This window comes from Bombina bombina, chromosome 3, assembly GCF_027579735.1.
Source record: "Bombina bombina isolate aBomBom1 chromosome 3, aBomBom1.pri, whole genome shotgun sequence".
Classification (NCBI taxonomy): domain Eukaryota; kingdom Metazoa; phylum Chordata; class Amphibia; order Anura; family Bombinatoridae; genus Bombina; species Bombina bombina.
The window spans coordinates 91,558,420-91,765,919 of record NC_069501.1 but is presented as its reverse complement, the minus strand read 5'-3'; the positions used below and the strand labels follow the sequence as shown (position 1 = coordinate 91,765,919).

Genomic DNA, 207,500 nt, shown 5'->3' with positions numbered 1-207,500 from the left:
GAGAGGGCGGGAGAGAGGGGGGAGAGAGAGAGAGAGGGGGGAGAGAGAGAGAGGGGGGAGAGAGAGAACAAAAGAGAGGAGGGAGAGAGCGCAAAAGAGAGGGGGGAGAGCGCAAAAGAAAGGGGGGAGAGAGAGCGCAAAAGAGAGGGGGGAGAGAGCGCAAAAGAGAGGGGGGAGAGAAAGAGCGCAAAAGAGGGGGGAGAGAGAGAGAGCACAAAAGAGAGGGGGAGAGAGCACAAAAGAGAGGGGGAGAGAGAACTCAAAAGCGAGGGGGGAGAGAGAGAGCGAAAAAGAGAGGAGGAGAGAGAGAGCGCAAAAGAGAGAAGGAGAGAGCGCAAAAGAGAGGGGACGAGAGAGAGCGCAAAAGAGAGGGGGAGAGAGAGCGCAAAAGAGAGGGGGAGAGAGAGCGCAAAAGAGAGGGGGGAGAGAGAGCGCAAAAGAGAGGGGGAGAGCGCACAAAAGAGAGGGGGGAGAGAGAAAGAGCTCAAAAGAGAGGGGGAGAGAGCGCAAAAGAGAGGGGGGAGAGAGAGCGCAAAAGAGAGGGGGGAGAGCGCACAAAAGAGAGGGGGGAGAGAGAAAGAGCTCAAAAGAGAGGGGGAGAGAGCGCAAAAGAGAGGGGGAGAGAGAGCAAAAGAGAGGGGGAGGGAAAGAGCATAAGGGGTTTGACCACTGTACTGCAAAAAATAGCCCGTGTGAGGGGGGAGAGAGGGGGGGAGAGAGGGGGAGAGAGAGGGCGGGAGAGAGAGGGGGGAGAGAGAGAGATGGGGGGGGGAGAGAGAGAGGGGAGAGGGAGGGGGAGAGAGAGAACAAAAGAGAGGAGGGACAGAGCGCAAAAGAGAGGGGGGGAGAGCACAAAAGAAAGGGGGGAGAGATAGCGCAAAAGAGAGGGGGGAGAGAGAGCGCAAAAGAGAGGGGGGGAGAGAAAGTGCGCAAAAGAGGGGGGAGAGAGAGAGCACAAAAGAGAGGGGGAGAGAGCACAAAAGAGAGGGGGGAGAGAACTCAAAAGAGAGGGGGGAGAGAGAGAGCGCAAAAGAGAGGGGGAGAGAGAGAGCGCAAAAGAGAGAAGGAGAGAGCGCAAAAAGAGGGGAAGAGAGAGAGCGCAAAAGAGAGGGGGAGAGAGAGAGCACAAAAGAGAGGGGGGAGAGAGAGCGCAAAAGAGAGAGGGAGAGAGCGCAAAAGAGAGGGGGAAGGAGAGAGCGCAAGGGCTGGGCCCTGTGCTGATGCTGTCCCTGGGGGAGAGTGTAAATAACAGGTCAGATTTTTGGTAGTCGTATGGTTAACTATCTGTTGCTGTTTAGAAGCTGTAAGCAGGCTGCATCTCTGTTCTCCCTGTTCTCTGCGCTGAAGATAGAGTTGCTCTTTAGACACAGAAGGTTTCTAATCTACAACATTCCAGGACCGGTAATACAGTTGTTTTTTTGTCAGTGCACAAGTCATAGTGCTACAATGATCTGCTCACTGTTAAAACAAGTCTCAAGTTATTAGAGCTCTGTTTTTATAACATTACTAGACAGGATTGTCTGTATAAATAGAACTCTTCTATTAATAATGATGATTGGTATATTAACTTAATAAGTTAATATACCATCCATCATTATTAATAGAGATCTATTTATACAGACAATCCTGTCTAGTAATGTTATAAAAACAGAGCTCTTACTGCACTAACCATGTAACTGGGCATAATTTGTGTAAATTTTAGACATGTGCGCGGCGAAAAAATTAGTTTTGGTTCATTTCGGATCGATTCAGATGTTTTCAAATTTCGTTTTCGGATTTATTCGAATTCAGATACATTTGAATGCATTCGTTTCGGATTCGTTCAGATTATTTCGGATTCTAATAAATTTGGATGTATTCGGATGTATTCGGTTCGGATTCGATTCGTAAATTCAGAAGTTCGGTATGTGTTAGGTGGGATGTGCTGTGTATTAGACTATTATTATGTACTGTAATAGTAGGTGTAACCCATAGCAGAGTGATATAACCTAATATACAGTACAATAATAGTGTAATTGTGATTAGTCCATGGCCATCCGAATGTTACGAATAATTCCGAACTAATTCGGATTTATTCGTTAGATTCAGTGCTACGGTAAGTTGGAAATTCGAATCGATCCGAATCTCCGAACTTGACAAATTCGTGTGAATTTAAATTCGGAACAAAACAAAACGCACATGTCTAGTAAATTTTGTTTACCTGACTGACTTGGCAACTGAAATAAGATGCTAATGCCTATTCCTATGGAGCCTCAATACTTAATGTTTTTTTATGTCAGAGATTACAGGTATTTATTAAAATATATTTAGCCACAACTGCCACTTAAATGGTCATGAAACCCAATTTTTTTCTTTCATGATTCAGATAAAGAATACAATTTTAAACAACTTTCTAATTTACTTCTATCATCTCATTTGTTTCATTCTCTTGGAATAATTTGTTGAAGGAGCAGCAATGCACTAATGGTTTCTAACTGAACTCATGGGTGAGCCAATCACAATCAATATATATATATGCAGCCACCAATCAACAGCTAGAACCTAGGTTCTCTGCTGCTCATGAGCTTGCCTAGATGAATTTTTCAGGAAAGGATAACAAGAGAAGGAAGCAAATTAAATAATAGAAGAAAATTGGAAAGTTGTTTAAAATTATATTCTCTATCTGAATTATGAAAGAAGAATATTGGGTTTCATGCCCCTTTAAGTATTAACATGTAGTTGGTGTAAATGTATATATATATATATATATATATATATATATATATATATATATATATATATATATATATATATATATATATATTCTTTTTACTGATCTTAACTAATGGACACCTGTTAACCCCCTCATGAACAGTGTGATTTATGTAGAGTCATTTCCATAATACAGATGTCAATGTAAAGTTAAATATGTATGTATGATTTTTATGGTAAATGTTAGGTGTTATTTTCAGGAGGGGGTGTCAGTTCAGAACTGGGCATCGGGCACACCGTACCAGCTGGAAATTAGTACTTATCTGTTCAGGATATCCAGGAGAATAGATTTCAGACTACGCAGCTATGATTCCAAAAGCTATTCTTTTTATTGCAAGTTAAAAGGCACTTTTTATAGCCAAGAGTTACAGCATATAGTGTTAACAATTGACGTATTCATAATTACATCATCTTACATAGTATTTCTGCAAGAACAAAGAAACTCATTTAAAATATAATTGGAAGAAAAGGAGAGTTAGGGAGTCATTTCTAAAAAAATACCTAACTTCAGATAACAGTAACTCTGGGCCTCCATTCCCAGCACAAATCAAAGCCGTTTGACATCTTGTAGAGATAACAATGCATCCAAGCACATCGTCAGGGTCATTCTCAGGGCTATTCTAGCTATGCAAGTCTCCCTAACATCAGCATATTTCTCACTACATAATAAACCACTATAATAAAAGATTCATTAGACAAGATGGATGCCTAAGACAAAATGGTGGCGAAGAACAAGATGGCGCTAGTTATGCTAACAATTCCTAACATACCACCCTTTTATTCTAACAGAATAACATAAAAATAGACAGGCGCAGAAAATTAGTAAAGCCTTTAACAACAGTATAAGCTTAATACTACGGTAACAGGACTCTATGTGAGAATACTATAGAGCAAAATATTCACCTGTCGTGTTATAATTTTATAGGCTAATAGGGCACAATTTGTCAATGCAAATAGGTGCAGCCTCTCCAATACTTTCCGTCTATCCTCCAGCATCCCCAAAACTACTAGTCTATCTGCACAAAGACCCAACCAGCCCCCCATCTACCCCCAAACAATGCTGCATCTTTTATTTCTCCACCTGCATTGCTAGCACCCCCCCCCAATATGTCCAACAGTTCTTTCTCCACGGTAAAGCATGACATGGTAACAGCACAACTGTCTCTAGGTGGCCTCTGATCACTTTAAGAACAGTCTTTGTCCTCTTAGAGCGCTCCACCTTCCTCAAACACTTTGCTTTAATACAGTTCATTTGCAGTAGCGGTGCTTATCCAGTGTTCATCCGCAGGGAGATGCTGGAAATCTGATGGTTTGTTCATGGGGTAGACAAGGCAGCCAGTGGATCCCCATAGCAAGCAGACACTTGAGTCAGAAGGAGTCTACGAAGGAAACAGAAACAGCACAAGATGAGTACACACCCCAATACAATCACAATTATGTCCAAATAAAACTTCTTTCATCTTTTTTTGTAAGCATCACAATTCCTTTAGCTTAACTCATCCTATGTCTTTTAAAACCAAGAAAAAACATTGTTGATATATAATACAAACTAAATACATTGATACTTTACAGAGAATAATTCACAGCTTCTCTATACAATTTAAATGATACTTCATGAATACTAAGCAAGTGAAAACTGCTAGACTTCATCAAGAGGCTGCATGGCTATACTAAAACTTATGCTAAGGCCTGCCCTGTAGCAAAAATGAAAAGAAAAAAAACAGTCAATAAAAATATTGTCTCTCAAATGAATTTCTTTACACGGTTACTTGGAACTACTAAGAATAAAAGAACCTAGTGTTGCTTTATTCTGCACAGCTACTATCTATAATGTTTATAATTCTCCAACTATGATCCTAATAGTCAACAATCTCATCTGATATAAACACTACTAGTTTACTAATTATTTTATGCATCCTAAATTCTCTCACACTCCTGTGTGAGGAAAGAATACAATCATAACATTATTTAAAACTACAAAATCTCTTAATGGTAAACACATCTTTATGGTAAGATAAATCCTTTCTTTGACAAACATCTGAAATTACCAAATTCAAATTGCAGATACCTGACCAATTAATAAAAGGGAAAAATACATTTGCTTTCATAAACTATAATTATGCTACTCCCTAAATAAATATTTCTCTGTATAATTAATATAAACTTCTAGCTCAGACATGTCCTCATTATGTTCCATAGGGTGCAGGGTCTAAAATATTCTGATATATTGCAGCATTTTCTTTAAACTATAAAGGTGCAAACATATTTTTTTATACTCAGTGGGCCATTCAATAGGTTACAATACTGCAAGGTTTAGAGTGACGCTTATCTAAAGGGTTACTTTATTTAAGTACATAAACTACAATGTGCACTAATACCAATAAGGCATGCTTTTCGGTAGACAAAACTTTATGACTTCTTATAACTAATATGATCAACAGAAAATAACACCAATACAATAGCATACAAAATAAGAAATATAAGTACACAAGTTAAAACAATACTCCCCTAATTTAATTGGTTGACCCTGTAACAGCATAACAGGTCCTCAATATCAACCGGCAAGGCACAGTCCAGAGAAGGATAGTCTTTATGTTCTGACGACACACATCAGAGGAAACAGTCATGGATTACCCAGAGTTCAATTCTGGGGCTGGTACCAGCATGCAAAGCAAAGAATGGATCCAAAGATAGTTCAGCAACTTTTACTGCAGTATGGTGGTTAAAACAAGCTTGACAAAAGGTCTTTTATCTTCATTTTTTTTCTCTTTAAAAGGTTTACATGCATTCAATCTTCAATCTTTGGAAGAGTGCACTTATGGAATTTTATCTGTACAGATTTTACCTAAATATGGAAACTCAAAAATAATTCAGTTAGTGCCTTTACTCTCTGGATACAGCTGCATGATCTCATCCTGCAAATACAAATATTGTGTTAAGAACAAAATAGAAAAATAAAAACATTTTAGGTTCACTTTCTTACTTAAAATAATAATCACCTAACACAATATAACAATAAACTAAAAGACAAATCATGCACTCCAGTCATGCATGCAGAATACTATTCTCAATAGCAAGCCACATCAAATACACCGCACTATGCAATATGCCATTCAGACAGCACGCTTCCACACGCAGTCACAAAAGAGAAAAACATAACAATCTCTTAGAAAACATTTAAAACCATTTGTCCATTCCACAAAACAAAACATTAACTGCCGACACAAACTTTAAACAACCACAATTAACCTGAAATTCAACACCTATACTGACATTCCCAGAAACACAGCACTCGCAAAACACTACACATAATTAAAATCCTATAAGAACCATCAACACCCTGGTTCTGCAACTTCTACTATGCACAAGACTTTGATATCATACTAATGATGCAATCACTAGAGATGCTCAATAAACTCCAGTTGCATATTTACATATAAAATCCCGAACCATAAACATACAAAGGAACACACAAACACACCTAATTATCCTATTTTGGGAAAGATCAGATAACCATGGTACAGCCACCGTTCTATTTAGCTCCTGCCCGCATGCACCATGCAAATCCACTGTGAAATAAATCATGTGTGACACAAATAACTTGTGAAAAACTCTAGAATCCAGTCTATACTTTTACATAACCAAAATTTTAAAACCAACACAATTATTGGATCTAACTCTGCTTATAATTTGATATTCACCATTGTGCAGCTCTCTAGCCAAATATAACAATTGCATATAACACAAAAAATGAGCTTTCTACAAAAGAATCATAATAAAATTTCCCCTTTAAATTATTCCCCATGATCCATTGGCCTTACTTATAATAAAAATGTATACTGAGGTTCATTAAATAGCCTAAGCAAGCATAAGCAGCATAAAAACGCACTCACAGTGGGATGCAGGCTAGTTAAAGGGACATTTTACCCAAATTAAAAAATATCTTTAATTGAAACTGCTGACACAGTTAAATATACTAGTGTAAGGCTTACAGTAAACCTCATTGTCTTCTCTGTAAATATTTCCTTAAAATCTCAGATTTTATATCAGTTTGCCTGTATCCCTTTAAATATTTTCACTCCTCTGTTTGTCTTTTTCTTTTTCCGCTAGTCTCACAGATCGCAACACTAAGATTGTAGACAACTTATCAATTCAGTTTGCATTACAGAGAGAATTAAGTTACACTGCAAAAGAAATATCTGCTATCTAAACGGCAGATTTAAAAGAATAATACAAAGAAAGGTCTCAAAAAATATATTTTGCAAACTACTAATACAGAGTTATTGCTGCTCCTGAAATCCTTTCACATGAGTGAACTGGTCCTTTAAATAATAAAATGACAATTTTCTATTGCTCTGTCTACGCACTGAGCTCTGATTTTACAGACAAATATAAGATAAGGATTATCCGAAATTCAACCCATTGCAATTTACTTCATATATACACAAACTTGTAAATGCAACTTCCCCTACCTTTTAAACTATTCAGCTTGTATAACAAGCCATTGACAATACATTAATATCCAAACTATGCTGCAGTGGACTGTCCCTTTAAGGACTAACCATTTATCACGTAAATTACATATGAATACCCTAACCATAATTTAGGCTGCTTGTATGATTTACCACACAAATTCAACTTCTGTACTGTATCATGACCTGCATATTAATTTACTTGCAACAGAAACTGACCCAAATACTTTTAGGTAAATTTAATGATATACAGCCTATGACTATATTTTATCTTTTCCACTAACTCCGTGCACAGATCTTACAAATACAATGTTAATCTTTTTCATTTACCCGAACATGACCAAAGGTCCTCAATCATCCGCACATTCACAAATCCTTTAATTAGTTCCCTTGCAAAAAACATATATTTATATGCCGCAACAGGTGGACAGTTTTTATACTTGCATACAACAATTATCACTTAACCTAAAACTGCTTATTAATAACACACATACTTAAAACATGCTGTTGACTTTAAAATACATTTATAACAATAACATTACAAAATACCTCCGTACAACGTCTGATTTCCCAGCAAAGAAACAGAAAGAAATTTTTTTTTACAGCGATACACTCACACAAGCCCATCTCATCTCGCATACCAGAATTCTTCCTTCTCAGGAAAACATATATTTCATAACATACCAAAGACACATAAAAATACAATAAGATCAACTTTCCACCAAATTTAAAATGTATTTGAAAGTGTCCGAATGTGCAAAGAATGGCCATTTCCCCACAAATTGAGAAAACACATTTCAAAACAGGATAAAAACATCCTCCGTCCCTTTTTTGTTTATTTTGTTATTCTGTTGATCTAAGCAACTCTTTGACACATAATAACAGACACATTACACATGACACATCAACATATACAACATTTCCTTTTCATTACTGCAAACAAAGAGAGAGAAAGAGTTTTACAAACGGAGCTGCTGTAACAGTTTTTTTTTCTGTTCTCTGATCTGTGTGCGCTCGGTGGCCCCCCTTCTTAGCCCTCAGCATTCTTTAACACAGAGTTTTCTCTTTGAATCTACACAGCAGTGCTTACTGATAGTGTTTTTTTATGCTCCCCCTCCCTTTCTCGAGTGCATGTCTCTCTGCTTGAAATGTTTCTGTCTTTAACAGAAACTGTTAACCCTTTTGTAGACATTAGATATGTAATCTTCTCTGTGCATTATTATCTATAAGCAGACCCCATTTCCACAACACAATAATAGCAGCAATGATAAAATGCATAGCCACTTAATATTTTCTAAGCACAGCACAATTTTATAGCAATAAAAGCAAGCAAGCAAACAAATAGTATCTAATTTCCAGTGAACAAAAAATGGATATGGACAACTTCAACACAGGTGGGACTTAAACCCACTTATCACAATCTTGCGTGCTTACCAGACAGGACTACAATACCTGTCATAAACTAGCACAGGACTATTAACCTGTCTAGAGGGATTTATCACAAGTGCCGACAGGACTCAAACCTTTGCACAAACCCTGCTTCTTTCTTTACTGCAGGAATCCCTTTTAACCCTTTATCATATATTACCAACAGCTATTACAAAAAATAAAACCAACTAGATTTAGGTTCAGATTCACAGAGGGGAAGTAGAGTAAAAAAAACACTTACTCACCCTGTGTAAATCCCACAAGCTGACACCAGAAACTGTTAGGTGTTGTTTTCAGGTGGGGGGTGTCAGTTCAGAACTGGGCATCGGGCACACCATACCAGCTGGAAATTAGTACTTATCTGTTCAGGATATCCAGGAGAATAGATTTCAGACCATGCAGCTATGATTCCAAAAGCTATTCTGTTTATTGCAAATTGAAAGGCACTTTTTATAGCCATATAGTTACAGCATATAGTGTTAACAAGTGACATATTCATAATTACATCATCTTACATAGTATTTCTGCAAGAACAAAGAAACTCATTTAAAATATAATTGGAAGAAAAAGAGTGTTAGGGAGTCATTTCTACAGAAATACCTAACTTCAGATAACAGTAACTCTGGGCCTCCTAGCCCAGCACAAATCAAAGCCGTTTGACGTCTTGTAGGGATAACAATGCATCCAAGCACATCGTCAGGGTCATTCTCAGGGCTATTTTAGCTATACAAGTCTCCCTAACATCAGCATATTTCTCACTACATAATAAACCACTATAATAAAAGATTCATTAGACAAGATGGATGCCTAAGACAAAATGATGGTGAAGAACAAGATGGCGCTAGTTATGCTAACAATTCCTAACAGTAAATTTCCAGTAATTTTGGAGGGCTGAATATTTTATAAGCACTGCCCAGCAGACAATTTCTACCTATGTTTCACTTCTGCATGGTCACTAGCAAAATGTCTTGTCCCTGTATTTGGTATAAAATACCTAAATTCTAGACCTCCCTGTCAGACTAAATTAACATGTCACTGACTGAAAACCATGTGTAATATATCTTGTTAATATCTTTGTTAATGATTTTCTCATCCATGTGTGTGTATGTAGGTTTGTGCTTAAAGAGTCATTTTTCTTTCATGATTTAGGTATAACATACAATTTTAATCAACTTTCCAGTTTACTTCTATTATGAAATTTGCTTCATTCTCTTGTTATCATTTGTGGAAGGAGCATCAATGCACTACTGGTTTCTAACTGAACACATGGGTGTGCCATTGACAATCGGTATATATATGCAGCCACCAATCATCAGCTAGAACCTAGGTTCTTTGTTGTTCCTGAGCTTACCTAGATCAACCTTTCAGCAAAGGATAACAAGAGAAGGAAGCAAATTAAATAAAAGAAGTAAATTGGAAAGTTGTTTAAAATTGTATGCTCTGTCTAAATCACAAAAGTCTAATTATGTCTTTACTGTCTCTTTAAATGTGTACAATTGTGTGCATGTCCAGTAGCATGTGTTATAGTGTGTGTATGTGTTATATTGTGTGTATGTGTTATAGTGTGTGTGTGTGTGTGTGTTATAGTGTGTGTATGTGTTATAGTGTGTGCATGTGTTATAGTGTGTATGTGTGTTATAGTGTGTGTATGTGTTATAGTGTGTGTATGTGTTATATTGTGTGTATGTGTTATAGTGTGTGTGTGTGTGTGTTATAGTGTGTGTATGTGTTATACTGTGTGTATGTGTTATAGTGTGTGTGTGTGTTATAGTGTGTGTATGTGTTATAGTGTGTGTATGTGTTATACTGTGTGTATGTGTTATAGTGAGTGTGTGTGTGTGTGTGTGTTATAGTGTGTGTATGTGTTATAGTGTGTGTGTGTGTGTGTTATAGTGTGTGTGTGTTATAGTGTGTGTATGTGTTATAGTGTGTGTATGTGTTATACTGTGTGTATGTGTTATAGTGTGTGTGTGTGTTATAGTGTGTGTATGTGTTATACTGTGTGTATGTGTTATAGTGTGTGTATGTGTTATAGGGTGTGCATGTGTTATAGTGTGTGTATGTGTTATATTGTGTGTATGTGTTATACTGTGTGTATGTGTTATAGTGTGTGTATGTGTTATAGTGTGTGCATGTGTTATAGTGTGTGTATGTGTTATATTGTGTGTATGTGTTATACTGTGTGTATGTGTTATAGTGTGTGTATGTGTTATAGTGTGTGCATGTGTTATAGTGTGTGTATGTGTTATATTGTGTGTATGTGTTATAGTGTGTGTATGTGTTATAGTGTGTGTGTGTGTTATAGTGTGTGTATGTGTTATAGTGTGTGTATGTGTTATACTGTGTGTATGTGTTATAGTGTGTGTGTGTGTGTTATAGTGTGTGTGTGTGTGTGTGTTATAGTGTGTGTATGTGTTATAGTGTGTGTGTGAGTTATATTGTGTGTATGTGCTATAGTGTGTGTATGTGTTAGAGTGTGTGTGTGTGTTATAGTGTGTGTGTGTGTTATAGTGTGTGTATGTGTTATATTGTGTGTATGTGTTATAGTGTGTGTGTTATAGTGTGTGTATGTGTTATAGTGTGTGTATGTGTTATACTGTGTGTATGTGTTATAGTGTGTGTGTGTGTTATAGTGTGTGTATGTGTTATAGTGTGTGTGTTATATTGTGTGTATGTGTTATAGTGTGTGTATGTGTTAGAGTGTGTGTGTGTGTTATAGTGTGTGTGTGTTATAGTGTGTGTATAAGTACTTTTGAAGACATAAAAGGCTTCATGATACTGCTTGCTCATCACTGGTGTTAAACCTCATTGACTCTAGCTGCTTCTACATGGTGTGCAAGCAGAGGCCTAGATTTCTTTGTCATTGATTACTACTACCTAAAAGACCATAATTAAAGAAGTAAAGCTGCACTCTCCAGGTACAGAGGAAAGCAATACTGTATTAGCTTAGCTCCAAAGAGCCACACTTGAAAATGGGTATTATTATGGTGTTTGTACTTTTTATAAAAGGGCAGGTACCCAAAACATTGCTCTTTGAAACTAATAAATTATTGCCTTCTGCTAGATCTGGAGAGTTTTCTTCTTTAGGGCAAAAGAGCTGTTTTCTTTGGGGCATGCCCCGCAAAAGGCACTTTTAAGGGCTGGTAAGGTAAAAGAGCTGTAAACTTTTTATTTTAGATTAGGGTAGGGCATTTTTTTATTTTGGGGGGCTTTGTTATTTTTTTAGGGGGCTTAGAGTAGGTGTAATTAGTTTAAAATTCTTGTAATCTTTTTTTATTTTTTTTAATTTAGTGTTTGTTTTTTTTGTAATTTAGTGTTTTTGTTTTTTTTGTAATTTAGTTTAGTTGATTTAATTTAATTGTAGATAATTGTAGGTAATTGTAGGTAGTTTATTTAATTAATTTATTGATAGTGTAGTGTTAGGTTTAATTGTAACTTAGGTTAGGATTTATTTTACAGGTAATTTTGTAATTATTTTAACTAGGTAGCTATTAAATAGTTATTAACTATTTAATAGCTATTGTACCTAGTTAAAATAAATACAAAGATGCCTGTAAAATAAATATAAATCCTAAAATAGCTACAATGTAATTATTATTTATATTGTAGCTATATTAGGGTTTATTTTACCGGTTAGTATTTAGCTTTAAATAGGATTAATTTATTTAATAAGATTTATTTTATTTCGTTAGATTTAAATTATATTTAATTTAGGGGGGTGTTAGGGTTAGGGTTAGACTTAGCTTTAGGGGTTAATACATTTATTATAGTAGCGTGAGGTCCGGTCGGCAGATTAGGGGTTAATAAGTGTAGGAAGGTAGCGGCGACGTGGGGGGGGCAGATTAGGGGTTAATAAATATAATATAGGTGTCAGCGTTGTTAGGGGCAGCAGATTAGGGGTTAATAAGTGTAAGGTTAGGGGTGTTTAGACTCGGGGTTCATGTTAGGTTGTTAGGTGCAGACTTAGGAAGTGTTTCCCCATAGGAAACAATGGGGCTGCGTTAGGAGCTGAACGCTGCTTTTTTTGCAGGTGTTAGGTTTTTTTGTCGCTCAAACTGCCCCATTGTTTCCTATGGGGGAATCGTGCACGAGCACATTTTTGAAGCTGGCCGCGTCCGTAAGCAACGCTGGTATTGAGAGTTGCAGTGGCGGTAAATTATGCTCTACGCTCCCTTTTTGGAGCCTAACGCAGCCCTTCAGAGAACTCTCAATACCAGCATTATTTAAAAGGTGCGAGGGAAAAAAAACACGCGTAGCTAACGCACCCATTCTAACGCAAAACTCTAAATCTAGGTGATAGAAATTATAATTCTGTTGTTGGGCTCTAATATCTGAATTCACACTCTGAAGAGACGAGGTTAAAAGCACGTTACCTAACTGTTAAATTGTGTGAGCTTTTGGGGTTCCAAAACACCCCTTTATCCAGAGTTTTGGTGGTGACAGTGACTTGTGTTATAATGGGTTGGTGTGGACAGGATTTGACGGTTAATTTGATGTCCCTTTTAAGGTCCTTTGTGAGTTAAAGGTTAAGGGAACCAGAGCTGCGTGCTATTAACCCCTTTATGACATTGAAAGGCTTAATTCATCACACCGTCTGTTACATTGAAGTTAAGCAGTGTGTAGACAGGTATCAGGTAAGGGGGAGCCATAAGATGCAATATAAAACCAAGGAGGATAGGAGGGGGTAGGAGGCAAGGGGAGAGGAAGCAAAGCACTTCAATAGTGCTGCACAATTTGGAACATATTTAATTTATATACTGAAGTTTTGCTTATCAGCTTTATAACTTAAGACATCAGGCTGGCTCTTCATATGCTGGTACTGGAATTCAGAGAACATAAAAAAAAACAGATTTACTGGGCCATTTCTATTATCCTACTGCCAGCAATCAGCATTTAAATTCAAGCTTGTAATAACTGCAGCAGCTAAGATCAAAACGTATATTTACCTTGTAAAATGCCACCTACTTGTGAAATTGTCACAAAAAAATCCTCAACATATCTAAATATATTGTTCTCCATCCCAGCAGCCCTAAGACTGTAGTCAGCAGGTTAAGCATTTTGAGGTAATATCACTGTCTTATTATCGGCTGTTTAACAACTGTATAAACGAGTGTGCTTTGTGGTCCTGCTATACAAATGATGAAAGGGTAATAATTTAACCCTTGCTTGCTTATTTTTGGTACTTGCTGTAAAGATATTCTTCCTATGACAATTATGTGCTTGAGAGTAAGGAAGGTGATGAGGAGCTTGATGATTTAACCTGCATCAAATAACTAAGTTTAATCAATGTTGAACAACCTTAAAGGGACATAAAACAAGTTGGGATAGAGACAAAATATAATAATATGTACTTTAATTACTCTACCTGCAAATTTATACTGCAGTGCCTTGCCATTAAGATGCACAGATCTAAACCTGTTTTATGGCACTTTAAATCGACACTGTACTGTAAAATTGTTTGTCCATTAATTTTTTTTGGTGACTTGTTATACCAGCTGCAGAGTATAAATATATGATAAATTGCTTCCTTATGTTTTTTGTATATGAAATAGCTGGTTTTGTTCTTTGAAACCACAACCCATTAAAATGGCTTCAGCTTACAAGGATATCAGATCTCCTTATTTTATAATTTTCTGTACACACACACACATGCTTCTTTAAATCTCTTTCTGTATAGCAAAGCACAATACTTAGGGCCTGATATTCAAAACCTCGCAGCCCAGGGGCGCGATCCGATAAAGATCGTAGTTTACGGCACAAGCAAGGGAACCTCCGCCGCCCGTAGTTTCAACTCGCAACTCGAGCTATCTTATATACGGCGCTGTCAGAGGCTAAAGTGCCGTAAGTCTGACAAACCAGCGATGTCCAGAAATCTGCGTAAGCACAAATTTCTTGAGTCACCAGTGACTTACGGCACTTTAGAAACTGCCGGCGCCTTCAAAACCTGACTAAAGTTATTAAATCTCCCGTACTGTCTAACACGCCTCCCAAACATAGCCCGCCACGTCTAACCCTCTATCCACTACCCCCCCTCACTATCCTAACAATAAAAAATGTATTAACCCCTAAACCCCCGCTCCCGGACCCCGCCGCCACCTAATAAAGTTATAAACCCCTAAACCGCCGCTCCCGGACCCCGCCGCCAGCTATATTAAATCTATAACCCCCTAATGTGAGCCCCTACCCCGCCGACATCTACCTTACCTACCCCCTAATGTGAGCCCCTACCCCGCCGCCATCTACCTTACCTACCCCCTAAAGTGAGCCCCTTACACCGCCACCATCTACCTTACCTACCGCCTAAAGTGAGCCCCTACCCCGCCGCCATCTACCTTACCTACCCCCTAAAGTGAGCCCCTTACACCGCCGCCATCTACCTTACCTACCCCCTAAAGTGAGCCCCTTACACTGCCGCCATCTACCTTACCTACCCCATAAAGTGAGCCCCTTACACCGCCGCCATCTACCTTACCTATCCCCTAAAGTGAGCCCCTTACACCGCCGCCATCTATTTTAAAAATATTTACCCCTAATTTAATCCCCCTACACCGCCGCCAGCTATATTAACTATATTAACCCTAATTATATTAGGGTTAATATAGTTAATATAGTTATTATATTATATATATTAACTATATTAACCCTAATTATATTAGGGTTAATATCGTTATTATATTATATATATATTAAGTATAATAACTCTATCTAACTCTAACATCCCTAACTAAATTCTTATTAAAATAAATCTAATTAATATTAATATTATTAATTAAAATATTCCTATTTAAATCTAAATACTTACCTATAAAATAAACCCTAAGATAGCTACAATGTAATTAATAATTACATTGTAGCTATTTTAGGGTTTATATTTATTTTACAGGTAACTTGGTATTTATTTTAACTAGGTATAATAGCTATTAAATAGTTAATAACTATTTAATAGCTACCTAGTTAAAATAATTACCAATTTACCTGTAAAATAAATCCTAACCTAAGTTACAATTACACCTACACTATCAATAAATTAAATAAACTACAAATATCTAAACTAAAATACAATAAAATAAACTAAACTAAATTTAAAAAACAATACTAAATTACAAAAAATAAAAACAATATTAGACAAGATTTTTAAGCTAATTACACCTATTCTAAGCCCCCTAATAAAATAATACAGCACCCCAAAATAAAAAAAATTCCCTACCCTATTCTAAATTTAAAAAGTTCACAGCTATTTTACCTTACCAGCCCTTAAAAGGGCCTTTTGCGGGGCATGCCCCAAAGAAAACAGCTCTTTTGCCAGTAAAAAAACACAATACCACCCCCCAACATTACAACCCACCACCCACATGCCCCTATTCTAAACCCACCCAAACCCCTCTTAAAAAAACCTAACACTACCCCCCTGAAGATCTCCCTACCTTGTCTTCACCCAGCCGGGCAGAACTCTTCATCCGATCCGGGCGATGTCCAATCAAGCGGCAGAAAAGTCTTCTTCCATCCAGGAGATGTCTTCAATCAAGCGACAGTGAAGTCTTCTTCCATCCGGCGATGTCTTCAATCAAGCGGCAATGAAGTCTTCTTCCATCCGGCGATGTCTTCAAGCAAAGCGGCATCTTCAATCTTCTTTCTTCGCTCCTCCGCTGCGGAGCATCCATCCGGCACGAAGATCCCCCTACGCCAATTGCGTATCCTATCTTTTCAATGGGATCTTTCTAACGCCGGTATTTAGAGTCTTGGCTGAAGTGAGCTTTAGAACTCTAACGACAAAACTCCAGCCGCAGATAAAAACCAGGAGTTAAGAGCTTTTTGGGCTAACGCCGGTTCATAAAGCTGTTAACTACTGTGCTCTAAAGTACACTAACACCCATAAACTACCTATGTACCCCTAAACCGAGGCCCCCCCAATTCGCCGCCACTCGATTAATATTTTTTTAACCCCTAATCTGCCGAACCGCACACCGCCGCCACCTACGTTATACTTATGTACCCCTAATCTGCTGCCCCTAACACCGCCAACCCCTATATTATATTTATTAACCCCTAATCTGCCCCCCTCAACGTCGCCGACACCTACCTACACTTATTAACCCCTAATCTGCCGACCGGACCTTGCCGCTACTATAATAAAGTTATTAACCCCTAATCCGCCTCACTCCCGCCTCAATAACCCTATAATAAATAGTATTAACCCCTAATCTTTTCTCCCTAACCTCACCGACACCTAACTTCAAGTTTTAACCCCTAATCTGCCGACCGGACCTCATCGCTACTATAATAAATGTATTAACCCGTAAAGCTAAGTCTAAACCTAACACTAACACCCCCCTAAGTTAAATATAATTTAAATCTAACAAAATAAATTAACTCTTATTAAATAAATTATTCCTATTTAAAGCTAAATACTTACCTGTAAAATAAACCCTAATATAGCTACAATATAACGAATAATTATATTGTAGCTATTTTAGGATTAATATTTATTTTACAGGCAACTTTGTAATTATTTTAACCAGGTACAATAGCTATTAAATAGTTAATAACTATTTAATAGCTACCTAGTTAAAATAATTACAACATTACCTGGAAAATAAATCCTAACCTAAGTTACATTTAAACCCTACACTATCAATAAATTACCTAAATAAAATACCTACAATTATCTACAATTAAACCTAACACTACACTATCAATAAATTAATTAAATACAATACCTACAAATAAATACAATTAAATAAACTGACTAAAGTACAAAAAATAAAAAAGAACTAAGTTACAAAAAATAAAAAAATATTTACAAACATTAGAAAAATATTACAACAATTTTAAACTAATTACACCTACTCTAAGCCTTCTAATAAAATAACAAAGCCCCCCAAAATAAAAAAATGCCCTACCCTATTCTGAAATTAACATAGAAAAACTCTTTTACCTTACCAGCCCTTAAACGGCCCTTTGCGGGGCATGCCCCAAAGAATTCAGCTCTTTTGCCTGAAAAAAAAAAAACATACAATACCCCCCAACATTACAACCCACCACCCACATACCCCTAATCTAACCCAAACCCCCCTTAAATAAACCTAACACTAAGCCCCTGAAGATCTTGCTACCTTGTCTTCACCACACCTGGTCCCGATCGGTCCAGAAGAGCCTCCGAAATCTTCATCCAAGTCCAAGCGGGGGCTGAAGAGTGACGTCCATCCTCCGGCTGAAGTCTGGATCCAAGCGTCGGCTAAAGAATTCCATCTTCGGGCAGAAGTCTTCATCCTATCTGGGCAGAAGAGTTGATCCGGACCGGCAAACATCTTCATCCAAGCCGTATCTTCTATGTTCTTCCATCCGATGACGACCGGCTCCATCTTGAAGACCTCCGGCGCAGATCCATCCTCTTCTTGCGACGTCCTAAGTCCGAATGAAGGTTCCTTTAAATGACGTCATCCAAGATGGCGTCCCTCGAATTTCGATTGGCTGATAGGATTCTATCAGCCAATCGGAATTAAGGTAGGAAAATTCTGATTGGCTGATGGAATCAGCCAATCAGAATCAAGTTCAATCCGATTGGCTGATCCAATCAGCCAATCAGATTGAGCTCGCATTCTATTGGCTGTTCCGATCAGCCAATAGAATATGAGCTCAATCTGATTGGCTGATCCAATCAGCCAATCGGATTGAACTTGAATCTGATTGGCTGATTCCATCAGCCAATCAGAATTTTCCGACCTTAATTTCCGATTGGCTGATAGAATCCTATAAGCCAATCGGAATTCGAGGGACGCTATCTTGGATGACGTCCCTTAAAGGAACCTTCATTCGTCGTCTAGTCGTCGGAAGAAGAGGATGGATCCGCGCTGGACGTCTTGAAGATCAGCCGCTCGTCATCGGATGGAAGAACATAGAAGATGCCGCCTGGATGAAGATGTTTGCCAGTCCGGATGTCCTCTTCTGCCCGCTTGGATCAAGACTTCAGCCAGAGGATGGATGTCTTCAGCCCCCCGCTTGGGCTTGGATCAAGACATCGGAGCCTGGACCGATCGCTGATACCCGGTGTGGTGAAGATAAGGTAGGAAGATCTTCAGGGGCTTAGTGTTAGGTTTATTTAAGGGGGGTTTGGGTTAGATTAGGGGTATGTGGGTGGTGGGTTGTAATGTTGGGGGGGGGTATTGTATGTTTTTTTCCAGGCAAAAGAGCTGAATTCTTTGGGGCATGCCCCACAAATTGCCCTTTTAAGGGCTGTTAAGGTAAAAGAGCTTTTCTATTTTAATTTTAGAATAGGGTAGGGCATTTTTTTATTTTGGGGGGCTTTGTTATTTTATTAGGGGGCTTAGAGTAGGTGTAATTAGTTTAAAATTGTTGTAATATTTTTCTAATGTTTGTAAATATTTTTTTATTTTTTGTAACTTAGTTCTTTTTTATTTTTTGTACTTTAGTTAGTTTATTTAATTGTATTTATTTGTAGGTATTGTATTTAATTAATTTATTGATAGTGTAGTTTTAGGTTTAATTGTATTTAATTGTAGGTATTTTATTTAATTAATTTATTGATAGTGTAGTGTTAGGTTTAATTGTAACTTAGGTTAGGATTTATTTTACAGGTAATTTTTTTTAATTTAATAGCTATTGTACCTGGTTAAAATAAATACAAAGTTGCCTGTAAAATAAATATAAATCCTAAAATAGCTACAATATAATTATAATTTATATTGTAGCTATATTAGGATTTATTTTACAGGTAAGTATTTATCTTTAAATAGGAATAATTTATTTAATAAGAGTTAATTTATTTCGTTAGATTTAAATTATATTTAATTTAGGGGGGTGTTAGGGTTATGGTTAGACTTAGCTTTAGGGGTTAATACATTTATTAGAGTAGCGGCGAGGTCCGGTCGGCAGATTAGGGGTTAATAATTGAAGTTAGGTGTCGGCGATGTTAGGGAGGGCAGATTAGGGGTTAATACTATTTCTTATAGGGTTATTTAGGCGGGAGTGAGGCGGATTAGGGGTTAATAACTTTATTATAGTAGCGGTGAGGTCAGGTCGGCAGATTAGGGGTTAATAATTGTAGGTAGCTGGCGGCGACGTTGTGAGGGGCAGATTAAGGGTTAATAAATATAATATAGGGGTCGGCGGTGTTAGGGGCAGCAGATTAGGGGTACATAACTATAACGTAGGTTGCGGCGGTGTACGGAGCGGCAGATTAGGGGTTAAAAATAATATGCAGGGGTTAATAAGTGTAGACTCGGGGTACATGTTAGGGTGTTAGGTGCAGACTTAGGAAGTGTTTCCCCATAGGAAACAATGGGGCTGCGTTAGGAGCTGAACGCTGCTTTTTTGTAGGTGTTAGGTTTTTTTTCAGCTTATACTGTCCCATTGTTTCCTATGGGGGAATCATGCACAAGCACGTTTTTTAAGCTGGCCGCGTCCGTAAGCACCGCTGGTATTGAGAGTTGCAGTGGCGGTAAATTATGCTCTACGCTCCCTTTTTGGAGCCTAACGCACTGAAAACGCAGCCATTCTGTGAACTCTAAATACCAGCGGTATTTAAAAGGTGCGGCCAAAAAAAAGCACGCGTAGCTAACGCACCCCTTCTAACGCAAAACTCCAAATCTAGGCCCCTGGGTTTATTTTATAGGTAAGTATTTAGATTTAAATATGAATATTTTAATTAATAATATTAATATTAATTAGATTTATTTTAATAAGAATTTAGTTAGGGATGTTAGAGTTAGATAGGGTTATTATGCTTAATATATATATAATATAATAACGATATTAACTATATTAACCCTAATATAATTAGGGTTAATATAGTTAATATAGCTGCCGGCGGTGTAGGGGGACTAAATTAGGAGTTAATATTTTTAAAATAGATGGCGGCAGTGTAAGGGGCTCACTTTAGGGGGTAGGTAAGGTAGATGGCGGCGGGGTAGGGGCTCACTTAAGGGGGTAGGTAAGGTAGATGGCGGCGGTTTAAGGGGCTCACATTAGTATGTAATGTAGCTGCCGACGGTGTAGGGGGATCACATTAGGGGGTTATACTTTTAATGTAGGTGGCGGCGGGGTCCGTGTGCGGCGGTTTAGGGGTTAAATACTTTATTAGGGATTGCAGCGGGGGATCGCGGTTGACAGATAGATAGACACTGCGCATGCGTTAGGTGTTAGGTTTTATTTAGCAGGTAGTTTAGGAAGTTACGGGGCTCCAATAGACAGCGTTAGGCTTACTACGGCTGCATTTTGTGGTGAGGTGAAAATGGAGTAAGATTTCTCCATTTTCGCCATGTAAGTCCTTACGCTGTATATTGGATACCAAACTGCGCTGGTTTGGTATACCTTCCTATGGCCCAAAAAACTACGGGCGGAGGCAGAAATATACGAGCGTAACTTCTAGGTTACGCCGTATATGTGATACCAAACCAGCGCAAATTTTGGCGTCGCCGGCTTTTGCGGGGGCGACGCTGCATATCGGATTGGGCCCCAGGTGAGATGATCTAAGAAGTCTTGTAAATACGGCAAGGCAAACAATTTTAGAAACACAAATTTTATTTTGAGAAATGTTTATGTTGCTATGTAGTGTTCTTTATATGAAACAGAGACTCCTACATTGCAATACAAGTTCAATTTTTTTTTTTTGCGTGATTTATCTCCATACTAGAGAGTTTATGAACATCAGGCCCTTTTGAGAGAATAATTCAAAATTAACATTTTATTATTTCTCTCTCCTACCTCCTATACCTATAGCTTGCCAATGGTATGGGGTTAGTTGGAGACTGAATAGCCAGCTTATTAAGTTTGATTACATAACGGCTGCTAAGAAATATTGCTTAATATATTATATGATATGTGGAAAACTAATGAGTGGTCAGGTTGATGCTTTCTAATGATTAAGTAATGAACAGTATGAATCTGTGTTGATAAGCACTAGGGATACAGTCAGAAATCGTGCGACTGTGTTAAATTACAGCGGTACGCAGGAAGGAGGTCGCCTTTGAGCACATAGACTGATTGTGTGTGCTCCATATGATTACACCAGCATGCATGTTTATTCCTAAGTGCTGATAGAACCCCACAGTCTCTCATAGCTCACGCAGTCCTTTTTAACCTAGCAGCTGACTTCTAGACTATCATTTAAATAGTGGATGTGAAATACCCCCTATGACCTAGCAGTTACAGCTGTATTTTTAAATGTTTTGTGTATATTGCATATCTGTTAAATAAAGTCTTTCTTTTTAATCATAAAAAATTCTCTTCTACCTCCCATTACATTACAGTGTAATTTCTTCTGCTAGTTATGTTTGCACAGCTTTTCTACATCATCTAATTTGCTTCATTATCTTTCTATCCTTTGTTGAAGTAGCAGTAATACACTACTGGGAGTTAGCCAAAAGCCAATGACAAGAGGCATACACATGAAACCTCCATTCAGCAGCTTCTTAATCTACCTAAGTATACTTTTCAACAAAGGATACAAAGAGGACAAACACATTTGAAATAACAAATAAATTGGAAATTTTAAAATTGTATTTAAAATTGCATGCTCTGTCTGCATTACAAAAGAAAAAAAATCTGGGTTTCATGTCCCTTTAAGTAAAGAAACTTTCAGTGTAGTTAGGGATACCACAGACAAAATAATCAGCTATTTCAAATAATGATATAAAGGTAAAGGAGCTATTTGTGAACAATTTAATACATTTCAGCCGGTAAAATAGATCATTAGGAAGGGAACATATTAAATGGAACATTTTAGGGTACACTCAAGGACGGAACTACCGGTGGTGCAGCAGTCGCAATTGCGACCGGCCCCCAGGAGGTCTCCCCTTCCCCCCCTCCCCCCGTGCCCCCCATACCCCCCCCATCGCAGCCCCCCGTGGCCCCTACATCTGCCTGTGCGGCTGTGTGACTGTCTACTCCTACTACTGAGAGTTTGAAATCAGAGCGTTGCCGTGGGTTACAATGGCAACACTCTGACACATTATCTGCTTAGTGGGAAAGAAGGCTGTTCAAAGTTAAAGTACAGGAGGGAGACATGCAGAGCTCCAGTCTGCTGACCGCACCAGCTGCCAACAGCCCAACACCTTTTCAATGGCAAACAAAATGGTAAATGGGACCTCATACATGTTACAGGTAACACAAGTAATCTGGGGAAGGGGGGTATTATTTTAGAGGAGAGAAATATTAGAGGGCTGACATGGGGCCATGAGAACTAAACAGTTTATTCCACCAATATTCTTTTAATTAATCTGTAATGGAATTATAGCTAGAAGGGCACCACTGTATAAATACTGTTAATACTGACCAATGAAGAGCTGAGATTATTAAGCCACTGGACCGGTAAATATTGAATTTATACCCATTATAAGAAACTTGTCTTTGTAACGATCATCACCTAATTATTGATGTCAGTGCGCAAAATGCTTCTTTTTTTTCTTTCTACAGTTTTCACTCTTTATCAATGTTTTATTGACAGAATGTATTGTCATTACAGTGTTAATTTAATGGCTGGAAAAAGATGATTTGCATATAAGATGCAGAGTAATATCATAAATATATTTGGCACAGATCCATGGCATGTTAAAAGGGTGGTATGGTTATGTTCTATGGAATGACTGGAGCGAAAAGAATGGCTAGCTGGGGAGGGGGAAATATACAGAAAGAATAATTTTAAGGGTGTTCTAGAGTTAGGAAGGGACTATATAACAGTACAAAAGGAAATGTTTTACATGGCTTTTTTTTTGCTTATTGAATCTCCTAATTTAATGCAACAGCTGCAAAAATTTGATTTAAAGTCATCACAGAGAATTAACTATCGGCCAGATTACGAGTTTTGCGTTTGCTCATAACGCTGCTTTTTCACAACCGCTGCTATTACGAGTCTTGTAGGTATAGCTGTACTGCACACCTTTTTGGCCATAACGCAACGTAACTACTGCACATTTCAAAAAGTCCTTTTTCAATGGGACTTCCATAGCGCCGGTATTACGAGTTATGCCTGGGAGGCCAAAAAGTGAGCGGTACAGCCCATACCGACAAGATTCGTTCCGCCATCTAAAGTCAGTAGTTATGGGTTTTGCGCTTCAAAGCTGTAGCATAAAACTCATAACTAAAGTGTTACAAAGTACACTAAACACCCATAAACTACCTATTATCCCCTGAACCAAGGCCCTCCCGCATAGAAAACACTATAATAAAAATATTAACCCCTAATTTGCCGCTCCGGACATCGCCGGCACTATAATAAACATATTAACCCCTAAACCTAACCCTAACACCCCTAACTTAAATATAATTAAAATAAATGTAAATAAAACTTACTATCATTACCTAACTAATTCCTATTTAAAACTAAATACTTAAAATAAACCCTAAGCTAGCTAGCTAACTAATAGTTACATTGTAGCTATCTTAGGTTTTATTTTTATTTCACAGCTAAGTTTGTAATTATTTTATCTAGGTAGATTAGTTAGTAAATAGTTATTAACTATTTACTAACTACCTAGTTAAAATAAATACAAATTTACCTATAAAATAAAATCTAACCTGTTTTACACTAACACCTAACATTACACTAAAATTAAATAAATTACATTAATTAAATACAATTAACTAAATTACAAAAAAAAAAATAAACACTAAATTACAAAAAATTGGCTGATTGGAACAGCCAATAGAATGCGAGCTCAATCTTATTGGCTGATTGGATCAGCCAATAGGATTAAAGCTCAATCCTATTGGCTAATCGGTTCGATGAGGATTCCGCCCGCTTGGATGAGGATGGATGTCCGGTCTTCAAAAACTGTAAGTGGATCTTCGGGGGTTAGTGTTAGTTTTTTTTAAAGGTTTCTTGGGTGGGTTTTATTTTTAGCTTAAGGGTTTCGGCACAGAAAAATAGCTAAATGCCCTTTTAAGGGCAATGCCCATCCAAATGCCCCAAAGAGCTGATTTATTTGGGGCAATGCCCCGCAAAAGGCCATTTTAAGGGCTATTGGCAGTTTAGTTTAGGCTAGGGTTTTTGTTATTGGCTTTTTATTTTGATAGGGCTATTAGATTAGGTGTAATTAGTTTAAATATTTGATCATTTCTTTTTGATTTTGTGTAATTTAGTGTTTATTTTTTTGTAATTTAGTTAATTGTATTTAATTAATGTAATTTATTTAATTTTAATGTAATGTTAGGTGTCAGTGTGAGGCAGGTTAGGTTTTATTTTACAGGTAAATTTGTATTTATTTTAACTAGATAGTTAGTAAATAGTTAATAACTATTTACTAACTAGTCTACCTGGCTAAAATAAATACAAAGTACAGTTAAACACTACTCACTACTATTGGGTAAATTTACCATAATCAAATAAAGGATCATATTTATTTCTTAAATAGTTTCGACATCCATTTTTTTCCAAAAGAGAATATAAAATTAGGACTCATCAAAACATTAACATATATTGAGCCCACATATTATCACACATATTTACAGTAAGACACATTGGGAATAGCAACTTGTTTTGCGCCACCTACTACAACTAACTATAACTCTTTAAACTTTGGGATAAAGTTTACTTCAGGTGTGCTAGATTCCCCACCAGCTAGACAGTCTAAACCTACCAAACATAAAATAAATACAAACTTAGCTGTGAAATAAAAATAAAACCTAAAATAGCTAAAATGTAACTATTAGTTATATTGTAGCTAGCTTAGGATTTATTTTACAGGTAAGTATTTAGTTTTAAATAGGAATTATTTAGTTAATGATAGTAATTTTTATTTAGATTTATTTTAATTATATTAAAGTTAGGGGTGTTAGGGTTAGACTTAGGGTTAGGGTTATGGGTTAATAACTTTAGAATAGTGGCGGCGGTGACGTTGGGGTCGGCAGATTAGGGGTTAATAATATTTAACTAGTGTTTGTGATGCAGGAGCGCGGCGGTTTAGGGGTTAATATGTTTATTATAGTGGTGGCGATGTCCGGAACGGCAGATTAGGGGTTACTATGTTTATTTTAGGGTTTGTGATGCAGGAGGGCCTCGGTTTAGGGGTTAATAGGTAGTTTATGGGTGTTAGTGTACTTTGTAACACTTTAGTTATGAGTTTTATGCTACAGCTTTGAAGCGCAAAACCCATAACTACTGACTTTAGATGGCGGTGCGAATCTTGTCGGTATAGGCTGTACCGCTCACTTTTTGGCCTCCCATGCAAAACTCGTAATATCGGCGCTATGGAAGTCCCATTGAAAAATACTTTTTGAAAGGTGCGGTAGTTACGTTGCGTTACGGCCAAAAAAGTGTGCGGTACAGCTATACCTACAAGACTCGTAATAGCAGCGGTAGTGAAAAAGCAGCGTTATGAGCCATAACGCAAAACTCGTAATCTAGTTGTAAGATAGCTACAATGTAACTATTGGTTATATTGTAGCTAACTTTGGGTTTATTTTATAGGTACGTATTTAGCTTTAAATAGGAATTAGTTAGGTAATTATATTAAGTTTTATTTAGATTTATTTTAATTATATTAAAGTTAGGGTTAGACTTAGGGTTAGCTTTAGGGGTTAATATATTTATTTAGTGTTAGTGATGTGGGAGGCCAGAGGTTTAGGGGTTCATAACTTTAGTATAGTGGCGGCGACGACGTTGGGGTGGCAAATTAGTGGTTAATAAATTTATGTATGTGGCGGCGACATTGGGGGCGGCAGATTATGGGTTAATAAGTGTAATGTAGGTAGCAACGACATTGGGGGCAGCAGATTAGGGGTTAATAAGTGTAATGTAGGTAGCGGCGATGTCGGGCGGCAGATTAGGGTTTAATAAGTGTAATGTAGGTGCCGGCGATGTTGGGGACAGCAGATTAGGGGTGTTTAGATTCGGGGTTTATGTTAGGGTGTTAGGTGTAAACATAACTTTTCTTTCCCCATAGGAATCAATGGGGCTGCGTTACGGAGCTTTACACTCCTTTATTGCAGGTGTTAGGCATTTTTTTAGCCAGTTCTCCCCATTGATGTCTATGGGGAAATCGTGCACAAGCACGTAAAATCAGCTCAAAGCTGGGGTCTGAGCGTTTGCAGAGTATTCCATCTCTCTAAGCTACCATCTGTCTAAGTGACCATCTTTAAGTGACAAGGCTGAGAATTAGACAAGAATTGAACAAGATTTGAGGAAGATTTGAGGCAAGCTAAATATTTTCATTCAAAATTCTTTTGCACTTAACATTCTGCTATGCTTTCAGGATTGCTTTTCCTTTTAACAGTCTCATGTCTATTCCACAGGCATGCTCACATGCTCGTACCTTACCCTTCTCCACACGCAGTTTATATCGGCCCCTCTCTCCTTTCTTCTCCTTGCCTTAGCGAACATGAACTACTTTCTATTTTAAAATCTATATCAACAAACTGCACCACCTCCCAGAAATACCCCCACTGCTATAAATTTCATTCTCACCTACTCTTACTTTCCATCTTGATGCTATTAGCATCAGGCGACATCTCTCCAAATCCTGGGCGCACCCTCATTCCCACCATTACCCAATCACGCACTCCTTATAGAAACTTTAATAAAAGCAACACACATAACCTCATTTCCATCCAATGCATCCCACACACACACACTCCTTTCACCTGCGCACTATGGAACTCTCGCTCTGTCTGCAACAAACTTACAGCCATTCATGACCTGTTTATATCAAATGCTTTCACCCTTTTAGCAATTACAGAAACCTGGTAATCTCCTTCTGATACTGTTTCCATTGCTGCTCTCACACATGGTGGCCTTCACTTTAGCCATACCCCTAGGCCAGGTGAGAAACGTGGCGGCAGTGTTGGCATCTTGCTCTCCCCCTCCTGCACTTATCAATACCTACCTCTAATCCCATCGCTCTCCTTCTCCTCCTTTGAAGTCCACTGTATTCGCCTGTTCTCCCCTCTCTCCCTCAAAGTGGCAGTCATCTATCGCCCTCCTGGACCAACCTCCCAATTCTTTGACAACTTTGCCGCCTGGTTTCCTCACTTTCTCTATTCATATATACCAACCCTAATTCTTGGGGACTTCAACGTTCCCATTGACAACCCATCTGCCCCTGCTGCCTCTAAACTTCTTTCACTCACATCCTCCTTCGGTCTCTCACAATCCACCCTTGTTATCTCCCGACTTGACTACTCCAATTACCTACTCGCTGGCCTCTTCCTCTTTCCCGCCTCTCCCCCCTTCAATACATCCTAAATGCCTCGACCAGGCTGATCCACCTTTCCCGTCGATCTGTATCTGCTGCACCTCTCTGCGAGTCCCTTCATTGGCTCCCTATTCACAGCAGAATTAAATTCAAAATTCTCACCCTTATATACAAAGCTCTCACCAACGCCGCTCCCCTCTACCTATCCTCTCTAATACACAAGTATACTCAAGCCCGTCCACTAAGATCCAACAATTACCTGCTCCTTGCATCCGCAACTATCACCTCCTCTCATGCTAGACTGCAGGACTTCTGTCGTGCAGCACCTACCCTCTGGAACACTCTCCCTCGTGCTGTAAGGCTTTGCTCTAATCTGTCTTCCTTTAAATGTTCCCTGAAGACTTTTCTGTTCAGGGAAGCCTACCACCTAACTCAATCATAAATCAACTTCACTTACCTAACATTTCCCTCATCTAACTCTGTATTAACATCTTTCCAAATCTTTCAGTCCTCACCTTCTGTTTCTCAACCTCCTACCCTTCTAAATTGTAGGTTCCCACGGGAATAGGGCCCTCAATCCCTCCTGTATGTGTTTGTAAATTTTGTCCTGTCTCTTACAAGTCTTGTATTGTTTTATTTAAATGAATTGTATCCATGGACAGCGCTGCGTAATATGTTGGCGCTTCATAAATAAAGTATAATAATAATAATAATAATAATAATAATAATAATAATAAAACAGCGCTGGTATTTGTGTGCGGTATGGTGTTCAACGATATTGCACGTTAACGCAGGTTTTTGGAAAACCTGTAATAGCAGCACTATTAAAGGTGAGCAGTGGAAATAACTTTATTACCGAGCTGCTCATAACGCAAAACTCGTAATCTGGCCGTATGTGTGTTTTGTAAATATGAAAGTGACTGTAAACTCTTTCATGCAATAAGTACAATGTAGCCTGGGAATATACATTTTTAAAATCAATGATTTTTTTGTTTTTAGTAAGAAAAATGTCATTCTTAGAGGTTTATTAAAAAAAAAAAAAAAAAGTTTAATTAGTTTAAAGAACTGGTCTGTCAGTCAAGCGCTATGCTGATACTGTTATGGGATTCTGGCAAGTTTAGCGCCTTGTGTTCATGAAAATATGTGAGAAGAAAGGACAAACTTTATGTTCCAGCTAAACACTGTTTCACAGATGCAGTAAAAAAGCAAATAAAAAAACTGGGCTTCTGTTCTGTACATTACTCTTCTATTTGCCCTGGAATGGCTAAATGCATTTGATTCATGGTTGCATCTGGAGGGTAGACAAAAGCTGTAAAGCTAATGAATGTGCCAAAAACAATCACACAAATACAATAGTATTAAAAATGTGTGCTTGTATGAGTAAGTGCATGTGTACTTGTGTGAGTGCATGTGTACTTGTGTGAGTGCATGTTCTGTGCTTGTGTGACTGTGTGTGTACATAGGTGTGCATGTGTATGTGTCTGTGTGTATGCATGTGTGTGCTTGAGTGTGTGTATGTATGTATAAGTGTGTGTGCGCATGTCATGTGTGTATGTGCTTGTGTGTGTGCGTGTGTATGTATGTGTGTCTGTGGGTGCACGTGTGTGTATATGTATATGTTTGCTTCTGTGAGCGCATGTGTGTATGTATGTGTGTATGTCTCTTGGCTACACAACTAGGGCAGTTCCATTTTTTATTTATCATGGTGGACGGACTCTTGTGCTGTTTTCTAGTATGGCTATGACAATGGATTTGTTCTAAAGGTTTTAAAAAAAAAGAAAAATGAAAATATACATTAAATAAAAAAATAGAGAGAAAAATGTTCTGTTCTTTTTTTTTTAAAATAATTTAATATATATGTATTGCATGTTGGGGGGCCTTAATGGATTATAGCACCGGGGCCCTGAGGCTTCTAGTTACGCCTCTGGGTACACTGTCCATTTAAGTGTAGAGAAGATTGCGTGGCTACCTCAATCTCTTTCTTTAAGTAGACAAGTGCAAACAGCAAGTAATGATCAAATCATTTACAAGTGCATTAGTTGTTATTGGTTAGCACCTGGGAGTAATAAAAGAAAATAGTTGCTTTAGTCATTGCAAAATTCATCTCAGATATGAATGTACATTATCATACAGTGGTTTGTGTTTATTATGTTCCAGAAAAATATTTGGAATGATTGTAAATGTTTCCATAATTGTGATATGTACATGCACTCAGGCACCTCTAGGTGGTGTTGGTGAGTTACTTAAATTTTTTTGTTCTAGTTTTGTTCTAGTTTAAATAACAGATAACTTTTTTGTGTGTTATAAATAAAATAGCCCTGACAATGGATTGTTAGATGATCTTAAGCCTTTGGCATCTATTTATCAAAGCGTCAACTTACCTGCATTCGACGGCACCAATACGCTTGCCTAAGATCGCCTAACATCGCTGCCGCAGACCTGAATACGTTCTCCAAAATTATCAAAAAAGCTGTCAAAAAGCCGCGCACCAAGTACGGTGCGATGAGCAGCGGACTGTTAACTAACAGTCATCGATCTCGCTGCTCTTCGGCTTTTTTACAGGTTTCTTGGTACCCTGTCACTAAACACCCACACTATACTATACTGTCCACCTCCTAAACCGCTGCTCCCGGAGCCCACCGCAACTCTAATAAATGTATTAACCCCTAAACCGCCGCTCCCGGACCCGCCGCAACTAAATACAATTATTAACCCCTAAACCACCTCTCCCGGAGCCCAACGCCACCTACATTATACTTATTAACCCCTAATCCGCCGCCCCCTACACAGCTGCCAACTACATTATATTTATTAACCCCTAATCTGCCCCCTCTTACACCGCCGCCACCTACCTACAATTATTAACCCCTAATCTGCCGCCCCCTACCTACAATTATTAACCCCTAATCTGCCGCCCCCAACGTCGCCACCACTATATTAAACTTATTAACCACTAAACCTAAGTCTAACCCTACCCTAACACCCAATAACTTAAATATAATTTAAATAAATCTAAATAAATATTCCTATCTTAAATAAATTATTCCTATTTAAAACTAAATACTTACCTTTAAAATAAAACCTAGGATAGCTACAATATAACTAATAGTTACATTGTAGCTATCTTAGGGTTTATATTTATTTTACAGGCAAGTTTGTATTTATTTTAACTAGGTAAAATAGTTATTAAATAGTTATTAACTATTTAATAACTTCCTAGTTAAAATAAAGACAAATTTACCTGTAAAATAAAACCTAACCTAAGTTACATTTACACCTAACACGACACTAAAATAAATTAACTAAACTAAATACAATTAAATACAATTTATTACAATTAAAAAAAAATATCTAAAGTACAAAAAAAAAACAACACTTAATTACAGAAAACAATAAAATGATTACCAGATTTTTAAACTAATTACACCTAATCTAATCCCCCTATCAAAATAAAAAAGCCCCCCAAAATAACAAAAAGCCCTACCCTACACTAAATTACAAATAGCCCTTAAAAGGTCCTTTTGTGGGGCATTGCCCCATAGTAATCAGCTTTTTTACCTGTAAAAAAAATAAATTACAAACCCCCCCCAACATTAAAACCCACTACCCACACAACCAACCCTACTCTAAAACCCACCCAATCCCCCCTTTAAAAACCTAACACTAACCCCTTGAAGATCACCCTACCTTGAGAAGTCTTCACCCAACCGGGCCATAGTCCTCAACGAATACGGCAGAAGTGGCAGAATAGGATTGAACTTCAATAGGATTGAAGTTCGATCCTATTGGCTGATGCAATCAGCCAATAGGATTGAGCTTGCATTCTTTTGGCTGATTGGAACTGCCAATAGAATGCGAGCTCAATCCTATTGGCTTAGGATTTTTCCTACCTTAATTCTGATTGGCTGATAGAATTCTATCAGCCAATCGGAATTGAAGGGACGCCATCTTGGTTGATGTCACTTAAAGGAACCTTCATTCTTCGCCGTCGAACGAAGAGGATGCTCTGCGTTGGATGTGTTGAAGATGGACGGATGGATGAAGATAGAAGATGTCGCCTGGATGAAGACTTCTGCCCGTCTGGAGGACCACTTCTGCCCGTCTGGAGGACCACTTCTGCCGGATTCGTTGAGGACTTTGGCTCGTGTGGGTGAAGATTTCTCAAGGTAGGGTGATCTTCAAGGGGTTAGTGTTAGGTTTTTTTAAAGGGGGATTGGGTGGGTTTTAGAGTAGGGTTGGTTGTGTGGGTGGTGGGTTTTAATGTTGGGGGGGTTGTATTTCTTTTTTTACAGGTAAAAGAGCTGATTACTTTGGGGCAATGCCCCGCAAAAGACACTTTTAAGGGCTATTTGTAATTTTGTGTAGGGCTTTTTTATTTTGGGGGGCTTTTTATTTTGTTAGGGGGATTAGATTAGGTGTAATTAGTTTGAAAATCTGGTAATTATTTTATTATTTTCTGTAATTTAGTGTTTTTTTGTTTTTGTTCTTTAGATCATTTTTTTAATTGTATTTAGTTTAGTTAATGTATTTAATTATAGTGCAGTGTTAGGTGTAATTGTAACTTAGGTTTTATTTTACAGGTAAATTTGTCTTTATTTTAACTAGGAAGTTATTAAATAGTTAATAACTATTTAATAACTATTCTAACTAGTTAAAATAAATACAAAGTTGCCTGCAAAATAAATATAAACCCTAAGATAGCTACAATGTAACTATTAGTTATATTGTAGCTATCTTAGGTTTTATTTTACAGGTAAGTATTTAGTTTTAAATAGGAATAATTTAGTTAATGATAGTAATATTTATTTAGATTTATTTAAATTATATTTAAGTTAGGGGGTGTTAGGGTTAGACTTAGGTTTAGGGGTTAATAAATTTAATATAGTGGTGGTGACGTTGGGGGCGGCAGATTAGGGGTTAATAAATGTAGGTAGGTGGCAGCGGTTTAGGGGGTGGCAGATTAGGGGTTAATAAGTATAATGTAGGTGATGGTGGGCTCCGGGAGCGGCGGTTTAGGGGTTAATAAGTTTATTTAGTTGCGTCAGGGTCCGGGAGTGGAAGGATAGGGGTTAATAACTTTTATTTAGGTGGCGGCGGTGTAGGAACGGCAGATTAGGGGTTAATAAGTATAATGTAGGTGGCGGCGGTGTAGGGGATGGCAGATTAGGGGTGTTTAGACTCGGGGTACATGTTAGGGTGTTAGGTGTAAACATTCCCATAGGAATCAATGGGATATCAGGCAGCAGCGAACATAAGCTTTCGCTGCTTTCTGACTCCCATTGATTCCTATGGCATCTGCCACCTCCAGGGCGGCGAATTGAAAACCAGGTACGCTGGGCTGGAATAGTGGCGAGCATACCTGGTAGGTATTTGATAACTTCCAAAAGTAGTCAGATTGTGCCGAATTTGCGTTCGGAACATCTGTAATGACGTAAGCATCGATCTGTGTCGGACTGAGTCCGGCGGATCATATGTTACGTCATAAATTTCTACTTTTGCTGGTTTGTAGGGCTTGATAACTAAGGCGAATCAGGCTCGCCACAAATACGCTGCGGAATTCCAGCGTATTTGCGGTTGATGGCTTGATAAATAGATGCCTTTGTGTCTTACAAATTAAACTTTTCTGCAAGTCTGCTAAGTGCTAGATCATTCATCATTTATAATATATGTCATGCAAAGATACAAATGCGTACAGTTTTCTCCACTGTCACTCTTAAAAGCTTGAATAAAGCTTTGTTAGTTTCTTATTAGATCTCCTGATGAAAGAAATATCTGTGAATAAGAATGTTCTAATATGCCGGAATAATTCCAACTAAGCTAGTTCTCTGCACCCTTCACATATAGGGTTTCCACCTTTTGCCCAGAAGATTCCTGGACACTTTTTAAAGGAGGATGGAGAGGGTGTGTTTTGTGGTGTGCCTTAGGTGTGGCTTGGGGCGTGGCTTCTCACGGCCTCAAATTAAATATGAAATCAAATATATATATATATATATATATATGTGTTATATACCTATCTTATATACCTATATTATTATGTATATATATATATATATATATATATATATATATATATATATATGTGTGTGTGTGTTATATACCTATCTTATATACCTATATTATACATATATATATATATATGTGTGTGTGTACTGAGTACTCTGTCTCTCTTCCAGACTCCAGTCTCCACCCTGTGGTTTAGTAACCCTGGGCTAAGAGCTCCCTTGGCCAGCTAAGTTTTTTTTTAATGTGCACGCACTACTGCTGCTAGCTGCGCCAGGGGAGCTCTTAGCCCGGGGCATTTGAGGGTAGTTCCGGGACACGGGACACACAGTGTCAGATCGGGACTGTCCCGGTGATACCAGGGTGGGTGGCAATCCTATTCATATAACAGACATCAGTACCAGTGATATTTTTAATTATATATTTTTTTAAATGAATAGTCTTCTCTTTTGTATTGGTGCCTGGTGATATATCCATGTCCTCCTTTAAAATGACTTGAAATCGAAATTAAACTTTCATGATTCAGATATACCAATCACCTTTACAATTTACAATATACAGTTTACTATTTATATCTATTATCAAATGTTCTTGGTATCCATTGTTGAAAAGCATATCTTATATTATAGATCATCTTCTTTTTGCAGTTTAATTTGCCTTTAATCTATTATTTTCATATGAGAAGAATCTTGATTTTTGATGTCTATCCAATTTTATTTTATATCCTTCCTAAATTTGCTCAGTTTATTCTGGAGGGTTTTCAGTGCCTTTTTGGGTGGGGTTTGAATAGCTTAGTATGATTCTGTCTTAATATTTTTAAATAATAATATATATTTTTTATTTACGAGCAATTCATTTATTTTGTGATCACTCTCTTTCATTTGTAGGAACATGTACTTTGAAGACATATTAGTGCAATCTTTCTTGACATATTACATTTTTTCTTTATGGACGAGGTTATTATTTCCATATAATTTAAACCTTTCTCCTAACTCAAGCTTACTTCTCTTCTGCTTTGATTTCTCTTTAATTAGATGTTAAAAGATATCCCTTATGGCTGTAGTTTTACTCTTCCAACCAACCAACCTACCTACCAACCAACCAATCAACCTACCAACTGTCAACCAACCAATCAACCTACCTACCAACCAACCAATCAACCTACCAACCGTCAACCAACCAACCAACCTACCTACCAACCAACCAATCAACCTACCAACCGTCAACCAACCAACCTACCTACCAACCAACCAATCAACCTACCAACCGTCAACCAACCAACCAACCTACCAACCGTCAACCAACCAATCAACCTACATTAAATGAATATATTTTAAAACCACTTACGTATCTTCCCAGCTCTCCCTTGGTTCTGACTTTATTTTTTAATATTGATGCAATGGACTGTACAGCCACTCACGAGCCACACAGCCACTCACCCCCTGCCATTGAGAGAAAGCAGAGCAGGTTTGGGGCTTCTGATTCAGCAATAGATGCATGAAAGGGTTAAATGGAAATAACTCATAAGATCTTATGATTAACTAGCAATTAATACAATAATAATGTCCTAACCAATTAGACACCTATTTTAAATTAATATATATGGCAAAAATATAAATATAATTAAATCTAGATCTAGACCTAGCCAAATCAGTATTAGTGGACTAGTGGGATTTTACAGCCCTATGTATAAAGCAATTTGTTTAACCTAGGACTAAATTGTACAATATTTAATCATGTATCTTTGCTATTGTTTTTAAATATTTAATTTATTGGTTTAAATCCCATATTAATGAGCCCAACTGCCCTTATGTTTATGTTGCATTTTTAGGTACATAAAATCCAGGCCTTGCAATACTTATTAATTATACATAACTTCAATTTAAATCACATATATGTGCAGTTCACTGTTGTCTATAATTATACTATTCAGCGAATCTAAGTGGTGTTTTTTGTTTGTATATGTCTGCATTCCTGTCTGTCCCACAGCTAGAGTGTAATTGACAATTACAGCTGAACTGTACAGTGATTTATGAATGAAAACTATTTCCCTCTCACTGACTTATATTCATCTTGCTTATTGAATTTCATTTTTAATATTTATTGCAGTGAATGGGTATTTAAAATGAAAATGGGGTTTTCAAATTTATATATATAGGGTGTTTTACAGCAAAATGTTACATATATATATACAGGCTCAAAATTTCAGGTCGTAAGCTACTAGCCAGACAAAAATGTTACTCGCCACTTCTGATCCTGCCACTTCCTGCCCACACCACACCCACTACTCCATATGCATATGTTTAGTCATTGTAAAACACCTTATTGTGCAATCGTTTAAAATATTTTTTATTTTATACCTTAACAAAATAAATAATGCTATATACAGTAATAGATTATAAAAAAGTGCATAGCAGTTAGCAACATCAACTTGGTGGTTCTCGGTGAGATAACAGAAATAGGAAGTTGTTGAAGTGAGAGAATGCAGAGAGTGCGACAATCATGGAAGGTCATAGCAGACCTGGATACTTTCTTTTAATAATTATCATCTCTCCCTTCTCTCTCTTAACTATCTTTATCCCCTCCCTCCTATCGTCAGTCTTCCTTTTTACCTTTTCGTTTATCTCTCATGCCATATCTTCTCTTTACACTTTCTTTCCCTCACTTCTTTCTTTTTACTCTCTTTTTTTTGTCCACTCTCTCGTAAAGCTTTTTCTTTTCCTCTCTTACTTTTCCTCTGCAATCTCTCTCTGTCCCTGTTTACCCTCTCAGAAGTAACAGTCTAAGCACTAATGGGGTCCCTACAGCCCTAGAGGAATAATATATCCTTGTACTTTCATGGATATATAATTTCCCTTCAGATAATATTTTTAGCACATAGCCCAAAATGTGTGTTTGCAAATGGTGCAATAAGAGTGTATATTTTACAAATGTGCTAACTTTGCTACATACAACACCATTTATTCACTAACTTCCACTTGCCATCAATAAATTGCCATCAATAAATTTCCACTCGCCAATGGCTAGTAAAGAGTGGGAATTTTGAGCCATGTTACTTTTTCTGAATCCTGTAGGATGCTCTCCATCCTCTTTGGGGATGTGGAAAAACCACAACTTTCAGACTTAAAGGGCCACTAAACCCAAAATCTTTCTTTCATGATTCAGATAGAGAATAGAAATTTAAACTTCATTACAATTTACTGCTATTATTTATTTTGCTTCATTTTTTAGACATCCTTAGTTGAAGAAAAAGCAATGCACATGGGTGAGCCAATCACACAAGGCTTCTATGTGCAGCAACCAATCAGCAGCTGCTGAGCATATCTAGATATGCTTTTCAGCAAAGAATATCAAGGGAATAAAACAAATGAGATAATACAAGTAAATTAGAAAGATGTTTAAAATTGCATTCTCTTTCTAAATCATGAAAGATAAAATGTGGGTGTCATGTCCCTTTAAAGGGATATGAAACCCCAACTTTTTCTTTCATGATTCAGATAGAGAATACAATGTTAAAATGTTTCTAGTTTACTTCTATTATCAATGTTTCTTTGTTCTCTTGCTATCTTTTGTTGAATAACAGGGATGTAAGCTTAGGAGCTTGCCCATTTATGGAGTACTTTATGGCAGCAGTTTTGTAACAATGTTATCCATTTGCAAGAGTGCTAGATGGCAGCACTATTTCCTGCCATGCTGTGATCCAGACACCTATCTAGGTATCTATTCAACACAGAGTAACAAGGGCAAATTTGATAAAAGAAGTAAATCTGTTTGAAATTGTATGCTCTGTCTGAATCACAAACATATTTTTTTTGAGTTTCATATCCCTTTAAATACTGAACAACAGACCAAACAAATGAAAATGCATTATACAGTTTTTTATTTGTATTATTAAACATTTTGCGCTAGATAACAAGTGGAGCGCTAACTAGCACTTTCGCTAGAGCACTAACTGAGCTAGCAGTAATCATTTTGCATGAGTCAGGTTGCGCTGGTATTAAGAGTTGAAAGTAAAAACTTATCGTTCCAGCACTAACCTGACTCGCACACAAAGTGGAAATTACACTATCACCAGCGCGATAACCTACTGCCCCATATAAGTCAAAGGAGCAAAAAAAGTGCAAAAAACCCACCCTAATCACGCGCTAACCCGAATCACCATAAGCCCCTACCATAATATTCCCCACTACAATATTAACCCCTAATCTGCCACACACCCACATCGCAAAGCCTAAACTACACTATTAACCCCTATACCGCCACACCCCCACATCGCAAACTAAACATCTACACTATTAACCCTTAAACTGCCAACCTGTCACCGCAAAGTAAAACACTAACATCTTAACCCCCTAACCTAACACCCCCTAATTGAACTCAAAATAAAGTACCCCTACTTTTACCAAAAAAAAAACTAACTACCTTAAAAAATGAAATATGAAATAAAAAAATAATAATGTTACCTTTTAAAATAAAAAATCCTAACATTACTTTATAAAAAAAAAATCCTAGCATTACTAAAATAAAAAAAGTCTAACATTACAAAAAATAACAAAGTAATTACCAAAAATAAAAAAAAGATTTATGCCTATTGAGCGATCGCATTTACTTTCAACTTGTAATACAAGTGCATATTAGGGAAAATATCGGGAACATAAATAACAGCAAGTTCTTGCAAACTAATTTGCAGTAACTGAAATAGTGCGCCACTTGTAATATGGACTTCAGTGTAAAGAACACCTCGTTTCCACAATCGCATTAATCTCCTATCACTAACGATAGCGTTCCATTTGTAATCTCGCCCTTTATGGGGAATTAAATTTTGAGTCTCATGTCCCTTTATTTGCTATAAGGGAATAAATGTATACCATATGTACAAGATTCACAAAGTCATGTTGATAGGCAGGTTACTAAATATTTGAAAAAGTTCTTACTCATGTGACTTTTTCATTTGATGGTGAACACACACAGACAATAAATCAGTAATACGTTTCAAGAGCAATCTGATTGGTTTATTGTTTCCCTTGCCTTTTTGGGATCACATACAGTTAACCTAGTATGATAAGAGAAAGCTGTTGGTATGAGCACAACAGATGTGTCAGACAGCCAATCATTTAATCAGCTGTCTGTTCCCAAAATATCTTGCAGCCAATGACTAGATTGCAAAGTGCATGGCCCAGAATGCTGGTTAAGTTTACAGTCTATTGATATTCAGTCTAACAGAATCAAACACTCTGGACCCCTGTTACGTATTTGTTGGATTCTCCCTTCACTTACAGCCAAAATGGTCATTAAAGTATTTGTAGCAACTGTTGCAGGATCCACAGCGGTAAGTTTTTATTTATTTCCTTATCAAGTGATACAGTAGCTGAATTATTGTGCACAGATTTTTATATTCAACTCACAGTACATCTGTTCAGTTTGTTATTTTGTAATCAGGGGCTTTAAAATGAATTATTTTATAAAAAGCAATGCAAAATATGTGTATATGTGCATATAAAATATATAAAAAAGAGAAATTTATTTGCATGAGTTTGTTTCTTTTTTTAATTATACATAACTTTAAATTATTTGACTATTACATTAAATTGTAGAAACGTATTATTTTTTAGTGTTGTTGAAATGAATAGAATACTTTTTCAGCTTTATAAGTCTGCTGAAGAGCATGAAGGGGACAGTGAAGGGGGAGGGAGGCTGTTTCCTTATATATCCTTGTTGGACAGCTGATCTCATGAATCTGTGGCTTGCATTTAGCAGCCTCTCAAATACTGTTCTTATCAAGTTTACTTCAGGAGATAGTGCTGGAGTGCTTGAATCTTAGAGAAACTTCCAGATACCCAGCTACTGGTAAAACGGCAGACTAGTTTCATTAGTAATGCATACAGTAGTAAATTTAGCTTATCAGTAGCACTAAACCCATATACTAACCCATTGCTACTACAAACAATGTGCAAATGCCTGTTCTGTAAAAAAAAGCATAATTTTAATTGACATTCCTCCTAACTTCTTAAAATACATCTGTTGCAAAATCTCTGTTCATCTTATCTTCCCTTTGGAACGATTTCTAATGTAAAATTCCAATTTGTGCCTCATCTATATACCCCATCTATATACCCCTTGATAATGATTTAGTACATTCCCGGCCTGATGCCAGGACCTGCTCACCTAACAATTTTATTTTAAAGGGACATGAAACACAATTTTTTTTTATTTATGATTCAGAAAGAGGATACATTTTTGAACTTTCCAATTTACTTATATGATCTAATTTGCTTTATTATTTAGATATCCTTTGTTAATGAAATAGCAATGCACTGGATTAGCCAATCACATGAGGCATCTATGTTCAGCCACCAATCAGCAGCTGAGTCTATTTAGATATGCTTTCAACGAAGGATATCAAGAGAATGAAGCAAATTAGATAATATAAGTAAATTGGAAAGTTGTTTAAAATGGCATCCTCTTTCTAAATAAGGAAAGGAAAAAGATTGAGTTTCATGTCCCTTTAATACATAAGGAGCAATGAGGGCAGTATTAGAGTAGTTACTTCGTCATTTATCTGAATTTATATTTAATACAGAGATAGTTTGTTCAGTCTGCTGCTATTGTACAATATAGAGGAACAAATAGTGAGGATAAGGGTCCCTCTTTGCCTCTTGAAATACAGGCTGGTATGAATGTATGTAGTACTGCATTTTTCCATTGTTATATTACATGCATATTATATGGACCCATTCAGCTTGAATTTGTACAAGAAAACAATGTGTTGAGGATTGGTGATTATTTTTTAAATCATGTTCAAATAAATAAAAATAGTTCCTGACTAACACCACTTTAGGTATATAGTTACTACTAACCATGCTATGGGTTTCCTCTTGTATTTGCAGCTCTGTTCAGAGCTATTGTCTTTTTTTAACCCTTTTCATACTGGGTGCCGCCATCTTGGAGCTCACGTATTCTTGCACCCTGTGACAGAAGTCGTGAATATTCACAGATCAGTCATTTTGTCAGGTTTTTCACAGCTGTATTGTGCGCTTCAGGTTACCACACACACAGTACAAAGTGGGAGGTTTACATCTTTGCAAATTTTATATACAATTTAAAAGTTACATTATATATATATAAGGCAAATTAATAATATAGAGCAATGCAGCCACTGTAAAAATCTAAATCTCCCGCTCTGTATCATGCGTGTTGACCCAAAGTGTATAATACAGCTGTCAAAAAGCAGGCAACGTAACTGATGTGTGAATCTGCACCACTTCTGTCACAGAGTGCAAGAATATTTAAGCTTCAAGATGGCAGTGACCAGTATGAAGATATGTAGCTTGATGAACTGGGTCTAAAGGGGTTAAAATAAAAGAACAGGTTTGAAGAGAAGCAGACACTGTTGAAAAATCAATAGCACACACACACTGAACTATAAAAGGTTTAAATAATAGTTATTACCATTGGATGCATTAGAACCCTGCTTAGCTATTAGTATTTTCAACAAAACAGCCTGCTTCAGAAAATGGATATATGGAAAAAAATAAGAGACCACTGCAAAATTTCAGTCTCTTTTGTTTTACTATTTATAGGTATGTGTTTGAGTAAAATGAAAATTTTTGTTTAATTCTATAAACTACTGACAACATTTCTACCAAATTCCAAATAAAAATATTGTTATTTAGAGCATTTATTTGCAGAAAATGCCAACTGGTTAAAATGACAAAAAAGATGCAGTGAGACCTCGAATTATGCAAAGAAAACAAGTTCATATTCATTTTTGAACAAGAAAATACTAATGTTTTAACTTAGGAAGAGTTCAGAAATCAATATTTGGTGGAATAATCCTAATTTTCAATCACAGCCTTCATGCGTCTTGGCTGCTCTCCACCAGTCTGTCACATTGCTGTTGGGTGACATTATGTTTGATGGCTTGTGACCAACCATCTTCATCTTGGTCACATTCCAGAGGTTTTCAATGAGGTTCAGGTCTAGAGATTGGGCTGGCCATGACAGGTTCTTGATCTGATGGTCCTCTATCCACACCTTGATTGACCTGGCTATGTATCATGGAGCATTGTCCTGCTAAAAAAAACAATCCTCAGAGTTGGGGAACATTGTCTGAGCATAACAAAGCAAGTTTTCTTCCAGGGTAGTTACCACTCTAGGAGCAGCCTCTTCTTGCTCAACATGTGCCTTTTACAGAGAAGAACATTCCTGAAGTATCTCAGTCTGATTCTGACTAAACAGTGCAGTACAGCCCCGAAATACCATGCAATCCCTCTCTGAACGAGAGAAACAGCAAAACCCCAGACATACGTTTCATCCTAGTGTAGGCCTCGTCAGTAACGTTCAGCCATATCCCTCTAGACAATAAGCAACCGGTCCATGTTTGGTTTCTCGCATCACCCTTAGGGAGACTTCCCTTTAGTATTTTTTGTAAATCTTTATTATTTTTAAATGTAGACTAGTTAGTATTTTTTTATTTTATGTTAGTGTATTGTAATTGTGGTTAACTTAGGGGGTGTTAGGTTAGGGGGCTTAGTTATTAGTTTAATACTTTGCGTTGTGGGGGGCTGGCGGTTTAGGTGTTAATAGGTTAATTAGGTAGTTTGCGTTGTGGGGGTTGGTACTTTGTGATGTGGAGGTTTGCTGGTTTAGGGGTTAACCACTTTATTAGGTACTTTGCGATGTAGGGGTTGGCGTATTAGGGGTTAATACATTTTATTAGTTATTGCAGTGGGGGGATGGCGGAATAGGGGTTGATATTGCACATGCGTTAGATGTTTGTTAAAGGGACATTATACACTCATTTTTTCTTTGCATAAATGTTCTGTAGATGATCTATTTATATATGTGTGCAGAAGAATGCGCTGGCAATACAGAGTGATTAGAGGCCTACAGATATAGGTATTATCTCCTAAAAAACACCTTGGAGAGTCTATTGGGGGAAGTGTTTAGGTTGTTGGGAGTCTCTGTAGACCCTCAAACAATACTAAAAAATCTGTGGCGCTGAGTACAGCTAAACTAATCACTATATAGCTATTTGAGTTATGATCCCAATTATATATAAATAGGATAGCTAAAAATAAATGTCAATTTTAATGTTCACAATTCATACATATTACTCTCATACAATCATAATTAGTACGCAGAATTTCATAAACATAAATTAAAATGGACCCTAAAATATTAAAAATACTAAGACAATAAAAAAACACAGCTTATAGCAAAAATACACAAAGAACAAAAATTAGATACAAAAGACCATATAGTCAAATGGCCATTAAAATATGCAATCAACTTGCCATAAAAGCAAGTGCCCAAGTTAAAACAGTGTAGTATACTTAAAATAGGGAACGGATTATCCTTCAAAGTTCAAAAAGTCAATTTATGATGTGTTTCCCCAGCATTGCTCATCAATCCTAATGCAAGGGGATACGTGAGACAAGAAAAGAACTTGTCAAAAGCAAATCAATTGTTCAAGTTAGGTAATAAACGTTTTACTTACACCGGAGGGTGTCTAGCAGCTCTCTTGATACCGGTCTCAGTCGCTGTATTTTTCTCACAGCCCGGTTGTAGTATATGTTGGTGGATACAAGGAATCCCAGAAGTTTGTATGCAGACACTTCTGCCTGTTCCTTTACTGCCGCCCGAGTATCCTTGCACAGCGTTTAATCCTGCTTGACTGCAATTTCGCCGGATTGCGTTCTTGACAACGTCTGGGTTAGGCAGCGTGTGGTATCAGCAAATACGGATCCTCAGAAGGAACAACTTGACACTATTAAAGAGTTAGAAAACAATGAAATGATAGTGGTAAAACCAGCGGACAAGGGAGGGGGCATTGTTATTTTAAACACACAGGATTACAATAAAATATGTGAAGACATTCTATGTGATATTACTACCTATAATAAATTAACAATGAATCCCACCAATAAATTTAATTTACAATTAAAAGAAATTCTAAATAAAGCAAATGAGGAGGGAATATTGAATAAAAAAGAAATGGACTATTTACACATAAAAACACCAAAAATTCCATTACTATATTGTCTACCAAAGATACACAAGTCATTAACATCACCACCAGGGAGGCCGATAATATCAGGAATAAACTCCATTACTTCAAATATTTCTGAGTATATTGATGGATACTTGCAAAAATACGTAAAGGAACTGCCATCCTTCTTAAAAGACTCCACAGAAATGTTGAAAATTCTAGATAATATGAAATGGGAAGAAAACTATCTCTTTGCAACATGTGATGTATCCTCTCTTTATACCTGCATTTCACACAAAGATGGGTTGGAAGCAGTACAGTATTTTCTAGATAAAGACGAAACAATAAAAATTGAACTAATTTTTTTTATAATAGAGGGCATCAATTTCATATTAACCCATAACTATTTTAATTACAATAATGAATTCTATATACAGAAATGTGGGACTGCAATGGGGACCAGATTTGCCCCAAGTTATGCAAATTTATTTATGGGTTTGTGGGAAAAGGAGTTTCTAGAATCCAGCACACTTGCGGCAAATCTGGTCCTATATAGACTCTATATCGACGATATAGTACTAATTTGGAAAGGAACACAAGAGGATTTTACACAGTTTATTTTAGATATGAACACCAATAATAAAAAATCTAAAGTTTACCAGTGAAAAAAGCAATGAAAAAATAAATTTCCTAGATCTTGAAATATACATAAGTAACAACACCATAAATACTAGAACTTATTTCAAATCAGTGGACGCAAATAATTTTATACATCAGACAAGCTGTCACCACCGAACTTGGAAGAAAAATATCCCCAAGGGACAGCTATTGCGTATCAGAAAAAATTGCAGTAACGATATTGACTATGAGATACAGGCAGAAGTTTTAAAGAATAAATTTATAGAGAGAGGCTATAAAGATAAAGACATTACAGAAATAAAGAATGCGTTGAAAACAAGAAATAGGAAGGAGCTATTAACAACAAAAAAGAAGGAGAACATTATGTTGAATGATAATAAAGAACTCTTTGTTCCTTTCATCACTAAATACAGTCAAAATAAACATCTAGTAGAAAAAATCATAAAGAAACATTGGTCGGTCCTAAAAAGTGATGAGCTTATTGGGGAATTATTCCCGAACTACCCAAAAATAATATATAAAAAATCCCAAAATTTGAAATCAATTTTAGCCCCTACAGAAATAAAAAAGAAAAGCAACAGAGATCACGACCTAATGGGTAAAGTAATTAATGGATATTTTCCTTGCTTAACATGTAAGGCCTGCAAACATGCAGTTAAAACAAAAAAAATCAAATCCAATGTCACAGGGAAGAAATACAAAATCAAACAGCAAATACGATGTTCAGATAAGAATGTAGTATATCTCCTTAAGTGCGTTTGCGGCCTCCAATATATAGGAGAATCAGAAAGGCCTCTGAGAGATCGCATTAGGGAACATATTCTCTCGATAGAAAACTTTGACCAAGAAAGAAATAAAGAACTCCCTATCCCAAAACATTTCGCCACTTGCAGCAAAGCAAACCCAAAATGCCTAAAATATACTGGAATAGCAAAAGTACAAAAAAACTGGAGGGGCATGGATACACACAATAGTCTACTAAAGCTAGAAGGGAAGTGGATTTTTTAAATGAAATCTCTAACTCCAAATGGACTGAATCAGGAATTTGATTTGGGATGTTTTCTTATGGACTAATTCCAAAAATTCGATATGATTTAAATCTGATATTAAAATTGCACACATCCTTTATGAGAAATGCAACAGAAGCAACTAGTTTATTTTCTTATCAACTGTTACTACACGCTACTAGTGTACACATTGTCGAATTAGTTTTTTTCGAACTAGTGGACAAATGTGCCCACTATGTACGGTGGTGACATCTGATAATTTTGGGAATTAAAAATATAAAATAAAAACTACATGTTCTTTAAAAAAAAGCAATAAAATAAAATTATAAAAAATACTGTACAGAATGAAATAAAATAGAACTCATCCCATTATATCTTATGAATTGCTCAAATAGCTATCAATTCTAAATGAATTCATCAATTTAACATATAGTCCCTACCAAACCAAATTTCTGCTACTTCCACTAGTTTTAATTATGATAAAACAATATGATATTAATCCAAACCCCCCACTCCCCCATCAATATTATGAACTAGAAAATAACAATTTATCTTCACCCCCAAACCCCCCCATTTTCTTCACTTATATACCCCTCTGGTTCTCTCCAAATAATAATAAAAATAATAAAAAATCAGAAAAACAAAAAATTTAAATAAGATATTAAAATATGACTTTATTTTTTCTTAGGTTGAGTAACATAGGCAATATATTCACATTGATTATACCATTTTTGCTTTTCTAGTAATAAACTTTGTATGAATATCCTATGCATTTTCTGTTATTTAGACTGTGAGCATACTATAGTAGGTGCCTTTTTAGTATAATCAATATAAGTCGTATAATAAGGAATTTAAATAGACCCAAAACGGCTTAAACAACGTCAAAAACTTAGGATGGCATTAATAAATAAGTTGCTAAGCATAAGTTATATATATATATATATCTATAATAAGGAATATCAATAGACCAAAACAGCTTAACTGACGTCAAAAACTAAGTATGGCAATAACAATAAAGTTGCTAAACACTCCGATTGCAGTAACCAATCAATCTGCCAATCAAAATATCACACTGGCTTTAAAAGGCACCGACATAGTAATGCGAGTAGAGCTTGACAAAGGTTTGTAAGCCGAAACCCGTTGCTCTTTTTTTGATCCTTCTGAGGATCCGTATTTGCTGATACCACACGCTGCCTAACCCAGATGTTGTCAAGAACGCCATCCGGCGAAATTGCAGTCAAGCAGGATTAAACGCTGTGCAAGGATACTCGGGCGGCAGTAAAGGAACAGGCATAAGTGTCTGCATACAAACTTCTGGGATTCGTTGTATCCACCAACATATACTACAACCGGGCTGTGAGAAAAATACAGCGATTGAGACCGGTATCAAGAGAGCTGCTAGACACCCTCCGGTGTAAGTAAAAAGTTTATTACCTAACTTGAACAATTGATTTGCTTTTGACAAGTTCTTTTCTTGTCTCACGTATCCCCTTGCATTAGGATTAATGAGCAATGCTGGGGAAACACATCATAAATTGACTTTTTGAACTTTGAAGGATAATCCGTTCCCTATTTTAAGTATACTACACTGTTTTAACTTGGGCACTTGCTTTTATGGCAAGTTGATTGCATATTTTAATGGCCATTTGACTATATAGTCTTTTGTATCTAATTTTTGTTCTTTGTGTATTTTTGCTATAAGCTGTGTTTTTTTATTGTCTTAGTATTTTTAATATTTTAGGGTCCATTTTAATTTATGTTTATGAAATTCTGTGTACTAATTATGATTGTATGAGAGTAATATGTATGAATTGTGAACATTAAAATTGACATTTATTTTTAGCTATCCTATTTATATATAATTGGGATCATAACTCAAATAGCTATATAGTGATTAGTTTAGCTGTACTCAGCGCCACAGATTTTTTAGTATTGTTTGAGGGTCTACAGAGACTCCCAACAACCTAAACACTTCCCCCAATGATCTATTTATATAGCCCTTAAAGTTTTTTTTTTAAAATGTATAGATGTATAGTTTTGCTTATTTTTAAATAACATTGCTCTGATTTTCAGACTCCTAACCAAGCACCATAGTTTTATGAGAATACCGTCAGCTACCTTCTCCAGCTTGCTCCTGTTTGTGTAAAGGGTCTTTTCATATGCAAAAGAAGGGGGAGGGGCCGAGGGGGAGTGTCTTATTTCCCACTTGCAGTGGGCTTTCCAGCTACCTTTTCAACAGAGCTAAACTGAGAGTTTCTAAGTAAGTCTTTAAACAGTTTTATACTGGATTTTTATATCAGTATCTGTGCATCTTATTCTTTATAGTAGTGTCTATTATATGCAGTTATATGAAAATGAGTGTATACTGTCCCTTTAAGACTTCCAGGGAGTTACGGTACTTATATACTCAGCGCAAGGCTTACTGCGCCTGCTTATGTGTGGCAAGGTGAATATGGAGTAAAATTTCTCCATTCTGAGGGGCGTGTCCTAGCAGCGGCTGTGAGTAGTCACACATCTTTAGAGCTCTGGGCGATAATTTAATAATCCGCCGATTGTTAATATTATCCTACAGCTTTTATCCACAGTACGACTGGCTCAGTACTACAGCGTATCATTTGCCAAGAAACAAAATCAAATTGCTGTATTTGTGAACCTGGAGACGGATTTGGTGAACTGCTTGTGCAATGCCGTCCCCTGCAGATTTGCAGCCAATCAGCTGCTAGCAGGGGGTGTGAATCAACCCGGTCATATACGATCGGACGTATTGATGTCCACAGCCTCAGAGCAGGCGAACGACTTAAGGAGCAGCGGTCTCAAGACCGCTGCTTCTTAACTGTTGTTTCTGGCGAGCCTGAAGGCTCGCGTGAAAACAGGGGGTCATCAGGGGGCATTCAGCCCTTGATAAATCGGCCCCTAAGTGCCATTACATTATCTTGTTATCAAACATTTTTTGATTATGCAAATCTACTGTATTTACTGGTCCTTTCAATTATGCAATTTTTGAGTTGTGATGATATTGTGAGTCCCCCCCCCCCCAAGGGGTGCCTCATTATTATTTCTTGTTACTTTATATGTCTTGTATGATCACAATTTAAATTAAAATTTTCAGACATGTATATATACCTTTTTGCTATATACATTTTATTTGTTCATACTAATCAATAATTCTATTAGTATATGCTAGTGCGCCCCCTATAGGATTTCTTAAGCATGTTTGACATTAAAGGGACATGAAACCCAAATTTTTTCTTTCACGATTTAGAAAGAGCATGCAATTTTAAACAATTTTCTAATTTACTTCTATTATCTAATTTGTTTTATTTTCTTGATATTCTTTGCTGAAAAGCATATCTAGATAGGCTCAGTAGCGGCTGAGTGGTTCCTGCACATAGAAGCCTTGTGTGATTGGCTCACCCATGTGTATTGCTTTTTCTTCAACTAAGGATATCTTAAAAATGAAGCAAAATAAATAATAGAAGTAAATTGTAATGTTGTTTAAATGTGTATTCTCTATCTGAATCATGAAGATTTTTTGGGGGGTTTAGTGTCCCTTTAAAGCGATGGTGATTTTATTTTTTTATTTTTTTTGGGTGGTTGACAAATATGGTGTTAAAATGTTTCTGAAATGTTTTGCTTTAAAGAAAATTTCAATATTGTATATATATTTTATTTATAAAACTGCAACTTTGGAAAAAATAAATGGGTTTCTGCGTCACAATTATATTGTCTCTAATCTATTTGTAACAAGATTATAGGGCTTTCACATACTACAATAGATATAGCAACACTACAGAAACTAATACAATGTTGATAAGACAGGTACTTTTGAAAATAATTTCTGCCTGTGCAGGAGAGATAATGTTATTGTTACTTCGCATAATAAACTTTTTGTCTTTTTATAATGCATATAAAGTACGTGCATTAATATTGCAAACATTTCTTTTTCTGCCAAAATAGAAAGACACTGTACACTGGGTACATTGTTACACAATAGGTCTTGTGTGTATAATTTGATACACAAGTGAAGCGATCTGTATTTATTGAATATAAATAAAATGAATTGCTATGGTGTGTTTTTTGTTTGTTTTGTTTTTATGTGTCATATTTGTTTTATTTCTATTTAAATTTGCAAAATAAACAATGTAAAAGTGAACAAACTGATTTTTTTGATCATCAGCAGTTTATCAGTGCCATTAGTAGGCTGCACCATTAATTTCTTCCACTCATCCTCAAGGTCAAGGTTGTCCTCAAGATGGTAACACATTTACTGGCACACGGCTACCACCATACTGCTTGGTTTTGTAGTTCTTGATAAATTATTGTTCTTAGACTCCATGCTAAATATCAGCAATAAAGAACTAATTGTTCAAGTATATATTGTGGATTTCAATGAAAAAATAAAATAAAAAATAAGTTTAACGTTTCTTTAATGTCAATTTAAATTTTATAAAAAGTACCATGTGTACTCAATATCATTTTTTTCAGAAGATCATACCAACTTGGCCATACATTGATATAAACGTTCTTCACCTCTGCTCTGCTGGTTGTCTGTATGAGTTCAGTAACTCGGTGCTACACTAATGCACCAAAATATGTGCTGGAGTTGGTATTGAGATTTTCCAAAACTACCTTTCATTAGGGCTTAATGGTACGCGAAACCCAAAATGTTTATTTCATGATTAAGATAGAGCATACCATTTTAAACATCTTTCCAATTTAATTCTATTATCTAAATTGCTTTGTTTTCTTGGTATCCTTTGCTGAAAAGCATACCTAGGTAGGCACAGGAGCTGGGAGCTCGTTGCTCATTGGTGGCTGCAGATATATGCCTCTTTTGATTGGCTTATGTAGAGGTCCTCTGCATCTCCTCCCCTTTGTAGAGAATAGGTCCCTGTTATTCTGTAAACTACCTGGCATGCTTGTTGCCAAGTGGCATAGTTGCAAGGCACCAGAGATTCTTTATTGTTCTGTGCATGTTGGATTTTGCACATGCAATAATGCGTGATTGGGTATTACAGGTTGTTGGTTAAAATGCATTTGAACCAAATCAAAAATGTTTAACCAAAGCATTTTTAACATACTTGATACATAAATAGTGCACCCTGTACTTTCAATGGGAAGCGGTAGTAGCAAGCTAATTTTGCTTGTTGCTTTAGCGCTATTGCACAACAGGTATGAAGGGTTATCTCTTACTATTGTACATTCAAAAACATGGTAGGTCCAGAGAGAAAAACTTAACTCTACTTGAGAAGGATTTTTGTCCTTGGCCCCAAGTTATCAAGGTCTGTCAGACACCTGATACGACAGTGCGGATCAGGTCCGACAGACCTCGCTGATGGTGCAACGCCGCCCCCTGCAGACATGCAGCCAATAGGCCGCCAGCAGGGGTGTGTCAATCAACCCGATCGTACTCGATCGGGTTGATTTCCGGCGATGTCTGTCAGCCTGCTCAGAGCAGGCGGACAGGTTATGGAGCAGTGGTCTTTGTGACCGCTGCTTCATAACTGCTGTTTCTGGCGAGCCTGCAGGCTCGCCAGAAACACGGGGCATCAAGCTCCATTCTGAGCTTGATAAATATGCCCCCTTGTCTGCTTAGCGCCCAAGCATTATAGAACATGAGATTTAGGACAGGCTCTCATATAAATCTATTATCTAGATAGTATATAGTCATATAGGGGTTTAATAATAATGGGATTGTAATAACAGCCCAAAAATGCAAGCGGTATGGATTGTGCCCTATTTGTAATCTGGCCCTTAGACTAGGGTTTTTCAAACACACAGGAAAACAGCACTCATATGCAGGCAGGGAATCCAAGACTTGCCAAGTCTCAATATCAGCAGAACAAAGGTGATTCCATCTAAACTTAAAAGAAAGGACCTTTGTTATCTCCTTACAGGGTCCATAGGAATAAAATACAAAGGCAGTTCAGTATTTTAGCAGGCTGCCCAGTAAAATCTTCACAAACGTACTGGACACTTAAATGTCCATTTTTAAAAAAAAAAAAAAATCTATGGGTTTTAGTTATATACAAAAGGCCTCATATGCCTCATTGTATTACAAATATAGAGGAGAAAGAACTGAGTGACAGTCAAGGTGGTCAAATCAGTTCTTTGTATGTATGATGCAGCAGAGATAAAATGGTTGATTTGTATGTAACCTGCAGTAATGAGGTAAAAAGACTGCTCAATTGTGAAAAATGTACATGGTTGGAGCAACAATTTTATATTTTTGGGGGGCATTGTCTGACCTAAACTACCTTCGCATTCAGTCACCTTGAGTTTGTCTAGTATTTTTGTGGTGCACAGCTGGTAACCCTACCTAACACTAATTTTAGAGACCATCTAATAAAACATTAAAGCTACTCAGAAGATAGACTTTCTTGTCAGTAAACATTTGTTTTTACTATTATGAGCAAACCACAAGAGCGTCTCAGCAATATCAAAAATTACATATTCATAGTAATTTATCTTTTTACGGCTATTTAATTAATAAATTTAAAGAAGTAACTCAAGCAATGGGGTCTTTTTTATACATTAGAACAGGCAAGGCAGAATTGGCAGCTCAAGGGACACATGTGGCCCTCTGCACTCGTTTTTGTGGCCCCAGGGAAAAAGCGGAACTAAGGATGGGCACCATCATTTTTGTGGCCCCAGTAAAAAGAACTAAAATGAAGTGCTTTGTGGTGTCCACAACTCAGAAGAGCGTGTGGAAGGGAAAACAACAGGCAGAGAAGAGGGTAACCTGAAAGTTTACCTCAAACTAGGCTCTTGTAACTGGACATTTTTATATAATAATAAATATATTATTATTTGTTTAATAGCCATACATTTATATGTGGTCCTCAAGGCTTCTAAAATATTGACTTATGGCTCTTATGTGTCAGGAAGTTGGCTATGACTGCATTAGAAGATCCGTGCAAAGTGATTCACACAGGACTTCTGTATCTTCTGTATTGCTAAAAAATCCATGGCCCTAATTTATCAAGCGAACATGTCCATGCGGCTTAAGGGCTGCTGCCAGAATGTAACATTGCGGTTTGATATCCGCAACCTTTGAGGTCGCAGATAGATTAAGAAGCAGGAATCAGATTGGTGCTTTTAAAAGGCGCACGTAAAAAAAGCCACAATTAAATGTTCAGATAGAGCATCTGACATTGGACAACACTCCAATTTACTTCCATTATCTAATTTACCTGGCACTCTTGGCATCCTATGTTGTAAAGCATACGTAGGGAGCAGCAATACACTACTGGGAACTAGTTGCTGATTGGTGGCTGCAAATGTATGTTTTTTGTCATTGGCTTACCGCATGTGTTCAGCTGTTCAGCTAGCTCCCTGTAGTGCATTGTTGCTCCTTCAACAAAGGTTTACCAAGAGAATGAAGCAAATTTGATATAAGAAGTAAATTGGAAAGTTGTTAATCATGAAAGAAGCCGTTTGGGTTTCATGTCCCTTTAAAAGGACAGTCTACAATATCATTTTTATTGTTTTAAAAGATACATAATCCCTTTATTAACCATCCCCCAGTTTTGCATAACTAACACGGTTATATTAATATACTTTTTACCTCTGTGATTACCTTGTATCTAAGCATCTTCTGACAGCCCCCTGATCACATGACTGGGACTATTTATTATCTATTGACTTGCATTTAGTACTGTGTTGTGCTAAATCTTAAATAACTCCTTGGGTGTGAACACAATGTTATCTATATGGCCCACATGAACTAGCAGCCTCCTGTTGTGAAAAGCAAATAACAAAGCATGCAATAAGAGGCTGTCTATAGAAGCTTAGAAACAAGCAGAAATGTAAAGGTTTAAATGTTATTAAGTATATTAATATATAAATGTATGTTAGTTATGCAAAGCTGGGGAATGTGTAGTAAAGGCATTATCTATCTTTTTAAACAATAACAATTTTAGTGTACACTGTCCCTTTAACTTTTGGTTGCACCACAATGCACCACAATGACCCTGAGGCTGGGGGCTTTTGTAGAAATTGAGACACAACTATTCCAGTACATCAGAAAATACAATTTCACATTGGTTTCTACATTGCATAACCCTGGGTTAATAAGAAAGGATACATAGAAACATGGCTTCATGGGAAAAAATAAAGATCGATCTATTAAGCAAAATAAACAATCAAAATTAATATATCTTTTTTAATTTTGCATGAGTTTTTGATTTTTCTAATTCACAAGACTTTGCCTCTTGAAATCTGTTTTAAGTTGCTCTAATTTGCATATCTTGCCTATTAATGTTGCTTTTTAAAGTTTAAAGGGATAGAAAAGTCAAATTTGCATGATTCGGCATATACTTTTTAATCAAGCAGCTATTTCACATACAAAATCTCTCTCTCCCTCATACCCCCACTCAGGGGTCAAGTCAGACGGGAACGCATGGGAACGGAGTTCCTGCACTATTTTTGCAAGAGGAACGTCACTTCAATAAACAATGCTGCTGTTGGTGGGAGGAGCTGGACCACAGTCTGGTTAGAGGGATAGTGAGATCTTCTAGTAATGGACAGTAACACTTCCTACAATAAACTAAATCTAAGCCTGTCAGCGGTCCTGCTGTGTTATCAACCCTTTTATGAATATTATCTTTATTATCTTTTATTACACATGGTGCTTACATTTCTGTGCAGCTTGCTCTGGGGTTATATAGCTTCCCTCAGCAGAAATAGAACTATTGCACCTTAAGTGGGTGAGACTCCGTGACAGAGGAGACATCTGAGGCCCAAAGGCTATATATATATATATATATAAATTTTACAATATTAATTGTGAGGGAGGATGGAAGTCTTAGTGAGTTCCCACACTTTTTTGTAGGACTTGACCCCTGCTCCCACTGGAAGATTAATCAGTGCCATTGTCTCCTATTTACTTACTAATAGCATTTCTACAGACAAAATTTTTGTTACTCATATTTTCAGTATATCTGGGTGTATAACAGTCAAAAGTAGCTATTTCAAATAACAAATAAAAGTAAATATGCTGTCTGCAAACAATAAAATACATAATTAAAAAGAGAGAAGCGATCAACCTGGGAACAAACAATAGCATAATAGCTTGTTCTATGGCTAGTTACCAGCCTAGGAGCTGCCTCTTTTTGCAGAACGTGTGCCTCTCTCATTCAGGGAAGAATTGCCTGGTATTTCGGGACTCGACTGTACTGTCAGATTCAGTGACACCCTTAGCATTTGCGGGGCCGTGGGCAAGACAAATTTTCAGGACCCCACAGCCCAGTGCTCTTATTCCCCTCCCCCATATGGTCCACCCTCTCCCAACATTCGGGGTTACCTATAAAAATAATATATTACACCTCCTGATACCATAAACACTTCTTCATAAACTAATGCAGTATATACACTGCGCCTTCTCATACCCTATCCCCTGAAAATGTGCCCCCCCCCCCAAAGCACAGGGCCCTGGGTGGGTACCCCTCTTGCCCTGGTTGTTCCTTGAGTGGTAACTACCCATAGAACGGGCTATTACGCTATTGTTCATTCCCAGGTTGAGCGCTTCACTCTTTAAATTGAAACAATTAAATACACTCCAGCAGGTAAAATAGACCATTGGGAACACGTTAAAGGGGGAAAAAATTAGAGTACATTGTACAATTCTGGTTTAAAGGGGACATTTCAAAGATATATGCTCCCATAAAAGGTTGCATTACATAGTGGATAAAGTTTGCAGTGATCTTCTGTAATTTATTTTGCTATAGTTTAAATTTTTTAAAAAATTATTTTTCCCACTGCTGGAGTGCATTTTGTGTATCTCAGAATGCTGACCCTGCTACATGATGCACAGTGATTACTTGATCATTGCAGGAGCTCATTTATATCTGTCCCTAGCTGCCTATAGCAAATAAGATAAGGTAAGCACTCAAGAAGCTTTTCAAAGGGTATGCCCCAGGACTGCAAAACAATGCAAACTTTCCTAACAAAATGCTTTGAAAACATGTGCTGTGTATGTAGCTTTTTTTTTGAAGTTCAGTGATTAATTTCTGATGCATGTAAAATAAATTTAATCTTCCTTTAATAAAAGTTAGATATCTATTTCAAATCACACCTAAAATATGCAGCTTCACAGATTACAACACTGTTATCAGAAGGTTCATTTATTATTTTATCTATTTGTTTGGAAATTTAATTTTTTTTATTTATAACAAAATGATGTGAAGTTGTGTGAAAAGTCATATTTCCAATTCTGGTATCTTAAAGGGACACAAAACCCCAACATTTTCTTTCAGGATTCAGAGCATAGAATTTTAAACAAACTTCTAATTTACTTTTATCATCAAATTTTCTTTGTTCTTTTGGTATCTATTGTTGAAAACCAGGAACGAGAAAGCTCAGGAGCATGTGTCTGCAGCACTATACGGCAGCAGTTTTACAAGAATTTTACCCTTTTGCAAGAGCACTAGATGTGAGCAATATTTCCTGCCATGTAGGGCTCAGACAGCTACCTAGGTATCTCTTCAACAAAGAATACCATGGGAACAAAACTATTTTGATATCAGAAATAAATTTGATTTTTTTTAATGATATGCTCTTTCTAAATCACAAAATAAAAGTTTGGGGTTTCATATCAAATTTAACTAATTTGAATCACTGGCTCCTAATGGATGTGTATGCTATAGTTAAAGGGACATAACAAACAAAATGAGACTTTTATGATTCACATTTAGGACTGGTGTACAAATAAAGCACAATCAATAGCATAAGGTGCATTATCTTGCTCTCAGTCCCACACAAAGAATAACGCATAATCTGGTATTACAAGTGGAAGAATAAATATTGTAACCAAAGTATCTTAATGCACACCCTATACGTTTAATGGATAGCGCAGAGTGCTCTTATAGCATGCTCATTGCGCTCTTATTACATCCAGTGAGTTAACTGTTCCGTGCGATCACAAACCACAAATACAGCTTTAGAATTTAGTGTTTTTTTAGACGCGAAGCAAATGATTATCGCTTGCTAGTTTCCATAACAAGATATATGAAAATGGTATGGAAATAGAGGATTTAAGTTACATTTAGACTTCATTCTAAGGTGACAACATTTTAATAAAGTAAAATAAAAGTGGGGGCCAGTAGTTTATAACTTGCTCACATCATTATGACTTATGACTATTTGTCTATCTATATTTATAGCAGAATAAGAAAGATCAAACCTATTACTGTTTATATTAATGAACAGTGATCTGTAATATAAAGTTAATATCAATATAATGGTAATGATAATCCTGTACCCAATATCTCTAGCAACTTCTCTTATCTGCGGACTAGAAAATATTAATGTAAGTGGGATATGCAATAGGAATTTGCTTTCTTAATGTTAAATGATAAAGTAGCAAACACTGCAGACTCACATGAAGTCAACTTCCTAACAATAGTTTTGGGTACTTGTATTGCTCCCTATTTAGTAAAACACACAAACAAACAAAAAACATTAAAGGGATAGAAAGTCAAAACAGAAATGTGCATCCGTGCATTTAAATTTGAAACAATTCCCCCCCCCCCAATATACTTCCATTAGTAAAAATGCTTCTAGTAAAAGTTAGTACTGTTTGTGTGGCATACACACATATGCTATGTATGACTAGAGCATCAGGATTCAAAACCATGTCTGCTCAAAAAGCTGGCAATCATTGTGACAGTAAAGACTTACAGCATATGTGTGTATGTTATGGGAAAACCAGTACTAACTTTTACTAGGAGCATTTTTGCTATGGAAGTATATTGGAAAAATGATTTATTTACAAATGTAAATGTACCCATGCACATTTTAATTTAGAACTTTATATCCCTTTAAATAGGATTCAAACTCACAACCATTTCATTATTAGTCACAGGACTCAGTCACTAAACTACTCAAGCTGATCAGACGTTAAAGTGGATGTAAAGTTTGCGGAATGAGTGCCTGGTTTTTAAAAATCCTTTCACAAAGAAAAGGTAATTATTTTAACAAAACCAGTGAAATGTAAAGTTTGATGAATGAAAGTTCCCCTGTTTTTAATAGGATTATTAAAAACCGGGCACTGGTTCATCAAAATTTACATTCACTTTAAGCTTTTTTTTAAAATAAAGAATATTAGTACAAGTTTGGTTCTAAATGGGGGTTTATTCATTAGCATTATTAGCACATATTGCCAGTCTGGATTAGTGTTCCTCTTCACTATTAATAACAAGGTAGAAAAAGCTTCAGGAGGGGCAGTGGTATAGAGTTGCAATAAGTGTGTCAATTCCTCAAAACGTAGAGTGGTTAGAAACTGCTCTAGTATACTTATTTTATAAACTTATTTAAATGTGTTATAGCACCACCTTGTGTTTGTTTTTGAGTATAACATATACAATATTGTGCTTGTTAAAATCTAATCTACTACTTAAACAGTGGTTATTAGAGGGGCATTAATCATAAACCTAAATCCCCTATAAAATGTCTAGTTAAGCTAAAATATTGGTAAATCATTAATAAACCTTGGCAAATTGTACTTCCACGCTGCCACTGAGGGACTGAGATCTGAGTGTATCCTGATGTTATCATGAGATTGTTTGTGTATAGGGCAATGCTACAGTAAGCCTCAGATTTTACCTTAGACAAGGCTTCTGATTGGCCATTGCAAAAGAGACTAATAAATTGACCATTCTCTCTCTTTTTTTTTTATAATTTTTTATTGAGGCAAAAAGCATACAATAGTTCAAACTCAGATCAGAGCATTAATCACATATTATTACTATCTATATAGCTATAAAGAAAAAAGAAGTAGATTAAGTCATCATGGTATAAATAAGTTTCACATACTAAGTAGTTGTCAGGGTGCTGTAACCCTTATTGTAGTAGGATCTCAACTGCAGACTGTCACTTTAAGGTGTGAGAGTTTAATTGGATACCTTACAGTTCTATTGTACCAGTTATGGTAAGATACAGTTTGTCATAGAAATAGAATGGGTACCTTAGTAATAGGAGACGTGTCTGTGCTGCAGCTGCAGCGCTTCTGTTCAGCCTGTGTGCAGTTCTCAGAAACAGCTGACAGGGAGTCAGCGTAAGCCCTTCGTGAGCCGGGACTATCGTGCAGTAAGTGGAAGGCGGAACGGAGGTGTGTCGCTGGAGTCCTATCACAGAGAACGCTTGCTGGCAGGCTGCCCGGTACTAGAGTTGAGACGGAATTAGTTGTGAGCGGGTATGACCCGCGAACAGTATTTGTAATCCCTCTGCAGTGGAGTCGAAAAGCCGGTGAGTCTTTGTTAAGGGAGCAAGCCTCAGTAGGAAATACTTTAGTTAGCGGTTAAACCGCACAGATGATTGGATTCGAAGTGTTCACAACTTGCTTAACAGAGTAAGCGTAACTTATGTGGGAAACTTTATGCAAGTTGGAGAAATAAAGTCAGTGTTAAAGATTAACAAGCATGGAAGTAGCCAAGAGGTTCAGAATAGCGTCCTCTCACATGAGATTCAGGTAGTCTAAACAGATTAATCGGCAGGTGGAAGGGGGAGGAGCAAGAATAAATAAAATTGAGTTAAAGGTACAGGTACCATTCCTGACAGGTCCCCCCGTCAAAGGTGCTGCACCGCAGCAGTTACAGCAGGTTTATCCGGATGGAGTCTATGGAAACGGCCAATCAAACGTGAGGCGTTGATGTTGGATGAGGGTTCCCAAGAATCCTCATCATGAGAGTAGCCCTTCCAATGAACCAGGTATTGCAACACCCCTCGGGAGAGTCTGGAATCGAGTATGTCAGAAACTTCATAAACAGTCTCCTCCTGTAAGACAGGTGGGTTATCGGAAGAAACAGCCTGTTGCCGAGTGGGTACATAAGGTTTCAACAAAGAAACATGGAATGTGGGATGAACAGGGAGTTCCGTTGGTAGCATGAGGGTCACAGCGTTTTCATTAACGACTTTGATGACTTTGTAGGGACCAATGAAGAGATGGGAAAATTTCCGAGTAGGAGTTTTAAGCTTCAAGTGGCGAGTGGACAACCAAACTAGATCACCCACTTGATAGTTGGGTGGTGGGCGTCTCTTCTTATCAAAGTGAAATTTTTGCCGCTGCTGGGCTGCATGAACGTTCTCCTTGAGGAAGGTGAACACTTCAAGAAGTGAGTTAGTCGTGTCATCTACTACAGGTGAGGTAGTGTTGAGATGGGGATGAAGATGGAAGGTTGGATGATATCCGTAGTTGGCGTAGAACGGAGTACTCTTAGTAGAGCTGTTTAGTGTGTTATTATAGGCGAATTCCGCCATAGGCAAGTTGGTCATCCACTCATCCTGTTGATGGGAACAATAGCATCTAATGTATTGTTCAATCCACTGATTGACGCGTTCCGTCTGTCCGTTGGTTTGGGGATGGAACGCGGTGCTGTAGCGATGGTTTATATCGAGAACCTTACACAATTGTTTCCAGAACTTTGAAGTGAATTGGGATCCTCTATCGGATATTATAACGGATGGTAAGCCATGTATTCGGACTATATGTGAAAGAAATAACTTGGAGGTTTCTGCAGCGGTTGGTAGTTTTTTGTAAGGGATAAAGTGTGCCATTTTGGTTAGTACGTCCACAACTACCATGATCGTAGTCGACTGGTTTGATGCTGGTAAATCGACTATGAAGTCCATTCCTACTGTATGCCAGGGTCTGTCTGGAATAGGAGAAGGTTTTAACAAGCCATACGGTTTAGCCTTTTCCGTTTTCGATACAGCACATACATGACAACTCTTGATAAACTGGTCAACAGAATGTTGGATGTTAGGCCACCAATAGTTCCTCTTGACAAGTTCGGTCGTCTTAGTGATCCCTGGATGTCCTGCCAGAGGGGAATCATGATGGTCACGGAGTATGTCATCTCTTAAAGTAGGGGGTATGTAAATCCTTCCATGTACATGAGCTATACCCCTGGAGTCTATTTGTTGGTCCAAAGCTGGAAGAGAGGTATCTTTTTCTTGATGTGACTTTAAGGTTAAGGTGGAATTCCTTACTACTCCAATGAATTGATTGGGTGCGAGTATGGGTTGGACAGTTGATGGTTGGGTTGGACGAGGAAACTGTCTGGACAAAGAATCAGCCTTACCGTTTTTAGCTCCAGGTCGGTATGTGATGTGGAATTGGAATCTTGTGAAGAACAGACTCCAACGTACCTGACGTGCCGACAGGGCTTTACTTGATTGGAGATATTCAAGATTACGGTGATCTGTATATATAAGAATCGGGAAAGAAGCTCCCTCGAGTAGGTGTCTCCAGTGTTCCAGGGATGCCTTTATAACAAGAAGCTCTTTCTCCCCAATGGGATAGTTACGTTCAGGAGGAGTCATGAGTCTTGAATAAAATGCAACAGGGTGTATGGGATCTGTGGGGGATTTTCTTTGGGACAGTATGGCACCTAGGGCATAATCTGAGGCATCCACCTCCAAGATGAACTGTAGACCAGTGTCTGGAAATTGTAGAATGGGAGCGGATGTGAATGATTTCTTAAGGTTGTCAAAAGCCGTTTGAGCTTCTGGGTGCCATCGGAAAGGTGTGTGAGAGCCTGTGAGGGCACTGAGTGGTCTGGCTATATTGGAGAACCCTTTAATGAACTTCCTATAGAAGTTGGCGAATCCTAAAAACCTTTGTACATCTTTTTTGGAAGTGGGTATAGGCCAATTTTGTACAGCTTCTATTTTCCCCTCCTCCATTTGTACTCCGGATGAGGAAATCTTGTAGCCTAGAAAGGTGATTTCATGAGTATGAAAGGTACATTTTTCCAGCTTGGCATATAGTCGATGTGTTCTAAGGCGTTCTAGGACCCACCTTACATGCTTCTTGTGGTCTTGCAGGTTATCAGAGTAGATCAGGATGTCATCGAGGTAAATGACAAGGCACACGTCCAATAAATCCCTGAAAATATCATTAATGAAATATTGGAACGTGGCCGGGGCGTTGCAGAGCCCGAACGGCATCACCGTATACTCATAAAGCCCATAGCGGGTCCTAAATGCGGTGAGCCATTCATCGCCCTCCCTGATCCGTACAAGATTGTAGGCGCCCCTGAGGTCCAGTTTCGTGTAAATAGTTGCTTTACTTAACCGCTCAACAAGTTCAGGTATAAGTGGAAGTGGATATCTATTCTTCTTGGTCCTTCTGTTCAATTCTCTATAATCGATTATGGGCCTTAGAGACTTATCCTTATTCCTGACAAAGAACATACCTGCTCCAGCAGGAGAGGTAGAGGGTCTGATGAATCCTTTTTTTAGGTTCTCATCAAGGTATTCCTTAAGGTGTTCCAATTCAGGTTGAGATAGTGGGTATATGTGCCCATAGGGTATGGTAGATCCGGGTAGTAGATCGATAGGACAATCGTATATACGGTGGGGTGGTAGGTGTTCTGCTTGTTTCTTATTAAATACGTCCATATACTCAGCGTATTCATGGGGTATGGTACCTTGTGAGATGTGGAGGAGTTGTTGATGTGGGTAACAGGTGTTACGGCAGTACGTCGAATTTAAGTCAACTTGAAGTGTTTGCCAGGATATGGTGGGATGGTGTTTTTGCAACCATGAGAGACCCAATACCACAGAATATAGTGGTGAAGGAATGACGTCGAAAGTGATGTATTCGATATGACCATCACCCATAGTGACCTTAAGAGGAATGGTGTGATGGGTTACAGGACCAGAAGAAACATATGTACCATCAATAACACAAATAGAAACTGGGTTTGCTTTCAGAATTAGTGGTATTTTATTGTTATTTACAAGTGTTAAGTCAAGAAAATTGGAGTAAGCTCCTGAGTCGACAATTGCTTCAGCTTGTAGCACTTGCTGATCCCACTGTAAAGAGAGAGACATGGTACAGTAAGCTGCATTCAGGATCTTATTTGTCATGCAGTTATACACAATCTTTGGCTTACTTCTTTTCTGACGCTGTAGTAGTGGGCATTCTTTTACGAGATGAGTTGGAGATGCACAGTACATACAGAGATTCTTCTGTTGTCTTCTGTGCCTTTCTTCGAGCGTGAGAGGTCCTTTGGTAAACCCAATCTCCATAGGTGTGGAAGTATCCTTGGGTTGGGGTGCTGGGTAGTACCTTTGGGTACCATCTGTCTGCTGTCGTTCGGATCTTCTCTCGCGGAGTCTCCTATCTATCTGAATACTGAGTGTCATGAGATCCTCTAGGCCTCTTGGTAATTCGGTACGGGCTAGTTCATCTTTGAGGCTGTCTGAGAGTCCTAGGCGGTATTGGTTACGAAGAGCGATCTCACTCCACTCTGAATCCTTGGTATAGAGTTTGAACTCAGATAAATACTCCTCTACAGGACGTCTACCCTGTCTGAGTGATCGCATCTTTGCCTCAGCTGTCAGCTGTTTTTTGGTATCCTCATAAAGGGTGCTCATTGCAGAGAAAAAATCAGTGAGTGAACCCAAGATAGGGTCTTCGTTCTCTAGGAAGGTATCCGCCCATACCCTAGGTTCTCCAGAGAGGAAGGAAATAACAGACATGACCTTGAGTCTTTCTGTACTGTATGTCCTAGGCTTCATCTGGAACAGTAAATAGCAGGCGTTCTTGAACTGCCTGAATAGCTTTCTGTCTCCTGCAAACCGTTCAGGTAGACAGACCTGGGGTTCTGGGATGTTATCCCTAACGGCAGCTCTGAGCCTATCATTTTGTAATTGTAGCTCCCTCATTCCTTGAGAGAGTTGCTCAACCTGCTGAGATAAATTGTATACGACCGTAGGTAAGTCTGCTGGATCCATAGTGGGCCGATTAATATGTCAGGGTGCTGTAACCCTTATTGTAGTAGGATCTCAACTGCAGACTGTCACTTTAAGGTGTGAGAGTTTAATTGGATACCTTACAGTTCTATTGTACCAGTTATGGTAAGATACAGTTTGTCATAGAAATAGAATGGGTACCTTAGTAATAGGAGACGTGTCTGTGCTGCAGCTGCAGCGCTTCTGTTCAGCCTGTGTGCAGTTCTCAGAAACAGCTGACAGGGAGTCAGCGTAAGCCCTTCGTGAGCCGGGACTATCGTGCAGTAAGTGGAAGGCGGAACGGAGGTGTGTCGCTGGAGTCCTATCACAGAGAACGCTTGCTGGCAGGCTGCCCGGTACTAGAGTTGAGACGGAATTAGTTGTGAGCGGGTATGACCCGCGAACAGTATTTGTAATCCCTCTGCAGTGGAGTCGAAAAGCCGGTGAGTCTTTGTTAAGGGAGCAAGCCTCAGTAGGAAATACTTTAGTTAGCGGTTAAACCGCACAGATGATTGGATTCGAAGTGTTCACAACTTGCTTAACAGAGTAAGCGTAACTTATGTGGGAAACTTTATGCAAGTTGGAGAAATAAAGTCAGTGTTAAAGATTAACAAGCATGGAAGTAGCCAAGAGGTTCAGAATAGCGTCCTCTCACATGAGATTCAGGTAGTCTAAACAGATTAATCGGCAGGTGGAAGGGGGAGGAGCAAGAATAAATAAAATTGAGTTAAAGGTACAGGTACCATTCCTGACAGTAGTGCAACATTAAACCAAACAACATGTTGAGCTCGGCAAAATAAAGTGAGAGCCTCTATTTTAATCCTCCAACTTCTATGAGGGGACACTTTTAGACCCCATGAAACATGTGAATTATCCAGTTAAGAGGATATTTTAAGAAAAAGAGTAAATATTTGTTTCCCTCCTATGAATCAAGAGGTCGTTCTTGGACCTAAGATAATATATTCAACTCAAAGTAATGGAGGAGTTAGAGCAGGTCTAGGGGTCACTTATGGTCCTTGAAAATAATAGTAAAGACTTAGAATAATACATGCATAATAATAAGAAATATATATATTGTTACAATTGGCAAAGCAGATTATATGTTAAACCAAAGAGAGGATCCTAGTAATATAGGAGAGAAAAAAGGAGAATTAACATGAGGCTATGTAATTAATAGTTTGCTATGCATGGGGGCAATTACGATATAAACTGGAGTTGAGTAGTGGCAAATATATATAACAATTTGACAAATTCATATCAACAAAGGTAATCAAACACACATCCCAACTTTGAGTTGTCAATAACTTGAGGCTGACTAATTAAACTGTAATGTGTGAACATATATTCTGTTGCTTACAATTATCATTACATTTATGATATATGATATATCAGTTGGCGCTCTACAAATACCTGATAATAATAATAATAATAATAATAATAATGATATACATATTAGATGCTCAGCATCCCATAGAAGTCTGTAAGCCAAAACAAATCTATTGCTAGCTTCTTGTTTGGAGCATATTGAATGTGTATATTTAGGGAATATATGTTAGTCTACTCTTAAAAAAACAACAACCCTTCAATATATGCTGTCTCTAGTTACAGGAAATATACTAGTTATGGGTCCCCCCTCACTGCCCCGGCCGCAGACAGCCAAGCGGGCCCCCAATTATATTAACACAGACTGCAGATCAAAAGACTGCCAACACTTAATATTGTTAGTTAGGAGATTGTATTGTGTAGAGAAGAGGAAAAAAATAAATAAAGAAATACATTTAAAAAAAATAATCTCCATTATATTAGTAAAGAACATCTAAGAATGTTATTTCCTCTTACTTACATAACAAAATGACCATTTTCAATCTTTTTGAAACATGTTTAATTGCTGAAATATGCATTTTGTTGTTCTGCACACCTTTACAAATCTTAATATACTTACAAAAATGCTCCAGTTGAGCTTAAATTTATTCCATTAAAAGGTGACCCATTTAACACAAGGAATCATATCCATGATTTCTGTTTCTAGACAGAAATGTAACCAAACCATTTTTAAATGTATCTAAGGTATTGGCATTTACTACCTCCTCAGGTAATGAGTTCCACACTTTTATTGCTCTTACAGTGACAAAACGTTTCTTAAATAGCGACCTCTTGTCACAAACAATTTTCTTGTTATAAACAGAGCTTCTGCCATCTCTGTATATATGCCTTGAATATATTTATAAAAAGCAATTATACAGTAAGTATGATGGATGGAATGGAACTAAAATAATATATGGATGTGTTTTTTTTAAAAAAATGGCAAAATAAATAACTAATGTATATTGCAATGTTGTTTTATTTTCCTTAATCAATCATTTCACCAAAAAATTAAATATTGAGTTAAAGGTACCCAAAATTTGATATTCCAACTGTTTCTTCCATGTATTTTAAGATAAGAACTTAGAATAATAATATGAAGACTATTCTAAAATCATTGTTTTTATTTGGTTGCTTCACAAACAGATCAAAAAGAAGCAACAGGAAGTGGTTGGATTTTTGGAGGCCAACAGAATTGACTTTGAAGAAAAAGATATTGCATGTAATGATGATAATCGACAGTGGATGAGAGACAATGTTCCTGGGGAAATGAAGCCGAAAAATGGAATTCCCCTTCCTCCACAGATATTTAATGAGGAGCAATATTGCGGGGTAAATGTTAACACCAAGTAACAGAGTTTGATTGGTCGATAAAATTTGATATGTTTTTATATTGTATACAACATCCCTTGTTATATATTTTTATTGCTACTTATTTGAACACAACCTAGGAAGGGGATACGTTATAGTAGGAGCTTAATGACATCATTAACACAGAACACATATATTTATTTTAATTAGTAGTTATCTGGTACTGTAGCCAATTGAAACTGAGATTAATTGACAAGCTATGCCCACTTGTCGGCTGCATATGTGTTAATTGTAAAATAATGGAAGATACAGTATCTCACAAAAGTGAGTACACCCCTAACATTTTTGAAAATATTTTATTATATCTTTTCATGTGACAACACTGAAGAAATGATACTTTGCTACAATGTAAAGTAGTGAGTGTACAGCCTGTATAAGAGTGTAAATTTTATGTCCCCTCAAAATAACTCAACACACAGCCTTTAATGTCTAAACCATTGGCAACAAAAGTGAGTACACCCTTAAGTGGAAATGTCCAAATTGGGCAGCAGTGCTGGAATATAATGGTGGCCACACCAAATATTAAAACTTTGGGCCCAATTTGGACATTTCCACTTAAGGGTGGTACTCACTTTTGCTGCCAACGGTTTAGACATTAATGGCTGTGTGTTGAGTTATTTTGAGGGGACAGCAAATTTACACTCACTACTTTACATTGTAGCAAAGTGTCATTTCTTCAGTGTTGTCACATGAAAAGATATAATACAATACTTACAAAAATGTGAGAGGTGTACTCACATTTGTGAGATACTGTATATATAGAAAGAGTAAATGTTTAATAAATAGTTAGACAGTGTTCTTTTAAACAATATCGGCTAGATTACGAGTTTTGCGTTAGAGGCTATGCGGTGCTAACGAGCAGTTTTCTCTCACCGCTCACTTCCCTACAGCGCTGGTATTACAGGTTTTTACAAACCCGGCGTTAAAAGACAAAAAGTGAGCGTAGAGAACAATTTTGCTCCACACTTCACTTCAATACCAGCGCTGCTTAAATCAGCGGTGAGCTGGTCGTACGTGCTCGTGCCCAATTTCCCCAAAGGAATCAACAGGGAGAGCCGACTGAGAAAAAGTCTAACACCTGCCAAAAAGCAGCGTAAAGCTCAGTAATGCAGCCCCATTGATTCCTATGGGGAAATAAAATTTATGTATACACCTAACAACCTAACATGAACCCCGAGTCTAAACACCCCTAATGTTATACTTATTAACCCCTAATCTGCCGCCCCCGACATTGCCAACACCTACATTATACTTATTAACCCCTAATCTGCCGCTCCGGACATCGCCGCCACCTACATTATACTTATTAACTCCTAATCTGCTGCCCCCAAAATCTACATTATTTTTATTAACCCCTAATCTGCCGCCCCCGACATTGTCGCCACCTACCTACACTTATTAACCCCTAATCTACTGCTCCGGACATCGCCACCACTATAATAAACATATTAACCCCTAAACTGCCCCACTCCCGCCTCGCAAACATTAGTTTAAAATTATTAACCCCTAATCTGCCGTCCCTAACATCGCCGCCACCTACCTACATTTATTTACCCCTAATCTGCCACACCCTACGTCGCTGCCACAATACTAAATGTATTAACCCCTAAACCTAAGTCTAACCCTAACACCCCCTAACTTAAATATAATTTAAATAAATCTAAATAAAATTCCTATCATTAACTAAATAATTCCTATTTAAAACTAAATACTTACCAATAAAATAAACCCTAAAATAGCTACAATATAACTAATAATTACATTGTATCTATCTTAGGGTTTATTTTTATTTTACAGGCAAGTTTGTATTTATTTTAACTAGATAGAATAGTTACTAAATAGTTATTAACTATTTAATAACTACCTAGCTAAAATAAAGACAAATTTACCTGTAAAATAAAACCTAACCTATATTACACTAACACCTAACACTACCCTACAATTAAATAAATTAACTAAATTAAAAACAATTAAATAAATTAAATTAAATTAGCTAAATCACAAAAAACAAACAAACACTAAATTACAGAAAATAAAAAACAAATTCCAGATCTTTAAACTAATTACACCTAATCTAAGAGCCCTATCAAAATAAAAAAAAGCCCCCCAAAAATAAAAAACCCTAGCCTAAACTAAACTATCAATAGCCCTTAAAAGGGCCTCCCCAAAGTAATCAGCTTTTACCTGTAAAAAAGAAATACAAACACCCCCCAACAGTAAAACCCACCACCCACACAACCAACCCCCAAATAAAATACTATCTAAAATAATCTAAGCTCCTCATTGCCCTGAAAAGGGCATTTGGATGGGCATTGCACTTAAAAGGGCAGTTAGCTCTTTTGCGGCCCAAACCCTAATCTAAAAAATAAAACCCACCCAATACACCCTTAAAAAAACTAACACTAGCCCCCTGAAGATCGACTTTCTGTTCTGAAGACTGGACATCCATCCTCAAGTCCAGAAGTCTTCATCCAACTGGGCCGAAGTCCTCAACGAAGCCGGGAGAAGTAGTCATCCAAGCCGGGAGAAGTGGTCCTCCAGACGGGCAGAAGTCTTCATCCAGACGGCATCTTCTATCTTCATCCATCCGACGCGGAGCAGGTCCATCTTCAAGACATCCGACGCGGAGCATCCTCTTCATCCGGAGTCTTCTTACTGAATGACGGTTCCTTTAAGGGATGTCATCCAAGATGGCGTCCCTTAGATTCCGATTGGCTGATAGAATTCTATCAGCCAATCGGAATTAAGGTAAAAAAAATCCTCCTGAGCAAGGAGTCCATGTCTGATTGCACTTTTTTCCCATAGGGAGATTTAATATACACAGAGAGAAGCACACTAACATGGAGAACAACTAGCTCAATAACATCGTTAGTCTGTTCTATGGTGATTTACCACCTGGATGCAGCTTCTTTTTAGCCCAGCAATGCTTTTAACAGAGTAGAACTTTCCTGTGGTATATCCCAAAATACCAGGCAATTCCTCTCTGAAGAAGGAACACAGCAACCCCAGATGATCATTTCGGCCTTCATTGGGCCTTGTCAGTGAGATGTAGCCATATTCCTCTAAGCACACCGAGCAAGGAGTCCACCTGGTGTTGTTATGTTTCTTGTTCAAAGTCAAATTGGCTGGTATTTCGGGACTGTACTGACCTTACTTGGCGGGATCAGACTGATATACTTTTGAAAGTTTTCCTCTGTGAAAAGCACAAATGGGCTAACAGAGGCTCCTCCTAGGTGGTAACTTGCCATAGAACACGCTACTGAGCTGTTGTTCATTCCTGGTAGAGCTCTTCACTCTATGTATGCATATTTCATGAAAATAGTCAGGATTACATATCTCATGATCATAGCTAGGATGACATATCTCATGAAAATAGCCAGGATGGCATATCTAATGAAAATAGTCAGGTTTACATATCTCATGATCATAGTCAGGATGACATATCTCATGATCATAGTCAAGATGACATATCTCAAGATCACAGCCAGGATGACATATCTCATGATCAAAGTCAGGATGACATTTTTCATGAAAATAATCAGGATCACACATTTCATAGTCATAGGTAATGGCAGGATATTTTAGGGGATAGACAGGGATGCTGTTAGTAACATTTCCAATATTTAGCAGTTTCTCCTTGTTTTGCATACTTTGACTTGCTCCCTTAGAGGTCTCTGTGTAACCCATAACCATCCTACAACTTAGTGCTTTACAAGCTTAAAGGGATACTAAACCCACATTTTTTTTATGAGTCGGATAGAGAATGCAATTTTAAGCAACTTTCTAATTTACTCCTATTATCAATTTTTCTTGGTTCTCTTGGTGTTTTTATTTAAAAAAGCAGGAATGAAAGCTTAGGAGCCGGACCATTTTTGGATCACCACCATGGATAGCGCTTGCTGATTGGTGGCTTCATTTAGCCACCAATCAGCAAGCACTAACCAGGTGCTAGACCTAAAATGGTCCTGTTGTTGAGTCTTCAGTCCTGCTTTTTCAAATAAAGATACGAAGAGAACCAAGAAAAATTGATAATAGGAGTAAATGAGAAAGTTGCCTAAAATGGCATGCTCTATCATCAAAGAAAAGAAAATTTGGTTTAGTATCCCTTTAAGATATTAGTTTAAAGGTTTTCAGGGGTCTAATTTTTGTAGCAAGCTGCAGGAATGAGTAGTCATACAGTTACAAATACTCAATAAAACCAGACTGGAAAATGAAGTTCTGAGAATTGTACCCATCACAAAGAGATTATTTTAGGCACAGCAGATTGTAAAACGTACCTGAGAAGAGAGTTAGTGAATGGCTGCTTAATGCAAAGAGCATGTTTGTCAGATGGAGAAGAGTAATCAGTTTATATAAAAGTATATAGCAGTGATTCTACTTTGTCAGGTACATGGACACTGGCACGTAGAGAGCATTGTTTAAACTAATTATATTAAAGGAACATTCTAATGTGAATTATGCTAGGGGCATATATAGTCCAGCATACTTTTCTCAGCAACTTTATATATTTTAAACTTAGAGCTTGTCACCCTCTGATTGGTGCATATTTATCATGCCTGTTCTTGTTTTTCTTTTGAATGCAGGCATGGAGCTTGTGCACCAAACAATGGCTTCATATGCTCCTGAGATCTGTATCAGGGCTGTTACAAAAAGGCTACTTGGTAATGTTCAATGCATTGTACAATGGGTATTGAAAAGAATCACCCCACTTGAAAATTATCACATTTTGTTGCTTTGCAGCCTGAAATAAAGACAGACATAGTTTTTGTTTATCCAGTTGTAATTACTCAGTGCAACATATAACATCCAAGTGAAATACATAGCACCAACATGTCAGGCAAAGATAAAGAAAATAAAAAACAGAATTACTGAGTTGGAAAAAGGATCATCCCCTTGTGTCAGTATTTTGTTGAACCACGTTTTGCTTTAATTGCAGCCTTTAGTCTGTTGGGATAAGTCTCTACTAACTTTGCACATCTAGACTGTGCAACATTTGCCCACTTTTCTTTGCAGAACTGCTCCATTTCCATTACATTTGATGGTGACTGTTTGTGGAGTGCAATCTTCAAGTCATGTCACAGATATTCAATGGGATTAAGTCTGGGCTCTGACTAGGCCATGCAAAGACATTCACCTTTTTCTCCTTCAACCACTGAGTGGTCATTTTGCTGTGTGCTTTGGGTCATTGTCATGTTGGAAGGTAAACCTTCTTCCCATTGACAACTTCCTGGCAGAGGGCAGCAGATTTATCCTCAAGAATTTGATGGTATTTTGCCCCATCCATTATTCCTTCTATGCTGACAAGGGCTCCAGTGCCTGCTGGGGATAAACTCACCCATAACAGGATATTACCACTTCAATGCTTTACTGTAGGTATGCTGTTATTTGGATGGTGAGCTGTATTGGATTTCCTCTAGACATATTGTTTGGTGTTGAGGCCAAATAATTCAATTTTAGTCTCATCTGACTATAACACCTTTTTCCATGTGGCCTCATAATCTCCTATGTATGTTATGGCAAAGCTCAGTCATGACTGCATGTTGCCTTTCTTGAGGAGTGGCTATTTTCTTGCAACCCTCCCATACAAGCCACATTTGTGGAGAATTTATGATATTGTTGTCACATGCACACAATGACCACTCTTTGTCATAAATTCCTGTAACTGCTTCAGAGTTGCTGTGGGCTACTTGGTAGCCTCTCTGACCAGTTTCCTCCTTGCTTTTTCATCCAGTTTGGAGCGACGTCCTGATCCAGAGAGGGTCTGTGTTGTACCAAATACCTCCCACTTCTTAATAATATAATTCACTGTGCTTCTATTAATTGATAAAGCCTTTGATAGTTTCTTGTATCCATCTCCTGACTTGTGCCTGTGCGCAACATTATCCCGGAGATCTTTTGACAGTGCCTTGCCACCCATAGTTGATTGTTTGCTTCAGTTGCACTACCAGGGATTGTGATGCTCCAGGAAAGCTCTTTTCATGCTGAGCTAATCAAACTTGCCCACAGCTAATCGCAGCTTAAGGTCAAATGGCTTTGTGTGTGCCGTTGAGAAGGTAATTAGCTACACCTGATTGAGTTTACAAGTAATTTTAGGAGGGGTGATCCTTTTTCTATCTCAGTGATTCTGTTTTTGAATTGTCTTTATTTTTGCCTGACATGTTGGTGTTATATCTTTCACTTGGATGTTATAAGTTGCACTGAGTAATTACAACTGGATAAACAAAAGCTGTGTCTGTCTTTATTTCAGGCTGCAAAGCAACAGAATGTGATTATTTTCAAGGGAGGTGATTCTTTTCAATACCCACTGTATATTGCAAAGTTGCTTAGAATAGTATTTTGGGGCTTATGTAACCTCAACATGCTTTGATGTAGAATGTCCCTTTAAAGCAAAGCATTAGCTTGCTGTCTAATTCTTGAAACCTGCTATTAAGTTTCTAACACATTGTTTTATTGTAATATGGCATGTATGCATTATAATCAATTAAAAAGTGTATTAATCACTTTGCAGTCTCTAAGTGTCATTCCCTACAAGAACTATTAAAAAAGTGTTACTGCCTATTTTGAGCCAGATGAAAGGATTAAATAAAACTAACCTAAAAAATCCTGCATAACAAAATAGTGAGTACAATGTATTGACAATTTTCAGAATATACTATACCTAACCCATTATTATTATACAAGGTTTGTTTTAAGACTTATTTAGTGTAAACTGACACTTATAATAAGTTTGAAACGTAGGGTTGCATGATTTTAATTTAGGAATATATAAGAAACTTGTTTTAGGTGAAAGAATCTTTTATTGGACCAACTGAAGAAGAATGGAACTTAGGTTTGACAGCTCAGTATAATTATTAAAGGGACACTGAACCCAAATTTTTCTTTTGTGATTCGGATAGAGCATGCAATTTTAAGCAACTTTCTAATTTACTCCTATTATCAATTTTTCTTTTTTCTCTTGCTATCCACCAATCAGCAAGAACAACCCAGGTTGTTAAAAAAATGGGCTGGCCTCTAAACTTACATTCTTGCTTTTCAAATAAAGATACCAAGAAAATGAAGAAAATTTGATAACAGGAGTAAATTAGAAAGTTGCTTAAAATTGCATGCTCTATCTGAATCACAAAAGAAAAAAAAATGGGTTCAGTGTCCCTTTAAGTACTTTATTTCTACTGCAAGGTATATTAAAGAGAAGCTTTGTCTATTTTCTCGGTGGCATTTAATTCTATCTTTAGGTACCTAGCCTTTAACTAGGTTTATCCAAACAGCCTTAGAGGACCACAAATAAACAAGATGTCTTTATATTTCTATTTAAGACATCAGCTAACTAAACGTGTGCAATTTATTTGTGCTCAAGCAGTTGGTCCCAAATTTCTAGCTATTAAGGATTACATTTTAATATTCCACCCATAGGTAATTATAGTGATATCACTCTCTAATGTGTTTGGCTTTTTTTAAATTTAGGCTTGGGGCATATCTATCAATGTGCGAGCGGACATGATACGAAGTAACGTATCATGTCCTATGCACATCGCTACACATTTATCATTGCACCAGCAGTTCTTGTGAACTGCTGGTGCAATGCCGCCCCCTGCAGATTTGCGGCAGGGGGGTCAATCAACCCGATCGTATTCGATCGGGGTGATTTCTGTCCGCCACCTCAGAGCAGGCAGACAAGTTATGAAGCAGGAAGGCTCGCCGGAAACAAGGGGCTTCAAGCTCTATACGGAGCTTGCTAAATATGCCCTTTAGTCACCAGACAAAATTAGCCAAAAGCATAAACAGTGGGTCAGTAAACCTGATAACTAATGAAAACATGAATTTCTTTTGCTAATATATAACAATATTAATGACAGTTGTGAATGATTTATTTTATAACAAATGTAATGCAAACTACACCAGATTGTATTCAGATCTGTACTCTATAGTGCAATCACAGGTTGTAAAATAATATGTTACACCTTTATATTTAAATGAATGTAAAATAAATTCCAGGACAGAATTAGGTATATATTTTAGTAAATCATTTTCTCCCCTTCCAATAATTAATTTGACCTGCTGGAGCGTATTAAATCATTTGCAAACAGCTTATTTATCTTTATTATGTCATTTGAAGTAGCTGCATGTTGAAACAGCCACTTGCATTGAACATATGATTACTGTGTATTTTATTTAGAAAAGCTATGTAAACAATATATACCCAGTGGGGTGAAAGAAAGAGAGAGTTTTGCATCTGGAATAGCTGGCTTTGCTCTTGAACCCCACCACACACAGTTAGCATTTAAATACCTAACAACTGGCATTTGCATATCGATAGATAACATAAGCAGGTCTGGTGGCTCGGCCCATTAAATGGGCATGTCCTTAAGAACAATGAGTGATGATATCATTAAGCAAAACCAGTTATTAAAATACAAAAATAAACCTAAAGGAACAATTCCCATGTATTTAATATAATGCAGCTGGCATGACAAGTCATTGTGAACACATTAAGATGAAATACATTTTTAAGTACAGAGTTCCTTGTGAGATTTCATAGTAAACTTCCTTAAACTGAATATGGAAAAAACATGACTTTGCCTGCACATGCCAGATTCACACGGCTAGATTACGAGTCTTGCGATAGCCTTAAAAAGCAGCGTTGAGAGGTGTACCTCTCACTTTTTTTCCACGACTCGAGCATACCGCAAATCCCCTTACGTCAATTGAGTATCCTATCTTTTTAATTGGATTTGCCTAACGCCGGTATTACGAGTCTTGGAGAAAGTGAACGGTACAGCCTCTCCTGTCAAGACTGATACCGCATTTAAAAGTCAGTAGTTAAGAGTTTTATGGGCTAACGCCTAACATAAAACTCTTAACTAAAGTGCTAAAAAGTACACTAACACCCATAAACTACCCCCATAAACTACCTATTAACCCCTAAACCGAGCCCCCCCACAGCGCAAACAGTTAACTAAAGTTTTTAACCCCTAATCTGCCGACCGGACATCGCCGCCACTTCAAAAAATATATTAACCCCTAAACCGCCGCACTCCCGCCTTGCAAACACTAGTTTAATTTTATTAACCCCTAATCTGCCATCCCTAACATCGCCGACACTTACCTACATTTATTAACCCCTAATCTGCCGCCCACAACGTCGCCGCAACTATATTAAATTTATTAACCCCTAAATCTAAGTCTAACCCTAACACCCCCCTAACTTAAATATAGTATAAATAAAACAAAATAAAATTACTACAATTAAATAAATTATTCCTATTTAAAACTAAATACTTACCTATAAAATAAACCCTAAAAAACATTGTAACTCCCGACGAAGGTTCCTTTAATGACATCATCCAAGATGGCGTCCCTTGAATTCCGATTGGCTGATAGGATTCTATCAGCCAATCGGAATTAAGGTAGGAAACAGCCAATAGAATTCGAGCTCAATCCTATTGGCTGATTGCATCAGCCAATAGGATTTTTCCTACCTTAATTCCGATTGGCTGATAGAATCCTATCAGCCAATCAGAATTCAAGGGACGCCATCTTGGATGACGTCATTTAAAGGAACCTTCATTCGTCGGGAGTCGTCGGAAGAAGAGGATGCTCCGTGTCGGCTGGCTTGAAGATGGACCCGCTCCGCTCTGGATGGATGAAGATAGAAGCTGTCGTCTTGATGAAGACCTCTGCCCGTCTGGAGGTCCTCTTGTGCCCGGATCGGATGAAGACTTCTGCCCCTCTGGAGGACCACTTGTGCCCAGCTGGGTGAAGACGTCTCAAGGTAGGGTGATCTTCAAGGGGTTAGTGTTAGGCTTTATTAAGGTGGTATTGGGTGGGTTTTAGAGTAGGGGTGTGTGAGTGGTGGGTTTTAATGTTGGGGGGGTATTGTATTTTTTTTTTACAGGTAATAGAGCTGATTACTTTGGGGCAATGCCGCGCAAAAAGCCCTTTTAAGGGCTATTTGTAATTTAGTATAGGGTAGGGATTTTTTTTATTTTGGGGGGCTTTTAATTTTATTAGGGGGATTAGATTAGGTGTAATTAGTTTAACATTCTTGTAATTATTTTATTATTTTCTGTAATTTAGTGTTTATTTTTTTGTACTTTATTTCATTTAATTGTAGTTAATTGTAGTTAGTTTAGGAAATTATTTTAATTATAGTGTAGTGTTAGGTGTAATTGTAACTTAGGTTAGGATTTATTTTACAGGTAAATGTGTATTTATTTTAACTAGGTAGTTATTAAATAGTTAATAACTATTTAATAACTATTGTACCTAGTTAAAATAAATACAAAGTTGCCTGTAAAATAAAAATAAACCCTAACGGCTAGATTTGGAGTTTTGTCGGTAACGACCCGAAAAACTAACGCCGGCTTTATTCTGGCCGCAGCATAAAAATAACTCTGGTATTGAGAGTCCACATAAAGGCTGCGTTAGGCTCCAAAAAAGGAGCATAGAGCATTATTAACGCAGCTTCAACTCTCGATACCAGAGTTGCTTACGCAAGCGGCCAGCCTAAAAAACGTGCTCGTGCACGATTCCCCCATAGGAAACAATGGAGCTGTTTGAGCTGAAAAAAACCTAACACCTGCAAAAAAGCCGCGTTAAGCTCCTAACGCAGCCCCATTGTTTGCTATGGGGAAACACTTCCTACGTCTGCACCTAACATTTTAACATGTACCCCGAGTCTAAACACCCCTAACCTTACACTTATTAACCCCTAATCTGCTGCCCCCGCTATCGCTAACCCCTGCATATTATTATTAACCCCTAATCTGCCGCTCCGTTAACCGCTGCTACTTACATTATCCTTATGTACCCCTAATCTGCTGCCCTAACATCGCCGACCCCTATATTATATTTATTAACCCCTAATCTGCCCCCCACAACGTCTCCTCCACCTGCCTACACTTATTAACCCCTAATCTGCCGACCGGACCTGAGCGCTACTATAATAAAGTTATTAAGCCCTAATCCGCCTCACTAACCCTATAATAAATAGTATTAACCCCTAATCTGCCCTCCCTAACATCGCCGACACCTAACTTCAATTATTAACCCCTAATCTGCCGACCGGAGCTCACCGCTATTCTAATAAATGTATTAACCCCTAAAGCTAAGTCTAACCCTAACACTAACACCCCCCTAAGTTAAATATAATTTTAATCTAACGAAATTAATTAACTCTTATTAAATAAATTATTCCTATTTAAAGCTAAATACTTACCTGTAAAATAAATCCTAATATAGCTACAATATAAATTATAATTATATTATAGCTATTTTAGGATTAATATTTATTTTACAGGTAACTTTGTATTTATTTTAACCAGGTACAATAGCTATTAAATAGTTAAGAACTATTTAATAGCTAAAATAGTTAAAATAATTACAAATTTACCTGTAAAAGAAATCCTAACCTAAGTTACAATTAAACCTAACACTATACTATCAATAAATTAATTAAATAAACTACCTACAATTACCTACAATTAACCTAACACTACACTATCAATAAATTAATTAAATACAATTCCTACAAATAAATACAATTAAATAAACTTGATAAAGTACAAAAAATAAAAAAGAACTAAGTTACAAAAAATAAAAAAATATTTACAAACATAAGAAAAATATTACAACAATTTTAAACTAATTACACCTACTCTAAGCCCCCTAATAAAATAACAAAGCCCCCCAAAATAAAAAAATGCCCTACCCTATTCTAAATAACTAAAGTTCAAAGCTCTTTTACCTTACCAGCCCTGAACAGGGCCCTTTGCGGGGCATGCCCCAAGAAGTTCAGCTCTTTTGCCTGTAAAAAAAAACATACAATACCCAAGCCCCCCAACATTACAACCCACCACCCACATACCCCTAATCTAACCCAAACTCCCCTTAAATAAACCTAACACTAAGCCCCTGAAGATCTTCCTACCTTGTCTTCACCTCACCGGGTTCAACGATCTGTCCAGAAGAGCTCCTCCGATGTCCTGATCCAAGCCCAAGCGGGGGGCTGAAGAGGTCCATGATCCGGCTGAAGTCTTCATCCAAGCGGGAGCTGAAGAGGTCCATGATCCGGATGAAGTCTTCTATCAACGGCATCTTCAATCTTCTTTCTTCCGGATCCATCTTGCAGACCTCCGACGCGGAACATCCTGCTGGCCCGACGGACTAATGACGAATGACGGTTCCTTTAAGGGACGTCATCCAAGATGGCGTCCCTCGAATTCCGATTGGCTGATAGGATTCTATCAGCCAATCGGAATTAAGGTAGGAAGATCTTCAGGGGCTTAGTGTTAGGTTTATTTAAGGGGGGTTTGGGTTAGATTAGGGGTATGTGGGTGGTGGGTTGTAATGTTGGGGGGCTTGGGTATTGTATTTTTTTTTTACAGGCAAAAGAGCTGAACTTCTTGGGGCATGCCCCGCAAAGGGCCCTGTTCAGGGCTGGTAAGGTAAAAGAGCTTTGAACTTTAGTTATTTAGAATAGGGTAGGGCATTTTTTTATTTTGGGGGGCTTTGTTATTTTATTAGGGGGCTTAGAGTAGGTGTAATTAGTTTAAAATTGTTGTAATATTTTTCTTATGTTTGTAAATATTTTTTTATTTTTTGTAACTTAGTTCTTTTTTATTTTTTGTACTTTAGCAAGTTTATTTAATTGTATTTATTTGTAGGAATTGTATTTAATTAATTTATTGATAGTGTAGTGTTAGGTAAATTGTAGGTAATTGTAGGTAGTTTATTTAATTAATTTATTGATAGTATAGTGTTAGGTTTAATTGTAACTTAGGTTAGGATTTCTTTTACAGGTAAATTTGTAATTATTTTAACTATTTTAGCTATTAAATAGTTCTTAACTATTTAATAGCTATTATACCTGGTTAAAATAAATACAAAGTTACCTGTAAAATAAATATTAATCCTAAAATAGCTATAATATAATTATAATTTATATTGTAGCTATATTAGGGTTTATTTTACAGGTAAGTATTTAGCTTTAAATAGGAATAATTTATTTAATAAGAGTTAATTTATTTCGTTAGATTTAAATTATATTTAACTTAGGGGGGTGTTAGTGTTAGGGTTAGACTTAGCTTTAGGGGTTAATACATTTATTAGAATAGCGGTGAGCTCCGGTCGGCAGATTAGGGGTTAATAATTGAAGTTAGGTGTCGGCGATGTTAGGGAGGGCAGATTAGGGGTTAATACTATTTATTATAGGGTTAGTGAGGCGGATTAGGGGTTAATAACTTTATTATAGTAGCGCTCAGGTCCGGTCGGCAGATTAGGGGTTAATAAGTGTAGGCAGGTGGAGGCGACGTTGAGGGGGGCAGATTAGGGGTTAATAAATATAATATAGGGGTCGGCGGTGTTAGGGGCAGCAGATTAGGGGTACATAAGGATAACGTAGGTGGCGGCGCTTTGCGGTTGGCAGATTAGGGGTTAATAAGTGTAGGTAGGTGGAGGCGACGTTGTGGGGGGCAGGTTAGGGGTTAATAAATATAATACAGGGGTCGGCGGTGTTAGGGGCAGCAGATTAGGGGTACATAAGGATAACGTAGGTGGCGGTCGGCAGATTAGGGGTTAAAAAAAATTATTCGAGTGTCGGCGATGTAGGGGGACCTCGGTTTAGGGGTGCATAGGTAGTTTATGGGTGTTAGTGTACTTTAGAGCACAGTAGTTAAGAGCTTTATAAACCGGCGTTAGCCCAGAAAGCTCTTAACTACTGACTTTTTTCCTGCGGCTGGAGTTTTGTCGTTAGATGTCTAACGCTCACTTCAGAAACGACTCTAAATACCGGAGTTAGAAAGATCCCATTGAAAAGATAGGATACGCAATTTACGTAAGGGGATCTGCGGTATGGAAAAGTCGCGGATGAAAAGTGAGCGTTAGACCCTATTTTGAGTGACTCCAAATACCGGCGGTAGCCTAAAACCAGCGTTAGGAGCCCCTAACGCTGGTTTTCACGGCTAACGCCAAACTCCAAATCTAGGTCTAAGCTAGCTACAATGTAACTATTAGTTATATTGTAGCTAGCTTATGGTTTATTTTATCGGTAAGTATTTAGTTTTAAATAGGAATAATTTATTTAATTGTAGTTATTTTATTTAGATTTATTTAAATTATATTTAAGTTAGGGGGGTGTTAGGGTTAGGTTTAGACTTAGATTTAGGGGTTAATAACTTTATTATAGTGGCGGCGACGTTGGGGGCGGCAGATTAGGGGTTAATAAGTGTAGGTAGGTTGCGGCGACGTTGGGGGGCAGATTAGGGGTTAATAACTATAATGTAGGTGGCAGCGATGTTGGGGGTAGCAGATTAGGGGTTCATAGGGATAATGTAGGTGGCGGCGGTGTCCGGAGCGGCAGATTAGGGGTTAATAATATAATGCAGGTGTCGGCGATGTCGGGGATGGCAGATTAGGAGTTAATAAGTGTAAGATTAGGGGTGTTTAGAGGGGTTCATGTTAGGGTGTTAGGTGTAGACATAAATTGTATTTCCCTATAGGAATCAATGGGGCTGCGTTTTACAGCTGAACGCTGCTTTTTTGCAGGTGTTAGTTTTTTTTTAATCCGATTCTGCCCCATTGTTTCCTATGGGGAAATCATGCACAAGCACGTTTAGCCATCTTACCACTACCGTAAGCAGCGCTGGTATTACAGTGAGATGTGGAGCTAAATATTGCTCTTCGCTCACTTTTTAGAGGCTAACGCCAAGTTGAAAAAAACTTGTAATACCAGCGTTGTTTGTAGGTGAACGGTGAACATAAACTGAGCGTTAGCACCGCACCCCTGTTAACGCAAAACTCGTAATCTTGGTGACACTCACTTGCAAGTCCCAGGACTAGCATCCTGATTGGCTGCTTAAACTCTCTTTACAATGGGATGTTAATGCTTGGGAAATGTTGAGGTTGATATATTCCTTTATTTACATAGAGATGATCAGGTAATATTTTCTAGTCAGTTTTTTATAGCTATGCTGCATCAATTTCAAATGCTTCAATATTTGGGCATCATGTCTGTTTAATCAGTTTAAATATTTTTTGTGTTGAAAATATGTTTTTGTATTCTGCTAAAATTAGCTATTTTCCCCAGGACTTTGAATCTTTCTTTAATGCCAAAGAAGGGAATGAAATACAAGTGTTTCTTGGCCTGGCCCCACAACCAAGCTCAAAGGTAAGAATGATATGAAGTTCTATTCAGTATCTAGAGTGTTAATATTATAACATTCATATAAAATTATTAGGTTCCTTGCAATAACCATAATTTCTTGCTAGTATTTCTTACAATGGTGTACTTGCAATTATTGCAATAATTCCATAGTTTGACCCTTTCAAAGCAATATTTAGTGTAAAACTGCCATGCTTACTGATTGCCTTAAAGGGACATAAAACTTACATTTTTTCTTTCATGATTCAGATAGAACATAACATTTTAAACAATTTTCCAAGTTACTTCTATTATCAATTTTGCTTAATTCTTTTGCATCCTTTATTGAAGGAGCAGCAATGCACTAATGCTAGCTAGCTGATCATATTGGTAAGGCAAACAACTGTGCGTATAAATATCTCAGGAACACACCCCAAACACTGCTAACCTTTAAAGTGCAAACCCCTAATATACTTACAGCTAATCACTCAATACGAGTAAGCGCAAATAAATGCTGGTTTGGACAAATCTAAACAACCAACAATCCCAAATTGACATAAAAAAAATAATATCTATATAAACTAGTCCTAAAGCCCATGTACACGGGCCATTTTTTGCAATACAGCGGTTCAACCCCTTGCTCTCTCTCTCTCTCCCCTCTCTCTTTTGCTCTCTCTCCCCTTCTTCTGCTCTCTATCTCCCCCTCTCTATTTTGCTCTCTCTTTCTCTCCCCTCTCTTTTGCTCTCTCTCCCCCCTCTGTTTTGCACTCTCTCTCCCCCTCTCTTTTGTGCTATCCCCCTCTCTTTTGCTCTGGCTCTCTCTCTCCCTCTCTTTTGCTCTCTCTCTTCCCCCTTTCTTTTGTTCTCTCCCTCTCTCTTTTGCTCTCTCTCTCTCTCTGTCTTTTGCTCTATCTATCCCCCCTCTTTTGCTCTCTCTCTCCCCCCTCTTTTGCTCTCTCTCTCCCCCCTCTCTTTTGCCCTCTCTCCCCCTCTCTATTGCTCTCTCTCCCCTTTCTTTTGCTCTCTTTCCCCCTCTCTTTTGCTGTCTCTCTCCCCCTTGATTTTGCTCTCCCCCTTTCTCTTATGCTCTCTCTCTCCCCCTCACTTTTGCTCTCTCTCCCCCTCTCTTTTGCGCTCTCTCTCTCCCCTCTCTTTTGCGCTCTCTCCCCTCTCTTTCCCCACCCTCTCTTTTGCGCTCTCTTTCTCTCCCCCTCTTTTGCTGTCTCTCTCCCCCTATTTTGCTGTCTCTCTCCCACTCTTTTGCTGTCTTTCTCCCTCTCTTTTGCGCTCTCTCTCTCCCTTTCTTTTGCTCTCTCTCTCCCTTTCTTTTGCTCTCCCCCTCTCTTTTGCTGTCTCTCTCCCTGTCTTTTGCTCTCTCTATCCCCCCTCTTTTGCTCTCTCTATCCCCCCTCTCTTTTGCTCTCTCTCTCCCATCTCTTTTGCTCTCTTTCCTCCCTCTCTCCCCCCTCTTTTGTGCTCTTTCTCTGCCCTCTTTTGCTCTCTCTCCCCTTTCTCCCCCCTCTCTTATGCTCTCTCCCACCCTCTCTTTTGCTCTCTCTCTCTCTCTCTCTCTCTCTCTCCCCCTCTCTCTCTCTCTCTCTCTCTCCCCTCTCTTTCTCCCCTCTCTTTTGCACTCTCTCCCCTGTCTTTTGTGCTCTCCCCTCTCTTTTGCTCTCTCTCCATCTCTTTTGCTCTCTCTCTCCTCCCTCTCTCCCCCCTCTTTTGCACTCTCTTTCTCTCCCCTCTTGTGCTCTCTCTCCCCTTTCTCCCCCCTCTCTTATGCTCTCTCTCACTCTCTCTTTTGCTCTTCCTCTCTCTCTCTCCCCTCTCTTTCCCCCCTCTCTCTCCCCTGTCTTTTGTGTTCTCCCCCTCTCTTTTGCTCTCTCTCTCCCATTTCTTTTGCTCGCTCTCTCCTCCCTCTCTCCCCCCTCTTTTGCGCTCTCTCTCTCCCCTATATTTTGCTCTCTCTCCCCTTTCTCCCCCCTCTGTTTTGCTGTCTCTCTCTCCCTTTTGCTCTCTGCCCTTTTTTTTACTCTCTCTCCCCCCTATCTCTTTGCTGTCTCTCTCCCTCTCTTTTGCTCTCCCTCTATCTCCCCTCTTTTGCTCCCTCTATCCCCCCTCTTTTTTGAGCTCTCTCTCTATGCCCCCTCTTTTTTGAGCTCTCTCTCTCTCTCTGACATCCACAACACGGCCCCGCCCAGCCCCGCCCACGTCACACCCGGCCCCGTCTACATCACGCCCGGCCCCGCCCAGCCCCGCCCACGTAACACCGGGTCGGCCCCGCCCCATCAGACACGGTCGTCCCAGATGTCATGCCAGCCAGGTCAGTCTTCTCGAAGGCCAGGTGTGTTTGTCCTCGCGCAGTTTCTACTGCGCATGACAGATTCGGACAAACACACTTGACCTTTTATAGAATAGGATATAAATTAAATTAATAAGTATATAATCAAATGAGCGCTGGGTTGAAATAGTTAATAATAATTTAAAAACACAAATAATTACAATTGATATCACAATCCTATATACAGATAAAATATTAAAATATGACACCAGTGTCTATATATAAAAAACTGGAAAACTTGATAAAGAGTCCACACTCATCAGTGTATTTGAACGGGCTCTGCAGATAATTAACGGTCAGTCAGTTTAAATGCTTTCATCTCCGTGTATAGTATACTGGCCAGTTCATCTAAGTGGTAAACATATTTGTTTTTCAATTTTATGCCACTCAATGATAACCATGTAGGTAGGATGCTGTTTTTAAACCGACTGACCGTTAATTATTCACAGAAGCCGTTCAAATACACTGATGAGTGTGGACTCTTTATCAAGTTTTCCAGTTTTTTATATATAGACACCGGTGTCATATTTTAATATTTTATCTGTATATAGGACTGTGATATCAATTGTAATTATTTGTGTTATTAAATTATTATTAACTATTTCAACCCAGCGCTCATTTGATGATATACTTATTAATTTAATATATATATATATATATATATATATATATATATATATATATATATATATATATATATATATATATATATATACTACAGTATATGTACTGTATATATATATTTTTTTAACATCAATTTGGGATTGTTGGCTGTTTAGATTTGTCCAAACCAGCATTTATTTGCGCTTACTTATATTGAATGATCACATTAGTAAGCCAATGATAAGGAGTATATATGTGCAGACCCCAATCAGCAGCTAGCTCCCAGTTCCTGAGCCTACCTAAGTATGCTTTTCAACAAAGAGCACTAAGAAAATTAGATAATACAAAAACATTGGAGATTTTATTTTATAATCATGAAATATTTTTTTTTGGGGTTTCATGTCCTTTTGATGGGACAAGGTAGATTTAGATAGAATATAAAAAAAAAAAAACTTTCCAATTCAAACACTACAGATTTGACAGCTTTTTACAAATTAATTATAAAGGATAATCATAATAACTTTTAATTTTGTTATAAGATTTAAATTTTTTGGGTATCATTTTTTTTTTGCAAATTATCACCTGGAGCTCGCACATGTCTTGGTACTAAACATAAAAAATAAAATAAAAATGTGATACCTCTTCAAAAACTAGTCAGTGTCATTAAGAGAATTTGTTGCTAAAATCGTAAATTCCAATTATACCATGTTAATATGTAGCAGTGGAGCGGTATATTTACAAAATGGTTAACCGCTCTTAGACCACACCAAACAACTCCCCCTTAGCCATGCCCACTATACATAAAAACTCATGTAATTATGTATAGTAGTATGCTCATTATATCTTATTGTATGATAATATGCCACAGACAAGATTACGTTTTAGTTGCAAATAAAGCACTTTTTACATACATAGTGGGATATCCTTAATCTATGCAGATTATTAAATGCAGATATGCCATTTTAAAAGGATGAGGTAGCCATAGTTAATACCTTTCGATGTGTTATAAAAACCCAGAGGAATGATAATACTTATAAAGAATATATAGATATACATGTAATAGCTATATAATAAGTCATTAACTCTATATGGAACTTTAAGTTCTTATTGTCATTTGATATTTTACGGTGATTATATATTTACACTTGTATATCGAATCATTACTAAGACACACTATTGCATCAAAGGTGATGTTGATGCTTATTTCTATTAAATAACTTGGATTTCTTGCTCTTGAAGTCAATATGTCAATTTATCCACCTATGTTTAGTTCAAAGAAACATATGTATCAAGATCAAAAATGTTACTTCATTTTTTTAAGAATGTATCCCATGTATCGTAATTTATGCATTGGTTTAGAGATATGTCTAGTTCAAATATGTGCATTGATTATTCCAGAACCATATAATGAGAGGGTTAATGCCTATTTCATCTTATAATTATGTCCCCTTTTATGGATTATGATATAAAGATTTATAAGAAACATTTATAGTAGATTGCTTCATTTAAGCCTTCGGGTGCAGCTGATTGCAATTTGTGAATCCATCTGCATAGGGGTGTGTGGGTGGTGGGTTTTAATGTTGGGGGGGGGTTGTATTTCTTTTTTTTTCAGGTAAAAGAGCTGATTACTTTGGGGCAATGCCCCGCAAAAGGCCCTTTTAAGGGCTATTTGTAATTTAGTTTAGGGTAGGGAATTTTATTATTTTGGGGGGCTTTTTTATTTTATTAGGGGGCTTAGATTAGGTGTAATTATTTTAAAATTACATTTCAAATTTATTTTCTGTAATTTAGAGGTTTTTGTTTGTACTTTAGTTATTTTAGTTAATTTTTAGTTAATTTTATTTAATGTTAGGTAATTGTAGTTAATTAATTTAATTTATTTAATGATAGTGTAGTGTTAGGTGTAATTGTAACTTAGGTTAGGATTTATTTTACAGGTAATTTTGTAGTTATTTTAGCTAGGTAGTTATTAAATAGTTAATAACTATTTAATAGCTGATGTACCTAGTTAAAATAATTACAAAGTTGCCTGTAAAATAAAAATAAACCCTAAAATAGCTACAATGTAATTATTAGTTATATTGTAGCTAGCTTAGGGTTTATTTTATAGGTAAGTATTTAGTTTTAAATAGTATTAATTTATTTAATTATAGGAATATTTATTTAGATTAATTTAAATAATATTTAAGTTAGGGGGGTGTTAGGGTTAGGGTTAGACTTAGGTTTAGGGGTTAATTCATTTACTATAGTGGCGGCGGTGTAGGGGGGTAGATTAGGGGTTAATCAATGTAATGTAGGTGGCGGCAATGTAGGGGGGGCCAGGATAGGGGTTAATATATGTAATGTAGGTGGCGGAGGGCTCCGGGTGCGGCGGTTTAGGGGTTAAACAATTAATGTATTTGCGGCGGGGTCCGGGATCGGCAGGATAGGGGTTAATAACTTTATGTAGGTGGGGGCGGCAGATTAGGGGTTAATTGGTATAATGTAGGTGGCGGAGGGGTCCGGGAGCGGAGGTTTAGGGGTTCATATATTTATTATAGTTGCGGCGGGGTCCAGGAGCGGCGGTTTAGGTATTAATAAGTTTAATGTAGGTGGCGGCGGGTCCGGGAGCAGCGGTTTAGGGGTTAATAAGTATATTGTAGGTGGCGGCGGTGTAGGGGGGACAGATTAGGGGTGTTTAGACTCGGGGTACATGTTAGGGTGTTAGATGCAGACACTTCCCATAGGAATCAATGGGATATCGGGCAGCAGCGAACATGAGCTCTCGCTGCTGTAAGACTCCCATTGATTCCTATGGGACCCGCTGCCTCCAGGGCGGCGGATTGAAAACCAGGTACGCTGGCCCGGAATAGTGGCCGAATAGTGGCCCGGAAAAGTAGTCAGATTGTGCCGAACTTGCGTTCGGAACATCTGTAGTTACGTAACCATCGATCTGTGTCGGACTGAGGCCGGCGGATCGTATGTTACATCACTAAATTCTACTTTTGCCGGGCTATAGGGCTTGATAACTACAGCGAATCAGCCTCGCCACAAATACACTGCAGAATTCCAGCGTATTTGCGGTTGACGGCTTGATAACTAGAGGCTTAAACGAAGCAATCTCCTATAAAAGTTTCTTATAAATCTTTATATCATAATCCATAAAAGGGGACATAATTATAAGATGAAATAGGCATTAACCCTCTCATTATATGTTTCTGGAATAATCAATGCACATATTTGAACTAGACATACCTCTAAACCAATGCATAAATTACGATACATGGGATACACTCTTAGTAACATTTTTTATCTTGATACATATGTTTCTTTGAACTAAACATATGTGGATGAATTGACATATTGACTTCAAGAGCAAGGAAACCATGTTATTTAATAGAAATAAGCATCAACATCACCTTTGATGCAATAGTGTGTCTTAGTAATGATTCGATATACAAGTGTAAATATATAATCACTGTAAAATATCAAATGACAATAAGAACTTAAAGTACCATATAGTAATCTGCATAGATTAAGGATATCCCACTATGTATGTAAAAAGTGCTTTATTTGGAACTGAAACGTAATCTTGTCTGTGGCATATTATCATACAATAAGATATAATGAGCATACTACTATACATAATTACATGAGTTTTAATACCCACTATGCGGTTAACACTTCTGCAATTGCTTTGCCGTTACCTGGGCAACAGATAGGTATAAACAGCGGAGAGCCACTCTGGATCGGCCCTATACCCTGACGAAGTCACGTATTAGTGACGGAAACGCGTCGGTGGGCGTGGTCAGGGGGGAGTTGTTTGGTGTGGTCTAAGAGCTGTTAACCTTTTTGTAAATATACAGCTCCTCTGATACATATTAACATTGTATAATTGGAATTGATGTTTTTAGCAACATAGTCTCTTATTGACATTGAATAGTCTCTGTATGTGAGACATTACTAATCAGCATTTAGTCTCTTACTGACACTGAATAGATTGAATAACCTCTGTGTGAGGCATCGCAAATAAGCATCTTTGATTATTTTTGCTGGTTTATTAGGAGGAACTTAATACGCTCTTGAGTGTTATATATGAGTGTTACATATGTGTGCATGATATATGAAACATAGGGATTGAGTTAGCAATTGGCTGACTTTGTTGAATCAAAGCAGTACACAGGCAGGAGGCCGCCTTTGAGCGCATATTATGTCTGAATTCTGATGCATGTTTGCCGACTCCCAATAACCCTACACATCCTGACCACATTCTTTCTATCCCTCTCCCCTGTTCACATGGCCTATTTGTTTTTTAAAAAATTTGTCTGATGTTTAAATTGGGGTATTATGAATTAAGAGGTGGTTGTGATGTTACCCATCTCTGACATCCCTATTTAAAGTCTCTATTCCTGTCTGTCTGCAAATTTGTTCAATAAAGTGTTTAGTTTTTAACATATTTAGATTCATTACAGTGTTTAATTTGACACTTGGCTTAAATGCCGCAAATTCCATAATCCCCCCCCCCCTATTCAGTTTTTATGATTCAGATAGAGCGTGTGATTTAAAGACACTTTTAAATTCACATCTATTTTCAAATCTGCTTCGTTCTCTTGGCCTTCCTTGTTGAAAAAGTATACACACATATACTACACTAATAGGAGCTAGCTTCTGATTGGTGCTGGCACACATTTGTCACTTGTGATTGGCTAACTAGATGTGTTCAGCTAGCTGTCAGTAGTGCAATGCTGTTCAATCAGCAAAGGATAACAAGATAACGAAACAAATTTGAAAATAGAAGTAAATTGGGAAGTTGTTTTAAATTTTTGCTTTAATGTCCCATTAATTAAATTGAGACTGAAGCTACGGAGTGACTGCATTTTCTTCTGTAATCCTTGAACTGTACAATTTAAAACATTTTGGTTTATTGTCTCTTTAAAATAAAGCTATTTATGTGAGCGGAAGAGTTGAACTTATGGTTTATTTAATTGTTGTAGAAGTCCCATATACAGTTTATAATGTTGTATTGAAATTATTTGTAATTTTTTATTTTTATTTATTCTAGTCCAAAATAACTATTACATTACTATGGCAAAGCAGAAAAAAATAGTATTAATTGTAATTAAACTGCTTAGCAAATTTTCTCAATTTATTAAATAAATAAATTATTTATTTCTTTTTTCAAATATAATTATTAAAAGGACTCATTAAATTCCTGCAGTTCCTCTCCATACTATTGTAATCTTTTTATGCTTAAAGGGACATAAAAAAATTTGGGATAGAGACAAAATAATATAATATGTACTTTAATTACTTTACCTGCAAATTTATACTGCATTTCCTCACCATTAACCCTTTCTTTTTAGGTTCTAAATTGTAAAGCTCTAGCTCCCCCCACACAATTTCTTTTATGGCTGTATCTATGTTTATTGTTCATTTGGTAAAATGCAAAAGTGAATAGGGATTATCTGCTGGAGTATTCCTAGAAGCTGTGAACTCAGTTGAAATACAATGCTTGTGTCTAAACACTGATAAGAGGGGTGGTGTTAGCTGCTTTTGGCAGTTTAGCTATGTAATTCATTTTGCTTATCTTTGAAAAATCATTTTAAAATAATTGCCAGCAATTTTTAAACATTTTTTTATGCAAACTATTTTAAATTAATTAACCCTTTTAGGATATGCACAAATCTCAACCTGTTTTATGGTACTTTAATTCCCAGTGAGTTTGAACTGAGGGACTTAATCTGTGGGTTTATCAGAGACAGGGAGGGTGTATCCTTCCATGTGCTTATATGTAATGTGAAACTAAATGCCGCTGTGTGCCAGCTGGCTAGTGCAGGGAATTGGGAATGTCTAAGCTTGAAGCTGAGCCAGTTATGTATTAGAAAAAATATAAATCTTAAAGGAAACATAATACTCATGTACTAAATCACTTGAACGTGATGCAGTTATCACATAAAAAAAATATATCACCTAAACATCTCTATTTAAAAAAGGAAGACATTTTATCTCAAAATGAGTAAGTGCTCTGTGAGCAGTTATACTTCAGCTACAGTCCAGCTGCAAGTTGAAAACAATATATATATATATATATATATACATATACAGAGAGAAGCACACTCACAGGAACGAACAACCAGCTCAATACCATTGTTAACCTGTTCTATGGCGATTTACCACCTGGGTGCAGCTTCTTTTAGCCCAGTAATGCTTTTCACTGAGTAGAACTTTCCTGTAGTATATCAGTCTGATCCCGCATATCATGGTTAGTCCAGCGCCGAAATACCAGGCAATTCCTCCATGAACAAGGAACAAAGCAACCCTAGACAATCGTTTCGGCTTTCATTGGGCCTCGTCAGTGAGGTGTAGCCATATTCCTGTAAGCACACTGAGCAAGGAGCCCATGTCTGGTTGCCCCTTTTTCCCTTAGGGGGACTACATACATACAGAGAGAAGCACACTCACAGGAACAAACAACCAGCTCCATACCATTGTTAACTTGTTCTCTGGCGATTTACCACCTGGGTGCAGCTTCTTTTTAGCCCAGTAATGCTTTTCACAGAGTAGAACGTTCCTGTAGTATATCAGTCTGATACCACCCAGGTGGTAAATCGCCATAGAACAGACTAACAATGGTATTGAGCCGGTTGTTTGTTCCTATGAGTGTGCTTCTCTCTATGTGTATTTAGTCTCCCTATGGGAAAAAGTGGAATCCAAACGTGGACTCCTTGCTCAGTGTGCTTAGAGGAATATGGCTACACCTTACTGACGATGCCCAATGAAGGCCGAAATTATCATCTGGGGTTGCTGTGTTCCTTATTCAGAGAGGAATTGTGTGGTATTTCAGTGCTGGACTGACCGTAAAAGGCGGGATCAGACTGATATTGTAAGGCTCGTGGGATACTCCTCTATCAGAACGAACTCGGCCAGTAGTCTTGTTATCCCGGCGTCGAGACGGAAAGATAGGGAATATCCCAGAGCAGAGAATATTAGACAAATGAGGAGGGCAGCAAACACCACAGGCAGGGAAGCACAAGGCAAGCTACGAGAATGGTCAGGCAGGCAGGGATCAGCAACAATAAATCCGTCCAGCAATACAGGGGTTAACCAGGTAGCGTAGTGAGAAAGGCAGAGTTCAGCAACAATGTATCAGTCAGTAATGAAGGGGTTAACCAGGTAGCGTAGTGAGATAGGCAGGGATCAGCAACAATAAATCCATCCAGCAATACAGGGGTTAACCAGGTAGCGTAGTGAGACAGACAGAGTTCAGCAACCATGTATCAGTCAGTAATGAAGGGGTTAACCAGGTAGCATAGTGAGACAGGCAAGGATCAGCAACAATCAATCAGTTCAGCAATTCAGGGGTTAAGCAAGTAACAAAGTGAGACAGGCAGGGATCAGCAACGGTGTATCAGTCCAGCAAACAATCTATCACACCCAGGAGTACACAAATTAGCACCTATACTTGGCAGTGATAGATAATTTACTGACCATTTAAATAACTGAGGATTGGCGCCACAGGACCGGTCAGCATCAGGAGCGTGCGACGATGACGTCAGCGCCGTATGCCTCCAGAGCCGACACAGCCCTAGGCAACTAGCAGTAAGGAGATGCCGCGCCCCTAGCAATGGCTAGAGCAGCGCGGCATGACATAGCCCCCTCCACAAGGGTTCCCTCCGGGAACCAGAGCCGGCTTCATAAGATGAGCAGCATGGAATTTGGAGACCAGATCACAGGCAGGAACCCAGGAACGATCTGCCAGGGAGTAACCCTTCCAATGTACCAGGTACTGCAATTGTCTGCATCTGTATCTGGAGTCCAGGATCTTAGCTACCTCATATTCGGGGTCCCCACATATCAGGAGCGGAGGAGGTGGAGCTCAGGGCTGGGTATATCTATTCTTGATGTAGGGTTTAAGCAGGGAGACGTGGAAGACTGGATGTATACATAGGGTCTTTGGCAACAGGAGACAGTCTTTTCAGGACCTTGTAAGGACCGATATATCTGGGCCCCAATATGCGACAGGGTTGGCGGGCAGATATCCAAACACGTTCACCCACTGGAATGGTTCGTACAGAAGCCCTAAGATGATCAGCAAACTTCTTGTATCTGGAGACAGCAGAACGTAGCTGAGAGCGAATAAGTTGCCAATGAGTGGTGAGTCTAGTGGCGTGTCAGTCTGCGGCAGGAACCCCAGTGGACTGAGTTGAAAGAAGGAACACACGAGGTTTATACCCAGCTGCGGCTTGAAATGGAGAACATCGAAGAGAAGAGTGCCAATGAGTGTTTCTTGCCAGCTCGGCTAGGGGTAGCAACTCAGACCAGTTGGTATGACTAGCGTTGATGAAGGCTCTAAGGTAGGCTTCAAGATCCTGGTTTACTCTCTCAGTTAGTTAGTCTGTGGATGGAAGCCGGAAGACAAGGACACCTCAGTTCCAATCGATTTCCAAAAGGCTTTCCAAAAGGCAGAGATAAAATGTGGACCTCTGTCGGAAACAATGTTCACAGGAATGCCATGAAGTCGTACTACATGCAAGAGAAAAGGAGACGATAATTCTTGAGCAGAAGGTAATTTGGTTAGTGGTATGAAGTGAGACAGTCTGGAGAAGCGGTCTACCACCACCCAGATAACTGTAAAGTGGTTGGAAGAGGGAAGGTCCACAATGAAGTCCATAGTTTTGTGTGGCCAGGGTTGTTTGGGAATGGAAAATGGCTGGAGAATGCCAGGAGGCAAAGAACAGGGAGTTTTGTTAGCCACACAAATCGTGCAGGCCTTCACATAATCCTGAGCATCAGACTTCATAGTAGGCCACCATAAATGTTGGGAAAGACGCTTGAAGGTTTTAGTCGAACCAGGATGTCCTGAAAGCTTGCTATCATGAGCCCAGGCTTTCACAGGGATACGTAGATTCAGAGGTACAAAGAGGATATTGGAGGCCATGGGGGCACCAGGGGGTTTACTGGACTGGGCAAGTTGCAATCTTTGCAGAAGGGTGGTATTGAGTTGAGCAACCACACAGGAGGGGGGTATGATGTGTTCAACAGGAGCTTCTGAGGCATCATTTGAGTGAGGGAACTGACGAGAAAGGGCGTCCGCCTTCTTGTTCTTAGTCCCGGGAAGATAAGAGACCACAAAGTTAAAACGGGAAAAGAACAAGGCCAACCTGGCCTGTTGGGGATTGAGTCAATGAGCAGTCTCTAGGTAAGTCAGATTCTTGTGGTCGGTGAGAATCTGAATAGGATTGGAGGTGCCCTCTAACCAGTGACCGCCATTCCATCAAGGCCATCTTAATGGCTAAGAGTTCACGGTTACCCACATCGTAGTTCCTCCCAGCAGGAGTAAAGCGTTTCGAGAAAAATGCTACAGGGTGTGACTTGGAAGTCAAAGGGTCCCTCTGGGTAAGAACTGCTCCAGCTCCTATCTCAGAGGCATCAACCTCTAGAGTGAACTGTAGGTCAGGATCAGGATGGAGAAGGACAGGAGCTGAACAAAAAGCCTTTTTCAGACAAGAGAAGGCGTTTACGGCCTCAGGGGGCAAATGTTTACAGTCTTTGTTCCATTTTGTCAATTCAGTGAGAGGAGCCACTGTTTTGGAAAAGTTCTTTATAAACTTGCGGTAGTAATTGGAGAATCACAAGAATATCTGCAATGAGTTTAGTAGGATCCATGGCAAAACCCTCCTTCGAGATGACATAACCAAGGAATTGGATTTGCTCCAGATCAAACTCACACTTTTCTAACTTAGCTACTAAAGAATTCTTTCTGAGGCGAAGAAGCACTTCTTTCACGTGCCTGTGATGCTCCTCTAAAGTGGAAGAGAAAACAAGGATATCATCCAGATAAACGATGACCGTGTGGTTAAGGAGATCACGGAAGACATCGTTGACAAATGCTTGGAAGACTGCAGAAGCATTACACAGCCCAAAGGGCATTACATGGTATTCGTAATGCCCAGATCTTGTGTTAAAGGCTGTCTTCCATTAGTGGCCTGGAAAGATGTGAATCAGATTGTATGCCCCACGTAAGTCCAATTTGGTAAAAAAGCGAGCATTCTGGACTGAGTCATACAGTTCAGTGATCAAAGGTATGGGATAGCGATTCTTGATGGTTATTTTATTCAAGGCCCTGTAGTCAATACAGGGTCTAAGCCCGCTATCCTTCTTACTGACAAAAAAGAAGCCAGCCCCAGCAGGAGAGGAGGAAGGGCGAATGAAAACTTTAGCTAGGTTCTCTTGGATGTACTCCTCCATGGATTTGGTTTCAGCCTTGGAGAGTGGATAAGTCCTCCCTTTAGGAAGTGGGGCTCCGGGAAAGAGGTCGATCTTGCAGTCATTTGGACGGTGGGGTGGCAGCATGTTGGCTGCTTTTTCTCGAACACATCCCCAAAGTCTGTGTAAACAGAAGGAAGGTTTGAAGGAGTCTGTATACTGGCTATGGGAATACGGGGCAGAGGAATGACTTTAGCAAGATGGGAGTGGAAACAGGAGGTACCCCAGGAGGCCAGTTGTCCCTCAGTCCAGTCGAACTGTGGATTATGTATCCGAAGCCAAGGAAGACCAAGGATGACAGGCTGTGCTGGGGAATGAATGACCTCAAACTTCAGCTGTTCAGAGTGGAGGACTTCCACAGTCAGGGTCAGGGGTGCTGACTCAAAATGGATCACGCCTGAACCAAGGGGGGTGCCATCCAGGGTGGTTATTTTGAGACAGTGTCTTTTCTGCAGAAGAGGTAAACCAGCTTGCATCATAAAACGATGATCCAGAAAGTTTCCAGCTGCCCCTGAATCAGTGAAAGCCTGAGTGTGGACAGTATTCTGAAGGAAGGTAAGGGTAACAGGTACCAGGATCCAAGAGGAGTGAGGGGATTTTGTTGAGACCATGCTTAGAGGTACCCCAGTGTTATCCCCTAAGCACTGGCTTTTCCCGGCCGAATGTCAGTCTTTCAGTTGGTGGGTGTTAGATCCACAATAAAAACATAGTTTCAGTCTCCTTCTTTTCTGTCTTTCAGACTCTGAAGGTTTAAAGGAGGAGAGATCCATGGGTTCCTCTACTGATGTAACTGGAGTAGCAGAAGGGGTAGCAGTTGCTGACGGAACTGGGCGAACAGGAGGTCGGAAGGGAAGGACCCTCCTAGCTCTGTCTCTCTCTGTTTGTCTCTCCTGAAAGCGAGAGTTCAGATTGATAAAAAGTGCTATGAAATCATCCAAAGAAGAGGGAATGTCACGATAAGTGAGTTAATCTTTGATACATTCATGGAGACCCCTCTTGAAGACTGCCTTGAGTGCACTGCCATCCCAAGTGGTTTTTAGAGCCAAGGTGCGGAACTCAATGGCAAATTGTGCCACGGTTTTACTGCCTTGGCAGAGATCCAGAAGCGATTATTCAGCAGCAGAGGTACGGCCAGAGGTCCCAGACACAGAAGACAAGGCAGAAATGAACTCATCAGCGTCTTGCAGGAGTGTAGCATTCTGTTCCAAAAGGGGAGAGACCCAGGCTAGTGCTTTGTCCTTTAACAAAGAAATGATAAAGGTGACCCTTGACTGATGAGACTGGAAGGTGTGAGGATCATTGCGGAAGTGCAGCCTGCATTGGTTCAGAAAGCCCCTGCAATCAGTAGTACCGTTATACTTGTCCGGCAAGGGTATCCGGGGTATACTTCCAGGAGTGGAGGGAGAGGTTACAGCACTGGGAGTAGGGGCTAGTGGTAAAGCAACAGGAGCAGCATCCCTTGCAGTAACTAGTAAGGCAAGTTGAGCGGTAATAGCCTTTAGCTTGGAATCCATATTCTGCAGCTGCGTGGTATGGGTTCCCAACATCTGTCCCTGCAGATAAACAGCTTGTGCCCCCTCATCTGGCTGCATGGCCCAAGTGTAATGTAAGGCTCGTGGGATACTCCTCTATCAGACCGAACTCGGCCAGTAGTCTTGTTATCCCGGCGTCGAGCCGGAAAGATAGGGAATATCCCAGAGCAGAGAATATTAGACAAATGAGGAGAGCGGCAAACACCACAGGCAGGGAAGCACAAGGCAAACTACGAGAATGGTCAGGCAGCAGGGATCAGCAACAATAAATCAGCCCAGCAATACAGGGGTTAACCAGGTAGCGTAATGAGACAGGCAGAGTTCAGCAACCATGTATCAGTCAGTAATGAAGGGGTTAACCAGGTAGCGTAGTGAGACAGACAAAGATCAGCAACAATCAATCAGTCCAGCAATTCAGGGGTTAACCAAGTAACAATATGAGACAGGTAGGGATCAGCAAACAATCTATCACACCTAGGAGTACACGAAGTAGCACCTATACTTGGGAAGTGATAGATTGTATGCTGCCCATTTAAATAACTGAGGATTGGCACCACAAGACCGGTCGGCATCAGGAGCGTGCGGTGATGAGGGCAGCGCCGTATGCCTCCAGAGCCGATACAGCCCTAGGCAACGAGCAGTAAGGAGACGCCGCGCCCGTAGCAACGGCTAGAGCGGCGTGACAGATATACTACAGGAAATTTCTACTCTGTGAAAAGCCTTACTGGGCTAAAAGAAGCTGCACCCAGCTGGTAAATCGCCGTAGAACAGGTTAACAATGGTATTGAGCCGGTTGTTCGTTCCTGTGAGTGTGCTTCTCTCTGTGTGTATTTAGTCTCCCTATGGGTAAAGGGGAATACAGACTCCTTGCTCAGTGTCCTTAGAGGAATATGGCTACACCTCACTGACTAGGCCCAATGAAGGCTGAAATGATCATCTGGGGTTGCTGTGTTCCTTTTTAAGAGAGGAATTGTCTGGTATTTTGGCGCTGGACTGACCATAAAAGGCGGGATCAGACTGATATACTACAGGAAAGTTCTACTCTTTGAAAAGCATTACTTGGCTGAAAGAAGCTGCACCCAGGTGGTAAATCGCCATATAACAGGCTAACAATGGTATTGAGCTGGTTGTTCGTTCCTGTGAGTGTGCTTCTCTGTGTGTGTGTGTGTGTGTGTGTATATATATATATATATATATATATAATATATATATATATATATATATATATATATATATATATATATATATATATATAGCCAATCAACATTAACAGTGCTGAGGTCATGCATTGCTTTGCTGTGCTTTCATGAGATTTCACTATACTCTCATGAGATTTCATAGTAAACTTCCTTAAACTGAATAGGGAAATAACATGATGCACACTTCCTTTGCAAGTCCTGGGACAAGTATCCTGATTGGCTGCTTAAAGTCCCTTTACAATGGGGTGTGAACACTTAAGACATTTTGGGGTAAATATCTTTCTTTTTTACATAGAGATGTTCAGGAGATATTTTCTAGTCGGCTTTTGACAGCTATGCTGCATCACTTTCAAGTGCTTCAACATTTTTGTATCATGTTTCTTTAATAACTGTATAACTTATAATGATTAGACCAATTTCATCTGAAATAATGAACACAAAGTTTCCCTGTGCAAAAAAAAGTGTTACCTTTATTTGTTTGTTACAGGAAGCAGAAATCTCACCTGACCTCCAAAATGGGGAAGTTCCACAGGAAGAAAATAATGTAATAAATTAAATTTCTTTACTTATAGCCTAACCTGCTTTATTAATGGAGAACTGATTCAACTTTACTAAAAATCATTGGTTTCTTGGTAGAGAACCACTGTTTTCTTTTAACACAGTAACATAGTTGCAATGTTTGAAAACCATGTAATTGATATAAATTCATGTTGTGATAAAGGCCCTATAATTTGTGATATATTGATAACGTTAGATATTATTCTATAATTTATAAAGTGCCACCTCCTGTATAAATTAAGATGTGTATATGAGATGCCTCATATTTGAAATATATATCTATATATATATATATATATATATATATACAGGGAGTGCAGAATTATTAGGCAAATGAGTATTTTGACCACATCATCCTCTTTATGCATGTTGTCTTACTCCAAGCTGTATAGGCTCGAAAGCCTACTACCAATTAAGCATATTAGGTGATGTGCATCTCTGTAATGAGAAGGGGTGTGGTCTAATGACATCAACACCCTATATCAGGTGTGCATAATTATTAGGCAACTTCCTTTCCTTTGGCAAAATGGGTCAAAAGAAGGACTTGACAGGCTCAGAAAAGTAAAAAATAGTGAGATATCTTGCAGAGGGATGCAGCACTCTTAAAATTGCAAAGCTTCTGAAGCGTGATCATCGAACAATCAAGCGTTTCATTCAAAATATTCAACAGGGTCGCAAGAAGCGTGTGGAAAAACCAAGGCGCAAAATAACTGCCCATGAACTGAGAAAAGTCAAGCGTGCAGCTGCCAAGATGCCACTTGCCACCAGTTTGGCCATATTTCAGAGCTGCAACATCACTGGAGTGCCCAAAAGCACAAGGTGTGCAATACTCAGAGACATGGCCAAGGTAAGAAAGGCTGAAAGACGACCACCACTGAACAAGACACACAAGCTGAAACGTCAAGACTGGGCCAAGAAATATCTCAAGACTGATTTTTCTAAGGTTTTATGGACTGATGAAATGAGAGTGAGTCTTGATGGGCCAGATGGATGGGCCCGTGGCTGGATTGGTAAAGGGCAGAGAGCTCCAGTCCGACTCAGACGCCAGCAAGGTGGAGGTGGAGTACTGGTTTGGGCTGGTATCATCAAAGATGAGCTTGTGGGGCCTTTTCGGGTTGAGGATGGAGTCAAGCTCAACTCCCAGTCCTACTGCCAGTTTCTGGAAGACACCTTCTTCAAGCAGTGGTACAGGAAGAAGTCTGCATCCTTCAAGAAAAACATGATTTTCATGCAGGACAATGCTCCATCACACGCGTCCAAGTACTCCACAGCGTGGCTGGCAAGAAAGGGTATAAAAGAAGAAAATCTAATGACATGGCCTCCTTGTTCACCTGATCTGAACCCCATTGAGAACCTGTGGTCCATCATCAAATGTGAGATTTACAAGGAGGGAAAACAGTACACCTCTCTGAACAGTGTCTGGGAGGCTGTGGTTGCTGCTGCACACAATGTTGATGGTGAACAGATCAAAACACTGAGAGAATCCATGGATGGCAGGCTTTTGAGTGTCCTTGCAAAGAAAGGTGGCTATATTGGTCACTGATTTGTTTTTGTTTTGTTTTTGAATGTCAGAAATGTATATTTGTGAATGTTGAGATGTTATATTGGTTTCACTGGTAAAAATAAATAATTGAAATGGGTATATATTTGTTTTTTGTTAAGTTGCCTAATAATTATGCACAGTAATAGTCACCTGCACACACAGATATCCCCCTAAAATAGCTATAAGTAAAAACAAACTAAAAACTACTTCCAAAACTATTCAGCTTTGATATTAATGAGTTTTTTGGGTTCATTGAGAACATGGTTGTTGTTCAATAATAAAATTAATCCTCAAAAATACAACTTGCCTAATAATTCTGCACTCCCTGTATATATATATATATATATAGTATCTCACAAAAGTCAGTACACCCCTCACATTTTTGTAAATATTTTATTATATCTTTTCATGTGACAACACGGAAGAAATGACACTTTGCTGCAATGTACGGTAGTGAGTGTACAGCCTATTACCAGTGTAAATTTGCTGTCCCTTCAAAATAACTCAACACACCCCTAAGTGGAAATGTCCAAATTGGGCCCAAAGTGTCAATATTTTGTTTGGCCACCATTACTTTCCAGCACTGCCTTAACGCTCTTGGGCATGGAGTTCACCAGAGCTTCACAGGTTGCCACTGGAGTCCTTTTCCACTCCTCCATGACGACATCACGGAGCTGGTGGTTGCTAGAGACCTTGCGCTCCCCCACCTGCCATTTGAGGATGCCCCACAGATGCTCAATAGGGTTTAGGGCTGGAGACATGCTTGGCCAGTCCTTCACCTTTACCCTCAGCTTCTTTAGCAAGGCAGTGGTCATCTTGGAGGTGTGTTTGCGGTTGTTATCATGTTGTTCAGTATGTCACAGTATATGTTGGTGTTCATGGTTGCCTCAATGAACTGTAGCTCCCCAGTGCCGACAGCACTCATGCAGGCCCAGACCATGACACTCCCACCACCATGCTCTACTGTAGACAAGACACATTTGTCTTTGTACTACTAACCTGGTTGCCGCCACACACACGTAACACCATCTGAACCATATACGTTTATCTTAGTCTCATCGGACCACAGGACATGGTTCCAGTAATCCATGTCCTTAGTCATAAACTTTTCGGGGGCTTTCTTGGGCATTATCTTTAGAAGAGGCTTTCTTCTGGGACGACAGCCATGCAGACCAATTTGATGCAGTGTGCGGCGTATGGTCTGAGCACTTACAGGCTGACCCCCCAACCCTTCAACCTCTGCAGCAATGCTGGCAGCACTCATACATCTATTTGCCAAAGACAACCTCTGGATATGACACTGAGCATGTGCAATCAACTTCTTTGATCGACCATGGGGAATCCTGTTCTGAGTGGAACCTGTCCTGTGAAACCACTGTATGGTCTTGCCCACTGTGCTGCAGTCTTGACAATCTTCTTATTGCCTAGGCCATCTTTATGTCGAGCAACAATAATTTTTTTCAGATCCTCAGAGAGTTCTTTGCCATGAGGTGCCATGTTGAACTTTTGGACATTTCCACTTAGTGGTGTACTCACTTTTGTTGCCAACGGTTTAGACATTAATGGCTGTGTGTTGAGTTATTTTGAGGGACAGCAAATTTACACTGTTTTACAGGCTGTACACTCACTACTTTACATTGTAGCAAAGTGTCATTTCTTCAGTGTTGTCACATGAAAAGATATAATAAAATATTTACAAAAATGTGAGGGGTTTACTCACTTTTGTGAGATACTGTATATATATATATATATATATATATATATATATGTGTGTATTTTTTCTTATGAGCTAAATTTATTTCAAAGTAAAAACTACTCAAAATCTTCAACTTGTTTTTTTCTTGAACTAGTGTTCATTTTGTTTATTGTTTGTCCTGTTTAGAAAACTGCTTGCCTAATCATGCTGTTACTCATGTGCCCCCACTATTTTCCTTAAAGGGACATACAATCGAACATTTTTTTGCTTTCATGATTCAGATATAGGGGGATATTTATCAAAGCGTCAACTGAAAATACGCTTGAATCCTGCATTGTAATTGTCGGGAGATTGATCCGCCGTAGTTATCAAAGCGTCAAGATTGGCAAATGTTGAAATTTGTGATGTAACATATGATCCCACGATCTCAATCCAACACAGATCAATGCAAGTTGAAAACCCGTGGAATTCAAGCGGAATCGTGTTCATTCGCCCTCCTATTCAACGCTATTTGAAGCTCTCACGAAGTTATCAAAATTTCTACAGTTACACTCGCGTCTTTTCTGACTCAGCGCACCTGGCTTTTAATCCGCCACCCTTCAGGTCGCGGATGCTATAGAATTCAATGGGAGTCTGAAAACACAGAAAGCTTATATTCGATGCGGCAAGAGAATGAAGTATATTACATAATGAAAGTAAATTAGAAACTTTATCTATCTTGTATATCCTTTCTAAATCAAACAATATTATTGCACCATATTTGGTGCACTAGTAGATATAGGGATAAAAATGAAAAATACATTACTACTTATGGATTATGCTACAACTTTGTCTCTCATTACAAATCAAGGGGACAATATTATTTCTACATATTTGGTGCAAAGTTTTGCCCCAAACTTGTCGCACTAATAGATATAGATTAGCGCTGCGGAATCTGTTGGCGCTCTACAAATAACCGATAATAATAATATAGAGATAAAAATGAAATAAATACAAAACATAATATAGATAACTTCCTTTTTATTTGTTTGAAAAAATCTATGTGCACCATGTTTAAGCCATGTAATTTAAGTCCCACTCTCCACTTCGCACCATATTTGACGCAACACTTTTCACACCAATTATGACGCCAACTCCTGAACAACCCACACACTAGTGAATTTTCCCACCACTTTTGAATTGGAATATGCATAATCACATGATTTATGACATCAGCCAATCTGATTCAAATACACATGATAAACTAGCACTAATGAATCACAAACATCTTGATAAAACAGGGAGACAATGCCACAGTTTTCCTGCCATTCCCGCCCCTCCAGACTGACTGGCGCCTCCATAGCAACCATAGTCCCACAAAATCCCAGGACACAGTGGTGACGGTTTTGGGGTGATCCCGGGGGAGCAGCAGCAGTCATGTAAAAGTTCTCGGTCCCCAGATTCCGCACTCCAAAAAGTGGCGTGATTTGTTATTGGCGATCGGAGATACAGCACGTTGAAGTTATGGGTGTAGGGGTGTCCAAAACCCCCAGTTCCCAAAGCAGCTCCCCTCCGGTAATTCCCCCACCTCTTGTCCTTCCTAGGGGCTACTAATCCCCAAAAGAGTGGAGCTCTGGGGCACATCGTGTCACATTTCTGTCTCTTTAAGGGAGGTTTTGCTTTAGCCTCATTTTCAAATCTACTTCCTTTATAAGCAATGAATCCTATAGCTTCATTGCTTGGTATTACCTGGTTGACTCCTTCTATTTCACCTTTTGAACTGATTTTGGCAAATATTTATTGTTTGCTTTTTGACTTGCTGCAATCCTGCTATTGTTCCTGTGACTGACCGCATTATTCCCAGTCCTAACTGCAGCATCGTTTACTACCGCATCTCAACTTACCTGGCATTCCTCCTGAACTCAGTACATCGGAACTTCCTCTGACGTCACGGGCGGCCGCTCCAGCATACTCTCAGCCATTACGCTCACGCCGAGTTTGTACAGCTTGCTACTATCGTACAGAACAGCCTGTAACCTTCTGTGAGTTCACTACCACACTTTCTCTGAACTGAATCTTCTTATATCAGCATTCCTGACCATGTATCTCCTCCGGTATTCCGGTGAGCCTAAAGTCTTATTCATTATCAATTACTGTTTGCTTAACCATATGTTTCTGCCATACTATTTCTGTTTCACAAATGAGTACAGGGGAGTAAGGGTTAACATTAAGCATATATTAACCTATCTCCTAACTCTAAACATAAAAATTCTAATATTTATTACCATTGTTCTGCAGGATAACAATGGTAATATATTAAAGAGACATACACCTTATTTTGCAACAGAAACATATTTAAGCATTTCATATGATAAATGTTCAGTTTGTTATAGCAACTTCAAATTAACTGTTTGGGCTGTTACAGAAATACCAAGCCAACGACAAAACACCATAGAGATGGATCCTATGGAACTTTCAAATTATGTTGCAACATTAGATCAAAAGGTAGATCAGTTAAATGTTGGTCTGAGGGAACTGCAGGTAGAGAATCAGGCACTCAGAAAGATTATACAAGATAGTATTAAACCTATGCACTCCCAGACAGAAATGATTGTTGAACCACCTGTAAGTCCGCCAGAAAAATTTTCTGGAGACCGAAAACAATTTAGGCAGTTTTTGAATTCATGTATTTTGTTTATCACATTGAAACCTAAAACTTTTAGTACTGATAAAATAAAGGTATTAACTGTCATTTCCTACCTCAGAGGAGAGCCCAGGGCATGGGCAGATACCCTCTTTGAACAAAATGACCCAATACTTAACTCTATTGATGATTTCTTTAAAGCCCTTTCCTCCTTATATGAGGATCCTCACAAGCAACTAACAGCCGATAATAAGTTAAGGTCACTCAGACAGCAAAAGAGGGCAGTTGAAGATTACATTTCAGAATTCAAAATTTGGCAGCAAGATTCAGGTTGGAACCAGATTTCCCTAATTCAGGATTGGTTTATCAGAGTCAATTAAAGACGAATTTGCAAGAATAGATTTACCCGGAGATCTAGAACAATTAATGCAGCTGTCAATTAAGATTGACCACAGACTCAGGGAAAGAAAGTTAGAAAAATCTTCCCATGACACACATGCAAAACCTATAGACACTAGACTTACAATACACACTCAACGATCAGCTGAAGAACCTATGGATATCGGAGTAATCAGAGGTCCCTTGTCCCCAGAAGAAAAACTAAGACGTAGGACAAATCATCTATGCCTCTATTGTGGTTCTAAAGAACATGAGATCACAACTTGCCCATCCCTGAGGAAACAAAAGAAGGGTAAGCCAGATATACCAAATTCTGCAACATTGCTTCTCAACACAGAATTAACTAACTGTTTACTCCCTATTTCATTGCAGTGGGATCACCATTTCTTCCACTCTAAAGCAGTCGTAGATTCCGGAGCCTACTCCTGTTACATTGACACTGACTTTGTAAAATCAAATAAAATCCCCCTTATTGCAAAAAATAAACCTGTAATGGTGCGTCTTATTGATGGTAAACAGTTAGATACAGGACCTATAACTCATCAAACGATTCCAATTCTGGTATCCACCCACACATCACACAGGGAATATATTACATTTGATGTGTTACATTCTCCTATTTTCCCTATTGTGTTAGGGTTACATTGGTTACAAATACATCAACTCACAATAGAATGGACAACTAGTAAATTTGATTTTAACTCAGAATATTGCAAGTCAACATGCAATCCTCAAATACCACTATTAGCAGTAACAGAATCAAAACTGCCCATAGAGTATCAAGACCTCAGACATGTTTTCAGTAAAATAGAGGCAGAAAATTTGCCTCCCCATCGTCCATATGACTGTCCCATAGATTTGATCCCAGGTTCTGATATACCATATGGACATATCTTTCCACTTTCTGAACCAGAACTATTGAATCTAAAATCTTATATAAATGACAACTTAAGAAAAGGCTTTATAAGACCTTCAACCTCTCCGGCGGGAGCAGGTATATTTTTTGTCAGAAATAAAGATCATAGATTACGCCCAATAGTAGATTACAGGGAATTAAATAAAAGAACACTCAAAGATCGATACCCTCTACCCTTGATCCCAGAGCTTATTGAGAGGCTTAAAGGCGCAACCATCTTTACAAAGCTCGAATTAAGAGGCGCCTATAACCTCATCCGAATAAGACCAGGTGATGAGTGGTTAACCGCATTTAGAACAAGGTATGGTCTGTATGAATATACAGTCATGCCTTTCGGGCTGTGTAATGCCCAGCCACATTTCAGAGATTTATAAATGACATTTTCAGGGACTTATTAGACACATCCATGGTAATATATTTAGATGATATTCTAATATATTCATCTAATTATCAGGATCATGTTAATCATGTCCGTGCAGTTCTACACAGATTACAAGCACACAGTCTTTACGCCAAACTTGAGAAATGTATTTTTCATACACAAAATATTACATTTTTGGGCTATAATATAACACCTGGTGGCATATCAATGGAAACGAATAAAATTCAGGTTATCCTTGACTGGCCTAGACCAAGGAATAAACGTGACATTCAAAAGTTCCTTGGTTTTTCTAACTTTTACCGCAAATTTATTACAAATTTTGCTGGTATAACAAAACCCTTGACAAATCTTACCAAGTCTAAAACCCCTTTTAATTGGACTCCATAAATTGAACAAGTTTTTCAGTTCCTAAAAACAAGTTTTACTACAGCACCAATTCTTAAATACCCAGACCCCAATCTCCAATATATTTTGGAAGTCGACGCATCCCAATATGCTATTGGTGCCATACTTTCCCAAAGAACTTGTCCTCAAGAACCTATGCACCCAATAGCTTTCTACTCACGGGTTTTAACATCTTCTGAACTCAATTATCACATGGGTGAGAAGGAACTACTTGCTATGAAAGCAGCTTTGGAGCATTGGAGGCATCTCCTTGAGGGTACAACAATTCCAATTCAGATCTTTACTGATCATAGGAATTTACAATACCTGAAAACCCACAGAACTCTCACTTCTAGACAAGTCAGATGGAGTCTGTTCTTCTCTAGGTTCTCTTATATCATTACGTACAGACCTGCCTCTAAAAATTCCAAAGCAGACATTTTATCAAGGTTACCTGAGAAACCCATCGACTCTAAGCACCAAGGCACGGTTATTCCTGCCAACAGTTTTCAGAATTCCCTTGGAATTCTTTATGAACTAAACAGAAACTTCCAAAAGGAACAATTTCTGGATAACACTTTTCCTAAGGATAAGTTAATTAAGCATAATGATGGTTTATATTATTATTCCAATAAACTTTATGTACCTCCTACTCTGAGGACTTCATTACTAAACAGTTTGCATGACAACAAACTTTCTGGACACCCAGGAATTCATAGAACCATTGAATTGGTTAAAAGATCGTATTGGTGGCCTAAGATGCAAAAGGACATTAGAAGCTACATACAAAGTTGTGAGATTTGCACTATCTCTAAATTAGAGAAACAAAAACCAATTGGCTACTTACTCTCTCTACCGGTTCCAGAAAAACCATGGACACACATAGCTACTGATTTCATCATAGAATTACCAAACTCTGATAACAATAAAACAATTATGGTGGTAGTTGACTTATTCACCAAGATGTCCCATTTTATCCCTTACCATAAACTACCTACATCTTTAGAAACCGCCAATTTACTTATTCAACATGTTGTGAAGCTGCATGGACTACCACTCTCTATAACTACGGATAGGGGATCACAATTTACTTCTCGACTTTGGAAGGAATTATGCAATGCATTGCAAATTGAAAGGCGGTTAAGTACAGCCTATCATCCCCAGAGCAACGGGCAATGTGAAAGAACCAATCAATGGTTAGAAGAGTACCTAAGGTGTTATGTAACACAACATCAGGATGACTGGTCCTCCCTACATCCATTAGCCGAGTTTGCACACAATAACTCCTATCACACCTCCATACAAACGACACCTTTCTTTGCCAATTATGGATTTCACCCCACTTTCCATCTCAATACCCAAATAGACAGTACTTGTCCAGTTGTGACTGACACCACCAACACGATAGCAGAAACGTTTACCATTCTTTCTGATAATATCAAGTCAGCTCAAACTAGACAACAAAATTATTATAATTTACGGAGAAGGCCATCCCCTAATTATGCTCTTGGTGATCTTGTATGGTTATCGACAAAACATTTACGTTTAACAACTCCAACTAGGAAATTGAATAAGTTTTATATTGGACCTTTTTCCATCATTAAAATAGTAAGTAGTAATGCTGTCACTCTTGATTTACCCACCGAATATAAGATTCACCCAACCTTTCATGTGAGTTTATTGAAGCCTTACATTGCCCTAAGAGGGGCTGCAACACATCCTGCTCGTCAACCACCGCTTGTACCTGACACAGAATTTGAAGTACAAAGTATCCTTGATTCAAGGATCGTTTCAGGAAGACTACAATATTTAATCCGTTGGAAGGGCTACTCTTCGGAAGACGATTCCTGGGAACCTTCCGCTAATTTGTCGGCTCCCCGTTTGGTCTCCCTCTTCCATAGACGAAATCCGGATCGTCCACGTCCTTGAACCACGGAGTGGTTCATTTTGGGGGGCCCTCTGTCACAGTTCTGTCTCTTTAAGGGAGGTTTTGCTTTAGCCTCATTTTCAAATCTAATTCCTTTAGCTTCATTGCTTGGTATTACCTGGTTGACTCCTATCAATACTCAGCCTTCTATTTCACCTTTTGAACCGATTTTGGCAAATATTTATTGTTTGCTTTTTGACTTGCTGCAATCCTGCTATTGTTCCTGTGACTGACCGCATTATTCCCAGTCCTAACTGCAGCATCGTTTACTACCGCATCTCAACTTACCTGGCATTCCTCCTGAACTCAGTACATCGGAACTTCCTCTGACGTCACGGGCGGCCGCTCCAGCATACTCTCAGCCATCACGCTCACGCCGAGTTTGTACAGCTTGCTACTATCGTACAGAACAGCCTGTAACCTTCTGTGAGTTCACGACCACACTTTCTCTGAACTGAATCTTCTTATATCAGCATTCCTTACTGTGTATCTCCTCCGGTATTCCGGTGAGCCTAAAGTCTTATTCATTATCAATTACTGTTTGCTTAACCATATGTTTCTGCCATACTATTTCTGTTTCACAAATGAGTACAGGGGAGTAAGGGTTAACATTAAGCATATATTAACCTATCTCCTAACTCTAAACATAAAAATTCTAATATTTATTACCATTGTTCTGCAGGATAACAATGGTAATATATTAAAGAGACATACACCTTATTTTGCAACAGAAACATATTTAAGCATTTCATATGATAAATGTTCAGTTTGTTATAGCAACTTCAAATTAACTGTTTGGGCTGTTACACATGGTTGCTGGAGCGACCAGGGGTAAAGTTAGCGGGTGTCTTGCTGTCCTGTGGCCGACCGGGAGTTCCAGGAGCCCGGACAGCCTGAGAGGGGTTAGGCGGGTGTCCGTGGTTCGGCGGCCAGCCTAGGAGGGTTTTTCTGGTCATACACCAGCTTTTCACAAGACAAGCAAACCAAAGCTTCCAAGGATTGTGGTTGCTCTGAGGAGCCCAAAACCACTGAGAAACAACAGGGGTTAAATTATAGGGGGTAGGGGTTTAACCATTGCAGCCTGGTATGTGTAAATATAATGGTGAAAGACAGCACCTTTTTTCTGTCTTGGGCACAGGAAAGGGTTAGCCAGACCCCAATGTGAATCCAAAAGAAGTAGTTTTCCAGCCTCCAGTTAGATTTTAAAAGACCTTTATTGATTCTTTACAGTTCTTCTAGCCTGGTATGTGTGACATCTCTCCCCCTCCAGTTCGGCAGGCCTGGCTAGATCCACATACGGGTCGGCCTGGAGATGTCCGAGGAATTTATGCCACTTCAGTCCACCGGGAAAGTCCATCAGCATTCCCATTGCTTTTTCCCGGTCGGTACTGAATGTCAAAGTTAAATGGGTTCAGGGCTAGGCTCCACCTCAACAGTCTCCCGTTGTCCCCGGAAACTTGGTTGAGCCATACAAGGGGATTATGGTCTGTGAGGACGGTGAAGGGTCTTCCATATAGGTAGGGCTACAACTTCTTCAAAGCCCATACCAGTGCCAGACACTCTTTCTCGACTGCCGCGTAGCCTACTTCCCAGGGTAGCAGTTTTCGACTGAGGTAGGCAACGGGGTGGTCCTTTCCTTCCTCGTCTGCCTGACTTAGTATGGCCCCCAACCCGAACATGGAGGCATCTGTATGGACAGAAAAGCGTTTGGCTGGGTTAGGAGCGGCCAGTACTGGAGCAGAGATTAAGGCAGACTTAAGACTCTGGAAGGCTTGTTCACAATCGGGGGACCACAGGACCTGTCGGGGAAGTCGTTTACGGGTCAGGTCAGTCAGGCATTTGGCGAGGGTGCTGTAATTGGGGACAAAACTCCGGTAGTAGCCTGCAGTACCCAGAAAGGCAAGGACTTGGGTTTTGGTCCTGAGGGTGGGCCTGTTAGCCACTGCCTCAAATTTGGCTGGTTCGGGTCGCTGCTTACCACAGCCAACTCGGTGGCCCAAGTATTGAACCTCCGAGCGCCCAATGGTACACTTATCTGGCTTCAGAGTTAGTCCGGCAGCTCGAAGACGATCTAAGACGATCCCTAGGTGGACCAGATGGTCCTCCCAGTTCTTGCTATAGATAGCGATTTCATCCAGGTATGGACAGGCATAGTCCTGAAGGCCATCTAACAGGCGGTCTACCATTCTTTGGAAAGTGGCTGGGGCGTTCTTTATTCCAAACGGCATGACTTTAAACTGGTATAAGCTGAAGGGAGTGATGAAGGCAGACTTGAGAATAGACTCAGGTTCGAGGGGAATTTGCTAATAACCCTTGCATAGGTCGAAGGGGGTCAGGAAGTTTCCCAGGGTGATTTGATCTAACAGGTATGGGATAGGCGTCAGTGGTGGTTCTGTCATTGAGTCTACGGTAGTCAACGCAGAACCGGGTAGGGGGTGTCGGCAAGTTCAGGTTTAGTGGGGACGGTCAGTCGGGGTAAGGTAGGAGTCGGGGCAGTAGGTCTTACCTGGGTCCCCGGAATTGGTGAGGTGGCTTGGCATCTGGCCTGCTGGCGGGTAGTCACAGGGCAGGTGTCCAGAGAGGTATTCCCCAAAAAGGCAGAGACGAGGTGGCCGAGGTCGTTTCCCAACAGGACCTCGGCAGGGATGTTTTGCATAACCTCCACTTCTACATTGCAGGCATCGGTTTTCCAGTTTAAATGGATCCAGGCTGTAGGAACCCTCAAAACAGCACCTCCCGCTAACCCTACATTGAGGGTCTGTCCAGTGCAGCCAGAGGGGGGAACGAGGTGAGGCAGAATCAAAGAGATGGTGGCCCCCCGTATCTCTCATTCCTTGAGCCGCCTGCCCGTTGACCCAGACATCTTGCCAATGTTGGTGTCGGTTGTCTTGGCCCATTGAACTGACGTGGTGCAAGACACCCACTTCTTCTCCTGTCCACTCAGCATAGGGATCGGAGCTCGCTGTATGCGCACAATGGGCAGCGGCCTGGTAGGTGCTGGCTTGAGGAGTCCCCCACAGAGTTGGTGCAGGGTTCCTTGGTGGCTGGGGGGTTTCTTTGTCTTGTTGGGCAGTTCCGTACCACATGGCCGGGGTGTCCACACCCATAACACCCCCGGGAATTGCTGCCTCTAGCCGGGTACACAGGGGGCTGCCTAAAAACTGTTGGTGGTCGCGATGGGGCTGGAGTGGAGCGAGTTGCTGACCGGAGGTCTGTGGCCACCTGGCGCCGGGCATCCACATACTGATCGGCCAGGGTGGCGGTTTGGTCAGCTTTTCTGGGTCCCTTGTCCTTTACCCAGTCCCTTATCTCTTCTGGGGTGTGGTTGTAGAACTGCTCCAGAAGGAGGAGTTGAACAGCTCCATCTAGGGTGGTGATGTGGTACCCAGAAACCCAGGAGTTCAAGGACCGAGCTAAGCGGTGGGCAAAATCGGTATACGGCTGCTCCTCTTGTCTTTGTAGCCCCCAGAATCTTAGCCGGTGAGCCTCCGGTGTGAGTCCATACCGGGCAAGGATACGCTCCTTCACCCGGTCATAGTTGTCTTGGTCCTTGGAAGGGACAGTGTGGAAAGCCTCCAGGGCCCTACCGGACAGTTTCCCAATGAGAATAGTAACCCTGTCGGCATCAGTGACCCCATGCATCCGGCACTGGGTCTCAAACAGCTGTAGATAGCTGTCAATATCCTCGCTCTCATCATCCTGGAATGTTCGGAAAGCACCGTGAGGTAGTTTCGTGGGCCGTGATGGGGAGTCCAGGGGATCCAGCATGAACCTCCCCATAGACTTCTGAATCTCCAACATATGTACCTTGGTGGCGTCAGTCACTATCCGAGTAATGATCTCTTCGGGGAGGTTAGGTCCATAGAGAGACAGTTGCCACTGTACCTGCTGCTGCATGTCAGACACTGTAGTCCCTTGAGTGGAGGCTGTACTTGGTCGTCCTCCACTTTGGTCGCAGTCCAACCCACCAGCCTGTTCGCTAGCCCAATAATCCTCCATCAGTTTGGCTACGAGTACTGCCCTCTAGCCTGCAGCAACATTCTCAATTCTTCCTTCCAGAGCCCATGGTACTGCTCCATCCGGAAAGATCTTCAGTTGGTGGTTTGTACGTTCCAGGTAGACGGAAGCATCCCACCACTGCCAACCAATGTGACGGACCCCCGGCTACCCCATGTAGCTGGGTAGCTCCGCCAAATGGGTCCTTCCGCTTTCTGGAACAAGCTGCTATGTAGCCCAGGAAAGTTATTCCTATGTAGCCCAGGAAAGTGATTATAGCAGGAGCCCACCTAAATGACTAGACAGACTAGCATTCAGGTGAAAAAAGAACTTCCTTTATTGGGACAAACACACATCTTTTATACACACACACATCTTGATAAAACAGGGAGACAATGCCACAGTTTTCCTGCCATTCCCGCCCCTCCAGACTGAGCGGCGCCTCCATAGCGACCATAGTCCCACAGAATCCCAGGACACAGTGGTGACAGTTTTGGGGTGATCATTTGAAAGCTCTCGGTCCCCAGATGCCGCAGTCCAAAAAACAGCATGATTCGTTATTGGGGTCCGGAGATACAGCCCGTTGAAGTTATGGGGGTAGGGGTGTCCAAAACCCCCAGTTCCCAAAGCAGCTCCCCTCCGGTAATTCCCCCACCTCTTGTCCTCCCTAGTGGCTACTAATCCTCAAAAGAGCAGAGCTCTGGGGCACATGGTTGCTGGAGTGACCAGGGGTAAAGTTAGCGGTTGTCCTGCTGTCCTGTGGCTGACCGGGAGTTCTAGGAGCCCGGACAGCCTGAGAGGGGTTAGGTGGGTGTCTGAGGAGCCCAAAACCACTGAGAAACAACAGGAGTGAGGTTAAAAAGCAGGCTAAAAGTGAAAAGGTGAGTCATTGTGAACCTCATTTACATATCTTACCCAGATTCCTTTGCTGCATTGGAAACAGTGTAGTCAGAGAGTTTCTGGGTTTAAAGCAAGTCTTCTGACTTGTTTAGATTTGTAAATGGTTTACACAATGAGTAATTTTCTCTATATTTTGTATTTAGTGGAGGATTTTAAACTCACTTTTTGCCTCCCCATAATTTTAATTGTTGTTGAATTTCCCCCAGAAATGAACTTTACCAAGCAGTGATTTAACCTACTCCCAGCTAATGAGTGGCAATAACCACGAAACAGCTGTCCTGGGATTGGTCTAAATCACTGTACTAACCCTAGCTAAGCATTAAAGCTGTGTAATGCAGCAGTGCTATGGCATAAAGGGAAGTCTGTCTTAAAAAGCAGGCTAAAAGTAAAAAGGTGAGTCATTGTGAACCTCATTTGCATATCTTACCCAGATTCCTTTGCTGCATTGGAAACAGTGTAGTCAGAGAGTTTCTGGGTTTAAAGCAAGTCTTCTGACTTGTTTAGATTTGTAAATGGTTTACACAATGAGTTATTTTCTCTATATTTTGTATTTAGTGGAGGATTTTAAACTAACTTTTCGCCTCCCAATAATTTTAATTGTAGTTATATATATATATATATATATATATATATATATATGTGTGTGTGTGTGTATACATACTAAAATATGTATGTCCAATCTTTAAAAGAATTCTAATAATTCACTCTCCACTTTGCACCAAATATGTCGCTACTTGCTATATTCGCAATTAGTACTGCTCAGAAAAAGAATACATTTACACTATATACAATAATGTGCTAAAGAGAAATGTGCTTGTTCGTGGACAGTAATGAAATGGTATAAATAAAGTTGGGGAAAACCCGAATAACCACAAAGTTAACACCAGTCCAATGCTCTTCATACCGTACTTGACGTGCGTGTTTTTGACAGCTTTTTTGATAAATAAGGAGATCGTATTCAGATCCGCGGCCGCAGTGTTTGCCGATGTTTGGCGAGTGTATTGACGCCCGCGAATGCAACATAGTTGACGCTTTGATAAATATCCCCAATAGAATACAATTTTTTTTTTAAAGTTTCCAAGTGACTTCTATTATCAAATTTGTTTCATCCTCTTGTTATTTTTTGTTGAAGAGAATTCTAGATAGGTATCAAGCACATGTATGGAGCACTACATGACAGGAAATAATGTTGCCATCTACTGCTCTTGCTAATGTAAAACATTGTTGCAAAAAATACTGCCATATAGTACTGCAGACACGTGCACATTCCTGAAGTTACCTTCCTGCTTTTCAACAAGGGATAACAAGAAAATGAGTCATGAAAGAACAATTGTGGGTTTTATGTCCCTTTAACTTCTTTTAGAAATGTTAAACCTTCTACCTATATTGTAAAAGTTCCATTGTTACAGTATTCCCAGAACCCTAACCACAACCCAACAACCACTCTAACTCTATATGATTATTTAGCTACACACAAATAGGGATTTAGATACAGTCACAAAAATGAAGCTACCAAAGGGCAGTCACAAAAACACATCTTAGTGATTAATAGAAGTGGTAATTTATACATTTTTTGGGACTACTCCCTTACTCTAACCTTTGTTGAATTTGTTCCAATGTTCATCCAATATACATAAGTATACATTAACTTTGTGCTAATAATGACTTGTGGCTATTTGTAGTGTTTATGTTGTTTATGGAAAAGAATGTGGGTTTTATCAGTGTTTCCCATTAATTTATTAGGTCAGTTCACCATCTGCTGAGGAAAAGGAACCAGCCAGTGAAAACCCAGAAAATGTGACAAATGCAACTGAAGAGAAACAGGTAAAAGAGCAGTTAATTAGAAAACAGTGGCCGTGATTACAAGTAGAGTTAAAAAATGTTAGCGCTATTGTGTGTTAACATCACTCAAGTACATTCAATACCACTTCTGTTTTTGAACTCATATTGAAAGTAATTTTTTTATCCCTCAAGCAATAGTCTTGTGCGTGCCAAGATTTTATAATGAATAGTGAGGGGCACATTAATTCCCTCACATGGTAGACTTCTTTGTGGGCGTGCAATAAAATTCAATCTGGATAACTCGAGCGCTAAGCCAATGGAGCTCAAAAAATCTGCTCAAGTAGTGGAGTACTTCCTTTAGTTCTGTGCTATACTATTTCAACACAAACACACACATATATACATATATATATATATATATATATATATAGATAGATAGATAGATAGATAGATACACACTTACACACACACACGCACACACACACACATATATATATATATATATATATATATATATATATATATTTATTTTATTTATTTATAAAATATTTTACCAGGAAGAATACATTGAGATTTCTCTCGTTTTCAAGTATGTCCTGGGTATATATATATATATATATATATATATATACAACTTCAATAGGTAAGTCCAGCACCTTTCTTTATGCTATTATTTCAGCATTTTTTCAGCATATTTCCTGTCTTTGATGGGGTTAATGGTCTCTCCCACGTAGCCCCACCCACATGGACATTTAAGGATATATACCACATAGTCTGTGTTACATGTGTACGGGCCTTTAATTTCACGTTTTTTATTATCATTTATCTGTGCTATGTATTTTCCCTTGATCATGGAGTTACACTGTGCGCAGTTAAGGCAGGGGTATGACCCTCTGATAGCTGTTGTGAGGTAGTTTATAGTATCTTTCTTATTTGTCCCCACATCAGATTTCACCACTAGGTCTCTAATGTTTTTGACCCTCTTATAGGAATTAATTGGTGGTTTACAGAACTCCTCAATATGTGGATTGGTTTTATTCAGTATATACCAATGTTTTTTAACAATTTTTGTGATGTCACTGCTGAATTGGTTATATACTGAAGAAAAAATAAATTGTTTTTTGTCAATCTGGTTTTTATTTTTGCTTTCTGTGACTATTGGATCCAGAGTCTCTCTAATTTTAGATTTAACTATTTGTTCACTGGTGGTTATAACTGTTTGTTGGTAGCCTCTATCTGTAAATTTTTTACCCATTTGTTTCAGTCTTACTTCTTGTAGATCTTTCTCTTTTACATTGCACATAGTTCTAAAGAACTGGCTCTTAGGGATAGCATTAAATACCCTATCTGGGTGGTAACTGTCAAAATGAAGTAGTGTGTTGCGGTCAGTTGGTTTACAGTATAAATCTGTTACTAGAAGGTCACCTTTTTTATATACCAAGGTGTCAAGATAACTCACTTTCACTTGTGAGTGACTAATAGTAAATTGTAGGCTTGTAATGCAGTTGTTTAGTTCCTCCACAAAGTTCTCTAGGGTCTCCAATGTACCCCCCCATACGCCAAATATATCATCTATATAGCGTAGCCATACTTTACAATGACTTTGATATTTATTGTTAAGATAAAAATATCTGTTTTCGAATTGGCTTACAAATATATTGGCGTATGAGGGGGCTACATTGGAGCCCATAGCTGTTCCCTTTTTTTTTATATATAATACGTGTCTTGGAACAAAAAATAGTTAAGGTGTAGTATAATATTCAGCATTTCTTCTATAAAGTCACATTGTATATTAGTATACACCTGATCCTTTTTAATGAGATCCAATACTGATTGTACTCTTGATTCATGTGGGATTGAAGTATATAAACTCACTATATCTAGTGAGAATAATATATAGTTTTCACTTACTATCACCTTGTCTATTTTGGTTAAAAAATCCCCTGTGTCTTTTAAAAAGGATTTCTGACTTGCCGCTATGGGATTCAGGATTTTGTCTAGGAAAATTGCTATGTTTGCAAAGACTGATTCTGTACTCGCCACTATGGGTCTACCCGGTGGCTCCTTCAGGTTTTTATGGACTTTTGGGGTAGTATAGAATACAGGTGTGATAGGATCTTTCATTGTTAGAAATATGGCTAGGTCTTTGGTAATAACTTTATTGGCCAAAGCTTTATCAATTACTGCCACTATTTCTTTTTTAATATCCGGTAAAGGATCATGATCTAATATTAAGTAAACGCCACCATCTGATAGTTGGGCTAAAATTTCCTGTATATAATACTCTCTATCTAACACTACTACCGCTCCGCCCTTGTCAACATTTTTAATCTCAATTAAGTTGTTTTTAGACAGATCTTTCAGGGCTTTACGTTCTGCTGCAGTAACATTAGAACTTATTCCATGTTTAGATGTTGTATACAATTTATGAATGTCATCTTGAACTAACTTGATGTATGTTTCTACCCCAGAGTTAGAAGTACTGGGTACAAATTTAGACTTATTTGTCAGTGCTAAAGGTTTAATATCAAATGTCCCTCTTTCATCTAATGCATTATTAGGTCCTTTACCATTATTAATATCTAATATATTACCAAAATGTGCTTTTAATCTTAAATTTCTAAAAAGGCGATACAGATCTTTCTCTATGGTAAATTGATTTGCATATACAGTTGGACAAAATGATAACCCTTTATTTAGAACACTTAGTTCATCTTTAGTGAGTTCATATTTGGAAATATTTATGACTAATGTCTCTGCCAAGGCTGACATATTACACTGATTAATATCACTGTGTGCTGTATCATCTGTTATACTTTATGTTGTATTTTGTACATTACCATCTTCATCACTCCCGACAGTTTGTAGTGATACACAGAAAGTCCCATTCACTTCTTGTGGCCCCTTGGAAACCGCCTGTTCCTTAGCCTGTTGGATTGTCAGGGATAAGTGCCTCTGGCACTTGTGTTTCCGTCCTCCCCTCCAGTATCGGCCTCTGTTCCCATATATAAAAAATCCTCTGATGAGGATGAATCACTATTCACTGCCGTTGTTTTCTCCATAGCGTGTGTCATTCCTCGCCATGTTCCGCGTCCTCTTCCTGGCCGCCTCCTTCCGACGTCATAGGCCTCTCCCTCATTGGTCCAGCGGTACACGTGATTTGCTTTGTAATCCTCGTCGTCCCGGTTGAATTTGTTTCTCTTGATATCTTTTAACTCCTTCTGGTAGTCATCAAGGATTTTATCTATCTCTATCTTTGTTTTAGCCAAATCATCAGCAGAAAAATGAGTATTTACTTTATTTTCACTTTCAGATATCACTGCTTTTTGTATCTCAATTTTTTCCTGCAAGCATTCCACTGTCCAAACAATAATGTCGAATGAACATTTGTTCAGAATGCATTCGAACCTTTTTTTATACTTGTCATTGTTGGTCATAATTGTCGGTCTCAACTTTATTCTTAGACCCCTTGGGATTCGTCTCACACGGAAATATTCCGCCACGGTGACACTATGCAATTCATATGACAAAAGCTTTTTTCTCGCCTTTTCCCAAACTTTAACGATGTTAGCATTTGATATACCTTTTAGGAAATCTCTTGGACCCCTTGCCAGAGCTGTGATTCTTGAGGCATCTAAGTCCGAATATGAAAAAACATCCGTAGCTTCATCTGTTACCTCCATTTTATCCTCAGGTGCACGTAACTTGTAGCAGGAAAGTATAGACACAACTTCAATAGGTAAGTCCAGCACCTTTCTTTATTCTATTATTTCAGCATTTTTTCAGCATATTTCAGCATACTTTTCATTGTTAGAGTAGTGCACGTATGCTAAGTGGGGTCTGCCAGCCCACATATATAAATATAGTGAAACAAATAGTGTCAGCACTTATTGATAAAAAATATCCATTCTTTATTGAGGTAACAAAGTTAAAAACAGCGACGTTTCGAGTCAACACAGACCCTTAATCATGCTATGGATTATGGGAAATCACCTTCTTATATAGCACCTGTGTATTGATTAGCTTGATTTGTCTAAACACATTCTAGTTTCCATTTTGGATTTTTGACCCCTAACGGGTCAGAATGTTCAGCAGTAATCTTTGTACTTAAATCACAGCTTTTTTATATATAATCAATATTTCTATCTAGTGATTTTAACCCAAGACTATATTTCAACAAATATTATTAAAAACATTTATATAGATAGATAGATAGATAGATACACACACATATATAGTATATATATATATATATACACAATTTCACTTTTGACCCCTTCTCAATCCTGCCCCTTATCATATGTTGTACCATTTAATTCTGCCACAAAACCTTTTTTCATCAATAGACCTTTGTTTCCTAAGTATTAATTTTAAACATAACTTAAAGGAACATAAAACCCAAATTTTTTCTTTTATGATTCAGATAGAGCATACAATTATAAACATCTTTCCAGTTTGCTTCTGTAATCAAATTTTCTTCGTTTTCTTGTTATTCTTTGTTGAAAAGCTGGGATGTAAGCTCTTGAGGTGCATGTATCCACAACACTATATGGCAGCAGCTTTGCAACAATGTTATACATTAGCAGGAGCACTAGATGGCAGCACTATTTCCTGTCATGTAGTGCTTCAGGCATGTGCACGCTACCTACCTAGGTATCCCTTCAACAAAGCATAACATGAGAATGAAACAAATTTGATAATAAAAGTAAATGGGAAACTTTTTTAAAATTGTATTCTCTATCTAAAGAATGAAAGAAAAATTTTGGGTTTACTGTCCCTTTAAATAATTTATTTCCATAGCATTTTCATGTGTTTGGTTATGCAAATTCTCAAGCAATAATGGTTTACTTCAGATCTTGAAAAGCTTGAGCATATAAATGCGTCCTTTTGGGCATGACACCAACATTTTTTAATTTGTGATTAAAGGGACATAATACTCATATGCTAAATCACTTGAAACTGATGCAGTATAACTGTAAAAAACTGACAGAAAAATATCACCTGAGCATCTCTATGTAAAAAGGGAAGATATTTTACCTCACAACTTCCTCAGCTCACCAGAGTAAGTATTTTGTAAAAAGTTATCTTTCAGTTACTGCCCAGCTGCAGGTAAAAAAAAAAAAAAAAAAAGGAAGAAACAAACAGCAGCCAATCAGGATCAACAGTGCTGAGGTCATGAACTCTTTAACTGTGATCTCATGAGATTATGAGAATTCATAGTAAACTTCCTTAAACTGAATAGGGAAACATATTTAACTATCATCTTGCAATACCATATAGTGCAATATTCTTTGCATGAAATAACGCTAAAGAAAACGTACCATGCTATATTGATTGTGCTAATCTAATAAATAAATAATCATTTCCTGTCACTTGCATTAGTTTTAAGTGGGATGTGAGGAGAATGGCTAACATGGTTACAACATAACACAAATTCATATTGGAATATGCATGTGAAAATAATGTATCAATAACATAGAATGTTATGTGCGGAACTTTATTGATCACATATCATTTTTATTAGCATTGGGTAGGGCAAAACAAATACAATCAAGTTACAGTGATGCATAGAAATGCGAGTAACAAAGATCAATACAGTCATGTGGTATAATTAACGTCCATATCCTGAACATCCATTACAGTGGTTTATATTATGAAATGTTTTTTTTTTTAGATGCATTATCCTATGCCGCTATACGCCCTATTAGCCCCAACCTATCCATTTTCCATTTTCTTAATAATCCTAACTAATACCTATCTATATTAACCTAAACAATAAAACTCAACAGTTAACTTCTGACCTCAGTGTGAAGTTAACCAACAGAAGAAGGCCTGGAGGAGGTGGAAAAAAAAAAAAAAGGGGGGGGGAGAAGAAGAATACAAGGGGGGGGGGTACGGGGGGACGTAATGAGGAGAGCGGGGAGAGGAAAAGAGTTTTCATCCTAGATTCATCGGTTCGGTAAGTATATGTTCCCACTCACCCCTCAGCTCCCCCTCCAAGAATGCAGCTGAGTCTTTAAATGGCAACAGAATCTGTCTTTGTATCTCTAGTTCAAAGGTAAGTATAAGCCTGCACCACTTACGCAAGAAAAGACCCAGCCTATTTTGAACATCCATTCTGACATCCATTTGCTCAATGAATATCTGTGTTCTGAGTAAGTTCTTAAAGACTTGAAAAGAGGGACCTCTCCTCTCCGTCCATTTGTTTAGAATACATTTTCTAGCTAACAATATTATCAAACTCAGTATTGCATCTTGTCGTTTGTGTTGTGATTGCCAGTGTAAGAAAATGACAGTTTCCGGTAGGAGTGTGAGTCTTATCTGCAGAGCTTGGTTAATGCAGTACTGTATTTTACCCCAATATTGCCTGATTGTTGGACATTCCCAAATATAGTGTAAGAGAGTAGGAGCCTCCAATGAGCACTTTGCACACACGTTAGGGTGCAATGGTACCCATTTAGCCAGATGCCTCGGAGTGAGATATGCTCTATGAAGAAAGCGCACCTGAGTTTCCCTGAACCCGGCAGACAAGGTGGCCAACTTAGTTCTCTCCAGCCCTGTCCGAATGTCTTCCCACGAAACTTCACTGACTCCTTCTCTGGACCAACCCATCCGAAGCCCATCCCGCACTCTCTCCGAGTGTCGATTAATGAGTGACCGGTAAATTTCAGATAGAGAAAATCTCCCCATCCGATACAGAGCCTGAGTTACCTGGAAGGGGGAACCCTCCCAGAACTCAGGGGTGTCTCTTATTAAGGCAGTGATATAATGCCGCGCCTGTAAGAAGGCAAAGAAGTGTGTTCTTGGCAGGCCAAATTCCTGTTGTAAGGCCCCAAAGGTTTTGACCTCCTTTGATAGCGGGTCCAGAAATTGTTTAAGGGATCTCAGCCTTCTTTGCTCCCATATCAGGAAAGGCTGTGTTTCCGATACCGCCGGGAAGTCTGGATTTTTAACAAAGGGTAGATAGTTTGAGGCATGGCATGATTTCTTCAGAAATTTGTGAGCCTGGTGCCAAGCTTTTAAGGGATCTGTAAAAAGCATATTGAGGCCCAAGGCCTTCACTGACTTTATATTTGTAATATGTGGCAGGTATGCCAGGGAAATGTTCCCCAGAACTGCCTGCTCCAGAGCGGGTTGACAGAAGTGATTAGTGCCCACCTGCCAGTCCAGCACCAAGCGTATCAAGGCTGCCCAGTTATACAGCCTGAAGTCTGGCAAGGCCAGACCCCTGTTAAGGAAGTGCATACTTAGCTTTTCTCTGGAGATGCGTGGCTTCCCCCCTTTCCATATGAAGCGGGTCGCCGCCGTATTTAACCTTTTGACGTCAGTTTTGTTTAGGAGCAGAGGTAACATTAAAAGCGGATAAAGAAGATGAGGTAGCACCACCATTTTGAGCAGGTTTACCCTGCCCGATAACGAGAGAGGCAGAGATCTCCAGCTATTCATCTGGGCCTGCAGTTTTGAGCAAATAGGTGTCAAGTTGTTAGTGTAGAGTTTGTTAGGATTGGCAGAGATCCTAACGCCAAGGTATGTGATGTCGTGCTTGGCTACCGTAAACGGAACTCTCCATCCCTGCAGGTCTTTCTGTGTAACCATAAGATCTCCGACTTCTGCATATTCACTTTATAGCCTGAGAACAGGCCAAACTCAGTGAGGATCTCGAGTATAGGTGGTATGTTGGTTTGGGGGTCCTGGACGAACAAAAGCATATCGTCCGCGTACAACACCAGGTGTTGTGGGTGACCCACCGCATCAATACCGGGAAAGGCATGCCACAGTCTGATTGCCAATGGCTCAAGGGCTATGTTAAAAAGGAGAGGCGACAGGGGGCAGCCCTGCCGCGTTCCTCTTTGAAGATGGATATTGGTAGAGAATATATTATTAACAAGAATGTTGGCATATGGAGAGTGATACAAATTTTTGATAAACTCAAGAAACGGGCCAGAAAAGGCTGCTTTGGTCATGGTATGGAAGAGATGGTCCCACTCTACCCGATCGAAGGCCTTCTCTGCGTCAAGAGACAGCAGGAAGGCCTCCTCACCATTTTTTACAGAGTCATCGTGTTTTTTGGTCCAGTAGTGATGTATAACCTGTAGGACTCTACGAACATTTACCACTGAGGACCTTGCGTACATGAATCCTGTTTGGTCCCCATGAATAATATCAGGCAAAATAAATTTAAGCCTCTCAGCTAGCAATTTGGTCAATATCTTGTAGTCAGAGTTTAGCAATGAAATCGGACGGTACGACTCTGGCAGTAGACCATCCTTTCCGGACTTCGGAATTAAGGTGATATATGCTGCTGAGAATTCGGGGGCCGGGGCTCTTTCCCCTTCAAAGTAGGTGGAGTATAGAGCTGCTAGGGCTGGGGATATTTGTTCTTTGAGCAGTGGGTAGAATTCCACCGGCAGCCCATCGGGGCCTGGGGCTTTGTCCAGTGACATCAACATTATCGTCCTCTGAATCTCTTCCTCTCCTATGTGGGCATTCAGTTTCTCCAGTTGGGATTCTGATATCTGTGGAATGTTGACACCTTCCTAGAATTTATCTCTCCCTGCTATTCCAGCGGACTGTTCGCTGGAGTAAAGCAGAGTAGTATGCCGCAAATGCCTCCGCAATTGACTCCGCATCTTTTACAATTTTACCCTGGGCTTTCAGTGCCGCCACATGTTTAGAGGTAGTGGTACTATTCACCAATGATGCCATAAGCTTCTCGGACTTGTCCCCGAACCTATAGTATTTACCTCTGGATCGTAACAAGGCTTGTGAGGCCTGACTGGCAAGTAGTGCATCATATTCCCTCTTTGTGGTTATATATTTACCATAGTTAGGACCGGAGGGTGCCAAACAATAGACACGATAGGCTTCATCTAGGTTTTCCCTGCGGGCCAGGAATCCGATAATGTTACACGACAGGACCGCCTTGGCTGTTGTCCAAAACAGCTCTGGGGATCCCATATGTTGCGCATTAGTTGTCCGATAGTTATCCCAGGAATGGGCCAGATAGGTTTGGAATTCCTGTGAATGAAGGAGATGTTTTGGGAATTTTAGAGTACGTCTGTTAGAGATCGGTGGGTTCTTATTAAGGAAGAGTGCTATAGGTGCGTGGTCCGAGACCACCACATCTCCGATTTTGGTGTCAATAATGTGCGTGAGCAAGGAGTTTGAGACCAAAAAAAGGTCTATACGAGACAAAGTGGGAGACGCATGCGACGCACACGTGTAGTCCTTCCCGTCGGGATTTAGCTGTCTCCAAATGTCTACCACATCCAAGGAGCTGCCCAGGAGCTCAAAGATGTCTTTTTCAAATTTTTCCGAGGCTCTGGCTGATTTACCGATTTCCCCCCCCCCCCCCCCCGTGGCTCTCTCAGCCTATCGGATTGAGAGTTAGGTGTGAGGTTGAAGTCCCCTCCCAGAATTATGTGTGTACCCAGATAGGGGGTAATGACTGCCACTATGGAGTTCCAGAATGCTCTGTCCCTTTGATTAGGGGCATAGATATTGCATAGAGTGTAGACTTTCCCTGCAAGACAAATTTGTACAAGTATATATCTACCCTCTGGGACTTTGAGTAACTTCTTAACTTCGTACTCAAGTCTCTTCCCCAAGAGTATTGCCACTCCCCTACTGGCCGAGCTATATGAGGCGTATTCAACCCTCCCCACCCAATCCGACTGCAGCTTTTCATGTTCTAAACCTAGGAGATGCGTCTCCTGAAGGAACGCAATCTCTGCTTTCTTTTTCCTGAGGTGGGTAAGAATTGTTTTTCTCTTTATTGGGGAGTGGATACCTCCAATATTCCATGAGTAGAGATTAAATGTCAATTATCCAACTATATCCCATAAGCATGTTGTATGTGTGTGTGAGTGTGGACTGCAAATACAGACAAGAAACAATCAGGGAGCTGGGGGGGGGGGGGGGAGGAGAGAGAGGAAGGGCAGAAAGAGAGGGGGGAGGGGAAGAGAGAGAAAAAAAAAAAAACACATCTCACCGCATCGTACAGGCTCCCGGTTCAGCCTCCTCATGCGATGAGCCACCGCCAGGCCCCAGTGAGTAGTTTGATTTGCATTTTCCAAGAGTTGCTCTATGGGAGAAAGAAAATGGTTTATTATCTCGGCATTTAGTGTACCAATTTGGCTTTGCAGATAAGGCAATCCATGCATAATAAAAAACCTCAAACCCCTCAAACAGTTTAAGAGCAGTTTCACGAGCCTCTTGTATAGAAAACTTGACCTCCTAAGGTCTTGAGTTTGCATAATAACAATCAACATTTGTTCTACACAGTAAACAAGAGAATCTAAACTTTTGCTCCAGATTATTATCAGATGAACATGTGAGTAGAACAATATAAACAGAATTAACAAAATTCTAAACTTCAAACAGCCTATAAAAAAACATTACAATCTCCCCATAGAAAGGGCCTAATCCCACGTGATCTTTTTCTTGAACAATAGATACAATTGCATCATAATTATCAGGCCTACAAACATTTCCTAGTTGTTTTGTTTTCAGATGAGCTATGTGAGGTTGTATTTGTCCCGCTGGTAATAACGTTCCAGCAAAAGCTAATAACCCCAACACCCACCCCAACCAGTGCATCTCGGGCCGAGCCTTACCATAAAAACTCTGGGCCATCATGTACAATCAGGTTATGCATGTGGTCTGAATCCTGTGCCGCAGGCACACAGTCAGTAATTCCCCGCAGCCTAAGTCTTCCCCTTCCTGCTCTCTAGCTGGGCTATGCGCCGGGGACCCCCCTTTCTCTACAAAGTCCTGAGCCTCTAGGGGCGAATCAAAGAACCTTGGCCCTCTTGATGTGAGAATTTTCAACCTAGCAGGGTATAGAAGAAAAGCCTGCCTGCCCTCCCTATGCAGTCTGGAGAAAAGAGGTGAGAATTCCCTGCGTCTGGGCATGAGGTCTGCGGAAAAATCTTGGAACAGCAACAAGCGTGCATTGTCAAAAGTCAGCTGATCCAACTTTCTATAAGCCCTAATGATAGTTGTTTTCATTTGAAAGTGCAAAAATGTAATCATAATAGGGCGAGGTTGTGATCTATCTGCGCCTGGCCTTTCTGGTCCTACCCTATGCGCCCTCTCAACACATCCAACCAGATCCCTAAGTGGAATGTTTAGCAGTGTAGGCAGTGTTTTCTCTACAAATTGAAGTATATCGCTCAACTTGACTGTTTCAGGGAGACCCAGAAGATGCACATTGTTGCGCCTCGATCTGTTTTCCAGATCATCGATTTTTAACTGTAAAGTTTGAGCTTGTCTTTCAAGATTCCTAATTTTATTAACATTGGTGACATTGTTATCTTCCAAATCGGATATTCTACCCTCTGCCTCAGCTACTCTAGCTGAGAACTGTTTGACGTCATCAGTGAGGGTGTCAACCCCTCTTTGTAAGTTGTCTATCTTGGGCATAAACAGCAATGAGATCTGCTTAACTATGGGGTGTGTATCTATCTGACTGGTTTCTTGAAGTGGGTCAGTACTAGAACTCTGAGTGGCCTGTTCAGCTCCTGTTCTGTTTTTGCGCTCACTGTTTTTATTGTGGCTTGACATTGTATGGCTAGTTAGGAATCTCTCCATGTACCCATAAAGCAATAAAAACAAAGCTGGTGTTACAAAAAAGTGAAAGTGGAATAACACAGTGGATCAAATTGAAGTATAAACAATACAAACCAAATTGTACACCACAGCACACTTATTACAGGAGGATATGATCGGTATGGTTATCAGTCCAAGACCTAGAAATAAAATTTGGCAGTGTGGTTAACAACTAGGCTACGAGATATACCTTTCAGTTGGTGTACTCTCCCTGAGTATAGATTATAGCCGGTACACAATGTGTCACACACATTCATTCCATTCAGTTACAACCACTCCCATCTGACCCATCCACACACCACTCACAGACTTAATTATAGGCCTTCTAAAATCTTTCAGATTAGGCCACTATGTACTAGTATCACAGTAATCGTAACAAGTCAAATCAGATGTCCTGCATAAATACGGCTGCCTGTGGGGCGAAGTGCTGCAGTACGGGCCTCCCAGCCCCAGGTGTGAGTGTCTTTTCGCCCGGTAGGTGAGGTTAGTTAAGAGCCCTCAAAGTTTGAGTAGTACAGATCACCGTGTGTAAGTTCTGCCAGGTGGTAGTCCCAATTGTCACCGAGCAAAAGAAGTAGTGAGCAGCGCTCAGCCTGGGTTCAGCGCTAGCCACGAGGTATTTTGTTAAGTGTTGCTTGATGGTAGTTCCCGTAATTCTGTTGGGAGAGTAAGGATGTCTTTGATACCTGATCCAGTACACTCAGTGGCAGCTTAGTTATAGTCCTTTCAATACCTGCAGGGCTAAACCACCAAATGCCAATAGCCTAGCACCAAGAGCAAAGCAAGTCAAAAGGCCCTGCAGATATAAAACTGTATGCGGGGCAAGGTGCTGTAGCAAGGGCCTCAGTGTGTGTAAGGCCTGTATCACCGTGTGTATGCTCTGCCAGATTGCAGCCCTGAGTGTCCCAGGTGTATAGAAGTTGCGGACAGGGTCCACCCTAGGTACAGGGACAGCCACGGGGTATTTTATTGGATAGTGTGTGGCAAAAGCCCCAGTAGTTCCACTAGGGGGATAAGGGTATCTCTGATGTCCGTGTAAGGCAAAGGCTGAATAGCAGCGTCTGATATAACAGGGGATGTTCCAACAATAAAAAACTTTCAGTGGCAGTCCGATGCTTAATTCAGTGCAGCTTACTGTTTTTACCACTGCCTTGCAAAAGGGTGTGGGTGAATAAGAGGGGGTGACCGTCAGGGGCCTGGGAGTATTACATTAGACCCGGTATCAACGTGTATCGTGAGTGTTCCTCTCCCTCAGCCACCCAGCACCCAAGGCAGTGTGTCTCAGTCAGTTCTTACCCTTCGATCCCGGCTCTGTGGATGTCACCTAACCGTCACCAAAGATGGCGCCGGTTTTCGCGCCAAAGGGGATTTCACTGCCTGAGAGGACCCCGAGCCCCCTCCGTCGGCGTCTGTTCCTCCAAGATCTTCTCACCAAGCCCTGCCGGTCTTACAAAGGTTCCCACAGCTGAAGTGGAGGCTTGGGGAAACCGGTGGCAAGTTTCCTGGGACTGCGGCACTCCGGGTCTCTCACCCGCCTCTCTCTGCCCTTAACAAAGGCCGATCCGGTCTCTTGCATGCGCGGCACTCCAGTCCCCTTCTCACAGGGCTATGGAAGCCTTTTATGCCTGCTCCAGGTGTGCTCTCATGCGGTCAGGGTCCTCTGTGAGTCTCCGGTGGTGGAGCGTTGTCTTGCTCCCGCGATCTATGTGGGGCCCAATTAAGTTCTAGTCCCCCACTCCGGGCAGCAACTTCTGCCAAGGAAAGATCACTGGGTGCAGGGTCTACCAGCCTCTCAATTATTTGTTATAAATTTTAGGTTCCAAGCTGTTTATAGTCCTTATTTGAGACATAGTAGCACGGAGCTATCTGCTTCTGCTGCTTACCCTTAGGCCCGCCCACCGGAAGTTCGCGGAACTTTATTTATAAATGAATATTACTATTTTCTAGACTTCCTGCATAAAGATATTAATTACTTTTGGAATTTACCAGCGAGAGTTTACTTACAAACTGTGGGCATAAATACGGGGAAGGTAATACAAATGATATTAATTAACCCTAGCATGAAAGATTCATTCACAACAGCTGTTAGATATTTATTAAAATTTGAAAAATAGCAGATTAATGTTATATGCTCCTAGTGAGCAATTTTTAGTATTTATCCTGGAAATAATGCAGCATTCAAGGCAGCTCACTATTCTGTATTTTTTTTCTACAGCTCAGGGCAATAGAACCATTGAGAAACTGAACCTTTCAAGCTGTTGGATTACTTTAAGTGGGAACAAATTCCACTTTACTGTATAGTTGCTCATTATTTTAGGGGATAGTGTATTTTATAGAGGTGTGCATTCAAGCTTTGGAAAAATGCAAATACGTCCAAGTTTTGCAGATTCATCAAGTTGATAAATATACAAACAGCTGAATACATTATTGGACGAAACAGACGAAAAAAATGATTAATTGCTTGACAACATTGATTTGTTCATTCTTTCATGCTGTTTGGTGCCAAAAAAATGTGCAGGAATGAAGGGAAGGAGTTCTATTGTTTGGTTAATAAACTTCTTTGTTTGTAATGATGTATAGGGGGTCTTAACATTCATTTGTTCATCGTCCCCTGTCCAATTCTGCTATAGTTTTACTAATGACTGATGTTAGGGACAGCCAGTTGTATGTTATTTTTACATTGAAAGATAGGTTCTTCTAATTGTTCAAATCATATAATATAAGGTTTTTGTTAATATTAATTGTCTATGTTAGTTCCCATTTGAAAAAACGGCAATGAAATCTGAATCCAATATTTCTCTAAACTGAATGCCTGTGTGGATGAAATTTGGAAAAATCTGAAACAAATCTTTCGGACTAACTGAACTGTCCCATGCACATGTCTAGAGTATTTCATATAACACTACATAGTGTTGCTGCAGAAGCACTAGTGTGCAAATGTGGATACACATAATACATTCCTTTGACGAATGACCAGTGGGAGTGTGCACTTAACTAAAGATTACGAGTTTTGCGGTAACAGCGGCTCGGTGCTAACTTGCAAGTTATTTTCACCGCTCACCTCCCTATAGCGCTGCTATTACAGGTTTTCATAAACCCGGGGTTAGCAGGCAATATGTGAGTGTAGAGCAAAATTGAGCTCCATACCGCACTCCAATACCAGCACTGCTTTGAGCTGGTTTTACGTGCTCGTGCACGATTTCCCCATAGACATCAATGGGGAGAGCCAGCTAAAAAAAAGGCTAACACCTGCAATAAAGGAGCGTAAAGCTCCGTAACGCAGCCCTATTGATTCCTATGGGGAAATAAAATTTATGTTTACACCTAACACCCTAACATAAACCCGAGTCTAAACACCCCTAATCTGCTGCCCCTGACACCGCCGCCACCTACATTATACTTATTAACCTCTAACCTGCCGTCCCCGCAACCGCCGCCACCTACATTACACTTATTAACCCCTAATCTGCCGCCCCCAATGTCGTCCCTACCTACCTATACTTATTAACACCTAATCTGTCGCCCCCAATGTCGCCGACACCTACCTACATTTATTAACCCCTAATCTGCCACCCCCAATGTCTTCGCTACCTACCTATACCTATTAACCCCTAATCTGCCGCCCCAATGTCGCTGAAACCTACCTACATTTATTAACCCCTAATCTGCCACCCGACACCACCGCCACCTACATTACACTTATTAACCCCTAATCTGCCGCCAACAACGTTGCCGACACCTACTTACATTTATTAACCCCTAATCTGCCGCCCCCAACACCACCACCTACATTACACTTATTAACCCCTAATCTGCCGCCACCAATGTTGTGGCTACATTACACTTATTAACCCCTAATCTGCCGCCCCCAATGTCGCCGAAACACCTACCTACATTTATTAACCCCTAATCTGCCGTCCCTGCCACCGCCGCCACCTACATTACACTTATTAACCCCTAATCTGCCGCCCCTGCCACCGCCACCACCTACATTTTGATGACGTCCCTTAAAGGAACCTTCATTCTGGAAGAGCTGTCGATTGAAGAGGATGATCCGCGCCAAATGTCTTGAAGATGGAGCCGCTCCGTGCCGGATGGATGAAGATAGAAGATGCTGTCTGGATGAAAACTTATGCCAGCTTGGATGAAGACTTCGGCCCACTTGGATGAAAACTTCTGCTGGCTTCGATGAGGATGGATGTCAGGTCTTCAAAAACTGTAAGTGGATCTTCGGGGTTAGTGTTAGTTTTTTTTTAAGGGTTTATTGGTTGGGTTTTATTTTTAGCTTGGGGTTTGGGCGGAAGAAGACCTAAATACCCTTTTAAGGGCAATGCCCATACAAATGCCCTTTTCAGGGCAATAAGGGAACTTAGGTTTTTTTAGATAGGATTTTATTTGGGAGGTTGGTTGTGTGGGTGGTGGGTTTTACTGTTGGGGGGTTGTTTGTATTATTTTTTTACAGGTAAAAGAGCTGATTTATTTGGGGCTTTTGGCTGTTTATTGTAGGCTAAGGTTTTTTTTTTATTTTGGGGGGACTTTTTTATTTTGATAGGGCTATTAGATTAGGTCTAATTAGTTTAAATATTAATTTCTTTTTTATTTTGTGTAATTTGGTGTCTGTTTTTTTTTGTAATTTAGTTAATTGTATTTAATTAATGTAATTTATTTAATTGTAGTGTAATGTTAGGTGTTAGTGTAAGACAGGTTAGGTTTTATTTTACAGGTAAATTTGTATTTATTTTAACTAGATGGTTAGTAAATAGTTACCTGTATTTAAATAGTTAACTGTAATACTTAACTGTGAAATAAAAATAAAACCTAAGATAGATACAATGTAACTATTAGTTATATTGTAGCTAGCTTAGGTTTTTTTTTACAGGTAAGTATTTAGTTTTAAATTGGAATTATTTAGTTAATGATAGTAATTTTTATTTAGATTTATTTTAATTATATTAAAGTTAGGGGTGTTAGGGTTAGACTTAGGGTTAGGTTTAGGGGTTAATAACTTTAGTATAGTGGTGGCGATGTAAGGGACAGCAGATTAGGGGTTAATAATATTTAACTAGTGTTTACAATGCGGGAGTGCGGCGGTTTAGGGGTTAATATGTTTATTATAGTGGCGACGATGTCCGGAGTGGCAGATTAGGGGTTAATAATTTTATTTTAGTGTTTGCGATGAGTTTTTGATGATGATGTGCAGTGCCCTTTTTCCTCTGCACATAGCTTTGTTCATTTTTGCCAAAAAATTAAATTTTTGTCTCATCTGTTAACAGTACGTTTTCCCAGAAGCATTGTAGATTTTTTTAGACTGCAGTGGTTTCCCCCATGGTGTCCTTATATGAACACCATTCTTCTTCATTGTTTTTCTGATAGTAGTCACAAGATCAAAGACTATAAAAAAATTAAAGCGTTTTCTATAAGTCTGTTATCTTTGGGTTCTTTCTTATCTCTTTCAGGATTGCTTTCAGGAGTGCTCTTGGAGTGATATTTGCAGGGTGCCCACTCCTAGGTGTAATAGCTACAGTCCTGAATTTTCTCAATTTGTAGACAATGAGGCCAATTTAACAAAGGTCTTGCAAACCTGATCCGACAGTGCGGATCAGGTCCGCAAGACCTCGCTGAATGCGGAGAGCAATACGCTCTCCATATTCAGCATTGCACCAGCAGTTCACAAGAGCTGCTGGTGCAACGCCACCCCCTGCAGACTTGCGGCCAATCGGCCGCCAGCAGGGAGGTGTCAATCAACCCGATCGTACTCGATCGGGTTGAATTGCGGTGATGTCTGTCCGCCTGCTCAGAGCAGGCGGACAGGGTTATGGAACAGTGGTCTTTAGACCGCTGCTCTATAACTGCTGTTTCTGGCGAGTCTGAAGACTCGCCAGAAACATGACCCTTCAAGCTCCATTCAGAGCTTGATAGATACGCCTCAATGTGTCTTACAGTACACTAACCAATCTTTCTTGAAAATAACAGTGTTGTCTGTAATCAGTCTTTGTGTGCCTTTATTTAAAGGGCAGGGCACCTGTGCAACCCATAATTCCAATTTAATCTCCTCAATTGAAACACCTGAATCCAATTACCATTTGAAGAAGTTGTTAACACAGAGGTTCACTTACGTTTTCCAGCTTGCGCAGTGAATGATTACTCAATGGGGCCCATTTATCAAGCTCCGTAACGAGCTTGTGGGCCCGTGTTTCTGGCGAGTCTTCAGACTCGCCAGAAACACCAGTTATGAAGCAGTGGTCTAAAGACCTCTGCTCCATAACCCTGTCCGCCTGCTCTGATGAGGCAGACAGGAATCACCGGAAATCAACCCGATTGAGTACGATCGGGTTGATTGACACTCCCCTGCTGGCTTTCTGCAGGGGGCGGCGTTGCACCAGCAGCTTTTGTGAGCTGCTGGTGCAATGCTGAATACGGAGAGCGTATTGCTCTCCGCATTCAGCGATGTCTGTCGGGCCTGATCCGCACTGTCGGATCAGGTCCGACAGACATATGATAAATAAGCCCCAATGTCTTCAATACAAATTTGAAAAGTACAACTGTTTGTGTGTTATTAGTTTAGTCAGATTGTGTTTGTCTATAACTGTGACTTAGGTGAAGATCAGACCACATTTTGGGCTGCGCAAAAGCCAAATTATGAATATCGCAAGTGAGTTAACTTATTCCTCCGTAAACCTCAATGAGGCATAAAAAGTGGAACAAAAAATCCTACTTGCACGCTAACCTGATCGTGTTTACTCAAGTACGCTAACCCCATGTGAAGAATGAATATTTCACATTCCAATGTTCTTCACATAGAAGAATATGTTCTATTTAGTCATAAATAAATATTTGAATGGAGATTGCATTTTGTATTTAAGAATACTGTGAGGAACATTGGAATGTGAAATGTTTACAGTACAAACACAGTTAAACACTTTATTAAAAATTTATATTGCATTAATATGATTTTTCATATGCTCAGCTACTTGACTGCAAAGGGCTCCAATGCACTTATACATATGTCTATTTATGTATACATATGTATTTATGTGTTTATATGTGTATATACTGTATATCTGTAAATACATATATACAAAAAAATAATATTAATATATATATATATATATATATATACATACTGTACATACATACACCTGAGACCTTATATCTTTATGCCAAATTTTTTTAAATTAATTTTTATCTGACAATTTTAATATAAATGTAACTGTATTGTGTAATGTATTTGTAAGTTTATTGTGCAACATTTTAGTCAAGCGTTACAGTTAACCAAAGCTCTGAAGAGTGTAAATCGTGATTGTGCTCACGCGTTTGCATTTACTTTCAACTCGTAAAACACGTGCTACTTCCGATGTGCACAAAGATCCGCAAAATACCCCTTATTGCTCGCGCCCAACAGTTAGTGCTCCACTCGTAATCTAGCCCTTTATGTGTAAGCAATTCAGAAATCCAGATAATTCCAAAGGGTTCACAAATGTCTTGCACCTGCATAGCCTTGCCATTGTTTTTCATTTGTGCTTTCTTTAATGCCCACTTACATTTATTTTGTTAGTGATCACAGTGTTGTCCACAATTGTAAAGAAAGATTCATTTATTTGAGATGTCATGATTTTTGTTTTATGATACTCATGAAAGACATTGTTGGATTATGTCAGGGATAATATATAGTATAAAAAAAACAGCTTGGTGCAAAGCTTATCAAATGATATGAAGCAACCTGATACGAAACAGGGTCAGAAAAATAGCTAATTAAAATCAGTTTTTTGTATGTTATACTATATGCATTTTAAAACAATATAATATTTTTATTTCCTGAATGCTGGGGTGCAAGTTAAGTATACAAATCAACTATGGAGTTTATGGATAAATAAAAGTTAGATAGATAGATAGATAGATAGACAAACGGAGAGATGGATAGACAGGCAGACAAACAGACAGACAGGCAGATAAGACAGACAGAGAGGTAGATTCTCAAGATGATAATTATAGAAAACTGCTTTTTTAATTTCGTTAGATTTATTTGTGCCAAATATTTAGACTTTACATACTTTCCTGAACGTGCTGTTCAGAACTACTCATATTTCCCTATTAAAATAATCACCTGTTGCCATCTGTCCTTTAGCTGCACTCTGGAAACATAGAATTATCTGGCGTTTAATTTGAAACTAACAATTTATTTATTAGAAATAGAAATTCTAAAATTCCCAGAGTTAGTCTACTCTATACCATGTCATGTTATGAACTTATCATTGATAGTGTATCAAAATTATTAATCAAAATTGAGAAGTTTGAATAGATAACAGAGATTAACTTTGGCAAGATCAGTTAGGTGAGCTACAAGTAGTATGGTGTTCACAGTATTTATTAATCATTCACCAAGATTAAAAAGAATCCACCTCTGCACATGTACAACAATACAAATCCATACTGGTCAAGCCATAAGCGTCTTTTGCTAGGTATTGAAAAAGATATGGAACTGACAATATGCTGCCTGTATCCGTGCTTCAGCTTGTGTGTTGGAGAGCAATCTATCTATTACTGCAGAGCCCTCAGTGTGCTCTGCAATCAGCAGACGAAAGGAGCATAACACCCTGATAAAAAGTGACTAGCGGTGCTGCTCGCCCAGCCTGGGTTGATGGGAGCTTTGGCGTAATAGGCTGCTCCAGAGACTAGCTTTATTAACCCTTTCACTGCCTGGCCCTGGCAGCCAAATCCTTGTATGATACCTGCTTTCATCTAGTAGTTTCCATGTTTTTAAAGTGAAGAGAGAAGCAGTGAGATGTTAGGCCTTCTGTATAACAGGACACAGCTTCTTCTGCATACTCTCCAGTGCAGTAGCACCATTATGTTGATGTTGAATATAAGAAAGATGGCTTGTGGTTTAGGAATTATAATGTGCAAGATTGTCTACAGTTTGGTTTGGTAAGAAGATGTAGTGAAAAAACAATTTCATACTAATTATGCACTGGTATTTAATTTCCTGGCACCACACTGTTATACACTGTATAGTTGGCACGAAAGAGTTAACCATTAGGGTAGAAGTGAGGGTTGAAACCCACCTTGCATATCAGCTCACAGTCAGCTCCTTGTCCTCCCCCCTTCCTGCCGATGGTGAATAAGTCAGAGCCTTATATGTTACATATGAGTTGTCTTGCAAAGAACTAGATAACATTTAACCCATGTTTTTGTAGTGAGAACACATTCCCACCAGGTTATTGAATAGATGCCCAGACAATAAGGGGTGCAAAATTACACACCATATTATTTGCTGCAACAGCACTCCCTGTTACATCTGCAACATGCATGTTTTTAAATCCAGTGATTTTCACATGTGTTTGACCATCCATATCTTTGAAAAGGTTGGAATTTCTTTTAGGAACGATTTTATGATACTTGGGGGTCGATTTAACAAAGCTTCAACTGTGAATGCGCTGGAATTCTGTGTCAAATTAGACGCCAAATTGATCAGCCATCATTAACACAGCGTCAATGTTGAAATGTTAGACATAATATACGCTATCGCAAGATCAATCCGATGCAAATTGATGCTGACGTTATTCAAGCGTAATACTGATCATCCACCTTCACATTCGACTCTATTTGACCCTCTTACCAGTTTATCAAACATTCAACAGGTACGCTTGCGTCTATTCTATTGTTCAAACCGCCACCTCTGAGGCCGCGAATGCCATAGAAATCAATGGGAGTCTGAAAAAGTGTTGTTCTATGCTGTTTGTTGTCGCAGACAGTTAACAATGAACATGCAAAATATTTTTTAATTTGCAATACTTTTATGAAGCGGAAGTAGGATATTAAAGGGACAGTCTATTCAAAATTAAACTTTCATTATTCAGATAGGAATTTTAATCAACTTTCCAATTTACTTTTATCATCAAATTTGCTTTGTTATCTTGGTACTCTTAGTTGAAACTAAACCTATGTAGACTCATATGCTAATTTGTAAGCCCTAAAACATATATATATACACACAAGTATGTGCAAATATTCGAGCATTAAGAATCATATAAAATTGAGTATAAAAAGTAAGATAAAAGCTTTGTGCAAAGAAATATATATTTTTGATGAGATTTATTGTTTGTTCAGGTATAAATAGAACATCTCTGTGACATCGATGGTTCAGATTTATCAACGGTCCAATGCTATTCGCGTCGGACTTGACGCATGTGTTTTTGACAGACTTGTTGATAAAAAAGGCCATTGAATGTAGATTCACGCCAGCGATGTATGGCGAGCGTATAGCCTATCGCAAATGCTTTGAGATTGACGCCTTAATAAATCGTCCTCATGGTCTCACCAGGTTTGATAAATATTAACTTTCTTTGTAGCTGACTTGTCAAGTCTAAAATGTTTTAATCAAATTAAAAGCAGCATATCTGGTTGCTTACCTGGTTCATTCCTGACTATGAGTTTTGCCATGTTCTATCTTCAGATCTTAAGTGTTGAACTGGTCCATTCCTGAATTTGAGTATTGGCAGGTCTCCAAATCTTAAGTTGCTGAACTGGTCCATTCCTGACTACAAGTATTTCCAAATCCAGTCTCCAAACCTCAAGGTTGCTCATTTAGTATGTTCCTAATTACAGATATTGCCAAGTTCTGTCTCCAGATCTCAAGTTACTGACCTGGTCTGTTCTTGACTACAGATATTGCCAAGCCCAGTCTATAGACTTCAAGTTGTTGAAATACTCAATTCCTGACTATGGGCTCCATTTATCAAGTTTGTGAGTGAGCCTGAAATGCTATCATCTAGACCAGAATGATTGATAGCTCCCTCTTGCGGGCTATTAGCCACCCACAAGCAGAGGGCAGCATTGCTCAAGCAGCGGCTTGTACAATATTAACTGTGGGCAGCATACTGTTGACAGTTTGCTGCGAGACTGGGCAGATGAGGTTCATGACCGCAAACCTTGTCCGCCTACCCTTTGATAAATCAAGCACATGAGAATTTTCAATCCTTGTTCCTGATTACAAATATATAGGGCTCCATTTATTAAATGTCAGGTGGTCATTGCTGTGAGTAGACAGCATACGCCTGCCCCCTGCTCGCTGGCAGCCAATCGACTGCTAGCAGAGGCTGTCAATCTGATTTTAATCTGCTATCTTTTAGATTTCGATCTGCTATCTTTCACTTCTTGGTAAATGTAGGCCATACTGTATTTCTGAACTTGTTCTGGCCTCTTTGTCATGATTTATCAGTGTAACCATGCAGGAAGTTTCAGTCATTGGCTTTAGTCCAGCAGATAGTGTTAGTTCAAAAGGAGAATGTATATATATGAATATTACAAAGCTTCTACAATCTATCCTTTGTGTTTTTTTTCTTTAGAAAAATGATATAATCATTGAAGGGGCAGTCAAGTCTTAAAAAAACTTTCATGATTCAAATAGGGCATGTAATTTTAAACAACTTTCCAATTTACTTTTATTACCAATTTTTCTTTGTTCCCTTGGTATTCTTAGTTGAAAGCTAAACCTAGGAGGTTCAAATGCTAATTTCTTGAACCTTGAAGGCCGCCTCTAATTTGAATGCATTTTGACCACTAGAGGGCATTAGTTCATGTGTTTCATATAGATAACATTGAGCTCACTCACGGGAATGTACCGAGGAGTGAGCACTGATTTGCTAAAATGCAAGTCTGTCCAAAGAACTGAAATAAGGGGGCAGTCTGCAGAGGCTTAGACACAAGGTAATTACAGAGGTAAAATGTGTATTATTATAACTGTGTTGGTTATGCAAAACTGGGGAATGGGTAATAAAGGGATTATCTATCTTTTTAAACAACACAAATTCTGGTGTAGACTGTCCCTTTAAACACATTATTTTCTTTTTTTCAGGAGGAAGAAGTAGAAGCTACTCAAGAAGAGGAGCAGGTGGAAGAAGAGGTAGAAGAAGAGGCTGTAGAGGAGGAGGCAGAAGAGGAAGAGGAATCATAGAAATCAGGTATGCAAGAGAGGAAACAATAAAAATGTAAATGGATTTTAAGCAAAACCAATTTGACCATTAAAGGGTCAGTAAAGTCAAAATTAAAATTTCTTATCAAATGTGCTTCATGCTCTTGGTATTATTTGTTGAAGGGTCAAGAGCAGCAATGCACTACTGGGAGCTAGCTGAACACATCCGGTGAACCAATGACAGGAGGCATAAATGAGCAGCTACTAATTACCAGCTAGCTCCCAGTAGTATATTGCTGATCCTGAGTCTACCTAGGTATGCTCATCTACAAAAGGTACCAAGATAAGAAAGGAAATTGCCAAAAGAAGTAAATTGTTCAGTGGTATAACATTGCATGCTCTGATTCATGAAAGTTTAATTTTGACTTTACTATCCCTTTAATGTCTCATTTACTCAGCATCTAAAAGATGTAACGCAGGTAGGACTAAGGGCCAAAGCATTTTATCTGACCATGTACTGAAAATGACATAGATTGGATCAGGATGAATAAGATTTTCTTTACTTTAATCTTATAATTATGATAGTCATGAAATGTTTAACAATAGAGATGTAGGAGAGAGAAATTAGTGAAAGATAACTTATGTTTCTGTCAGGAATGGTAAAATAAAAAGCTGTAACATTGTATCACATTGCCAGGTAGATATTGGTACATGATTGCATATAACTATGGCATTGACTAGTTTCTCTAAAATTTGCTCTGCTCATCATTCCTCCAAGTGAAAAAGTAACTAGGGGTGGCTGTCACATGTTACAGGGACAGAGAAATGAAAGAAAACTTTTTGACGGGAAAAAAGGTGTTATTTCATTGTCTTTTATTATGCATTTCTTGATTATAAAATTATACTGTATTTAATAGTCCTTTAATCATTGCTATGTTTTGTCATATTGTATCTTCCACTACAGATAATCCTCTTTAATGAAAAAAAGTCTACATGTAAAACAATGATCAATTCACTGTATAAGAGTATGATGAGCTGGTCTTGTCCTCAACATTTGGGGCTAATTACCTTAATGCTGCTTGTCAATTTGTAGCTAGCCTGCTAATTTGCAAATCCTCCCCGGGTTTTGAACAGAGAGCAACACACAGCTTAGCAAAGCATTTCAGTCCTTTATTCCAACGCCTAGTTTCCATTTAGGTGGTAAAATGTGGAAACTGGTGATAAAAACATTTCTCTTCTTTACAGTCGATGGAGAATTTTTTATGTTACCGCAAGATTCTAAACGTTACCACCTCAATGGAAACTAAGCCTAATTGTTTAACTTACCTTTGATACTAGCAATGTTATTGCTGAATTACCAGTAGAATTTAACTCTTCTCTAGCTCCATTTCTATCAACCTCTTTCTTCCTTTTTATCTTATCATAACTCATAAACACACAGTAGTTGACATCTATTGAAATATTTATATATGATAATTGCTTGTAGCTCGCCACATGATTACATAGGGACTAAATAAAAAATAATTAAGTTTAAATTTCTTAAAAGGGCAATAAATAAGGGCTAGATTACATGTGAAGCGCTAAATTATTGTGCCCGTTTGCGGGGGCATGATAGTTAATAAGCCATTACAAGTGGCTGGTTATTGCTACCACGAACTCGCAGTAGGAATTAGCACATATAATATTAACCAGAAATCAGATAATCCTCTTTAATGAAAAAAAGTCTTTATTTTTAATAAAATAACTGCACAAAGCAGTATTTTGGGGTTAAAGGTGGTTGGAGTGGGGTGTGAGAAAAAAAACAGCACTGAAAAGTACCTTTACATTGTGGTGTATGGGAACTGTGTTCCCAGTAAATATACTGTATATGTATATCCTTATATACATATATATTTATGTGTTAATATGTGTATATACACATATTAACACATAAATATATGCACTCACTGGTCTCTTTATTAGGTAAACCTTGCTAGTACCGAGTTGCAGTAACTGCTTTAATTCTTTGTGGCATAGATTCAACAAGGTGTTGGAAACATTCCTCAGAGATTTTGGTCCATATTGACATGATACCATCACGCAGTTGCTGCAGATTTGTCGGCTGCACATCCATAATGCGAATCTCCCATTCCACCACATCCCAAAGGTGCTTTATTGGATTGAGATCTGGTGACTGTGGAGGCCATTGGGGTACAGTGAACTCATTGTCATGTTGAAGAAACCAGTTTGAGATGATTTGAGATTTGTGACATGGTTCATTATCCTGCTGGAAGTAGCCATCAGAAGATGGGTACACTGTAGTCATAAAGGGATGGACATGGTCAGCAATAATACTCAGGTAGGCCGTGGCATTTAAACAATGCTCAATTGGTACTAAGGGGTCCAAAGTGTGGCAAGAAAATATCCCCCACACTATTACACTACCACCACCAGCCTGAAGCATTGATACAAGGCAGGATGGATCCAAGCTTTCATGTTGTTTACATCTAATTCTAACCCTACCATCTGAATGTCGCAGCTGAAATCAAGACTCATTAGACCAGGCAACATTTCTCCAAACTTCTATTGTCCAATTTTTGTGCGAATTGTAGCCTCAGTTTCACTGATAGGAGTGGCACCTGGTGTAGCCCATCTGCTTCAAGGTCCGATGTGTTGTTCGTTCAGATATTGTATTCTGCATACATCGGTTGTAACGAGTGGTTATTTGAGTTACTGTTGCCTTTCTATCATCTCAAACCATTCTGCCCATTCTCCTCTTAAGGCTTTGTCGTCCACACAACTGCCGCTCACTGGATATTTTCTCTTTTTTGGACCATTCTCTGTAAACCCTAGAGATGGGTTATGTGTGAAAATCCCAGTAAATCAGCAGCTTTTGAAATATTTAGACCAGCTGTCTGGCACCAACAAATATACCACGTTCAAAGTCACTTAAATCCCCTTTCTTCCCCATTCTGATGCTCGGTTTGAACTTCAGCAAGTCGCCTTCACCAGGTCTAGATGCCTAAATGCATTGAGCTGCTGCCATGTGATTGGCTGATTAGCAATTTGTGTTACCAAGCAATTGAACAGGTGTACCTAATAAATTGAGTGTATATATATATCAGCATATACATATATATCTATATTGGCTGCCATAATTGCGCGACTTACCCACTTCTTCTCTTACTTTTAGAACATTTTAGCAGTTATCTTTAGTCTGTTTAACCCTTCTAGCACCTCCCTAGGCAACATATGTTGTGAACATCTTTTTACATATTTTGCTTTAATTCTCTCTCTTTTTCTTTTTTGTATATATATATATATATATATATATATATATATATATATATGTCCTAGTGGAGATAGACACAGCATTCACTGGTATTTTTGAGAATAAAACTTCACTTTTATTAGGAAAAATTAAAAGCCATAACTGGCAGAGTTTTATTCTCAAAAATACTGGTGAGTGCTGTGTCTATCTCCACTAGGACATCTGTTTTTTTATGTATTTTCTACATATTAACACCCCGGTGGATGCATTAATGTTTAAGTGAGTGCACTCTTAAGGACTGCACTATATATATGTATAGATATATATATTTACCAAACAAATATTTATATATATATATATATATATATATATATATATATATATATATATATATATATATAGAACCTATTCTTCTATGTGAAGAACATTGGAATGTAAAATATTCATATTTCATGCCAGGTTTAGCTTTCAAAAAAACAGATAAATCACAATCTTTATTCATGCCTGCTGGACCTTTCGCTTCTAACTTATAAATCCAATATAGTTCACGCTGATTTAACATTTTTTCTCTATTACCCCCTCTCCTGGGCACCGGAATGTGGTCAATAATTTGGAATTTTAGCTGCGAGACACCATGTTCTGCCTGTGCAAAGTGCTCAGCCACTGGGGATTTCATGCATTTAGTTCTAATATTCGATTTATGTTCAATAATTCTGTCTCATACCTGGCGGATAGATTCTCCCTTATAAATCCGTGCACACGGACATTTAACTAGGTAAATAGCATGGGTTATATTACATGTAAAGTATCCTTTAATGTAAAATGTCTTTCCTGTTTTAGGATGTGTAAATGAAGATCCCTTAATCATGTTATTACAATTTGAACAGTTTAAACATGGAAAACAACCTAAATTCTTCTTTCCAATAATTTATTGTTTACTCACTTTCATAGAGCCAATATCCGCTCTAATTAATGAAATTTCTGGCCTTTCTATAAGCCAACATAGGGGGTTGCTGAAATTCTACAATTTCTGGATTACAAATCTGTAACGTGAGGATCATATCCTCTATCAATAAAGGATTGACCCATTTCTTGCAATCTTTTTATGGCCGTGCTATCATCTGAGACTATGCGTCTAACACGCATTGATTGGCTTCTTGCCAAATATTTTTTTTTTTAAATGTGGAGGATGTGCACTCTGCCCATGTAATAGGCTATTTCTGTCTGTTCTCTTTTTATAAAGATCAGTCACTAGGCGCCCTTCCTGTATAATCACAGTACTGCCCAAGTAGTCAATACATTCCTCACTTTGTACCAAATTAAAAGTAAAGTGCCGTGTTTAGCTCTATTTAGTGAATCAACAAAGGCATACAGGGACCCAATGTCGCCCAACCACACTAAAAATGTCATCGATATAGCGCCACCATTTGGCACCATATTGTAAAAAAAGATCATGTTGGTAGACAAAATTCACCTCAAAATTATTCATAAACATATTGGCGTATGTGGGGGTGACATGGAATCCCATAGCTATACCCTGTAGTTGTAAATAAAACTGATCTTGGAACAAGAAATAATTACACCTAAGAGTAATGTCTAATAGTTTTTTTCTCTCCCGTCTATGGGAGTGTCTATGTAAATTTACCAGAGTGTATCAGGGTTTTCATTACTGATCCTAGAAACATATAGACTAAACAAAATACTCTTGTTTACTGGTACCATAACGTTTTCCAGCTTCCTGTATTCCTGTATAAAGGAAGATGACTCAATTACAAATTTCCTTTATATACGGTCCAAATATATAGAAATATTTGATAGAATAGAGCCAGTGCTGGCCACAATGGGGTGTCCAGGGGGTGTATATAGATTTTTATGCACTTTTGTGTCCACACTTTTATCATAAGTGAAAGGGATAACACTGCTCTTATTTTTCAATCCCAAAGTTTGTCATTTCAAATCTGACTGTGTAGACACACCAATCACCTTACTTTTAGAAAAAAAAAGATTTCAACTTAAGACCCCTAAAGAATTTAAACAGATCAACCTGAAGCTGGAAAACATCACATCTACTTACAGGACAAAAGGACAGACCCTTATTCAACACATTGAGTTCCACAGCAGTAAGCCCTGTTTCAGAGATATTAATAACTAGATCCTCTTTCGATGGAACAGTCTCCAGTGTTAACGTCCTCCACGTCTGTGCCGATGTCTCCTTCTAAGTCCCACGTTAAAGGAGATGAGGTACCTGATGTACCGTTCCAGCGTCTTCTCTTTCTGTGGGAGCCGCCATTTTGACCCGGAAGTTCTGCCTCTCTTTCTCTGCAAGGGGTCAAACTTCCACCTGTATACACGGTCGGCTGAATAATCCTCCTCATCACAGAAGAATTTCTGTCTTCCGCGCCTGGATTGTAGTACGTAAATCACCCACACTATTCCTCTGTTTAGTAAATAGCTTTTCTATTTTCTCACTTGTCATATTGGCTTTGAGCTTTGCCTCCAATGTAGACAGTTAACACCATAATGTCCATTGAGCACTTATTTAAAATTTGCTCACATTTATTTCACAGTATTTGGTATTTTCACGCATAAGTGCGGGACGCACATTCATTCTTAGTCACCTAGGTATTCTTTCAACTCGATGCTATTCAGCCAGAGTTGTGGAATGTAACTCATAGGCCACTTGTTTTTTGGAAAGTTTTTCATAAATTTTCTTTATCAGGTCTGATGGTAAAATCCTCAGAAAATTTCTAGAACTCCTAGCCAAGGTCGCAGTGTGTGTGGCCTCCAGTTCAGTGTATGTGAACGTTTTAGAGCTTGAAGTGGTTTCACTGACTTCCATATTAGCACAGTGCAAGGAAAACAAAGTTTATCCAGTACTTGTGCATCCAGCGGGTGCAAACGCCATTCGGGACCTCACACAGATGTATTCAGCTAGCACCCAGTAGAGAATCGCTGCTCCTTTAAAAAATTATACCAAGAAATTGAAGCAGATTTGATAATAGAAGTAAATTGGAAAGGTGTTTAAATTGTATGCTTTATCTAAATCGTGAAAGAAAGATGTTGGGTTTCATGCTCCTTTAAACTGTGTGGGAACTTAAGATAGCACCGGCTATTTGGCTTAAATACCCTCACACTAGTTTTTTGTTCTAATATTTTATTAATATATTATTAAATGTAGGATTTATTCTTCTTGCAAAATTTCAATATAATAGAGTAAGCACTCTTTGTTTCTTTTACTTTTCAGTTAAATTTGGTTACTTAAAAGGGTGTAGAGACACTAATCTAAATCATAAACGTTTAATTTCACCTTTACTGTCCCTTTAACGCACGCTAGTTAAATAATTTTGCATTCAATTTTCATGCAGTTGGTATTTTATGTGTGCTTTTTAGTTTATTGCCAGTCCCCTTAATGCCTATTTAGAAGAATAATTTTAAACTCAAAATGTTATTCACCATGCAGGGCCGTCTTAACCATGGGACCAAGTGGGTCCAATGGTCCCAGACGGCACTTGACAGGGATTGAGCCTGTCAATATCACAGCCAGACCGTTACTGTCCTGTGTATCCTTTTGTAAAGGAAGCACTTGCAGCATGTCACAGCAGGCGGCTAGCCTGGGTCACGCAGGGACAGAGCTGGTATGTTGAAAGAAAATAACACTTTTCAAATAAAGATTTTATTAATGGTATCTGTTTAAATCATTTATTTCCCCTGCACAGGCTATAATCAGGCTTGTCATGGTCTGAGCAGGAGAGGAATCCGGTTAGCATGACCTCAGGGTGCTGCTCCTCTGCAGAGGGAGGAAATCTTGAAAATACAGCTTGGAAAAAGTTTACTAAACCTCTTATCAACAGACTTCCCTGCAGATAACCTCTACTGTGCAGCACTGTATTTGTTTTTAAAAAAAGCTTTACATGAGCTCCATATCATGAAGAACAATCCTGTGTCACACATGACTGCACAGGGCGTAATCTCAACATTAAAAATGACTTCTGCTTCACTTCACTTTGTTTGAAGTAAAACAGAAATAGTTTTTAATGTTCAGATGATCCCTTGTGCAGTCATGTGTGAAGCAGGATCTTTCATCATTATATGGTAGCTGTATAAACACATAAATACATATGTATAGATACTGTATATAGGCATATATATAGAAGTGCATTGGAGCCCTTTGCAGCTAAAGGGACAATCAACTCCAAAATAAACTTTTATTATTCAAATAGGGCATGTCATTTTAAATGACTTTCCAAGTTACTTTTATCACCAAATTTGATTTGTTCTCTTGGTATTCTTAGTTGAAAGCTAAACCTAGGTAGGCTCCTATACTCATTTCTTAGACCTTGAAGGCCGCCTCTCATCTGAATTCATTTTGACAGTTTTTCACCACTAGAGGGCGTTAGTTCATGTGTTTCATATAGATAACACAGAGCTCACGCATGTGAAGTTACCAAGGATTCAGCACTGAGTGGCTAAAATGCAAGCCTCTCAAAAGAACTGAAAGAAGGGGGCAGTTTACAGAGGCATAGATACAAGGTAATTACAGAGGTAAAACGTGTATTATTATAACTGTGTTTGTTATGCAAAACTTGGGAATGGGTAATAAAAGGATTATCTATCTTTTTAAACAACAAAAATGTGGGTGTTGTCCCTTTAAGTAGATGAAACCATGTAAATCATATTTATGCAATATTCATTTTTAGTAACGGTTTTTAGTATGTATTTCCTGTAAATATTTCACATTCCAATGTTCTGTACATAGGGGAATATGTTCTAAGTATTTATAAATAGACATTCCTATAAATATCTGTATATATCTATACCTATTAACATCTATATAGGTACAGATATACAGAATGTACAAACAAATGGAAACAGGAACTCCATAGAAGTGATGAAAAAAAAAGTCTTTATTCCAAAAATGATTAAAAGTAGAGCACAGGTACAGGTAAAGACTGGTCTTACGCGTTTCGGCTAACTGCCGTAATCATAGACCTAACAAACAAACGTCAAATAGCAGCTTTAAAAGGTTACAAATGAATATCATTGGTTAGATGATAATTGAACACCTGCTGTACCTATACACATAATACACCCTCCACTCACTGTGAAATGACACCTGATACAAATACAAGAGAATAGAGAAAGTATCTATATACGTGCAAAGTGATACAAGCCCCAGGGATACAGATACTGTGTTAAGAAACTATATTACAAGATATCAAATATTTTATATTATTATGTTCTGATGTCTATTAATAATGGCATAGAAAACAATATACCAGAGGTAACAGAGCAACAGCTTTTGATATAACACATAAATAGCAAGATGAACTAAGATAACATATGTCATTAGATAGTATATGCTAAAGATAAATAAATGCATAATTGGATAACTAAAGACAAGGCAGTACACATAATTAATTTAAGGAAGAGAAGTATTAATTTATTCCCAATAGTTAATCAAGTCGAATTCAGAATTGAATCCATTAGGTATCTGAGTTGACAACTTAAAAATCCAAAACGCTTCCTGTCTTGACAGGACCTTCAATTTATCTCCTCCTCTGTTGGAGTTAGTAATGCGTTCAATAGCACACCATTTAAAATCATTGACATTGCCCTCATGTACATCTAAAAAGTGTCTGGACAGTTCTGAACATCGTTTCTCATATTTAATATAACCTAGGTGTTCTCTTATTCTTGTTCTGACGTCTCTTGTGGTCATACCTACGTATTTTAAATTGTGGGTGGTACATTCCACAAGGTATACCACAAAGGATGCAGAGCAATTTATACAACCTTTGGTCTGGAAGGTTTGTTCAGTGGTCAGAACAAGAATAAGAGAACACCTAGGTTATATTAAATATGAGAAATGATATTCAGAACTGTCCATACACTTTTTAGATGTACATGAGGGCAATGTGAAAGATTTTAAATGGTGTGCTATTGAACCCATTACTAACTCCAACAGAGGAGGAGATAAATTGAAGGTCCTGTCAAGACAGGAAGCGTTTTGGATTTTTAAGTTGTCAACTCAGATACCTAACGGATTCCTTTCTGAATTCGACTTGATTAACTATTGGGAATAAATTAATACTTCTCTTCCTTAAGTTTATTATGTGTACTGCCTTGTATTTAGTTATCCAATTATGCATTTATTTATCTTTAGCATATACTATCTAATGACATATGTTATCTTAGTTCATCTTGCTATTTATGTGTTATATCAAAAGTTACCTCTGGTATATTGTTTTCTACGCCATTATTAATAGACATCAGAACATAATAATATCTTGTAATATAGTTTCTTAACACAGTATCTGTATCCCTGGGGCTTGTATCACTTTGCACGTATATAGATACTTTCTCTATTCTCTTGTATTTGTATCAGGTGTCATTTCACAGTGAGCGGAGGGTGTATTATGTGTATAGGTACAGCAGGTGTTCAATTATCATCTAACCAATGATATTCATTTGTAACCTTTTTAAGCTGCTATTTGACTTTTGTTTGTTAGGTCTATGATTACGGCAGTTAGTCGAAACGTGTAAGACCAGTCATTACCTGTACCTGTGCTCTACTTTTAATCATTTTTGGAATAAAGACTGTTTTTTCATCACTTCTATGGAGTTCCTGTTTCCATTTGTTTGTACCTATTAATTATCGGGGACTACGGGGAGTCTCCAACCCCTACAGGAACCTGCCATATCGGATCTCAAGGCACCCTGGAGTTTTTCGATTGGGGATCACTTTCCACCTTTTATCACATCCATCAAGCTTTATACCACGGATTGATACAATCCTTCTCGAGTTTGCTGTTTGGATACTACGAGCGAGTGGCTGACACCCCCCCTTTGCACTTACTGGAGTCTACCCGAGATTGACCTACCCCGGGAGGGGAGTGCGGTCATACGTGCTGACATCCTGGGACTGGTCTCTGGAGGTATTTGCAGCTGATGGTTTCCTGTGGCAATCAGGTTTGCTGGAACCAGAGAGCTAATGGCTGACATCGGAAGTACTACAGTGCTCTGAAGAGGAGGTGAGCATTTTCTTATATCAAGCATTTTTGTCCCCAGCTAATCGAGTCATTTTTGCTTGGACTTAAACATTTGTGTGGTTTGTTGTATCCCCCGTTTTATAACTGGTGCCTTTATTGACTTTCCTATACGCTCACAGTGTTCCGACATACCTATTTTTCATAGCCAGAACCCTGTGTGTTTTTTTAGATATACAGTATGTTGTACCAAAACCAGGGGCGTGTTAACGCATAGGCCGACAAGGCCAGTGTCTAGATCGTCAGGTTTTGGGGGGCGGCACTTGGCCGCTACTGCACTAAATATGTGGGGTTATTAAAACATTTTTTTTACAATTTTGACAAGTCTTTATTTTACATTTAAAAAAAAAGTTTTTTTTTGCCTGGGAACTTTTCTGAGGGGCGGGGCAGGTGCACTCTCAAATGTGCAGTACTGAGTGTGGAGGGCTGGGGGTATGAGTGGCGCCGGCGAGTGCTCTGTCTGTGGATAGTTACAGAGGGAGGAATCGGATACAGACTGACTGACATAACTGAGACAGTTATGAAGTGGAACGGATTCGGAAGGAATGGAAGGAAGAACTTGTCAGAGTCGGAGGTAATAAAACTTATAAAGTGGCCGTGCGTGCACTTTAGCAATCTAGCCTGGGGTTGTTAGCTCTCTGACTGCAGTAATCAATCAGCACAACTGTGTCATTACCTATTGCTACAATCCTGCTGCCACTATGCAATACTATGTGTGCACTGTACCCCCAGCCTGCTCTGTGTGACTGGCACTGTACTGCCAGAACCGGGAATGCATCATCTATTCCCTGAGCACCCACTGGTTGCATTGATCAGGATCTCCGATCTGTGCACAAATAACATGTGCTGTCTGCATATACAGCGCTCATTGATTGTTGCTATAACGATACCTGTATTTACTAGAGTGGACGTGGTATATTGGTATGTAAAATAGTGCTGCTGCTTTTATTTACACCCTCAGCCAGTTGTGGGATTTAGACAAGCATACTGTGTATGGCGATTATGAGATGTTATTGTGTTTTTATTTGCTCAAATTCTCTTTATAACGCATGACTCAAGAAATACCCTATTTACTATTATATTATTTACATTTTCCCCAAGTGTAGACATGTACTTTGCACGTATCACATATGTTAGATTGCTCATTTCTATTAAGATTCAAAGTATAATCTTAATAGAAATGAGCAATCTAACATATGTGATAATACGTGCAAAGTACATGTGTACACTTGGGGAAAATGTAAATAATAGGGTATTTCTTGAGTCATGCGTTATAAAGATAATTTAAGCAGCAGGGGGTTTGAATAAATTAACCTCTTGATGGCTATAGTCAATGTGTTGGTGGTGCACACTCAGTGAAGGAGCCTGCTGTGCAGTTGTTGTTTCTTTACATTCCTCTCCCGGGCTCCCCGCATGTCTCTACTTATCCTGTCCCTGCCTGCTTGTATTTGCCAGCCACATAATTCATTGTTCTGTGCTTTTTTACGGCATGGCCAGCACCGCTATCTAACTAATAATAAATCAAGTAGTGCTGCAGACTAGAGACACTGGCAGCTGCAATTTACATTCTCCCTGCTACAGGAACTTAATCCAGTGTCACAGTACAGGCACAGCATAAAGGGCTATATGTGTGTGTGTAATTGTATATATGTGTGTGTGTGTGTATATATATTTGTGTGTGTGTATATATATATATATATGTGTGTGTGTGTATATATGTGTGTGTGTGTATGTGTATATATGTGTGTATGTATATATATGTATACAGGGAGTGCAGAATTATTAGGCAAGTTGTATTTTTGAGGATTCATTTTATTATTGAACAACAACCATGTTCTCAATGAACCCAAAAAACTAATTAATATCAAAGCTGAATAGTTTTGGAAGTAGTTTTTAGTTTGTTTTTAGTTATAGCTATTTTAGGGGGATATCTGTGTGTGCAGGTGACTATTACTGTGCATAATTATTAGGCAACTTAACAAAAAACAAATATATACCCATTTCAATTATTTATTTTTACCAGTGAAACCAATATAACATCTCAACATTCACAAATATACATTTCTGACATTCAAAAACAAAACAAAAACAAATCAGTGACCAATATAGCCACCTTTCTTTGCAAGGACACTCAAAAGCCTGCCATCCATGGATTCTGTCAGTGTTTTGATCTGTTCACCATCAACATTGCGTGCAGCAGCAACCACAGCCTCCCAGACACTGTTCAGAGAGGTGTACTGTTTTCCCTCCTTGTAAATCTCACATTTGATGATGGACCACAGCTTCTCAATGGGGTTCAGATCAGGTGAACAAGGAGGCCATGTCATTAGATTTTCTTCTTTTATACCCTTTCTTGCCAGCCACGCTGTGGAGTACTTGGACGCGTGTGATGGAGCATTGACCTGCATGAAAATCATGTTTTTCTTGAAGGATGCAGACTTCTTCCTGTACCACTGCTTGAAGAAGGTGTCTTCCAGAAACTGGCAGTAGGACTGGGAGTTGAGCTTGACTCCATCCTCAACCCGAAAAGGCCCCACAAGCTCATCTTTGATGATACCAGCCCAAACCAGTACTCCACCTCCACCTTGCTGGCGTCTGAGTCGGACTGGAGCTCTCTGCCCTTTACCAATCCAGCCACGGGCCCATCCATCTGGCCCATCAAGACTCACTCTCATTTCATCAGTCCATAAAACCTTAGAAAAATCAGTCTTGAGATATTTCTTGGCCCAGTCTTGACGTTTCAGCTTGTGTGTCTTGTTCAGTGGTGGTCGTCTTGCACCCTTTCTTACCTTGGCCATGTCTCTGAGTATTGCACACCTTGTGCTTTTGGGCACTCCAGTGATGTTGCAGCTCTGAAATATGGCCAAACTGGTGGCAAGTGGCATCTTGGCAGCTGCATGCTTGACTTTTCTCAGTTCATGGGCAGTTATTTTGCGCCTTGGTTTTTCCACACGCTTCTTGCGACCCTGTTGACTATTTTGAATGAAACGCTTGATTGTTCGATGATCACGCTTCAGAAGCTTTGCAATTTTAAGAGTGCTGCATCCCTCTGCAAGATATCTCACTATTTTTGACTTTTCTGAGCCTGTCAAGTCCTTCTTTTGACCCATTTTGCCAAAGGAAAGGAAGTTGCCTAATAATTATGCACACCTGATATAGGGTGTTGATGTCATTAGACCACACCCCTTCTCATTACAGAGATGCACATCACCTAATATGCTTAATTGGTAGTAGGCTTTCGAGCCTATACAGCTTGAAGTAAGACAACATGCATAAAGAGGATGATGTGGTCAAAATACTCATTTGCCTAATAATTCTGCACTCCCTGTATGTGTGTGTGTGTGTGTGTGTATATATGTATATATATATATATATATATATATATATATATATATATATATATATATATATATATATATATATATACATATATATATATATTATAATTTTAAGCTAAGTCCTGGTGAACATTTCCTAAAAAAAAGTCACAATACCCTGACCAAAAAATATTGTGGCCGAAAAACAGCCTAAAACCTAGGGGGGGCAGCAGAATTTTGAGTGCCTAGGGCAGCATAAACCCTAAATATGCCCCTGACCAAAATCAATCAGATATATGTAGACTAGACATGTATTTAGGAATAAATAGAACATATTCTGCTATGTGCAGAACATTGGAATGTGAAATAACATAAATTATGCTTACCTGATAATTTCATTTCCATCTGTGGGAGGAGAGTCCACTGCTTCATTAATTACTTGTGGGAATTAAGAACCTGGCCACCAGGAGGAGGCAAAGGCACCCCAGCCAAAGGCTTAAATACCTCCCCCACACCCCTCATCCCCCAGTCATTCTGCCGAGGGAACAAGGAACAGTAGGAGAAATATCAAGGTATAAATGGTGCCAAAAAAAAAATTAAATTTAGGTCTGCCCACCGGAGAAACGGGTGGGAGCAGTGGACTCTCCTCTCACAGATGGAAATGAAATTATCAGGTAAGAATAATTTATGTTTTCCATCTTAAAGGGAGGAGAGTCCACTGCTTCATTCATTACTTGTGGGAACAAATACCCAAGCTCTAGAGGACACTGAATGAAAAAAACGGGAAGGTAAAAGGAGACGGACCCTAAACTGAGGGCACCACAGCCTGCAGAACCTTTCTATTACAAGCTGCTTCCACCAAAGCAAAAACATTAAATTGGTAAAATTTTGCAAAAGTATGTAAGGAAGACCAAGTCGCCGCCTTACAAATTTTCTCTATAGAGGCCTCATTCTTAAAGGCCCAAGAAGAAGCCACAGCCCTAGTTGAGTGAGCCGTAATCCTTTGAGGAGGCTTATGTCCCGCTGTCTCATAGGCCAGACAAATCATGCTCCTCAACCAAAAAGACAGAGAAGTGGAAGAGGCCCTCTGCCCTTTGCGCTTCCCTGAATACACAACAAATAAAGACAAAGTCCTTTGTGGCCTGAAGATAAAACTTCAAGGTCCAAACCACGTCCAAATTATGAAGCAACCTTTCCTTTGACGAAGAAGGGTTAGGACACAAGGAAGGAACTACTATTTCTTGATTGATGTTACGATTCGACACAACCTTGGGAAGAAAACCTTAAGAACCAAATTTAAGCTCCAAGGAGGAGCAGAATTTTGAAAGACAGGTCTGATCCTAGACAGACCCTGAATAAAAGACTGAATATCAGGATGCTCCATTAGCTTCTTGTGCAACAGTACAGATAAGGCCAAAATCTGACCCTTTAAGGAACTGGCAGCAAGACCCTTATCCAGTCCATCCTGGAGAAAGGTCAGAATCCTGGATACCCTAACCTTGTGCCAGAGGTATCCACATTCCTCACACCAGGACAAGTAGGTCCTCCACACCTTATGATAGTTGCACCGAGTGACCGGCTTCCTGGCCTGAATGAGAGTATCAATCACTCTCTCCGAAAATCCTCTCTTAGCTAAGATTAGGCGTTCAATCTCCACGCAGTCAGCCTCATAGAATCGAGATTTTTGTGTAGAAATGGACCCTGAACCAGTAGATCTCTGCGACAGGATAACTTCCATTGAGGAAATGATGATATCCCCACCAAATCCGCAAACTACATCCTCCGCGGCAATGACGGAGTGATCAGAAAGCCTGCTCCTGCTTACTACTAGCCACTACACGAGGTAGAAGTGTCAACGGTGGGAAAATGTAAAGTCGGTTGAACTCCCAGGGCACTGCTAAGGCATCTATCAGCTCTGCATGGGGATCCCTGGACCACGACCCATATCTGGGTACCTTGAAGTTGAGTCTGAATGCCATCAGGTCTATCTCCATCTGATGCAGATCTCCTTGAACACCTTAGGATGGAGAGACCATTACCCTGGATGAAACGATTGTCTGCTGAGAAAATCCACTTCCCAGTTGTCCACACCTGGAATGTGGATCGCTGAGAGTGAACAATTTTTTTTCTCTGCCCACTCCAGAATCCTCATGGCTAGGTAGCTTCTCGTTCCCCCCTGATGGTTCATGTAAGCCACTGAGGTAATGTTGTCCGACTGGAACCTGACGAATCGGGATGACCCCGGGGGGGGGGGGGGGGCAAGCCCTCAGAACATTGAATATCCCCTGGAGTTCCAGAACATTTATCAGTAGACTCGGCTCCTCTTGAGTCCACCTGCCCTGTGCCTTTCTGTCACCCCCAACAGCTCCCTGACCTGATAGACTTGCGTCCATGGTCACAATCTCCCAGGATGGTCTCAGGAAGGATGCTCTCATTCGGATGCCAAGAGATATCTGCTGGGATGGATTTGAGTGATTGCTGTTCCACTGTCTCAACATGCATAACTGAAGAGGTCTGAGATGGAACCTGGCGAATGGAATGACATCTATGCTGGATACCATGAGCCCAATTACCTCCATACACCTGGCCACAGATGTCCTTGAGGAGGTCCGAAGGGCAAGACAGGTGGACGCAATCTTGGAACGTCTCTGATCTCTCAAGAATATCTTCATGGAAATAGAATCCATTATCGTACTCGTATGGAAATTCCACCCTGTTGTTGGAGACCAGAGAGCTCTTACTTTTGTTGATCTTCCATCCATGGGATCAAAGCAGAAGAAGAGCCCCCGATTGATCCTCCGCAAGACTGCAGCTCTCTGGTCTCCTGTTGCTGAAGACCAGAGAGCTCTTTCTTTTGTTGATCTTCCATCCATGGGATCAAAGGAGAAGAAGAGCCCTCAATTGATCCTCCGCAAGGCAAAACCTGGACCAGGATATCGTCTAAATAAGGGGCCACTGCAATACCTCTAGCTCTCGCAACCATAAGAAGCGATCCCAGAACCTTTGTAAAGACTCTTGGGGCAGTCGCCAGACCGAACGGTAGGGCCACAAACTGGTAGTGTTGGTCCAAAAATGCGAATCTTAGGAACTTGAAGTGGTCCTTGTGGATTGGCACATGAAGGTAAGCATCCTTCAAATCTATTGTCGTCATAAACTGCCCCTCCTGAACTAGGGGCAGAATCGATCTGATTGTCTCCATTTTGAACGATGGGACTGACAGAAACTTGTTTAAGCACTTTAGGTCCAGAATGGGGTGAAACTGGCACTTCTTCTTTGGGACCACAAAAAGGTTTGAATAATACCCCAGACCTGCTAGAGGGGCTGGGGTGATAACTCAGATAGAGGAGAGATCCCTCACACAACCTAGGAAGGCGTCTCTCTTCTCTGGTCTTGAAGATAGATTTGAAAGGAGGAATCTGCCTCTGGGTGGATGAGTCTTGAATCTTATCCTGTAGCCCTGGGCTATGACCTCAAGAACCCAAGGGTCCTGAACGTCTCTTAGCCAGGCCTCCGCAAAAAGAGTCTGCCCCCTACGCAATCCAGAGATGGATTGGGGGCTGCCCCTTCATGCCATTTTCGGCTGGCTTCTTACTCTGCTTGGTCTTGTTCCAAGAGTGAGCTGGCTTCCAAGAACCCTTGGACTCCTCGGTTTTTGTGGCAGGCTGCTGGCATTGAGACTTGTCCGAACGAAAGGGATGAAAAGTAATACCCTTAGGCTTATTCTTCTTATCCTGCAGTAGGAAAGCACTCTTGCCCCCCGTGACCATGGATATAATAGAGTCCAAACCTGGAACAAAGAGAACCTTTCCCTGGAATGGGAGGGAAAGTAATCTAGACTTGGAAGTCATGTCTGCAGACCACAACTTTAGCTACAGAGCCCTGCGGGCCTGAACAGAAAAACCTAAAGTCTTGGCATTCAGGTGAATAATCTGCATATTTGAATCACAGATGAACAAATGAGCTACTCTTAAGGCCTTAATTCATTCCTGTATCTCTTCGAGGGGGGTCTCCACCTCGACCATTGCTGACAGAGCGTCACACCAATAGGTAGAAGCTCCAGCCACCACAGCGACTGCCGCTGCTGGTTGAAAAATGAACCTTGTGAGTTGGAACATTTTCCTTAACATGGACTCCATCTTTTTGTCCATGGGCTCCTTGAACTAAGAGCTATCTTCAAGTGTAATAGTCGTTCGCTTAGCGAGAGTGGAAATAGCACCATCCACCTTAGGAATGGCCCCCTACAGCTCGAGCTGTGAATCCGGAACGGGGAACAGCTTTTTAATGGAAGAAGAGGGGGAAAATGACAAGCCAAGTTTCTCCCACTCATTCTTAATAATGTTAGCCATTTTAATGGGAACCGGGAAGGTCTGTGGTACCACCCTGTCCTCGTAAACCCTATCTAGTTTAGGGATTGAAGGTTCCTCTGGCAATTTTGGTTCCGGAACCTCTAACATAGCTAACACCTCTTTTAGCAGGAAGCGTAAATGCTCCATCTTAAACTTAAAATCTGGTGGCCAGGTTGTTAATTCCCACAAGTAATGAATGAAGCATGGACTCTCCTCCCATTAAGATGGAAATTCATATTTTGTCGGATTAGCGCACTTTAGAATATGCGATTGGGTTTGCGTTTCCAGTTTTTTTGCTCCACTGACTTCTATGGGGGAATAGGTTATCACACGTGCAATATTGTAAGTTCGACTTTTACGTGCGTCGGGTTAGCACGTGAGCGAAAACTGTTTCCTTTCAGCTTGTATTACGAGCCCAACCTGTGCAAAAAGTTTACATCTAGCATAGTTAACGCTTGAGCGGGAGCATTAAGTAACGCTCCACTTGTAATCTGGCCAACATTTTTGAATTATGGACTGAAAAAAAGGCTAAATAATCTTAATGAACTCTGTCCTTAAACATTTTACCCAGTGATTTTTTGGCCAATATAGATGAGCACTTATGTACAGTATGTGGCACAGCAAAGGGCATGCGATAAGCAATACTAAAGTATTCATGTTTCTGCATTGCAAAACTATGTATGTTTTAAAAATGAGGGGATCATTTTAAATGGACAGTCTAGAGCAAATACATAATTTTGATTACTAATTGTTACATATCAGAGAAGCATCCTGCAACTGGTCCCATATCTATAAGCTTGTAAGAAGTACATGTAAGAAATATTAAATATTCATTGTTTGTCAGGAGCTGAAAATGGCCGCCAAGCTCCACCCACCTATTGCATGTATATTTTGGTATGTTAAGTTTCTCCAATCACGACCGTTTTCCTACTCACACCTGATTTGTGCATGTGCAATTTGAAATAGGTAACTGAATAATATTAAACGTTCACTGCTAAACTGTTATACAAAAGAACAGCTAACTGGTGGGCGGAGCTTGGCGGCCATTTTTGGCTGCTAACAAACGATGATTATTTTAAAGTTTTATATACTTCTTACAAGCTTATAAATGTGGAACCAGTAGCAAGATGCTTGTCTGGTATGTAACAATAAGTAATAAAGAATAAGTATTGGGTCTAGACTGTTCCTTTAACAAACAGGTACAAATGACCAAATCTGAAATTCCAAAATTTAAACTTATTCTGAAATCCAAACTTTTTAATTAATATTTTTAAAAATAAAATTATCAAAAATTACTATTTTACCCCACCCATAAGTCACAATATTCTCTGCCTGTATCTTTTTTTTTTTTTTTTTTTTTTTTTTTAAATGATCTAAAATGCAAATAATAGTCTATATTTATTTAAAACAACAAATACTATCTTTCTGAGGGTACTATGTATACAAAAGTATTACATTTTGTAAAAATGACCTTTAAGTTAAATGTATAAGCTGTATTATTACATGTAAATATTACCTAAATTACGTAAGATATTGGGCCAGATTACAAGTGGAGCGGTATTTTGCGTTTCCGTTAGAGCGATAACTCTGCTAGAGTTAAGATTTTTGTGCTAGTCGGGTTGCGCTGCTATTAAAAGTTGAAAGTACTGTTTTCGCTCTAGCTGTAACCCAACTAGTGCAAAAATCTGAATTTAGAATATTGCGTGCGTGTTCACGTATTCCCCATAGAGGTCAAAGGAGAAAAAAAGTAGAAAAAAACATCTCACTCTTGTGCAAATTCCATCACATCATTAGTGCTAACCCAACATGAAAATATGAATATTTCATATACCAATGTTCTTTACGTAACGGAATAGGTTCTATTTATTAATAAATAAATATTTCTACATATATATTATGGTTTTTGTAAACACATATATATTTATACATATATATATATATATATGTATACAAAACACGGGAGGGGTCAGCACTCTCAGGCTGGACCGGGTACACATCCTATGACCCTGTAACATGCACAGCCCTGGGTAAAAAACAGCACTCTCAGGAAGCTGCGCTGTCATCAGAGTCACAGGCAGTTAACTCCAGGCAGGCCTGGGTGCACGGCCCAAACAGGGAAAATTACAAAAAAATAATAAATTAATATAGCACACATAGAAAGTCCATCACTCACTTACAAGCTCACAACTAAGATAAAAAACAGCAATAGAAGAGTTAGTTACTGCATCTGGCCAAATGGGAAAGCCCAGGTACCCCGTCAAGGTCTCTTCCAAAAACCTGGGTCCCTAAACAGCCACACAATGCAGGCTCACAATCAAACAACTGTGTAAAAATGAAGGGTGCACAGGCTTATGTAATCTCCAAAAAACATATACAAAACACGGGAGGGGTCAGCACTCGGACCGGGTACACATCCTATGACCCTGTAGCATGCACAGCCCTGGGTGCAAAACAGCACTCTCAGGAAGCTGCACTGTCACAGGCAGTTAACCCCAGGCAGGCCTGGGTGCAAGGCCCAAACAGGGACAATTAAAAAATAATAATAATACATTAATATAGCACACAGAGAAAGTCCAGCACTCACTTACAAGCTCACAACTAAGATAAAAAGCATCAATAGAAGAATTATTTACCGCATCTGGCCAAATGGGAAAGGCCCAGGTACCTCGTCAAAGTCTCTTCCAAAAACCTGGGTCCCTAAACAGCCACATAATGCAGGCTCACAATCAAACAACTGTGTAAAAATGAAGGGTGCACAGGCTTATGTAATCTCCCCAAAACATATACAAAATACGGGAGGGGTCAGCACTCTCAGGCCGGACCGGGTACACATCCTATGACCCTGTAACATGCACAGCCCTGGGTGCAAAACAGCACTCTCAGGAAGCTGCACTGTCACCAGAGCAACAGGCAGTTAACCCCAGGCAGGCCTAGGTGCAAGGCCCAAACAGGGAAAATTACAAAAAATCAAACATTTTTCCTTTCCTGATCGTTGTTTTTTTGTGAAATCACCTGCTGTTTTTTTTTGTGATATCACCTGTGGAGCTGTTTGCCTGATATCATTCTGTGAGTTTACTGCACTTATATATTAAGGTGCACAGACATACTATGTCAATGTGATATTCTTTGAACACAGATACAGACAGAACCACTTTTTGGAAAGATTGGGAAATCACCTGTGGAGCCGTTTGTCTGATATTATTCTGTGAGTATACTGCACTTATGTATTAAGGTGCTCAGACATGCTATGCCAATGTGATATTCTTTGAACACAGATACAGACAGAATTCTTCTGGCAAAATTGTGAAACATAGAGAAAAATCCTTTGGAGATCCCTTAGACCCAGCGCCTCTATCTGCCAATATACAAAATATTTACATTAAATGCATAGTTACAATTTTTATTAAAAATTAATTTTGCAGAAATATTTTTTTTACATGTTATCATCTACTTAACAGCAAAAGACTATAATACACTTATATATATGTCTATATGTGTGTACATATATATTGATGTGTTTTATGTGGATATATGTCTGTAAATACATACTGTATATACACATATAAATACATATTTACACATATTCACACACACACACACATATCAAATAGCAGAAATAAGCACTCAGTGGTCTTTAATTTAAAACGTAGCTTTTAATATCCATCTAGGGTTGCCAGGTGTCCGGTATTAGACCGGACTGTCCGTTATTTCAGGTTACTGCCCGGTAATTTTATTTAAAAAAAAACGGACATAGCCTTAGTTTGCTTTTGAATTTATTTATGCATTTTTTTTTACTATGTATGATGACTGACGTCCATGATCGGGCCAACCTACCTACCCACTACCCAGCAGTAATTAGTAACCCTCCCAGCCCTGGCAGCCTGTGTCCACCAACACCCCTTCTAGCCCTACGCTACTCGATAGTAAGTAACAGATGATGACGTGTTCTATCTACTTCTGCCTGCCGCCTGCGCTGTACGTGCTGCCTAGTGCCTATAAAACTGTCAGACATCACGTGATCACGCGCGTGACGTCACGACTACAAGAAGACCCGTGGGCTACGCTAAGCCAGTCTATGCTGTTAGCTGCTGAGCCTGGGCTGTGTGACTGTTTGAATTCACTCAGTCAGAGGCAGAGCCGGTGTTCAGCATAATAACAAGGTAGGAAAATATTTACAGTCCAGAACACCGGCAGCAAGATAGGATCTACTGTCAGACTGGGGATATTTAAATCTTTTAAAGTGCCAGTTAACATGTTCCTTTATTATGTTAAGTGAGTGCTTATTCCATTTGAAACTATATATATATATATATATATATATATATATATACAGTGTGTGTGTATATATATATATATATATATATATATATATATATATATATATACAGTGTATGTATATATTTATATATACAGTGTATATATATATATGTATATATATATATATATATATATACATACAGTGTGTATATATATATATATATATATACACATATATATACACAGTGTGTATGGGTGTGTGTATATATGTGTATGTATGTATATAAGTATATATACACACTCAGTATATATATATATATACACACTTTTTTTTTTTAACCCCTCCCCCCCGCGCTTATCTGTCCGGTATTTTTGTTGCAGAGACCTGGCAACCCTATATCCATCAGATAAAAATATGCGCATAACGTTTTGGATCCGGACCGGTCCCTTTGTCAAATGCAGTGCATCAAAAAAACATAATTTATGTAAGAACTTACCTGATAAATTACTTTCTTTCATAGTGGCAAGAGTCCATGAGCTAGTGACATATGGGATATACAATCCAACCAGGAGGGGCAAAGTTTCCCAAACCTCAAAATGCCTATAAATACACCCCTCACAACACCCACATTTCAGTTTAACGAATAGCCAAGTAGTGGGGTGATAAAATAAGGAGTAAAAAAGCATACAAAAAAGAGGAACTGCAAATATAATTGTGCTTTTATACAAAAATCATAACTACCAGAAAAAGGGTGGGTCTCATGGACTCTTGCCAATATGAAAGAAATGAATTTATCAGGTAAGTTCTTACATAAATTATGTTTTCTTTCATGTAATTGGCAAGAGTCCATGAGCTAGTAACGTATGGGATAGAAATACCTAAGATTTGGAAGTCCACAGAAGAGTCACTAGAAAGGGAGGGATAAAATAAAAACAGCCTTTTTCCGCTGAAAAAATAAAATCCACAAAAAATAAGTTTTTCTCATAAATAGAAAGAAAAAAACTTAAAACATTAGCAGAAGAATCAAACTGAAACAGCTGCCTGAATAACTTTTCTACCGAAGACCAGAAGAAGCAAATACATCAAAATGGTAAAAGTTTGTAAATGTAGGCAAATAAGACCAAGTTGCTGCTTTGCAAATCTGATCAACTGAAGCTTCATTCTTAAAAGCCCAACAAGTGGAGACTGATCTAGTAGAATGAGCTGTGATCCTCTGAGGTGGGGACTGTCCCCCCGCCTCCAAATAAGCTTTATGAATCAAAAGCTATAACCAAGATGCCAAAGAAATGGCAGAAGCTTTCTGACCTTTCCTAGAACCAGAGAAGACAATTAATAGACTAGAAGTCTTTCTGAAATCTTAAGTAGCTTCAACATAATATTTCAAAGTTCTTACAACATCCAAAGAATGCAAAGATCTTTCAAGAGCATTCTTAGGATTAGGACACAAGAAAGGAACAACAATTTCTCTACTAATGTTTTTAGAAGTCACAACCTTAGGAAGAAATTTAAACGAAGTCCACAAAACAGCCTTATCCTAATGGAAAATCAGAAAAGGAGACTTACAAGAGAGAGCAGACAATTCGGAAACTCTTTCCAAGAGTAGTTTAATATCCAAAGCATGCATAGGCTCAAAAGGAGTCTTCAAAACCAAATTAAGACTCCAAGGAGGAGAGATTGATTTAATAACAGGCTTGATATGAACCAAAGCCTGAACAAAACAGTGAATATCAGGAAGCTTAGCAATTTTTCTATGAAATAAAACAGAAAGAGCATAGATTTGTCCTTTCAAAGTACTTGCAGACAAACCCTTATCCAAACCATCCTGAAGAAACTGTAGGAATTCTAAAAGAATGCCAGGAGAATTTATGAGAAGAACACCTTAAAATATAGGTCTTCCAAACTCGATAATAAATCTTTCTTAAAACAGACTTACGAGTCTGTAGCATAGTATTAATCACTGAGTCAGAGAAACCTCTATAACTAAGCACTAAGCGTTCAATTTCCATACCTTCAAATTTAACGATTTGAGATCCTGATGGAAAAACGGCCCTTGAGACAGAAGATCTGGTCTTAGAGGAAGTGGCCATGGCTGGCAACTGGACATCCGAACAAGATCTGCAAACCAAAACCTGTGAGACCACTCTGGTGCTATCAGAAACACATACAATTGTTCCATAATAATCTTGGAGATCACTTTTGGAAGAAGAACTAGAGTCAGAAAGATATAAGCAGGTTGGTAAAACCAAGGAACTGTTAAAGCATCCACCAACTCCACCTGAGGATCTCTGGACCTGGACAGGTACCTGGGTAGTTTCCTGTTTAGATGAGAAGCCATCAGATCTATTTCTGTAAGACCCCACATCTGTACAATCTGACAAAATTCATCTGCATGGAGAGACCACTCCTCTGGATGTAAGGTCTAACAGCTGAGATAATCCGCTTCCCAATTGTCTACACCTGGGATATGCACCGCAGAAATTAGACAAGAGCTGGATTCTGCCCAAGAAAATATCTGAGATACTTCTTTCATAGCTAGGGGACTGCGAGTCCCACCCTGATGATTGACATATGCCACAGTTGTGATATTGTCGTTCTGAAAACAAATGAATGGTTCTCTCTTTAACAGAGGCCAAACGTGAAGAGCTCTGAAAATAGCACAGAGTTCTAAAATATTGATTGGTAACCTCGCCTCTTGAGGTTTCCAAACCCCTTGTGCTGTCAGAGATCCCCAGACAGCTGCCCAACCTGAAAGACTTGCATCTGATCACAGTCCAGGTAGAACGAACAAAAGAGGCCCCCTGAATTAAACAATGATGGTCTAACCACCAAGTTAGAGAGAGTTGAATGTTGGTGATTTAAGTATATCAATTGTGATATCCGAGTATAATCCCTGCATTCAGCATACAAAGAGGTCTTATGTGAAAATGAGCAAAGGGGATCACATCCGATGCTGCAGTCATGAGACCTAAAACTTCCATGCACATAGCCACTGAAGGGAATGATTGAAACTGAAAGTTTCGACAAGCTGAAACCAATTTCATTTGTCTCTTGTCTGTTAAGGACAGAGTCATGGACACTGAATCTATCTGGAAACCTAAAAAGGAGACCCTTGTCTGAGGAATCAAAAAACTCTTTGGTAAATTGATCCTCCAACCATGTCTTTGAAGAAACAACACTAGTTGATTTGTGTGAGATTCGGCTAAATGTAAAGACTGAGCAAGAACCAAGATATCGTCCAAATAAGGAAACACTGCAATACCCTGTCCTCTGATTACAGAAAGAAGGGCACAGAGAGCCTTCAAAAAGATCCTTGGAGCTGTTGCTAGGCCAAATGGAAGAGCGACAAATTGGTAATGCTTGTCTAGAAAAGAAAATCTTAGAAACCGATAGTGGTCTGGATGAATCGGAATGTGAAGATATGCATCCTGTAAGTCTATAGTGGACATATAATGACCTTGCTGAACAAAAGGCAAAATAGTCCTTATAGTCACCATCTTGAAAGTTGGGACTCTTACAAAAGATTCAAAAACTTCAGATCCAGAACTGGCCTGAATGAATTTTCTTTCTTTGGGACAATGTATAGATTCAAATAAAACACCAGACCCTGTTCCTGAAATGGAACTGGTATTATTACCCCTGAAAGCTCTAGATCTGAAACACAGTTCAGAAAAGCCTGAGCCTTCACCGGATTTGCTGGAATGTGAGAGAGAAAGAATCTTCTCACAGGAGGTCTTACTCTGAATCCTATTCGATACCCTTGAGAGACAATAATCTGAATCCACTGATTTTGAACAGAATCTGCCCAAATGTCTTGGAATAATTTCAATCTGCCCCTCCATCAGCTGAACTGGATTAAGGGCCGCACCTTCATGTAGATTTGGGGGCTGGCTTTGGTTTTTTAAAAGGCTTGGATTTATTCCAACTTGAAGAAGGTTTCCAATTGGAACCAGAGTCTTTAGGGGAAGGATTGATTTTCTGTTCCTTGTTGTCATGATTCCACCTTAAATCCCTTTGTCCACCTTTACTATTCACCTATAAAAGGATACCAGACACACCTGTCTAATGCTTGATTATTGAAGTTGTGTTTCTGAAGAACTTCCTGTTCCTCCGTTTCTACTCTCTCAAGCCTTTAACTAATTTCTGAGAATCATCTACATTGGATCAAGTTCTCACTTTCAAAGAGTATCTCAACTGATTATATCTTCCAAAACTTACTTCTCCAAGGTATTTATCCCTTGCCGTAATCTATAGCCTGAATCTGTGACGTCATCTCACACGCTGTATCACAGGATCCGTACAGCTCTCACATCTTGCAGCCTCCTCCTCTCTGACCTGTTCAGTGAACGCTGCCTAATCAATAACGCTGCTTCCCAGCTGTGTCTTCGATACATTTCAGTCTCCGATCAGGTACAAACTTCCTCAAGCTCATAAACTGTTTTTGCCTCAAGTAAGATTATCTTATAACTTACAAACTATATTTTGTCAATTCAAGTTTACATATTATTATTATCGGATACATATTCTTTCTATCTTTTTGCTCACCATTTTTGTCTCCTATTTTTCTCTTATGCGCACAGAGTGTATTATTTTTTTGTCATTAATACAGCCTGTCTCTAGTAAGACAAATCTTATTTCTGAGTGAGTTTACTTTAAGAATCTTATTCCTCAGATTTTCCATTCTGTATTATTTTTTTTATTTACACAAATCATTTATCAATTACTAATATTAAATTGCTTTATTCCATGAGTTTAACTTATTCAAAGCTATATTTGTTAAATATTGGAAAAAAGCTACAATTCTATTTTTATTTTCCTGGAGACATGACAGAATAATCAAGCCTAAAAATATATAAAGTTATTCTTAAATATGGATCCTGCAGCAATGGCAAATTAAATAACCAGTTTAAATCAAAAGGTGGAGATATTAGCTCAGGGTTTAACAGAGTTAAAAAATGAAAATAACACTTTGAAAAGTATTTTGAATGACTTTATTACACAAAAGGCAGCTGAACACCCTGAACCAAAAATTAACCCACCAAGTGTGTTTGCTGGTGTACGCACTCGCTTCCGTGAATTTCGCAATGCATGTTTACTCATGTTCTCAATGAAACCTAAAACATATTATTCTGATAGAGTAAAAGTATGTACTGTGATCTCATATTTAAGTGGGGAACCCAGATTATGGGCTGACAAATTTTTTGAGGCTAATGATCCCATTTTAGGTTCACTGGAAGATTTCTTTAACGCAATGGCTTTATTGTATGAGGACCGCAACACCCAACTCACTGCTGAAAATAACTTAAGAACACTTAAGCAGGGTAAACGGCCAGTTGAGGACTACGTCGCTGAGTTTCAACTATGGGCTACGGAGTCTCAGTGGAACTCAGTCTCTCTACGCAACCAGTTTCGTCTGGGACTATCAGAACATTTGAAAGATGAGTTATCTCGTATTGAGTTCCCAGACACGCTTGAGTCTCTCATAAAAATCTCTATTTCAATGGATAGGAGATTCAGGGAACGCCGTGCTGAAAAGGTACCACCTGAACCATTTCCAAAGAAGTACCATCAACCACATGTACAACAACCTTCATCAAGTCCTGTAACTATGGAAATTGGCACCATTAAGGGTCCTCTAACATACGAAGAAAAACAAAGAAGAAGAAGTTTAAATCTTTGTATGTATTGTGGAAACAAAGACCACACAGTGTCCACTTGTCCAATTCTAATACGCCAGAAGAGGGGTAAGATATTGATAGTTAACCCTCAAATTAATTCTAAAATATTATCACACTTAACCATTTCATTGTCTTTGCTGAATGAGGCCATGATCGATTCAGGGGCGTTTGGCATGTTCATGGATCAAACTTATGTTACGAAAAATAAAATACCCAGAGTGTTAAAGCAATTCCCTATTCTTGTCAAAGTTATTGATGGTTCCACTCATTTAAAAGGTCCAATAACACACCACACTATTCCACTACTCACTACTACAGGTAATGGAAATACTGAATATATCACATTCGATATACTACCTAACTCTATCCATCCTATCATTTTAGGATACCCTTGGTTGCAGCTGCATAATCCAAGTATTGATTGGGTAACCAATAATATACAATATACATCTCAGTACTGTACCAATACTTGTTATCCTACAATCTCTATAAACCACATACAACCTCAACTACCCCCAGAATACCTTGAATTTTCAGATGTGTTTAATCTTAAAGAGGCAGAAAATCTACCACCACATAGGCCATTCGATTGTCCTATAGACACTAAACCTAATACCACCATACCTTTTGGTAAAATATATCCTATGTCTAATAAAGAATTACAATACCTTAGAGAATATCTCGATGAAAATTTAAGAAAAGGGTTTATATCCACTTCCACTTCTCCAGCAGCAGCTGGAATGTTTTTTGTGACCAATAAAGACGGTACTATACGTCCTATTATAGATTACAGGGGTTTAAATGAAATTACAGTAAAGAATCGCTACCCACTTCCACTCATCCCTGAACTCTTAGAAAGATTAACTGATGCTCAAATCTTTACCAAACTAGATTTGAAAGGTGCGTATAATCTCATACGCATAAGAAAAGGGGATGAGTGGAAAACAGCTTTTAAAACTCGTTATGGCTTATATCAGTACAATGTCATGCCTTTTGGCTTGACAAATGCTCCAGCAACTTTTCAGTTTTTTATAAATGAGATATTCAAGGATTTATTAGATATCTGCGTAGTGATATATCTAGATGACATTTTAATTTATTCTAAGAACATAACTGATCACATCAAACACGTACGATGGGTTTTAATGAGGTTAAGAGAGCATCATCTTTATGCTAAATTAGAAAAATGTCAATTCCATGTAAAGACAATCAAATTTCTGGGTTACATCATCTCCCCAACTGGCATAGAAATGGATCCTGACAAAATAAAGGTTGTTTTGGATTGGCCTGTCCCTACCAATTTAAATTCTCTCCAAAAGTTCCTTGGTTTTTCTAATTTTTACAGAAGATTTATTCAGGGGTATTCTTCCATAGTCCAACCCTTAACTAAATTGACAGGAAAAATTAAATTCTGTTGGACTACTGAAGCACAAGAAGCTTTCGAACATTTGAAAAAATGTTTTACTTCAGCTCCCATCTTACAGCTTCCTGATCCAGATGCAGATTTTACCTTAGAAGTTGATGCCTCAAATGTTGGTGTTGGGGCAATTTTGTCTCAACGACGCATTGGATCACAAGTTAACCATCCTGTTGCCTTTTATTCCCGACTCTTGACTCCAGCAGAAAGGAATTACTCTGTGGGTGACCTAGAACTTTTGGCAATAAAAGTTGCCATGGAACATTGGAGGCATATTCTTGAAGGCACATCCAAACCTTTTTTGGTACTTACAGATCACAAGAATCTACAGTACCTAAAGAAAAACAAAACTTTATCTTCACGTCAGGTCAGATGGTCCCTTTTTCTAGATCGCTTTAACTATCTCATCCACTACCGTCCAGGATCAAAAAACACTCAAGCCGACTCTCTATCCAGAACTTTTCAGAATGTACCTGAAAAGGAAGAGGCACAAAATATCATACCCACTCACAGATTCTTAGCCTCCATTACCTCATTCCATTCTGATCTACTAAATGCTCAACTCAAAGATTCCACAATCCCTTCAATCTGTATTAAGGATTCTAAGACTGGTTTATATCATTATCACAAACTTCTGTATGTACCACCAACATTAAGAAAACAATTACTTCATCATTTCCATAATCTTCCATTAGCAGGACATCCGGGTATTACTAAAACCCATGAATTGTTGAATAGAGAATATTGGTGGCCGAAAATGAAACAAGATATTTGTAGCCATATCACTGACTGCCAAGTTTGTTCCCGAACCAAACGACCTTCGCATAAACCATTCGGTTTGTTGACTCCTTTGCCAATACCTGACACACCTTGGCATATGATTTCAATGGATTTCATTGTAGAGTTACCACCTTCGAAGAACTATACCTGTATCCTAGTAGTCGTTGATCACCTTACTCGTATGGGACATTTCATTCCACTTAAGAAGATACCCTCTGCAACAACCACTGCTACCTGTTTCATCAACCATATCGTAAAATTACATGGTCTACCACTTTCAATAGTTACAGATAGGGGAACTCAGTTCACCTCCAGATTCTGGAGGGAATTGTGTCGTCTATTGAAGATCACCCCCAGATTCACAACAGCTTTTCATCCGCAATCTAACGGTTTGACAGAACGACTAAATCAAACGTTAGAGCAGTATCTTCGGTGTTATATATCTCAAGTTCAAGATGATTGGTCAGACTGGCTACCAATGGTGGAATTTGCTTATAATAATTCGATTAACACTTCTACTAAAATGACACCATTTTTTGCTTCTTATGGTTATCATCCGAGAACAATACCCACTTCTAACTTTACCTCATCTTCTCCCTATGCTGTCGAATATATTACTGAACTGAAAAACTCTATACCTTTATTGAAAAAACATCTGGAGAATGCAAAAGATAAACAAAAGTTTTATTTCGACAAGAAACATATACCACCCCCTTCATATAAACCTGGAGATCGTGTATGGTTATCCACGAAAAATATAAAACTGAAAGTTCCCTGCAAAAAATTGGCGACCCAATTTATAGGTCCCTTCAAAATTAAGAAAATCATAAATCCTAATGCAGTCGTTCTCCATTTGCCAGCTCATCTACGGATTCATCCTTCCTTCCATGTGTCTCTCTTGAAACCTTATTCTGGTACACTCACTACCCGGGACTGGTTCCTCTGATACGGATTTGTGTGCAGATCAGTCTGACTTCGAGGTGGAAAAGATCTTGGATTCCCGCAACCGTTGGAGACGAGTTGAATATCTGGTCCGTTGGTTGGGATATGGTCCTGAAGATGACTCTTGGATTCCCTTACGTGATATTCAGGCTCCAGAGCTCTTACGTGAATTTCATCTTCGCAACCCTTCCAAACCTGGATCTCTGCTCCCAGGAGGTCCGCCTTGAGACGGGGGATCTGTCATGATTCCACCTTAAATCCCTTTGTCCACCTTTACTATTCACCTATAAAAGGATACCAGACACACCTGTCTAATGCTTGATTATTGAAGTTGTGTTTCTGAAGAACTTCCTGTTCCTCCGTTTCTACTCTCTCAAGCCTTTAACTAATTTCTGAGAATCATCTACATTGGATCAAGTTCTCACTTTCAAAGAGTATCTCAACTGATTATATCTTCCAAAACTTACTTCTCCAAGGTATTTATCCCTTGCCGTAATCTATAGCCTGAATCTGTGACGTCATCTCACACGCTGTATCACAGGATCCGTACAGCTCTCACATCTTGCAGCCTCCTTCTCTCTGACCTGTTCAGTGAACGCTGCCTAATCAATAACGCTGCTTCCCAGCTGTGTCTTCGATACATTTCAGTCTCCGATCAGGTACAAACTTCCTCAAGCTCATAAACTGTTTTTGCCTCAAGTAAGATTATCTTATAACTTACAAACTATATTTTGTCAATTCAAGTTTACATATTATTATTATCGGATACATATTCTTTCTATCTTTTTGCTCACCATTTTTGTCTCCTATTTTTCTCTTATGCGCACAGAGTGTATTATTTTTTTGTCATTAATACAGCCTGTCTCTAGTAAGACAAATCTTATTTCTGAGTGAGTTTACTTTAAGAATCTTCTTCCTCAGATTTTCCACTCTGTATTATTTTTTTTATTTACACAAATCATTTATCAATTACTAATATTAAATTGCTTTATTCCATGAGTTTAACTTATTCAAAGCTATATTTGTTAAATATTGGAAAAAAGCTACAATTCTATTTTTATTTTCCTGGAGACATGACACTTGTTCTGTTGAAAAGAAAAAAAACGATTAGAAGCTTTAAATTTACCCTTAGATCTTTTATCCTGAGGTAAATAAAATCCCTTCCCTCCTGTGATAGTTGAAATATTGAATCCAACTGAGAACCAAATAAATTGTTACCTTGGAAAGAAAGAGATAGTAATCTAGACTTAGATACCATGTCAGCATTCCAAGATTTGAGCCATAAAACTCTTCTAGCTAAAAGAGCTAAGACATAGATTTAACATCAATTTTGATGATATCAAAAATAGCATCACAGAGAAAATGATTAGCATGTTGAAGCAAAAGAACAATGCTAGACAAATCAGCATCTGTTTCCTGTTGCGCTAAGCTATCCAACCAAAAGGTTGATGAAGCAGCAACATCAGCCATAGCAATGGCAGGCCTGAGAAGATAGACAGAAAATAAATAAGCTTTCCTTAGATAAGATTCAAGTTTCCTTTCTAAAGGATCTTTAAAATAAGTACTGCCTTCCAAAGGAATAGTAGTACGTTTAGCAAGAGTAGAAATAGCCCCATCAACTTTGGGTGCTTTTTCCCAAAACTCTAATCTAGCCGCTGGCTAGAAGAAGGAATGAAAGAAGTACCAGGCTTAATCCATTCCTTAGCAATCACATCAGAAATAACATCTGGAACTGGAAAAACCTCAGGAGTAACCATAGGAGGTTTATAAACAGAATTTAAACGTTTACTAGTTTTGATATCAAGAGGACTAGACTCCTCAATATCCAAAGTAACCAACACTTCTTTCAATAAGGAACAAATATATTAAATCTTGAAAAGATAAGTAGATTTGTCAGTGCCAATGTCTGAGGTAGGATCTTCTGAATCAGAGAGATCCTCATCAGAGGAGGATATTTTAGTATTTTGTTGGTCAATAGAGATTTCATCAAATTTATGAGAAGTTTTGAAAGACCTTTTACGTTTATTAGAAGGTGGAATAGCAATATAATTTTTCATATCAACAGGAAATCATGTACATTAGATGTTGAAGGAACAACAGAAACTTTACTAGTACTGATGGAAACATTTTCTGCATGCAAAAGCTTATCATGACAACTGTTACATACTACAGCTGGAGATATAATGTCAGCTAATTTACAACAGATACACTTAGCTTTGTTAGAACTGTGATCAGGCAGCAGGGTCCCAACAGTTGCTTCTGAGACAGGATCAGATCTAGACATCTTGCAAAATGTAAAAGAAAAAACATTAAAGCAAAATTTACAATTTCCTTATATGGCAGTTTCAGGAATGGGAAAAAAATACAAACAGCATGGCCCTCTGAGTATATAGAAGGCAAGAGGCATATAGGAAATGGGGTGAAAAATAAATAATTTTTTGGCGCCAAGTATGATGCACAACGCAAAAGGAAGTTGAAAATATTTGGGTGCCAACAACATCAGGAAATCAGACGCAACCTCATGCAAGGAAATCCTGGCGTCAACTAAGATGCCGGAAATGACGAACTTGCGTCATTAAAGACATACCTTCACGCCACAAAAATTATTGCGCCAAAAATGATGCAATAAGTAACAGCATTTTGCGCCCTCGCGAGCCTAATTTTGACCGCAAAAGAAAAAACAGTCAATTTGAAAAAAGGACTATACCCCAGGTAAGACAAATAACTTCCTAAACATGCTTCCCAAACTGAAACTGACAGTCTGCAAAAGGAACTATACATAGACCTGATTTATGGCAAATATAAGTAAAATACATATATTTAAAACTTTATATTAATACATAAAGCGCCAAACGATAGCTGCGAGTGTCTTAAATAAGAAAAAAACATAGTTACCGAAAGACACCCATCCACATATAGCAGATAGCCAAACCAGTACTGAAAAAGTATCAGCAGAGGTAATGGTATATAAGAGTATATCGTCGATCTGAAAAGGGAGGTAGAAGATGAATCCCTACGACCGATAACAGAGAACCTTTAAAAAGATTTCCCGCAAGGAAAACCATAACATCAATAGGCGATACTCCCTTCACATCCCTCTGAGAAACACTGTACTCTGAGAGGAATTAGGCTTCAAAATGCTTAGAAGCGCTTATCATAGAAGAAAACATAGAAATCAAGCACAAACTTACTTTACCACCTCCATAGGAGGCAACGTTTGTAAAACAGAATTGTGGGTGTGGTGAGGGGTGTATTTATAGGCATTTTGAGGTTTGGAAAACTTTGCCCCTCCTGGTAGGATTGTATATCCCATACGTCACTAGCTCATGGACTCTTGCCAATTACATGAAAGAAATAGCAGCTATATATATATATATATTTACAGTATATATTATTGATATTCATGCACTCACTGCCTTCAGTTAGTATACAAATTAACCCGGGTGTCTCCTCCAAGCAATGCAAACACAAGGATCCAAATATGAGGGGACTCACAGGATTTAATTAATTAAAGTTTATTCAACATTTGGTTCATAATCCAACAGTTTCCATCTGTTTAATTTTGACGTTTCGGCTTATAATTCAAGCTTTTTTCAAGACAATCTATAATACAAAGAATTATATTACAATAGTAGCAAAGACCTATAGGAAAACGGCATAGTAAATGTGCCGTACACCTTTAAATACATATGTATATACAAAAATTACCTTACTAAAACCCCACCCCTGTATATCTACAGAAAAGTTCTACAGGAAAGTTCTTCTCTGTGAAAAGCATTACTGGGCTAAAAGAAGCTGCACCCAGGTGGTAAATCACTATAGAACAGGCTAACAATAGTATTGAGCCAGTTGTTCGTTCCTGTGAGTGTGCTTCTCTCTGTGTGTATTTAGTCTCCCTATGGGAAAAAGGGGAAACCAGACGTGGACTCCTTGCTCAGTGCTTAGAGGAATATGGCCCTCACTGACGAGGCCCAATGAAGGCCGAAACGATCGTCTGGGGTTGCTGTGTTCCTTGTTCAGAGAGGAATTCCCTGGTATTTCGGCGCTGGACTGACCGTAATAGGCGGGATCAGACTGATATACTACAGGAAAAATCTTCTCTGTGAAAAGCATTACTGAGCTAAAAGAAGCTGCACCCAGATGGTAAATCGCCATAGAACAGGCTAACAATATATTGAGCCAGTTATTCGTTCCTGTGAGTGTGCTTCTCTCTGTGTATATATATATATATATATATATATATATATATATATATACAAAACACGGAAGGGAACTGCACTCTCATACCGGACCGGGTACACATCCTATGACCCTGCAACATGCTCAGCCCTGGGTGCCACTGGTGTTAGGGTCTCAGGTATTGGAGAGGACCTTGACGTGGTACCTGAGCTTGTCCCATTTGGCCAGATGCGGTGACTAACCTTTCCATTTTTGCTTTTAAATCTTAGCTGAGAGCTTGTAAGTGAGTGCTGGGTTTTCTCTGTGTGTTGTATTAATTTGTTTTGTAATTTTCCCTATGGTTCTTGCACCCAGACCTGTCTGGGGTTAACTGCTTGTGGCTCTGGGGACAGCACAGCTTCCTGTGAGTGCCAGTGGCACCCAGGGCTGAGCATGTTGCAGGGTCATAGGATGTGTACCCGGTCCGGTATGAGAGTGCAGTTCCCTTCCGTGTTTTGTATATGTCTAGGGTGATTACATATTCCTGTGCACCCTTTTTTTGTTTTCAGTTTGTTTGGATTTGAAAGCTTGCATTGTGTGGCTGTGTTAGGGTCTCAGGTATTGGAGAGGACCTTGACGTGGTACCTGAGCTTGTCCCATTTGGCCAGATGCGGTGACTAACCTTTCCATTTTTGCTTTTAAATCTTAGCTGAGAGCTTGTAAGTGAGTGCTGGGTTTTCTCTGTGTGTTGTATTAATTTGTTTTGTAATTTTCCCTATGGTTCTTGCACCCAGACCTGTCTGGGGTTAACTGCTTGTGGCTCTGGGGACAGCATAGCTTCCTGTGAGTGCCAGTGGCACCCAGGGCTGAGCATGTTGCAGGGTCATAGGATGTGTACCCGGTCCGGTATGAGAGTGCAGTTCCCTTCCGTGTTTTGTATATGTCTAGGGTGATTACATATTCCTGTGCACCCTTTTTTTGTTTTCAGTTTGTTTGGATTTGAAAGCTTGCATTGTGTGGCTGTGTTAGGGTCTCAGGTATTGGAGAGGACCTTGACGTGGTACCTGAGCTTGTCCCATTTGGCCAGATGCGGTGACTAACCTTTCCATTTTTGCTTTTAAATCTTAGCTGAGAGCTTGTAAGTGAGTGCTGGGTTTTCTCTGTGTGTTGTATTAATTTGTTTTGTAATTTTCCCTATGGTTCTTGCACCCAGACCTGTCTGGGGTTAACTGCTTGTGGCTCTGGGGACAGCACAGCTTCCTGTGAGTGCCAGTGGCACCCAGGGCTGAGCATGTTGCAGGGTCATAGGATGTGTACCCGGTCCGGTATGAGAGTGCAGTTCCCTTCCGTGTTTTGTATATGTCTAGGGTGATTACATATTCCTGTGCACCCTTTTTTTGTTTTCAGTTTGTTTGGATTTGAAAGCTTGCATTGTGTGGCTGTGTTAGGGTCTCAGGTATTGGAGAGGACCTTGACGTGGTACCTGAGCTTGTCCCATTTGGCCAGATGCAGTGACTAACCTTTCCATTTTTGCTTTTAAATCTTAGCTGAGAGCTTGTAAGTGAGTGCTGGGTTTTCTCTGTGTGTTATATATATATATATATATATATATATATATATACTGTATATATATATATATATATATATATATATATATATATACAGTATATATATATATATATATATATATATATATATATATATATTCTTGATATTCATGCACTCACTGCCTTCAGTTAGTATACAAATTAACCCGGGTGTCTCCTCCAAGCAAAGCAAACACAAGGATCCAAATATCAGGGCACTCACAGGATTTAATTCATTAAAGTTTATTCAAAATATGGTTCATAATCCAACAGTTTCCATCTGTTAAATGTTGACGTTTTAGCTTATAATTCAAGCCTTTTTCAAGACAATCTATAATACAAATAATTATATTACAATAGTAGCAAAAACCTATAGGAAAATGGCATAGTAAATGTGCCGTACACCTTTAAATACATATGTATATACAAAAATTACCTTACTAAAACCCCACCCCTGTATATCAAATATCCCCTAATGACCAATATAGGGGGATAGAAATTAAAATGTATAAGCAACATCAGTGTTTATAAAATCTACAATGAGCTACCCAATGGATTTTAATCCCATTTTGTCTTAACCAGTGATTAAAGCTTCACAAAGTATACAAAAGCTGTCAGCTTAAAATGTCATCAAACAACATCATATTACTTACCTTTCTTGGTTAGAAGTAAGCATGTGTAATGTGTATGTTTACTGGCCTTCGAAAAAGCCGGAAAACTGGCGAAACATGTCAGGGGAGAGGACGGATGGGACCCTTCAATTTTAGCTATCTAGTGCTTATTACGGTTAATTTACTGATATCTGAGCTGACATACATTGTGTACTCATATTAATGTGGCTAGTTGTTTTGGGGTTATGGTACTATAACAGGCACTGACCTGAGGTTGTGTAATCAGGCTAATATACGATTTATATAACACGAAGGTGCAAGCTGTTTAAATATGGACTCAATATACTAATTGAGTTACAATAATAACTGTACTTGGAACAATATGCAATATAATATTGAATAATACAATACAGAAACGTTAAGTCTAATTTAAACTGGCTTTAATATGTTTTAGCGTTCAAATATCAAATCTGCGGCAAACATTTGCGCAGGCAGCGCTTCAAAGCAAACTAATATGCTATTTGTACTACACAAGGGGAACATACTATTAGGATTGTTGATCCAATAACCCCTATTTACCAGTATAACCAACTGTAGGTCGGGAACCACCAGTATATATTTAGCAAATGTTACCAGTGGATACAAAGCAGACAACACTGTTACCAGTAACTTGAACGTTTCAATTTAGCAATAGCACAGTATATTATCACCTTAGTTTGGTTACATTATTTGTAGCAGTATTTGATTTGTGTATAATTTATTATCACAATATCCTAATTATAGCGATTACGATTATGAATATAGAAGCCAAGCTCTAATGTAATTAGGCTTATATACATCATCAGTAACCCTTGATCTAATGTCGGATTTAGTGTAATACAACACAGAATCAACTTAATAATGTATCAATATGGTTATGGTAAATACATTTTTCAATGGACCTGGCAGTACTAAATAACCACGGTTGGGTACTAATTTACATAATCCCTTCTATAAGGGCACTCATAGAAGGTATATAACACAATCTGTCACTGTAGGCATTAGAAACCTTTATTTCATAACACTGCAACATGGTGAATACTAAGTTGCCACATCAACTGTATTTATAACCATATTAATCCCTACATAGGAAATTTATATATGTGGTGATATTAATATCGACACCGTTTGCACCAAGCATTCACACTAAATTGGGGGACAATAATCTATAAACCCCTTACTATTTCCTGAGTTGCACAACTGTGCCCAGAGGGCCTAATTATTATAGGACCCAATACTATAACTTATGTAAACCTGCCAACAGACTAACCCACACACATATCCAATACCATTGTATTATACAAGAATTCACCCTAATACTCTAGTTGATTTTAAAGCACCCATTTTTAAAGTATATTTAATAAAGTTTAATTTTTAATTCTATAGTGGTACTACACCACCCTCGGCAATCTATAAAATTCAAGTGAGAATAGAGTGCTTCAGGGGCCCGATCCGATAAGCAGCATCGCCCGCAAAAGCTGGCGACGCCAAATTTTGCACTGGTTTGGTATCACATATACGGCGTAACCTAGAAGTAAAGATCGTATATTTCTGCCTTCGGCCGTAGTTTTTTGGCCCATAGACAGGTATACCAAACCAGCGCAGTTTGGTATCCAATATGCAGCGTAAGGACTTATGTGGCGAAAATGGAGAAATCTTACTCCATTTTCACCTCGCCACAAATTGCAGGCGTAGTAAGCCTTACTCTGAGTATTGGAGCCCTGTAGCTCCCTAAACTGCCTGCAAAATAAAACCTAACATCTAACGCATGCGCAATGTCTATCTACCTGTCAACCGCAATCCCCCGCCGCAATCCCTAATAAAGTGTTTAACCCCTAAACCGCCGCTCCCGGACCCCGCCGCCACCTACATTAAATGTCTAACCCCCTAATGTGATCCCCTTACACCGCCGCCACCTACATTAAAATTATTAACCCCTAATGTAATCCCCCTACACCGCCGCCATCTATATTAAAATTATTACCCCCTAATGTGAGTCCCCTACCCCGCCGCCACCTATTTTAACTACATTACCCCCTAATCTAATCCCCCTACACCGCCGCCACCTACATTAACTATATTACCCCCTAATATGATCCCCCTATACCACCGCCACCTATTTTAACTATATTACCCCCTAATCTAATCCCCATACCCCGCCACCACCTATATTAAAATGATTAACCCCTAATCTAATCCCCCTACACCGCCGCCACCTATAATAAATGTATTACCCCCTAAAATGCTAAAATGTCCCTACCCTAAACTAAATTACAAATAGCCCTGAAAAGGACCTTTTGCGGTACATTGCCCCAAAGTAACCAGCTCTATTACCAGCCCTTAAAAGGGCCTTTTGCAGGGCATTGTCCCAAAGTAATCAGCTCTTTTACATGTAATCTAATCCCCCTACACCGCCGCCACCTATATTAAATATATTAACCCCTAATCTAAGCCCCCTACACCTCCGCCACCTATATTAAATATATTAACCCCTAATCTGACCCCCCTACACCGCCGCCACCTATATTAAATATATTAACCCCTAATCTAATCCCCCTACACCGCTGCCACCTATATTAACTATATTAACCCTAATTATATTTGGGTTAATATAGTTAATATAGTTATTATATTATATATATTATTAATATAGTTAATAATTAATATAGTTATTATATTATATATATATTAACCCTATCTAACCCTTACACCCCTAACTTAATTATTATTGCAATAAATCTAGATAATATTAATCTTATTAACTAAAATATTCCTATTTAAAACTAAATACTTACCTATAAAATAAACCTTAAGATAGCTACAATATAATTAATAATTATATTGTAGCTATTTTAGGGTTTATATTTATTTTACAGGTAACTTGGTATTTATTTTAACTAGGTACAATAGCTATTAAATAGTTAATAACTATTTAATAGCTACCTAGTTAAAATAATTACCAATTTACCGGTAAAATAAATCCTAACCTAAGTTACAAATACACCTTCACTATCAATAAATTAATTAAATAAACTACAATTATCTAAACTAAAATATAATTAAATACACTAAACTAAATTACAAAAACAAACAAACACTAAATTACAAAAAATAAAAAAAGATTACAAGAATTTTAAGCTAATTACACCTAATCTAAGCCCCCTAATAAAATAACAAAGCCCCACAAAATAAAAAAATGTCCCTACCCTAAACTAAATTACAAAAAGCAATCAGCTCTATTACCAGCCCTTAAATGGACCTTTTGTGGGGCATTGCCCCAAAGTAATCAGCTCTTTTACCTGTAAAAAAAAAGAACAACCACCCCCCCATTACAACCCACCACCCACACACCCCTACTCTAAAACCCACCCTATCCCCCCTTAAAAAAACCTAAGTCTAACCTCCAAGTGCTCCTTACCTGTCCTGAAGACCGGCGGAGAAGGTCCTGTTCCAGGCGGAGAAGTCTTCTTCCAGACGGCGACCTCTTCTTCTTCCACGAACCAGCCGGCGCGGAGTGGAGGAGTTGAAGACCGATGACCGCGGAGCTGAAGACCGTCCTCTCTGGAACTGAAGACCGGCGATGCAGGAACTGAAGATCGGCGACGCTGGAACTGAAGACCGGAGCCATAGAGCATGGAGTATCCTCTTCATACGATCGCCGCCGTACACTGAATCGGAATTCAAGGTACGCGATTAAAAATGGCATCCCTTGAATTCCTATTGGCTGATTTGAGCCTTCAAATTCAAATCAGCCAATCGGATGAAAGCTACTTTAATTCTATTGGCTGATTTGAATAGCCAATAGAATAAGAGCTACTGTAATTCTATTGGCTGATTAGAATAGCCAATAGAATTACAGTAGCTCTTATTCTATTGGCTAATCAAATCAGCCAATGGTAATAGAGCTAGTTACTTTTTGTAATTTAGTTTAGGGTAGGGAAATTTTTTTATTTTGGGGGGCTTTGTTATTTTATTAGGGGGCTTAGATTAGGTGTAATTAGCTTAAAATTCTTGTAATCTTTTTTTATTTTTTGTAATTTAGTGTTTGTTTTTTTGTAATTTAGTTTAGTGTATTTAATTATATTTTAGTTTAGATAATTGTAGTTTATTTAATTAATTTATTGATAGTGTAGGTGTATTTGTAACTTAGGTTAGGATTTATTTTACAGGTAAATTGGTAATTATTTTAACTAGGTAGCTATTAAATAGTTATTAACTATTTAATAGCTATTGTACCTAGTTAAAATAAATACCAAGTTACCTGTAAAATAAATATAAACCCTAAAATAGCTACAATGTAATTATTAATTATATTGTAGCTATCTTAAGGTTTATTTTATAGGTAAGTATTTAGTTTTAAATAGGAATATTTTAGTTAATAAGATTAATATTATTTAGATTTATTGCAATAATAATTAAGTTAGGGGTGTTAGGGTTAGATAGGGTTAATATAGTTAATATATATATAATATAATAACTATATTAATTATTAACTATATTAATAATATATATAATATAATAACTATATTAACTATATTAACCCTAATATAATTAGGGTTAATATAGTTAATATAGGTGGCAGCGGTGTAGGGGGATTAGATTAGGGGTTAATATATTTAATATAGGTGGCTGCGGTGTAGGGGGATTAGATTAGGGGTTAATATATTTAATATAGGTGGCGGCGGTGTAGGGGGATTAGATTACATGTAAAAGAGCTGATTACTTTGGGACAATGCCCTGCAAAAGGCCCTTTTAAGGGCTGGTAATAGAGCTGGTTACTTTGGGGCAATGCCCAGCAAAAGGCCCTTTTAAGGGCTGGTAATAGAGCTGGTTACTTTGGGGCAATGTACCGCAAAAGGCCCTTTTCAGGGCTATTTGTAATTTAGTTTAGGGTAGGGACATTTTAGTATTTTAGGGGGTAATACATTTATTATAGGTGGCGGTGGTGTAGGGGGATTAGATTAGGGGTTAATCATTTTAATATAGGTGGCGGCGGGGTAGGGGGATTAGATTAGGGGGTGATGTAGTTAAAATAGGTGGCGGCGGGGTAGGGGACTCACATTAGGGGGTAATAATTTTAATATAGATGGCGGCGGTGTAGGGGATTACATTAGGGGTTAATAATTTTAATGTAGATGGCGGCGGTGTAGGGGGATCACATTAGGGGGTTAGACATTTAATATAGGTGGCGGCGGTGTAGGGGGATTAGATTAGGGGTAAATAATTTTAATATAGGTGGCGGCGGTGTAAGGGGGTCAGATTAGGGGGTAGTACATATAATGTAAGTGGCGGCGGGGTAGGGGGCTCACATTAGGGGGTAATATAGTTTAAATAGGTGGCGGCGGTGTAGGGGGATTATATTAGGGGGTAATATAGTTAATGTAGCTGGCGGCGGGGGCCGGGAGCGGCGGTTTAGGGGTAAATATATTTATTGTTAGGAGTGAGAGGGGAGATTGCGGATAGAGGGATATATGTGTCGGGCTATGTTTGGGAGGCGTGTTAGAGAGTTACGGGTGATTTTATAATTTAGTCAGTTTTTGTAGGCGTCGGCAGTTTCTAAAGTGCCGTAAGTCACTGGCGACTCCAGAAATTTGTACTTACGCAGATTTCTGGACATCGCTAGTTTGTCCGACTTACGACACTTTAGCATCTGACGGCGCCGTATATGTGATAGCTCGAGTTGCGAGCTGAAACTACGGGCGGCGCAGGTTTCCACGCTTGCGCCAAAACCTGCGCCGTATATTGGATCGTGCCCCAAGTGTATACTTTTTTTACAACTATCCTTTAGTTGTATCTGTTAAAGTGTTTTCCTATACACAGCACCTGGGAGCCATTCTAACCATATATAAGGCCCATTATGTATATTTAAAGGCACAGTCTCACTGTAAAGATAATCAGTAGTGCCATCACTTTTCTTGTTTGCTGACTCCAAGCTCTACCATTGTGTACTCTATTATAATATAGTCTATATAAGAACAGATGCTAGATACATTAAATCTGTTTGGTAGAAATGATATATATTAAAGGCAGTAAAGTTATAATTTTTTACTGCAACTTTCTAATTTACTCCTATTATCAAATTTTCTTCATTCTCTTGGTATGTTTATTTGGAAGGCAAGAATGTAAGTTTAGATGCCGGCCCATATTTGGTGAACAACTTGGGTTGTCCTTGCTGATTGGACAGCACCAATAAACAAGTGCTGTCCATGGTACAGAACCAAAAATTTGCTGGCTCCTTTTTTTCAAATAAAGATAGCAAAAGAATGAAGAAAAATTGATAATAGAAGTAAGTTAGAAAGTTGCTTAAAATTGCATGCTCTATCTAAATCATGATGAAAAAAAAATTTGGGTTCAGTATCCCTTTAACTTCAAGTATCCTATATTATAAATATGTGTTTATGTGCCACCTGGTGTTCTGTTATATACATTACATGGCTTGCAAACTGCTAGAAAATGAATTGTATATGGCAAATATTACATTCAAATCCTAATGGGTTAATTGGAAAAATAGAATCTTTCATCTTATGCTATACTTTCATATAAAGTACAAACCCAGCATAGACTGTATTAGGAAACATCTGAACATATTAGCTTCCAGTTATCCTGCTTTGTTCACTACAATTTATTAAGAAGACAATAAACATGGTTATTCTGCACCATTTTTTTGTTTTTTCCTCCTGTGCCAGTTGATCTCTCACCTTAACCCCTTATTGGTACCAGTTGGTATTTATACTGGGCACAGCCATCTTGGAGCTAAGGTATTTGTCCACACATATGTGAGGTTTAATCTGTGTATAAGATTTGAATAAATGTAAAGCTCCTGCTTTGTATTATGTGTGCTACCTTGAATTGTACAGTTGGGGAAAAGCCGACAACATCTCTGATCTTTGAATGTTCACAACTTGTGTTACAAAGTGCAAGAGTTCATGGGTTCCAAGATGGTGGCGCCCAGTGTAAAAAGGCAGAACTTCACCAACAGGCACCTTATTAAGAGGCAGCGATGAAGAGAGCTATATGTGAGCAGTTCTGACTGCACATTAGTCCCACAATGCTGGAATACCATGGCTGTATACCCACATCTATCTGTATTGCCAAAATGAAATGGAAACAGTTGTCATTATTTTGGACCTAGAAGTGTTGTATTAAATAATTTTATATATGTAGCATTTTTGAGTTTGCTGGATCATTAACATAATACATTATCAAAAAACACAGAGCATATATTTCCTATCATGCAAGTGGATGTCTAGCAATTAAACATATTAATATTTTTGCATAAAAACAGATTCTGAATCCAATTGTTGAGACATACTAGAAACAAAAACAGGGCAGAAGATGGTGCCTATATAGTGGGTATTAAAAAGAATCACCCCCTTTAAAATAATTACATTTTGTTGCTTTGCAGACTGAAATAGTTTTTGTTTATACCGTTGTAATTACTCAGTGCAACTTATAACATCCAAGTGAAAGATAAAACCCTAACATGTCAGGCAAAAATAAAGACAATTCAAAAACAGAATCACTGGAAAAAGGATCACCCCTGTGTGTCAGGATTTTGTTGAACCACCTTTTGCTTTAATTACAGCCTTTAGTCTGTTGGGATATGTCTCTACTAACTTTGTACATCTAGACTGTGCAATATTTGCCCACTCTTCTTTGCAGAACTGCTCCAGTTCCGTTACATTTGATGGTGACCGTTTGTGGACTGCAGTCTTCAAGTCATGCCACAGATGACTTGAAGACTGCAAGGACATTCACCTTTTCTCCTTCAACCACTGTGTGGTCATTTTTGCTGTGTGCTTTTGGTCATTCTCATATTGGAAGGTAAACCTTCTTCCCACTGACAACTTCCTGGCAGAGGGCAGCAGATTGTCCTCAAGAATTTGACGGTATTTTGCCCCATCCTTTATTCCTTCTATCCTGACAAGTGCTCCAGTGCCTGCTGCAGAGAAACCCCCATAACAGGATATTAGCAACACCATGCTTTACTGTAGGTATGGTGTTATTTGGATGGTGAGCTGTATTGGATTTCCTCCAGTCATATTGTTTGTTGTTGAGGCCAATAATTAAATTTTAGTCTCATCTGATCATAACACCTTTTTCCATGTGGCCTCAGAATCTCTTAGGTGTGTTATGGCAAAGCTCAGTCATGACTGCATGTGGCCTTTCTTGAGGAGTGTTTTTTTTTCTTGCAACCCTCCCATACAAGCCACATTTGTGGAGAATTTGTGATATTGTTGTCACATGCACACAATGACAACTCTTTGTCATACATTCCTGCAACTGCTTCAGAGATGCTGTGGGCCTCTTGGTAGTCTCTCTGAACAGTTTTCTCCTGGCTCTTTCATCCAATTTAGAGCATCGTCCTGATCCAGAGAGGGTCTGTGTTGTACCTAATGCCTTCCACTTCTTAATAATAGACTTTATTGTGCTTCTAGGCATTGATAAAGCCTTTGATATTTTCTTGTATCCATCTTCTGACTTGTGCCTGTCCACAACATTATCCTGGAGATCTGTTGACAGTGCTTTGCCACCCATAGTTGATTGTTTGCTTCAGTTACACTACCAGGTACTGAGATGCTCCAGGAAAGCTCTTTTCATGCTGAGCTAATCAATATGCCTACAGCTGATCACAGTTGAAGGTCAAATGGCTTTGTTTGTGACGTTGAGAAGGTGATTAGCTACACCTGATTGAGTTTACAAGTAATTTTAGGAGGGATGATCCTTTTTCCAACTCATTGATTCTGTTTTTGCCTGACAAGCTGGTGTTATATCTTTCACTTAGATGTTATAAGTTGCACTGAGTAATTACAACTGGATAAAGAAAAACTGTGTCTGTCTTTATGTCAGGCTGCAAAGCAACAACATGTGATTACTTACAAGGTGGGTGATTCTTTTCAATACCCATGTCAGCCGTTTAGGAATCAGTCCGGGGTTTAACCCAACTGTTAGCGTGAAAAGTAAAACACACGCTAACACACTGAGAAATAACCAGGACGTGACCCACTCAGGAAACAAATAAGATAGGATACAAAAAATAATAACTGTTCCTTTTAGTAGTTTTGAATCAAACAAAGGATAAAAATTCTCTTTAGCAACTTGGTAGAAGTAACGTCCCTTTAAGCAGGTTTGTAACATATAAAAGATAATGTTCTCTGTAAGCAGTTTGTAAAAGTAAATGTCCCTTTAAGCAGGCTTGCAATAAACAAAGTTCTCTTTTGCAGTTTGTAAAAGTAAATGTCCCTTTAAGCAGGTTTGCAATAAACAAAGTTCTCTTTTGCAGTTTGTAAAAGTAAATGTCTCTTTAAGTAGGCTTGCAACAAACAAAAAGACAGAGTTCTCTTTTGCAGCTTGTAAAAGTAAATGTCCCTTTAAGCAGGCTTGCAACAAACAAAAGAAAAAGTAAATGTCCCTTTAAGCAGGCTTGCAACAAACAAAAGACAAAGTTCTCTTTAGCAGCTTGTAAAAGTAAATGTCCCTTTAAGCAGGCTTGCAACAAACAAAAGACAAAGTTCTCTTTAGCAGCTTGTAAAAGTAAATGTCCCTTTAAGCAGGCTTGCAACAAACAAAAGACAATTGCTTATTTTAGACAGGACTGTAGCAAGACAAGAGATTGAAGCAGATTCAGACAGGCATGGGCAATTATATCCAGAAGTTAGTTTGAGGGCAAGGCAAAATCAAGGTCAGGCAGGCAATAGTCGGTATCCAGGCGTCAGAAGAAGGGTTTAGGCAAAAGCTAGGTCAGGCAGGCAAAAAGTCGTTATCCAGGAATCAGTAAAGGACTAAGCAAGGTCAGGCAAGTTCAGAATAAAGTACTCACAACACCGGAGAATCCAACAAACGGGCCCCGAGTAAGATCTCCCGCCGTGGTTTAAAGGCAGGAGCGGTGACGTCATCCGAAGGGTGTGTCAGAAGACGTGTCACGTTGCTAAGCAACGTGACGTCATTCATACTGAGAAGATCCGGGAGCCGCGGCGACACGGCGATGACCGGAAGATCATGACAGCACCCCCCTGCTCAAGGACCCCTCCGGGGGACAGGACCAGGCCTAGCAGGATGAGATTTGTGGAAGGCTTTTAATAATGTAGGAGCATTTACTTGATGAGCCGGCTCCTAGGATCGTTCCGTGACTGGATAACCTTTCCAATGAATGAGATAATACAATTTCTTGCCACGGAGTTTGGAATCCAGAATGTGGCTGACCTCAAACTCAGGGTGTCCATGAACAAAAAGAGGTGGAGGCTTGGAAAGAGGTTTAGAATACCTGTTAGACAACATAGGTTTTAGAAGAGAAACGTGGAATACCGGATGAACTTTGAGAGTCTTGGGTAAAGCCACCTGGTAAGCAGTGGAACACACTTGACCCAGTATTCGGAAAGGACCCACGTATCGTGGTACTAGTTTAGTAGAAGGTTGTTTCAGGCGAAGATAACGAGAAGAAATCCAAACTTTATCACCAGGACGATACTTGGGAGCCTTTTTCCGTCGAAGATCAGAAAAGAACTTGTAACGTTTAGAAGCTGCAGAAAGGATACAATGTATTCTCCGCCAATGACGAATTAATCTTCGGGCAGAAAGATCAGAAGCAGGATTTTCTGTGGAAGAAGTATGCAAAGGAAATGTTCTGGGTTGATATCCGTAGGCCGCATGAAAAGGAGAGGTCTGAAGGGAGGAATTATACCGGGCGTTATGAGCCAATTCAGCTAATGGAAGGTAAGAAGTCCAGTGAGAGTGAAAATGATCCACATAATGTCTAAGATATGTTTCAAGACACTGGTTTACCCTTTCGGTCTGACCGTTAGATTGTGGATGATGTGAAGTAGACAGAGAAATTGTTGTTCCAAAGTGTTTACAAAGTGATCTCCAAAATCGGTAAACGAACTGTACCCCTCTATCTGAAACAATATCCAGAGGAAATCCATGTATTCTCACAATATGCAAAATAAAAAGTTCAGAAAGTCTTTTGGCAGATGGTAACCCGGGTAAGGGAACAAAATGAGCAGTCTTTGTGAACCTGTCTACCACCACCCAAATAGTGTTGTTTCCAGCTGAAAGGGGAAGGTCGGTAATAAAGTCCATGGATACATGAGTCCAAGGCTGATGAGGTATGGGCAACGGTTGAAGCAACCCTGAAGGAAGTTGACGAGGAGTCTTGTTTATGGCACATTGTGTGCATAATGAAACATAATCTTTAACATCTTGAGAGAGAGTGGGCCACCAGACATGTCGTTTGAGATTTCGAGCGGTGTTACTGATGCCAGGATGTCCAGAAAGAGGACTATCATGAGCCCAAAATAGGATCTTGGAATGAAGGCGTTCAGGAACAAAGAGTAGACCATCAGGAGGTTTACAGGACAAAGGAAGATTCCTTTGAGCAGACTGTAAATCTTGTAACCAGGAAGTTGTTAACTGGGCTATGACTTCATGAGGTTGGAGAATGGTACCAGACTCAGGAATTGGGGTATCTTGAAATTGTCTGGAAAGGGCGTCTGCTTTAATATTTTTAGAACCGGGTATATAGGACAAATTGTAGTGAAACCGGGAGAAGAATAAAGACCAGCGTGCTTGCCTGGAATTTAATCGTTTGGCCGTTTGGAGATAAAGAAGGTTTTTATGATCAGTGAGTATGGTAAACGGCAAAGAGGTACCCTCCAGCCAATGCCTCCATTCGTCCAAGGCCATTTTAATGGCAAGCAACTCTTTATTGCCTACGTCATAGTTAAATTCAGAAGGAGTGAATTTTTTAGAGAAGAATCCAACAGGATGAATCTTTCCAGTATCAGGTATTCGTTGGGAAAGAACAGCTCCAGCAGCAACAGAGGAAGCATCAACTTCCAGGATGAACTGAAAATCTGGATTTGGGTGACGGAGAATAGGTGCAGAAGAAAAAGCTTCTTTGAGAGACTCAAAAGCCTCAATAGCCTCAGGAGGCCATTTTTTACAATTTTGCCCCTTTCTAGTGAGAGAAGTAAGGGGAGAAGTAATAGTAGCAAAATTTTTGATGAACTTCCTGTAATAGTTGGTGAAGCCCAGAAAACGTTGCAGAGCCTTCAGAGAATCAGGTCTAGGCCAATCCAAAATGGCAGAAAGTTTAGTAGGATCCATTTCAAATCCAGATGCAGATATTACATAACCCAGAAAGGGTATGGATTTTTGATGGAATGAACATTTCTCCATCTTAGCAAACAGATGGTAATCTCTTAAACGTTGAAGTACTTTCCTAACGTGGTGCACATGGTCTTGGTGGTTTTGAGAAAAAATCAGGATATCGTCAAGGTATATAATGACAAAGATATTCAAAAAATCATGAAAAATCTCGTTCACAAAATGTTGAAAAACCGCAGGGGCATTGCATAGCCCAAAAGGCATGACCAGATACTCGTAATGCCCAAATCGAGTGTTAAAAGCAGTTTTCCATTCATCTCCCTTGCGTATACGGATAAGATTGTAAGCACCACGTAGATCTAGTTTAGTAAATATAGTGGATCCCTGAAGATAAGTAAAAAGTTCAGGAATAAGGGGTAGAGGATAACTGTTCTTGATGGTAATTTGTTTTAATCCTCTGTAATCAATACAGGGTCGTAGTCCACCATCCTTCTTTCCTACAAAAAAGAAACCAGCCCCTACAGGAGAAGAGGAGGGTCGAATAAATCCTCTAGCCAGATTGTCTTTAATATATTCTTCCAAAGCCACGTTTTCAGGTCTAGAAAGTGGATATGTCTTGCCTCGAGGGTAGGTAGCCCCAGGAAGGAGATCAATGGGGCAATCGAAAGGACGGTGAGGAGGAAGACGTTCAGCTTCCTACTTGGAGAAAACATCCACAAAGTCATGATAAGGCATAGGTAGAGAGTCCGGAGTTTCGATTGTGAGAGCGATAGTGAGTGGTAACTTAGTGATCTTTTGAAGACATTTAGTCTGGCATGTTGATCCCCAGGACGTGAGTTCGCCAAAAGTCCAAGAAAAAGTAGGATTATGTACTTGAAGCCAGGGAAGTCCCAAGATAATGGGAAATTGAGGAGTAGGAATGACGTCAAAACAAATTGTCTCAGAGTGAAGTATTCCAACAGTGAGAAGTAAAGGTTTAGTAGCAAACTGAATGTATCTGGAACCCAAAGGATCTCCACTAACCGTAGAGACAGAAATAGAATACTCTTTCTTTAGTAAGGGTATAGTGTGAGTAGAGACGAATGTGGAGTCAATGAACACTCCTCCTGCACCAGAGTCGATAAGAGCTTGGGTATGAATCTTACTATGTCCAATTTGAAGGGTTACTGGAACAAAGAGTTTCTTGTATAGGGAATGACTACTCTTTTGGCTTAACTCAGTTCCCTGGACTAGAGTTAAGCCCTGGCTTTTACTGGCCTGGTAGGACAATCACTTAATAAATGCCCTTTAAGGCCACAGTACAAACACAGGCCAAGAGAACGTCTTCTCAAGCGTTCAGTCTCTGTTAATTTTATACTTCCCACTTCCATAGGTTCAGCCTGATCAGGAGTAGGAGAGACAGGAGTGACTGGATTAGAAAAACGAGGAGCCAAACGAAAAGGAGTTCGAGTTGATGACCTCTGTGTTCTATCCCTTTCTTGTTGGCGTTCACGAAATCTGGCGTCGAGACTGATACAAAGATTTATTAAAGCTTCCAAGGAGTCTGGAAGTTCCCGATACACCAATTCATCCTTGAGACGCTCAGAAAGTCCTTTACGAAAAGCGGCTATAAGTGCTCCCTGATTCCAAGTAGTTTCAGAGGCAAGGGTGCGGAACTCAATAGCGTATTGAGAAACTGGTTGACTACCTTGTCGTAAATCCAAGAGAGTAGCTTCAGCAGCGGAAGATCTTCCAGGTTTATCAAATACATTTGAAAACACAGAGAGGAATGCATCTACATCCAAAAGTATAGGATCATTCTTTTCTAGCAAAGGTGATACCCAAGCCAAAGCTTTTCCTTTCATTAAGGAAATAAGGAATGTGATTCTAGAAGAGGGAGTAGCAAAAAGAGTAGGGCTATTTCTGAAATGAAGACGGCACTGATTCAGAAAACCCCTACAATCTTCAGGATTTCCATCATATTTATCCGGAAGAGGTATCCTGGGACTCAGTTGTACTTGAGACTGGTTGTTTGGAACCGAAGGAGGTAATGCCTCATTAGGATTAGGATTGGGAGGTGTAGGAGCAACCAAACTTTGTAATAAAGTGGTTATTTGATCAAGCTTAGAGTCCAGGGATTGCAAGTGGGTAGCATGAGATCCCAGTAGTTGTCCCTGGTGAGCCACGGCCATGGATAATTCAGTGGGGTCCATTTATGGCCCGTTTGTAATGTCAGCCGTTTAGGAATCAGTCCGGGGTTTAACCCAACTGTTAGCGTGAAAAGTAAAACACACGCTAACACACTGAGAAATAACCAGGACATGACCCACTCAGGAAACAAATAAGATAGGATACAAAAAATAATAACTGTTCCTTTTAGTAGTTTTGAATCAAACAAAGGATAAAAATTCTCTTTAGCAACTTGTAGAAGTAACGTCCCTTTAAGCAGGTTTGTAACATATAAAAGATAATGTTCTCTGTAAGCAGTTTGTAAAAGTAAATGTCCCTTTAAGCAGGCTTGCAATAAACAAAGTTCTCTTTTGCAGTTTGTAAAAGTAAATGTCCCTTTAAGCAGGTTTGCAATAAACAAAGTTCTCTTTTGCAGTTTGTAAAAGTAAATGTCTCTTTAAGTAGGCTTGCAACAAACAAAAAGACAGAGTTCTCTTTTGCAGCTTGTAAAAGTAAATGTCCCTTTAAGCAGGCTTGCAACAAACAAAAGAAAAAGTAAATGTCCCTTTAAGCAGGCTTGCAACAAACAAAAGACAAAGTTCTCTTTAGCAGCTTGTAAAAGTAAATGTCTATTTAAGCAGGCTTGCAACAAACAAAAGACAAAATTCTCTTTAGCAGCTTGTAAAAGTAAATGTCCCTTTAAGCAGGCTTGCAACAAACAAAAGACAATTGCTTACTTTAGACAGGACTGTAGCAAGACAAGAGATTGAAGCAGATTCAGACAGGCATAGGCAATTATATCCAGAAGTTAGTTTGAGGGCAAGGCAAAATCAAGGTCAGGCAGGCAATAGTCGGTATCCAGGCGTCAGAAGAAGGGTTTAGGCAAAAGCTAGGTCAGGCAGGCAAAAAGTCGTTATCCAGGAATCAGTAAAGGACTAAGCAAGGTCAGGCAAGTTCAGAATAAAGTACTCACAACACCGAAGAATCCAACAAAGGGCCCCGAGTAAGATCTCCCGCCGTGGTTTAAAGGCAGGAGCGGTGACGTCATCCGAAGGGTGTGTCAGAAGACGCGTCACGTTGCTAAGCAACGTGACGTCATTCATACTGAGAAGATCCGGGAGCCGCGGCGACACGGCGATGACCGGAAGATCATGACAACCCACTGTAGGACCAGATTACAAGTTAAGCGGTATTTAAAGCTCCTGCTCGCTAACTCCTCTAGAAGTAAGTTTTTGCGCACGTTGGGTATCGCTTGTATTACAAGTTGAAAGAAATTTTTTTTCTCTCATGTGCTAATCCGATGCACGCAAAAAGCCGAATTTCGAATATCGCACTAATGTATTCGCCCATAGAAGTCAATGGAGCAAAAAAAGTGAAAAAAGCCCTACTTCGTGCGTAAACCCGATTGCATATTCTCAAGTGCACTAACCCGACATGAAAATATCTAATAAAAATGAGGGAAAACGATTTTGTGTTCGAGACTTTGTGAACGCAAGAGCGGAAACTTTTTACTTTCAACTCTTAATACGAACATGAATCTCCAAGCACAAAAAATATTACTTCTAGCGGCTTTAACACTCGATCACGAGCGCAAACTACTGCTCCACTCGTAATCTAACTTAGGTAATATTTGTAATATCTTAAAGTAATAACAAAGTCATTCTTCTGCCAAGTGAGTCTCACTGCCCAGATGGCATTACATAATATTCTCTCGGAAGTAATGAACAATATTTCTGACAAAATATTTTAAACCTTTTCAAGTAATCTCTGTTTTCTACAGAGCCCAAGAATGGCCACGCAATATTTTGTTTTTAAATTGTGTGCAAGATTTAACAAATCAATCTCACATTTTAGAAAATCGTGTTCACATTCTAGTAAATCATGCTCACAATTTAATAAATCATGCTCACATTTTAGTAACTCATGCTCATATTTTAGTAAATCCTGCTCACATTTTAGTAAATCCTGCTCACATTTTAGTAACTCATGCTCATATTTTAGTAAATCCTGCTCACATTTTAGTAAATCCTGCTCACATTTTAGTAACTCATGCTCACATTTTAGTAAATCACGCTCATATTTTAGTAAATCCTGCTCACATTTTAGTAAATCCTGCTCACATTTTAGTAAATCCTGCTCATATATTAGTAAATCACACACATATTTTAGTAAATCCTGCTCATATTTTAGTAAATCACACACATATTTTAGTAAATCACACACATATTTTAGTAAATCACACACATATTTTAGTAAATCCTGCTCACATTTTAGTAAATCCTGCTCACATTTTAGTAAATCCTGCTCATATATTAGTAAATCCTGCTCACATTTTAGTAAATCCTGCTCATATATTAGTAAATCACACACATATTTTAGTAAATCCTGCTCATATTTTAGTAAATCACACACATATTTAGTAAATCACACACATATTTTAGTAAATCCTGCTCATATTTTAGTAAATCACACACATATTTTAGTAAATCACACACATATTTTAGTAAATCACACACATATTTAGTAAATCACACACATATTTTAGTAAATCCTGCTCATATTTTAGTAAATCACACACATATTTTAGTAAATCACACACATATTTTAGTAAATCACACACATATTTTAGTAAATCACACACATATTTTAGTAAATCCTGCTCATATTTTAGTAAATCACACACATATTTTAGTAAATCACACACATATTTTAGTAAATCACACACATATTTTAGTAAATCACACACATATTTTAGTAAATCACACACATATTTTAGTAAATCCTGCTCACATTTTAGTAAATCCTGCTCACATTTTAGTAAATCCTGCTCATATTTTAGTAAATTGTGCACATGAATTATGGCCACACAGACTGTAATGCATTGCATGTAATATACCCAGTTGTGTGCCTCTCAGACTTGTGACCCTGTACCTTACAGAAATGAATAGGCTAAATAGTTTGGTATGTAAATACATGTTCATTGGATCAAAGACAGAGCATTGAAATTCACACAAAAATGCATCACTTGGCAAACAAAGTAACGTCTGCTCAGCTACTCAGTTAGTTACATTTCTCTTGAGGAAAATGCTTTTCTCAGTTTACATTACACAATACTTGGTGCTTTAATGCTATGTAAATGAATCCTAAGCAGATATCATTTTCATTCTCTGAGTGGGAGAAAGCAGAAAAAGTATATTGCAGAAAATGTTCAAGTCCTTATCAACTCTATGGGGCCTATTTAATATTGTGCGAGCGGACATGATCCGATATTGCAGATCATGTCCGATGCACATCGATAAATGCAAACAGTATACGCTGTCTGCATTTATCATTACACCAGCAGTTCTGGTGAACTGCTGGTGTAATACCGCCCCCTGCAGATTTGTGCTAGCAGGGGGTGTCAATCAACCCAATCGTATTCGATCGGGTTGATTTCTGTCCGCCGCCTCAGAGCAGGCAGACCGGTTATGGAGCAGCGGTCTCCGGCGAGCCTGAAGGAAAAACACGGGGCATACGGAGCTTGATAAATGTGCCCCTATTAGTGAACCTTGACAGTTCATATTCAATGATGTAGTAGTTCCATAGTAACAGCTTTGTCACATTCCTCTAGGGATTTTTAAGTGGCTGCAAGTGGTCAGTAGGATGTGATTCCATAGCTTGTGATATGTAACAAGAGTTGTTTCCTATTGAGCCCCGGTGTGGCCATAAAAAAATATTGCTTTTGTTTAATTAACATTATAACCTTATAACCCAATTAAAATTCAGCATAGAGGAATGTACAGTCACCTGCTATTCCAAATCACATTACAGCAAAAGTAGTAAGACAAGCTCATTTATTTTACCCTTCTCTGGCAATTTGCTGCTTGTTGCTATTGAGAAAGTGTATTTGCCACACAAATATTCAGCAGAGCACCAAGCAACAACAATATGTAAAACTGTAGCATAAAAAGGAGCAGTTTTGTATTTTTTTTTTTAATATACATAAAATATTGTTTTCCCTAAAAACCCAAACAAATGGCAAATGATGAATTGTCATGTGGTAGCAAATTATAGGTCACAGTGTTACATTTCTTTATGACTAAGAAATAAAACAGGCATCTGACTTCACCAGTTTGATTTTATATTGTACCAAAATACGGCAATTTTTTGTAAGCTGTGTAATCATGCAAGTAAGCATGCGAATGTTACGTAGCACCTGTTTAATGATTGCTACTTCTTAATGTGTCCACAACCTCAGTTGCTGTAGATTTTTCCACTCTTTTGTTTGCTACTGCTACAAGCCAGCAACAGTGCAAAAATACTCTGGGCCAGATTACAAGTGGAGCGCTTTTGCTAGAGCGCTAATTGAGCTAGAACTAAACTTTTAGTGTGCATTGCGTTGTGCTCGTATTAGGGTTGAAAGTAAAAAGTTATTGCTCTTGCGCTAATCTGATGCATGCAAAAAGCTGAACTTAGAATATCACACTCACGATAACCTATTCCCCATAGAAGTCAAAGGAGAAAAAAAAGTAAAAAAAAAAATTAAAACCACACTCACACGCAAACCAGATCTCATATTCTCAAGTGCGCTAATCTGACATGAAAATATGAATATTTCACATTCCAATGTTCCTCACAAACAAGAATATGTTCTACTTATTCTTAAATACATGTTTCTAGGTATTTTGTAAACACACACACATATATAATATATATATATATATATATATATATATATATATATATAAAATGTTAAATAGCCGGTGGCCCAGCACTCCAACCTATGTGTCCAAATAGTGACCTGGGTGCAAACCTCAAATTTCAGATACACTTCGTAATAATAAAGGAGGGCACTAACAGTATTTGAAATAGTCAATAAGAATTTTTATTGAGAGTACATCCAGCGTTATGCGTGAAATATCATGGTCGGCGTTTTGCCTCTTACAATGAGCCTTCTTCAAGACTAATTTTAAATCTTAATACGGCTAACCAGCCGTCCTCCCGATAGAGAATGAAAAAAATGTCAATGGCCCTTAAAAGGGCCTTTTGTGAGGTATTGCCCCAAAGAAATCAGCTCTTTTACCTGTAAAATGCATAACCATCCCAGCAGATGGTTATGAATCACTGCACTAACCCTAGCTAAGCGTATAAGCTGTGTGAACAGCGATGTTTTGGCGTAAAGGGAATCTGCTGAAAAGCAGACTTGAAGTAAAAAGGTGTGTCATTGTGAACCTAATTTGCATATCTTACCCAGAATCCTTTGCTGCATTAGAAACACTGTAATTCAGAGGTTTTCTGTGGGAAAAACAAGCCTTCTGGCCTGTCTAGATTTGTTAATGAACTACACAATGAGTTATTTTCTCTCTCTCTCTCTCTCTCTCTCTCTCTCTCTCTCTCTCTCTCTCTCTCTCTCTATATATATATATATATATATATATATATATATATATATATATTGTTTTAAAGATACCATCAGATGTAAGTAGAAATATTTATTTATGAATAAAGAGAACATATTCTTCTAAGTGACGAACATTGGAATGTGAAATATTCACATTTTCATGTCATGTTAGCGCACATTGAGAATATGAGTTTGGGCTTGCGCAAGAGTGAGGTGTTTTTCTCCATTTACTTCTATGGGGGAATACGTGAATTTGCACCCGATATTTTAGGTTCGGCTTTTGCGCCTGTAAGGTTAGCACATAAGCGAAAACAGTTTACTTTCAACTCATAATTTGAGTGCAACCGTAAATGTGCACAAAGCATATTTCTAGAGCAATTGAGGCTCAAGCGGGAGTGTTAATTAGCCCTCCACTTGTAATCTGGGCCTCCACTTGTAAATGAGTAGTATATTTTTTGTGACTAGTTTCAAAGTTTTCTTTCATTTCCTTTCCCCCTGTATCATATGACAGCCATCTGCGAATCACAAACTAATGTATGTGAACTTGTACATGCTTAGTTGGAGCTGGTGCCTCAGAAAGTGTGCGTATAAAAACACTGCACAGATTGATAATGAAAGTAAGCAAATTGTTAAAACTGCAATCTTAATATGAATCAGTTTCATTTTGACATTAGTTTCCCTTTAAAGTAATATCAAAAAGGCAAATTTGAAGCGGGCAGTATTGCATTTCAGATTCAAGTCAATTTACTTGGATTTATAAAAATACAAATTATTACGTGTTCTGTTTTCGAGTACACAAGACTGCTAACGTACAGGTAAGCCACATTCATTCACATCTGGCAGATGGGCGTCTCATAAATAATGACTTTATTTAGAACAATGTGATCATAAAACAAATCACGCTGCACATTGCACAGGATAAAAAAGGTACTATTTGCCCATCATGCACGAGCATGCTCACTAATGTAATTATATAATTGATGCACATGGTTCATTACACGTAGTGGGGAACTAGCAAGTATATTTTAGTTTTATAGTATTGAGACATTAAACACAAATTGTGGGCTGCATGATTATGTATATTCATATCTGAGAAGGATGTTGAAATGAATAATAAAGCCTTATTTTGTCAAATGAGCATACTGTTTTATATTTGTTTTCTTTTCACTGATGTCCCTATCCCCCAGAACAAAAGGACCTTTGCTAGCCAATCACAAACTTATACGCAGATATAGCATGAGCTGTTGTTTGCACACAAGCAGTTAAGGAAAGAGCTTTGGCTAGCCCTGCCCTCTTCTCTTAAAGGGACATGAAACCCAGAATATTTATTTCATGATTCAGATAGAACATACAATTTAAAGCAACTTTCCAATTTACTTCTATTTTTAAATTTGCTTAATTCATTAGATATCCTTTGTTGAAGAAATAGCAATGCACATAGGTGAGCCAATCACATAAGGCATCTATGTGCAGCCACCAATCTGCAGCCACTGAGCCTATTTAGATATGTTTTTCGACAAAGGATATCAAGAGAATTAAGCAAATTAGATAATAAAAGTCAATTGGAAGGTTGTTTAAAATCTCATGCTCTTTCTAAATCATGAAAGAACATTTTTTGGGTTTCATGTCCCTTTAACCCCTTAATGACCATAGCACTTTTCCATTTTCTGTCCGTTTGGGACCAAGGCTACTTTTACATTTTTGCGGTGTTTGTGTTTAGCTATAATTTCCCTCTTACTCATTTACTGTACCCACACATATTATATACCGTTTTTCTCGCCATTAAATGGACTTTCTAAAGATACCATTATTTTCATCATATCTTATAATTTACTGTAAAAAAATTATAAAATATGAGGAAAAATTGAAAAAAACCCCACTTTTTCTAACTTTGACCCCCAAAATCTGTTACATATCTACAACCACCAAAAAACATCTATGCTAAATAGTTTCTAAATATTGTCCTGAGTTTAGATATACCCAATGTTTACATGTTCTTTGCTTTTTTTGCAAGTTATAGGGCAATAAATACAAGTAGCACTTTGTTATTTCCAAACCATTTTTTTTTTTTCAAAATTAGCGCTAGTTACATTAGAACACTGATATCTTTCAGGAATCTCTGAATATCCATTGACATGTATATATTTTTTTTAGTAGACAACCCAAAGTATTGATCTAGGCCCATTTTGGTATATTTCATGCCACCATTTCACCGCCAAATGCGATTAAATACAAAAAATCGTTCACTTTTTCACAAATTTTTTCACAAACTTTAGGTTTCTCACTGAAATTATTTACAAACAGCTTGTGCAATTATGGCACAAATGGTTGTAAATTCTTCTCTGGGATCCCCTTTATTCAGAAATAGCAGACATATACGGCTTTGGCGTTGCTTTTTGGTAATTAGAATGCCACTAAATGCCACTGCGCACCACACGTGTATTATGCCCAGCAGTGAAGGGGTTAATTACGGAGCATGTAGGGAGCTTTTTGGGGTAATTTTAGATTTAGTGTAGTGTAGTAGACAACCCCAAGTATTGATCTAGGCCCATTTTGGTATATTTCATGCCACCATTTCACCGCCAAATGCGATCAAATTAAAAAAAACGTTAAATTTTTCACAATTTTAGGTTTCTCACTGAAATCATTTACAAACAGCTTGTGCAGTTATGGCACAAATGGTTGTAAATGCTTCTCTGGGATCCCCTTTGTTCAGAAATAGCAGACATATATGGCTTTGGCGTTGCTTTTTGGTATTTTGAAGGCCGCTAAATGCCGCTGCGCATCACACGTGTATTATGGCTAGCAGTGAAGGGGTTAATTAGGTAGCTTGTAGGGAGCTTGCAGGGTTAATATTAGATTTAGTGTAGAGCTCAGCCTCCCACCTGAAACATCAGACCCCCTGATCCCTCCCAAACAGCTCTCTTCCCTCCCCCACCCCACAATTGTCCCCGCCATCTTAAGTACTGGCAGAAAGTCTGCCAGTACTAAAATAAAAGCTATATTTGTTTTTTTGGTGTTTTTTTTTAAAGTATACTTACATATGCTGCTGTGTACTATCCCCCCTTAGCCCCCAACCTCACTGATCCCCCCCAAACAGCTTCCTAACCCTCCCACTCTAACTTAATGGGCGCCATCTTGGGTACTGACAGCTGTCTGCCAGTACCCAGTTTAGAAGAAAAAAGGTTTTTGTTTTACATTTTTTTAACTTTTCTGTAGTGTAGCTTCCCCCCACACAAAAACAAACCCCCCACCCCACCACGATCTCTTTTTGTGCTTTTTTTTTTGTGTGCTTATGGCACTTTTAACTTTATACTTTTTATTAATTTTCCGTAGTGTAGCCTTCCGTAGTGTAGCGGTTCCCACCCGCTCCCGCCCCGTGCACGCGCCCGCCCGCCACCCTCCGTGCACGTGCGCGCGTCCGTGCGCGCCCCCGATGGTCCCGCCCCCGATCCCGCCCCCCTCAACGTCACACGGCACACCGATGGCCGCCCACCCGCCTCCCAAGTCGGCTCCCACCCACCAACGATACCGGCCATCGATGTCCGGTGCAGAGAGGGCCACAGAGTGGCTCTCCCTGCATCGGATGGCCATGTAAGGTTATTGCAGGATGCCTCCATATCGAGGCATCACTGCAATAACCGGAAAGCAGCTGGAAGCGAGCAGGATTGCTTCCAGCTGCTTTCCACACCGAGGACGTGCAGGGTACGTCCTCAGGCGTTAACTGCCTTTTTTTTGAGGACGTACCCTGCACGTCCTCGGTCATTAAGGGGTTAAGGTGGTTTAGCACAGATTCAGCTTAATTAATTAGTAATAATTTAAAGGGTATTTAAACAAACAAACAAACAAACAAACAAACATAAATTCCTTTCTAATCTCCATCTAATAGCTACAATCACACACTAATATTCACACCTAAACTAGCTAGTATGCCCACTGCTATTGCAACAAATGTTTTTCTTATCATGATTGTTGACGCAAAATCTTCATTAAAAGAGCAAATGGCCAAAGGATGGGAAAAGTAAAGGAGGATGAGAAAGTAAACCCTAGCTCACACAAAATTAGCTAAAAGTTTTGACCCAAGCCTTCCTGGGAGAAAGTGGAACGAGCACAACTTTCAGTTATATTTACAGCTAAAGGAAACAAATTAAATAATAAGGTTTCACTTTCAGTTCTGAAATATTTTATAACTTGTTGAAATGTTGAATTTAATGGTCCTGTAATTATTGCTTATTAACAAAGATTGTTTTCATTTTCCTTTCTAGGCTGCCATAAACCTGGGTATAGCATCTGTAAAACAATGCACTTGGTTACAATTTGTTCACCTGAAGGACGGCACTCTAGCAAAAATCACTTAACAAACGCTCCCAATAACTCTCTTTGCACCTTGACCTTATTTATGTGACATTTAATCATGCTATTTTCCACTGTATTTCAACAGGAAAATATTGTGAACAGAACATATGTTTGTAATAAAGTTGGAAATAAAAAATGTATTCTTTCTAGTGGTGCCTTAGATGGTGTGTCAATTATTAATTTTGCATTTCCTCTCACTCCTAATGCAGGTTTTTATCAAACACAAGTAGATTTTGTCTTTCAGGAACATAGTCAGGATATATCCCCTCCAAGCTCATCCATCTCAATTACTGCAACTTCTGGCATTTCTTTCTTTCTTTTACACTCTGTATTTTAATTTGAATACAAATTTGTTGTCCCCCCCTCCCCAATCTAGAGCAGTATAGGGATAAATCTATTCCAGTATATTTCCCTGGTCTCCTTTGTTGTGGCCAATTAGGCACCAGTTGTAAATGAGCTCCTGCACTGATATAAGCAATCACGTCACTGTGCATCATGTAGCAGGATCAGGCAAACTGAGGAATACTGAAGTATGCGGTATGGATAGAGTGAAATAGTGCAGATGTAAATTTCAGGGAAAAATGTCAAATAAATAATAAATGTATAAAACATTCAGCGAGATTACAAGTTTTGCGGTATGGTGCGGTACGGCTATACCGATGAAAAAATTGTCCATTGCGCGTGGAATGGCAGGTCTCCTGTATTACAAGTCACGGCGGTATAGCTCTACCACAAGCATTTTAGCCTGTGACGCAGCGATCCATTCCGAACTAAAAAAATGACGTTTGAGTGCGGGATTTCCATAGCGCCGTATTACAGGTTGCGTGGTCCGGCTAAAATGCTTGCATTATACCGACACAATCCATTCCGCAATCTGAGACCAGTAGTTGATGTCTATGGGGAAAGAAAATTTATGTTTAAACCTAACACCCTAACATAAACCCCGAGTCTAAACACCCCTAATCTGCCACCCCCCCACATCGCCGACACCTACATTACACTTATTAACCCCTAATCTGCCGCCCCCAATGTCACCGCCACTTACATAAATTTATTAACCCCGAATCTGCCGCCCCCAACGTCGCCGCCACCACTATACTAAAGTTATTAACCCCTAAACCTCTGGCCTCCCACATCACTAACACTAAATAAATATATTAACCTCTAAACCTAACACTAAGTCTAACCCTAACATAACCCTAACCCTAACACCCCTAACTTTAATATAATTAAAATAATTCTAGATAAAACTTACTATTAATAAATAACTAATTCCTATTTAAAAATAAATACTTACTTACCTGTAAAATAAACCCTAAGCTAGCTACAATAAAACTAATAGTTATGTTGTAGCTATCTTAGGTTTTATTTTTATTTCACAGCTAAGTTTGTATTTATTTTTTTTTTATTTTTTTTATTGAGGTTGTGCAAAAGTGTTACAACATATATGAAACAACACAACATGAAAACAAGTAGAAATAGTACATTACAGTTTGATAATTTCTATATAAGTAGAAGAGTGCAATTTTTAATATGTATAATCTTATAGAAAAGATTGGAACCTCTTTTTATAAATTAAAATGAATAGTGTGAATGGTCACTTCTGGGTTGGTAAGCTTAAAGTAAATTAGCAGTTAACATGGTATATAGAAACAAAAGGGATATTATGGGAGTATTACTCCACTGTGTAAATAGTATGGTAAAATATGTAGAAACAACAATTTGGTTGCGGCATAGGCAAGAGAAGCCACATAGTTAACCCTCCAAGGGTAGGAGGTATATTATGGAGGGGGGGGGGTGGTAAATTAAATACAATAACTACAGTAAATTACTTGTGAAACTGTCAAACCATGGTGAACTAGCTTAAGGAAGATAAAGCATATCTCAAACATAAGGAACCAGTATAACAGTCAGTAAACTATAAATGTAGAGCTGGTACATGTGAGGCGAAATATAACAAGTATATTGCATATATTGATGGTTAAAACATTCGGTAGTTACTATGAAAACATCAATTTAAGACCAGGCTTATTCGTGTACATTAAACCCCCATATATCTCATAATAAGTGAAAAAAGGTGAGGGGTTAAACCCGCAGTTATCAACCCTGAGAGGTTGTGTGAGGCTACAAAGGGTGGTACATTGACAACACATTTGGAACCTATCAGGGTCAACACACATAAATAAATATAGGGGCTCTTCAAAGACCATGGGTAGGTATCAGGGCTGGTAAAATAAAGTCTGGCCAGAAAGTGCGAGCAATCCAAATGGTGTATTATGTGTGCCAGGATGACTGTTCCCTGAGAAGACATTTAGAATCACTTAGGCTCAGTAATATGTGTAAGAGGTGTTCAGGGGGACATAATACAGTAAGCAGTAATTGTAAACGGAGAGAAGGACTACATGCATAGGGCTAATATATGTAAAATGCAGGGAGGTCCAAAATAGGATTATCAACGTGGGTCCAGCCCACTCTAGTAACTTTAACAAAAATCTGGCTGCATCACTACATGCCACCCCTCATCAGTAGTGGCCATATCAGCAAGTCCGCGAGTTTGCGCCCTAAAACTCTAAATAGGAATGGACAATAACCAAAGAACTATGGAAAAGGATACCCTGCAACAATGAACTCTAATAAAGTAGCATGAGCTTTAAAACAAACATATGTGACCCACAATGATAGATGAAAGTCCAACAGTACATTAAAAGATCCTGGAAATGTTCAGCACTTAGTATGAAACAATAATATCAGTGTTAGCATATTTGTCCCTCCTTATTTGCAAAGCACAATTAGTATCAAAGCAGGAGAGACAAACAGTAGGATATGCAGCTTAACTTAACATCAGTGATAAACTATAAACATATAAAAGGTGTGTGTCCACAATATGGTATATGACGCTTATACCAGGGAAAGTGTGATGGAGTCCTTCAAATAATAAGTGCAATTATTATTAACAGTCCAGTCCCAACATTTATCTAACCCATACCACTCCTGGGATAGGTCTGTCTAAAAAGGTGATGTGGAGAAGTAATGCATCAAACAGTGGGAAAGCAGGAGTCCACCGCCATGCATCTCTGCACATCAAGACCTCCATCGGTAAGAGGAGCCGGGCACATACCAAACCAGCATCGCGTCTACTCGCCTGAGACCTCCATAAGGAGCCAAGCACAGTCCAGATGCTTGAGCATGGGAAAAGCAAAGCAGCTCACACGCAGGAGCTCTGTTCGCTGACCAAGGCAGGTATGTAGAGAGAGCGCTGAGTTCAACTCCGGTTTCACAGGACTTGAGCTGATCGGGTGACCAGCTCTCAAAAGCAGCAGCTTCTAAGGACTCAGGCAGCTTCGTTACAGGTTCTGGGGTATGCGGTAGATGCTGGGGCCCCAAAGCATCCCCGCTCTCACTGACACTTTCACAGCCGGTCAGGCATAGGCAAACTCCCTCCTGTACTTCACCGGTATTCACAGAAACAGAGACTCCGACCGGGACTGTGGTAAAAGTAGGTCTATAGGACTCTAGAAGCTTGCTTAGCTCGGCTAGGATCCAATGAGCGTCCACCATCTCATATGCAGAAGATTAGGGTAATAGTAAGAAATGTCTCATGTCACATAGGAAAATATAGGTTAATCTGTAAAGGATATCTTCCTCACCATGTGGATAAGAAAATGGCCACCACCCGCTCAGCCCCAGAGTAGGCCTCCGGTCCTAACTGGGATCAACTGTATCAGGCCCTTCACCAAATAGTAAGCAGAAGTCTTATTATCTGTTCTCCGATAATTAGAGGAAGTAGGTTACCGTGAAAAGCTTTTTAAATCAATTTGTAAGCGATAGTAGCTGGAGCTGTAGAAATGTGTGTCCACTCTCATGCGTTGCTGGCTCCGCCCCCAGTTTGTATTTATTTTAACTAGATAGACTAGTTAGTAAATAGTTATTAACTATTTACTAGCTACCTAGTTAAAATAAATTCAAATTTACCTGTAAAATGAAACCTAACCTGCCTCACACTAACACCTAACATTACAATAAAATTAAATAAATTAAATTAAAAAAATACATTTATCTAAATTACAAAAAATAATAAACACTAAATTACACAAAATAAAAAAAGAAATAATCAAAAATAAAATGAATTACACCTAATCTAATAGCCCTATCAAAATAAAAAAGCTCCCCCAAAATAAAAACCCTAACCTACACTAAACTGCCAAAAGCCCTTAAAAGGGCCTTTTGCAGGGCATTGCCCCAAAGAAATCAGCTCTTTTACCTGTATAAAAAAATACAAACAACCCCTCAACAGTAAACCCCCAAAGATCCACTTACAGTTTTTGAGACCGGACATCCATCCTCATCCAGCCGGGAAAAGTCTTCATCTAAGCGGCAAGAAGTCCTCAACAAAGCCGGGAGAAGTCTTCATCCAAGCGGCAAGAAGTCGTTCTCCAGGCAGGCAGAAGTCTTCATCCAGATGGCATCTTCTATCTTCATCCTTCCAGCACGGAGCGGGTCCAACTTCAAGACATCCGGCGTGGAGCATCCTCTTCATACGGTCCCAGCCATACACTGAAGGTTCCCTTTAAGGAACGTCATCCAAGATGGGATCCCTTGAATTCCGATTGGCTGATAGAATTCTATCAGCCGATTGGGATTAAAGGGAAAAAATCCTATTGGCTGATGCAATCAGCCAATAGGATTGAGCTTCAATCCTATTGGCTGACCCAATCAGCCAATGGGATTGAGCTCGCATTCTATTGGCTGTTCCAATCAGCCAATAGAATGGCAAGCTCAATCCTATTGGCTGATTGAATCAGCCAATCAGATTAAAGCGCAATCCTATTGACTGATTGCATCAGCCAATAGGATTTTTTTTGCCTTTAATTCTGATTGGCTGAATTCTATCAGCCAATTGGAATTTAAGGGATGCCATCTTAGATTATGTCCCTTAACCCTTTGAGTGCTAAGCACTTTCCAACGTAGGTGCTAAGCTGATGTAAGGTTTTTTTTATTATTTATTTTTTTAAATATTTATTTTTTTATTATTATTTTTTTTATAGAACCTCAAGATTTAAACCGTTGGAAGGTTAGGTGATTTACCTTTCCAATGGTGGGTCTTGGGGTCTGTAGCTGCTTAGATGCCTGAGTTACAGGCTTCTAAGCAGCATGCCCCCTTTCCCTATTCTTGTCATTGTCTATTTTAGATAAAGTTGCGCGGTGACATCATCACGTCATTGCGCGTGATGTCACCACACAAAACATGAAGCCCCGACGATGCCTGTCAGTATACAGGGCCCGATTGCTGGGGTAGGAGCGGGGTGGGAGCCCCCAGATCTCCCTCAAGGTGGGAGAATGCTAGCGACAGCTCTAAACCTGTCGTTAGCACCTGAGTGAGAAACTCTGCAATGGCTCAGAGACGTCGTTAGCACTGAAAGGGTTAAAGGGGACCTTCAGTGTACGGCTGGAACCGTATGAAGAGGATGCTCCGCGCCGGATGTCTTGAAGATGGACCCGCTCTGCACCGGAAGGATGAAGATAGAAGATGCCGTCTGGATGAAGACTTCTGCCCGCATGGAGGATGACTTCTTGCCACTTGGATGAAGACTTCTCCCGGCTTCGTTGAGGACTTCTTGCTGCTTGGATGAAGACTTCTCCCGGCTGGATGAGGATGGATGTCCGGTCTTCAAAAACTGTAAATGGATCTTCGGGGGTTAGAGTTAGGGTTTTTTTTAATGGTTTATTGGGTGGGTTTTATTTTTAGCTTAGGGTTTTGGGCAATGTAAAAGAGCTAAATGCCCTTTTAAGGGCAATGCCCATCCAAATTCCCTTTTCAGGGCAATGGTTAGCTTAGGTTTATTTAGATAGGTTTTTATTTGGAGGGTTGGTTGTGTGGGTGGTGGGTTTTACTGTTGGGGGGTTGTTTGTATTTTTTTATACAGGTAAAAGAGCCGATTTCTTTGGGGCAATGCCCCGCAAAAGGCCTAGGTTTTTTTTATTTTGGGGGCGGGGCTTTTTTTATTTTGATAAGGCTATTAGATTAGGAGTAATTAGTTTAAATATTTGATAATTTCTTTTTTTATTTTGTGTAATTTTGTTTTTTTTTTTGCAATTTAGTTAATTGTATTTCATTAATGTAATGTATTTAATTATAGTGTAATCTTAGGTTTAACTGTAAGACAGGTTAGGTTTTATTTCACAGGTAAATTTGTATTTATTTTTCTAGGTAGTTAGTAAATAGTTATTAACTATTTACTTACTACCTAGTAAAAATAAATACAAATTTACCTGTGAAATAAAAATAAAACATAAGCTAGATACAATATAACTATTAGTTATATTGTAGCTAGCTTAGGTTTTATTTTACAGGTAAGTATTTATTTAGTTTTAAATAGGAATTATTTAGGTATTAATTGTAATTTTTATTTAGAATTATTTTAATTATGTTAAAGTTAGTGGGTGTTAGGGTTACGTTAGGGTTAGGGTTAGACTTAGGGTTAGATTTAGGGGTTAATAACTTTAGTATAGTGGCGGCGACATTGGGGGCAGCAGATTAGGGGTTAATAAGTGTAGTTAGGTGGCAGAGATTTTGGGGACAGTAGATTAGGGGTTAATAAGTGTATGTAGGTGGCGACGACATTGGGGGGGGGCAACAGATTAGGGGTTTATAATATTTAACTAGTGTTTGTGATGTGGGAGTGTGGCGGTTTATGGGTTAATAGTTTATTATAGTGGTGGCGATGTCGGAGCGGCAGATTAGGGGTTAATCATTTATTTTAGTGTTTGTGATGCGGAAGGGTTTAGGGGTTAATAGGTAGTTTATGGTTATTAGTGTACTTTGTAACACTTTAGTTATGAGTTTTATGGTACAGCTTTGTAACGTAAAACTCATAACTACTGACTTTCAGGTGGCGGTACAGATATTTAGTTATAGGCTGTACCGCTCACTTTTTGGCCGACAGGCAAACTCGTAATACCGGCGCTATCGAAGTCCCATTGAAAAAGGACTTTTTGAAAGGGGTGCGGCCAAAAAGGTGTGCGGTACAGCTGATACCTACAACACCTGTAATACCAGCGGTAGTGAAAGAGAGCCATAACACTGCTTTTTCACTCATAATGCATAACTCGTAATCTAGCTGTCTAAGATTACAAAAATAATAAACAAAATTATCAAAAAGAATAAAATTACAACCTAATCTATATCCCTATAAAAACAAAAAAAAACACCCCCAAAATAAAAACACCCCCTAACCGAACAATAAAATACCAATAGCCCTTAAAAGGGCCTTTTGTAGAGTATTGCCCTAAGTCAAACAGCTCTTTTACCTAAAAAGGACAAAGTCCCCTAACAGTAAACCCCCACCCCAAATCCCCAAAATAAAAAATCTAACACCTAGATTTAGAGTTTTGCGGCCAAAGGGGTGCGTAAGCTACGCATGTTTTTTTTTCCCCCCGCACCTTTTAAATAACATTGGTATTTAGAGTTCTCTGAAGGGCTGAGTTAGGCTCCAAAAAGGGAGCGTAGAGCATAATTTACCGCCACTTCAACTCTCAATACCAGCGTTGCTTACGGTAGCGGCCAGCTTGAAAAACGTGCTCGTGCACGATTTCCCCATAGGAAACAATGGGGGCAGTTTGGGCTGAAATAAACCCTAACACCTGCAAAAAAGCAGCGTTCAGCTCCTAACACAGCCCATTGTTTCATATGGGGGAAACACTTCTAAGTCTGCACCTAACACCCTAACATGCGTTCAGCTCCTAACGCAGCCCCATTGTTTCCTATGGGGAAACACTTTCTAAGTCTGCACCTAACACCACTAACATGAACCCCGAGTCTAAACACCCCTAACCTTACACTTATTAACCCCTAATCTGCCGCCCCCGCTATCGCTGACCCCTGCATATTATATTAACCCCTAATCTTCCGCTACGGACACCGCCGCGACCTACGTTATCCCTATGAACCCCTAATCTGCTGCCCCTAACACCCGCCGACCCCTATATTATATTTTATTAACCCCTAATCTGCCCCCCCAAACGTCGCCGACACCTACCTACACTTATTAACCCCTAATCTGCCGACCTGGACCCTTGCCACTACTCTTATAAATGTATTAACCCCTAAAGCTAAGTCTAACCCTAACCCTAACTCCCCCCTAAATTAAATATAATTTAAATCTAACAAAATAATTTTTTTCTTATTAAATAAATTAATCCTATTTACAAGCTAAATACTTACCTGTAAAATAAACCCTAATATAGCTACAATATAACGAAATAATTATTGTAGCTATATTAGGATTTATATTTATTTTACAGGCAACTTTGTATTTATTTTAACTAGGTACAATAGCGTATTAAATAGTTATTTACTATTTAATAAGCTACCTAGTTAAAAATAATTACAAAATTACCTGTAAAATAAATCCTAACCTAAGTTACAATTAAACCTAACACTACGTACACTATCAATAAATTAATTAACTAAACTAACTACAATTACCTACAATTAA

At 38.8% G+C, this 207,500-nt stretch overlaps 1 protein-coding gene across 2 annotated transcripts; it reads left to right on the top strand.

The window, feature by feature from the left end:
- Positions 1-38,955: 38,955 nt before the first annotated feature.
- SH3BGR (SH3 domain binding glutamate rich protein) lies at positions 38,956-199,154 on the top strand. Of its 2 annotated transcripts, XM_053705918.1 has the most exons (7): positions 38,970-39,128; positions 65,684-65,869; positions 80,991-81,071; positions 97,452-97,508; positions 114,032-114,112; positions 137,535-137,640; positions 198,915-199,154. In XM_053705918.1, exons 1-6 carry the CDS (start codon positions 39,084-39,086, stop codon positions 137,631-137,633), a joined length of 549 nt encoding a protein of 182 aa, XP_053561893.1. In that variant the 5' UTR covers positions 38,970-39,083; the 3' UTR covers positions 137,634-137,640; positions 198,915-199,154. The 2 variants fall into 2 exon arrangements, with proteins under 2 accessions (XP_053561894.1, XP_053561893.1); XM_053705919.1 differs by lacking the exon at positions 97,452-97,508 and having other exon boundaries at positions 38,956-39,128.
- Positions 199,155-207,500: the final 8,346 nt, after the last annotated feature.

Excerpts from the sequence above, each read along its gene's own strand:
- SH3BGR (XM_053705918.1), top strand. The coding sequence starts at position 39,084 with ATGGTCATTAAAGTATTTGTAGCAACTGTTGCAGGATCCACAGCG. Across the intron at positions 39,129-65,683 it reads CTGTTGCAGGATCCACAGCG|ATCAAAAAGAAGCAACAGGA; the intron begins GTAAGTTTTTAT and ends CTTCACAAACAG. Across the intron at positions 97,509-114,031 it reads TTCCACAGGAAGAAAATAAT|GTCAGTTCACCATCTGCTGA; the intron begins GTAATAAATTAA and ends TTAATTTATTAG.